This window comes from Oppia nitens, unplaced genomic scaffold, assembly GCF_028296485.1.
Source record: "Oppia nitens isolate AA-2021 unplaced genomic scaffold, nextdenovo-longstitch-racon4-pilon3 scaffold2_pilon_pilon_pilon, whole genome shotgun sequence".
NCBI classification, from domain to species: domain Eukaryota; kingdom Metazoa; phylum Arthropoda; class Arachnida; order Sarcoptiformes; family Oppiidae; genus Oppia; species Oppia nitens.
In genome coordinates, this window is record NW_026533210.1 from 131080 (window position 1) to 416791 (window position 285712).

General features: G+C 28.3%; 58 protein-coding genes, 1 long non-coding RNA gene and 1 other non-coding gene across 60 annotated transcripts in view; 40 read left to right on the forward strand and 20 right to left on the reverse strand.

The window, feature by feature from the left end:
* The first annotated feature begins 3597 nt into the window (after window positions 1-3597).
* Window positions 3598-5229, forward strand: LOC128954971 (uncharacterized). Its single transcript, XM_054300592.1, has 3 exons — window positions 3598-4650; window positions 4743-4929; window positions 5013-5229. Exons 1-3 carry the CDS (start codon window positions 3642-3644, stop codon window positions 5227-5229), a joined length of 1413 nt encoding a protein of 470 aa, XP_054156567.1. The 5' UTR covers window positions 3598-3641.
* Window positions 5230-7414: 2185 nt separating this feature from the next.
* On the reverse strand, window positions 7415-9035 carry LOC128954972 (uncharacterized). The gene is made up of 3 exons (XM_054300595.1): window positions 8008-9035; window positions 7715-7901; window positions 7415-7631 (listed from the first exon to the last, which is right to left on the reverse strand). Exons 1-3 carry the CDS (start codon window positions 8975-8977, stop codon window positions 7415-7417), a joined length of 1374 nt encoding a protein of 457 aa, XP_054156570.1. The 5' UTR covers window positions 8978-9035.
* Window positions 9036-9519: 484 nt separating this feature from the next.
* Window positions 9520-11080, reverse strand: LOC128954973 (uncharacterized). The gene is made up of 3 exons (XM_054300596.1): window positions 10126-11080; window positions 9824-10010; window positions 9520-9736 (listed from the first exon to the last, which is right to left on the reverse strand). Exons 1-3 carry the CDS (start codon window positions 11078-11080, stop codon window positions 9520-9522), a joined length of 1359 nt encoding a protein of 452 aa, XP_054156571.1.
* A 4541-nt stretch (window positions 11081-15621) lies between these two features.
* Window positions 15622-17371, forward strand: LOC128954975 (uncharacterized). The gene is made up of 3 exons (XM_054300598.1): window positions 15622-16523; window positions 16880-17072; window positions 17164-17371. Exons 1-3 carry the CDS (start codon window positions 15773-15775, stop codon window positions 17369-17371), a joined length of 1152 nt encoding a protein of 383 aa, XP_054156573.1. The 5' UTR covers window positions 15622-15772.
* A 2349-nt stretch (window positions 17372-19720) lies between these two features.
* Window positions 19721-21469, forward strand: LOC128954976 (uncharacterized). The gene is made up of 3 exons (XM_054300599.1): window positions 19721-20622; window positions 20977-21169; window positions 21262-21469. Exons 1-3 carry the CDS (start codon window positions 19872-19874, stop codon window positions 21467-21469), a joined length of 1152 nt encoding a protein of 383 aa, XP_054156574.1. The 5' UTR covers window positions 19721-19871.
* Window positions 21470-23820: 2351 nt separating this feature from the next.
* LOC128954978 (uncharacterized) lies at window positions 23821-25569 on the forward strand. The gene is made up of 3 exons (XM_054300601.1): window positions 23821-24722; window positions 25077-25269; window positions 25362-25569. Exons 1-3 carry the CDS (start codon window positions 23972-23974, stop codon window positions 25567-25569), a joined length of 1152 nt encoding a protein of 383 aa, XP_054156576.1. The 5' UTR covers window positions 23821-23971.
* Window positions 25570-27942: 2373 nt separating this feature from the next.
* Window positions 27943-29691, forward strand: LOC128954980 (uncharacterized). The gene is made up of 3 exons (XM_054300602.1): window positions 27943-28844; window positions 29199-29391; window positions 29484-29691. Exons 1-3 carry the CDS (start codon window positions 28094-28096, stop codon window positions 29689-29691), a joined length of 1152 nt encoding a protein of 383 aa, XP_054156577.1. The 5' UTR covers window positions 27943-28093.
* A 2351-nt stretch (window positions 29692-32042) lies between these two features.
* LOC128954982 (uncharacterized) lies at window positions 32043-33791 on the forward strand. The gene is made up of 3 exons (XM_054300604.1): window positions 32043-32944; window positions 33299-33491; window positions 33584-33791. Exons 1-3 carry the CDS (start codon window positions 32194-32196, stop codon window positions 33789-33791), a joined length of 1152 nt encoding a protein of 383 aa, XP_054156579.1. The 5' UTR covers window positions 32043-32193.
* Window positions 33792-36161: 2370 nt separating this feature from the next.
* On the forward strand, window positions 36162-37914 carry LOC128954984 (uncharacterized). The gene is made up of 3 exons (XM_054300607.1): window positions 36162-37063; window positions 37422-37614; window positions 37707-37914. Exons 1-3 carry the CDS (start codon window positions 36313-36315, stop codon window positions 37912-37914), a joined length of 1152 nt encoding a protein of 383 aa, XP_054156582.1. The 5' UTR covers window positions 36162-36312.
* A 2351-nt stretch (window positions 37915-40265) lies between these two features.
* LOC128954987 (uncharacterized) lies at window positions 40266-42013 on the forward strand. The gene is made up of 3 exons (XM_054300611.1): window positions 40266-41167; window positions 41515-41707; window positions 41806-42013. Exons 1-3 carry the CDS (start codon window positions 40417-40419, stop codon window positions 42011-42013), a joined length of 1152 nt encoding a protein of 383 aa, XP_054156586.1. The 5' UTR covers window positions 40266-40416.
* Window positions 42014-43077: 1064 nt separating this feature from the next.
* On the reverse strand, window positions 43078-44871 carry LOC128954988 (uncharacterized). The gene is made up of 3 exons (XM_054300612.1): window positions 43659-44871; window positions 43375-43552; window positions 43078-43288 (listed from the first exon to the last, which is right to left on the reverse strand). The coding sequence occupies exons 1-3, from the start codon at window positions 44833-44835 to the stop codon at window positions 43078-43080; spliced, it is 1566 nt and encodes a 521-aa protein (XP_054156587.1). The 5' UTR covers window positions 44836-44871.
* A 271-nt stretch (window positions 44872-45142) lies between these two features.
* LOC128954991 (uncharacterized) lies at window positions 45143-48900 on the forward strand. Its single transcript, XM_054300614.1, has 6 exons — window positions 45143-45265; window positions 45345-46198; window positions 46587-46758; window positions 47464-48335; window positions 48391-48571; window positions 48711-48900. The coding sequence occupies exons 1-6, from the start codon at window positions 45153-45155 to the stop codon at window positions 48898-48900; spliced, it is 2382 nt and encodes a 793-aa protein (XP_054156589.1). The 5' UTR covers window positions 45143-45152.
* An 809-nt stretch (window positions 48901-49709) lies between these two features.
* Window positions 49710-52978, reverse strand: LOC128954992 (uncharacterized). The gene is made up of 7 exons (XM_054300615.1): window positions 52856-52978; window positions 52504-52807; window positions 51828-52091; window positions 51740-51773; window positions 50337-51181; window positions 50017-50197; window positions 49710-49935 (listed from the first exon to the last, which is right to left on the reverse strand). The coding sequence occupies exons 1-7, from the start codon at window positions 52976-52978 to the stop codon at window positions 49710-49712; spliced, it is 1977 nt and encodes a 658-aa protein (XP_054156590.1).
* Window positions 52979-53504: 526 nt separating this feature from the next.
* Window positions 53505-55169, forward strand: LOC128954993 (uncharacterized). The gene is made up of 4 exons (XM_054300617.1): window positions 53505-53543; window positions 53655-54496; window positions 54652-54832; window positions 54932-55169. The coding sequence occupies exons 1-4, from the start codon at window positions 53506-53508 to the stop codon at window positions 55167-55169; spliced, it is 1299 nt and encodes a 432-aa protein (XP_054156592.1). The 5' UTR covers window position 53505.
* Window positions 55170-55882: 713 nt separating this feature from the next.
* On the reverse strand, window positions 55883-60381 carry LOC128954994 (uncharacterized). The gene is made up of 7 exons (XM_054300618.1): window positions 59796-60381; window positions 59519-59699; window positions 59292-59431; window positions 58391-58583; window positions 56586-57415; window positions 56242-56431; window positions 55883-56150 (listed from the first exon to the last, which is right to left on the reverse strand). Exons 1-7 carry the CDS (start codon window positions 60379-60381, stop codon window positions 55883-55885), a joined length of 2388 nt encoding a protein of 795 aa, XP_054156593.1.
* Window positions 60382-62391: 2010 nt separating this feature from the next.
* LOC128954996 (uncharacterized) lies at window positions 62392-66368 on the forward strand. The gene is made up of 9 exons (XM_054300620.1): window positions 62392-62448; window positions 62560-63179; window positions 63273-63410; window positions 63525-63708; window positions 63792-63952; window positions 64241-64343; window positions 64780-65630; window positions 65843-66035; window positions 66128-66368. Exons 1-9 carry the CDS (start codon window positions 62411-62413, stop codon window positions 66366-66368), a joined length of 2529 nt encoding a protein of 842 aa, XP_054156595.1. The 5' UTR covers window positions 62392-62410.
* A 2032-nt stretch (window positions 66369-68400) lies between these two features.
* On the forward strand, window positions 68401-72534 carry LOC128954997 (uncharacterized). Its single transcript, XM_054300621.1, has 5 exons — window positions 68401-68740; window positions 69101-69281; window positions 70962-71902; window positions 72023-72203; window positions 72306-72534. Exons 1-5 carry the CDS (start codon window positions 68401-68403, stop codon window positions 72532-72534), a joined length of 1872 nt encoding a protein of 623 aa, XP_054156596.1.
* Window positions 72535-73169: 635 nt separating this feature from the next.
* On the forward strand, window positions 73170-74768 carry LOC128954998 (uncharacterized). Its single transcript, XM_054300622.1, has 4 exons — window positions 73170-73248; window positions 73331-74178; window positions 74256-74436; window positions 74549-74768. The coding sequence occupies exons 1-4, from the start codon at window positions 73214-73216 to the stop codon at window positions 74766-74768; spliced, it is 1284 nt and encodes a 427-aa protein (XP_054156597.1). The 5' UTR covers window positions 73170-73213.
* Window positions 74769-81537: 6769 nt separating this feature from the next.
* LOC128954999 (uncharacterized) lies at window positions 81538-83558 on the forward strand. Its single transcript, XM_054300623.1, has 5 exons — window positions 81538-81585; window positions 81674-82641; window positions 82768-82948; window positions 83054-83241; window positions 83554-83558. The coding sequence occupies exons 1-5, from the start codon at window positions 81551-81553 to the stop codon at window positions 83556-83558; spliced, it is 1377 nt and encodes a 458-aa protein (XP_054156598.1). The 5' UTR covers window positions 81538-81550.
* A 2168-nt stretch (window positions 83559-85726) lies between these two features.
* LOC128955001 (uncharacterized) lies at window positions 85727-87318 on the forward strand. Its single transcript, XM_054300624.1, has 3 exons — window positions 85727-86624; window positions 86797-86977; window positions 87081-87318. Exons 1-3 carry the CDS (start codon window positions 85727-85729, stop codon window positions 87316-87318), a joined length of 1317 nt encoding a protein of 438 aa, XP_054156599.1.
* Window positions 87319-93503: 6185 nt separating this feature from the next.
* On the forward strand, window positions 93504-95489 carry LOC128955002 (uncharacterized). The gene is made up of 4 exons (XM_054300625.1): window positions 93504-94464; window positions 94636-94819; window positions 94885-95116; window positions 95412-95489. Exons 1-4 carry the CDS (start codon window positions 93540-93542, stop codon window positions 95487-95489), a joined length of 1419 nt encoding a protein of 472 aa, XP_054156600.1. The 5' UTR covers window positions 93504-93539.
* A 1538-nt stretch (window positions 95490-97027) lies between these two features.
* On the forward strand, window positions 97028-98482 carry LOC128955015 (uncharacterized). Its single transcript, XM_054300642.1, has 3 exons — window positions 97028-97844; window positions 97974-98154; window positions 98251-98482. The coding sequence occupies exons 1-3, from the start codon at window positions 97028-97030 to the stop codon at window positions 98480-98482; spliced, it is 1230 nt and encodes a 409-aa protein (XP_054156617.1).
* A 3918-nt stretch (window positions 98483-102400) lies between these two features.
* Window positions 102401-103496, reverse strand: LOC128955016 (uncharacterized). The gene is made up of 3 exons (XM_054300643.1): window positions 103051-103496; window positions 102730-102910; window positions 102401-102632 (listed from the first exon to the last, which is right to left on the reverse strand). Exons 1-3 carry the CDS (start codon window positions 103373-103375, stop codon window positions 102401-102403), a joined length of 738 nt encoding a protein of 245 aa, XP_054156618.1. The 5' UTR covers window positions 103376-103496.
* Window positions 103497-107129: 3633 nt separating this feature from the next.
* On the forward strand, window positions 107130-108819 carry LOC128955474 (uncharacterized). The gene is made up of 3 exons (XM_054301150.1): window positions 107130-107946; window positions 108290-108467; window positions 108539-108819. Exons 1-3 carry the CDS (start codon window positions 107175-107177, stop codon window positions 108801-108803), a joined length of 1215 nt encoding a protein of 404 aa, XP_054157125.1. The 5' UTR covers window positions 107130-107174; the 3' UTR covers window positions 108804-108819.
* A 673-nt stretch (window positions 108820-109492) lies between these two features.
* On the reverse strand, window positions 109493-111004 carry LOC128955017 (uncharacterized). Its single transcript, XM_054300644.1, has 3 exons — window positions 110155-111004; window positions 109836-110016; window positions 109493-109730 (listed from the first exon to the last, which is right to left on the reverse strand). Exons 1-3 carry the CDS (start codon window positions 111002-111004, stop codon window positions 109493-109495), a joined length of 1269 nt encoding a protein of 422 aa, XP_054156619.1.
* Window positions 111005-113235: 2231 nt separating this feature from the next.
* On the reverse strand, window positions 113236-114742 carry LOC128955020 (uncharacterized). Its single transcript, XM_054300648.1, has 3 exons — window positions 113875-114742; window positions 113577-113757; window positions 113236-113473 (listed from the first exon to the last, which is right to left on the reverse strand). Exons 1-3 carry the CDS (start codon window positions 114740-114742, stop codon window positions 113236-113238), a joined length of 1287 nt encoding a protein of 428 aa, XP_054156623.1.
* A 393-nt stretch (window positions 114743-115135) lies between these two features.
* LOC128955021 (uncharacterized) lies at window positions 115136-116546 on the reverse strand. The gene is made up of 3 exons (XM_054300649.1): window positions 115748-116546; window positions 115485-115668; window positions 115136-115385 (listed from the first exon to the last, which is right to left on the reverse strand). Exons 1-3 carry the CDS (start codon window positions 116484-116486, stop codon window positions 115136-115138), a joined length of 1173 nt encoding a protein of 390 aa, XP_054156624.1. The 5' UTR covers window positions 116487-116546.
* A 715-nt stretch (window positions 116547-117261) lies between these two features.
* LOC128955022 (uncharacterized) lies at window positions 117262-118857 on the reverse strand. The gene is made up of 5 exons (XM_054300650.1): window positions 118841-118857; window positions 118116-118717; window positions 117885-118037; window positions 117610-117790; window positions 117262-117520 (listed from the first exon to the last, which is right to left on the reverse strand). The coding sequence occupies exons 2-5, from the start codon at window positions 118711-118713 to the stop codon at window positions 117262-117264; spliced, it is 1191 nt and encodes a 396-aa protein (XP_054156625.1). The 5' UTR covers window positions 118714-118717; window positions 118841-118857.
* Window positions 118858-120380: 1523 nt separating this feature from the next.
* LOC128955023 (uncharacterized) lies at window positions 120381-121910 on the forward strand. The gene is made up of 3 exons (XM_054300652.1): window positions 120381-121278; window positions 121404-121584; window positions 121664-121910. Exons 1-3 carry the CDS (start codon window positions 120381-120383, stop codon window positions 121908-121910), a joined length of 1326 nt encoding a protein of 441 aa, XP_054156627.1.
* A 514-nt stretch (window positions 121911-122424) lies between these two features.
* Window positions 122425-123954, forward strand: LOC128955024 (uncharacterized). Its single transcript, XM_054300653.1, has 4 exons — window positions 122425-122450; window positions 122511-123373; window positions 123459-123642; window positions 123708-123954. The coding sequence occupies exons 1-4, from the start codon at window positions 122425-122427 to the stop codon at window positions 123952-123954; spliced, it is 1320 nt and encodes a 439-aa protein (XP_054156628.1).
* Window positions 123955-134597: 10643 nt separating this feature from the next.
* LOC128955028 (uncharacterized) lies at window positions 134598-136064 on the reverse strand. The gene is made up of 3 exons (XM_054300660.1): window positions 135236-136064; window positions 134905-135085; window positions 134598-134820 (listed from the first exon to the last, which is right to left on the reverse strand). Exons 1-3 carry the CDS (start codon window positions 136062-136064, stop codon window positions 134598-134600), a joined length of 1233 nt encoding a protein of 410 aa, XP_054156635.1.
* A 563-nt stretch (window positions 136065-136627) lies between these two features.
* Window positions 136628-141061, reverse strand: LOC128955029 (uncharacterized). Its single transcript, XM_054300661.1, has 6 exons — window positions 140263-141061; window positions 139526-139739; window positions 139339-139437; window positions 137774-138639; window positions 136901-137087; window positions 136628-136811 (listed from the first exon to the last, which is right to left on the reverse strand). The coding sequence occupies exons 1-6, from the start codon at window positions 141059-141061 to the stop codon at window positions 136628-136630; spliced, it is 2349 nt and encodes a 782-aa protein (XP_054156636.1).
* A 936-nt stretch (window positions 141062-141997) lies between these two features.
* On the reverse strand, window positions 141998-143827 carry LOC128955030 (serine protease HTRA1-like). Its single transcript, XM_054300662.1, has 4 exons — window positions 143793-143827; window positions 142823-143727; window positions 142515-142698; window positions 141998-142418 (listed from the first exon to the last, which is right to left on the reverse strand). The coding sequence occupies exons 2-4, from the start codon at window positions 143685-143687 to the stop codon at window positions 141998-142000; spliced, it is 1470 nt and encodes a 489-aa protein (XP_054156637.1). The 5' UTR covers window positions 143688-143727; window positions 143793-143827.
* Window positions 143828-151544: 7717 nt separating this feature from the next.
* Window positions 151545-153390, reverse strand: LOC128955031 (uncharacterized). The gene is made up of 3 exons (XM_054300664.1): window positions 152514-153390; window positions 151909-152098; window positions 151545-151803 (listed from the first exon to the last, which is right to left on the reverse strand). Exons 1-3 carry the CDS (start codon window positions 153388-153390, stop codon window positions 151545-151547), a joined length of 1326 nt encoding a protein of 441 aa, XP_054156639.1.
* Window positions 153391-155651: 2261 nt separating this feature from the next.
* Window positions 155652-156265, forward strand: LOC128955032 (uncharacterized). Its single transcript, XM_054300665.1, has 2 exons — window positions 155652-155839; window positions 155977-156265. The coding sequence occupies exons 1-2, from the start codon at window positions 155652-155654 to the stop codon at window positions 156263-156265; spliced, it is 477 nt and encodes a 158-aa protein (XP_054156640.1).
* Window positions 156266-157309: 1044 nt separating this feature from the next.
* LOC128955033 (uncharacterized) lies at window positions 157310-158639 on the forward strand. The gene is made up of 3 exons (XM_054300666.1): window positions 157310-158102; window positions 158189-158363; window positions 158450-158639. Exons 1-3 carry the CDS (start codon window positions 157310-157312, stop codon window positions 158637-158639), a joined length of 1158 nt encoding a protein of 385 aa, XP_054156641.1.
* A 9273-nt stretch (window positions 158640-167912) lies between these two features.
* Window positions 167913-168311, reverse strand: LOC128955035 (uncharacterized). The gene has a single exon (XM_054300668.1). The coding sequence runs from the start codon at window positions 168309-168311 to the stop codon at window positions 167913-167915; it is 399 nt and encodes a 132-aa protein (XP_054156643.1).
* Window positions 168312-180377: 12066 nt separating this feature from the next.
* On the forward strand, window positions 180378-181695 carry LOC128955040 (uncharacterized). The gene is made up of 3 exons (XM_054300671.1): window positions 180378-181158; window positions 181245-181419; window positions 181506-181695. The coding sequence occupies exons 1-3, from the start codon at window positions 180378-180380 to the stop codon at window positions 181693-181695; spliced, it is 1146 nt and encodes a 381-aa protein (XP_054156646.1).
* A 2526-nt stretch (window positions 181696-184221) lies between these two features.
* LOC128956250 (uncharacterized) lies at window positions 184222-185586 on the forward strand. Its single transcript, XM_054301942.1, has 3 exons — window positions 184222-185049; window positions 185136-185310; window positions 185397-185586. Exons 1-3 carry the CDS (start codon window positions 184269-184271, stop codon window positions 185584-185586), a joined length of 1146 nt encoding a protein of 381 aa, XP_054157917.1. The 5' UTR covers window positions 184222-184268.
* Window positions 185587-188155: 2569 nt separating this feature from the next.
* Window positions 188156-189473, forward strand: LOC128955044 (uncharacterized). Its single transcript, XM_054300676.1, has 3 exons — window positions 188156-188936; window positions 189023-189197; window positions 189284-189473. Exons 1-3 carry the CDS (start codon window positions 188156-188158, stop codon window positions 189471-189473), a joined length of 1146 nt encoding a protein of 381 aa, XP_054156651.1.
* Window positions 189474-192045: 2572 nt separating this feature from the next.
* On the forward strand, window positions 192046-193363 carry LOC128955045 (uncharacterized). The gene is made up of 3 exons (XM_054300677.1): window positions 192046-192826; window positions 192913-193087; window positions 193174-193363. The coding sequence occupies exons 1-3, from the start codon at window positions 192046-192048 to the stop codon at window positions 193361-193363; spliced, it is 1146 nt and encodes a 381-aa protein (XP_054156652.1).
* Window positions 193364-195934: 2571 nt separating this feature from the next.
* Window positions 195935-197252, forward strand: LOC128955050 (uncharacterized). The gene is made up of 3 exons (XM_054300681.1): window positions 195935-196715; window positions 196802-196976; window positions 197063-197252. The coding sequence occupies exons 1-3, from the start codon at window positions 195935-195937 to the stop codon at window positions 197250-197252; spliced, it is 1146 nt and encodes a 381-aa protein (XP_054156656.1).
* Window positions 197253-199825: 2573 nt separating this feature from the next.
* Window positions 199826-201145, forward strand: LOC128955072 (uncharacterized). The gene is made up of 3 exons (XM_054300709.1): window positions 199826-200606; window positions 200695-200869; window positions 200956-201145. Exons 1-3 carry the CDS (start codon window positions 199826-199828, stop codon window positions 201143-201145), a joined length of 1146 nt encoding a protein of 381 aa, XP_054156684.1.
* A 10420-nt stretch (window positions 201146-211565) lies between these two features.
* LOC128955074 (uncharacterized) lies at window positions 211566-213087 on the forward strand. Its single transcript, XM_054300711.1, has 3 exons — window positions 211566-212377; window positions 212653-212827; window positions 212904-213087. Exons 1-3 carry the CDS (start codon window positions 211573-211575, stop codon window positions 213085-213087), a joined length of 1164 nt encoding a protein of 387 aa, XP_054156686.1. The 5' UTR covers window positions 211566-211572.
* Window positions 213088-213535: 448 nt separating this feature from the next.
* On the forward strand, window positions 213536-214936 carry LOC128955075 (uncharacterized). Its single transcript, XM_054300712.1, has 2 exons — window positions 213536-214358; window positions 214746-214936. The coding sequence occupies exons 1-2, from the start codon at window positions 213554-213556 to the stop codon at window positions 214934-214936; spliced, it is 996 nt and encodes a 331-aa protein (XP_054156687.1). The 5' UTR covers window positions 213536-213553.
* Window positions 214937-215451: 515 nt separating this feature from the next.
* On the forward strand, window positions 215452-217261 carry LOC128955076 (uncharacterized). The gene is made up of 4 exons (XM_054300713.1): window positions 215452-215483; window positions 215564-216369; window positions 216824-217004; window positions 217072-217261. The coding sequence occupies exons 2-4, from the start codon at window positions 215613-215615 to the stop codon at window positions 217259-217261; spliced, it is 1128 nt and encodes a 375-aa protein (XP_054156688.1). The 5' UTR covers window positions 215452-215483; window positions 215564-215612.
* A 376-nt stretch (window positions 217262-217637) lies between these two features.
* LOC128955077 (serine protease DegP homolog) lies at window positions 217638-219316 on the reverse strand. The gene is made up of 3 exons (XM_054300714.1): window positions 218462-219316; window positions 217899-218073; window positions 217638-217821 (listed from the first exon to the last, which is right to left on the reverse strand). Exons 1-3 carry the CDS (start codon window positions 219051-219053, stop codon window positions 217638-217640), a joined length of 951 nt encoding a protein of 316 aa, XP_054156689.1. The 5' UTR covers window positions 219054-219316.
* Window positions 219317-219720: 404 nt separating this feature from the next.
* LOC128955078 (uncharacterized) lies at window positions 219721-221341 on the forward strand. The gene is made up of 4 exons (XM_054300715.1): window positions 219721-219731; window positions 219801-220681; window positions 220830-221010; window positions 221119-221341. The coding sequence occupies exons 1-4, from the start codon at window positions 219721-219723 to the stop codon at window positions 221339-221341; spliced, it is 1296 nt and encodes a 431-aa protein (XP_054156690.1).
* Window positions 221342-223234: 1893 nt separating this feature from the next.
* On the forward strand, window positions 223235-224716 carry LOC128955081 (uncharacterized). The gene is made up of 3 exons (XM_054300717.1): window positions 223235-224003; window positions 224167-224347; window positions 224488-224716. Exons 1-3 carry the CDS (start codon window positions 223301-223303, stop codon window positions 224714-224716), a joined length of 1113 nt encoding a protein of 370 aa, XP_054156692.1. The 5' UTR covers window positions 223235-223300.
* Window positions 224717-227898: 3182 nt separating this feature from the next.
* On the forward strand, window positions 227899-229277 carry LOC128955083 (uncharacterized). The gene is made up of 3 exons (XM_054300720.1): window positions 227899-228673; window positions 228741-228978; window positions 229061-229277. The coding sequence occupies exons 1-3, from the start codon at window positions 227899-227901 to the stop codon at window positions 229275-229277; spliced, it is 1230 nt and encodes a 409-aa protein (XP_054156695.1).
* A 3596-nt stretch (window positions 229278-232873) lies between these two features.
* On the forward strand, window positions 232874-234508 carry LOC128955085 (piggyBac transposable element-derived protein 4-like). Its single transcript, XM_054300722.1, has one exon. It carries the CDS (start codon window positions 232874-232876, stop codon window positions 234506-234508), a length of 1635 nt encoding a protein of 544 aa, XP_054156697.1.
* A 3211-nt stretch (window positions 234509-237719) lies between these two features.
* Window positions 237720-238251, forward strand: LOC128956259 (uncharacterized). Its single transcript, XR_008484508.1, has 3 exons — window positions 237720-237802; window positions 237895-237991; window positions 238077-238251. It is a non-coding gene; the product is annotated as an uncharacterized LOC128956259 (long non-coding RNA).
* Window positions 238252-242768: 4517 nt separating this feature from the next.
* LOC128955086 (uncharacterized) lies at window positions 242769-246558 on the forward strand. The gene is made up of 5 exons (XM_054300723.1): window positions 242769-243129; window positions 243253-243375; window positions 243519-243672; window positions 244250-244630; window positions 246413-246558. Exons 1-5 carry the CDS (start codon window positions 242776-242778, stop codon window positions 246556-246558), a joined length of 1158 nt encoding a protein of 385 aa, XP_054156698.1. The 5' UTR covers window positions 242769-242775.
* A 1182-nt stretch (window positions 246559-247740) lies between these two features.
* LOC128955087 (chymotrypsin-2-like) lies at window positions 247741-251009 on the forward strand. The gene is made up of 5 exons (XM_054300724.1): window positions 247741-247792; window positions 247875-247937; window positions 248014-248151; window positions 250094-250479; window positions 250863-251009. The coding sequence occupies exons 1-5, from the start codon at window positions 247744-247746 to the stop codon at window positions 251007-251009; spliced, it is 783 nt and encodes a 260-aa protein (XP_054156699.1). The 5' UTR covers window positions 247741-247743.
* On the reverse strand, window positions 248901-248982 carry Trnas-gcu (transfer RNA serine (anticodon GCU)). Its single transcript has one exon. It is a non-coding gene; the product is annotated as a tRNA-Ser (tRNA).
* A 2679-nt stretch (window positions 251010-253688) lies between the features above and the next one.
* On the reverse strand, window positions 253689-254992 carry LOC128956253 (charged multivesicular body protein 4c-like). The gene is made up of 2 exons (XM_054301945.1): window positions 254873-254992; window positions 253689-254299 (listed from the first exon to the last, which is right to left on the reverse strand). The coding sequence occupies exons 1-2, from the start codon at window positions 254944-254946 to the stop codon at window positions 253690-253692; spliced, it is 684 nt and encodes a 227-aa protein (XP_054157920.1). The 5' UTR covers window positions 254947-254992; the 3' UTR covers window position 253689.
* Window positions 254993-259711: 4719 nt separating this feature from the next.
* Window positions 259712-261133, reverse strand: LOC128956256 (ATPase inhibitor mai-1, mitochondrial-like). Its single transcript, XM_054301947.1, has 4 exons — window positions 261072-261133; window positions 260847-260977; window positions 260571-260628; window positions 259712-260079 (listed from the first exon to the last, which is right to left on the reverse strand). The coding sequence occupies exons 2-4, from the start codon at window positions 260909-260911 to the stop codon at window positions 259864-259866; spliced, it is 339 nt and encodes a 112-aa protein (XP_054157922.1). The 5' UTR covers window positions 260912-260977; window positions 261072-261133; the 3' UTR covers window positions 259712-259863.
* Window positions 261134-262421: 1288 nt separating this feature from the next.
* On the forward strand, window positions 262422-277939 carry LOC128956241 (oxysterol-binding protein-related protein 1-like). Its single transcript, XM_054301933.1, has 10 exons — window positions 262422-263206; window positions 263403-263488; window positions 264218-265531; window positions 266623-267098; window positions 273675-273885; window positions 275905-276258; window positions 276351-276469; window positions 276881-277449; window positions 277561-277651; window positions 277753-277939. Exons 1-10 carry the CDS (start codon window positions 262804-262806, stop codon window positions 277853-277855), a joined length of 3726 nt encoding a protein of 1241 aa, XP_054157908.1. The 5' UTR covers window positions 262422-262803; the 3' UTR covers window positions 277856-277939.
* Window positions 277940-279919: 1980 nt separating this feature from the next.
* LOC128956240 (uncharacterized) lies at window positions 279920-284318 on the forward strand. Its single transcript, XM_054301932.1, has 4 exons — window positions 279920-281253; window positions 281327-281549; window positions 281647-281755; window positions 281889-284318. The coding sequence occupies exons 1-4, from the start codon at window positions 280066-280068 to the stop codon at window positions 284209-284211; spliced, it is 3843 nt and encodes a 1280-aa protein (XP_054157907.1). The 5' UTR covers window positions 279920-280065; the 3' UTR covers window positions 284212-284318.
* Window positions 284319-285210: 892 nt separating this feature from the next.
* LOC128956245 (sorting and assembly machinery component 50 homolog) overlaps window positions 285211-285712 on the reverse strand; it is a 1885-nt gene continuing 1383 nt past the window's right edge. Inside the window, exon 2 of the mRNA XM_054301936.1 lies at window positions 285211-285712. This exon is cut by the window's right edge and continues 530 nt beyond it. Coding sequence (XP_054157911.1) covers window positions 285272-285712 — 441 coding nt within the window. The 3' untranslated portion in view covers window positions 285211-285271.

Genomic DNA, 285712 nt, shown 5'->3' on the forward strand with positions numbered 1-285712 from the left:
AACTATACCCAATTGTCTATCAAGTGGTCCTACTATTGAATAGTGATCCCGGAGCCGATTTAGTCTTATATTGGCATAATCATAGTCTATGGCCCGCAATATAAACTCTGTAGGGATGGGATGGGATGGGATGGGATGGGATGGGATGGGATGGGATGGGATGGGATGGGATGGGATGGGATGGGATGGGATGGGATGGGATGGGATGGGATGGGAGGGTAGGGATAGACATACAGTACTTCCAAACAATATACATACTGTAAGGGAAGTGGGGTTATCACGGGTATATTTTTACTGTGAACACTTTGGGAGTGTTCACTAACCCGTGATGTAAACCCTACTATTGCTTAAGACTAAGCCCTTACTGTGCCTTGTACGTACCAGCATTATCATCTCTATCGGTGTGTGGCTTAAGGAGCGAGCGGATCTCCTATCACTGGTTGTGTACAAAGCTATGTGTTGTTTTGTGTAGTATTTAGTCGACCGATTGTTTTAGTTTATGCTGTTCCTTGCATAAACTATCCGTATAATACTACCATACGGATATCCAACTGATTGGTACAAAGTCTAGTTTAAGGTCTGTTTTGGTAAACATGTTTTCCTTGATATCTCCATAACCATTTGTCCTACTGATCTCCAACAAGTACCATTGGCATCAGTACATAAAACCCAATTTCCAGTTCTCGATGACCTTGACCTTGGAAATGTGACCTTGACCTTGGACGCGTGACCTTGACCTTGGACGCGTGACCTTGACCTTGGACGTGTGACCTTGACCTTGGACGTGTGACCTTGACCTTGGACGTGTGACCTTGACCTTGGACGTGTGACCTTGACCTTGGACATGTGACCTTGACCTTGGACGTGTGACCTTGACCTTGAACATGTGACCTTGACCTTGGACATGTGACCTTGACCTAGGGTCAGTAGGCCAGTTGTAGGCCAGTTGTAGGCCAGTTGTAGGCCAGTTGTAGGCCAGTAGTAGACCAGTTGTAGGCCAGTTGTAGACCAGTTGTAGGCCAGTTGTAGACCAGTAGGTCAGTGTGACAGTAGACCAACGTGTCTAGTGCCTTATTACTATATCTGAGTTAACCTATCATAGCGCTTACGTTTGCATATACTATACTTATAAGTACACTTTACCGCTGTTTTGTCATAGTCATATACTAATACTATCCTTATAATACAATCGTAAGTAATAAGAGGACGACTCCCATCGGCGCGGCGTTCGATTGCTATCCTTTATGTTAACTGTATCCTATAGAACTGTTGGGCCTATAGGACCAATGGGCCTGTAGTGAAGCCATATGTGATCCATAATACCATCCATGACGTAATCCATGGTGTACTTCCATGACTCAATCGATAATGTTATCCATGATGTAATCTTTCTTGTGGTCAGCTTTCATCAGTATAACATCGATAGTGTAATCCATGACGCAATCCAAGACCACCAGCCGCGACGAGTAAGTAATACACACAAAGTAATATGCAAATACTTTTATTTCATCTTATAAACAGTTATACATTGTAGCACTCCAAGAGAACTCCGAAGAGATCTCCGAAGAGAACTGAGAACTGATCTCAGAAGAGAACCCATTTTGGTGTCTGAAAGACACCTCTATTTATACTAAAGTGTACGTGAGAAATAATCAGGTCGTATTGAGTCAGCTTTAATCCCTGGGCGTAAACTATTCATTTTTCTGTATAACATTTAAATACATTATTTTAACTGTGAAATACAGAGTAAAAATAAAATAAAACTTTGCTTAAAAGTAGGAGTTTACTACTCACTGATCTGTATAACATTTCAATACATTATTTTAACAGTGAAATACTAAATAAAAATAAAATAAAACTTTGCTTAAAAGTAGGTGTTTACTATTCACTTTTCTGTATAACATTTAAATGCATTTTTAAAAGTGAATTCTAGATTTTAGTATTAAGCAAATATAATTATTTAAATAAAAATAAAACAGCGTTGTGTTAAATTCACTTTAGTAAATTTAAACACAAACAAAAATCACTTGTATTGAAATAATTATAGCATTAAAACACCAATCAGTATAGCATTGAAATGGCAGTGACTACCTATAACAATACTATATATGACATACCGTTAACTGTTTGATAGTCGTCGGCAAACGTAATCAACGATTTATCCATAAACCCGCCCCAAACTAGACCGCATAGTTCAAAGGGCATCGGTATCTATTAGTGGACAACCGGAAAAACCGTGTGCAATGATGGCCGTATGGCATACAATCGGTTGACAATCGTTGAACAGATTGCTACTCGTATAATACCTATCGTATACATTGGATTGTTGGGCCCAGGGTTGTACAACAATACCCGGATGTACTGTCCAAGCTATTTGGGCGCCGTGACCGTACATGGCTATCGGCTGGCCAAACGCTATACTATCGGCTGATGATGATGATGATGATTGTCGGGCCTTAATGGGTATCGGCTGAAATGTGTCGACCGTACGATGCAGTCGGACCAGTGCCAGATCCCAGTGCGGCTCAACATATAGGACTTCGCCTGTTTCTACATACAAGTCGTATTCATCGTTGTCTTCATCGCCGTAATCGGCGTCGGAGTCGGCGTCGGAGTCGGCGTCGGAGTAGGCGTTGTCCTCGGCTTCCAATATATACATGACTTCAACAATAGGCGACTGTCCGACCACATGACAATTGGTCAGCAATAGACAACCCGGTTGTTGTTGTCCGTTAGTGTTGTCGTTTTTGGCCACAATAATAACACCGGTTCCCTCCGAATAGCCCACTTCATAGTCGTCCAGTTCGCTGGTAACTACCAGACCTATTGATCGGATGAAATGTTTTCTGATAGCAACGATATCGATGCCATCCGGAAGGCGTCCATTGGTATCCATCATACGAGCCGATCTTGTTGTTAACGGCCATCGATACAGTTGTTGTTGTGGTAATGATGCAAATGATAATGGCATACCAGTGCCCGATGATGTTGATACTGATGACAACCTACCAGCCCTACTACTACTACTACTACTACTACAATGGTGTCTATACTTTGGTAATAATTTATAAGTAGTAATTGTTGTTGTTGTCCACCTAGTGTTTGACTGTATGGCCATTACTATCGGTACTACCGATAGTATAGTTGTTGTCGTTGTTATTGTTGTTGTCGTCAACATCTGTCTTATAGCTCCTAATTGTTTGCTGATTAAGACATTGAAAATGTTTGACATTTTTGGTAATGTTTTTCTGTTTTATTAATATTTAACTAATATTTTTTGAATCAATAGTCAATAGATAATCATTTATTTTTAAAAAAAACCAATAAATGTAATAATAACTAAAAAAATAATAGATTTATATATATATTTATATTTAGATTTATTTAAATTTTAAGTTTAAAAAAATTTTGTTTCGGTCGCGCGTTTTAATTTATTTATTTATAATATTTATTATTAAAAACTATATACTAAATAATAATCGCGTGCCAACAAGTGCTGGGGGGGAAGGGAATGGGGGAGCTATACTAATTAATAATGATTATTTGTTTTTTTTAAATAAAACTGTTATAATAAAATAAGAAATATATAATAAAATCGTTATTAACTGTTTAACTATTGATTATCAAACAATCAAACAAAAATGTCAAACATATTCAATGTCTTAATCACTAAACAATTATTAGCAATAAGACGGCTAAAGATGACGACCACAACAACAGCAACAGCTATAGTATCATCGGTACCGATGATAGTAATGGCCATACAGTACAATACATGGCGGACACCACCAACACATAGACACTCAACGTATAGACACCACTGGTTATTATCATCATCTGGCACTGGTATGCCATCATCATCATCATCAGCACCGCCACTACCACAACCACCACCAACACAACAACAACAACAGTATCGATGGCCGTTGACAGCAATCAGATCGGCATTGGCGCAGATGATGGACATACCGCCAAATTTTGCTAATAACCGACTACCGGACGGCATCGATATCGATGCTATCAAAAGACATTGTATCCGATCTATAGGTATTGTCGTTATCAACCAACTGGACGATTGCTATGCGAATGTATTGGAAGGATCCAGTGTTATAGTGGCCAACAATCCAGAGGACGGTTGTCTATTGATAACTAACAATCATGTTGTTAGCCATTCACCGATTATCGATTTCATATACAAATTGGATTATGACTCGGATATCTTGTACGAGGAAATGGGTACAGTTGTATATGTTGAACAGTGTTGGGATCTGGCACTCGTACGACTGAATCGTATGTTACCAATATTCGAGCCGATGCCGATGCCCGACGAATCAGCTGATGGTGGTAGTGGTGGCCTAGACTATGGCCAACCGGGTGCCATGTATGGTCACGGACAGTTAGCCTACAATATACATCCGGGTATGGTTGAACAGCCGTCGGCTTTGGTTAGCAGTCATTTCGACCACTACTATGTGGGCGGTACCAGATTCAGCGAACACCTACCTATTGTTGCCCATTCGGCTGTCAATATCTACGGGTTTTCCGGTTGTCCACTAATCGATACCAATGGCCAACTAAGCGGTTTAGTTTGGGGCGGTTTTATTCATAAAAACTTTATCACATTTGCCATCGATTATCTAGCAATTAACGGTTTAATATATAACTTAATATATTATTAATTGCTAATAATGTTTTCTGTTTGTTTGTATGTCACCCCCACACACACACCCAACCACTCTTAGACTTTATAATGCGTGGCCTGGAGTATGAAGTGTCTAATATACGGTTTGATCGGCTATGGGATGAGTTTTCAATGCATGGATCCAGGAATAAACAGTTTGCCCTAATTTTGGCCAAACATTACAATGAATTTGATAGCAATAGCGGTTGGTTTACTATTGAGGAATTGCTTCCCGAATCCCAACCATTGTATTATCAAATAATAATAATAGACTACTATTTAATTATTTTTGCAAATTTTTTCAATTAATTTATTTGTTATTAATTTAAAGAGATATTGTCAACCAATTCGTAATGTTAGTCAATGACCAGCCGTTTACAGACATTGAAACCATACGTATGACTCTAGAGGTTGACGACGACGACGACGATAGCTATCCGACTATTCAATTGACACTTAGGCCACCAATGTATGCGTATAGCAATCAATTTGATTGGAAAGTTAACATTACATCCATGAGCCCGGAAGAGGAGGCATTTGTTTTCTAGAGTTTTTATTTTTAATACTAATAAATATCTATATATTATAGTAAATTAATTTGTAATTTATAATTAGTAAACAAAATACAGTATATATTAAAATTAAAATGTAGATTTGAAAAAACTTATACGTTATATTTTTTTAAAGGGGCGCTAAAAAAAATGTGCTTATAAGCAGCAGTTTTATATTTAACTTTTATTACAAATTTTATATTTAAATTTTATTAATTAATAATTAAATTACTAAAATGAATGATGAAAACAATTGTAGCAATCTAAATGTTAAAATTGATAATTATACTGAACACGAATGTATTGGTAAGTAAATGTTTTATTTATCTTAAAAAATAATTTTGTCTTTTCATGTTTACAGTTTCAGTCTCTGATATGATTTCCGTCTCATCGCTATCATTAGCACTGTTACCCTCATAACATGTATTGACATCATTGTTTTGTTGTTGTACATCTATATGTTTGATTTTTACCCCTTGTATTTGATTGCGTATAAAAATGAATAATTTATGTCATATTAGTATAAATGGTATGAAGATTTTTACCCCTTGTATTTGATTGCGTATAAAAATGAATAATTTCAGTCACATTAGTATAAATGGTATGAAGATTTTTACCCCTTGTATTTGATTTCGTATAAAAGTGAATAATTTCTGTCACATTAGTATAAATGGTATGAAGATTTTTACCCCTTGTATTTGATTGCGTATAAAAATGAATAATTCCTGTAACGGTAGTATAAATGATATGAAGATTTTTACCCCTTGTATTTGATTTCGTATAAAAGTGAATAATTTCTGTCACATTAGTATAAATGGTATGAAGATTTTTACCCCTTGTATTTGATTGCGTATAAAAATGAATAATTCCTGTAACGGTAGTATAAATGATATGAAGATTTTTACCCCTTGTATTTGATTTCGTATAAAAGTGAATAATTTCTGTCACATTAGTATAAATGGTATGAAGATTTTTACCCCTTGTATTTGATTGCGTATAAAAATGAATAATTCCTGTAACGGTAGTATAAATGATATGAAGATTTTTACCCCTTGTATTTGATTTCGTATAAAAATGAATAATTTATGTCATATTAGTATAAATGGTATGAAGATTTTTACCCCTTATATTTGATTGTTAGTTATGAGTAGACAACCTGTCTCTGGATTGTTGGCCACTATAACACTGGATCCTTCCATTTCAATCTCATCGCAATCGTCCAGTTGGTTGATAGCGACAATACCTACCGATCGGATACAATGTTTTCTGATGGCATCGATATCGATGCCGTCCGGTAGTCGGTTGTTGGCATAAATGGGCGGTTCGTCCATCATCAGCGTCATTGCCGATCTGATTGCTGTCAACGGCCATCGATACTGTTGTTGTTGTTGTTGTTGTTGTTGTGGTGGCGGTGCTGATGATAGCATACCAGTCCCATATAACGATAATCTACCAGATATACTACTAGTACATTGGTATCTATGCGTTGGTGGTGTCAACCATATGTTGTACTTAATGGCCATTACTATCATCGATACCGATGATAGTATAGCTGTTGCTGTTGTTGTCGTCGTCGTCATCTTCAGCCGTATTATTGCTAATAATTGTTTAGCGATTAATACATTGAATATGTTTAACATTTTTTTTTAAAATAAAAATTTGATACTCAATAGTTAGAGAATTAATAGAGATTTTATTATAGATTTCTATGAAATTATTACTAATTATTTTTTTTTTAAATTAAATCATTTATATCTAACAGTTATTTTTTTAAAAAAACAATTGATATAGCATTTGTTGTACGCGATTATACTGATATATATATATATATAATAGTATTTAATTTTATAAAAAAAATAATAAATAAATATCTATAACACTGTTTAATACAATAAATACGGTATATTTTGTTTACTAATTATAAATTACAAATTAATTTACTAATAAATAGATATTTAATTAAATAAAGTATAAAGATATTTATTTTTGTTTAAAATTACTATTATTATTACAGTAAATTACTATTTAATTTAATTATTTATTTAATTAATTTTAGACTAAACAATGAATTAAATGAATACTGTTTAATACAATAAATACTGTATATTTTGTTTACTAATTATAAATTACAAATTAATTTACTATAATATATAGATATTTATTAGTATTAAAAATAAAAACTCTAGAAAACAAATGCCTCCTCTTCCGGGCTCATGGATGTAATGTTAACTTTCCAATCAAATTGATTGCTATACGCATACATTGGTGGCCTAAGTGTCAATTGAATAGTCGGATAGCTATCGTCGTCGTCGTCGTCAACCTCTAGAGTCATACGTATGGTTTCAATGTCTGTAAACGGCTGGTCATTGACTAACATTACAAATTGGTTGACAATATCTCTTTAAATTAATAACAAATAAATTAATTGAAAAAATTTGCAAAAATAATTAAATAGTAGTCTATTATTATTATTTGATAATACATTGGTTCGGATTCGGGAAGCAATTCCTCAATAGTAAACCAACCGCTATTGCTATCAAATTCATTGTAATGTTTGGCCAAAATTAGGGCAAACTGTTTATTCCTGGATCCATGCATTGAAAACTGATCCCATAGACGATCAAACCGTATATTAGACACTTCATACTCCAGGGCCCGCATTATAAAGTCTAGGGATGGGTGTGTGTGTGTGTGTGGGGGGGGGAGACATACAAACAGAAAACATTATTAGCAATTAATAATATTTTAAGTTATATACAGTATATATATATTTACCGTTAATTGCTAAATAATCGATGGCAAATGTGATAAAGTTTTTATGAATAAAACCGCCCCAAACCAAACCGCTTAGTTGGCCATCGGTATCGATTAGTGGACAACCGGAAAACCCGTAGATATTGACAGCCGAATGGGCAACAATAGGTAGGTGTTCGCTGAATCTGGTACCGCCCACATAGTAGTGATCGAAATGACTACTAACCAAAGCCGACGGCTGTTCAACCATACCCGGATGTATATTGTAGGCTAACTGTCCGTGACCATACATGGCACCCGGTTGGCCATAGTCTAGGCCACCACTACCGCCATCAGTTGATGATTCGTCGGGCATCGGCATCGGCTCGAATATTGGTAACATACGATTCAGTCGTACGAGTGCCAGATCCCAACACTGTTCAACATATACAACTGTACCCATTTCCTCATACAATATATCGGAGTCATAATCCAATTTGTATATAAAATCGATAATCGGTGAATGGCTAACAACATGATTGTTGGTTAAGAGTAGACAACCGTCCTCCTGATTGTTGGCCACTATAACACTGGATCCTTCCAATACATTCGCATAGCAATCGTCCAGTTGGTTGATAACGACAATACCTATCGATCGGATACAATGTCTTTTGATAGCATCGATATCGATGCCGTCCGGTAGGCTGTTGTTGGCAAAATTGGTCGGTATGTCCATCATCTGTGCCATTGCCGATCTGATTGTTGTCGATAACAGCCATCGATACTGTTGTTGTTGTGGTGGTAGTAGCGGTGCTGATGATGATAATGATGGCATACCAGTACCAGACGATGATAATGCTGATGATAACCTACCAGATCTACTACTACGATGGTATCTATACGTTGAGGATCTATGTGTTGGTGGTGTCCACCATATGTTGTACTTAATGGCCATTACTATCATCGGTACCGATGATAGTATAACTGTTGTTGTTGTTGTTGTGGTCGTCATCTTCAGCCGTCTTATTGCTGATAAATGTTTAGTGATTAAGACATTGAAAATGTTTGACATTTCAATAAAGATTTTATTATAGATTTCTATGAACTTTTTTTAAAAAATAAATCTTTTATATCTAACAGTTATTTTTTTAAACAAATAATAATTATTATCAATTAGTATAGTTGTCACTTGTTGGCACGCGATTATTAATTATTAAGTAATACCCGATATATATATATATAAATTAATTTACAAATTTTTTGTAATAATAATAATTAAGATATAAATTTGTTAATTTATTTATAATTATTAAAAATATATATCTATAATCATCAAATAAATTTCTATATATATATATATATATACAGTATACTAATGATTTATAGATTGTAAATATAGATAGATATCTAAATAAATCTAATAAATTTCAATTTAATTAATTAACTAATAGTTTATTTTTGTTGTTATTTATTAAATTAAATTATTAAATTTAGTAAATTATTGTTTATTAATAAAAAAAATTACAGATATTTATTAGTATAAAAATAAAAACTCTAGAAAACAAATGCCTCCTCTTCCGGGCTCATGGATGTAATGTTAACTTTCCAATCAAATTGATTGCTATGCGTATGCATTGGAGACCTAAGTGTCAATTGAATAGTCGGATAGCTATCGTCGTCGTCGTCGTCAACCTCTAGAGTCATACGTATGGTTTCAATGTCTGTAAACGGCTGGTCATTGACTAACATTACGAATTGGTTGACAATATCTCTTTAAATTAATAAAACAAACAACAAATAAATTAATTGAAAAATTTGTAAAAACAATTAAAATATTAGATTATTATTATTATAATACAATGGTTGGGATTCGGGAAGCAATTCCTCAATAGTAAACCAACCGCTATTGCTATCAAATTCATTGTAATGTTTGGCCAAAATTAGGGCAAACTGTTTATTCCTGGATCCATGCATTGAAAACTGATCCCATAGACGATCAAACCGTATATTAGACACTTCATACTCCAGGCCACGCATTATAAAGTCTGGTTGGTTCGGTGGATGGGTAGGGATGGGTGTGGATGTATGGGAGGGGAGACATAGAAACATTAAAAAACTTTATTAGCAAATCTATATATAATATATTAAGATATATTAAACCGTTAATTGCTTGATAGTCGACGGCAAATGTGATAAAGTGTTTATGAATAAAACCCCAAACTATACCGCTTAGTTGGCCATCGGTATCGATTAGTGGACAACCGGAAAACCCATAGATATTGACGGCTGTATGCGAAACGATAGGTAGGTGTTCGCTGAATCTGGTTGTGCCAATGGTATAGCCGTCTAAAACATATCCGAGCTGAGCCATGGGCTGTACACACATACCCGGATGTATATTGTAGGGTACCTGTCCGTGACCATACATGGCACCCGGTTGGCCAAACTGGAGGCCGGTGCGGGCATCTAATGATTCGTCGGGTAACTGCATCGGCTGAAATACTGGTAACATACGATTCAGTCGTACGAGTGCCAGATCCCAGTAATGTTCAACATATACAACTGTACCCATTTCCTCATACATTATATCGGAGTTTGGATCCAATTTGATTATAAAATCGACAATCGGTGAATGGCCAACAATATGGCTATTAGTTAACAGTAGACAACCGTCCTCCGGGTTGTTGGCCACTATAACACTGGATCCTTCCATTTCATTCATATAGCAGTCGTCCAGTTCGTTGATAGAGACAATACCTATCGATTGTATACATTGTTTTCTGATGGCATCGATATCGATGCCGTCCGGTAGGTTATTGTTGGCAAAATTGGTCGGTATGTCCATCATCTGCGCCAATGCCGATCTGATTGTTGTCGATAACAGCCATCGATACTGTTGTTGTGGTGGTAATGATGTTGACGATGATGGCATACCAGTTCCAGATGATGATAATGATAACCTACCAGATCTACTACTACTACTACAGTGATGTCTATACGTTGAAGATCTATGTGTTGGTGGTGTCCACCATATGTTGTACTTAATGGCCATTACTATCATCGGTACCGATGATAGTATAGCTGCTGTTGTTGTTGTTGTTTTAGTGGTCGTCATCTTCAGCCATCTTATTGTTAATAATTGTTTATTGATTAAGACATTTAATATTTCTGACATTTTTTGATTGATTGTTTGATAATCAATAGTTAAACAGTTAATAAAGATTTTATTATAGATTTCTATGAAATTATTACTAATTTTAAGAAAAAAAATCATTTATATCTAACGCATTACGGTTACGATTATTATTTAGTATATAGTTTTTAATAGCAAATATTATAAATATATAAATTTAAACGCGCGACCGATCCAAAACTTAAAATTTAAATATATATATAAATATATATAAATCTTTTATTTTTTTATTTATTATTAAATTTATTGGTTTTTTTTAAATAAATGATTATCTATTGACTATTGATTAAAAAAATATTAATAAAACAAAAATGATAAACATTTTCAATGTCTTAATAAGCAAACAATTAGGAGCTATAAGACAGTTGTTGACAACAACAACAACAACATCTATACTATCTGTAGTACCGATAGTAATGGCCATACAGTACAACACATGTCTGATACCATCAACACATAGATACTCAACGTATAGACACCACTGTAGTAGTAGTAGTAGTAGTAGATCTGGTAGGTTGTCATCATCTGGCACTGGTATGCCATTATCTCACACACATGTCCAACAACAATGGCGATCGGCTCTAATGATGGACAACAATGATAAGAACATACCCATCAATTTTGTTGGCGGCGGCGGCCAACCGGATGGCATCGATATCGATGCACTAAAAAAACATTGTATCCGATCAATCGGTATAATTGTTATCAAAAAACTGGACAAAAGTGACCAGATTTTTACTGAAGGATCAGGTGTTTGTGTGGCCAACACCGCGGATACTGGTTGTCTACTGTTGACTAACTATCACGCGGTCACCCATTCGCCAGTAGTCAGGGTTATCTATAAACCCGACCACAACGACAATAGAGTATACGTAGAGTTAGCCGATGTTCTGTATGTTGAACAGCACTGGGATCTGGCACTGGTCCGACTACAGCGTCTGAACAGCCTATTCAATCCGATGCCAATGGCCACTGAAACCAAGTTTGGCCAACCGGGTTGCATGTTTGGTCACGGACAGATAGCCTTTACTGTACATCCGGGTCTGGTAGTGCAGCCGTCGGTTCAGCTAAACAATGCAAACGATACGTATAGGATAAGCACTGTACCGTTTGCCGGTCACTTGCCTATCGTAGCCAATACGGCCGTCAATGTACCGGGGTTTTCCGGTTGTCCACTAATCGATACCGATGGCCGACTAAGCGGTATTGTTTGGGGTGGGTTTGTTACCAGAGGCCAGATAACATTTGCCGTCGACTATCAAACAGTTAATGGTATGTCATATATATGATATATACTGTATATACAGTATATATCAGGGTTGCGAAAGATGAGGGGGTAGGGCGAATTTATTTGTTATTTATTTGGCAATTTAATGGGAATTTAATGGGAATATATTAGAAATTTACTCAAATTTGGCGAAAAATTGACGTTTAAAAATGCAATAAAAATTATTCACCCCACCCTATTCCTCCCCCAAAGTTTTTTTTGCGATATTTTTGCCATTTTACTCCTCTATACCCCCCCCCTGGAATCGAAAACCCTGTATATACTGTATATATCACTACATTGTTTGATATACTAATAATTTTATATTTGTTTGTTTGTAATGTCTAACACCCCTTAGAGTTTATGTTGAGGGCCATTAGCTATGTTGATGCATATATAAACCTAAATCGGCTCCGGAACCTGTATTCAATGATAGGGTCCAGTGATAGACAGTTTGCCCTAATTTTGGCCAAACATTACGATGAATTTGATAGCAATAATGTTTGGTTTACTATCGAGGAATTGCTTCCCGAATCCCAACCATTGTATTGTATTTTTTGTTTTGTCTAAAAAAAACTATAATTTACTAATTAATTGTTTTACTAATTAATTAATTAATTTGTTTTATTTATTTAAGAAATATTGTCAACCGATTTGTAATGTTCGTCAATGACCAGCCGTTTACCGACATTGAAACCATACGGACAGTCCTATCAGTTGGCGACGATAGCTATCCGACTATTCAATTGACACTTAGGTCTCCAATGTATAGGTATAACAATCGATTTGATTGGAAAGTTAACATTACATCCATGAGCCCGGATGTCAAGGCATTTGTTTTCTAGAGTTTATTTTTTATACTAATAAATATCTATATATTAATAAATTAATTTGTAATTTATAATTAGTAAACAAAACATATTTATTGTATTAAATAGTATTATAAATATTATTTATTTATTTTATATAAAATATATATTAAAATTAAAATTAGATTTGAAAAAACTAGTAATTAATTGTTGTATAAAATTAATTAAATAAATTATTAAATTAAAGTTGTGTACATCAATATAATTCAGTGTATATTACTGTAATTTATGTATATCAATCTAATTTGTTTACATTAACGTAATTTGTTTACATCAACGTAATTTATGTATAGCGACGTAATTTGTGTATAGCAACATATATTGTGTATGTCAACGTAATTTGTTTACATAAACGTAATTTGTTTACATCAACGTTATTTATGTATAGTAACGTAATTTGTGTATAGTAACGTAAATTGTGTATGTCAACGTAAATTGTGTATGTCAACGTAATTTGTGTATAATAACGTAATTTGTGTATAATACGTAATTTGTTTACATCAACGTAATTTATGTATAGCGACGTAATTTGTGTATAGCAACATATATTGTGGATGTCAACGTAATTTGTTTACATAAACGTAATTTGTTTACATCAACGTTATTTATGTATAGTAACGTAATTTGTGTATAGTAACGTACAAATTGTGTATGTCAACGTAAATTGTGTATGTCAACGTAATTTGTGTATAATAACGTAATTTGTGTATAATACGTAATTTGTGTATAATACGTAATTTGTTTACATCAACGTAATTTGTGTATAATAACGTAATTTGTGTATGTCAACGTAATTTGTGTATAATAACGTAATTTGTGTATAATACGTAATTTGTTTACATCAACGTAATTTGTTTACATCAACGTTATTTATGTATAGTAACGTAATTTGTGTATAATACGTAATTTGTTTACATCAACGTAATTTGTGAATAATAACGTAATTTGTGTATAATAACGTAATTTGTGAATAATAACGTAATTTGTTTACATAAACGTAATTTGTGTATAATAACGTAATTTGTGTATAGTAACGTAAATTGTGTATGTCAACGTAATTTATGTATAGTAACGTAATTTGTGAATAATAACGTAATTTGTGTATAATAACGTAATTTGTGTATAGTAACGTAAATTGTGTATGTCAACGTAATTTATGTATAGCAACGTAATTTGTGAATAATAACGTAATTTGTTTACATAAACGTAATTTGTGTATAGTAACGTAAATTGTGTATGTCAACGTAATTTATGTATAGTAACGTAATTTGTAAATAATAACGTAATTTGTTTACATAAACGTAATTTGTGTATAATAACGTAATTTGTTTACATCAACGTTATTAATGTATAGTAACGTAATTTGTGTATAGTAACGTAAATTGTGTATCTCAACGTAATTTGTGTATAATAACGTAATTTGTTTACATCAACGTAATTTGTTTAGATCAACGTAATTTATGTATAGTAACGTAATTTGTGTATAATAACGTAATTTGTTTACATAAACGTAATTTATGTATAGCAACATAATTTGTTTACTTAAACGTAATTTGTTTACATCAACGTAATTTATGTATAGTAACATAATTTGTTTACTTAAACGTAATTTGTTTACATCAACGAAATTTATGTATAGTAACGTAATTTGTTTACATAAACGTAATTTGTTTACATCAACGTTATTTATGTAAGATAAGATATGAAATAAGATAAGAGATAGTTACTATCTATTTATTAGTCAGTATTCATTAAATATATGATTTCATTTTTTAAAATTTAATATTAGATTAAATTATTATTACATCAAACCTTAAAATTAATTTAGTAGATAGGATAATCAGTATTAATATTAAAATGTTTTAAATGTAACATTAATTTTATTATATTATATTTTTTTAATTTTATTACTCTATATTTATATATACTTATATATAAACTTTATAACTGCCTGTATCCTACTTAAAGTTTGATAAAAAAAAATAATTACTCATTCATTATTAATCCTATAAAATATTGAAATAATTTCAATTATATTAATATAAAATATGTATTATAATAAATTAGTTATTTTATATTAAATATTTAATTAAAATAATGTATTTATAACTTTATTTTTCCACTTTATACTCTCCAATCTATACTAATTTGTGTACTAAAAATCATAAATAATTGTCCATGATGCAATGCAGAAAATATTAAAATTTTAGACTATCTCACTTGTAAATAGTACTAAGTTTTCAATTTATTACATAATAATTACAAACGTTATTACTGTCTCTAAAAATATTGTATTCATTGAATGTATTGTCAATTATAGTGTTTATTGGGTACCAAATAATCGCTTGATTTTACAATACATTACATACTATATGTATGACAATAACATCGATGGTCTAAAAAACATTGTTTAGACACCACTGTAGTAGTAGTAGTAGATCTGGTAGGTTGTCATCATCATCAGCATCTGGCACTGGTATGCCATTATCATACACACATATCCCACAACAATGGTGGCCACTAACTAATAGATCGGCTCTGATGATGGACAACAATGATAACAACAAACCTATCAATTTTGTGGGCAACGGCGGCCAACCGGATGGCATCGATATCGATGCTATCAGAAAACATTGTATCCGATCAATCGGTATAATTGTTATAAAAAAACTGGACAATAGTGACCAGATTTTTACTGAAGGATCAGGTGTTTGTGTGGCCAACACCACGGATACCGGTTGTCTACTGTTGACTAACTATCACGCGGTCACCCATTCGCCAGTAGTCAGGGTTATCTATAAACCCGACCACAACGACAATAGAGTATACGTAGAGTTAGCCGATGTCCTGTATGTTGAACAGCACTGGGATCTGGCACTGGTCCGACTACAGCGTCTGAACAGCCTATTCAATCCGATGCCAATGGCCACTGAAACCAAGTTTGGCCAACCGGGTTGCATGTTTGGTCACGGACAGATAGCCTTTACTGTACATCCGGGTCTGGTAGTGCAGCCGTCGGTTCAGCTAAACAATGCAAACGACACGTATAGGATAAGTACTGTACCGTTTGCCGGTCACTTGCCTATCGTAGCCCATACGGCCGTCAATGTACCGGGGTTTTCCGGCTGTCCACTAATCGATACCGATGGCCGACTAAGCGGTATTGTTTGGGGTGGGTTTGTCACCAGAGGCCAGATAACGTTTGCCGTCGACTATCAAACAGTTAACGGTATGTCATATATATGATATATACTGTATATACAGTATATATCAGGGTTGCGAAAGATGAGGAGGTAGGGGCGAATTTATTTGTTATTTATTTGGCAATTTAATGGGAATTTAATGGGAATATATTAGAAATTTACTCAAATTTGGTAAAAAATTGTCGTTTAAAAATGCAATAAAAATTATTCACCCCACCCTATTCCTCCCCCAAATTTTTTTTGCGATATTTTTGCCATTTTATTCCTCTATACCCCCCCCCCCTGGAATCGAAAACCCTGTATATACTGTATATATATCACTACATTGTTTGATATACTAATAATTTTATATTTGTTTGTTTGTAATGTCTAATCCCCTTAGAGTTTATGTTGAGGGCCATTAGCTATGTTGATGCATATACAGGTATAAACCTAAATCGGCTCCGGAAACTGTATTCAATGTTTGGCTCCAGTAATAGACAGTTGGCCCTAATTTTGGCCAAACATTACGATGAATTTGATAGCAATAATGTTTGGTTTACTATCGAGGAATTGCTTCCCGAATCCCAACCATTGTATTGTATTTTTTGTTTTGTCTAAAAAAACTATAATTTACTAATTAATTGTTTTACTAATTAATTAATTAATTTGTTTTATTTATTTAAGAAATATTGTCAACCGATTTGTAATGTTCGTCAATGACCAGCCGTTTACCGACATTGAAACCATACGGACAGTCCTATCAGTTGGCGACGATAGCTATCCGACTATTCAATTGACACTTAGGTCTCCAATGTATAGGTATAACAATCGATTTGATTGGAAAGTTAACATTACATCCATGAGCCCGGATGTCAAGGCATTTGTTTTCTAGAGTTTATTTTTTATACTAATAAATATCTATATATTAATAAATTAATTTGTAATTTATAATTAGTAAACAAAACATATTTATTGTATTAAATAGTATTATAAATATTATTTATTTATTTTATATAAAATATATATTAAAATTAAAATTAGATTTGAAAAAACTAGTAATTAATTGTTGTATAAAATTAATTAAATAAATTATTAAATTAAAGTTGTGTACATCAATATAATTCAGTGTATATTACTGTAATTTATGTATATCAATCTAATTTGTTTACATTAACGTAATTTGTTTACATCAACGTAATTTATGTATAGCGACGTAATTTGTGTATAGCAACATATATTGTGTATGTCAACGTAATTTGTTTACATAAACGTAATTTGTTTACATCAACGTTATTTATGTATAGTAACGTAATTTGTGTATAGTAACGTAAATTGTGTATGTCAACGTAAATTGTGTATGTCAACGTAATTTGTGTATAATAACGTAATTTGTGTATAATACGTAATTTGTTTACATCAACGTAATTTATGTATAGCGACGTAATTTGTGTATACAACATATATTGTGGATGTCAACGTAATTTGTTTACATAAACGTAATTTGTTTACATCAACGTTATTTATGTATAGTAACGTAATTTGTGTATAGTAACGTAAATTGTGTATGTCAACGTAAATTGTGTATGTCAACGTAATTTGTGTATAATAACGTAATTTGTGTATAATACGTAATTTGTGTATAATACGTAATTTGTTTACATCAACGTAATTTGTGTATAATAACGTAATTTGTGTATGTCAACGTAATTTGTGTATAATAACGTAATTTGTGTATAATACGTAATTTGTTTACATCAACGTAATTTGTTTACATCAACGTTATTTATGTATAGTAACGTAATTTGTGTATAATACGTAATTTGTTTACATCAACGTAATTTGTGTATAATAACGTAATTTGTGTATAATAACGTAATTTGTGAATAATAACGTAATTTGTTTACATAAACGTAATTTGTGTATAATAACGTAATTTGTGTATAGTAACGTAAATTGTGTATGTCAACGTAATTTATGTATAGTAACGTAATTTGTGAATAATAACGTAATTTGTGTATAATAACGTAATTTGTGTATAGTAACGTAAATTGTGTATGTCAACGTAATTTATGTATAGCAACGTAATTTGTGAATAATAACGTAATTTGTTTACATAAACGTAATTTGTGTATAGTAACGTAAATTGTGTATGTCAACGTAATTTATGTATAGTAACGTAATTTGTAAATAATAACGTAATTTGTTTACATAAACGTAATTTGTGTATAATAACGTAATTTGTTTACATCAACGTTATTAATGTATAGTAACGTAATTTGTGTATAGTAACGTAAATTGTGTATCTCAACGTAATTTGTGTATAATAACGTAATTTGTTTACATCAACGTAATTTGTTTAGATCAACGTAATTTATGTATAGTAACGTAATTTGTGTATAATAACGTAATTTGTTTACATAAACGTAATTTATGTATAGCAACATAATTTGTTTACTTAAACGTAATTTGTTTACATCAACGTAATTTATGTATAGTAACATAATTTGTTTACTTAAACGTAATTTGTTTACATCAACGAAATTTATGTATAGTAACGTAATTTGTTTACATAAACGTAATTTGTTTACATCAACGTTATTTATGTAAGATAAGATATGAAATAAGATAAGAGATAGTTACTATCTATTTATTAGTCAGTATTCATTAAATATATGATTTCATTTTTTAAAATTTAATATTAGATTAAATTATTATTACATCAAACCTTAAAATTAATTTAGTAGATAGGATAATCAGTATTAATATTAAAATGTTTTAAATGTAACATTAATTTTATTATATTATATTTTTTTTAATTTTATTACTCTATATTTATATATACTTATATATAAACTTTATAACTGCCTGTATCCTACTTAAAGTTTGATAAAAAAAAATAATTACTCATTCATTATTAATCCTATAAAATATTGAAATAATTTCAATTATATTAATATAAAATATGTATTATAATAAATTAGTTATTTTATATTAAATATTTAATTAAAATAATGTATTTATAACTTTATTTTTCCACTTTATACTCTCCAATCTATACTAATTTGTGTACTAAAAATCATAAATAATTGTCCATGATGCAATGCAGAAAATATTAAAATTTTAGACTATCTCACTTGTAAATAGTACTAAGTTTTCAATTTATTACATAATAATTACAAACGTTATTACTGTCTCTAAAAATATTGTATTCATTGAATGTATTGTCAATTATAGTGTTTATTGGGTACCAAATAATCGCTTGATTTTACAATACATTACATACTATATGTATGACAATAACATCGATGGTCTAAAAAACATTGTTTAGACACCACTGTAGTAGTAGTAGTAGATCTGGTAGGTTGTCATCATCATCAGCATCTGGCACTGGTATGCCATTATCATACACACATATCCCACAACAATGGTGGCCACTAACTAATAGATCGGCTCTGATGATGGACAACAATGATAACAACAAACCTATCAATTTTGTGGGCAACGGCGGCCAACCGGATGGCATCGATATCGATGCTATCAGAAAACATTGTATCCGATCAATCGGTATAATTGTTATAAAAAAACTGGACAATAGTGACCAGATTTTTACTGAAGGATCAGGTGTTTGTGTGGCCAACACCACGGATACCGGTTGTCTACTGTTGACTAACTATCACGCGGTCACCCATTCGCCAGTAGTCAGGGTTATCTATAAACCCGACCACAACGACAATAGAGTATACGTAGAGTTAGCCGATGTCCTGTATGTTGAACAGCACTGGGATCTGGCACTGGTCCGACTACAGCGTCTGAACAGCCTATTCAATCCGATGCCAATGGCCACTGAAACCAAGTTTGGCCAACCGGGTTGCATGTTTGGTCACGGACAGATAGCCTTTACTGTACATCCGGGTCTGGTAGTGCAGCCGTCGGTTCAGCTAAACAATGCAAACGACACGTATAGGATAAGTACTGTACCGTTTGCCGGTCACTTGCCTATCGTAGCCCATACGGCCGTCAATGTACCGGGGTTTTCCGGCTGTCCACTAATCGATACCGATGGCCGACTAAGCGGTATTGTTTGGGGTGGGTTTGTCACCAGAGGCCAGATAACGTTTGCCGTCGACTATCAAACAGTTAACGGTATGTCATATATATGATATATACTGTATATACAGTATATATCAGGGTTGCGAAAGATGAGGAGGTAGGGGCGAATTTATTTGTTATTTATTTGGCAATTTAATGGGAATTTAATGGGAATATATTAGAAATTTACTCAAATTTGGTAAAAAATTGTCGTTTAAAAATGCAATAAAAATTATTCACCCCACCCTATTCCTCCCCCAAATTTTTTTTGCGATATTTTTGCCATTTTATTCCTCTATACCCCCCCCCTGGAATCGAAAACCCTGTATATACTGTATATATATCACTACATTGTTTGATATACTAATAATTTTATATTTGTTTGTTTGTAATGTCTAATCCCCTTAGAGTTTATGTTGAGGGCCATTAGCTATGTTGATGCATATACAGGTATAAACCTAAATCGGCTCCGGAAACTGTATTCAATGTTTGGCTCCAGTAATAGACAGTTGGCCCTAATTTTGGCCAAACATTACGATGAATTTGATAGCAATAATGTTTGGTTTACTATCGAGGAATTGCTTCCCGAATCCCAACCATTGTATTGTATTTTTTGTTTTGTCTAAAAAAAACTATAATTTACTAATTAATTGTTTTACTAATTAATTAATTAATTTGTTTTATTTATTTAAGAAATATTGTCAACCGATTTGTAATGTTCGTCAATGACCAGCCGTTTACCGACATTGAAACCATACGGACAGTCCTATCAGTTGGCGACGATAGCTATCCGACTATTCAATTGACACTTAGGTCTCCAATGTATAGGTATAACAATCGATTTGATTGGAAAGTTAACATTACATCCATGAGCCCGGATGTCAAGGCATTTGTTTTCTAGAGTTTATTTTTTATACTAATAAATATCTATATATTAATAAATTAATTTGTAATTTATAATTAGTAAACAAAACATATTTATTGTATTAAATAGTATTATAAATATTATTTATTTATTTTATATAAAATATATATTAAAATTAAAATTAGATTTGAAAAAACTAGTAATTAATTGTTGTATAAAATTAATTAAATAAATTATTAAATTAAAGTTGTGTACATCAATATAATTCAGTGTATATTACTGTAATTTATGTATATCAATCTAATTTGTTTACATTAACGTAATTTGTTTACATCAACGTAATTTATGTATAGCGACGTAATTTGTGTATAGCAACATATATTGTGTATGTCAACGTAATTTGTTTACATAAACGTAATTTGTTTACATCAACGTTATTTATGTATAGTAACGTAATTTGTGTATAGTAACGTAAATTGTGTATGTCAACGTAAATTGTGTATGTCAACGTAATTTGTGTATAATAACGTAATTTGTGTATAATACGTAATTTGTTTACATCAACGTAATTTATGTATAGCGACGTAATTTGTGTATAGCAACATATATTGTGGATGTCAACGTAATTTGTTTACATAAACGTAATTTGTTTACATCAACGTTATTTATGTATAGTAACGTAATTTGTGTATAGTAACGTAAATTGTGTATGTCAACGTAAATTGTGTATGTCAACGTAATTTGTGTATAATAACGTAATTTGTGTATAATACGTAATTTGTGTATAATACGTAATTTGTTTACATCAACGTAATTTGTGTATAATAACGTAATTTGTGTATGTCAACGTAATTTGTGTATAATAACGTAATTTGTGTATAATACGTAATTTGTTTACATCAACGTAATTTGTTTACATCAACGTTATTTATGTATAGTAACGTAATTTGTGTATAATACGTAATTTGTTTACATCAACGTAATTTGTGAATAATAACGTAATTTGTGTATAATAACGTAATTTGTGAATAATAACGTAATTTGTTTACATAAACGTAATTTGTGTATAATAACGTAATTTGTGTATAGTAACGTAAATTGTGTATGTCAACGTAATTTATGTATAGTAACGTAATTTGTGAATAATAACGTAATTTGTGTATAATAACGTAATTTGTGTATAGTAACGTAAATTGTGTATGTCAACGTAATTTATGTATAGCAACGTAATTTGTGAATAATAACGTAATTTGTTTACATAAACGTAATTTGTGTATAGTAACGTAAATTGTGTATGTCAACGTAATTTATGTATAGTAACGTAATTTGTAAATAATAACGTAATTTGTTTACATAAACGTAATTTGTGTATAATAACGTAATTTGTTTACATCAACGTTATTAATGTATAGTAACGTAATTTGTGTATAGTAACGTAAATTGTGTATCTCAACGTAATTTGTGTATAATAACGTAATTTGTTTACATCAACGTAATTTGTTTAGATCAACGTAATTTATGTATAGTAACGTAATTTGTGTATAATAACGTAATTTGTTTACATAAACGTAATTTATGTATAGCAACATAATTTGTTTACTTAAACGTAATTTGTTTACATCAACGTAATTTATGTATAGTAACATAATTTGTTTACTTAAACGTAATTTGTTTACATCAACGAAATTTATGTATAGTAACGTAATTTGTTTACATAAACGTAATTTGTTTACATCAACGTTATTTATGTAAGATAAGATATGAAATAAGATAAGAGATAGTTACTATCTATTTATTAGTCAGTATTCATTAAATATATGATTTCATTTTTTAAAATTTAATATTAGATTAAATTATTATTACATCAAACCTTAAAATTAATTTAGTAGATAGGATAATCAGTATTAATATTAAAATGTTTTAAATGTAACATTAATTTTATTATATTATATTTTTTTTTAATTTTATTACTCTATATTTATATATACTTATATATAAACTTTATAACTGCCTGTATCCTACTTAAAGTTTGATAAAAAAAAATAATTACTCATTCATTATTAATCCTATAAAATATTGAAATAATTTCAATTATATTAATATAAAATATGTATTATAATAAATTAGTTATTTTATATTAAATATTTAATTAAAATAATGTATTTATAACTTTATTTTTCCACTTTATACTCTCCAATCTATACTAATTTGTGTACTAAAAATCATAAATAATTGTCCATGATGCAATGCAGAAAATATTAAAATTTTAGACTATCTCACTTGTAAATAGTACTAAGTTTTCAATTTATTACATAATAATTACAAACGTTATTACTGTCTCTAAAAATATTGTATTCATTGAATGTATTGTCAATTATAGTGTTTATTGGGTACCAAATAATCGCTTGATTTTACAATACATTACATACTATATGTATGACAATAACATCGATGGTCTAAAAAACATTGTTTAGACACCACTGTAGTAGTAGTAGTAGATCTGGTAGGTTGTCATCATCATCAGCATCTGGCACTGGTATGCCATTATCATACACACATATCCCACAACAATGGTGGCCACTAACTAATAGATCGGCTCTGATGATGGACAACAATGATAACAACAAACCTATCAATTTTGTGGGCAACGGCGGCCAACCGGATGGCATCGATATCGATGCTATCAGAAAACATTGTATCCGATCAATCGGTATAATTGTTATAAAAAAACTGGACAATAGTGACCAGATTTTTACTGAAGGATCAGGTGTTTGTGTGGCCAACACCACGGATACCGGTTGTCTACTGTTGACTAACTATCACGCGGTCACCCATTCGCCAGTAGTCAGGGTTATCTATAAACCCGACCACAACGACAATAGAGTATACGTAGAGTTAGCCGATGTCCTGTATGTTGAACAGCACTGGGATCTGGCACTGGTCCGACTACAGCGTCTGAACAGCCTATTCAATCCGATGCCAATGGCCACTGAAACCAAGTTTGGCCAACCGGGTTGCATGTTTGGTCACGGACAGATAGCCTTTACTGTACATCCGGGTCTGGTAGTGCAGCCGTCGGTTCAGCTAAACAATGCAAACGACACGTATAGGATAAGTACTGTACCGTTTGCCGGTCACTTGCCTATCGTAGCCCATACGGCCGTCAATGTACCGGGGTTTTCCGGCTGTCCACTAATCGATACCGATGGCCGACTAAGCGGTATTGTTTGGGGTGGGTTTGTCACCAGAGGCCAGATAACGTTTGCCGTCGACTATCAAACAGTTAACGGTATGTCATATATATGATATATACTGTATATACAGTATATATCAGGGTTGCGAAAGATGAGGAGGTAGGGGCGAATTTATTTGTTATTTATTTGGCAATTTAATGGGAATTTAATGGGAATATATTAGAAATTTACTCAAATTTGGTAAAAAATTGTCGTTTAAAAATGCAATAAAAATTATTCACCCCACCCTATTCCTCCCCCAAATTTTTTTTGCGATATTTTTGCCATTTTATTCCTCTATACCCCCCCCCTGGAATCGAAAACCCTGTATATACTGTATATATATCACTACATTGTTTGATATACTAATAATTTTATATTTGTTTGTTTGTAATGTCTAATCCCCTTAGAGTTTATGTTGAGGGCCATTAGCTATGTTGATGCATATACAGGTATAAACCTAAATCGGCTCCGGAAACTGTATTCAATGTTTGGCTCCAGTAATAGACAGTTGGCCCTAATTTTGGCCAAACATTACGATGAATTTGATAGCAATAATGTTTGGTTTACTATCGAGGAATTGCTTCCCGAATCCCAACCATTGTATTGTATTTTTTGTTTTGTCTAAAAAAAACTATAATTTACTAATTAATTGTTTTACTAATTAATTAATTAATTTGTTTTATTTATTTAAGAAATATTGTCAACCGATTTGTAATGTTCGTCAATGACCAGCCGTTTACCGACATTGAAACCATACGGACAGTCCTATCAGTTGGCGACGATAGCTATCCGACTATTCAATTGACACTTAGGTCTCCAATGTATAGGTATAACAATCGATTTGATTGGAAAGTTAACATTACATCCATGAGCCCGGATGTCAAGGCATTTGTTTTCTAGAGTTTATTTTTTATACTAATAAATATCTATATATTAATAAATTAATTTGTAATTTATAATTAGTAAACAAAACATATTTATTGTATTAAATAGTATTATAAATATTATTTATTTATTTTATATAAAATATATATTAAAATTAAAATTAGATTTGAAAAAACTAGTAATTAATTGTTGTATAAAATTAATTAAATAAATTATTAAATTAAAGTTGTGTACATCAATATAATTCAGTGTATATTACTGTAATTTATGTATATCAATCTAATTTGTTTACATTAACGTAATTTGTTTACATCAACGTAATTTATGTATAGCGACGTAATTTGTGTATAGCAACATATATTGTGTATGTCAACGTAATTTGTTTACATAAACGTAATTTGTTTACATCAACGTTATTTATGTATAGTAACGTAATTTGTGTATAGTAACGTAAATTGTGTATGTCAACGTAAATTGTGTATGTCAACGTAATTTGTGTATAATAACGTAATTTGTGTATAATACGTAATTTGTTTACATCAACGTAATTTATGTATAGCGACGTAATTTGTGTATAGCAACATATATTGTGGATGTCAACGTAATTTGTTTACATAAACGTAATTTGTTTACATCAACGTTATTTATGTATAGTAACGTAATTTGTGTATAGTAACGTAAATTGTGTATGTCAACGTAAATTGTGTATGTCAACGTAATTTGTGTATAATAACGTAATTTGTGTATAATACGTAATTTGTGTAGAAACGTAATTTGTGTAKATCAACGTAATTTGTGTATAWSAACGTAATTTGTGTAGMTCAACGTAATTTGTGTAGATCMACGTAATTTGTGTAKAAACGTAATTTGTGTAGATCAACGTAATTTGTTTAKATCAACGTAATTTGTTTAKATCAACGTAATTTGTGTATAATGTACGTAATTTGTGTATAAAATGTACGTAATTTGTGTARATCAACGTAATTTGTGTAGATCMACGTAATTTGTGTAKAWYAACGTAATTTGTGAATAATAACGTAATTTGTTTACATAAACGTAATTTGTGTATAATAACGTAATTTGTGTATAGTAACGTAAATTGTGTATGTCAACGTAATTTATGTATAGTAACGTAATTTGTGAATAATAACGTAATTTGTGTATAATAACGTAATTTGTGTATAGTAACGTAAATTGTGTATGTCAACGTAATTTATGTATAGCAACGTAATTTGTGAATAATAACGTAATTTGTTTACATAAACGTAATTTGTGTATAGTAACGTAAATTGTGTATGTCAACGTAATTTATGTATAGTAACGTAATTTGTAAATAATAACGTAATTTGTTTACATAAACGTAATTTGTGTATAATAACGTAATTTGTTTACATCAACGTTATTAATGTATAGTAACGTAATTTGTGTATAGTAACGTAAATTGTGTATCTCAACGTAATTTGTGTATAATAACGTAATTTGTTTACATCAACGTAATTTGTTTAGATCAACGTAATTTATGTATAGTAACGTAATTTGTGTATAATAACGTAATTTGTTTACATAAACGTAATTTATGTATAGCAACATAATTTGTTTACTTAAACGTAATTTGTTTACATCAACGTAATTTATGTATAGTAACATAATTTGTTTACTTAAACGTAATTTGTTTACATCAACGAAATTTATGTATAGTAACGTAATTTGTTTACATAAACGTAATTTGTTTACATCAACGTTATTTATGTAAGATAAGATATGAAATAAGATAAGAGATAGTTACTATCTATTTATTAGTCAGTATTCATTAAATATATGATTTCATTTTTTAAAATTTAATATTAGATTAAATTATTATTACATCAAACCTTAAAATTAATTTAGTAGATAGGATAATCAGTATTAATATTAAAATGTTTTAAATGTAACATTAATTTTATTATATTATATTTTTTTTTAATTTTATTACTCTATATTTATATATACTTATATATAAACTTTATAACTGCCTGTATCCTACTTAAAGTTTGATAAAAAAAAATAATTACTCATTCATTATTAATCCTATAAAATATTGAAATAATTTCAATTATATTAATATAAAATATGTATTATAATAAATTAGTTATTTTATATTAAATATTTAATTAAAATAATGTATTTATAACTTTATTTTTCCACTTTATACTCTCCAATCTATACTAATTTGTGTACTAAAAATCATAAATAATTGTCCATGATGCAATGCAGAAAATATTAAAATTTTAGACTATCTCACTTGTAAATAGTACTAAGTTTTCAATTTATTACATAATAATTACAAACGTTATTACTGTCTCTAAAAATATTGTATTCATTGAATGTATTGTCAATTATAGTGTTTATTGGGTACCAAATAATCGCTTGATTTTACAATACATTACATACTATATGTATGACAATAACATCGATGGTCTAAAAAACATTGTTTAGACACCACTGTAGTAGTAGTAGTAGATCTGGTAGGTTGTCATCATCATCAGCATCTGGCACTGGTATGCCATTATCATACACACATATCCCACAACAATGGTGGCCACTAACTAATAGATCGGCTCTGATGATGGACAACAATGATAACAACAAACCTATCAATTTTGTGGGCAACGGCGGCCAACCGGATGGCATCGATATCGATGCTATCAGAAAACATTGTATCCGATCAATCGGTATAATTGTTATAAAAAAACTGGACAATAGTGACCAGATTTTTACTGAAGGATCAGGTGTTTGTGTGGCCAACACCACGGATACCGGTTGTCTACTGTTGACTAACTATCACGCGGTCACCCATTCGCCAGTAGTCAGGGTTATCTATAAACCCGACCACAACGACAATAGAGTATACGTAGAGTTAGCCGATGTCCTGTATGTTGAACAGCACTGGGATCTGGCACTGGTCCGACTACAGCGTCTGAACAGCCTATTCAATCCGATGCCAATGGCCACTGAAACCAAGTTTGGCCAACCGGGTTGCATGTTTGGTCACGGACAGATAGCCTTTACTGTACATCCGGGTCTGGTAGTGCAGCCGTCGGTTCAGCTAAACAATGCAAACGACACGTATAGGATAAGTACTGTACCGTTTGCCGGTCACTTGCCTATCGTAGCCCATACGGCCGTCAATGTACCGGGGTTTTCCGGCTGTCCACTAATCGATACCGATGGCCGACTAAGCGGTATTGTTTGGGGTGGGTTTGTCACCAGAGGCCAGATAACGTTTGCCGTCGACTATCAAACAGTTAACGGTATGTCATATATATGATATATACTGTATATACAGTATATATCAGGGTTGCGAAAGATGAGGAGGTAGGGGCGAATTTATTTGTTATTTATTTGGCAATTTAATGGGAATTTAATGGGAATATATTAGAAATTTACTCAAATTTGGTAAAAAATTGTCGTTTAAAAATGCAATAAAAATTATTCACCCCACCCTATTCCTCCCCCAAATTTTTTTTGCGATATTTTTGCCATTTTATTCCTCTATACCCCCCCCCTGGAATCGAAAACCCTGTATATACTGTATATATATCACTACATTGTTTGATATACTAATAATTTTATATTTGTTTGTTTGTAATGTCTAATCCCCTTAGAGTTTATGTTGAGGGCCATTAGCTATGTTGATGCATATACAGGTATAAACCTAAATCGGCTCCGGAAACTGTATTCAATGTTTGGCTCCAGTAATAGACAGTTGGCCCTAATTTTGGCCAAACATTACGATGAATTTGATAGCAATAATGTTTGGTTTACTATCGAGGAATTGCTTCCCGAATCCCAACCATTGTATTGTATTTTTTGTTTTGTCTAAAAAAAACTATAATTTACTAATTAATTGTTTTACTAATTAATTAATTAATTTGTTTTATTTATTTAAGAAATATTGTCAACCGATTTGTAATGTTCGTCAATGACCAGCCGTTTACCGACATTGAAACCATACGGACAGTCCTATCAGTTGGCGACGATAGCTATCCGACTATTCAATTGACACTTAGGTCTCCAATGTATAGGTATAACAATCGATTTGATTGGAAAGTTAACATTACATCCATGAGCCCGGATGTCAAGGCATTTGTTTTCTAGAGTTTATTTTTTATACTAATAAATATCTATATATTAATAAATTAATTTGTAATTTATAATTAGTAAACAAAACATATTTATTGTATTAAATAGTATTATAAATATTATTTATTTATTTTATATAAAATATATATTAAAATTAAAATTAGATTTGAAAAAACTAGTAATTAATTGTTGTATAAAATTAATTAAATAAATTATTAAATTAAAGTTGTGTACATCAATATAATTCAGTGTATATTACTGTAATTTATGTATATCAATCTAATTTGTTTACATTAACGTAATTTGTTTACATCAACGTAATTTATGTATAGCGACGTAATTTGTGTATAGCAACATATATTGTGTATGTCAACGTAATTTGTTTACATAAACGTAATTTGTTTACATCAACGTTATTTATGTATAGTAACGTAATTTGTGTATAGTAACGTAAATTGTGTATGTCAACGTAAATTGTGTATGTCAACGTAATTTGTGTATAATAACGTAATTTGTGTATAATACGTAATTTGTTTACATCAACGTAATTTATGTATAGCGACGTAATTTGTGTATAGCAACATATATTGTGGATGTCAACGTAATTTGTTTACATAAACGTAATTTGTTTACATCAACGTTATTTATGTATAGTAACGTAATTTGTGTATAGTAACGTAAATTGTGTATGTCAACGTAAATTGTGTATGTCAACGTAATTTGTGTATAATAACGTAATTTGTGTATAATACGTAATTTGTGTATAATACGTAATTTGTTTACATCAACGTAATTTGTGTATAATAACGTAATTTGTGTATGTCAACGTAATTTGTGTATAATAACGTAATTTGTGTATAATACGTAATTTGTTTACATCAACGTAATTTGTTTACATCAACGTTATTTATGTATAGTAACGTAATTTGTGTATAATACGTAATTTGTTTACATCAACGTAATTTGTGAATAATAACGTAATTTGTGTATAATAACGTAATTTGTGAATAATAACGTAATTTGTTTACATAAACGTAATTTGTGTATAATAACGTAATTTGTGTATAGTAACGTAAATTGTGTATGTCAACGTAATTTATGTATAGTAACGTAATTTGTGAATAATAACGTAATTTGTGTATAATAACGTAATTTGTGTATAGTAACGTAAATTGTGTATGTCAACGTAATTTATGTATAGCAACGTAATTTGTGAATAATAACGTAATTTGTTTACATAAACGTAATTTGTGTATAGTAACGTAAATTGTGTATGTCAACGTAATTTATGTATAGTAACGTAATTTGTAAATAATAACGTAATTTGTTTACATAAACGTAATTTGTGTATAATAACGTAATTTGTTTACATCAACGTTATTAATGTATAGTAACGTAATTTGTGTATAGTAACGTAAATTGTGTATCTCAACGTAATTTGTGTATAATAACGTAATTTGTTTACATCAACGTAATTTGTTTAGATCAACGTAATTTATGTATAGTAACGTAATTTGTGTATAATAACGTAATTTGTTTACATAAACGTAATTTATGTATAGCAACATAATTTGTTTACTTAAACGTAATTTGTTTACATCAACGTAATTTATGTATAGTAACATAATTTGTTTACTTAAACGTAATTTGTTTACATCAACGAAATTTATGTATAGTAACGTAATTTGTTTACATAAACGTAATTTGTTTACATCAACGTTATTTATGTAAGATAAGATATGAAATAAGATAAGAGATAGTTACTATCTATTTATTAGTCAGTATTCATTAAATATATGATTTCATTTTTTAAAATTTAATATTAGATTAAATTATTATTACATCAAACCTTAAAATTAATTTAGTAGATAGGATAATCAGTATTAATATTAAAATGTTTTAAATGTAACATTAATTTTATTATATTATATTTTTTTTTAATTTTATTACTCTATATTTATATATACTTATATATAAACTTTATAACTGCCTGTATCCTACTTAAAGTTTGATAAAAAAAAATAATTACTCATTCATTATTAATCCTATAAAATATTGAAATAATTTCAATTATATTAATATAAAATATGTATTATAATAAATTAGTTATTTTATATTAAATATTTAATTAAAATAATGTATTTATAACTTTATTTTTCCACTTTATACTCTCCAATCTATACTAATTTGTGTACTAAAAATCATAAATAATTGTCCATGATGCAATGCAGAAAATATTAAAATTTTAGACTATCTCACTTGTAAATAGTACTAAGTTTTCAATTTATTACATAATAATTACAAACGTTATTACTGTCTCTAAAAATATTGTATTCATTGAATGTATTGTCAATTATAGTGTTTATTGGGTACCAAATAATCGCTTGATTTTACAATACATTACATACTATATGTATGACAATAACATCGATGGTCTAAAAAACATTGTTTAGACACCACTGTAGTAGTAGTAGTAGATCTGGTAGGTTGTCATCATCATCAGCATCTGGCACTGGTATGCCATTATCATACACACATATCCCACAACAATGGTGGCCACTAACTAATAGATCGGCTCTGATGATGGACAACAATGATAACAACAAACCTATCAATTTTGTGGGCAACGGCGGCCAACCGGATGGCATCGATATCGATGCTATCAGAAAACATTGTATCCGATCAATCGGTATAATTGTTATAAAAAAACTGGACAATAGTGACCAGATTTTTACTGAAGGATCAGGTGTTTGTGTGGCCAACACCACGGATACCGGTTGTCTACTGTTGACTAACTATCACGCGGTCACCCATTCGCCAGTAGTCAGGGTTATCTATAAACCCGACCACAACGACAATAGAGTATACGTAGAGTTAGCCGATGTCCTGTATGTTGAACAGCACTGGGATCTGGCACTGGTCCGACTACAGCGTCTGAACAGCCTATTCAATCCGATGCCAATGGCCACTGAAACCAAGTTTGGCCAACCGGGTTGCATGTTTGGTCACGGACAGATAGCCTTTACTGTACATCCGGGTCTGGTAGTGCAGCCGTCGGTTCAGCTAAACAATGCAAACGACACGTATAGGATAAGTACTGTACCGTTTGCCGGTCACTTGCCTATCGTAGCCCATACGGCCGTCAATGTACCGGGGTTTTCCGGCTGTCCACTAATCGATACCGATGGCCGACTAAGCGGTATTGTTTGGGGTGGGTTTGTCACCAGAGGCCAGATAACGTTTGCCGTCGACTATCAAACAGTTAACGGTATGTCATATATATGATATATACTGTATATACAGTATATATCAGGGTTGCGAAAGATGAGGAGGTAGGGGCGAATTTATTTGTTATTTATTTGGCAATTTAATGGGAATTTAATGGGAATATATTAGAAATTTACTCAAATTTGGTAAAAAATTGTCGTTTAAAAATGCAATAAAAATTATTCACCCCACCCTATTCCTCCCCCAAATTTTTTTTGCGATATTTTTGCCATTTTATTCCTCTATACCCCCCCCCTGGAATCGAAAACCCTGTATATACTGTATATATATCACTACATTGTTTGATATACTAATAATTTTATATTTGTTTGTTTGTAATGTCTAATCCCCTTAGAGTTTATGTTGAGGGCCATTAGCTATGTTGATGCATATACAGGTATAAACCTAAATCGGCTCCGGAAACTGTATTCAATGTTTGGCTCCAGTAATAGACAGTTGGCCCTAATTTTGGCCAAACATTACGATGAATTTGATAGCAATAATGTTTGGTTTACTATCGAGGAATTGCTTCCCGAATCCCAACCATTGTATTGTATTTTTTGTTTTGTCTAAAAAAAACTATAATTTACTAATTAATTGTTTTACTAATTAATTAATTAATTTGTTTTATTTATTTAAGAAATATTGTCAACCGATTTGTAATGTTCGTCAATGACCAGCCGTTTACCGACATTGAAACCATACGGACAGTCCTATCAGTTGGCGACGATAGCTATCCGACTATTCAATTGACACTTAGGTCTCCAATGTATAGGTATAACAATCGATTTGATTGGAAAGTTAACATTACATCCATGAGCCCGGATGTCAAGGCATTTGTTTTCTAGAGTTTATTTTTTATACTAATAAATATCTATATATTAATAAATTAATTTGTAATTTATAATTAGTAAACAAAACATATTTATTGTATTAAATAGTATTATAAATATTATTTATTTATTTTATATAAAATATATATTAAAATTAAAATTAGATTTGAAAAAACTAGTAATTAATTGTTGTATAAAATTAATTAAATAAATTATTAAATTAAAGTTGTGTACATCAATATAATTCAGTGTATATTACTGTAATTTATGTATATCAATCTAATTTGTTTACATTAACGTAATTTGTTTACATCAACGTAATTTATGTATAGCGACGTAATTTGTGTATAGCAACATATATTGTGTATGTCAACGTAATTTGTTTACATAAACGTAATTTGTTTACATCAACGTTATTTATGTATAGTAACGTAATTTGTGTATAGTAACGTAAATTGTGTATGTCAACGTAAATTGTGTATGTCAACGTAATTTGTGTATAATAACGTAATTTGTGTATAATACGTAATTTGTTTACATCAACGTAATTTATGTATAGCGACGTAATTTGTGTATAGCAACATATATTGTGGATGTCAACGTAATTTGTTTACATAAACGTAATTTGTTTACATCAACGTTATTTATGTATAGTAACGTAACCTGTGTATAGTAACGTAAATTGTGTATGTCAACGTAAATTGTGTATGTCAACGTAATTTGTGTATAATAACGTAATTTGTGTATAATACGTAATTTGTGTATAATACGTAATTTGTTTACATCAACGTAATTTGTGTATAATAACGTAATTTGTGTATGTCAACGTAATTTGTGTATAATAACGTAATTTGTGTATAATACGTAATTTGTTTACATCAACGTAATTTGTTTACATCAACGTTATTTATGTATAGTAACGTAATTTGTGTATAATACGTAATTTGTTTACATCAACGTAATTTGTGAATAATAACGTAATTTGTGTATAATAACGTAATTTGTGAATAATAACGTAATTTGTTTACATAAACGTAATTTGTGTATAATAACGTAATTTGTGTATAGTAACGTAAATTGTGTATGTCAACGTAATTTATGTATAGTAACGTAATTTGTGAATAATAACGTAATTTGTGTATAATAACGTAATTTGTGTATAGTAACGTAAATTGTGTATGTCAACGTAATTTATGTATAGCAACGTAATTTGTGAATAATAACGTAATTTGTTTACATAAACGTAATTTGTGTATAGTAACGTAAATTGTGTATGTCAACGTAATTTATGTATAGTAACGTAATTTGTAAATAATAACGTAATTTGTTTACATAAACGTAATTTGTGTATAATAACGTAATTTGTTTACATCAACGTTATTAATGTATAGTAACGTAATTTGTGTATAGTAACGTAATTTCTGTATATCAACGTAATTTATGTATACCAACGTAATTTGTTTAGATCAACGTAATTTGTGTATATCAACGTAATTTGTGTATATCAACGTAATTTTTRTATAGTAACGTAATTTGTGTACGTATACGTAATTTGTTTACATCAACGAAATTTATGGATAGTAACGTAATTTKTKTACWTAWACGTAATTTGTTTACATCAACGTAATTTATGTATAGTAACGTAATTTGTGTACRTATACGTAATTTGTTTACATCAACGAAATTTATGGATAGTAACGTAATTTTTGTACATATACGTAATTTGTTTACATCAACGTAATTTATGTAAGATAAGATATGAAATAAGATAAGAGATAGTTACTATCTATTTATTAGTCAGTATTCATTAAATATATGATTTCATTTTTTAAAATTTAATATTAGATTAAATTATTATTACATCAAACCTTAAAATTAATTTAGTAGATAGGATAATCAGTATTAATATTAAAATGTTTTAAATGTAACATTAATTTTATTATATTATATTTTTTTTTAATTTTATTACTCTATATTTATATATACTTATATATAAACTTTATAACTGCCTGTATCCTACTTAAAGTTTGATAAAAAAAAATAATTACTCATTCATTATTAATCCTATAAAATATTGAAATAATTTCAATTATATTAATATAAAATATGTATTATAATAAATTAGTTATTTTATATTAAATATTTAATTAAAATAATGTATTTATAACTTTATTTTTCCACTTTATACTCTCCAATCTATACTAATTTGTGTACTAAAAATCATAAATAATTGTCCATGATGCAATGCAGAAAATATTAAAATTTTAGACTATCTCACTTGTAAATAGTACTAAGTTTTCAATTTATTACATAATAATTACAAACGTTATTACTGTCTCTAAAAATATTGTATTCATTGAATGTATTGTCAATTATAGTGTTTATTGGGTACCAAATAATCGCTTGATTTTACAATACATTACATACTATATGTATGACAATAACATCGATGGTCTAAAAAACATTGTTTAGACACCACTGTAGTAGTAGTAGTAGATCTGGTAGGTTGTCATCATCATCAGCATCTGGCACTGGTATGCCATTATCATACACACATATCCCACAACAATGGTGGCCACTAACTAATAGATCGGCTCTGATGATGGACAACAATGATAACAACAAACCTATCAATTTTGTGGGCAACGGCGGCCAACCGGATGGCATCGATATCGATGCTATCAGAAAACATTGTATCCGATCAATCGGTATAATTGTTATAAAAAAACTGGACAATAGTGACCAGATTTTTACTGAAGGATCAGGTGTTTGTGTGGCCAACACCACGGATACCGGTTGTCTACTGTTGACTAACTATCACGCGGTCACCCATTCGCCAGTAGTCAGGGTTATCTATAAACCCGACCACAACGACAATAGAGTATACGTAGAGTTAGCCGATGTCCTGTATGTTGAACAGCACTGGGATCTGGCACTGGTCCGACTACAGCGTCTGAACAGCCTATTCAATCCGATGCCAATGGCCACTGAAACCAAGTTTGGCCAACCGGGTTGCATGTTTGGTCACGGACAGATAGCCTTTACTGTACATCCGGGTCTGGTAGTGCAGCCGTCGGTTCAGCTAAACAATGCAAACGACACGTATAGGATAAGTACTGTACCGTTTGCCGGTCACTTGCCTATCGTAGCCCATACGGCCGTCAATGTACCGGGGTTTTCCGGCTGTCCACTAATCGATACCGATGGCCGACTAAGCGGTATTGTTTGGGGTGGGTTTGTCACCAGAGGCCAGATAACGTTTGCCGTCGACTATCAAACAGTTAACGGTATGTCATATATATGATATATACTGTATATACAGTATATATCAGGGTTGCGAAAGATGAGGAGGTAGGGGCGAATTTATTTGTTATTTATTTGGCAATTTAATGGGAATTTAATGGGAATATATTAGAAATTTACTCAAATTTGGTAAAAAATTGTCGTTTAAAAATGCAATAAAAATTATTCACCCCACCCTATTCCTCCCCCAAATTTTTTTTGCGATATTTTTGCCATTTTATTCCTCTATACCCCCCCCCCCCCTGGAATCGAAAACCCTGTATATACTGTATATATATCACTACATTGTTTGATATACTAATAATTTTATATTTGTTTGTTTGTAATGTCTAATCCCCTTAGAGTTTATGTTGAGGGCCATTAGCTATGTTGATGCATATACAGGTATAAACCTAAATCGGCTCCGGAAACTGTATTCAATGTTTGGCTCCAGTAATAGACAGTTGGCCCTAATTTTGGCCAAACATTACGATGAATTTGATAGCAATAATGTTTGGTTTACTATCGAGGAATTGCTTCCCGAATCCCAACCATTGTATTGTATTTTTTGTTTTGTCTAAAAAAAACTATAATTTACTAATTAATTGTTTTACTAATTAATTAATTAATTTGTTTTATTTATTTAAGAAATATTGTCAACCGATTTGTAATGTTCGTCAATGACCAGCCGTTTACCGACATTGAAACCATACGGACAGTCCTATCAGTTGGCGACGATAGCTATCCGACTATTCAATTGACACTTAGGTCTCCAATGTATAGGTATAACAATCGATTTGATTGGAAAGTTAACATTACATCCATGAGCCCGGATGTCAAGGCATTTGTTTTCTAGAGTTTATTTTTTATACTAATAAATATCTATATATTAATAAATTAATTTGTAATTTATAATTAGTAAACAAAACATATTTATTGTATTAAATAGTATTATAAATATTATTTATTTATTTTATATAAAATATATATTAAAATTAAAATTAGATTTGAAAAAACTAGTAATTAATTGTTGTATAAAATTAATTAAATAAATTATTAAATTAAAGTTGTGTACATCAATATAATTCAGTGTATATTACTGTAATTTATGTATATCAATCTAATTTGTTTACATTAACGTAATTTGTTTACATCAACGTAATTTATGTATAGCGACGTAATTTGTGTATAGCAACATATATTGTGTATGTCAACGTAATTTGTTTACATAAACGTAATTTGTTTACATCAACGTTATTTATGTATAGTAACGTAATTTGTGTATAGTAACGTAAATTGTGTATGTCAACGTAAATTGTGTATGTCAACGTAATTTGTGTATAATAACGTAATTTGTGTATAATACGTAATTTGTTTACATCAACGTAATTTATGTATAGCGACGTAATTTGTGTATAGCAACATATATTGTGGATGTCAACGTAATTTGTTTACATAAACGTAATTTGTTTACATCAACGTTATTTATGTATAGTAACGTAATTTGTGTATAGTAACGTAAATTGTGTATGTCAACGTAAATTGTGTATGTCAACGTAATTTGTGTATAATAACGTAATTTGTGTATAATACGTAATTTGTGTATAATACGTAATTTGTTTACATCAACGTAATTTGTGTATAATAACGTAATTTGTGTATGTCAACGTAATTTGTGTATAATAACGTAATTTGTGTATAATACGTAATTTGTTTACATCAACGTAATTTGTTTACATCAACGTTATTTATGTATAGTAACGTAATTTGTGTATAATACGTAATTTGTTTACATCAACGTAATTTGTGAATAATAACGTAATTTGTGTATAATAACGTAATTTGTGAATAATAACGTAATTTGTTTACATAAACGTAATTTGTGTATAATAACGTAATTTGTGTATAGTAACGTAAATTGTGTATGTCAACGTAATTTATGTATAGTAACGTAATTTGTGAATAATAACGTAATTTGTGTATAATAACGTAATTTGTGTATAGTAACGTAAATTGTGTATGTCAACGTAATTTATGTATAGCAACGTAATTTGTGAATAATAACGTAATTTGTTTACATAAACGTAATTTGTGTATAGTAACGTAAATTGTGTATGTCAACGTAATTTATGTATAGTAACGTAATTTGTAAATAATAACGTAATTTGTTTACATAAACGTAATTTGTGTATAATAACGTAATTTGTTTACATCAACGTTATTAATGTATAGTAACGTAATTTGTGTATAGTAACGTAAATTGTGTATCTCAACGTAATTTGTGTATAATAACGTAATTTGTTTACATCAACGTAATTTGTTTAGATCAACGTAATTTATGTATAGTAACGTAATTTGTGTATAATAACGTAATTTGTTTACATAAACGTAATTTATGTATAGCAACATAATTTGTTTACTTAAACGTAATTTGTTTACATCAACGTAATTTATGTATAGTAACATAATTTGTTTACTTAAACGTAATTTGTTTACATCAACGAAATTTATGTATAGTAACGTAATTTGTTTACATAAACGTAATTTGTTTACATCAACGTTATTTATGTAAGATAAGATATGAAATAAGATAAGAGATAGTTACTATCTATTTATTAGTCAGTATTCATTAAATATATGATTTCATTTTTTAAAATTTAATATTAGATTAAATTATTATTACATCAAACCTTAAAATTAATTTAGTAGATAGGATAATCAGTATTAATATTAAAATGTTTTAAATGTAACATTAATTTTATTATATTATATTTTTTTTTAATTTTATTACTCTATATTTATATATACTTATATATAAACTTTATAACTGCCTGTATCCTACTTAAAGTTTGATAAAAAAAAATAATTACTCATTCATTATTAATCCTATAAAATATTGAAATAATTTCAATTATATTAATATAAAATATGTATTATAATAAATTAGTTATTTTATATTAAATATTTAATTAAAATAATGTATTTATAACTTTATTTTTCCACTTTATACTCTCCAATCTATACTAATTTGTGTACTAAAAATCATAAATAATTGTCCATGATGCAATGCAGAAAATATTAAAATTTTAGACTATCTCACTTGTAAATAGTACTAAGTTTTCAATTTATTACATAATAATTACAAACGTTATTACTGTCTCTAAAAATATTGTATTCATTGAATGTATTGTCAATTATAGTGTTTATTGGGTACCAAATAATCGCTTGATTTTACAATACATTACATACTATATGTATGACAATAACATCGATGGTCTAAAAAACATTGTTTAGACACCACTGTAGTAGTAGTAGTAGATCTGGTAGGTTGTCATCATCATCAGCATCTGGCACTGGTATGCCATTATCATACACACATATCCCACAACAATGGTGGCCACTAACTAATAGATCGGCTCTGATGATGGACAACAATGATAACAACAAACCTATCAATTTTGTGGGCAACGGCGGCCAACCGGATGGCATCGATATCGATGCTATCAGAAAACATTGTATCCGATCAATCGGTATAATTGTTATAAAAAAACTGGACAATAGTGACCAGATTTTTACTGAAGGATCAGGTGTTTGTGTGGCCAACACCACGGATACCGGTTGTCTACTGTTGACTAACTATCACGCGGTCACCCATTCGCCAGTAGTCAGGGTTATCTATAAACCCGACCACAACGACAATAGAGTATACGTAGAGTTAGCCGATGTCCTGTATGTTGAACAGCACTGGGATCTGGCACTGGTCCGACTACAGCGTCTGAACAGCCTATTCAATCCGATGCCAATGGCCACTGAAACCAAGTTTGGCCAACCGGGTTGCATGTTTGGTCACGGACAGATAGCCTTTACTGTACATCCGGGTCTGGTAGTGCAGCCGTCGGTTCAGCTAAACAATGCAAACGACACGTATAGGATAAGTACTGTACCGTTTGCCGGTCACTTGCCTATCGTAGCCCATACGGCCGTCAATGTACCGGGGTTTTCCGGCTGTCCACTAATCGATACCGATGGCCGACTAAGCGGTATTGTTTGGGGTGGGTTTGTCACCAGAGGCCAGATAACGTTTGCCGTCGACTATCAAACAGTTAACGGTATGTCATATATATGATATATACTGTATATACAGTATATATCAGGGTTGCGAAAGATGAGGGGGTAGGGCGAATTTATTTGTTATTTATTTGGCAATTTAATGGGAATTTAATGGGAATATATTAGAAATTTACTCAAATTTGGCGAAAAATTGACGTTTAAAAATGCAATAAAAATTATTCACCCCACCCTATTCCTCCCCCAATTTTTTTTTGCGATATTTTTGCCATTTTATTCCTCTATGCCCCCCCCCCCCCTGGAATCGAAAACCCTGTATATACAGTATATATCCCTATATTGTTTGATATACTAATAATTTAATGTTTATAATGTCTAATCCCCTTAGAGTTTATGTTGAGGGCCATTAGCTATGTTGATGCATATACAGGTATAAACCTAAATCGGCTCCGGAACCTGTATTCAATGTTTGGCTCCAGTAATAGACAGTTGGCCCTAATTTTGGCCAAACATTACGATGAATTTGATAGCAATAATGTTTGGTTTACTATCGAGGAATTACTTCCCGAATCCCAACCATTGTATTGTATTTTTTTGTTTGTTTTGTCTAAAAAAACTATAATTTACTATTTAATTGTTTTACTAATTAATCAATTAATTAATGTTTTATTTATTTAAGAAATATTGTCAACCGATTTGTAATGTTCGTCAATGACCAGCCGTTTACCGACATTGAAACCATACGGACAGTCCTATCAGTTGGCGACGATAGCTATCCGACTATTCAATTGACACTTAGGTCTCCAATGTATAGGTATAACAATCGATTTGATTGGAAAGTTAACATTACATCCATGAGCCCGGATGTCAAGGCATTTGTTTTCTAGAGTTTATTTTTATACTAATAAATATCTATATATTAATAAATTAATTTGTAATTTATAATTAGTAAACAAAACATATTTATTGTATTAAATAGTATTATAAATATTATTTATTTATTTTATATAAAATATATATTAAAATTAAAATTAGATTTGAAAAAACTAGTAATTAATTGTTTAGTCTAAAATTAATTAAATAAATTATTAAATTAAAGTTGTGTACATCATTACTGTACATCAGTATAATTCAGTGTATATCACTGTAATTTATGTATATCAATCTAATTTGTTTACATAAACGTAATTTGTTTACATCAACGTAATTTATGTATAGTAACATAATTTGTTTACATAAACGTAATTTGTTTACATCAACGTAATTTATGTATAGTAACGTAATTTGTTTACATCAACGTTATTTATGTAAGATAAGATATGAAATAAGATAAGAGATAGTTACTATCTATTTATTAGTCAGTATATATGATTTCATTTTTTAAAATTTAATATTAGATTAAATTATTATTACATCAAACATTAAAATTAATTTAGTAGATAGGATAATCATTATTAATATTAAAATGTTTTAAATGTAACATTAATTTTATTATATTATATATATTTTTTAATTTTATTACTATATATTTATATATACTTATATATAAACTTTATAACTGCCTGTATCCTACTTAAAGTGACATTGACATTACATCCATGAGCCAGGATGTCCAGGCATTTGTTTTCTAGAGTTTATTTTTCATAATAAATATCTATATCTATATATATATATTTATTTATTAGTAAATAATATTATAATTTATTATTTAGTATAAGTTATTAAATTATAAATATTAAAAACTGTATTTTATAGGTATTATAGATAATTATTTATTTATTTTTTCAAAAAAAAATCTATATTGTATAAACAAAATTACTATAAGTAATAATAAATTACAGTTATTATTTATCAAATATTTAATAAATTTATTATTAATTGACAAACAAATATGTTTAAAATGTTACAATATATATATATATATATATATATTAGTTTTAAAATAAAAACTCTAGAAAACAAATGCCTGGACATCCGGGCTCATGGATGTAATGTTAACTTTCCTATCAAATTGATTATTATACTTAAACATTGAAGACCTAAGTGTCAATTGAATAGTCGGATAACTGATTTCATCGCCAACTGATAGGACTGTCCGTATGGTTTCAATGTCGGTAAACGGCTGGTCGTTGACGAACATTACATATCGGTTAATAATATCTCTAAATAATAATAAACAAATTAATTAATTAATTAATTAGTAAATTATAGTTTGAACTATTAAAACAATAAAATAAATAAACAATACATTGGTTCGGATTCGGGAAGCAATTCCTCAATAGTAAACCAAACATCATTTTTATCGTAATGTTTGGCCAAAATTAGGGCCAACTGTCTATCCCTGGATCCTATTATTGAATACTGATCCCGGAGCCGATTTAGTCTTTTATTAGACACTTCATACTCCAAGGCCCGCAATATAAACTCTGGGGGTATGGGGGGAGGGGTGTGACATACAGTACAAACAAACAATTATTATTATACAGTTATACCAAACAATATAAAGTAGTATTAATACAGTATATGACATACCGTTAACTGTTTGAAAGTCGATGGCAAACGTAATCAACGATTTTTCCATAAACCCGCCCCAAACTAGACCGCACAGTTGTCGGGCATCGGTATCGATTAGTGGACAGCCAGAAAAACCGTGTGCATTGATGGCCGTATGGCATACAATCGGTTGGTTATCATTGAACAAATTGCCGCTAACACAATAGCTATCGTATACATTGAATTGTTGGGCCAACGGTTGGACAACTAGACCTGGATGTACTGTCCAAGCTATTTGGGCGCCGTGACCGTACATGGCTATCGGTTGGCCAAACGCTAAACTATCGGCTGATGATGATGATTGTTGGGCTTTAATGGGCATCGGTTGAAATGTATCGACCATACGATGCAATCGGACTAATGCCAGATCCCAGTGCGGCTCAACATATAAGACATCGCCTACTTCTACAAACAAGTCCTCGTCGTCGGTGTCGGAGTCGGAATCACTGTAGGAGTCGCTGTCGGTGTCGGTGTCGGTGTCGGTGTCGCTGTCGGTGTCGCTGTCGGTGTCGCTGTCGGTGTCGCTGTCGGAGTCGCTGTCGGTGTCGATGTTGGTGTCGTTGTCTGTGTCGCTATCAGTGTCGGTGTCGGTGTCAACGTCCAATTTGTACATGACTTCAACAATAGACGAATGGCTGACCACATGACAGTTGGTTAACAATAGACAACCCTGTTGTCCGAAATTGTTGGCCACAATAACACCGGTTCCCTCCGAATAGCCCAGTTCATAGTCGTCCAATTCGCTGGTAACTACCAGACCTATTGATCGGATGAAATGTTTTCTGATAGCCGCGATATCGATGCCATCCGGGAGGCGTCCATTGGTATCGTTGGTGTCCATCAGCCGAGCCGATCTTGTTGTGAACCGCCACCGATACTGGTGTTGTTGTTGTAGTAGTAGTATGGGTGCAGATGATGATGACATACCAGTGCCAGATGATGATGATGACGACAACCTACCAGATCTACTACTACTACTACAATGGTATCTATACGTTGAGTATCTAAGTGTTGGTGGTGTCCGCCATGTGTTGTACTGTATGGCCATTACTATCATCGGTACCGATAGTATAGCTGTTGTTGTTGTGGTCGTCATCTTTAGCCGTCTTATTGCTAATAATTGTTTAGTGATTAAGATATTGAATATGTTTAACATTTTTTGGCGGTTATATCGATACGTTAGGGATTTATATGTTGATGTCATCCCTGTGGTGTCTGACTGTATGGCCATTATTATCGGTACTACCGATAGTATAGTTACTATTGTTTTTATAGTAGTTGTTGTTATCAATTAATTGTCTTTTAGCTAATAATTGTTTGTTGATTATTATGTTATTGAAAATGTTATGTTTTATTAATATTTAACTTAAATTTTATTTTAAATACATTTTTTTTGAATTAATAGTTAATAATTTTTTGTTTATTGTTTGCACGCACTTGTTGTTTGAAGTTTTTTAACACGTGATCAAAATCATGATTTTTTTTTTAAAAAACAAGTTTTTAGATAAGTTAAGATACCCTACCCTACCCTACCCTACCGTTCCTAATACTCCTAATAATCGGTTTGTTAATATGATATACAATCGGTTTGTTAATATAAAAAAAATAAAATTAAACATAAATTTATTTAAATATTTTAATTGAATAAAAAAATATTATTTACAGATTATTTAGTGTGTTATACATACCGTCATCACTGGTGATGATGGCGGCAGACAATTGGTGGACGACAACAAACAACAGTAATAATAGGCAACAATGGTCTCAATGGACCAATAGATTCAAATCATTACCGAATCGGTGGCCAACAACAACACCGACAATACGATCGGCACATACTATCATCAATGATGACGACAACAACAACAACGACATAGATATTGGATATATTAAACGTTGTTTCAATCAGACAGTAGTCAAAGTGTTGGTCCAGTCGTTGGTCGATAACACCAAACCGATAGCATTGGGCACAGGGTTTCGGCTCAGTGGTGGTCATACAGATATGATGATCGTAACCAATGCACACGTAGTCAAAGGCGCGCATTTAGTCGACGTAGACTTGTATTACAGATATCAGTTGACCAGATGTACGGCCACTGTTGTCTATGTTGAACGGCACCGGGATCTGGCACTGGTAAGCCTTAGATATCAGTTAAGCAGCGATAGTTTTCCGGCCCGTGATATAGACAGATCACGGATATACAATCAAGGTTCGGATATTTACTGGGAACCGGTAGCCACTGTCGGCCATACGGATACACCCGTTCGCTGTAGTAAACTATACCAATCGGGTTATGTCCAGACCGTGGGTATTCAACTCAAGCAACTGTATTCGCCCGGACGTATCGATTTGGTTAATACAGGGGAATGGCATCAATTTATAATGCATTCGTCGCCAGCAAACTATGGCTATTCCGGCGGTCCATTGATGACATCGATGGCTACCGTTTTAGGTGTGACAACATTGGCCAGACGTGAATATGGTTTTTATTTTGCCACTACTAATGTCGATCTATTAGGTTAATAGTAATAGTAATTAGTAATTAGTAATTAATAATTAATAATTAGTAATTAGTAATAGTAATAGTAATTAGTAATTAGTAATTAGTAATTAGTAATTAGTAATTAGTAATTAGTAATTAGTAATTAGTAATTAGTAATTAGTAATTAGTAATTAGTAATTAGTAATTAGTAATTAGTAATTAGTAATTAGTAATTAGTAATTAGTAATTAGTAATTAGTAATTAGTAATTAGTAATTAGTAATTAGTAATTAGTAATTAGTAATTAGTAATTAGTAATTAGTAATTAGTAATTAGTAATAGTAGTCTATATCTCTATAATGTTTTAATCTAACAAAATTATAATCTTATAATCTATTATTGTCTCTAAAAAAAATTATTATTAGATTTTATTGAAAAAAGTAGACAATATGAACAACATCTAAGTGATAGACAATTAAATCGCCAAAAATGTCATACATTGGAACCGGGATTTAAATTAGGACTAATTTTATCAACAAATTATGAAAACAATACCCAATTGACAATTGAGAATATAATACCCGAATCGCTTAATGGGTAAGTAATTAGTAATGGGTTTTAAAAATAATTAAAAATAATTACATTATTTTTTATTTGATGATAAATATTTTCAAATGAATTTTTTTGTAAATTATATATTACTTTAATTTGTTTTAAAAAATTGATTTTTACAGTAAATTTATTAGTCAACAAATTATTGATATTGATATCAAACAAATTAATGACAAACTCAATGGTTTAGCAACTGGTAGTATAGACAACAACAAAAACAACACTACAATTGAACTAATGGTCAGATCAGGACCTAACTTACCATCGATGCCAATGTCGATGACTGTCATTGATTATAATCAAACAAATTTACCCATTATTTTCTAATTTATATATTTTTTTTAGTATTTATTTGTTTTATTTAATTTATTTGTAAATATTTTATGTTATATTAATAACAATGATGATTTGTAACTAAATTAATACACAATTAATAACAATAACAAAAAATAAATTAAAAAATAAAACGATATTAACTTTGTTTAAAATATTTGAATTTGAATTTTTGTTTTTTTTATTAAATAGTTTTATTGTCAAATTTGTAATAATTCAATATATATTATTTTTGAAAAATATGTATAAATTCAGATCTATTATAGGATATTATAGGTTACTTACTATTATATTTCAATATAATAATAATAATCATTAAAAAAAATCAATAAATAAAATATATGATAATATTTTTAGCAGATTATTGAGTGTCTTAACCATACCATCATCACTGATGGCGGCGGCAGTGATAATAGCATACAATAAGTGGCAAACAAATAGCAACAGTAATCGTAACCAACTATTGTTTTCAAATGGCAAACGGTTTCAAACCAATAGATTCACATTATTATTATCATCGCATCCGTGGCCAACAATAATGACAACCATACGATCGGCCCATACTATCAAAGATGACAATCGCATCAACATTAAGGCCATAAAGTTCCGATGCGACCAATCGGTAGTCAAAATTATGGTTCCGTCGCTTAACGACAGCCAAAATAAATACATAGCAAACGGTACAGGATTTCGGTTGAATGGCAACGAAATGTCGATCGTAACTAATCTACATGTAGTCGGGGGCAGTCAGTCAGTACAGGTTAGTATGTATTTTTATGGTGGTCTGGATATCGTAGCGGCCAATGTTGTCTATGTGGAGCCGGCCCGTGATCTGGCACTTTTGGTGCTTAATAAACCCGATAAAGATCTATTTCATGGCCAACCGTTTGATTCCCGGACATCAACAACGACTACTAATACTACTACTGCCGATGTTTTCGGCGAACCAGTGGCCAGTATAGGTCATACACAGATAGTTGGCGAAAAATCGTGTCAATCGGGTATTATACTAACCGTTGGTATTACTGTCGACAAACTACACGGTTATGGTTATGTTTTTCCGACATTTATCGACAATTCACGTCAATTGTTGGTACATTCGGCACCCATACTACGTGGGTATTCGGGTGGTCCGGCCCTGACCGCCGATTACACGGTAATCGGCGCACAGATTATGGGTACACTTAAAGATAGATTTTCATTTGCCATCACTTGCAACGATATATTAGGTATTAATAATAATAATAATAAAAATAATTTTAATTATATGCTATTTTTTAATAGATTTTATTGAAAATAGCAAACGATATGCTAATGGATTCAATGATAGACAATTGAATCGCACAGTAAGCTATACATTGAGACCGGGATTGAAATTAGGACTGATTTTATTGTCCAATACTATTGATGACAACAACAGTACTGAGTTTACAATTGTTAATACAATACCCGAATCGCCTAATGTGTAAGTAATTGATATTATTATTATTGGTGTAAATTATTTTAATAAATGTATTTTACTGTTAGTTGTAAATTACAACTTGTAATGCTATTGTATAATGTTTTCATAATTTATTTTATTTTAATTATTTGATTTTTAACAGTGAATTTATTGGCCAACAAATTATGGATACAACTATCCGTGAATTGGCTAACAAACTCAATGATCTAACCCGTGATAACAATATTATTTCATTGACTATGAGATCTATGGCGGACACTACCAAACAATCGGAGTTAATGTCGATGACTGCCATTGATTATAATGAAACAAATTTACCCATTATTTTCTAATTGTTTTTTTGTTTGTGTGTTTTTTTATTATCTATTATTTTAAACATTAGAGTATAAAATAAAATAAATAATTTATTAACTAATATTTTTTTATAATTGATTTATTACTATTACTATTTAATTATTTTAATATATTGAAACTTTTTATTATACAATCTCAGTATAATTAAGCTAAAAATTATCAGTAATATCATGTGTACAGTATGTGATATTAACTCAAAATACAAAAATTGCGTGCAAAATATAATTGTTATTTTTTAAAATTTACTAGTTTGTCCCGCGCAACATGTATAGCCGTGCAATTCTTTTATTAATTTTATAATATTCATCATAAGTAATTTTAATGAGACTTAATTTGTTTTTACAACTACTAAATAACCTAATGTAACAAAACTACTGAACCAATACACATTAATTAGACTAAACTTTTGAGAAATTTTAGTTTTTATATATATTTAAATAATTTTAATAAATTTAAATAATCGTACACTACTTTGTAATTTGTGTTTATAATGTACGTTATTTGTGTAAATCAACGTAATTTGCGTATATCAAAGATTAGAGATTTGTAGTTTATATAAAACAATATTTTTACTATATTATACACTATATTTAATTAATTATTATTTTCATTTATATGTTTTGTATTAAATACCATTAGTTTTGTAATTATATGATATTTTTAATGAATAAAATGAATAAAAAAAATAATTTACTTTTATAAGTATTTTCAATATTTTTTATAATATTTATTATGTTTATTAATAATATATAATAATATTATAATATATAACGTTATATATATATTATCAGAAAACTAATGGCATAATACTAATGTCCTGTTCATCGATGGTTTCTATAGTATTGATGTCAATGGTTTTCATACTGTCCTTACTATCACTACTACTGTCATCATCTATGGTAGACCTAATGGTCACTTTGATTTCCAATCTATTATTGATAGCCAATCGAATATCATCGACAGTATTGCATACCTGACCGTTAACTAAACAAATACGTCTACCAATAATACCACTGGTGTTGTTTGGGACCAAATAAACAACCAAAATGATTAAAGTTATGATATATTTTATAATAATTATAATGATAACAAACATTGCATTAGTTGAGGCCATCGGAAGTGCCGACTGTACAGTAAAACAACCGGAAAATGGTTTTGAATCAACTATTAGACCCATTAGTCGTCTATTGGACTGAATATCCCATTCAAATCGTTTTCTTAGACGGGTTTGATTTCTACCCTCTCTTCCATAAACTATAGCCCTATTGAAAAACGCTTTGTATTTGAGAAACAAAAAGTAAAACATTTTTAAAAATATATTATATATAATATATATATATATATATAATAAATTTTTCAATCAATTATTAAACATATTAATAACAGTATATCTATTATTATTTGCTTCAAATACCTGACAATGTTTTATAATCGATAGCATAGCTTATAAAAAATCGTTCACTAATACCGCCCCAAACAAGACCACACAATTTGCCATTGATATCGATTGCAGGACTTCCCGAAAAACCCGGAACAGTGACCATATTAGTGGCTATGATCGGTAATTGTTCGCTACCGGTTGATATTCTAACGTAATACATATAGGGTGTCATATTTTTGTCGACCAGTGGTGTCCTAATCATACCCGGATGTAGTTCATAGTGTATATCATTGCCATTGCCGAGCATAGCTACCGGTGCACCGAATCCGATACTTTTATCGGCTGCCAGTTTGTTGGTTATCGTCAGTATAGTCGGCCGGTCGGACACTTCAGACGGTAAACTCTGGAGATGAAGTAGTGCTAAATCACAGTGCGGTTCACAATAGACAACGTCGGCCTTAATTAAACATTTTTTTGCCATCCGATTCTCGTAACTTATCACAAATTCGACCCAAACTACCGGTAGCTGTACGACCACATGATAACAGGTTAACAGTAGACTATTGTCGCCAACAAAAACGCCGGTTCCATCCGAATGAAATACCCGAATATCTTCCATTGATGGCCGTATAACGCGACCTACCGATCGGATGCACTGGTTTTTCATGACAATCATATCGATACCATCGACGCCTGGGTTCATAAGCGCTGCCGATCTAAGACACTGATACCGATTGTTTGTTTTTGTAGACAATTGTCGGCTACTACTGGACTTTGTCCGTAACGATTGCCAGTAGTTAACCGCTGATGATGACAACAACAACGGCTTATTGTATGTCCACCAGATCACTGATAATGGTATACATATCCCCATTGATCTGTAAAATTATATATTATAAATATGTTTCAAATATATTTTTTGGTTTTATTTTAGTTTATTTTATTAATTAATAGCAATATATAGTAGAAAAGTAATAACCGAACCGATAATTAATTAATTTTGCCGACAATAATGTATACATAATACTGTATATAAATGGCTGTTGTATAGTATAGCTGCCACTTGTTGTTCACGCGATTAATATTTAATACAATTTTAAAGTTAAATATACAAATATCGCGTTAATTACAATAGATTTTATTAAATATAAATATATTATTATGAAATAATATTTTACATTGCAAATTAATATATATATACCTGTATATACTGTAATTAAAATTACATTAAAGGGTTGTATAATTGTTTTATACAATCAATAAAAAAAATAAAATTATCTAAATTGTTGTGAAGTACGTGTCGGCGCCAAAGATATTCGGCTAAATGTAGATAAAGGTTATCTTGTGGTATACCCCCTCTTAAAAGATTGCGTTTCATAGCTCTCCATTGAGATTCAATGGTCTGTGTGTTTGCACCAGAATGTGAATTGACAAACTCTTTCGAATGATTCACAGTAAAATGGACAAAACCTAAAAATTAAAAAATTAATTAACTTAATAATATGTTTTATCTATCATTTATACCATTGTCTGTTAGTCTATAATATCCAGCCCAACAGTCAGACACAATAGTTGTCCCAATTTTTACATGCTTACGTATCAAAGGTAAAAGAGTGTCGGCATCTCTTTTATTTAGGGGACATATTTCTAAACGAAATCTACCTCCACGTCGACAATTAGCTCCTATTTGAATCTCAACTAAACCTAAAATCCACGTCCCATCAACTAGTCGACCTCTATTGTACTTTCTTTTACCAACTTTTGTTTCGTCAATTTCTACGACAACTCCTGAATTAAAAGTTATCAAAATATTATCATTATAATTAGGTTTAGGTTGCGGTCGGAACTCCAGGTTAGGTAACAGAGCAAACACTAATACACTATCAGTTTGGTATTACCATTATAATTAGGTTTAGGTTGCGGTCGGAACTCCAGGTTAGGTAACAGAGCAAACACTAATACACTATGAGTTTGGTATTACCATTATAATTAGGTTTAGGTTGCGGTCGGAACTCCAGGTTAGGTAACAGAGCAAACACTAATACACTATGAGTTTGGTATTACCATTATAATTAGGTTTAGGTTGCGGTCGGAACTCCAGGTTAGGTAACAGAGCAAACACTAATACACTATCAGTTTGGTATTACCATTATAATTAGGTTTAGGTAACGTGCATAATTAAATATGTATCATATACTACCTTCTCCTCCTAAGAGATCAACTGATTGATATTTTTCGACCCAATCAAATACCACTTCTCGACAAAAGTTAAGCCAATCACTTATAGTGTTATGAGATGTTGTTTTAATTAAATCACTTGTTTCTCGTTTAATGTCCTCATATTTTGTTGTGCCGACCGAAAACAGGTACGTCAAGATTATTATGTTTTCAATGCTAAACTTTGATCCAGAAAACCTAGTATTATTCAAAGCACTTAGTCTATAATCATGAGGTTGTCCATGCTTTTGGTGGCACCGGTACGATAATTGTTTGACAATTATCTTCTATGAAAATAATTTTTTAATGTATTTTTTTGCAAATTAATTATTTACCATTTCGTTGTCACAAATGGGACAATTTTTAGTTGCTAATAATAAACCCATTGTTATACACCAGTTAATCATTGTCTCCTGTGAGACAAGTATTAGTCTAAATAATGTCTTTAGATTAATCATTTTGTTCACTAAATTTAAGTCATAGCTTTCAAAAGAAACATAACTTTCAAGAAAAACTTTACAAAGAAAATATTCTCTAATTTACAATAAAATTAATAGTAATTCACGAGACATTCATATATTTATCTTTAAAATTGTATTAAATATTAATCGCGTGAACAACAAGTGGCAGCTATACTATACAATACCCATATAAATTATATGTATATAATAATATAATTTTATTTACAGTATATTTTGTTTGTATTTTTTTTTATAAACTGAACTAAATATTTTTAATATTTTATTTATTGCTATTAATTATTTTATTATTATAATACAATCTCAGTAATAATTAACAGTTACAGTAATATCTTAAAAGTATTGATGATTATTACTGTATATTATATTAATTCAAAAAATGCGTGCAAAATATAATTGTTATTATTTTTTTTAAATTTTATTTTATATATAAATTATTACTAAATTCAGTACCAAATTTATAAGTAGTTCTACTATTTATTTAACACCAGTATATCTACTGTATTATGTATACATTATTGTCGTCAAAATTAATTAATTATCGGTTCGGTTATCACTTTTCTACTATATATTACTATTAATTAATTAAAAAAAAAACTAAAATAAAACCAAAAAATATACATTTGAAACATATTTATAATATATAATTTTACAGATCAATGGGTGTATTATGTCTACCATTATCAGTGATTTGGTGGACATATAATAAGCCGTTGTTGTTGTCATCATCATTGGTTAACTACTGGCAATCGTTTCGGACAAAGTCCAGTAGTAGCCGACAATTGTCTGCAAAACCAAACAATCGGTATTGTCTTAGATCGGCAGCGCTTATGAACCCAGGCATCGATGGTATCGATATGATTGCAATGAAAAACAAATGCATCGGATCGGTAGGTCGTGTTTTAAAACCAATAATGGAAGATTTTTGGACATTTCCTAATGAAGGAACCGGCGTTTTTGTTGTCGACAATCGGCTAATGTTGACCTGTTATCATGTGGTCGTACATCTGCCGATAGTTTGGATTGAATATATAAAAATCTATGAGAATCGGTTAGTAAAAAAATCAAGTTTTATTGAGGCCGACGTTGTCTACTGTGAGCCGCACTGGGATTTGGCAATACTTCGGCTCCGCAAACAGCCGTCACTTAAGTATAATACGGCGACACCAATGTCTCTGATTACCAACGCTACCGAAAGTATCGGATTCGGTGCACCGGTAGCTATGATCGGTAATGGCAATGCTATACACTATGCACTACACACGGGTATGATTAGGACACCTGAAGTCGACAACAATATGCAACCGTATAAGTATTATGTAAGTACAGTACCGTTTGGCAAACAATTACCAATGATAACCAATAGTATGGTCACTGTTCCGGGTTTTTCGGGAAGTCCTGTAATCGATACCAGTGGCCAATTGTGTGGTCTTGTTTGGGGCGGTTTTCTTCAACGATTTCTGATAAGCTTTGCTGTCGATTATAAAACATTGTCAGGTATTTTCAGGCAAATAATACTGTTTAATATGTTTAATAATTATCTATAAATATATATGTAATGTATATGTAATGTATAAATAATGTAAAATATGTTTTCAAAAAAAAAAAAAAATATTTATTATTTTTGTTTTATTTCTGTCTAAAATACAAAGCGTTTATCGATAGGGCTATAGTTTATGAAAGTGATGGCAGAAAACAAACCCGTCTCAGGAAACGGTATGAATGGGACATTGGGTCCAATAGACGACTATTGGGTTTGATTTTTGATAGACAACCGATTTCCGGTAGTTTTACTGTCCAGACAGCTCTACCCAATGCTACAGATAATGCAAAGTTTGTTATGTTTTTTTATTTGGTGTATAATTTATACCTATTTTTAAAAAAAATATAAATCAACTATTTGTTTGTGTGTCCAAACACACACACCTACAGACAAATTATCGGCACTAATGTATTGAAAATCGATAGACAAGACTTCAATAATATCGATATTATCCGATCGGCTATTGTTAATGAAACGGTAATAACCGTTTGGTTTAGGTATACGACTACTGATGATGAAGACAATAGTCAAACAATAGTTAGAAAGTTTAGCACACAATCCCTTATCATCGATACTATACCATCAACTGATAATCAGGGCATTAGTATTATACCATTAGTTATTTGATAAATAAAGTTATATATTAGTTAATTTTATACTCTAAATAATTATAAAACTTGATTAGTATTGAAAAATTAATTAACTAAACTATTAAAATTTGATTATTTATTAATATAACAGTAGTAATCGCATGGAAAATATAATTTATATTAAATGATAAATTTAATTTTTTAGAAATTGTATTTTTGTTTGTTTTGTTGATTTTTAGTATTTATATAATATTATATATTTATGTTTATGTATTTATATAACTTAATAAATTGTAAAAATTAATTATTTTATAAAACATTGTTTGAATAATATATTTGCTTGTATTTTTGTTTTGTTTTATATACCTTTAATTAAAAAGGTAATATTTTTGGAAATAAGTAAATTAATTTTAACTGTAATTAACACGCATAAATTAAATTATTTTTATAAATACAGTTGCTTTTTTAGCAATTTAAATTGGCAGGCAAATAAAATAGATGCCCAAAATAAATGCATGGCATCTATTTGGGTATTGCCAGGGATGGGCATTTATTTTCTTAAAACCCTGGCAATGAGTCGCTATACCTTAAAAACTATATTATACAAACCTAACCTAATTTTTTTTTAAAAAAAACCTGTAAAATATATTTTTCCAAATAATTTTTTACAAAAAAATAAATATTGTATAATTAATTATTAAATAATAATAAACTATTTTATTTTTTTATTATACAATACAATTAATTATTTCAAATAACCAATGGTTTAATCCTAAATCCTTGATTATCGACGGGTGCTATAGTATTGATGTTAACAGTCACTACCTGTCTAACTGTCATCCCTTGACTATCACTACTACTACTACCACTACTACTACTACTACTACTACTGTCATCATCAGTGGGTAATTCAATCGACAATTTGATTACCCTATTAGTACCGATAGCCGATCGGATGACTGCAATATTATTGAACTCCTGTCCGAAAACTTTGGTAACACATGAGCCGATAATTCTTCTGGTGTGTCGACCAAAACAAACCCAAAAAAACAATATTTATTTAAAATTTTACAAAAAAATAAATATTAAAACAATTTTTTTTAACAAACTTTGTTTCCTCGGAAACAGTGGGCAAAACCGATTGGACAGTAAAACTACACGAAAACGGTTGTTGTTGTTTAGATAAAATCAAACCCAATAGCCGAGTGTCCGGGTCTTGTATGTCCCATTCATACCGTTCCCTCAAACGGTTTTGTTTTATGCCATCTCTTTGATAAGTCAATCCTCTGACGACAAACTCTGATGTAAAACAAATAGTTAATTAATAATTAAAAACAAAAACAAGAAATTTTTAGTAATATTTTTTTTTTTGTTGAATAAATAAAATTTATTATATAATTGATTATAATATCTGTATGTACTGTATATATATATATATATATATTGTTCATACCTTTTATTGTTATTGAATCGAGTGCATAGGATACCAGTCCACGTTTGGATATACCGCCCCAAACCATACCACACATACGGCCTTCGGTATCAATGAGTGGACAACCGGAAAACCCATAGATATTGACCGTATTGTGCGTTATGATTGGCATTTTTTCATTAAACGGTACCAAACTTATATAATAGCTAACAGGTATTAGATAGCTATCGACTCGGGGTATAGTAATCATACCCGGATGCAGTCCAAACCGTAAGTCCTGGCCGTGGCCTATAGTAGCTACAGGTTCGCCGAAATCAATTATTTGGTTACCACTGGTGGCCAATAGCATTGATTTGGCCGTATTATAGATGGGCGATGGCCATTGATGAAGTTGGACCAGTGCCAGATCCCAGTGCGGCTCTACATATAGGACTTCGGCGCCCATAATCAAATTTGTCATAACCTGATTATCATAGCTCCTGACATATACAACCCATATAGCTGGCGATTGTTTGACCACATGATAACATGTTAATAGTAGACGATTGGCAACGAAAACACCCGATCCCGTACCGCCATCAGTATCTGGATCTTCTAGTAATGGTCTTATAATATAACCAATCGATCGGATGCAACGGTTTTTCATTGCAATCATATCGTAACCATTAATATTATCGGCGCCGGTGTTGTTATTGTTGGCCATAAGTGCAGCTGATCTAATACTAAACGGATTGTTTGTTTTGGCAGACATGGGTCGGACACCTTTGGTTGTTGTTGTTGTCTGAAACGATGGCTGCTTATTGTATGCCATCCACAACATTGATAATGGCATACATAAGACACCAATTGATCTGAAAAAAATTATATAATTATATTAAAAAATATTTTTGAATTATATTGAATAGAAAATTATTTTATTTTTTTCAAACATATATACTCTATATAACAAACCGATAATTTATTAAATTAGTTGATAACAATGTATACATAGTAATAGTAGTCTATAATCTATAACTAAAAACGACAACTAAATACCGGTGCTATAGTTAGAGTACTATATGTATAACCAATAATACAAAAAAATAGTCGACTGTTAAAACTGATACTAACGTTGTTCACGCGCTTATTATTTTTATATATATATTATATATAATATATTTTTTTATATTAAATTTAGATTTTTTTAAAAAAATATTTTATATATATTCAGTTAAACAATTTGTATCATTTGTTTGTTTTGTTTTTTAATTATTATTATTTAATTTATCATTGCTGTGGCCTATAGTAGCTACCGGTTCGCCAAACTCAATATGGCTATCATTGGTGGACAATAGCATCGAGTTGGCCGTATTATAGGCCGGCGATGGCCATTCATATAGTCGGACGACTGCCAGATCCCAATGCGGCTCTTTTATGTTTGTTTATGTTATTGTCGGACAAATTAAATTAAATTAAATCTAACCTAACCTAACCTAACCTAACCTAACCTAACCTAAACTAAACTAAATTATTTAAATCTAACCTAGATTAATCAAACAAAACCTAAATTATTAAAACCTGTAAAATATACTATATTATATAACAAAAAAATTATTGTATAATTAATTAATTAATAATAATAAACTATTTTAGTAAAATATTTGATTTTTATAATACAATAATTAATTATTTCAAATAACTAATGGTATAATACTAAAGCCTTGATTATCGACGGGTGCTATAGTATTGATGTTAATAGTGGGTAATCCTATCGACAATTTGATTACCCGATTAGTACCGATAGCCGATCGGATGACATCAATATTATTGAACATTTGTCTACATACAGGACATCGGCCATATTCATAGGACATGTCACTAAAACCTGATTATCATAGCTTCGGACATATTGTATCCAAACTATGGGATTATGTTTGACCACATGATAACAGGTCAACAGTAGACGATGGCCGACAAAAACGCCGGTTCCTTCGCCGCTAATTTTATACATATCTTCAAGTTTAGGTCGTATAACACGACCTATCGATCGGATGGACCGGTTTTTCAGGTCAATCATATCGAATCCAGTGTTATTGTTGACAGCCATAAGCGCCGCCGATCTAAGACAATGATACCGATTGTTGTTTGTATTTGTAGTCAATGACCGGCCACTGGTTGTTGTTGTCCGAAACGATTGCCAGTTAAACATTAGCCGTTTATTGTATGCCATCCATAGCATTGATAATGGGATACATAATAAACCCATTGATCTGTAATATTATATATATATTATGTTTTAAATATAGTTTATTATATATATATATATATATATATTGATATATAAAATATTTATTTCATTTATACAGTATATATATATATATGTAAATATATATAATAATAATAAACCGCAGTTTTATTATAGTTGATGATATAAGTATATATATAAATATAAGTAAAGTAAAATTTTTAAATATTTAAAAAATATATTACCGGTATATTATACACGCGATTACTTTTTATATAGGATGGAATTTATAGGGAGTTTATTGGAAACTTACAAATAATTTATTAGATTTTTTTAAATAAATATATATATATTATATATACAGTCTAATAATTAATGTTAAAACTAACTAATATATTAATATAACTTTATTTATCAAATAACTAATGGTATAATACTAATGTACTGATTATCAGTTGATGGTATAGTATTGATGCTAAGAGATTGGGTGCTCATCTTTCTACCTGTTTGACTATTGTCACCATCAGTCGGATACCTAAACGAAACGGTTATTACCGTTTCATTAACAATAGCCGATCGGATAATATCGATACTATCGAAGTCTTGTCTATCGATTTTCAATGCATTAGTGCCGATAATTTTTCTAGTGTTTGGACACACAAACAAATAATTAATTAACTTATATTTAAAAGTAGGTATAAATTATACACAAAAAAAAACACAAACAAACTTTGCATTATTTGTAGCACTGGGCAGAGCTGTCTGGACAGTAAAACTACCGGAAAACGGTTGTGTATGAAAAATCAAACCCAATAGTCGTGTATTGGACCCAATGTCCCATTCATACAGTTTTCTGAGACGGTTGTGCTTTCTATTATCACTTTCATAGGCCAAAGCTTTATCCATAAACTCTGTATTTTGAAAAATAAATAAATAATAAATAAATAAAAATTTACTAATACTGTCAGCAAATTTGTTAATTAATTTTAATAAACATTATTACTAACCCATCAATATTTGCGAGCCGATTGCATAAGATATCTGTCCACGTTTTATAATACCGCCATAACATATACCGCATAGTTGGCCATTGCTATCAATGACAGGACCGCCCGAATTGCCGGCTAATGCAATAGTACTGTGAGTTACGATCGGCAGTTTATCATTGATCGATACAATACTTATATAATAGTTAATGGGTATCAAATAGTTGTCGACTTGGGGTGTAATAACCATACCCGGGTGTAGTGCAAACCGTACGTTACCGCCATGACCTAGCATAGCTACTGGTGAACCAAAATCGGTACTCTCTGGACTGGTAGTTACCGGCATTGGTGTCGACGTATTATATACAGGCGATGGCGGATCCCTGAGCCGTACTAATGCCAGATCATTGTGCGGTTCGACATACAGGACGTCCGCCAGATTCCTAGGACATATAACTAATAGCTGTTCTGATTTTGATACTGAATCTGATGGCCGATTCTCATAGGTTATAACATATTGAATCCAAACTATCGGACTATGTTTGACAACATGACAACAGGTCAACAGTACACGATTGTCCACAAAAACACCCGTTCCAATAGTCATCGACTCGTTGACTTATAACCAAACCTATCGATCGGATGCATTGGGCTTTCAGGTCAATCATATCGAAGCCATTATCCACGGTGTGGTGTCCATTGTTCAACGCCATAAGCGCCGCCGATCTAAGATAATGATACCGATTGTTTGTTTTTGTAGTCAATGTCTGGCCACTAGATATTGTCCGAAACGATTGCCAGATACAGGACAGCGGCTCAGTGTATGCCATCCATACCATTGATAATGGTATACATAATGTACTTATTGATCTGTAAGTTTTGATATATATATAGGCCTATCCGGAGTTTACGCACATTAAAAAATGTTGATTTTTTTCAACAGATAATAGTTAATTATGATCTTAAAAACATATATCCATCAAAATTATTGCGCGGAAACACCTAAAACCTAACTAAAACCTAACCTAAATACCTGAGCTCTCATAACATAATTCTATACTAATTATAAATAAATTAATATTAAAAAAACATAAAGCGCATGAATATTGTTATCAATCACTGTATAATAAAACAATAGTTTTATATTATTATCTATACGACTATATAATTTTAAAATGTTTGTATGTATATATGAATTTAAGTGTCAATGTCTTCGCAACTTAATCTAATATTTAATGGTAACCTAACCTAATCTATATAGTACTGGGGATACGGAATCAGTGTTTCTCGCGTTACCTAACCTGGTGTTCGAACCGCAACCTAACCTAATTTTCAATGGTAACCTAACCTAATTTATACAGTACTTGGGTTACGAAATCAGTGTTTGTCGCGTTACCTAACCTGGTGTTCGAACCGCAACCTAACCTAATTTTCAATGGTAACCTATCCTAATTTATACAGTACTTGGGTTACAGAATCAGTGTTTGTCCGTTACCTAACCTGGTGTTCGAACCGCAACCTAACCTAATTTTCAATGGTAACCTAACCTAATTTATACAGTACTTGGGTTACGGAATCAGTGTTTGTCCGTTACCTAACCTTGTGTTCGAACCGCAACCTAACCTAATTTTCAATGGTAACCTAACCAAATTTATACAGTACTTGGGTTACGAAATCAGTGTTTGTCGCGTTACCTAACCTGGTGTTCGAACCGCTACCTAACATAATTTTCAATGGTAACCTAACCTAATCTATATAGTACTGGGGTTACGGAATCAGTGTTTGTCACGTTAAATAACATTCATATATTGGATTTATGTTTAAAAATCATTATTATTGTGGTTCAATTAATTTATAAATTCTATAAAATTAGATGGTTATATGTTCCGCGTGGACAACTAGTTGTTTTTAAAAGTATTATAAAGAAATTACAACAATACTATTTTATTAGCAATATTATAAATGTTAATTTTGTTCACGCGCTTTATGTTTGTTTAATATTAATTTATTTATAATTAGTGTAGAATTATGTTATGAGAGCTCAGGTATTTAGGTTAGGTTTTAGTTAGGTTTTAGGTGTTTCCGCGCAATAATTTTGATGGATATATGTTTTTTAGGTCATAATTAACTATTATCTGTTGAAAAAAATCAATTTTTTTTAATGTGCGTAAACTCCGGATTAGCCTATATGTATATAAATAAAATTTATATTATAAATGTTTATCAAATATATTGTTATATACTATGCTTTAATACAATTTTTTTTTTGTTTAAAATAAACCTCAATTTTATTATAGTTGATGACATTGTGTATAATAGGATATTAATAGTAGATAATCTACTAGATATACTAAATAAAATAATAATTATTATTATTAAAAAAAAAATATAAACAAACAAATGATACAAATAGTTTAACTGAATATATTTAAAAAATATTTAAAAAATATTTAAAAATAATCTAAACTTAACAATATATATATATATTTTAATCGCGTTAACAATGTTAGTGGCAATTATACTATAAAACAGTCGATTATTTTTTTGTATTATTGGTTATACTTATAGTCCTAATAATAGCACCGGTATTTAGTTGTTGTTTTATTTTATAGATTAGTACTACAATTACTACTACTATGTATAAATTGTTATCAACTAATATAATAAATTATAGGTTTGTTATATATATATATATACAGTATATGATGTGTTAAAAAAAATAATTTCCTATTTAGTATAATTCAAAAAACATTTTTTTTTTTAATATAAGTATTTAATTTTTCAGATCAATGAGCCGTGTTTTATGTATGCCATTATCAATGTTGTGGATGGCATACACTAAGCACAGATGGTTTCAGACAACAACAACAACCTCAACAGGTGTCCGACCCATGTCTGCAAAAACAAACAATACGTTTAGTATTAGATCGGCGGCACTTATGGACAACAATAACAGCGCCGGCGATAATATTAATGGTTACGATATGATTCAAATGAAAAACCGTTGCATCCGATCGATTGGTTATATTATAAGAGCCCCACTCGAGTATGATAGCCGTATTGAAGGGGGTATAGGATCGGGTGTTTTCGTAGCCAATCGACTACTGTTAACTTGTTATCATGTGGTCAGACAATCGCCAGTTATAGGGGTTGTATATGTCTATACCTATGATAATAATCAGTTGTTGAAAACACTGATTATGATGGCCGAAGTCCTCTATGTAGAGCCGCAATGGGATCTGGCACTGGTCCGACTACACGAATGGCCATCGCCGGCCTATAATACGGCTACTTCAATGCAATTGGCCACCACCACCAATGATGATGATAATATCCATATTGATTTTGGCGAACCTGTAGCTACTATAGGCCACGGCCAGGACTTACAGTATGGTCTGCATCCGGGTATGATTACTACACCCCGAGTCGATAGCCGTCAAATACCTGTCGACTATTATATAAGTTTAGTACCGTTTAATGATAGAATGCCAATCATAGCGCACAATACGGTCAATATCTACGGGTTTTCCGGTTGTCCACTCATTGATACCGATGGCCGTATGTGTGGTATGGTTTGGGGCGGTATATCCCATCGTGGACTCGTAACCTATGCACTCGATTCAATAACAATAAAAGGTATGAGCAATATATATATATATATACAGTACAAACATATACTAATCAACAAAAACTAACAAAAAAAATTTGTTTGTTTGTAATAATTAATTAACTATTTGTTAATTACATCAGAGTTTGTCATCAGAGGATTGATTTATGAAAGAGATGGCATAAAACTAAACCGTTTGAGGAAACGGTATGAATGGCATATACAAGAGCCAGACACTAGACTATTGGGTTTGATTTTGGATACAAAACCGTTTTCGAGTAGTTTTACCGTACAATCGGTTTTGCCCACTGTTTCAGATGAAACAAAGTTTGTTTTAATTTTTTTTTAATATTTGTTTTTTTATAAAAATTATAAATAAATATTATTTTTTGTTTTGGTCGACACACCAGAAGAATTATCGGCTCACGTGTTACCAAAGTTTTCGGACAAGTGTTCAATAATATTGATGTCATCCGATCGGCTATCGGTACTAATCGGGTAATCAAATTGTCGATAGGATTACCCACTATTAACATCAATACTATAGCACCCGTCGATAATCAAGGCTTTAGTATTATACCATTAGTTATTTGAAATAATTAATTATTGTATAATAAAAATCAAATATTTTACTAAAATAGTTTATTATTATTAATTAATTAATTATACAATAATTTTTTTGTTATATAATATAGTATATTTTACAGGTTTTAATAATTTAGGTTTTGTTTGATTAATCTAGGTTAGATTTAAATAATTTAGGTTAGTTTAGGTTAGGTTAGGTTAGGTTAGGTTAGGTTAGGTTAGATTTAATAATTTAATTTAATTTGTCCGACAATAACATAAACAAACATAAAAGAGCCGCATTGGGATCTGGCAGTCGTCCGACTATATGAATGGCCATCGCCGGCCTATAATACGGCCAACTCGATGCTATTGGCCACCAATGCTAGCCATATTGAGTTTGGCGAACCGGTAGCTACTATAGGCCACAGCAATGATAAATTAAATAATAATAATTAAAAAACAAAACAAACAAATGATACAAATTGTTTAACTGAATATATATAAAATATTTTTTAAAAATCTAAATTTAATATAAAAAAATATATTATATATAATATATATATATATATAAATAATAATCGCGTGAACAACGTTAGTGTCATTTATATAACAGTCGACTATTTTTTTGTATTATTGGTTATACTTATAGTCCTCTAACTATAGCACCGGTATTTAGTTGTCGTTTTTAGTTATACATTACAGATTACTATTATAACAATGTATAAATTGTTATCAACTAATTTAATAAATTATCGGTTTGTTATATATACAGTATGTGTTTTAAAAAAATAAAATAATTTTCTATTCAATATAATTATAATTTTTTTTCAGATCAATTGGTGTTTTATGTATGCCATTATCAATGTTGTGGATGGCATACAATAAGCAGCCATTGTTTCATGGCTGGCAATCGTTTCAGACAATAACAACAACACCCACATGTGTCCGACCCATGTCTGCCAACAAATACAATACGTTTAGTATTAGATCGGCGGCACTTATGGCCAACAATAACAACACCGGCGCCGATAATATTAATGGTTTCGATATGATTGCAATGAAAAACCGTTGCATCCGATCGATTGGTTATATTATAAGACCATTACTAGAAGATCCAGATACTGATGGCGGTACGGGATCGGGTGTTTTCGTTGCCAATCGTCTACTATTAACTTGTTATCATGTGGTCAAACAATCGCCATTTATATGGGTTGTATATGTCAGGAGCTATGATAATCAGGTTATGATAAATTTGATTATGGGCGCCGAAGTCCTATATGTAGAGCCGCACTGGGATCTGGCACTGGTCCAACTTCATCAATGGCCATCGCCCATCTATAATACGGCCAAATCAATGCTATTGGCCACCAGTGGTAACCAAATAATTGATTTCGGCGAACCGGTAGCTACTATAGGCCACGGCCAGGACTTACGGTACGGTCTGCATCCGGGTATGATTACTACACCCCGAGTCGATAGCTATCTAATACCCGTTAGCTATTATATAAGTTTGGTACCGTTTAATGAAAAAATGCCAATCATAACGCACAATACGGTCAATATCTATGGGTTTTCCGGTTGTCCACTCATTGATACCGAAGGCCGTATGTGTGGTATGGTTTGGGGCGGTATATCCAAACGTGGACTGGTATCCTATGCACTCGATTCAATAACAATAAAAGGTATGAGCAATATATATACAATATATATACAGTATATACAGTATATACAGTATATACAGTATATACAGTATATACAGTATATACAGTATATACAGTATATACAGTATATACAGTATATGCAGATATAATAATCAATTTTATTTACCCGAAAAAATATTAACAAAAAAATTTTATTTTTTTTAATAATTAATTAACTACTTGTTTTACATCAGAGTTTGTCGTCAGAGGATTGACTTATCAAAGAGATGGCATAAAACAAAATCGTTTGAGGGAACGGTATGAATGGGACATACGAGAGCCGGACACTAGACTATTGGGTTTGATTTTATCTAAACAACAACAACAACCGTTTTCGGGTAGTTTTACTGTCCAATCGGTTTTGCCCACTGTTTCAGGGGATACAAAGTTTGTTAAAAAAAAATTGTTTTAATATTTATTTTTTTGTAAAATTTTAAATAAATATTGTTTTTTTGGGTTTGTTTTGGTCGACACACCAGAAGAATTATCGGCTCACGTGTTACCAAAGTTTTTGGACAGGAGTTCAATAATATTGCAGTCATCCGATCGGCTATCGGTAGTAATCGGGTAATCAAATTGTCTATTGAATTACCCACTGATGATGACAGTAGTAGTAGTAGTAGTAGTGATAGTCAATGGATGACAGTTAGAGATGTTAACATCAATACTATAGCACCCGTCGATAATCAAGGCTTTAGTATTAAACCATTAGTTATTTGAAATAATTAATTGTATTGTATAATGAAAAAAATAAAATAGTTTATTATTATTATTTAATAATTAATTATACAATATATTAGAAAACATGTTTTATAAAATAATTAATAAAATAATTAATTAAAATAATAGGTGCCCACAATTGTTTAGTTAATTAATTTTTCAATACTTTTTTTACAATAAGTTTTATATTATTTAGAGCCTTGATTATCAGTTGATGGTATAGTATCGATGCTAATTGATTGGATGCTAAACTTTCTACCCGTTTGACTGACTGTCTTCATCATCAGTAGTCGTATACCTAAACCAAACAGTTATTACTAGTGAATTAAAAAATATTTATTTAAAAACTGAAAATATTCAATAAAATATTTGCTAAAAAATACCAAAATATTTATTTAAATATTTGCTAAAAAATACCAAAATATTTATTTAAACAATGACCAGCACTATTGATATGCATATATTTAGTTTTATGTATTAATATTTTATTATGTTTACGAAAAATGCTAAATATTTAATTAAATATTTTGTATGTATTTATATTTTAAATCTATATAATATTTAATTTAAATTTATTTATTTAATTAAATATATTTTCATTCACTAGTTATTACCGTTTCATTAACAATAGCCGAAAACCATACACACAAAAAAAAACACAACAAACTTTGCTTTATCTGAAGCATTGGGTAGAGCTGTCCGGTAGCTGTACGACCACATGATAACAGGTCAACAGTAGACTATTGTCGCCAACAAAAACACCGGTTCCATCAGAATGAAGTTCCTGAATATCTTCCACTGATGGCCGCATAACACGACCTACCGATCGGATGCATTGGTTTTTCATGTCAATCATATCGATACCATCGATGCATGGTTTCATAAGAGCCGATCTAAGACACTGATACCGATTGTTTGTTTTTGTAGACAATTGTCGGCTACTACTGGATGTTGTCCGAAACGATTGCCAGTAGTTAACCAATGATGACGAAAAAAACGGCTTATTATATGACCAACACATCACTGATAATGGTAGACATAATACACCCATTGATCTGTAAAATTATATTATATGTTTCAAATTGTTTTTACCATGGTTTAGATGGTAATAACCGTTTCGTTTAGGTATCCGACTGATGGTGACAATAGTAAAACAGGTAGAAAGATGAGCACCCAATCCATTAGCATCAATACTATACCATCAACTGATAATCACAGCATACCATTAGTTATCTAATAAATAAAGTTATAAATTATATATTTGTAAGTTATTATTTCAATGTATATTATGTGGTAAGATATATTTATTTAAAAATATTAATAATTGTAGAATTATTATTTGATATTTAAAATAAAAAATTATTTTCCATAAGTTTTACTGTTAGAGTTGTTACCTACATTAATTATTAGACTGTATATATAATATATATATATTTATTTAAAAAAATCTAATAAATTATTTGTAAGTTTCCAATAAACTCCCTATAAATTCCATCCTATATACAAAGTAATCGCGTGTATAATATACCGGTAATATATTTTTAAAATATTTAAAAATTTTACTTTACTTATATTTATATATATACTTATATCATCAACTATAATAAAACTGCGGTTTATTATTATTATATATATATTTACATATATATATATATATATATATATATATATATACTGTATAAATGAAATAAATATTTTATATATCAATATATATATTTATATAATAAACTATATTTAAAACATAATATATATATAATATTACAGATCAATGGGTTTATTATGTATACCAATATCAATGCTATGGATGGCATACAATAAACGGCTAATGTTTAACTGGCAATCGTTTCGGACAACAACAACAACCAGTGGCCGGTCATTGACTACAAATACAAACAACAATCGGTATCATTGTCTTAGATCGGCGGCGCTTATGGCTGTCAACAATGGAAACACTGGCTTCGATATGATTGACCTGAAAAACCGGTCCATCCGATCGATAGGTCGTGTTATACGACCTAAACTTGATTGAAATATGTATAAAATTAGCGGCGAAGGAACCGGCGTTTTTGTCGGCCATCGTCTACTGTTGACCTGTTATCATGTGGTCAAACATAATCCTATAGTTTGGATACAATATGTCCGAAGCTATGATAATCAGGTATTAGTGACATGTCCTATGAATATGGCCGATGTCCTGTATGTAGAGCCGCACTTAGATTTGGCTTTAGTACGGCTCAGGGAGCCGTCATCACCAATGTATAATACGTCGACAATAATGCGGATAACTACTAGCCAGCAGACGAGTACCGATTTTGGTGCACCTGTAGCTATGATCGGTCACGGCGGTGGAGAACGGTTTGCATTGAACCAGGGTATGGTTATTACACCCCAAGTCGACAACTATTTGATACCTCACAGGTATTACATTGGTTTAGGATCGTTCAATAATAAAATTGCCGATCGTAGCCCATAGTACTATCGCATTACCAGGTAATTCGGGCGGTCCTATAATCGATATACCAATGGCCAGGTATGCGGTATTGTTTGGGGCGGTATTAGAAAATGTGGACAAATATCGTTTGCAATCGGCTCACAATTATTGATTGGTATGAACTATATATATATATGTTTAACTATTGATATATATGTACAGTATATACTGTATATAAAACTCGATGACAGTATTTACTGAAAATTTTAGTTTAGTTTTTGTTGATTGGTTTCTATCATAGAGTTTATCGATAGGTCATTGACTTATGAAACCGATAGGAGAAAGCAAACCTATCTGAGAAAACGGTATGAATGGGACATTAGGTCCAATACACGACTATTGGGTTTGATTTTCTCTACACAACCGTTTTCGGGTAGTTTTACTGTCCAGACAGCTCTGCCCAGTGCTACATATAAAGCAAGGTTTGTTGTGTTTTTTTTATTGTATAATATATATATACATATTTTTATAGAAATTAATTATTTGTTTGTGTGTCCAAACACACAGACATATTATCGGCACTAATGTATTGAAAATCTATAGACAAGACTTCGATAGTATCGATATTATCCGATCGGCTATTGTTAATGAAACTGTAATAACCGTTTGTTTTAGGTATCCGACTGATGGTGACAATAGTAAAACAGGTAGAAAGTTGAGCACCCAATCCATTAGCATCAATACTATACCATCAACTGATAATCAGGGCATTAGTATTATACCATTAGTTATTTGATAAATATAGTTTGATATTAAATACAGATAAATATACTGTTTTTTTATTTACAACTCTAATAGTATATCTAATAATATATTAGTATTATTATTACTAATATTTATTTTTTTGAATTTTATTATGTGTATCTATTTTTCTTATTTAACAATATATGATTTTTTTTATGTAAACATTTATAAAAATAATTATTTAGCATTTTTTTTTTGCTAAAATTTTGGTAGTTTTGGTGAAAAATGAATATTTTAGCCTAAAATTTAAAAAATTATTTTCTATAAGTTTTAATGTTTTATATTTACAACTCTAACAGTAAAACTTATGGAAAATAATTTTTTATTTTAAATATCAAATAATAATTAATATTTTTAAATAAATATATCTTATAATAATATACATTGAAATAATAACTTACAAATATATAATTTATAACTTTATTTATCAAATAACTAATGGTATAATACTAATGCCCTGATTATCAATTGATGTTATAGTATCGATGCTAAGAGATTGGGTGCTCATCTTTCTACCTGTTTTACTATTGTCACTATCAGTCGGATACCTAAACCAAACGGTTATTACCCTATCATTAACAATAGCCGATCGGATAATATCGATACTATCGAAGTCTTGTCTATCGATTTTCAATACCGATTAGTGCCGATAATTTTTCTGGTGTTTAGGACAGACACACCAGAAATAATAATTAATTAATATATAAAAATTAGGTATAAATTGCATTAAAAAAAACAAACAAACTTTGCATTATTTGTAGCACTGGGCAGTAAAACTACCGGAAAACGCTGTGATTATCAGTTGATGGTATAGTATCGATGCTAATGGATTGTGTGCTAAACAGTTTGACTATTGTCTTCATCATCAGTCGTATACCTAAAACCAAACGATTATTTTTATTATTTGGACAAATTTTTAAACAAGTTTTTGTTTTGTTTTATTTATTTAGATATATATTATTTAAGACAAAACAAATCATTATCATTTAATTAATATATTTTAAAGCATAACGTTTATTAATTAATTAGTGAATCAATTAATTATACAATTATTTTATTTATAAAATATACTGTAAAAGTAATCGCGTGAATAATATACAGTATTTTTTTTGAATTATATATTTAAAAAAAAAATTAAACTATAGTTATATTTGTTTTATTCCAATACTTCCAATACCTTTTAATAGCACCGGTAGTTAGTTAGGTTGTACTTTACTTTATTTATTACTTGATTGTTAACTAATGTATACATTATTATCAACTATAAGAAATCATCGGTTAGTTAAATATAAGTAATAGATAATAGTTTATAATAACTTTATATAAAACATTTGATTTATGGTAATATATTATTGCAGATCAATGGGTATATTATGTATACCCATATCAATGGTTTGGATGACATACCATAATAACAAGTATAAGCCATCGTTTATCTGTCAATCGTTTCAGACAACATCCAGTGGTCGATCATTAGCTACAAAAACAAACAATCGGTATCATTGTCTTAGATCGGCAGCGCTTATGTCGGTCAACAATAACACCGGCGCCGATAATGGCTTCGATATGATTGACCTGAAAACCCAATGCATCCGATCGATAGGTTTGGTTATAAGACACCGAATCAATGATACTATTCCTAGCGGTCGAGGAACTGGCGTTTTTGTTATCGACACGCATCTACTGTTGACCTGTTATCATGTGGTCAAACATAATCCGTTTGTTTTAGTTCAATATGTGCGAAGCTATGATAATCAGTGGTCAGATGATTCAGATTCAGATTCAGATTCAGATTCAGATTCAGATTCAGATTCAGATTCAGATTCAGATTCAAAATCAAAATCAAAATTACGACAAATACTACAGGTATGTCCTAATAATATAGCCGACGTCCTGTATGTCGAACCGCACAATGATCTGGCATTAGTACGGCTCAGGGATCCGCCATTGCCTAAATATAATACATCGACAACAATGCCGGTGAATACCAGTCCTGAGAGTATCGATTTTGGTTCACCAGTAGCTCTGCTGGGTCATGGCGGAAACGTACGGTTTGCACTGCACCCGGGTATGGTTATTACACCCCAAGTAGACAACTATTTGATACCCATTTCCTATCATATAAGTATTGTAACGTTCAATGATAAACTGCCGATCGTAGCCCACAGTACTATCACATTGCCCGGCAATTCGGGCGGTCCTGTCATCGATAGCAATGGCCAAGTATGCGGTATTTGTAGGGGCAGTATTCATAGACGTGGACAGATATCGTTTGCAATCGGCTCGCAAACTATAATGGGTATGAACTATATATATATATACAGTATATAATAAGTTATACAAAATGTTTTTTTTTTTGGTGACAGTATAAGTAAATTTTTGTTTTATATTATTATTTATTTATTTTTCCAAAATACAGAGTTTATTACTAAAGCATTGGCCTATGAAAGTGATGATAGAAAGCACAATCGTCTCAGGAAACGGTATGAATGGGACATTGGGTCCAATACACGACTATTGGGTTTGATTTTTCATACACAACCGTTTTCCGGTAGTTTTACTGTCCAGACAGCTCTGCCCAGTGCTACAAATAATGCAAAGTTTGTTTGTGTTTTTTGTTTGTTGTTTTTTGTATAATTTATACCTAATTTTTTCATATATTAATTAATTATTATTATTTGTGTGTCTGTCCTAAACACCAGAAAAATTATCGGCACTAATGTATTGAAAATCGATAGACAAGACTTCGATAGTATCGATATTATCCGATCGGCTATTGTTAATGAAACGGTAATAACCGTTTCGTTTAGGTATCCGACTGATGGTGACAATAGTAAAACAAGTAGAAAGATGAGCACCCAATCTCTTAGCCTCAATACTATACCATCAACTGATAATCAGGGCATTAGTATTATACCATTAGTTATTTGATAAATAAAGTTTTATATTAGTTAGTTTTAACATTAATTATTAGACTGTATATATATCAGATATATATTTTTATTTAAAAAAAAAATCTAATAAATTAATTGTAAGTTTCCAATAAATTCAATTAGTTATTTGATAAATAATTATAATATTATTATTTAATATTAAAAAAAAAAAAAATATTTTCCATATGCTTTACAATTTTATATTTACAATTCTAATAGTATAGCAAATATTATATTAATATTATTATAAATTATTATAAAGCGGTTTCATATACAATGCCGTTTGTTATTTGTTTTACTTAATAATAAATAAATTCCCACTGATAACAGTAGTAAATGGGACTGGTAGTCAATGGGATGACAGTTAGATATGACAGCATCAGCTCTATTAACATCAATACTATAGCACCCGTCGATAACAATGGCTTTAGGATTAAACCATTAATTATTATTTTCAAATACTATATTTGTATAATAAAAATAAAATAGTTTATTAATTAATTAATAATCAAATAATTATAAAAAATATACTATTTATAAAATATAATATGAGAGTAATAGCGTGAATAATATATATTTTTGAATTAAATTTGTTTTATTCCAATACTTAATACCTTTTATAGCACCGGTAGTTAGTTAGGTTGTCCTTTACATTATTGAATACTTTATACTAAACTATGTATAAATTATTATCAACTATAAGAAATCAGAGGTTAGTTATATATTAGAGAAAACATAATATTTGATATTAAGTTTTATTTGAAATATTTTCATTTTACGGTAATATATTTTAGCAGATCAATGGGTATATTATGTATACCCATATCAATGGTTTGGATGACATACCATAATAACAAGTATAAGCCATCGTTTATCTGTCACTCGTTTCAGACAACATCCAGTGGCCGGACATTGACTACAAAAACAAACAATCGGTATCATTGTCTTAGATCGGCGGCGCTTATGGCGGTAAACGATAACACCGCCGCCGATACTATTGGCTTCGATATGATTGATCTGAAAACCCAATGCATCCGATCGATTGGTTGGGTTATAAGACATCGAATCAATGATGATAATACTAGCGGTCGAGGAACGGGTGTTTTTGTTGTCGACAATCGTCTACTGTTGACCTGTTATCATGTGGTCAGACATAATCCGATAGTTTGGATACAATATGTGCGAAACTATAATAATCAGATATTAATGACTTGTCCTATGAATGCGGCCGACGTTCTGTATGTAGAGCCGCACAATGATCTGGCATTAGTACGGCTCAGGGATCCGCCATCACCAATGTATAATACGTCGACAACAATGCCGGTGACAAACAGTCCAGAGAGTACCGATTTTGGTGCACCAGTAGCTATGCTAGGTCATGGTGGAGGCGTAGTGTTTGTAATGCATCCGGGTATGGTTATTACACCCCAAGTGGACAACTATTTAATACCCATTGCGTACGCCATCAGTTGTATACCGTTCAATGAAAAACTGCCGATCGTAGCCCACAGTACTATCGGAGTGCCCGGCAATTCGGGCGGTCCTGTCATCGATACCAATGGCCAAATATGCGGTATTTTTTGGGGCGGTATTACCAAAACTGGACAGATATCGTTTGCAATCGGTTCGGAAATTATAAAGGGTATGAATAATATATATATATATATAATTAATAAGTTATACAAAATGTCTTTTATTTTATTTATTTTTGAAATACAGAGTTTCTGACTAAAGCATTGGCCTATGAAAGTGATGGTAAAAAGCATATCCGTTTCAAGCAACAGTATGAATGGGACAGTCGTACTGTTAATAAAATATTGGGTATAATCGTAGGTACAAAACCATTGTCGGATAGTTTTACAGTCAAAGCGGCACTACCGACGGCCACAACTGATGCAAAGTTTGTTTAGTATTTAGTTATATATTATTCATATATTTTTAAAAATTATAATTATTTGTTTAATTTGTTTGTTTGTTTGTTTGTTTGGATTCACACAATAACTAAACACCAGTAGTATTATCGGTAGACGTATTTGTTTACTTAACGGACAGGTATGCAATAGTATCAATAATATCCGATTGGCTATCTATGATAGACCGCAAGTCAGAGTGACCACTAGATTGTCTACAAATGATGATAACGACAACAGTACCGAAACGGATAGTAAGGACATCAATACGATAACAACCATCGATAACGAGAGCAATAGTATTATACCATTAGTTTTTTGATAAAAAAAATTTTTTTTTGTTATTTTTTATTATTTTAAATTTTATTAATTTTCATTATAATTATTTTTTATTAATACTCTATATATTTAGTTCTTTATAGTAATAGTTAAATTTTTTTGTTCAATTTATTTAATATTTTACTATAAATATATCAATATTTTTTAGTTTTAATATTTATTTGATTTGATTACTTATATTGATTATTGTTTTTTAAAATAAAATGTTGATTTATTATTTATTTTAATAAATTTGCTAAATGTTGATAATTTATGAAAAATATATCGGATTATACCTTATGTATGATTGTTATAAATGACAGCATCAGCTCTATTAACATCAATACTATAGCACCCGTCGATAACAATGGCTTTAGGATTAAAACATTAATTTTTTTTCAAATACTATATTTGTATAATAAAAATAAAATAGTTTATTAATTAATTATTTGTATAATCAAAATATAATCAACAACAAAAAATATTTATAAAATATAATGTTTGAGTAATCGCGTGAATAAATATTTTTTTAAAAAAATTTATATGTATTTTATTAAACTATAATTATATTTGTTTTATTCCAATACTTAATACCTTCAATAGCACCGGTAGTCAGTTAGGTTGTAGTTTACATTTAATTGATTACTTGATTGTTAACTAATGTATACATTATTATCAACTATAAGAAATCATCGGTTAGTTATATATATATATATTAGTGAAACAAAAATATTTAATATTAAGTATTATTTGAAACATTTTTATTTACGGTAATATATTAATTGCAGATCAATGGGTATATTATGTATACCATTATCAATGATTTGGTGGACACACCATAATAAGCCTAAGCCATCGTTTATCTGTCAATCGTTTCAGACAACATCCAGTGTCCGACTATTGTCACCGAAAACAAACAATCGGTATCATTGTCTTAGATCGTCGATTATGGTGGACAACAATGGACACCACACCGCCGATAATGGCTTCGATATGATTGATCTGAAAACCCAATGCATCCGATCGATAGGTTGGGTTATAAGACCTCAAATCAATGATAATAATATTATTAGAGCTCGTGGAACTGGCGTTTTTCTTATCGAAAATCGTCTATTGTTGACCTGTTATCATGTGGTCAAAGATAATCCGTTTATTTTAGTTCATTATGTTTATAGCTATGATGATCCGTGGTCAGATGATTCAGATTCAGATTCAGATTCAGATTCAGATTCAGATTCAGATTCAGATTCAGATTCAGATTCAGATTCAAAATCAAAATCACAAAAAATATTAGACTTATTTTATAATAGTTTAGCCGACGTCCTGTATGTTGAACCGCACAATGATCTGGCATTAGTACGGCTAAGGGAGGCGCCATCACCAATATATAATACGTCGACAACAATGCCGTTGACTACCAGTCCAGCGAGTACCGATTTTGGTGCACCAATAGCTATGCTAGGTCATGGCGATGACGTACCGTTTGCATTGCATCCGGGTATGGTTATTACACCCCAAGTCGACAACTATTTGATACCCATTAACTATTATATAAGTTTGGTAACCATCAATGATAAACTGCCGATCGTTGCGCACAGTACTGTCGCATTGCCCGGTCCTGTCATCGATACCAATGGCCGAGTATGCGGTATATGTTATGGCGTTATTATAAAACGTGGACAGATATCGTTTGCAATCGGCTCGCAAACTATGATAGGTATTAACTATATTTATATAATAAGTTATACAATTTTTTTTTGAATAAAAAATTTGATGACAGTATTAGTAAATTTTTATTATCTATTTATTTTCAAATACAGAGTTTTTGACTAAAGCATTGGCCTATGAAAGTGATGGTTTAAATCGAAACCATCTCAAGAAACGGTATGAATGGGACAGTCGTACTGTTAAACAAATATTGGGTATAATCGTAGATACAAAGCCATTGTCGGATAGTTTTACAGTCATAGCGGCACTACCGACGGCCACAACTGATGCAAAGTTTGTTTAGTATTTAGTTATATATTATTTATTTTTTAAAAATTATAATTATTTGATTAATTTGTTTGTTTGTTTGGATTCACACAACAATAAATAAACATCAGTGGTATTATCGGTAGACGTATTAGTTTACTTAACGGACAGGTATGCGATAGTATCGATAATATCCGATTGGCTATCGATAATAGACCGCATGTCAGAGTAACCACTAGATTGTCTACCAGTGATGATGGCAACGATAGTACCGAAACACATAGTAAGGACATCATTAAACTCGTTGACATCAATACGATAACAACCATCGATAACGAGAGTAATAGTATTATACCATTAGTTTTTTGATGTTTTTTTATTTTATAATTTTAAAATTAATTAATTCTCATTATAATTATCTTTTATTAATACTCAACATATTTATATAGTTCTGTATAGTAATAGTTAAGTTTTTTGTACAATTAATAATATATCAATATTTTTTTTTTATTTTTAATATTTATTTGATTTGTGATTTTTTGAATAAAATGTTGATTTATTATTATTATTATTATTTTTATATAAATCTGCTAAATGTTTTATGAAAATAATTTATGAAAAAATGAACACATTTTTTTAGACACATTTTTAACATTTAAAAAAAAAATAATTACTATTTACATGTATTTATGACAAAACATTTGATTTTTAAGAAATGTTTATCAAAAAAAAAAAAAATAAATAATAATAAATAAATAAAATAAAAAATTGTTTGAATATTCCCGTCGATAACCGATGGCTTTAGGGTTAAACCATTAATTAAATTTTTTTTTGGCTAAAATCTATCTTTTTATTTGTATTATTTACACGCGCTATAGTTTCAATCAATTTAATTGTATTTCACGCGCAATTATACAGTAATTATATAAATTTCTTGAGAATATTAAATAGCTGTCTACTTTGGGGTGTAATAACCATACCCGGGTGCAGTGCAAACCGTACGTTTCCGCCATGACCTAGCAGAGCTACTGGTGAACCAAAATCGATACTCTCAGGACTGGTATTCACCGGCATTGTTGTCGATGTATTCTATTTAGGCGATGGCGGATCCCTGAGCCGTACTAATGCCAGATCATTGTGCGGTTGGACATACAGGACGTTGGCTACACTATTAGGACATACCTGTAGTATTTGTCGTAATTTTAATTTTGATTTTGAATCTGAATCTGAATCTGAATCTGAATCTGAATCTGAATCTGAATCTGAATCTGAATCATCTGACCACTGATTATCATCGCTTCGCACATATTGAACGAAAACAAACGGATTATGTTTGACCACATGATAACAGGTCAACAGTAGATGCGTGTCGATAACAAAAACGCCAGTTCCTCGACCGCTAGGAATAGTATCATTGATTCGGTGTCTTATAACCAAACCTATCGATCGGATGCATTGGGTTTTCAGGTCAATCATATCGAAGCCATTATCGGCAATGTGTCCATTGTTGTTGTCCACCATAATCGCCGATCTAAGACAATGATACCGATTGTTTGATTTAGTAGCTAATGATCGACCACTGGATGTTGTCTGAAACGATTGACAGATAAACGATGGCTTATACTTGTTATTATGGTATGTCATCCAAACCATTGATATGGGTATACATAATATACCCATTGATCTGCAATAATCAACTGATAATCAGGGCATTAGTATTATACCATTAGTTATTTGATAAATAATTGTAAAATTATTATTTGATATTTTTAAAAAAAAAACTATTTTCCATATGTTTTATATTTACAATTCTAATATTATTATTTATTTTTTTTTAAATAATTATATGTTTATCCTAATAAGTATTATAATAAGTCTAACTATTAAATATTAAATATATTTGTTTATTTATAAATTATTATAAAGTGGTTTCATATACAATACCGTTTGTTATTTGTTTTACTTAATCTTTATAAATTTCCAATAAATTCCTCATAAATTTCCACTAATAACAGGAGTACTGGCACTGGTAGTCAAGGGATGACAGTTAGATATGATGATAGCATCAGCAGTAATATTAACATTTAGGATTAAACCATTAATTTTTATTTTCAAATACTATATTTGTATAATCAAAATAAAATAGTTTATTAATTAATTAATCAATTAATTAATTATACAAATATACTATTTATAAATTATAATGTAATAGTAATCGCGTGAATAATATATTTTTTTTAAATTAAACTAAAGTTATATTTGTTTTATTCCAATACTTAATACCTTTTAATAGCACCGGTAGTTAGTTAGGTTGTACTTTACTTTATTGATTACTTGATTGTTAACTAATGTATACATTATTATCAACTATAAGAAATCATCGGTTAGTTATATATTAGTGAAAATAAAAATATTTTATTAAAAATTTTATTTGAAACATTTGTTTTACGGTAATATATTAATTGCAGATTAATGGGTATATTATGTATACCATTATCAATGATTTGGATGACATACCATAATAACAAGTATAAGCCATCGATTATCTGTCAATCGTTTCAGACAACATCCAGTGTCCGATTATTGTCTCCAAAAGCAAACAATCGCTATCATTGTCTTAGATCGGCGATTATGGTGGACAACAACAATGGACACATTGTTGATAATGGCTTCGATATGATTGACCTGAAAAACCAATGCATCCGATCGATAGGTTGGGTTATAAGATCTCAAATCAAAGATAGTAATTATGTTAGCTCGCGAGGAACTGGCGTTTTTCTTATCGACAATCGTCTACTGTTAACCTGTTATCATGTGGTCACAGATAATCCGTTTGTTTTCGTTCATTATGTTCAAAGCTATGATAATCAGATGTCGTGGTCAGATGATTCAGATTCAGATTCAAAATCAGATTCAGATTCAAAATCAGATTCAGATTCAAAATCAGATTCAGATTCAAAATCAGATTCAGATTCAAAATCAGATTCAGATTCAGATTCAAAATCAAAATCACGAAAAATATTAGAATTATTTTATGATAGTTTAGCCGACGTCCTGTATGTCGAACCGCACAATGATCTGGCATTAGTACGGCTCAGGGATCCGCCATCACCAGCGTTTAATACGTCGACAACAATGCCGTTGACTACCAGTCCCGAGAGTACCGATTTTGGTGCACCAGTAGCTATGCTAGGTCATGGCGATGACATACGGTTTGCATTGCATCCGGGTATGGTTATTACACCCCAAGTCGACAACTATTTGATACCCGTTAACTATTATATAAGTATGTTAACAATCAATGATAAACTGCCGATTGTAGCGCACAGTACTGTCGCATTGCCCGGCAATTCGGGCGGACCTGTCATCGATATCAATGGCCGATTATGCGGTATATGTTATGGAGTTATTATAAAACGTGGACAGATATCGTTTGCAATCGGTTCGGAAATATTAAAGGGTATGAACTATAAATAAATATATATATATATATATTAATAAATAAGTTAAACAAAAAAAAATTAATGACAGTATAAGTAAATTTTTATTATCTATTTATTTTCAATTACAGAGTTTATGACTAAAGCATTGGCCTATGAAAGTGATGGTAGAAACCACAACCGTATCAGGAAACGGTATGAATGGGACAGTCGTACTGTTTATCAAATTTTGGGTATAATTATAGATACAAAACCATTGTCGTATAGTTTTACAGTCACAGCGGCACTACCGACGGCAACAACTGATGCAAAGTTTGTTATTTAGTTATATATTATTTATTTATTTTTTTTTTTAATTATAATTATTTGATTAATTTGTTTGTTTGTTTGGATGAACACAATAAATAAATAAACACCAGTGGTATTATCGGTAGACGTATTTGTATACTTAACCGACAGGTATGCGATAGTATCGATAATATCCGATTGGCTATCGATAATAGACTGCAAGTCCGAGTGACCACTAGATTGTCGACCAGTGATGATGACGACGACAGTACCGAAACACATAGTAAGGACATCATTAAAGTCGTTGACATCAATACGATAACAACCATCGATAACGAGAGTACTAGTATTATGCCATTAGTTTTTTGATAAATTATTTTTTTTGATGTTTTTTTTTAATTTTATAATTTTAAAATTAATTAATTTTCATTATAATTATCTTTTATTAATACTCAATATATTTTTATAGTTCTGTATAGTAATAGTTTTTTCTTCAATTAATAATATTGTACTATAAATATATCAATATTTTTTTTTATTTTTTAATATTTATTTGATTTGTGATTTTTGAATAAAATGTTGATTTATTATGATTTTACATTTTAAAAAAAAAAATAAATATTATTTACATGTATTTATTACAAAACATATCATTTTAGATTTTAGAAATGTTTATCAAAAAAAAAAATAATAATAAATAAATAAAATAAAAAATTGTTTTCCCGTAGATAACCAGGGATTAAACAATTAATTTTTTTTATCAAATACTATATATTTGTATAATCAAAATAATTAATAGTTTTATTAATTAATTGGTTGTTCACGCGATTAATATTTTTTGTATATTTTTAATTAAGTTTAGGTTAGGTTAGGTCGCGCGACAATAAATTAAATAACTTATAACTAATAAAGATATACTATTTATAAAATATAATTTAAGAGTAATCGCGTAAATAATAAATTTTTTTTTGAATTGAAACTACAGTTATATTTTGTTTTATTCCAATACTTCCAATACATTTTAATAGCACCGGTAGTTAGTTAGGTTGTACTTTACTTTATTGATTACTTGGATTGTTAACTAATGTATACATTATTATCAACTATAAGAAATCAGAGGTTAGTTATTATATATTAGTGGAAACAAAAATATTTTATATTAGGTTTTATTTGAAACATTTTTATTTACAATAATATATTATTGCAGATCAATGGGTATATTATGTATACCATTATCAATGGTTTGGATGACATACCATAATAACAAGTATAAGCCATCGTTTCAGACGACATCCAGTGTCCGACTATTGTCTCCAAAAACAAACAATCGGTATCATTGTCTTAGATCGGCGCTAATGATGGTCAACAATAACACCGACGCCGATAATGGCTTCGATATGATTCACATGAAAGACCAGTGCATCCGATCGATAGGTTGGGTTATAAAACCTCGTATCAATGATAATAATATTATTAGCGGTCGAGGAACTGGCGTTTTTGTTAACGAGAATCGTCTACTGTTGACCTGTTATCATGTGGTCGCAGATAATCCGTTTGTTTTCGTTCATTATCTTCAAAGCTATGATAATCAGCGGTCGGATTCAGATTCCGATTCCGATTCCGATTCCGATTCCGATTCCGATTCAGATTCAGAATCAGATTCAGAATCAGATACAGAATCAGATTCAGATGATTCCTATTCCTATTCAAAATCAAAATCAAAACCACGAAAAATATTAGAGTTAATTCCGAGTTTAGCTGACGTCCTGTATGTTGAACCGCACAATGATCTGGCATTAGTACGGCTCTGGGATCCGCCATCACCATTGTTTAATACGTCGACAAAAATGCCGGTGACTACCAACAGTTCAGTGAGTACCGATTTTGGTGCACCAGTAGCTATACTAGGTCATGGCGGAAACATAGGGTTTGCATTGCATCCGGGTATGGTTATTACACCCCAAGTCGACAAAAATTTGATACCCATTACGTATTATATAAGTACTGTAATGATCAATGATAAACTGCCGATCGTAACCCACAGTACTATCGCATTGCCCGGCAATTCGGGCGGTCCTCTCATCGATACCAATGGCCGAGTATGCGGTATATGTTTTGGCGCTGTTATAAATCGTGGACAGATATCGTTTACAATCGGCTCGCAAACTATAATAGGTTTGAACAATATATATATATATATATACATATATAATGATTATTAAATCAATTAATAAGTTATCAATTAAGAAATTGATGACATATTTAATAAATTTTTATTATCTATTTATTTTCGAAATACAGAGTTTATGACTAAAGCATTAGCCTATGAAAGTGATGGTATAAAGCAAATCCGTCTCAGGGAACGGTATGATTGGGACAGTCGTACTGTAAAACAAATATTGGGTATAATCGTAGATACAAAACCATTGTCTGGTAGTTTTACAGTCACAGCGGCACTACCGACGGCCACAACTGATGCAAAGTTTGTTTAGTATTTAGTTATATATTATTTTTATTTTTTAAAATTATAATTATTTAATTAATTTGTTTGTTTGTTTGGATCCACACATAAATAACTAAACACCAGTGGTATTATCGGTAGACGTATTAGTTTACTTAACGGACAGGTATGCGATAGTATCGATAATATCCGATTGGCTATCAATAATAGACCGCAAGTCAGAGTGACCACTAGATTGTCTACCAGTGATGATGACGACAACAGTACCGAAACGGACATCAATACGATAACAATCATCGATAACGACAACAATAGTATTATACCATTAGTTTTTTGATAAATTTTTTTTTTGTTATTTTTTTATTATTTTAAATTTAATTAATTTTCATTATAATTATCTTTTATTAATACTCTATATATTTATTTCTGTATAGCAATAGTTAATTTTTAATTTTTAATATTTTTTTTTTAATTTGTGATTTGAATACTTATTGATTTTTGTTTTTGAATAAAATGTTGATTTATTATTTATTTTTATAAATTTTCTAAATGTTGATAATTTATGAAAAAGTGAATATTTTTTTTGGGAAAAATGCTTTTTTTGCTAAAAATGGATATTTTTGAAGAATAACTGATTTATGAGTAATTTTTTTAAAACTATAGTTTGTAATAATATACTAATTTAATGATTATATGGCAAGACATACATAACATTACCATAACATACCTGTCTATTAGTTAATAATTATTTTGTATTATTTTTAGTCAACATTTTTTTGTTTTGTTTTATTTATTTACACATATTTAAGACAAAACATATCAATTGATTTTAGAAATGTTTATCAAAAAAAAAAATTAAAATAAAAAATTGTTTTAATATTAATAACATTAAACAAAAAATATATATATATATAATAATCGGATAACAAAAATAATGTGTTATTTTATTTTTTATTTTTTTTAATTAAAAAACAAACGGTATAACCCTATCAACCAATGTTGGTGCTGTTTGAGTGCCGGTGAGTTGCGGGCTGTCAATTCAATGTGATTCATACTACCTTTACGTGGCCTTTGACCTGAGTGTCCGGCATCTCCTACTCCTTCTTCTTCTTCTCTTTCTTCTTCTCTATCGAACCGTAACACCAATTGGACAGTTAGACTATGATTGAGTGCTTCAGTCAATTGATGGATATTTCTGAACAACTGTCCGGAAACGTGTTCAATACGGGCGCCGACATATGTACTTTAATATCAATGGGTGTAAAACAATAATAATAATAATAATTAACTAATTAATTAATTAAAACCACTGTTCAACAATAACTAACTGTGCATTTTCTGCTGGATTGGGAAGCACTGATTGGACAGTAAATAGTCCGCCGATTTCTGATTGCAAAACAAAACCCAATAGTCGCCGATCGGCCGGTCTGTCCGATTCGTACAGTTGTCGCAAACGGTTTCGCTGGACAACCGAGTGTTGGCTATGATATAGATAACCTCTGTTCATAAAATCTGTATAAATAAATACATACATAAATCATATTATAATAATTGAAATTATAAACTCTTTATAAAGTATTTTAAAAATTTAAAAATTAATATTTTTTAAAAATTAATAAAAATTAGCTCTAATCTAACAGTGCTCTGGAACTTATATTATATAGCATAATGTATTAATACAGCACCTGTCCCTAAAAACATCAATATTTAGTATTTGTATGCATACTTTTTAGACATTTATTATTAGTGCCAATTTTAAGGTTATCATTGGAAAATATTACACCAAAATGAATGCCAATAATTTTATAGTTGGCATCAAATATAGGTGAACCCGATGATCCGGGAATAGTACAGGACTTATGTACGACAAACTGTTGCCGTTTGTCTAACATATCGGCTAACGGTTCATAATTTGTCGCACTTATAGTATCAATCGGTGTATATGCAGTTATGTAGCCTAGATTGATTGTAGCCACAATTGGCCAGCACCGTGACCCAAAATGGCTATCGATTCGCCCAGTTCCAGTGGACGATTGGCCGGGAAAAAAATGACGGCTACTGGATTCTAGTGTAGTCCAATTCATATAGTTGTATGAGTGCCAGATCCAGATGCCATTCAACAGTATAAAACTCGGGGCCAATGAATCTATTAGACATTTCGACGGCCGACTGTTCAGCTAACTGTATGGTCGGCGCCCAGAAGCATGTAAAGCCTTCAATGTGTTGATAGCCTTGCACTACATGAGCATTAGTAACGGCCATATTTGCGGTCAAATTTTGGCCAAACATGACTGCCGTTTCGATATTTCGGTAACCATACAAAACAATTACATTATTGGATGTAATTGTTTCCTAAGTATTCAATGTTAATGTAAAAAAAATGTGTTTTTTGAAATACTATATTTGTTTTTTTAGTGTAATAATCAAAAAATAAAATAGTTTATTATCTATAAATTAATTAATTAATTAACTATAATATTTGTAAAAATATAATGTAAGAGTAATCGCGTGAATAATATATATAAAGTATATATATTTTGAATTTTACTATAATTTTGTATAATTTTTTTTTATTAAACTATATTTGTTTTATTCAAATACTTAATACCTTTAATAGCACCGGTTGTACATTACTTTATTGATAACTTGATTGTTAACTATGTATACATTATTATCAACTATAAGAAATCAGAGGTTAGTTATATATATATTAGTTATATATATAGTGAAACAAAAATATTTAATATTAAGTATTATTTGAAACATTTTTATTTTACGGTAATATATTATTGTAGATCAATGGGTATATTATTTATGCCATTATCAATGGTTTGGTGGACATACTATAATAACAAGTATAAGCCATCGTTTATCTGTCAATCGTTTCAGACAACATCCAGTAGTGTCCGACTATTGTCTCCAAAAACAAACAATCGGTATCATTGTCTGAGATCGGCGCTAATGGTGGTCAACAATAACACCGCCGCCGATACGATTGGCTTCGATATGATTGACCTGAAAACTCAATGCATCCGATCGATAGGTTGGGTTATAAGACACCGAATCAATGATAATATTATTATCAGTCGAGGAACGGGTGTTTTTGTCGACAATCGTCTACTATTGACCTGTTATCATGTGGTCAAACAAAGTCCGTTTGTTTTCGTTCAATATGTTTATAGCTATGATAATCATGGGTCAGATGATTCAGATTCAGATGTTTCAGATTCAAAATTAAAATCACAACAAATATTAGAGTTATGTCCTATAGCTAGTGTAGGCGACATCCTGTATGCCGAACCGCACAATGATCTGGCATTAGTACGGCTCAGGGATGCGCCATCGCCTGAATATAATACGTCGACAACAATGCCGATTACTACCACCAGTCCAGTGAGTACCGATTTTGGTTCACCAGTAGCTATGCTAGGTCATGGCGGTAACGTACGCTTTTCAATGCATCCGGGTATGGTTATTACACCCAAAGTCGACAAATATTTGATACCCGTTGCCTATTATATAAGTACTGTAACCATCAATGATAAACTGCCGATCTATACGCACAGTACTATAGCATTGCCCGGCAATTCGGGCGGTCCGGTCATCGATACTAATGGCCAGATATGCGGTATTTGTAATGGCGGTATTATAAGATGTGGACAGATATCCTATGCAATCGCCCCGCAAACATTGATAGGTATGAACTATATATATATATATATATATTAAAAATATATATAAATAAAAATATATCTAATAGTATTACATATTGCAATATATATATATATATAATAAGTTATACAATTAGTGACAATCAATGACAGTATTAATAAATTTTTTATTTATTTATATTTATTTTCAAAATACAGAGTTTATGACTAATGCATTGGCCTATGAAAGTGATGGTATAAAGCAAACCCGTCTCAGGAAACGATATGAATGGGACAGTCGTATCGTTACACAAATATTGGGTATAATTATAGATACAAAACCATTGTCGGATAGTTTTACAGTCACAGCGGCACTACCGACGGCCACAACGGATGCAAAGTTTGTTATTTAGTTATATATTATTTATTTATTTTTAAATTAATAATTATTTGATTAATTTGTTTGTTTTTTTGGATCCACACAATAAATAACTAAACACCAGTGGTATTATCGGTAGACGTATTTGTTTACTTAACGGACAGGTATGCGATAGTATCGATAATATCCGATTGGCTATCGATAATAGACTGCAAGTCAGAGTGACCACTAGATTGTCGACCAGTGATGATGACGACGACAGTACCGAAACGGATAGTAAGGACATCATTAAACTCATTGACATCAATACGATAACAACCATCGATAACGAGAGTACTAGTATTATGCCATTAGTTATTTGATAAAAAAATATATAAATATTTATTTATTGTATAATTTTAAAATTAATTAATTCTCATTATAATTATCTCTATTAATAGTGTATATATTTATTATGAATAATCTTGTACTATAAATATACAATATTTTTTTTTTTTTTTAAATATTTATTTGGGGAAAAAATGCATTTTTTTTGCTAAAATTTCAAAGTTTTGTGGATAAATGGATATTTTAGAGAAAGTCATAAATTTTGATAAAATTATTTATTTTATTTTTTTTTTTTTGAAAAAATTATATGTGTATCCTAATAATTATTTTTTTTTAACTCTAACTTTACTATTAAATATATATGTACTGTATATATGATATGTTGTATTATAATAAATTTTATTTATGCTACTGATATTCAAGCAATTTTATTTTTATAAAAATCAAACATATAATTTATATGATATAAATGATTATTAGTTTATATATATATATATATATATATAATACTAACATAAAATAACAAAAAATATTTTTCTTATTTAACGATATATTTATTATTTTTCACGAATTCCTGAAAGGAATCCGTATATGCATTCTATAAGTCGGTCTGTCGGTCTGTCTGTCCCACGAGGACATAGGTTCGAATCCACTATCCGCTACAATTTTTTTTTTGTTCACGAATTCCTGAAAGGAATACGTATATGCATTCTATAAGTCGGTCTGTCTGTCGGTCTGTCTGTCCCACGAGGACATAGGTTCGAATCCACTATCCGCTACAAATTTTTTTTTGAATTTTTTTTTTGTTTTTTTTTCTTATTTAAGTTTATTTTTTAGGAAATTGAAGAAAATTGTGTCCAAAAATTAATTAAAAAAATTTTGAATTTTTTTGAATTTTTTTTTTGATTTTTTTTTGAATATTGATTTTTTGTTTTTTTCGTTTTTAAGTTTTATTTTTTATGAAATTGAAGAAAATGTTGTCCAAAAATTAATTAAAAAAATTTTGAATTTTTTTTTGAATTTATTTTTTTGAATTTTTTTTAAATATTGATTTTTTTATTTTTTTCGATTTTAAGTTTATTTTTTAGGAAAATAGTAGTTTATTTTGTAATACTGAATCATTTGATACCCCACATGACTATAGTTGTATATTTTGTCATACTAAATCGTTTGATACCCTACATAACTTTAGTTGATTTTATTTTATCATACTGAATTTAATTTTTAATTATGATTAGGAATTCGTGTGGAAATGCTTTCTAGCATTCTCAACTGGTTTTTTATGTAAACATTTGTAATTAAAAAAAATTTATTTTATTTAGCAAAATCATTAAAAATAATACAATATTATTAATAAATTAATATTAACAATAATTTCCATGACTTGTTGAAAAGGTTTGTTTTCTGAAATCTATACAAACTTTTTTGTGTCTGACTGTCTGTCTGTAGAATTTTTTTTTTTGTGAATTTCAATTACTGAAATTTATATCTTAGTGTAAAATATGGTGTAAATACCCGATAAACTTAAACTTTTTTCTAAAAAAAAATCAAATTTTTAAAATATTTCATAACAGCCAACATATAAAAAAGATATACAGTATAAAGTTAATATTAGATGAGTTAGTCTAGTAGACAACTGATATTCAAAAAAAACTTGAAAAGTTTTGTTTACTGAAATCTATAATGGCTTTTTGAGTCTGTCTGTCTGTGTGTGTGTGTGTCGCATATTTTTTTGCGAATTTTGAAATTCTGACTTCAGATTCGGTTAGAGGACTACTAATAATGTATTTAAGAGTGGCATTAAAATTTTGATATCTCTTCGGGAACATAGAGAAAATGGCGGCCAAAGTAAAAAAATTTAGGTAAAAATTTTAACGTTTAGAATTTTATAGAGCATCAAAAATAAGATATAGTTGATCAAAAAAAATTTTCAAAAATGGCGGAAAAAGTATAAAAAATTTTAGGTACAAATTTTAACGTTTAGAATTGTATAGATCATTAAAAATAAGATATTATAGATCAAAATTATCAATTTTTAAAAAGTATGATTATTGTTGTTTATTTTGTTTTACTAAATCATTTGATACCACATATGAGTAGTTTATTTTGTCATACTGTTTCACTTGATACCCTGCATGACTATAGTTAAGTATATTATGTCATACTGAGTCATTTGATGCCGTACATGACTAAAGTTGAGTTTATTATGTCATACTGAGTCATTTGATGCCGTACATGACTAAAGTTGAGTTTATTTTGTCATACTGAGTCATTTGATGCCGTACATGACTAAAGTTGAGTTTATTTTGTCATTTGATGCCGTACATGACTAAAGTTGAGTTTATTTTGTCATACTGAGTCATTTGATGCCGTACATGACTAAAGTTGAGTTTATTTTGTCATACTGAGTCATTTGATGCCGTACATGACTAAAGTTGAGTTTATTTTGTCATACTGAGTCATTTGATGCCGTACATGACTAAAGTTGAGTTTATTTTGTCATACTGAGTCATTTGATATCAATATTTAATTTATGTATATTTGACGTTTTTTAAATTTTTAAATGTTACTCTATAGCCGCTATAATTATATAAACGTATGGTTTTCAATGCTATTCAAGTTTTTTTTCTGAAAATGCTTTCTAGCATTCTTAACTGGTTTTTTATAGATATTATTTTTAGATTTTTCTAGCAACTTGGTAGCATTTATTTTTTATAGATTTTTTTTTAAATAAAATTTTTAACTTCCGGTATCTAGGTGAATGGTATAAATATTATATGAACTAGGACAGATTTATTATATCTATTGTTATATATATATATATATATATTAATTTTGTAATTAATTTTACGATATGTTTAAAAATAAAATTTTATTTTTTTTACTTAATTAGTTATTTTTGTTTGTTTTTATATTTATTAAGCTACGAACATAAACAATTTTATGACGTCAATGATTTTTTTTCGTGATAATGCTTTCTAGCATTATTAACTGGGTTTTTTTTTAATTATTATATAAAACAGTATATTAACGTTTAAAAAATAAAAGTTAATTAAAATAGTTTTACTAATAATCAATTATAATAGTTTTTTTTTACAATTATTAAATATTTTTTTTAAATTATTTATTTTTCAAATTATTTATTTATTTTTTTGTTGTTGTCGTTGACTAACAGTTATTAATTAAAGTAAACCTATTTTATATATATATATATATATATATATATCAAACACAATGGAAAATAATAAACAAATATCTTTATCATATAAATATTTAATAACAATATGTTTATTTATTTCGTTGTTTATAACTGTAAATTAATTATTATTATTTGTTGTTATTTTTTAAATATATTTTTTTTAATATATTTTTTTTAATATATTTTTTATTTTAAATAAAACTATTATAATTATTTTTTAGAAACTACCCAATCGTATAATGAGTGCATCGATGACCGATTTTCAACTAATATATGGCATAACATTAAAACAATTATCATTGGTATTAGTAGTCAATAATATTGTATCGATGATTGGATCAACAGGTAATCTTGTATTTGTTTTTATTATATTTTTAAAATTTTTTTTTATTAATTTTGTTTTGTTGGTTTTTATAAATTTAAAATTAAAAAAATTAATTATTTTTTTATGACTAAATAATATATACGGGTCTAGTTCATAAGATCTAAACTCATTTGACCCAAACTTATTTGACCCAACTCATTTGACCCAAACTTATTTGACCCAACTCATTTGACCCAAACTCATTTGACCCAAATCACTTGACCCAAACTTATTTGACCCAACTCATTTGACCCAAACTCATTTGACCCAAACTTATTTAACCCAAATATTTATTATTTTATTTTTCAAACTATATAATTATATATAAATAATACAAACTTAATAATTGGAAATATTTCTGGTTTTTTATTTTTTTTAAAAATAAATATGTAATAACTTAATATTATTAAGTTCTAAATTATTTTATAGATTAAATAGATTATATTATTTATATAATTAATTAAATAAAATTATTAAGTTTTATATTATTTATATATAATTATAGTTCGAAAAAATAAAATAATAAATATTTGGGTCAATTAAGTTTGGGTTAAATGATTTAGATCAAGTGATTTGTGTCAAATGATTTGGGTCAAGTGATTTGGGTCAAATAAGTTTGGGTCAAATGAGTTTGGGTCAAATGATTTGGGTCAAATAAGTTTGGGTCAAATGATTTGGGTCAAATAAGTTTGGGTCAAATGAGTTTAGATCTTATGAGTGCGACCGAATATATACAGTATATATACAGTATATAATAATAAATACACTAGATAACTTGTTTAAATTTTTTTTTAAATATGCTATTGATGAATTTGAGAAAATATTTAAATTGTATAAATAAAAAAGTTAAGATAAATAATTTACATTAAATTAACTATTAGATTATTTGAGCATGATAAATTAAATTAATAATGTTAAATTGTTTAATGTTGTTGTTGGTATTTATATATTTAAAATATTTTTTTAAAAAATATATTTATTTAAAGTGTATAACAAAATACAGTAGATTACAATTACGATAACTATAAATTTATTTTACAACAAAACTAAACAATTATTTGTAAGTATTTATAATTAGAATTAAGTGTTTTTTTTAAATTTTAAATTTTAAATTTTAAATTTTATTATTATTATTATTATGTAATTTCTCTATAATATATAGTCGGTCTACTAACAAGTTATATAAACAAACATTTAGTTTATACTATAAGTTTGTTAGCCTATGGCCTATGTAGGTCAGTATCGGCCAGTTTACCTAACTATGGTTGGCTGATGACAATAGTACCACTGTCGGGTTTGTTTGAAGAGGGCTATTTTCTAATCAAAAATTTATGGATAATAGAAATGTGGTCAAAACAGTCGGGTCCCTATTTGCAGGCAATAAATCTGGCCGAAAGTCTGGCCAATATAGTCGGGCCAGTACTGGCCAATCCGTTTTTATCTAACATCACACAAAATACTATACAAACTATTAATAATAATAATAATACTATCGTTTATTACACCAAATCATTAATATATATACCGACACTAATTACTGGATCTCTGACTGTCGGTTTCGGTATATTTTTGGCTATACTCTACTGTTTCAAACGGTATGAGCCGATTGTCATCAAAGTAGATGAAACTACTACTACTACTACTACTACTACTACTACTACTACTACTACTACTACTACTAATTGTTTAGCATCTAATAAATCATTATTATTATCACCACTAATATCAAAACTATTGGATCGTTTACATAGAGAACTGGCACCCAATGTCTATCATTTTAGTCAATTGTTAATGTGTTCACTAATAGTGGGTTTGATTTATGTATTACAATCGCCACTGTATTATCTGTCAACATTTGGACAGTTATTTCCCATAAAAATGACCCAACAATCAGCTGCTTATCTGGTTTCAGGATTTTCAATAGCATCGGCCGGCAGTCAACTGGTTTGTATAGTTGTAACCAAATACATGAGCGACAACTTACTAATGTATATATGTATGACAGTCATACTAATCGCGCAACTATTGTATCTATTATTGTTGGCCTACAATTCCCTGACCATCATATGGACGGCTAGCATACTGTTTGGTATTGGTTACGGACCACTAGCCGGTTGTATATTAAATTATATGCAACTAATATTACCGGTTACCGATATGGTCGGCATGTTTTATTCAATTATTTTGTATATAATGTTCATATTAATGATTGAATTGTTAGGTATTTATATAACTTACAATAGTATGTCTTATGTCTATTGTAATCTATTAGCTACTAGTTTAGCAATTATTTTGCTAATTTGTGTCGATATTAGAAAATATTTACACAATAATAATAATAATAATAATACTAAATTATAAATATGTATTTTAATAAGACACAGTTTTTTTATTAATAAAATTAACAGTAAATAGTTTTTATTAATATTTTTTATAAAAAATAATAAATATTCTGTATATAAAATATATGTATATAAAACAAATATATCAATATATGATAAAACATTGTAAAATTAATTGTTTATAATACGTGATAAATTAAATAAAATTTGAAAAATTATTCAAACAAACATAAAACTTAATTGTTTTTTTAAATTTGTTAATTTTTTCATTAAATTTATTATTATTAATATAATTGAACCCAAATTTGAAAGCTATGTTTTTGTTGTTGTAATTAAAAATAAAACATTTTAATGTCAAAAAAATTAATTAATATCTTAATCGACAAACCATTAACTGTAAAACATCGGCAATTGACGGCACTGTTAGCCGTACCGGTAGTGTTGATGATAACTACCGTTGAAAACAATCGATGGACAGCAACGACAACGAAGACAATGACAGATAGATATCCATATAAACACTGGTCATCGATGATAACGACATTATCGTCGGTTGGTTTCCGATCATTACGACATCATTGGCGGCTAAGATCGGCGATACAATTGGACGACAACAACAACGATTACATCGATATTGTTGACCTCAAAAAACGGTGTATCCATTCAATAGCGATTGTATTGTGCGGTAAATACGAATCCTATCGCATGAAATCAGTATCGGCGGGTATATTCATTGGCCAACCGACGGATAGGCTAGTGGTAACCTGTAGTCACGGTATCCGTGATTCGCCAGTAGCTACTGTCCAACATATACTTAGCTATGTATCGCAAACGGGTACTAAACAGATATCCGATCAAATCGATGCCGATGTACTGTACAATGAGCCGCATCTAGATTTGTCATTAATACGGGTCAGGGATTGCAATGATGAAGTCGACACATCAGTTATAACAACGATGCCGTTTGCCGATACCTCCAATGAATTTGGCGCACAGGTAGTATCGTTCGGTCATGGCGGATCCATCAGATATATAGTACTACCGGGTATTATCCGATCACCAGGGATGCCGTCCAATCGATGTCAATCGGTTATCGATAAACTATGCGTTTACTATTCGGACGAATTGCCGTCGATAACACATTCGGCGGTAATGTGGCCGGGATTTTCTGGCGGTCCGCTTGTCGACACTGATTACCGTTGTTGCGGTATTATGTGGGGCTGTATTTTCTACAAGGAGGTCAACTTTATGGCCGTCGACTATCGGACAGTTATAAGTAAATATAAATAACAGATTTATGATTTCAATTATGATTTCAATTATGATTTCAATTATGATTTCAATTATGATTTCAATTATGATTTCAATTATGATTTCAATTATGATTTCAATTATGATTTCAATTATGATTTCAATTATGATTTCAATTATGATTTCAATTTTTTAGATTTTATAGACAGAGGTTTACAATATCATAGCCAACACTCGGATGTCAAGCGAAACCGTTTGCGACAACAGTACGAATCGGACAGACCGGCCGATCGGCGACTATTGGGTTTTGTTTTGCAATCAGAAATCGGCGGACTATTTACTGTCCAATCATTGCTTCCCAATCCAGCAAAAAATGCACAGTTAGTTATTGAACAGTAATTATAATTAATTAATTAATTATTGTTTTATACCAACGAAATTATAGTGCATATGTCGGCGCCCGTATTGAACACGTTTCGGGACAGTTGTTCAGAAATATCGATCAATTGACTGCAGCTCTCAATCATAGTCTAACTGTCCAATTGGTGATCCGGTTTGAAAGAGAAGAAGACGAAGGAGAGGCCGGACACTCAGGTCAAAGGCCACGTAAAGGTAGTATGAATCACATTGAATTGACAGCACCCGACCCTCAAACAACAGCATCACTGGTTGATAGGGTTATACCGTTTGTTTTTTAGGTTAAAAAGTTATAAAATAAACACATTATTTTTTTTGTTTTACATTATTATATTTTTTTATAATACTTTTTTCAATGTTAATAATATTGAAACAATTTTTGTATTATTTTTGTTGTTGATAAACATTACTAAATATCAAAAATATAGTTTTCATTATACATAAAAATGTTTTATTAAATATAATATTTTTATCAATTATTTATATGACTGTAATTATGTTAATAGTGTTAAAAATTAACTGTGTATTTATATAAACGTTATATACGGTAATCAGTGGACAACAAGCGGACCGATGGAAAATCCCGGCCACATTACGGCCGAATGTGTTATCGACGCTGATTCGTCCGAATAGTAAACACATAGTTTATCGATTACCGATTGACATCGATTTGATGGCATCCCGGATAATACCCGGTAGTACTATATATCTGATGGATCCGCCATGACCGAACGATACTACCTGAGCGCACAAATTCATTCAAGGTATCGGCAAACGGCATCGTTGTTATAATTGATGTGTCAACTTCATCATTGCCGCAATCCCTGACCCATATTAATGACAAATCTAAGTACGGCTCACTGTACAGTACATCGGCATCGATTTGATCGGATATCTGTTTCGTACCCGTTTGCGATACATAGCTAAGTATATGTTGGACAGTAGCCACTGGCGAGTCTCGGATACCGTGACTACAGGTTACCACTAGCCTATCCGTCGGTTGGCCAATGAATATACCCGCCGATACTGATTTCATACGATAGGATTCATATTTACCGCACAATACAATCGCTATTGAATGGATGCACCGATTTTTCAGGTCAACAATATCGATGTAATCGTTGTTGTTGTCGTCCAATTGTATCGCCGATCTTAGCCGCCATCGATACTTAGGTCGTAATAATCGGAAACCAATAACCGACGATAATGTCGTTATCATCGATGACCAGTGTTTATATGCATATCTATCTATCATAGTCTTCGTTGTTGTTGTTGTTGTGGTTGCTGTCCATCGATTGTTTTCAACGGTAGTTATCATCATCACTACCGGTACGGTTAACAGTGCCGTCAATCGCCGATGTTTTACAGTCAATGGTTTGTCGATTAAGATATTAATTAATTTTTTTGACATTTAAAAAGTTTTATTTTATTACAACAACAAAAACATTTGCTTTACAATTCGGGTTCAATTATTAATATATTAATAATAAATTTAATCACAAAATTTATCAATTTTAAAATATTAATTGTAAGTTTTATTGTTTGTTTGAATAAATTTTCAAAATTAATATTTAATTTATCACGTATAATAAACAATTAATTTTAGCTAAATTAAAACAATGTTTTTTTTATAAATATTTTACAGTATATTTAATTATATATCAAATTCTAAATTTTTTTTATCAATAAATTCTAGTATTACAATACAAGTTAATACAATATATACTATTTATAAAATATAATGTAAGAGTAATCGCGTGAATAATATATTTTTTTTTTTTAAATAAAACTATAGTTATAATTGTTTTATTCCAATACTTAATACCTTTAATAGCACCGGTAGTCAGTTAGGTTGTACTTTACTTTATTGATTTCATTGATTGTTAACTATGTATACATTATTATCAACTATAAGAAACCAGAGGTTTGTTATATATATTAGTGTAAAACATAATATTTTATATTACTTTATATTATTTTATATTAAGTTTTAAGTCTGAAAAATATATTATTGCAGATCAATGGGTATATTATGTATACCATTATCAATGGTTTGGATGACATACCATAATAAGCAGCCATCATTTAATACAACATCCATTAGTCGATCATTGTCTGCCACCAAAACACCAAACAACAATCGGTATCATTGTCTTAGATCGGCGGCGCTTATGGACACAAATGGACACCACACCGCCGCCGATAATGGCTTCGATATGATTGACCTAAAAGCCCAATGCATCCGATCGATAGGTTGGGTTATAAAAACTCGAATATACGATAATGTTATTATGAGTCGAGGAACGGGTGTTTTTGTCGATCATCGTCTACTGTTGACCTGTTATCATGTGGTCAAACATAATCAGTTTGTTTTTGTTCAATATGTAAAAAGCTATGATAATCAGTGGTCAGATGATTCAGATTCAGAATTAGATTTAGATTCAGATTTAGATTCAGATTCAAAATCAGATTCAGATTCAGATTCAGTTTCAGATTCAGATTCAGATTCAGATTCAGATTCAAAAACAAAATCAAAATCACGACAGATATTACAGTTATGGCCTATGGGTGTAGGGGACGTCCTATATGTCGAACCGCACAATGATCTGGCATTAGTACGGCTCAGGGATCCGCCATCACCAATGTATAATACGTCGACAACAATGCCGTTGACTACCAGTCCAGAGAGTACCGATTTTGGTTCACCAGTAGCTCTGCTAGGTCATGGCGGAAACGTACGATATGCACTACACCCGGGTATGGTTATTACACCCCAAGTCGACAACTATTTGATACCCATTGCCTACTACTTAAGTGTTGTACCCATCAATGAAAAACAGCCGATCATAGCGCACAGTACTATCTCATTGCACGGCAATTCGGGCGGTCCTGTCATCGATACCAATGGCCAGGTATGCGGTATTTGTTGGGGAGGTATTATAAGACGTGGACAGATATCGTTTGCAATCGGCACACAAATATTGAAGGGTATGAACTATATATTTATAATGATATATATATACACATATATATATATATAATAAGTTATAAATTACAAAAAAAACTTGTTGACAGTATTAGTAAATTTTTATTATTTATTTATTATTCAAAATACAGAGTTTATGGCCAATGCATTGGCCTATGAAAGTGATGGTAGAAAGCATAACCGTCTCAGGAAACGGTATGAATGGGACATTCGGTCCAATACACGACTATTGGGTCTGATTTTATCTAAACAACCGTTTTCGGGTAGTTTTACTGTACAGACAGCTCTGCCCAGTGCTACAAATAATGCAAAGTTTGTTTGTGTTTTTTTTGTTGGTTGTATAATGTATACCTATTTTATATATATATATAAATTAATTATTATTTGTGTGTCTGTCCTAAACACCAGAAATATTATCGGCACTAATGTATTGAAAATCGGTAGACAAGACTTCAATACTATCGATATTATCCGATCGGCTATTGTTAATGATAGGGTAATAACCGTTTGTTTTAGGTATACGACTGATGATGAAGATAATAGTCAAACGGGTAGAAAGTTAAGCACCCAATCCCTTAGCATCGATACTATACCATCAACTGATAATCACGGCATTAGTATTATACCATTAGTTATTTGATAAATATAGTTTGATATTAGTTATTTTTAACATTAATTATTTATATTGTATATTATAAGTTATTATTTCAATGTATATTTTAAAACATATTTATTTATTTTTTTAAATATTAATAATTATATTAGTGATCTTATGTTTATTTTTATGTTTATCTTAATTTTCTTATTTAACAATATATTTATTTTATTTTTTATGTAAACATTTATAAACAAAAATTATTATTTAGCTAAATCATTAAATAAAATACTATATGATTAACGATTATTACAATATTATTATTTACAAATTAGCATCAAATATTTTATAATACATTTTACAATTAATATTGTGAAACAAAACACAAAAAAAACTAATTATATAATAAATGATTATATCAATTATAAAACTATTAAATAGTATTTATTTTTTTTTAAATAAATAATTGATACGGTAGAGTATGTGTATAAAACTGTGTGTCTTAATAAAATAATATTTATAACTTATTATTATTATTATTATTACTAATATTATTATTATATAAATATTTTCTAATATCGACACAAATTAGCAAAATAATTGCTAAACTAGTAGCTAATAGATTACAATAGACATAAGACATACTATCGTAAGTTATATAAATACCCAACAATTCAATCATTATAATGAACATCATATACATAATAATTGTATAAAACATGCCAACCATATCGGTAACCGGTAACAGTAGTTGCATATAATTTAATAGACAACCGGCTAGTGGTCCGTAACCAATACCAAACAGTATGCTAGCCGTCCATATGATGGTCAGGGAATTGTAGGCCAACAATAATAGATACAATAGTTGCGCGATTAGTATGACTGACATACATATATACATTAGTAAGTTGTCGTTCAGGTATTTGGTTACAGCTATACAAACCAGTTGACTGCTGGCCGATGCTATTGAAAATCCTGAAACCAGATAAGCAGCTGATTGTTGGGTCATTTGTATGGGAGATAACTGTCCAAATGTTGACAAATAATACAGTGGCGATTGTAGTACACAAATCAAACCCAATATTATTGATAACATTAGCAATTGACTGAATTGATAGACATTGGGTACCAGTTCTCTATGTAAACGATCCAATAGTTTTGATATTAGTGGTGATAATAGTGATAATGATTTATCAGATGCTAAACACTTAGTAGTAGTAGTAGTGGTAGTAGTAGTTTCATGTACTTTGATGACTATCGGCTCATACCGTTTGAAACAGTAGAGTATAGCCAAAAATATGCCGCAACCGACAGTTAGAGATCCAGTAATTAGTATCGGTATATATATTAAAGATTTGTTGTAATAAACGATAGTATTATTATTATGAATAGTTTGTATAGTATTTTGTGTGATGTTAGATAAAAACGGATTGGCCAGTACTGGCCCGACTATATTGGCCAGACTTTCGGCCAGATTTATTGCCTGCAAATAGGGACCCGACTGTTTTGACCACATTTCTATTATCCATAAATTTTTGATTAGAAAATAGCCCTCTTCAAACAAACCCGACAGTGGTACTATTGTCATCAGCCAACCATAGTTGGGTAAACTGGCCGATACTGACCTACATAAGCCATAGGCTAACAAACTTATAGTATATACTAAATGTTTGTTAACATAACTTGTTAGTAGACCGACTATATATATTATAGAGAAATTACATAATAATAGTAATAATACTATTAAATTATTAATAAAAATATTAAATATTTTTTTTTTAAAAAAATGTTTGTTTTGTTGTAAAATAAATTTATAGTTAGTATTGTAATTGTAATAATTGTAAACTACTGTATTATTTTTACACACTTTATATATTAAATTATATCAATAAAAAACTTTTAATTTTTTAACTTTACCTTTAACTTAAATATTAATTTTATTAATAATAACTTTTAATAATTTTTAATTATATACACAATGTATGATGTCCAGGTTAATTTAAAAAAAAAGTAAATAAATAATTGTTTACATATTTAAAAAAAACAAAATTTAGGCATTATAAAGTATTTTAGCATGCTCAAATAATCTTATAATATTAATAGTTAACTTAATGTAAATTATTTATCTTTACATTAGTCATATCAATAGCATATTTTAAAAAAAGTTATCTAGTGTATTTATTAATATATACACTATATATATTTTTTAGTCAAAAAAAAATTAACAAAAAATTAAAATAAATTAAAATAAATACAAGATTACCTGTTGATCCAATCATTGATACAATATTATTGACTACTAATACCAATGATAATTGTTTTAATGTTATGCCATATATTAGTTGAAAATCGGTCATCGATGCACTCATTATACGATTGGGTAGTTTCTAAAAAATAATTAATATAATTATTATTATTATTGGTTAAATAGTTTAATTTAATAAAAAAAAATTAATTAAAAATATATTGAAAAATAAAAAAAAAATTAATTAATTGTTTTTTAGGGGGGTGGGTGAGTGGGTGGGTGGGTTGTATAAGTTAATTTACAGTTATAAACAACGAAATAAATAAACATATTGTTATTAAATATTTATATGATAGAGATATTTGTTTATTATTATTATTATCCATTGAGTTTGATATATACTGTATATATACAGTATATAAATATATAAAATTAATTTTCCTGTAATTACTAGCTGTTAGTCAACGACAACAACAACAAAAAATACATATATTTTTTTAAAAAATACTAGTTTCATAATTGATATAATTATTATTATTTTTTATATTACAATAAAAAAATTTTTGTAGTATTAAATGATTATTAATAAAACTAGGTAACTTTTATGTTAATTTGTAAATAATAATAATAATAATAATAATAAATAAAAATCAAAAAGTCATGGAAATCATCATAATCGTTAATCATATAGTATTTTATTTAATGATTTAGCTAAATAATAATTTTTTTTTATATAAATGTTTACATAAAAAAATCAAAATAAATATACTAAATCAATTACCCTTAAATAAGAAAATAAGATACACATAAAAAAATTCAAAAAAAAAAAAATAATATTAATAATAATACTTAATATAATATTTGCTATACTATTAAATAGTTGTAAATATAAAACAGTAAAACTTATGGAAAATATTTTCAAAAAAAAAACTTGAAAAGTTTTGTTTACTGAAATCTATAATGGCTTTTTGTGTGTGTCTGTGTGTCTGTAGCATTTTTTTGCGAATTTTGAAATTCTGACTTCAGATTCGGTTAGAGGACTACTAATAATGTATTGAAAAGTTGCGTCAAAAATGATCTATCTTTTCGGGAACATAGACAAAATGGCGGCCAAAGTATAAAAAATTTTAGAATTATTTTTTTAAAGTTTAGATTTAAATAAAGCATCAAAAACAAGCATAAGAAATATGCATTAAAATTTTGATATCCCTTCGGGAACATAGAGAAAAATGGCGGCCAAAGTAAAAAAAATTTAGGTAAAAATTTTAACTTTTAGAATTGTATAGAGCATCAAAAATAAAATATAGCTCAAAATTATTTTATTTTTAAGAAAAATGGCGGCAAAAGTATGATTTTAGCTGTTGATTTTATATACTAAATCATTTGATAACTTTGATGACAATATTTAAATTATGTATATTTAATCAGTTTTTAAATTTTTATATGTTACTATATAGCCGCTATAATTATACAAACTAATAGTTTTCAATGTTATTCAAGTTTTTTTTCTGAAAATGCTTTCTAGCATTCTTAACTGGTTTTATTTTAAATATCATATATAAAATAATTCTACAATTATTATTAATATATTTTTTTTAATAAATATACATGTATCTTATTATACATTGAAATAAATAACTTATAGAAAAATTATATTTATATACAGTCTAATAATTAATGTTAAAAAAATAGTAATAAATAATTTATAACTTTATTAATCAAATAACTAATGGTATAATACTAATGCCCTGATTATCAGTTGATGGTATAGTATCGATGCTAATGGATTGGGTGCTCGACTTTCTACCCGTTTGACTATTGTCTTCATCATCAGTCGGATACCTAAACGAAACGTTTATTACCGTTTCATTAACAATAGCCGATCGGATAATATCGATAGTATTGAAGTCTTGTCTATCGATTTTCAGTACATTAGTGCCGATTATATGTCTGTATGGGTGTGTGTTTGGACACACAAACAAATAATTAATTTATTGTTAGAAAAAATAGGTATACATTATACACAACAACAAAAAACACAACTAACTTTGCTTTATATGTAGCATTGGCCAGTGCTGTCTGGACAGTAAAACTACCGGAAAACGGTTGTTCAGATAAAATCAAACCCAATAGTCGTCTATTGGACCCAATGTTCCATTCATACCGTTTCCTGAGACGGTTGCGTTTTCTATCATCACTTTCATAGGCCAATGCATTAGCCATAAACTCTTTATTTTGAAAATAAATAATAATAAAAAATTTACTAATAATGTCAACAAGTTTTTTGTATAACTTATTAATTATATATATATATATATATATATATATATATATATATATATATATATAATTAATATATAGTTTATACTTTTCAATATTTGTGAGCCGATTGCAAACGATATCTGTCCACGTCTTATAATACCTCCCCAACAAATACCGCATACTTGGCCATTGATATCGATGACAGGACCGCCCGAATTGCCGGGCAATGAGATGGTACTGTGGGCTACGATCGGCAGTTTTTTATTGAACGGTACAACACTTAAGTAGTAGGCAATGGGTATCAAATAGTTGTCTACTTGGGGTGTAATAATCATACCCGGATGCAATGCAAACCGTACTCTTCCGCCGTGACCTAACATAGCTACTGGTGCACCAAAATCGATACTATCTAGACTGTCAGTTATCGCCATTGTTTCGGACGTATTATATTCAGGCGATTCAGGATCCCTGAGCCGTACTAATGCCAGATCATTGTGCGGTTCGACATACAGGACGTCGCCTACACTATTAGGACATAACTGTAATATTTGTCGTAATTTTGATTTTGATTTTGATTTTGATTTTGATTTTGATTTTGATTTTGATTTTGATTTTGATTTTGATTTTGATTTTGATTTTGATTTTGATTTTGATTTTGATTTTGATTTTGATTTTGATTTTGATTTTGATTTTGATTTTGATTTTGATTTTGATTTTGATTTTGATTTTGATTTTGATTTTGATTTTGATTTTGATTTTGATTTTGATTTTGATTTTGATTTTGATTTTGATTTTGATTTTGATTTTGTTTTTGAATCTGAATCTGAATCTGAATCATCTGACCACTGATTATCATAGCTTTGAACATATTGGACGAAAACAAACGGATTATGTTTGACCACATGATAACAGGTCAACAGTAGACGATTGTCGACAAAAACACCCGTTCCTCGACTGATAATAATACTATCGTATATTCGAGTTCTTATAACCAAACCTATCGATCGGATGCATTGGGCTTTCAGGTCAAACATGTCGAAGCCATTATCGGCGATGTGGTGTCCATTGGTGTCCATAAGCGCCGCCGATCTAAAATAATGATACCGATTGTTGTTTGATGTTTTGGTGGCAGACAATGATCGACCATTGGTTGTTGTCTTAAACAATGGTTTACTATTGTATGTCGTTATCCATACCATTGATAATGGTATACATAATATACCCATTGATCTGCAATTATATATTACAGTAAAAAATATTATGTTTTCACTAATATGATACTAACTAACCTCTGATTTCTTATAGTTGATAATAATGTATACATTAGTTAACAATCAATGAAATCAATAAAGTAAAGTACAACCTAACTAACTACCGGTGCTATTAAAAGGTATTAAGTATTGGAATAAACTTGTAATAACTATAGTTTAATTAAAAAATAAAATATAAATTATAGAAAAATTCAAAATAAAATATTATCCACGCGATTACAAATAGTATAATTGTATAATTAAGTAATTAATAATAAACTATTTTATTTTGATTATATTCTGAAAAACAAATATATTATTTCAAATAATCAGTAATCCTTTGACTACCAGCGCCAGTAATACAGTTATCAGTGGAATATATTGAAAATTAATGAGGAATTAATTTGAAATTTATAAGGAATTTATTGGAAATTTATAAGGAATTTATTGGAAATTTATAAGGAATTTATTGGAAATTTATGAGGAATTTATTGGAAATTTATAAGGAATTTATTGGAAATTTATAAGGAATTTATTGGAAATTTATGAGGAATTTATTGGAAATTTATTTATTTATTTTTATCAAAAAACTAATGGCATAATACTAGTACTCTCGTTATCGATGGTTGTTATCGTATTGATGTCAATGAGTTTAATGATGTCTTTACTATGTGTTTCGTCGGTACTGTAGTCGTCATCATCACTGGTCGACAATCTAGTGGTTACTCTGACTTGCAATCTATTATCGATAGCCAATCGGATATTATCGATACTATTGCATACCTGTCCGTTAAGTAAACAAATACGTCTACCGATAATACCACTGGTGTTTATTTATTTATTGTGTGCATCCAAACAAACAAACAAATTAATCAAAAAATTATAATTGAATAAAAAATAAATAATAAATATAACTAAATAACAAACTTTGCATCAGTTGTGGCCGTCGGTAGTGCCGCTGTGACTGTAAAACTATCCGACAATGGTTTTGTATCTACGATTATACCCAATATTTGTGTAACAGTACGACTGTCCCATTCATACCGTTTCCTGAGACGGGTTCGCTTTATACCATTACTTTCATAGGCCAATGCTTTATCTATAAACTCTGTATATTTCATAATAAAAATTTTACTAATACTGTCATCAAGTTTTTTTGTATAACTTATTAATTGATTTAATAATCATTATATATATATACTGTATATAAATATAGTTCATACCCATCAATATTTGTGAGCCGATTGCAAACGATATCTGTCCACGTATTATAATACCTCCCCAACAAATACCGCATACCTGGCCATTGGTATCGATGACAGGACCGCCCGAATTGCCGGGCAATACGATAGTACTGTGGGCTACGATCGGCAGTTTTTCATTGATCGATACAGTACTTAAGTAGTAGGCAATGGGTATCAAATAGTTGTCGACTTGTGGTGTAATAACCATACCCGGATGCATTGCAAACCGTAGGCCTCCGCCATGACCTAACATAGCTACTGGTGCACCAAAATCAATATTATCTGGACTGGTAGTCACCGGCATTGTTGTCGACGTATTATATTCAGGCGATATCGGATCCCTGAGCCGTACTAATGCCAGATCATTGTGCGGTTCGACATATAGGACGTCTCCTACACCCATAGGACATAATTTTAATATCTGTCGTGATTTTGATTTTGTTTTTGAATCTGAATCTGAATCTGAATCTGAATCTGAATCTGAATCTGAATCTGAATCTGAATCTGAATCTGAATCTGAATCTATATCTGAATCTATATCTGAATCTATATCTGAATCTATATCTGAATCTATATCTGAATCTATATCTGAATCTATATCTGAATCTATATCTGAATCTATATCTGAATCTGGATCTGAATCTGGATCTAAATCTGAATCATCTGACCACTGGTTATCATAGCTTTTTACATATTGAACGAAAACAAACGGATTATGTTTGACCACATGATAACAGGTCAACAGTAGACGATTGTCGACAACAAAAACGCCAGTTCCTCGACCGCTAATAATATTATCAAATAGTCGTGGTCTTATAACCCAACCTATCGATCGGATCGATTGGGTTTTCAGGTGAATCATATCGAAGCCAACATTATCGGCAATTATGTGTCCATTGTTGTCCATCATCAGTGCCGCCGATCTAAAACAATGATACCCAATGTTTGGTGTCTTAGAAGACACCATTGATGGACAACTGGATGTTGTCTTAAACGATGGCTTATTAGTATTGTATGTCGTCATCCAAACCATTGATAATTGTATACATAATTTACCCATTGATCTGCAATAATATATTACAGTAAAATAAATAAATTAAAAACTTAATATATATATATAAAATATTTTGTTTTCACTATTATATATAACTAACCGATGATTTATTATAGTTGACAATAATGTATACATAGTTAAAGCGCTAATCAATAAATTAAAGTACAACCTAACTAACTACCGGTGCTATTAAAGGTATTGGAATAAAACAAATATAATTTTAGTTTTATTTTATTTTTTAAATATTATTCACGCGATTACTCTTACATTATATTTTTTACATAAAATTAAGTTAATTATATTTATAATAAATTGACAGTTAGTTTATAAAGTTTTCATAATTTTTTGTTTTTTGAATGAAAATTATTGTTTCAAATACTTTCTATAATAAAAAAAAAACAATGATTTTGTATTTAACTAAAATAAAACTAAGGTATGTCCAGACAGAAACCAATTACTGTATTAATTAATTACTACTACTGTTTAGTGTTTCTAAGCATTTCTATTAAAAGATTAATTAAATAATTAAAAAAATAATTAATAAATTTAGTAATAAAATATTTCCAGAAATATTCTGTTATCGTCATCGGCGGCTTCATTGGCTGTAACATCATTYACGGCTGTATATAATAGAAATCGCCGACAACTGGCCAACAAACAGTCGTCACCACTGTTGCCGACAATGATTTGGTCGCAACAATCGGWCGGYCAAATGTCTAACCATCGAAATAATGCCAATTATTATAATACTRATAATAAGCCAYCGATTRAATGGTTGAGTCGGAGGAGGGCTCACATGTTTGACATCAATATTGAATACTTAGGAAACAATTACAAAAATAATGTAATTGTTTTGTTTGGTCAACGATATTACGATAACCAGCAATTGAAACTTATCGGAACTGGAGTCATGTTTGGCCGTTTGGCCGTTACTAATGCTCATGTAGTGCAAGGCTATCAACACATTGAAGGCTTTACAAGCTTCTCAGCGCCGACCATACAGTTAGTTGAACAGTCGGCCGTCGAAATGTCTAATAGATCTATGGTCCGAGTTTTATATGTTGAACGGCATCTGGATCTGGCAATCATACAACTATATGAATTGGACTATACTAGATTCCAGTTGCAGTTGCCATTCAAACTGGCCAATCGTCCACTGGAATTGGGCGAATCGGTAGCCATTATGGGTCACGGTGATTATCAGGGGTGGTTAATCAGTGTCGGCTACATAACTGCATATACACCAATTGATACTATAAGTGCGACAAATTATGAACCGTTAAGCGATATTTTAGACAAACGGGAACTGTTTGTCGTACATAAATCCCGTACTATTCCCGGACATTCGGGTTCACCTATAGTTGATGTCAACTATAATATTATTGGCATTCATTTTGGTGGAGTATTATCCAATGATTACCCTAAAGTTGGCACTTATTATCAAAGTTTAATACGTATGTATATTCAAACATACAAACATATAATATGATACACAGTTATTATAGGCAGGTGCTGTATATTACATTAGTTATTATATAAGTTATTAAAAACTTCAAAAACAAGATATATAACACTTTAAGCTAATAGTCTCTGTTTTAGGGATGTAATGTTTTAGGGACAGGTAGGCAGGTGCTGTACATTAATATATTATGTTATATGTTAGTATAAGTCAAAGAGCATTTTTTATTATTTTTTAAAAAAATATTTAATTTTAAATTTTTAAAAAATTCTTTATGATTTCACTTATAATTTCAATTATTATTATTATATGATTTATGTATTTATTTATTTATACAGATTTTTTGAACAGAGGTTACCTATATTATAGCCAACATGTCCGGCAAAACCGTTTGCGACAACTGTATGAATCGGACAGACCGGCCGATCGGCGACTATTGGGTTTTGTTTTGCAATCAGAAATCGGCGGACTATTTACTGTCAAATCAGTGCTACCAAATCCAGCAGAAAATGCACAGTTAGTTATTATTGAACAGTTGGTTTAATTAATTTAATTAATTATTATTATTATCATTATTATTATTATAGTGCATATGTCGGCGCCCGTATTGAACACGTTTCGGGACAGTTGTTCAGAAATATCGATCAATTGACTGAAGCACTCAATCATAGTCTAACTGTCCAATTGGTGTTACGGTTCGATAGAGAAGAAGAAAGAGAAGAAGAAGAAGGAGATGCCGGACACTCAGGTCAAAGGCCACGTAAAGGTAGTATGAATCACATTGAATTGACAGCACCCGACCCTCAAACAGCACCAACATTAGTTGATAGGGTTATACCGTTTGTTTTTTAATTAAAAAAATAAATAGTAAAATAACACATTATTTTTGTTAACCGATTATTAACCATTTGTTTAATGTTATTAATATTCAAATAATTTTTTATTTTAATTTTTTTTTTGATAAATATTTCTAAAATCAAATGATATGCTTTGTTTTAAATATATGTAAATAAATAAAACAAAACAAAATGTTGTCTAAAAATGTGTACAAATTTTTGTTTATTTGTAAAATTACAAAATAATAGACAGGTATGTTATGGTAATGTTATGGTAATGTCTTGCAATATAATCATTAAATTAGTATAATATTACAAACTATAGTTAATAAAAATTACTCATTAATCAGTTTTTTTTCAAAAATATCCAAATTTCCCCAAAACTGTCAAAATTTAGCAAAAAATATTCACTTTTTCATAAATTATCAACATTTAGCAAATTTATAAAAATAAATAATAAATCAACAATTTATTCAAAAAACAATAATCAATAAGTAATCAAATCACAAATCAAATAAATATTAAAAATAAAAATATTGATATATTTATTGTACAATAAATTATTAATTGAACAAAAAAAACTTAACTATTACTATACAGTTTTATATACACTAAATATATTGAGTATTAAAAAAAAGATAATTATAATGAGAATTAATTAATTTTAAAATTATAAAATAAATAAACAAAATAAAAAATAATTTATCAAAAAACTAATGGTATAATACTATTGCTCTCGTTATCGATGGTTGTTATCGTATTGATGTCAACGAGTTTAATGATGTCCTTACTATGTGTTTCGGTACTGTTGTCGTCATCATCACTGGTCGACAATCTAGTGGTTACTCTGACTTGCAGTCTATTATCGATAGCCAATCGGATATTATCGATACTATTGCATACCTGTCCGTTAAGTAAACTAATACGTCTACCGATAATACCACTGGTGTTTATTTATTTATTGTGTGGATTTAAACAAACAAACAAATTAATCAAATAATTATAATTTTAAAAAAATAAATAATATATAACTAAATACTAAACAAACTTTGCATCAGTTGTGGCCGTCGGTAGTGCCGCTGTGACTGTAAAACTATCCGACAATGGTTTTGTATCAACGATTATACCCAATATTTGTGTAATGGCCCGACTGTCCCATTCATACCGTTTTCTGAGACGGTTTTGCTTTATACCATTACTTTCATAGGCCAAAGCTTTATCTATAAACTCTGTATATTTCATAATAAAAATTTTACTAATACTGTCATCAAGTTTTTTGTATAACTTATTAATAAATTTAATAATCATTATATATATATATACGGTATATATTAAATATAGATACTGTATATAAATATAGTTCATACCTATCAATGGTTGCGAGCCGTTTGCAAACGATATCTGTCCACGACTTGTAATACCGCCCCAACAAATACCGCATAGTTTGCCATTGCTATCGATGACCGGACCGCCCGAATTGCCGGGCAATACGATAGTACTGTGGGCTACGATCGGCAGTTTTTCATTGATGGTTACCAAACTTATATAATAGTTAATAGGTATCAAATAGCTATCAACACGGGGTGTGGTAACCATACCCGGTTGCAATGTAAACCGTAGGCCACCGCCATGACCTAGCATAGCTACTGGTGCACCAAAATCGATACTATCAGGACTGGTAGACACCGGCATTATTGTCGACGTATTATATTCAGGCCATTCAGGATCCCTGAGCCGTACTAATGCCAGATCATTGTACGGTTCGACATACAGTACTTCGGCTACACTATTTGGACATACCTTTAATATTTGTTGTGATTTTGATTTTGGATCTGAATCTGAATCATCCGACCACTGATTATCATAGCTTTGAACATATTGAACGAAAACAAACGGATTTTGTTTGACCACATGATAACAGGTCAATAGTAGACGATGGTCGACAAAAACACCCGTTCCTCGACCGCTCATAATATTAATTTTATTATTAATTCGGTATCTTATAACCCAACCTATCGATCGGATGCATTGGGTTTTCATGTCAATCATATCGAAGCCAATATCGGCGGCGGTTTTATGGTTGGCCGCCGATCTAAGACAATGATACCGATTGTTTGTTTTTGGAGACAATAGTCGGACACTACTGGATGTTGTCTGAAACGATTGACAGATAAACGATGGCTTATACTTGTTATTATGGTATATCATCCAAACCATTGATAAGGGTATACATAATATACCCATTGATCTGCAATAATATATATACCGTAAATGAAAATGTTTAAAATAAAACTTAATATAAAATACTATTTTTTCACTTATATATAACTAACCGATGATTTCTTATAGTTGATAATAATTTATACATAGTTGAGTATAAAGTATTCAATAAAGTAAAGTACAACCTAAATAACTACCGGTGCTATTAAAGGTATTAAGTATTGGGATAAAACAAATATAATTATAGTTTAATAAAATACAAGTTTAAAAAAATTATATTATTCACGCGATTACTCTAACATTATATTTTTACAAATAGTATTAATAAATTTTTTATCAAAAAACTAATGGCATAATACTAGTACTCTCGTTATCGATGGTTGTTATCGTATTGATGTCAACGACTTTAATGATGTCCTTACTATGTGTTTCGTCGGTACTATAGTCGTCATCATTACTGGTCGACAATCTAGTGGTCACTCTGACTTGCCGTCTATTATCGATAGCCAATCGGATATTATCGATACTATCGCATACCTGTCCGTTAAGTAAAGAAATACGTCTACCGATAATACCACTGGTGTTTAGTTATTTATTGTGTGCATCCAAACAAACAAACAAATTAATCAAATAATTATAATTTTAAAAATATAAATAAATAATATATAACTAAATACTAAACAAACTTTGCATCAGTTGTGGCCGTCGGTAGTGCCGCTGTGACTGTAAAACTATCTGACAATGGTTTTGTATCTATAATTATACCCAATATTTGTGTAACGATACGACTGTCCCATTCATACTGTTTCCTGAGACGGGTTTGCTTTATACCAACACTTTCATAGGCCAATGCTTTAGCCATAAACTCTGTATTTTGAAAATAAATAGATAATAAAACTTTACTAATACTGTCATCAAATTTGTATAACTTATTAATTGAGTGAATAATCATTATATAAATATATATTGAATATAAAGTTAATACCTATCAATCTATGAGTGCCGATTGCATACGATATCTGTCCACGTTTTATAATACCGCCCCAACAAATACCGCATAATCGGCCATTGGTATCGATGACAGGACCGCCCGAATTACCGGGCAATACGATAGTATTGTGGGTTACGATCGGCTGTTTTTTATTGATCGATACAATACTTATATAATAGTTAATAGGTATCAAATAGTTGTCGACTTGGGGTGTAATAACCATACCCGGGTGCAGTGCAAACAGTACGTTTCCGCCATGACCGATCATAGCTACTGGTGCACCAAAATCGGTACTCTCTGGACTGATAGTCAGCGGCATTAGTGTCGACGTATTATATTCAGGCGATGGCGGATCCCTGAGCCGTACTAATGCCAGATCATTGTGCGGTTCGACATACAGGACGTCTCCTACACTATTAGGACATAACTGTAATATTTGTCGTAATTTTGATTTTGATTTTGAATCTGAATCTGAATCTGAATCTGAATCTGAATCTGAATCTGAATCTGAATCTGAATCATCTGACCACTGGTTATCATAGCTTTTCACATATTGAATGAAAACAAACGGATTATGTTTGACCACATGATAACAGGTCAACAGTAGACGATTGTAGGCTACAAAAACACCCGTTCCTCGACCGCTAATAATATTATCATAGATTCGTGGTCTTATAACACTACCAATCGATCGGATGCATTGGGTTTTCATATCAATCATATCGAAACCATTATCGGCAATGTGTCCATTGTTGTTGTCCACCATAATCGCCGATCTAAGACAATGATAGCGATTGTTTGATTTTGTAGACAATAGTCGGACACTGGATGTTGTCTGAAACGATGGCTTATGCTTATTATGGTATGTCATCCAAACCATTGATAATGGTATACATAATATACCCATTGATCTGCAATAATATATTTTTCAAACTTAAAACTTAATATAAATTATTATGTTTTCAATAATATATATAACTAACCGATAATTTCTTTTAGTTGATAACAATGTATACATAGTTAAAGCATGTAATAAATAAAGTAAAGTACAACCAACTAACTACCGGTGCTATTAAGGTATTGGAAGTATTAGAATAAAACAAATATAACTATAGTTACAAAATTAAATATAAAATTATAGTAACATTCAAAAAATATTTATTATTCACGAGATTACTCTTAAATTATATTTTTTACAAATATTATAATTAATTTATTATATTAATTAATTTTTTAATCAAAAAACTAATGGTATAATACAAGTACTCTTGTTATCGATGGTTGTTATCGTATTGATGTCAATGAGTTTAATGATGTCATTACTATGTGTTTCGGTACTGTAGTCGTCATCATCAGTGGTAGACCAACTAGTGGTCACTTTGACATGCGGTCTATTATCGATAGCCAATCGGATATTATCGATACTATTGCATACCTGTCCGTTAATTAAACAAATACGTCTACCGATAATAATACTTGTGTTTATTTATTTATGTGTGCATTCAAACAAACAAACAAATTAATCAAATAATTGTAATTTAAAAAATAAAATAAATAATATATAACTAAATAACAAACTTTGCATCAGTTGTGGCCGTCGGTAGTGCCGCTGTGACTGTAAAACTATCCGACAATGGTTTTGTATCTATAATTATACCCAATATCTGTCTAATAGCCCGACTGTCCCATTCATACCGATCCCTGAGACGGGTTTGCTTTATACCATCACTTTCATAGGCCAATGCTTTAGCCATAAACTCTGAAAAATAATAATTTTTTTTCACAAACATTTGTATAACTTATTAATTGATTTAATATTTATTATAAATATATATATATATATATTATAAATATATATTAAATATATAGTTCATACCCATCAATATTTCCGATCCGATTGCAAACGATATCTGTCCACGTCTTATAACACCTCCCCAACATATACCGCATACTTGGCCATTGGTATCGATGACAGGACCGCCCGAATTGCCGGGCAATACGACAGTACTGTGGGCTACGATCGGCAGTTTTTCATTGAACGGTATAACACTTATATAGTACTCAATGGGTATCAAATAGTTGTCGACTTGGGGTGTAATAACCATACCCGGGTGCAATACATACCGTACGCTTCCGCCATGACCGATCATAGCTACTGGTGCACCAAAATCGGTACTCACTGGACTGTCAGTTATCGGCATTGTTGTCGGTGTATTATAAGCAGGCGATGGCGGATCCCTGAGCCGTACTAATGCCAGATCATTGTGCGGTTCGACATACAAAATGTCGGCCACATTCTTAGGGCATAACTTTAAGATCGGTTGTGATTTTATTATTGATTTTGAGTCTGAATCCGACCCCTGATTATCATAGCTTTGAACATATTGAACGAAAACAAACGGATTATGTTTGACCACATGATAACAGGTTAACAGTAGACGATTGTCGACTACAAAAACACCAGTTCCTTGACTGATAGTACGATTATCATAGATTCGTGGTCTGAAAACAAAACCTATCGATTGGATGCATTGGGTTTTCAGGTCAATCATATCGAAGCCAATAGTATTGGCGCCGGTATTATTGTTGACCTCCATAAGCGCCGCCGATCTAAGACAATGATAACGATTGTTAGCTTTTGGAGACAATAGTCGGACACTGGATGTTGTCTGAAACGATGGCTTATACTTGTTATTATGGTATGTCATCCAAACCATTGATAATGGTATACATAATATACCCATTGATCTAAAATAATATATTATCGTAAAACAAATGTTTGAAATAAAACTTTATATAAACTATTATCTCTATTACTTATATATAACTAACCGATGATTTCTTATAGTTGATAACAATGTATACATAGTTAAGTATCAAGTAATCAATAAAGTAAAGTACAACAAACTAACTACCGGTGCTATTAAAGGTATTAAGTATTGGAATAAAACAAATATAACTATAGTTTAATTTTTAAAAAATGTCTGTATTATAAAATAATAGTAAAATTCAAAAAAAAATATATATTATTCACGCGATTAACTCTTACAATACATTTCTACAAACAGTAAACAAACTATAATTAATTAATTAATAAAACTATTTTAGATTATAAACTAAAAAATAAATATAGTATTTCAAAAAACTAATGGTTTAATCCTAAAGCCATGGTTATCGACGGGTGCTATAGTATTGATGTTAATAGAGCTGATGCTGTCATTTATAACTGTCGTCCCTTGACTACCACCACCACTACTATTGTCATCATCAGTGGGTAATCCAATCGACAATTTTATTACCCGATTACTACCGATAGCCGATCGGATGACGTCAATATTGTTGAACACGTGTTCAAAAACTTTGGTAACACGTGAGCCGATAATACTTCTGGTGTGTCGACCAAAACAAACATAAAATATTTATTTAAAATTTTACTAAAAATATAAACATTTTTTTTTGTTTTTGCTTTTTAATTGGTAAACAAACTTTGTTTCATCTAAAACTGTGGGCAAAACCGATCGGACAGTAAAACTACCCGAAAATGGTTGTGTAGAGAAAATCAAACCCAATAATCGCTTGTCGCTGTCCCTATTGTCCAATACATACCGTTCCCCATAACTTATTTGTTTTAGTCCATCTCTTTCATAAGTCAGTGCTTTAGTTATAAACTCTGTATAAAATTAAAATAAAATAGTTATAGATAAATATAATTACAGTATATATATATATATATATATCGTTCAATATACCTGTCAATATTTTATAGTCGACAGCTAGAGCTACCTGTCCACATTCTAGGATACCACCCCAAAGCAAACCCGACAATCGGCCATCGGTATCGATTAGAGGACATCCGGAAAAACCGGCCGCAACTATAGTATCGTGTGTTATGACCGGTAATTCCGAAAAATATGCTACACTACTAGCATCGTGTTTAGCTGGTATCAGATTGTGTTGGGGTACCCGGGGTGTAGTAATCATACCCGGGTGTAATGTAAACAGTATACTATTGCCGTGTCCAAGCATGGCTACGGGTGCGCCAAAATCGGTACTCTCTGGACTGGTAGTCATCGGCATTGTGGTCAACATTTTATACGGTTGTGATGGCAGCTCATGGAGTCTGACTAATGCCAGATCCCAGTGCGGCTCGACGTACACGACGTCGGCCTCAATCAAGGGTGTAGTCATTACTAACTGATTCCAATACATTGCCACACATTGAACCCAAACTACTGGCCTATGTTTGACCACATGATAGCAGGTCAACAGTAGACGATTGTCGACAACAAAAACACCGGTTCCCGTACCGCTAACAATACAATTGTCTTTAATTGTAGGCCGTATGACATAAGCTATCGATTTGATGCAACGTTTTTTTAGGTCAATCATATCCAGACCATTATCGATGGTGTTTCCATTGTTGTTGTCCGTAAGCGCCGCCGATCTAAGACACGGATACCGATTGAGTGGTATTTTTAGGGCAGACATTGATCGGGCACTGGTAGTTGTCTGAACCGATTGCCAGATAAACAATGGAAACCTATTGTATGCTATCCATAATGGTATACATAATATATTCAACGATCTGTAAGATTTGATTTTTTGAAAAAATGTTTTTAAAATATATTGTATTATACTATGTATTATACAATTTATAAACAGAAAACCTTAGGTTTATTATAGTTGATGATAATGTATATAACATATGTAAATATAATCTAACAATTATAAAGTATAACTAACTGACTACCGGTGCTAATTAATTAGTTTAGAAATACTAAATAAAATAATTTTTATAAAAAAAACAAACAATTTATACAAATTGTTTAACTGAATATACAATTTTTTTAAAAATATATAAAACATGTATATTATGCACGCAATTTACATGTAAATAATATTATTATTATTACTTATAAAAAATAAATTTATTTAAATTAATTAAAATTAATTACTAATATTAAACTAAAAACTACTAATTTAAGCTAATAAACTTTTTTTTTATAAAAAAAAAGTTAAATAATTTTGTTTCACTATAAATAATTGAGTCTAAAAACGGAAAAATAACAATAAAATAACAAAAAAAAAATATTTAATAATGTTTTTTTAGACAATTTACATCAAATTTGTAAAACTAAAGTTTATTACAATAAAATTAATACAAAAACAAAATATATAATAAGTTTGTTGCAGTAGTTGTTGTTGAAAATAATTATACATTAAATTATTATTTAATTTTGGACTAAACAATGATTTTTTTCATTCAAATAACTAATGGTTTAATCCTAAAGCCTTGATAATCGACGGGTGCTATAGTATTGATGTTAACAGTGCTGATGCTGTCATCATTTCTAACTGTCCCTCGACTACCACTACTAGTACTACTACCACTACTGTCATCATCAGTGGGTAATCCGATCCACAATTTGATTACCGGATTAGTATCGATAGCCAATCGTAGGACATCCATACTGTCCAACTCGTGTCCAAAAACTCTCAAAACACGTGCGCCGATAATACTTCTGATGTTCAAAAAACCAGACAAACAAACAAACAAATATTTATATATATATTCAACAAAAAAAAAAACAAAAAAATAATTGTAACAAACTTTGCTTCATCAGAGACAGTGGGCAAAACCGATCGGACAATAAAACTACCCGAAAATGGTTTTGTCGATAAAATCAAACCCAATAGTTGACTATCGGATCGTATGTCCAGTTCATACCGTTCCGTCAGACGATTATGTTTTATGCCATTTGTTTCATAAGTCAATGCTCTGGTGATAAACTCTGTAATCAATAAATTTTATTTAAAAAAAAAATCTAGTAATACTATTAGCAATTTTTCTATGATAATCATATGTCATATGTTATATATGTATACCTTTTAATGTTTTATAGTCAACAGCACAGGTAATAATACCACGTTTTATAATACCACCCCAAGTAAGGCCGCACAGTCGGCCATCGGTATCGATTAGTGGACTACCAGAAAAACCGGGAACATTGACCGTATTGTGTGTTATTACCGGCATATCTTCACCAAAAGGTATAACACTTACGTTATAAATATCAGGTATCATATTGTTATCGACTCGGGGTGTCATAATCATACCCGGGTGCAGTGCAAACAATATAGTATTGCCATTGCCTAACATAGATACTGGCTGACCAAATTCGGTACTACTACTACCCGAACCCGAATCGGTAGTCCAGGGCATCGGTGTCGACCGAGTGTACAACAGTGACGGTATTTCCTGTATACGTATTAATGCCAAATCCAAATGTGGTTCAACATATAGGAGGTCGGCCTCCAGAGGCGGTGTCAACAGTACCGACCGATTATTCTGATAGCTATTACAACTGCGAACCCAAACTAACGGACTCTGTCTGACCACATGATAACAGGTTAACACTAGACGACTACTATTGTTGTTCACGTTGTCCACAAAAACACCGCTACCCATACCGTTACTAAACAGATAATTTTCGAGTACCGGTCTTAATATATGAGCCGTCGATTGTATGCAACGTTTTTTCATATCAATCATATCCAGGCCATTATCGGCCGTGTGTTGTCCATTGTTGTCCACCATAAGCATCGCCGATCTAAGACACAGATACAGATTGTCTGTTTTGGCAGACAATGGCTGCTTATACTTATTATGGTATGTCCACCATACCATTGTTAATGGTATACATAATATACCCATTGATCTGATCAAACAATCAAAAAAAAAAAAAATTATATTACCGTAAAAAATGTCAGCAAATTTTTATTCAAACTATTATTTTTCACTTATATATATACAATATATAACATATAGATATGAGACAAACCTATGATATCTTATAGTTGATAATATAGTTTTATACATTTAGTTAAGCGCTCAATCCTATATGTAAAGTACAACTAACTACCGGTGCTATTGGTTATATGTATCAAAATTAAAACAATTATAACTATAGTTAATAACAAAATATATAGTAATAGTAATAGTTATAAAAAAATTCAAAACTTTATTATATTTATGCACGCGATTACTACGTTTACATTATATAAATATATAAAAATATTTATTATATAATTTTTAATAACTAATGTAAAAACTAATTTTCTTAACCAATTAATCAGTTGATATAATTGTAATGAAAAAATCAAAAATTAAAGTTTACTATAAATTATTTATATAATTAATTATATTTGATCAAGTGCAATTGATTATAATAAATTTATTTAAATTAAAAAAAATTTCAATACTATACTAGAATTTATTGATAAAAAAATATATAATTTGATATATAATTTTGTTAATAATACTATAAAATGTTTTTTTTAACTATTTTGAAATTTTATTTATTTTGATTTTACAATTAAAAAACAAAAAATAGTATTTCAAAAAAACTAATGATACCGATTGTTTGTTTTTGGAGACAATAGTCGGACACCACTGGATGTTGTCTGAAACGATTGACAGATAAACGATGGCTTATACTTGTTATTATGGTATGTCATCCAAACCATTGATAATGGTATACATAATATACCCATTAATCTGCAATTAATATATTACCGTAAAACAAATGTTTCAAATAAAATTTTGGCTAAAGTTCGTTATATGTAACCCATTTGTTGTTGAAATTTCACGCGCGTTGTTATAACCATTAAGTTTATGACAAATGCTATCAATTACTTTAGGTTAGGTTAGGTTGGGGTGGATGTAGAGGGTTAGGAAGTGGCGTATGTGGAGGGAAGGAACGGGAGGTGAGGGCTGGTATGTAAAACTTGTTAAATTGTCATTTTATTAGCGTTTAAAACTTGAACAACAAATGGGTTACATATACCGATTCTGTTCCAAAATTTTTAATAAAATATTTTTATTTTCACTAATATATAACTAACCTCTGATTTCTTATAGTTGATAATAATGTATACATTAGTTAACAATAAAGTAATTAATTAAATGTAAAGTACAACTAACGGAGCCGGTCTACGTTGTAAACAGCGTTTTATTTTGTATTATTTACTATTCAATTTAATTGTATTTCACGTGCTATTTACACGTATTTTTTTTAAATTAATAAAATAAAAGTCCATCTATAATAGCACGTGTAAATAATACAATATAAAAACGCTGTTTACGCCAAAATAAAATTTATTTATTGTTACTAAACGTATAGTCATAATCGGCACTTGTAGTTAGTTATAGCTTTAATTATATATATATATATAGATTACCCTTTTATCTATGTATACAATAAATCATCGGTTTGTTACATATTATTATTATTATTATATACTGTATATATATATTATTCAATAAATTTGAAACAGTTATTATAAAAATATATTTTTATATATATATATATATATAGATCAATGGGTATATTATGTATACCATTATCAATGGTTTGGTGGACATACCATAATAATAATAATAAGTATAAGCAGGCATTGTTTAATTGGCAATCGTTTCAGATAACATCCACCGATAGTGTCCGACCATTGTCTGCCACCAAAACACTGAACAAAAATCGGTATTATTGTCTTAGATCGGCGGCGCTTATGGTGGACACCAATGGACACACCGCCGCCGATAATAATAATAATGGCATCGATATGATTGCTATGAAAACCCGTTGCATCCGATCGATAGGTTATATTGTAAAACCGCTAATTGAAGACAACTATCTGTTTAGTGGCGACGGTACGGGTGTTTTTGTCGACGGCGGCGGTGGTGGCGGCGGTAACGATGGTCTACTCTTAACCTGCTATCATGTGGTCAGAAATAGTCCAGTAGTTTGGGTCAGATATGTGGGAAGCTATGAAAATCAAACAGTCATAACATGTCCAATAACTATGGCCGATGTCCTATATGTAGAGCCGCACTGGGATTTGGCTATAGTCAGGCTCCGTGAGTTGTTATCGCCTGATTATAATACATGGACAACAATGCCGATGACTACCAGTACTTCCGGGAGTATTGATTTTGGTGCACAGGTAGCCATGATAGGCAATGGCAATAAGATAATGTTTGCCCTGCATCCGGGTATGATTACCATCCGCCGAGTCGACAACAATCTGACACCCGCTCTGTACTATGTAAGTCAGGTACCATTTGGTCAGGTATTGCCATTGGTAGCCAACGATGGTATCAATGTACCCGGTTTTTCCGGTTGTCCACTAATAGATACGGATGGCCTATTGTGCGGTATTGTTTGGGGTGGTATACAAATTTGGTATTCAACCTATGCTATCGACTATATAACATTGAAAGGTATATATATATATATATATAAATTATATATATAATCAACAGATATATATACAATATATGTTAACTATGTCTAAGAAAAAAAAATTGCTGACAGTTTTAATGAAAATTTAATGTTTTATTTACAGAGTTTATCAATAGGGCATTGACTTATGAAAGCGATGGCATAAAACATAACCGTCTGATGAAACGGTATGAATGGGACATTAGAGCCGATACTAGACTATTGGGTTTGATTTTCTCGACAAAACCGTTTTCGGGTAGTTTTACTGTCCGATCGGTTTTGCCCACTGTCTCTGATGAAACAAAGTTTGTTTACAATTACTAAATAAATATAAATATATATTAAATAATTTTTTTTGTGGGTTTGTTTTGGTCGACACACCAGAAGTATTATCGGCTCACGTGTTACAAAAGTTTTTGAACACGTGTTCAACAATATTGATGTCATCCGATCGGCTATCGGTAGTAATCGGGTAATCAAATTGTCGATTGGATTACCCATTGATGACAGTAGTAGTAGTAGTAGTGGTAGTCGAGGGACAGTTAGAGATGATAGCGTCAGTACTGTTAACATCAATACTATAGCACCCGTCGATAACCATGGCTTTAGTATTAAACCATTAGTTTTTTGAAATACTATATTTTTGTTTTTTTTAATTGTATAATTAAAATTAAATAATCAATGATTTTATAATTATATAATACTGAAACTTATTTTTCTTTTGATAAAAAAATATATTACAATTTATTTAATTATATCCAATAAATTCTAGTATAGTATTGAAAATTTTTTTAATGTAAATAAATTTATTTTTAAAAAAATCAATTACACTTGATATAAATATAATTAATTATATATATATATATAGTAAACTTATTTATTTAGATTTTATTAATTATAATTATAAAACTGATTAATTTGGTTTGAAAAACAAAATCAGTTTTTTTTTGATTTAGTTATTAAAATTATATAAATATTTTTTTTTTAATTTATATAATTTATGTAACGTAAAGTATAATAATAGCGTGCATAATATTTTGAATTTTGTTAATATTAACTATAGTTATATAATTGTTTTAAGTTTAATAATATCTATACCCAATAGCACCGGTAGTTAGTTTTGGATAACTTAAATGTAAACAACTATGTTATCAACTATAAGAAATCATCGGTTAGTTATTGAAAAAATTAGTGAAAACAAAATTGTTTGAATAAACATTGGTTTTTACAGATCAATGGGTATATTATGTATACCATTATCAATGGTATGGATAGCATACAATAGGTCGTCATTGTTTATCTGGCAATCGTTTCAGACGACCACCACCACCACCACCACCACCACCACCAGTGCCCGATCATTGGCTGCCAAACAACCAAACAATGGGTATCCGTGTCTTAGATCGGCGGCGCTTATGGCGGTCAACAATGAAAACACTGCCGATAATGGTCTGGATATGATTGACATAAAAAAACGTTGTATCAAATCGATAGCTTATGTCATACGGCCTACAATTGAAGACAACTGTATTGTTAGCGGTACGGGATCGGGTGTTTTTGTTGTCGACAATCGACTACTGTTAACCTGCTATCATGTGGTCAAACATAGACCAGTAGTTTGGGTTCAATGTGTTCAAGTGTATTGGTATCGGTTTGTAATGACTACACTGCCGATTGAGGCCGATGTCCTATATGTAGAGCCGCACTGGGATTTGGCTATAGTCAGGCTCCGTGAGTTGTTATCGCCTGATTATAATACATGGACAACAATGCCGATGACTACCAGTACTTCCGGGAGTATTGATTTTGGTGCACAGGTAGCCATGATAGGCAATGGCAATAAGATAATGTTTGCCCTGCATCCGGGTATGATTACCATCCAGCGAGTCGATAACAACATGGCATCCAACCCGTACTATGTAAGTCAGGTACCATTTGGTCAGGTATTGCCTTTGGTAGCCAACGATGCTATCAATGTACCCGGTTTTTCAGGTTGTCCTCTAATAGATACGGATGGACTATTGTGCGGTATTGTTTGGGGTGGTATACAACTTTGGTATTCAACCTATACTATCGACTATATAACATTGAAAGGTATATATATATATATATAAGCAATAATCTACTGATAGTATTACTGAAATTTTTAATTAATTATTATTATTATTTTAATTTACAGAGTTTATCAATAGGGCATTGACTTATGAAAGCGATGGCATAAAACATAATCGTCTGACGGAACGGTATGAATGGGACATTCGAGCCGATAGTCAACTATTGGGTTTGATTTTGTCTACACAACAACCGTTTTCGGGTAGTTTTATTGTCCGATCGGTTTTGCCCACTGTCTCTGATGAAACAAAGTTTGTTTGAAACAATTAATAAATAAATTTTGTATTTATTTTGTGTTTGTTTGTGTCGATACCAGAAATATTATCGGCTCACGTGTTACAAAAGTTTTCGGACACGTGTTCAATAATATTGATGTCATCCGATCGGCTATCGGTACTAATCGGGTAATCAAATTGTCGATTGAATTACCCATTGAAGATGACAGTAGTAGTAGTAGTGGTAGTCGAGGAACAGTTATAGATGATAGCATCAGCACTGTTAACATCAATACTATAGCACCCGTCGATTATCAAGGCTTTAGGATTAAACCATTAGTTTTTTGAAATACAATTTTTTTGTTTTATAATTGTATAATCAAAATAAAAATAGTTTATTATAAATGATTTATTATTATACAATTCTATTCAAAATAGTTAAAAAAAAATATTTTACAGTATTATTAACTAAATTATATATTAAATTGTAAATATTTTTTTATCAATAAATTCTAGTATAGTATTAAAATTTTTTTAATGTTTAATAAATTTATTAAATTCAAGTGCACTTCATGAAATATAATTAATTATATATATATATATATATATTATTGTAAATTTTGATTTTACATTACAATTATATTAATTAATTAATTGGTTAAGAAAATTAGTTTTTACATTAGTTGTTAAAATTATATAATAAATATTTTTATATATTTATATAATGTAATTGTAGTAATCGCGTGTATAATATAAAAAAGTTTTGAATTTTTGTTATATTAACTATTATTTTTGTTATCAGAATATATATATATATATATATTTCGTTATTAACTATAGTTATATAATTGTTTTATCAAAATACTTATAAACTAATAGCACCGGTAGTTAGTTATACTTTACATATAGGATTAACTACATGTATACAACTATGTTATCAACTATAAGATATCATAGGTTGGTTACATATAATGTATATACAGTATATATATATATATATACTGTATATATATTAGTTTAAAAATAATAGTTTAAATAAAATTTGCTGACATTTTTTTTACGGTAGATCATTGAATATATTATGTATACGATTATCAATGGTATGGATAGCATACAATAGGTCGCCATTGTTTATCTGGCAATCGGTTCAGACGACCACCACCACCACCACCAGTGCCCGATCATTGGCTGCCAAACAACCAGGCAATCGGTTTCCGTGTCTTAGATCGGCGACGCTTATGGTGGAAAACAATGGACACCACACCGCCGATAATGGCCTGGATATGATTGATATGAAAACACGTTGCATACAATCGACGGCTCATATAGTAAGACCGATACTCGACGACTATCGATATAGTAACGGTTTCGGTAGCGGTGTTTTTGTTGACAACAAAGTGGACAACAATAGTAGTCAACTATTGTTAACCTGTTATCATGTGGTCAAACATAATCCGTTAGTATGGGTTCGCAGTGTTAATAGTTATCAGAATCGGTCGGTACTGTTGACACCGCATCTCGAGACCGACGTCCTATATGTTGAACCCCACTTGGATTTGGCATTAATACGCTTACAGGAAATACCGTCACTGTTGTACACTCGGTCGATACCAATGCCGTGGACTACCGGCAACAGTATTGATTTTGGTCAGCCAGTTAGTATGTTGGGTAATGGCAATAAAATATTGTTTGCATTGCACCCGGGTATGATTATGACACACCGGGTCGATAACAATATGATACCCAATACGTATAACGTAAGTGTTATACCATACGGTGAGGAAATACCTATTATAACCAGGGTTTTAAGGAAATAAATGCCTGCCTTGGCAATGCCCAAATAGATGCCATAAATGCCTGGCATTTTGGGCATCTATTTTATTTGCCTGCCAATTTAAATTGCTAAAAAGCAACTGTATTTATAAAAATAATTTAATTTACTGTTTTTTAGCTTGTTAATTAAATTTACAATTAATATACTTATTTCTAATATATTATCTTTTAAGTAAAGATATACAAAACAAAAATACAAACAAATATATTGATAAAACAATTTTTATAAATAAATTAATAATAAAAAAATTAAAATAATAGGTGTCACCACCTGAAAATAGATGCCCTGGGCATGGCAGAGGCAAGGCAGGCATTTGGCAAAATAGGCATCTATTGTTTATGCCTGCCATTTTTAAAACCCTGATTATAACACACAATACGGTCAATGTTCACGGTTTTTCTGGTAGTCCACTAATCGATACCGATGGCCGACTGTGCGGTCTTACTTGGGGTGGTATTATAGAGTTTGGTTTGATTACCTATGCTATTGACTATAAAATATTAAAAGGTATATTTATAAGCAATATATATTTATAGGATATATAGGATATATTATTATTATTAATCAATGATTATCTTTAAAAAAAACAACCAAAAATTGCTAACAGTATTACTGAAATTATATATATATATATACAGTCGATGACAAAATTGATGAACGAGGTTTTTTGTGTATATCTTTAGAATGCAAATGAACTAGAACAAAAAAAATTTTTTGCTACTATTATTTATTGGGACGGTCAGTTTGGTATTGCCATTTTTTTTGTAATTGGGCACAGGTATGCAAGGACAGGGATGGTCAATATCTCGAAAACTATAATAGATATTAAAGTTTTATAAATTGCTAATTATACTAAATCTGATAATATTGGACACGTGTTTTGGCATTTTTTATTTTATTGCAAAGTATTCGAACAAAATTATTTTTTTTGTTGCAAAAATCAAAATTTAAGAGACCATATCTTTTAAACGCATCGATATATCATGATTTAGTTAATTGATTTAAATTCTATATTTTAGTACTAACAATTCATCTATATATTAAATTTAGTTAGCTTGTTTAGTTTTTTAAATATTTGTAAATTAATTTTTTTCTATTGTAATTAAGTATTAATTATTGTCTTCTATTACATAACATTGATAACAAAATCTATAAATAATTATAATAGAAAAAAATTAATTTACAAATATGTAAAAAACTAAACAAGATAACTAAATTTAATGTATAGATGAATTGTTAGTACTAAAATATAGAATTTAAATCAATTAACTAAATCATGATAAATTGATGCGTTTAAAAAATATGACTTCCTAAATTTTGATTTTTGCAACAAACAAATTAATTATGTTCGAATATTTTGCAATAAAATTAAAAATGCCAAAACACGTGTCCAATATTTTTTAATTTAGTATATTTAGCAATTTATAAAATTTTAATATCTATTATAGTTTTCGAGATATTGACCATCCCTGTCCTTGCATACCTGTGCCCAATTACAAAAAAGTGACAATACCAAACTGACCGTCCCAATAAATAATAGTAGCAAAAAAAATTTTTTGTTCTAGTTCCTTTCCATTCTAAAGATATACACAAAAAACCTCGTTCATCTATTTTGTCATCGACTGTATATAACAGAGTTTATCAATAGGGCATTGACTTATGAAAGCAATGGCATACAACATAATCGTCTGACGGAATGGTATGAATGGGACATACGAGTCGACACACGGCTATTGGGTTTGATTTTGTCGACAAAACCGTTTTCGGGTAGTTTTATTGTCCGATCGGTTTTGGCCACTGCCTCTGATGAAGCAAAGTTTGTTACAATTATTTCTTTTTATTTAATATTTGTTTTTTTTTCTGAATATATTTAAATAAATATTTATTGTTTGTTTGTTTGTCTGGGTTTTTGAACATCAGAAGTATTATCGGCGCACGTGTTTTGAGAGTTTACGGACACGAGTTGGACAGTATGTATGTCCTACGATTGGCTATCGATACTAATCCGGTAATCAAATTGTGGATTGGATTACCCACTGATTATGACAATAGTAGTAGTGGTAGTCGAGGGACAGTTAGAGATGACAGCTTAAGCAGTGTTAACATCAATACTATAGCACCCGTCGATAATCAAGGTTTTAGGATTAAACCATTAGTTATTTGAAGAAAAAAAATCGTTGTTTAGTCCAAAATTAAATAGTAATTTCCTGTATAATTATTTTCAATGACAACAACTACAACAAACTTATTATATATTTTTTGTTTTTGTATTAATTTTATTGTAATAAACTTTTTTTCAAACAAATTTGGTGTAAATTGTCTTTAAAAAAAACATTATTAAATATTTGTTAGTTTATTGTTATTTTTCAGTTTCAAATTGCTAGGTTAAATTAGGTAATTTTTAGTACAATATTAGTAATTTAATTTTTATAATAGATTTGTATACTCTAATTATTTTAAAGTAATTATAATTAGTTTTAATACAAAAAAATTATTTATCATGTATTCAAAAATTCAAATGTATAGTAAGATTAGATATCAATAATATAGTTTACAATTAAATTGCGTGCATATTATACATGTTTTATATATATATTTTTAAATATTATATATATATATTCAGTTAAACAATTTGTATCAATTGTTTGTTTTTTTTAAATTATTTTATTTAGTATTTCTATACTAATTAATTAGCACCGGTAGTCAGTTAGTTATATTTTTTAAGAATAAATGCAGATTATAAGGATACACTAATTTTGCATTAAATACGTTATACATTAATTAATTGAATGAAATAAATAAAATTTCTTATATTTTTGTTATATACAGTTATATAAATGTCATGTTTAAAATAAAATTATATCTTAATTAAAATTAATACCTATTAACATACACCAATGTAATATTTAATATACATGAAAATACAGGTAAAATTAAAATATTTTATACTATTATACAGGTTTGTTAAAAAAAAATAATTGGGTGGCCAGTCTGGATGTATAGATAGAAAAATAAAAATAGTTTTTTTAAATATAGAAAATATACATCTAATATGTATTACGTTTTTCAAAAACATTTTGTAAATAATATTTCTATAATATCTAAATATAGAGTCTCTATTTAAAGTTATTTATTATGAAATATATATATATATATATTTTAAAATAGATTTGCGTCAATAAAACATATGGATATCCTATTTTTTACTGTTTAGTTAAGGTATATAAACCAACTAAACACCAAAATTTAAGACATGTATTTTTTTCCATAACATTTGACTATAAATTTTATTTTATATTAACAAATAATTTAATAGCAAAAATAATTAAATAATAATAATATATATATAAAAACAATGAATAATCGTTTGTTTGTTATTTTGTTTGCAATCGTTGTTGTAATTACAACAACAGTCATTGACAATACAGCTCAGAGTATTTAAAATAATTTATTTTTCATTTATTTATTTAATATTTTTTGTTAGTTTAGTTATAATAATAATAAACATAATTAATAGAAAAATAATTTATTGACTAAATATTAATTATTATTGTTTTGTTTTTTTGTGTGTAAATTAATCCAATCAGTTCCAGACTTCGTATTAGATGGTGGTAAGTGAATATTTATTATAACATATATTTATACCTAACCTAACCTAACCTAACCTAACCTAACCTAACCTAACCTAACCTAACCTAACCTAGCCTAGCCTAGCCTAGCCTAACATAATCTAACCTAACCTAACCTAACCTAACCTAACCTAACCTAAATAAACCTAACATAACCTAACCTAACCTAACCTAACCTAAATAAACCTAACCTAACATAACCTAACCTAACCTAACCTAACCCAACCCAACCTAACCTAACCTAACCTAACCTAACCTAACCCAACCTAACCCAACCCAACCCAACCCAACCCAACCCAACCCAACCCAACCCAACCCAACCCAACAACAACAATAAAAAAATTAAATAAATAAATATATAATTAGGTGGTTATAATTAACTAAATAAAAAAATTATATATATTTATTTTTTTTAACTAATACATTACTACCATATATTACAGCATTTTGCAAAAAAAAAATGATAATGAATGAATTAATTAATTTTAAGCATATTTAATAAATTTTTTATTAATAATTATCAATACAAAAAAACATAAGATTAAATATAATTAATTAATTAATATTTAATTAATTAATATTTAATTTTTCCCCCATTGGCGCCGCTATGCAGGCATAGACATGCAAAAACGTGTCCTCAATGAAAACTACCATGGATACAATAAGCATACCAATAATGAAAACCACCATGGTGACAACAACGACAACGATTCATAATTGGTGGCCAACAACAAGCAGTCCAACAACACCGACAACAACAACAAACTTTTAATTAATTTTTGAATTATATTACTAATAATAACAATAGATATACAGTATTTGCTTATGATTTGTTTTTTGTTTTGATTTAAATAATTTTTGTTGTTTTTGATAATAAAATTTATTATTTGAATTTTTTTTCGTCCCAATTATTAACTTGATATATATATATATATATATATATATGCTTAGGCGTGGTTCACATATTACGTTCGCACAAAAAATCTAGACCCCCTCCCTCCCCATATGTTCGCAATTGTTCGCATGTAGTCATTTGAAAAAAATTACGTTCGCTTGTCTCTAACCGCTACCCCTCCCCCCCACCACCACCACAAGAAATAAGATATTATATAAATGCGAACGTTCTTAAAGTCTTTACCCCTCCCTTCCCCCTCGTTTGTAAAAGTTCGCTTTTAATAATTATACAACTTTTTTTATAATTAATTAATTTATCAATTTAATCAAATTTTATATTTAGTGTATATAGTAATACAACAATAACAACAAAAATGAAATCAATAAAATCAAGATAACATTTTAAGACATTTGTTTTGTCTGTTTGTTTGTCTGTCTGTCTGTCTGTATGCGTGCACATTTCATCAACAACCATATTTTAATTCAAATGTAAAAATGTATTGTTTTATTTTCATTTTTTATTGAAAGCAATGTTATTTCTATGGGAAATTTTAAATGATTATTGAGGTCAAGTAGATTTTGAGGACAAAGAGGCAGGTATTGTGGAATTACATTTTACTATATTATATGAGTCATAGGGCACCGGGAGGTTAGCTACCTGTGCTAAATTTTTGTAAAATTTTCTCAAATGCAAAAATTTTCAATTTGTATTAAAATTTTCAATTTTTTCAAAAATTATATATTTTTTAAATTGTATTAATTTAATTATTGCACGAGAAAAATAATTTGTTTATTTATTATTTATCATTAAATACATAACAATTTTAATAAATCGCGTGATTTAATAAATATTTAATAATCGCGTAATTTAATAAATATTTAATAAACGCGTGAAATATAAATTTAAATATCACTTTGTTTTCATTTTGACTACAAATTTGTTTTCATTTGCTATTTTCATCAATATTGCTATCATTTGCCTTACCTTCGAGGAATCAATTGGACATTTGGATTTATTTTATAAGAGAAGTATACTTAAACTATTTAATTTTGATAAATTTTTCCTATTATAACATAACAGATAAAGATATAAGGATTTTTTTGAATAACGTTTAAACAAGTGTTTACATAATGGAACCAAATCTGGATCAGTTGGAAGCGTCATTGACTGACATTTCACTTACAAACATCAGCCAATTTCCTATGGAATACAATGTGACACCGAGTAAATTAAGAAGATTAATGGAAACAACAGAAGAAAGAGAGAAAAGACTTGAAGCCAATAGACAACGCGACACAAATAGAAGGTTGAATGAATCTCAAATGGAAAGAGAACGGCGACTAAAATCGAATCGTTTACGAAATATTGACTGTCGATTAAATGAGACACAAGAAGAAAGAAATTTGAGACTTGAAACCGATACTCTACGCGTAACACAAAGACGAATGAATGAGACACAAGAAGAAAGAAATTTGAGACTTGAAACCGATACTCTACGCGTAACACAAAGACGAATGAATGAGACACAAGAAGAAAGAAATTTGAGACTTGAATCCGAGAATTTACGTGTAACACATAGACGAATGAATGAGACACAGGAAGAAAGAAGTATAAGACTTGAATCCGAGAATTTACGTGTAACACATAGACGAATGAATGAGACACAGGAAGAAAGAAGTATAAGACTTGAATCCGAGAATTTACGTGTAACACATAGACGAATGAATGAGACACAGGAAGAAAGAAGTATAAGACTTGAATCCGAGAATTTACGCGTAACACAAAGCCGAATGAATGAGACACAAGAAGAACCGTCAAGTCTTTAACCGTTTCGAGACTTGAATTGGTGTTAACATCTTTTGAATTTATTATAAACGTATTGATCAAATGTTGTATTTGGATATCTGACATCAATTTATCAAACTCTTCCTCATCCTCGAAACCATTTTCCCATTCATTGGTAACATCGTCGACCAACTGATCTCTTTGGCACTTATCATTGATTAACTCTATCTCTGGGATCTCATTCCTGGGATCTTAATCTCTGGAATATAAATCTCGAAGATCTCAATCTCTGGGATCTCAATCTCTGGGATCTCAATCTCTGGGATCTCAATCTCTGGGATCTCAATCTCTGGGATCTCAACAAATTGTTGATCTTCTTTAATGCCATCATTAAAATTAACGGAAATCAAATTAAGTTGTAGTGAACTGGCTTTAGTCGTCTCGGGATTCGAATTGTTGTTAACATCTTTTGAATACATTATCGAAGAGTTGATCAGCTGTTTTATTGGCATTTGTAACATCAAATGATCGAACTCTTCTTCATCATCAAAACCGTTGTCACATTCATTGAGAACATCGAGAACAAACTGTTCATCTTTGCATTCATCAGACATTTCCATAAAAACAGGCATTTCTATCTCATTAAATAATTGATTCACTTCTATGTTGTCTTCATTGAATTCTTCATCATTGAAATCTACGGAATTCAATGATATCATATCAATGTCATCCATCTCTAAATTTATATCACTGGTCATAAATGATTAGTAGATCCAATAAGATAAGGAAACGAAGTATAATTTGTTAATAACAAAAATTAACTGTTTTTGAGATAAACTGTTTTAATAGTATTTTTTAAATTTTTAATTCACGTGTTTATTAAATATTTATTAAATCACGTGATTTATTAGAATTGTTAAATATATTTAATTATTAATTATTAATGTTAAACAATATCTTTTTTCATGAAAATGTATTTTATGTAAATATTTATTCAATATTAATCTCGAGTTTATATTAAAAATCGAGTGTTTCTACATATGTATTCTATTCTACAATATAAAAAATTATAAATATTGATAAGCAGTTTTAAAGACGTTTCTATTGATTGTGTTACGCGTAAATTATCAGATTCAAGTCTTAATTTATATTGTAAATACATATGTATTCTACAATAAAAAAAATAAAATTTTAAATATTGATAAGCAGTTTTAAAGACGTTTCTTTTGATAGCATAAATTTATTTTCCATTATATTGTAACTACATAAGAATTATACAATATAACTAAAAATAAAAAATTATAAATATTGATAAGCAGTTTTAAAGACGTTTCTCTTGATTGCGTAAATTTATTTTTACATATATTGTAACTGTATATGTAAACAACATTATACTAAAAAATCATCAAATTTTAATAGCGCGAACTTTTTTTATTGACGATTTTATTGATAGCATAAATTTATTTTCCATTATATTGTAACTACATAAGAATTATACAATATAACTAAAAATAAAAAATTATAAATATTGATAAGCAGTTTTAAAGACGTTTCTCTTGATTGCGTAAATTTATTTTTACATATATTGTAACTGTATATGTAAACAACATTATACCAAAAAATCATCAATTTTTAATAGCGCGAACTTTTTTTATAGATGTTTTTATGGATAGTATAAATTTATTTTTACTTAGATTTTAACTACATATGTATTCTACAATCTAACTAAAAAAATAAAAATTATAAATATTGATAAGCAGTTTCAAAGACGTTTTTTATGATTGCGTAAATTTATTTTTACATATATTGTAACTTTACATGTATACAACATTATACCAAAAAATCATTAATTTTTAATAGCGCGAACTTTTTTTATAGACGTTTATATGGATAGCATAAATTTATTTTTACTTAGATTTTAACTACATATGTATTCTACAATCTAACTAAAAAAATAAAAATTCTAATATTGCTTAACAGTTTCAAAGACGTTTTTTATGATTGCGTAAATTTATTTTTACATATATTGTAACTTTACATGTATACATTATACAAAAAAATCATTAATTTTTAATAGCGCGAACTTTTTTTATAGACGTTTATATGGATAGCATAAATTTATTTTTACTTAGATTTTAACTACATATGTATTCTACATTTTAACTAAAAAATTCTAATATTGCTTAACAGTTTCAAAGACGTTTCTCTTGATTGCGTAAATTTATTTTTACTTAGATTTTAACTACATATGTATTCTACAATCTAACTAAAAAAATAAAAATTCTAATATTGCTTAACAGTTTCAAAGACGTTTTTTATGATTGCGTAAATTTATTTTTACATATATTGTAACTTTACATGTATACAACATTATACAAAAAAATCATTAATTTTTAATAGCGCGAACTTTTTTTATAGACGTTTATATGGATAGCATAAATTTATTTTTACTTAGATTTTAACTACATATGTATTCTACATTTTAACTAAAAAATTTTAATATTGCTTAACAGTTTCAAAGACGTTTCTCTTGATTGCGTAAATTTATTTTTACATATATTGTAACTGTACATGTATACAACATTATAGCAAAAAAATCATCAATTTTTAATAGCGCGAACTTTTTTTATAGACGTTTATATGGATAGCATAAATATAGCAAAATAGTCATTTATAATCAGAATTATAATTGTAGTTGACTATTGTATATGTATATCTATAGGTCTCATTATAAAGAATTTTGTTAAGCAATTAGTAAGAGTATGCAATACTATACATGTTGCGCGGGTAAAACTAGTAATAATTAAATAAATATTCAAAATAAATATATATAAAATATAATTTTTAATCACAAAACTAATGGCATAATACTAATGTCGTGTTCAACGATAGATAGTATCGTATTAATGGTTTTCATACTGTCCTTACTATTACTGCTACTACTGTCATCATCTATGGTAGACCTAATGGTCACTTTAATTTGCTGTCTATTATCGATAGCCAATCGGATATTATCGATAGTATTGCATACCTGACCGTTAACTTTCCAAATACGACTACCGATAATACCACTGGTGTTTGGGACCCAAACAAATAATAAATAATTATAATATTTCGATAAAATAATAATAAATATTATTATTATAATAACAAACATTGCATCAGTTGAGGCCACGGGAAGTGCCAACTGTACAGTAAAACTACCGGAAAACGGTTGTGTAGTAACTATTATACCCATTAGTCGTCTATTGGACTGAATATCCCATTCAAATCGTTTTCTTAGACGGGTTTGCTGTTTGCCATCACTTTCATAAACTATAGCCCTATTGATAAACGCTTTGTATTTTTGAGAGAAATAAAACAAAACAAAACAAAAATTATTATTTTTTTTTAAATTTCCAATTAATAAATTTATACAACATATTAATTAATCATTTATATCTAGTATTTAATAATATATTATATCTATTATTGCGCTTAAAATACCTGACAATGTTTTATAGTCGATAGCATAGCTTATCAGAAATCGTTCAATACTACCGCCCCAAACTAGGCCACACAATTGGCCACTGGTATCGATGAGTGGACTGCCCGAAAAACCCGGGACATTGCTAGTTGTGTGTGTTATGTACGGTAATTGTTCGCCAAACGGTACTGTACTAACGTAATACTTATTGGGCAGCATATTGTTGTCGACTCGGGGTGTCCTAATCATACCCGGGTGTAGTTGAAAGTGTATAGCATTGCCATTGCCGATCATAGCTACCGATGCACCGAATCCGATACTTTCGGCATCGGCGTTGGTGTTGGTGGTGGTCATCGACATTGTTGTCGACGTGTTATACACTCGTGACGGCGTTTTTCGGAACCGAAGTATTGCCAAATCCCAGTGCGGCTCACAATAGATAACATCGGCCCTCATATAAGGACATTTGACTACTACCTGATTCACATAGCTTTTCACATATTCAACCCAAACTACTGGTAGGTGTGCGACCACATGATAACAGGTCAACAACATTAGACGATTGTCGTCGACAACAAAAACGCCGGTTCCTTCACCGGCCAGTGTCCAACAATCTTCCATTAATGGCCTTAAAACATGACCTACCGATCGGATGCATTTGTTTTTAATGTCTAGTGCATCGATACCATCGATGTCTGGGTTCATAAGCCCAGCTGATCTAAGACAATGATACCGATAATTGTTTGTTTTGGCAGACAATTGTCGGCCACTACTAGATGTTGTCCGAAACGGGTGCCAGTAGTTGACAACCGATGATGAAAACAACGGGTTATTGTATGTCCACCACATCACTGATAATGGTAGACATAATACACCCGTTGAGCTATAATATGTAAATAAATAGTTTTTCAAAAAAACAAAATTTGGTTTTATTTTATTTTTTTTATTAATAGTAATATATTGTAGAAAAATTCAAAAAAAACAAACCTATAATTAATTAATTTTGACGACAATAATGTTGTATACATAATACTGTATTGTATAATCAAATAAATTGTAATTTTTTAACTAAATTTTTGTAATTTATTTAATATATATATAGAAAAACAATTAAATAAAAACAATTATATTTTGCACGCAATTTTTTGTTGAATTAATATCATATACTATACAATCACTATACTGTAACAGTTAATTATAAGTTATAATTTAGATTGTATAATAAAAACTTAATAAAATATATTAAAATAATTAATTTATTTAAAGTTTATTATTAAAGATATTTAAAGTTCAGTTTATACATACATACATACAAATAAAATATACTGTATTTATATATATATCATATATGATTATCATTATATATATATATATATATATATATATATATATACATGTAATTAGTAATACATTTAGAAAATAAATGCCGAATCCCTGTCCAAAGTATTTAATCTAACTGTCCTATCGTTCAGATTGTCGTCCCTAACAGTCAGTTCAACGGTTGGCTGCTGTGACTGTGAAACTATTGCTATCAAATCACGGATATCGTTAACCAACTGTCCATTGATAGACACTATACGTGTTTTCACTATAGATCTGTTTAATGGGATTCATAAACATATGATTAATTTTAAAACAAAAAATATCAGACAAATAGTTAGTTATATAAATAAAAACAAACAAACGGTAGTTCATTGGTTTCATTGGTAAGCACTGCCTCAACAGTTAACAACATCATCGCCGGTAAATCACCGGTAGGTTTAGCCGACAAAACAATAGCCAACTGTTTTCCCGATACTATTGGAAACAGTTTTTTTAGTCGACTTTGTTTACTACCACTTGATTCGTAAGCCAAAGACCTATTGATAAACTCTGTATTCAATATATCGATATATAAAATATATTTTTAGTAAAAAAATCAATAATAATTGTAACATATAATGAAATATATTTAGTAATAACTGTACTTAAAATTAAAATATTTTAATTTAGTGGGATTATTAGTGGGATTATTAGTGGGATTATTAGTGGGATTATTAGAGGGATTATTAGTGGGATTATTAGTGGGATTATTAGTGGGATTATTAGTGGGATTATTAGTGGGATTATTAGAGGGATTATTAGTGGGATTATTAGTGGGATTATTAGTGGGATTATTAGTGGGATTATTAGTAATAACTGTACTTAAAATTAAAATATTTTAATTTAGTGGGATTATTAGTGGGATTATTAGTGGGATTATTAGAGGGATTATTAGTGGGATTATTAGTGGGATTATTAGTGGGATTATTAGTGGGATTATTAGTGGGATTATTAGTGGGATTATTAGTGGGATTATTAGTGGGATTATTAGTGGGATTATTAGTGGGAATTTACTCAAATTTGGCTTAAAATTGTCGTTTAAAAATGCAATTAAAAAATGTTTACACCCCCTATACCACTATACAAACTTTATCTATTTTTTGCCATTTTACCCCACCCTATAGCCCCCCCTGAAATTGACCCTAATCGTAATATACTAGTATATATATATATATCTATTTATAACATTTAAATACCATTCAATATTTGATAATCGCTTGCATAGGATTTCCGATCGACGGTAATACCGCCCCAATCAATACCGCACAGTCGGCCAGCCGTATCGATTAGTGGACTACCAGAAAAACCGGGCAATATTATCGAACTGTGCATCACTGACGGTAGTTCCTCATCGAAGGCAATGGTACTAACATTGTAACCGTTCAGTAGCTGATGGGTTAACAATTGGGGTGTCCTAACCATACCCGGATGTATGGCAAACATTATACTATTACCGTGGCCGATTGTACATACCGGGGCGCCAAATCCGATACTATCGGTGGTGGCGGCGGCACTGGTAGTTGTATACAACAATTTCATTGTGGTCATAGTATCGCCGACAAACGTTGGCGGTTCCCACAGTCTAACCAATGCCAGATCCCAGTGCGGTTCAACATAGACAACCTGGGCCGGTTCTGCACGCCATGTTGTAACTACCCGTTCCCTATTATATTGTTTAACATACTTGATCCATACGGTTGGCGACTGTTTAACCAAATGAAAACATGTCAATAGTAGACAATTGTTTAGTACGAAAACACCCGTTCCTTTGCCACTATCGACTAAATAATCGTCTAATTCAGGTCTAATAACCAGACATACGGATCGGATGCACTTGTTTTTCATGTCAATCAAATCGATGATGTCGTCACCACCGTTCCTTACACTACTGTCCATAAAAGCCAATCGTAGACAATACCGTGGCTGCCGATAGGCTGACCTACAGTTTCGGTCATTGGCCAGTTGTTGTGGTAACCATTGACTTATGGACGGCCTATTATTAGTGTATGCCATAGCCAACAGTGCTGTTACTGGCGATGGTATACATAATACACTCAATGATCTATAATAATAATAATAAAAATTGTAATAAACTATATGTTTCTTATGAATACAATATTTAGTAAAATATTTTATTATTTTTTTTGTTTGTTTGTTAACAAACCGATTGTATATCATATTTGATAATAATGTATACATTATTTTCTGAATAACTACTGTATTGTAAACTACCGGTGCTATTAATATAAATAAATTAGTAGAAATACTTATAACAAACTATAAAAAAACAAAAAACAATTTTTTTGTTGTTGATTGTATTTATCATTGAATTACTTATATTTAAAAAAAAAAATTCAAAAAATAAAATACATTTATATTTTTTTCACGCGATTTATCATACATTTCATATTACTATTGAAAACTTGGATGACTTTAATATTGAATTACTTTAAATGAAAAAATACTGTACAGTATATTATAATTGTGTATTAATACTATTATAAATAATTACCATATAATTGAAAAAAAACAATTTATTATTATTATATTTCAGTAAAATACTTATTATTATTATTACTATTATTAATGCGAATTAATCTTAATTATAAAATAAATAAACTATTGTTCAAAATTTTTACGTCAAAAAACTAATGGCATTATACTATCAGTGGATACAACTATAGTATTGTAGTCAATGGTTTTAATTTTATATTTATCATCACTACTACTACTACTACTACTACTAATACTGCTAATTGACAATCGGATAATAGGATTATCATCGATAGCCGATCGGATGTCATCGATATTGTTGATCACCTGATTGTTAATTTGCCAAATATGTGTACCTATTATACCACTACAATAGAGACAAATAAAATGATATATAATATCATTTAGTATTGTTTTTTTTAAAAAATAGTAAAATAATAATAATACAAACAAACTTTGCATCGATTGAGGCCACCGTCGGTAGTGCCGACTTGACTGAAAAACTGCCCGTAAATGGTTGTCTGCTAACTACTAAACCCAGTAGTCGTTTTTTGCCGCTGCCGTCGACCACCGCCACCGCCTGACTGTCCAATTCATATAGTTTTCTAAAATGTTGTCTCAGTCTATCCGATTCGCGGCTATGATAGGCTATGCCTCTGGCGATAAACTCTGTAATAATAATAATAATAATAATAATAATATTATAGTAGAAACAGATAGACAGATAGACAGATAGACAGATAGACAGATAGACAGATAGACAGATAGACAGATAGACAGATAGACAGATAGACAGATAGACAGATAGACAGATAGACAGATAGACAGATAGACAGATAGACAGATAGACAGATAGACAGATAGACAGATAGACAGATAGACAGATAGACAGATAGACAGATAGACAGATAGACAGATAGACAGATAGACAGATAGACAGATAGACAGATAGACAGATAGACAGATAGACAGATAGACAGATAGACAGATAGACAGATAGACAGATAGACAGATAGACAGATAGACAGATAGACAGATAGACAGATAGACAGATAGACAGATAGACAGATAGACAGATAGACAGATAGACAGATAGACAGATAGACAGATAGACAGATAGACAGATAGACAGATAGACAGATAGACAGATAGACAGATAGACAGATAGACAGATAGACAGATAGATAGTTACCTAATAATCGGGTGTTAGGGACGGCGTAGTTGATGTTTTCGCAAAGATTAGCCGATGACTGGACGCCTATAACATGGGCATCGCTATTGACCAGTGCACCGCCCGAATAGCCGGGCAATACAGGAGCCGAGTGTACCAACACTGGCTGATCGGGTCCGGTAAATATTAGACTAACTGTCGACGGATCGTGAATTTGTCTAATCTGGACACCCGATGCCCTCACATAACCCGATTGACACGATCGGCCGCCGCGAACCGATGTATGGCCAACCGATGCTACTGGTTGTCCGATAAGATCGTCATCGGCTGCCGTCGCCGCCGCCTCCGCCCCAACTATCGGCTGGGGCTGAAAGTTATCGTTGTTTTGGCGTATAAGTCTAACCAATGCCAGATCCCTGTGCTGTTCAACATAGACTACCGATGCCGGCAATTGAATTAGTCGATCATTGATATAGACTTCGACCATCACTCGGTGACGACCTTTGACTACATGTGCATTGGTTACTATTATCATCATTGGATGACTACTGGATGTACTTATTATACGAAATCCTGTACCAACTGTTACTACACTAGTATTGTCTATATAGGATTGGACACCAATTTTAACGATTGTTAGATTAAACCGTTGCTTAATGTCTACAATATTCATAGTATAGGCCGATCTGGTTGTCGGTATTGTCAACAACGATAGTATAGATTTGTTAGGTTTAGTTTGAAACCATTGTCCAAATACTGGTAGTTGTCGTTGTTTTTGTTTAATTGGATTGTTGTTTGTTGTCCGCCAATTGTATGCCATTATCATCGACAGTGATGATGATGGTATAGACAATAATACAGTCAAAAATCTGCAATTGATATTTTGTTTTTGTTAAAAAAAATATTCAAATTTTTTTGTTTTTATTGTAAGTATATATCTGAGACAACAACAAAAATAATTGCAATAATTTTTTTTTTATTAATTTTTTGATATATATTTGATGTTAATTATTATTGATTGCAACAACAAAAAAAAACTAACCGATTGTTAATTATAGTCGACAATGACATCATCGATGAATACATTTAAAGTTAATACAAAAAATATTTTTTTTAAAATACAATATAAGATTATACTGTATTAGGATAACATAACAACTAAAAAAAAAAATAATAATAATAATATACAATACAATAATAAAATTATAAAACTATCAAATTGTATCAAACTTTTTTTTTTTTTTTAAATAAAATTAATTTCATGGTATTAATCGTTAGTTAGTTAGTTAATTAATGTATGTATTGTTGTTACACACGTGTAAAATAATACATATTTATACACACATATAATAATAATAATAATAATAATACGTTTATTATATTATCTGTTTTGTTTTTATTTTAGTTTTTTTTTTAATCAGTATTACTATCATTACTAGCACTGGTAGTTTTGTTGCTGTATTTTGAATTATAATTGATATTGTATTGAAATTTCTGATTATTATTATAAATTATCAATATATATTGTATAAATTATAATAACCTATAATAAATTATAATAACAAACAAAATTATTTTTTTTTAAAAAAATAAATATTTAAAAAATATAATTAAATAAAATATATATATAATTTACACACAGTATAGTGAAAAAATACTTATTAAAAACTAATAATTATATAAAAATTAATTAATTGATTAATTATATACAATAAATACATTATATATATTAGTATTTTTAAAAAAAAAAAATAAATCAAAAAACTACTGGCAAAACATCATCAGTGGATACAATCGTATTGTAATCAATGCTTTTGATAGTATTTTTAACACCACTACCACTACCACTATCACTACCACTACCACTACCACTACCACTACCACTACCACTACCACTACCACTACCACTACCACTACCACTACCACTACCACTACCACTACCACTACCACTACCACTACCACTACCACTACCACTACCACTACTACCACTACCATTACCACTACCACTACTTTTATTATTTGTTTCACTATCACTATCGTCATCATCATCGTCATCTATGGTAAAATATCTAATCCACAATCGGATAACTGGTTTATCATCGATAGCCGATTGGATGTCATCGATATTGTGGATCTCCTGTATGTTAATTTGCCAAACAATTGTACCAATAATACCTCTGAACACACACACATAAAAATATATATATAAAATTATTATACTATTTAATATTTTATTTATATTTTATTGATAATAATAATAATAATAAACAAACTCTGCTTCAGTTGGGGCCGTCGGTAGTGCCGATTGTATTGTTAGAGTACCCGAAAATGGTTCGCAATCTACTATTAGACCCAACAGTCGTTTGTAGACCTGACTGTCCAATTCATAGTATTTTTTTCGTTTTAATTGTCTAATTGGCTCTCCTTTCTCATATTTTTTGCCATTTTTATAAAAATCTAAATATATATATATATATATATATATACAGTATATATATATATATATATATATATACAGTATATATATATATATATATACAGTATATATATAGGTTATTATAATAATTATTATTATAATTACCTAACACATGGAAACTAGGAGTGGCAAAGGCAAAACTAGATTTGACGTTAGCCATAGTGGTAACACCAATAACCTGGCCATCCGATGCCAAAAGCGGACCGCCCGAATTGCCGTCAACTAACGGTGCCGAATGCGACCAAAATTGATGCGATTGGTCGACATAAACCAAATCAATTTCATACCCATCACTCAATTGTCTAACAGTAACGCCCAGCGATCGACATGAGCCCCACTGACATAATACATCCACAATTGTAGGATTAATGTAGCCAATAGTGGTCACTGGTCTACCGAAAACATTTCTAGTCCTCAGTTTTGTCGAATTCGGTAATCTTCGTTGATCTTCTATGTCTTTCGATCGAAATCTATCGGTTTGCCGGTAGATTAGTTTCAGTAGTGCCAGATCCCGGTGCGGTTCACAATAGACTACATGGGCATCCATTGTTTTGACCAGCGATTCATAATACATTATCACTTGACATAACTGTCTGCCACGTACTACATGTGCGTTAGTAATGATCGACATTTCGGCTAAATTCATACGAAATCCGGTACCAAATGTTTCATATGAATTGTTGTCCAAAAATGATTTGTTATATATTTTGACAATCATTTTGTGGCATTGTTTCTTAATCTTCACAATATCGATGTCAGTGTCCTTATCGTCGTTGATGATGATGGTATGTGCCGATCGTATTGTTGATGTTGTTGTTGTTGGCCACGGATGCGGTGGTGATAATAATAATGGTGTGAATCTATTGGTTTGAAACCAATTGTCAGACGACGACGACAACAACAACAACAGTTGATCCATACGTTTACGTTGGCTATCAGTTTGCCATTTCTTCTTCTTGTTGTATGTCATCGCCAGCAGTGATGATGGTATAGATAGTACACTCAATAATCTGTAAAAAAATAATTATTATTTATATAAATTTTTATTTAAGTATAACAGTATAGTAAGTAATACCTATGATATCCAATAGTAGTAGTAGACCTGAGTTTATACATATTTTTTAAATTACTATATATTAATATATACAGTATATAAATAAATTGAACTATAAATTTGACAATAAGTTTAGTCAATTAATAAAACAAAAACAAAAAATTCAAATTTAAATATTAGAAATAAAATTTTTCAAAATTTTTAGATTATAATTTCAATACATTGTTTTAAATGCCACTAACATTGTTAACGCGATTAATATTTCTATTTATATATTGTTTAGTTTTTAATTATTTTTAAATATTTAAATATTTTTTTTTTAAATATTCAGTTAAACAATTTGTATCATTTGTTTTTTATTTATAATAATTATTAGTTTATTTTTGTATATCAACTATTAATATCCTATTATACAGTGTATAATATATACGATGTATACATTGTCATCAACTATAATAAAAATGAGGTTTGTTTTAAACAAAACAAAAATTGTATAATATATAGTATAATATTGTATATTTGATAGACATTTATATATATATATATATTGTTGAGAAACTCATATTTCATATATTATTTAGCCTTAATTTTAATGTTTAACTTTTGTATTATTTTATTGATACCTATTTTTGTGCATTTAATCCCTTATTTTGAATTCATTAATTATTTTGATCGCTCAATACCTACCGTTTCCTATGATTGATCGATCAATGACACCAATAACTGGCGCCAAGTGATCGATCAATACAACTGTCCTTATATTCAAACAAACCAATAGCCGTACACCAAATACCTATACATTCCTCTCTTATAAATACCAGTACTGACACACCAGACAGTCAGTGCAATCTCACCCACCATTACAGTGCAATCTTACCCACCATTACTATCAGTCATTATACTGTATACACCATTGCATTCATTCACATACATGTGCTCTTAAATTATACCATTTTTATAACCATTGTTTTAACTACTATTTTAATTGTCTTAACTATAATAAAGTATTGTAACTAAAGTGTGTCTAAGTTATTGTCTTCACCTAATCATTGGATCGATTACCACATCATATCTACCATTCCTCCTAAGCAAGCATTGGCTGATCGATCAACACTTCAAGTCTACCCTTTCGCTGGCCATCCCTACAAGTTATAGAAGTTATCAATAGTACTGACGGATCGATCCCTGGCCTACACTCCGGTCACCACTACTGCAGATCTGTACATCATTTTGTTTGACACGAATAGTGCCTTTCAAGTGATCACTATATCAATTGAGAAGTCTTTGACCGATCAATTGATACCGTTGTGGGAATTGAGTGATACTATCAGTTGTTGGTCTCATACCGACCCACGCTAGACAACTGATCCATAAGGTTAAACCAAACCGCCCACAACAAAATTGGCGCAGTCGGCACAGATCACACTTATTAGATCCTTACCTGCGATTGATGACATCCCTAACTACAGGCCTTACACGACGTGGAACACGCTATCTCCTCAACTCTACTCCCGTCACTGAAGACAATCAAGACATCATCGACAACATGTCTGACAACGAAAACAATACCACTGTCAACACAGGCCTCCAACCGGCACAACAGAGCACCTCAAACACGACCGATCAGATCGATCTGACCGATCGGATCGATCGAAGAGTTCCCACGCATACTAAACAACGGAAGATCCCGAAGTTTAGCGGAACACAAGATTCAAATCTGACGATAGAGGCGTTCATACAGATGTTTGAACGATCCTTCCGACTCCACTCCGATGAAGACAAAGTGGACGACATTATGGAGTTCCTGTCCGATGACGCCGCCAACTACTATGGCTCAGATGTTTTGATCGATCAAGACATCAGTTGGCCTAAAGCAAGACAACTCCTACTCGACCGTTACGCACATTCAGACGTACCTCCAGTCATAGTCGCTAACAGACGACGACAACAACGGTCCGAACCAATGAAGACATATTACGACGAGAAGCTGAAACTTCTTCGTCGCGTCAAAGGCTACACCGACAGCGACAGAGCTAACCTCCTCACCGAAGGACTACAATCTGAATATCGAGAATATTTCTATGGCCGCAGATTCACAACTACTACCGCTTGGCTAGAGATGGCACAGGACATCGAAGCTGACAAAACAAAACATCACTATAAACCCAGATCTCACTTCTCTCAAGACAAAGACAAGAAACCCCCGAGGAATCCAAATGATCGATCAGATCGATCTGATCGATCAAAGAATAGGCCGCCATATTCGTGCCGCATATGCCGCGACCGTGGAACTACTGCCTGGCATTTCCACAAAGACTGTCCTCATAGACCAACTGGTTCTCAACCTAGAGATCCACCTAATCCTAACAATGGCAATACATCTACTGGTATTCAAGTATCAAATCACTTCATCCGTCCTCGAGTTATCAACACATTTTTGCCGCCGATTCAACAGATTTAGGCCGAATCAACATCGAAGAGCATCGCATTGTATTGACCGATCAACAACCGACCGCACAGCGCCCGTACCGTCAATCTCATCAAATGGCAGCTGAGACTGCCCGCCAAGTGAAGGACCTCCTATCAAAAGGTCTTATCCGGGAAAGCGTCAGTCCGTACGCCGCACCGATTACTTTGGCGCCCAAAAAAGACGGCACCTATCGTTTGTGCATCGATTATCGTCGACTCAATTCAATAACGATCGCTGACAAGACACCACTTCCAGTCATCGCGGATGTGATCGATCGACTCCAAGGATCGATCGTATTTTCAAAACTTGACTTCGCCTCTGGTTACTGGCAAGTCGCCGTAGCACCCGATGACATCACCAAAACAGCATTCGTCACCCGCGACGGTCACTTTGAATGGACTGTCTTACCGTTCGGACTGAAGAACAGTCCGGCCACCTTCCACCGCGTTGTCCGTAAAATCCTCGGAGATCTTCACAACAATGGTGTCATCTCATATCTGGATGACATCATCATCTATGCCTCAACTCAAGAGCGACACGACGATCTACTGGCCGAAGTACTTAAACGTCTGGCCGAAAACAACGCCCGTCTTAAACGCGAGAAGTGCGAGTTCTCCAAAACCCGCATCGAATTCTTAGGACATTTAATTGATGGCAAATCAGTCCGACCTCCAGACTCGAAGATTAAAGCTATAGTGGATTTCCCGACACCGATCGATCAAAAGGGAGTTCAACGTTTTCACGGACTGGCCAACTATTTACGCGAATACATTCCCGACTTCGCAGCAATCACAGCACCACTTACATCACTCATGAAGAAATCTAAAACCAAAGAGTTTGAATGGACCGATCAATGTGATCGATCATTCAATACATTAAAACAACTAATGGGATCGGAACCCGTCCGCGCTATCTACAATCCGGACCTACCGATCGATCTACATACTGATGCGTCAACCATTGGAATAGCAGGTATCCTTATACAAGCCGATCGACCTATTGGTTACTATTCCAGGAAGCTTGCCGACGCCGAAACCCGATACACGGTCACCGAACTGGAATGTCTGGCCGTCTATGATTCAATCAGATACTTCCATATCTATCTGGAAGGAGTCAAGTTTACACTCTATACTGACCACAAGGCTCTCAAATGGCTCATCAACTTCCAGTCGACCAAAAAACGACTCTTCCGCTGGTCTGAAGAGTTAAGCCTCTATACATTTGAAGTGATACACAAACCGGGATCCCAAATGGCTCACGTCGACGCCCTATCCCGCGCTCCGGTAAACCTATTCATCAGAGAAGCAGTGATATTACAGCATCAGAAACAGGACACCATAACCAAAGTGCGATATGAAGCACCTGCTCGAGCACTCACATCGATCGATCCAAACGATCAAACACCAGAAGCAGATCGATCAACATTCAGCTCAGTGGACACGTCCACACTTCAATCGATCATCAAATATGGACGTACCTTATCAGTGATTCCTCACAGTCTTGTCTACCCATTACTCCAAGAAGCACACGACAACAGTGGTCATCCTGGCATCCGAATCACTACAAAACAAATAAAAGTTAAGTATCACTGGCCCGATATGTTTCACGACATCAAGCAATATGTCAAGTCCTGCCATATCTGTCAATTGGCTAAACCAACTAATCATCCATCATATGGACAGCTCCAACCACTTCCGACACCTGATGCACCACTAAAACTAATAGCTATGGATACCATAGTTATGGGCAACGAAGCCGCCAACACTAAACACAAGTATATACAGGTTGTGATCGATCATCACTCCCGACATGTATGGACGAAAGCTACGCCTACCAACTCAGCACCTGCATGTATATCCCTATTGATCGATCTCATAAAAGGAACTGGACAAACACCTGAAGCCATACTTACCGACAATTACAAGACATTCAAATCAAGAGATTTTAAACGATTTTTATCCAAACATAACATCAGACACCGATTCTCATCTACATATCATCCGCAGACTAACGGCACCAATGAACGGGTGAATGGATCGATCAAACAGGGATTGATCCTGGCATCACTGGCCAACCCTCGCCGCAAATGGACTACTCTATTAAAGGATGTGACAGCTAATTATAATAATACTATACATACCGTTACAGAATACTCGCCGTCGTTCCTCATGTTTGGCTCCGATTCTCTCAATACAACCGACAACTTACCTGATGCCCGACAACTGGCCAAACAACGCACGGACAGTAGTAAATCAAGAGCTAAGATCGCTTACGACAAACACCATAAGCCGATCGATCTCAAGATCGATCAATTGGTCAAACGGCGCCTACCATCAAATCATCCGGACAAGAAAAAACTATCACCGAAATATACAGGACCGTATGTCATCGCATCAATACCCGGACCTGTCAACGCTTACATTAAACCATTGGACAACTCAACCGACCCGATCCTGGTTCACGTCGGACAACTTGAATCGTATTACCTCCGCGACCAGTCTTAAAGCGCCGGGGAGTGTTGAGAAACTCATATTTCATATATTATTTAGCCTTAATTTTAATGTTTAACTTTTGTATTATTTTATTGATACCTATTTTTGTGCATTTAATCCCTTATTTTGAATTCATTAATTATTTTGATCGCTCAATACCTACCGTTTCCTATGATTGATCGATCAATGACACCAATAACTGGCGCCAAGTGATCGATCAATACAACTGTCCTTATATTCAAACAAACCAATAGCCGTACACCAAATACCTATACATTCCTCTCTTATAAATACCAGTACTGACACACCAGACAGTCAGTGCAATCTCACCCACCATTACAGTGCAATCTTACCCACCATTACTATCAGTCATTATACTGTATACACCATTGCATTCATTCACATACATGTGCTCTTAAATTATACCATTTTTATAACCATTGTTTTAACTACTATTTTAATTGTCTTAACTATAATAAAGTATTGTAACTAAAGTGTGTCTAAGTTATTGTCTTCACCTAATCATTGGATCGATTACCACATCATATCTACCATTCCTCCTAAGCAAGCATTGGCTGATCGATCAACACTTCAAGTCTACCCTTTCGCTGGCCATCCCTACAAGTTATAGAAGTTATCAATAGTACTGACGGATCGATCCCTGGCCTACACTCCGGTCACCACTACTGCAGATCTGTACATCATTTTGTTTGACACGAATAGTGCCTTTCAAGTGATCACTATATCAATTGAGAAGTCTTTGACCGATCAATTGATACCGTTGTGGGAATTGAGTGATACTATCAGTTGTTGGTCTCATACCGACCCACGCTAGACAACTGATCCATAAGGTTAAACCAAACCGCCCACAACAATATATATATATATATATATATATATATATATATATATTGTATATACAATATACTGTATATCAAAACTTACAGATCAATAGGTATATCATGTATACCATTATCAATGGTATGGATGGCATACACTGAGCCGCTATCCTGTATCTGGCAATCGTTTCGGTCAACAACAACAACCAGTGGCCGATCATTGACTACAAATGCAAACAACAATCGGTATCCGTGTCTTAGATCAGCGGCGCTTATGGCTGCCGATAATGGCTACGATATGATTGATCTGAAAAACCAATGCATCCGATCGATAGGTTGTGTTATACGAATTAAAATTGAAGATATGTATGATATTAGCGGTGAAGGAACCGGCGTTTTTGTTGTCGACAACAATAGTCTACTGTTAACCTGTTATCATGTGGTCAAAAATAATCCGTTTGTTTGGATACAATATGTCCGAAGCTATGATAATCAGGTATTACAGACATGTCCTATGAATGTGGCCGACGTCCTGTATGTAGAGCCGCACTGGGATTTGGCATTAGTACGGCTCCGTGAGGCGCCATCACCAGTGTATAATACGTCTACAGTAATGCCGCTAACTACTAGTCCGGTGAGCAACGATTTTGGCGCACCAGTAGCTATGCTAGGTCATGGTTGTGCTGTATACTTTCAACTACACCCGGGTATGATTATGACACCTCAGGTCGACAACAATATGCTTCCGTATAAGTATTACGTTAGTACAGTACCGTTTGGCGAACAATTACCGTACATAACACACAATACTAGCAATGTACCGGGTTTTTCGGGAAGTCCACTCATCGATACCAGTGGCCAATTGTGTGGTCTTGTTTGGGGCGGTATTATTGACCGATTTCTCATAAGCTATGCTATCGACTATAAAACATTATCAGGTATTTTTCAGGCAAATAATAGATATAGTGTTTAATATGTTTTTAAAAATTGTTGTATTAATATTTTTTGTTTTGTTTTTCAAAAATACAAAGCGTTTATCAATAGGTCTATAGTTTATGAAAGTGATGGCAGAAAACAAATCCGTCTAAGAAAACGATTTGAATGGGATATTCAGTCCATTAGACGACTAATGGGTCTAATAGTTGATTCACAACCGATTTCCGGTAATTTTACTGTACAGTCGGCACTACCGATGGCCTCAACTGATGCAATGTTTGTTATAATTATATATATATATATATATATATATTTATATATATTATTGTTATCATAATATTATAATCATTTTGTTTGGTTTGTTTGGTCCCAAACAACATCAGTGGTATTATTGGTAAACGTATTTGTTTAGTTAACGGTCAGGAATGCGATACTATCGATAATATCCGATTGGCTATCAATAATAGACAGCAAATCAGAGTGACTACTAGGCCTACCATAGATGATGACAGTAGTAGTAGTAGTGATAGTAAGGACAGTATGAAAACCATTGACATCAATACTATAGAAACCATCGATGAACACAACATTAGTATTATGCCATTAATTTTGTGATTATTATAAATATATAATAAATTGAAAATTAATTAAATTCTTATTATTAATTACTGTATAAATTAAATAATTCACTGTAATGTTAGTAATTATAATAAGTATTTTACAATATTTTTTAATAATATTTTTAATCTTATTATTTATTGATTGATTTATTTTTTGTATTGTTAATAACAATTTGTTATATATATTTTATATTTACACTTATTTTTTCTACACTATACTAATAAAAAAATAAAATGGTATTTATTTCAAAAAAAATATAAATAAAACAAAATAATTAATTAAATATAATGTAGAATATTGTAAAATATTTAAAACTATTTAAAATAGCAAACTATAATTAATAACTGATTAGAAAACTATTATTATTTTAATTATACAATAATATGAAAAAACTACATTTTTTTGTTTGTTTTGTTTAAATAACTAATGGTTTAATCCTAAAACCTTGGCTATCGACCGGTGCTATCGTTTTGATGCTAATAGTGCTGATGCTGTCATATCTAACTGTCCCTTGACTACCACTACTACTACTACTACTACTACTACTGTCATCATCAGTGGGTAATTCAATCGACAATTTAATTACCCGATTAGTACCGATAGCCGATCGGATGACATCAATATTGTTGAACACGTGTTCAAAAACTTTCGTAACACGTGAGCCGATAATATTTCTGGTGTAAAACATGATAAAAACAAACCCAAAATAAAATATATTTATTAAAAAATTTTACAAAAAAATATATAATCAAAATTTATTTATTAATTGGTTTACAAACTTTGTTTCATCTGAAACAGTGGGCAAAACCGATCGGACAGTAAAACTATCTGAAAACGGTTGTTGTGTAGACAATATCAAACCCAATAGCCGTGTGGTGTCCGGCTCTTTGATGTCCCGTTCATACCGTTTCATCAGACGGTTATGTTTTATGCCATTGCTTTCATAATTCAATGCTCTAGTGATAAACTCTGTTAAAATTAAATAAATAAAATTTTCAGTAATACTGTCAGCAATTTTTTGTTGTTGTTATTGGTTAGACATAGAGCTAAACAACATTTATTTGTTAAAATTTTTTTTTATATGTATAACATATACTAATAATATTTTTTTTTTGGAATTTATTGGAAATTTACTGGGAATTTAATGGAAATTATACAATTTACTTGAATTCGTTTGAAAATTACTGGGAATTTACTGGGAAGTTATTGGGAATTTACTCAAATTTGGCAAAAATTGCCGCTTAATAATGCAATAAAAATTGTTCACCCCACCCTTTACCCCCTCCCCCGATATTTTTGCCATTTTACCCCTCCCCCTATAACCCCCTGAAATCGAAAACCTATCGCAACCCTGATATATATATATATTGTTTTTTTTCAATACCATTGATTGTTTGATAGTCGACTGAAAACGATTCCTGTCCACATTTTAGATAACCGCCCCAAACTAATCCCGACAATCGGCCCCGGATATTGATTAGAGGTGCACCCGAAAATCCCGGTCCACATATTGTACTGTGCGTTACAATTGGCTGGCGATCGTTAAACGTCGAAACACTGGCATAATAGTCCAATGTTATCAAATGGTTGTCCACACTCGCTATCCTAACCATACCCGGTTGCAGTTGAAACAGTATACCATTGCCATGGCCCAGTACAGCTACCGGTTCGCCAAATCCAATACTACTATCATCATCACGACTGGCCATAACCATTGGTTTCATTGTATTATATTCAGGTGCTGGAAGTTCCTGTAGTCGGACTAATGCCAGATCCCAGTGCTGTTCGACGTACAAGACTTCGGCATTTATTAGTCGATATTTTACTACCAGATTTCGGTAGGCTTTCGGATAGACTATCCAAACAAACGGCCGCTGTCTGACCATATGATAGCAGGTTAACAGTAGACGATTGTCGACGTCGGCAACAAAAACACCAGATCCCGTACCGCTGCTATCGTAATCCCGGTCTTCGAGTACGGGTCTTAAAACATGACCTATCGATCGGATGCAACGCTTTTTCATTGCAATCATATCGAAATCATTATTATTATTATCGGCGCCGTTATTGTTGTCCATAAGCGCCACCGCCGATCTAAGACACGGATACCGATTGTTTGCTTTTACTATGGCCAGTCCTCGGCGGTAACTGGTGGTTGTTGTTGACCGAAACGATTGACAGATAAACGATAGCTTATTGTTGTTGTTGTTGTGGTTGTAGGCCATCCAACCAACTGATAATTGTATATATAGTTTAGCCATTGATCTGAGGAAAAAAATAATTATATATTTATTAAAAAATTTTTTAAAAAAAAAAACATTGTATGAATAGTTTTATAATTCAATTATAAGTAAAAAAAATACAGCAACAAAACTACCGGTGCTAGTAAAGCTAGTAATGATAGTAATACTTATTTTTAAAAAAAACTAAAATAAAATACAATAAAAACAAAACAGATAATATAATAAACTTATTATTATTATTATTATTATATGTGTGTATAAATATGTATTATTTTGCACGTGTGTAACAACAATACATACATTAATTAATTTACTAACTAACTAACGATTAATACCATGAAATTAATTTTATTTTTTAAAAAAAAAGTTTGATACAATTTGATAGTTTTATAATTTTATTATTGTATTGTATATTATTATTATTTTGTTATGTTATCCTAATATATAATTTATAATCTTATATTGTATTTTTAAAAATATTTTTTGTATTAACTTTAAATGTATTCATTGATGATGTCATTGTCGATAATAAACAATCGGTTAGTTTTCACGAATTCCTGAAAGGAATACGTATATGCATTCTATAAGTCTGTTTGTCGGTCTGTCTGTCCCACGAGGACATAGGTTCGAATCCACGTTCAGCTACACATTTTTTTTGTTTTTTTTTGATTTTTTAAGTTTATTTTTCAGGAAATTAAACAAAATGGTGTCCAATAATTAATAAAAAAAATTTTGATTTTTTTTTGATTTTTTTTAAAATTTTTTAAAGTTTATTTTATTAGGAACATAGAGAAAATAGTGTCAAAAACTTTTTTTGTTGTTTATTTTTTTCTATTTTAAGTCAAGGAATTCGTATGGAAATGCTTTTGAAGCATTCTCAACTGGTTTTTTGTTGCAATCGATTATATCATTAATAATTAATTTATAATAATAAACATCAAATATATATCCAAAAAAAAAAAAATTAAATATTATTGCAATTATTATTATTGTTGTTTGAGATATATACTTACAAAAAAATTAATATTTTAAAAATAAAATCAATTACATATTATTGACTGTATTATTGTCTATACCATCATCATCATCATCACTGTCGATGATAATGGCATACAATCTGATTTGCTGTCTATTATTATTATTATTGGAGCCGATCTATCTTGTAAGCACCGTTTTTTATATTATTTACACGCGCTATTGTTTCAATCATTTTAATTGTATTTCACGCGATATTTACACGTATTTTTATAATTAATAAATTAAAAGTAGATAAGTTTAAGCAAAAATAAGATCATTTTCTATTTAACTAACCTAACCTATTTACAAAAATGTTAACTTAACCTAATCTATTGTATTAGTGTTCGCTCCGTTACCTAACCTGGTGTTCGGACCGCAACCTTAACCTAATTATAATGATTATATACAAATGTATTATATGATTACTGTATAATAGTAATAGCTATCAAAAGCGCGTGAAATATAATTAAAATGATTGAAACAATAGCGCGTGTAAATAATTTAAAAAACGGTGCTTACAACATAGATTTTAGCCTTATTATTAGCCAATCGGATATTATCGATAGTATCGCATTCCTGACCGTTAACTAAACAAATACGTCTACCAATAAATACCACTGATGTTGTTTGGGACCAAACAAACCAAACAAAATGAAATACAATGAAAAAAATTTAAATATTTTAGTTAACAATTGTATTCGTGCGATATATGTATATACATTATGTATATAACATTTGATTGCATGCATTAAAACAATGTATTGAAATTATAAAAGCTAAAACTTATAATTTTGTTTCTAATATTTAAAATTGAATTTTTTGTTTTGTTTTTGTTTTGTTGACTAAACTTATTGTCAAATTTATAATTTAATTTATTTATATACTGTATATATTAATATATAGTAATAGAAAAATATGTATAAATTCAGGTCTACTACTACTATTGGATATCATAGGTGTTACTTACTATACTGTTATTCCACTTAAAAGTTTAAATTTGAGTAATATTATGTAATAACTTAGCAAGGTACTTTATATAATTTACCTAATATAAGGTAACTGTATATTAAGTTACCTTGCTTAGTGTAAAGTTAACTGTATATGATATTACTCAAATTTAAACTTTTAATTGGCAGTATCTGTATATATATAAATATAATCTTAGATAATATATATATATATATACCAATTAAAATATATATAAATAATATTTTTTATACAGATTATTGAGTGAATTATCTATACCATCATCACTGCTGGCGATGACATACAACAAGAAGAAGAAATGGCAAACTGATAGCCAACGTAAACGTATGGATCAACTGTTGTTGTCGTCGTCGTCTGACAATTGGTTTCAAACCAATAGATTCACACCATTATTATCACCGCCGCATCCGTGGCCAACAACAACATCAACAATACGATCGGCACATACCATCAACAACAACGGGTGTTCTTTACTATAGCTAACCTAACCTAACCTAACCTAAGTGGTAGTGGTAGTGATAGTGATAGTGGTAGTGGTAGTGGTAGTGGTAGTGGTAGTGGTAGTGGTAGTGGTAGTGGTAGTGGTAGTGGTAGTGGTAGTGGTAGTGGTAGTGGTAGTGGTAGTGGTAGTGGTAGTGGTAGTGGTAGTCGTAGTGGTAGTCGTAGTGGTAGTCGTAGTGGTAGTCGTAGTGGTAGTCGTAGTGGTAGTCGTAGTGGTAGTCGTAGTGGTAGTCGTAGTGGTAGTCGTAGTGGTAGTGGTAGTGGTAGTGGTAGTGGTAGTCGTAGTCGTAGTCGTAGTCGTAGTAGTAATGGTTTTAAAAATACTATCAAAAGCATTGATTACAATACGATTGTATCCACTGATGATGTTTTGCCAGTAGTTTTTTGATTTATTTTTTTAAATATAAATATATATATAATGTATATAATTAATTAATTAATTTTTATATCATTATTAGTTTTTTCACTATACAGTATTTAAATTATATGTATATTTTATTTAATTTTTATTTTTAAATATTTATTTATTTAAATAATTTTTGTTGTCTGTTTTCATAAGATATGATAATTTAATTATCAATTATTATATTATCAATTGACTGTTACCAATAATATTTAATAATTACTAATAAATTTATTATTTTTTATTATTTAAAAAAAACTAAATAATTTTTTTATTACTCTAATTATTGTAGACTAAGTGTATAATCATTTAATTAATTAATTAATTTTGTATACAATTTTAATATTACAATTAATTTTTATATATAGTAATTATAATATTAGACAGACAATTAGCAGAAAAAAAATTAACATAAATACTTATAATTAAATTTGAATTTTTCAGTTTTTTATTGTTATATAATTATTTTTGTTGTTAGAAATCTAATGTATAACAAAAAAAAACAATAATATGCATATATTTAAATTGACTATAAAATTAAATGAGTTTTTTTTTATAATTTATACAATATATTGATAATAATAATAATAAACAGAAATTTTAATAAAATCAATGACAATATTTGCAAACTATGTATTAAATGGGTTATCAATATCATCACAATTAATATAAAACAACAACAAAAATAATTAATTAATTAATTAATAAAAACGAGACAAAACCATTTGTTTCTAATATTTAAATTTAAATATTTGTTTAATGATTTTATAAATTTATTAACAAAAAAAAAAAATAATAATTCAGTGTTTATTATTATCATATGTTTTCAATTATGTATAAATTCAGGTCTACTATAGGATATCATATGTTAGTTTCTGTTATAATTCAATACTAAAATAATAATAATAATTAAAAAAAATATATAAAATAAAATATAACAATAAAATATATGATAATATTATTTGCAGATTATTAAGTGTATTATGTATACCATCATCACTGTTATCATCGCTATCGGTGGCGGCGATAATGGCATACAATAAGTGTCAAACAAATAGCAACAATAATAGTAACCAACTGTTGTTGTTGTCTTCAAATGGCAAATGGTTTCAAACCTATTGGTTTAAATCATTACCGAATCGGTGGCCAACAACAACAATACGATCGGCCCATACTATCATCAATGATGATGACATTGATATCGATAGCGTTAAGTTCCAGTGCGACCAATCAGTTGTCCAAATAATGGTACCGTCACTAAATGATAACCAGAAAATAGTTGGAAATGGTAGCGGATTTCGGTTGAAAGCCATGGAAATGTCTATTATTACTAATGCACATGTAGTCCAAGGAAGTCATTTAATCCAATTGATTATGTATTTTGATGGTTGGCTTGAGTTGCTATTGCCGGCTTCGGTAGTCTATTGTGAACCGCACCGGGATCTGGCACTGATTCAGCTAATGAATCCGCGAAAAGATTATTTTCGCGCCCAACCGTTCGACACCAAGACAACCGATATTTTTGGCAAACCAGTGGCCAGTATTGGTCCGACACAGACCGCAGGCGAAAAATCGTGTCAATCGGGTATTATACAGACAACGGGTATTACTGTTCGGCAACAACAGTGTGGCCAATCTGGACATATATATCCATCGTTTATTGACGACAACAGGTGTCCACTCGTACAACATTCGGCACCCATATTACACGGCTATTCGGGTGGTCCGGCCCTGACATCCGAGGCCAATGTTATCGGCGTTCAGCTAATGGTTTCACTTATACAGGATTTTGCTTTTGCCATCACTTGCACCGATATATTAGGTAATAATAATAATTAATTATAATCTATTTATTGTGAATATATATATATATATAGTATATATATATGGATATAATTTTTTTTATAGATTTTATTGAAAATAGTAAACGGTATGCAAATAGTCTAAATGTTAGACAATTGAATCGCACAGTAGGCTATACATTGAGACCGGGATTGAAATTAGGACTTATTATATTCAATACTATTGATGACAATAATACTGATCTGATAATTGATAATACATTACCCGAATCCGTGAATTAGTAAGTAATTAATTGTTTGAAATAGTTTTACTTTAAGTATTTTTTTAATATCATTTTATATATTTTTTTTGTTATTGTTTGAACAGTAAATTTATTGGCCATCAAATTTCGGATACAAATATCCAACAAATAGCTAACAAACTCAATGGTCTAACCCGTGATAACAATATTATTGCATTGACTATGAGGTCTATGGCGGACACTACCAACCAATCGGAGTTAATGTCGATGACTGCCATTGATTATACTCAACAAAATTTACCCATTATTTTCTAATTATTATTAATTGTATTTCTATATAATTTTTATTGTTCATAAAAATCTTGTTTTTTATTATTATTATTTTATATTAATATATATATATGTTGTATACTTTTACAAGCTCTACGAAAATAGACATTTATGTCTACTTAGCTCTACGAAAAAATTAAACAATTGAATGGTATAAGCTCTACGAAAAATTTATACAATTATTATATTAATAATAATTACATTACATTGCATTAAACACTATACTATATTATAATAATGTATAACAGTAAAAGTTGTTAGCCTTCACTTTATTATAAACATGTTTACCTTAAATAAACAACCAATAAAAATCAATTAAATAATTTTATTTTTTAGATTATTAAATAGTATTTAAGAAGGCGAAATTGCATTATTCTAACAGTTAAAAATGAATTCACTAGATATTAATTATAATTTATTTGAAAATAGACTTTCTTCATTTGAAAATTGTGTTTTAGATGAATTAATATCAAACAACTTCAATCGGTTTGCAGATGCTGGTTTATATTATGTTGGCCATGAAGATATTATGAAATGCTTTGAATGTAATGGTGGACTTTATTGTTGGGAACCAGGTGATGATCCATGGATAGAACATGCAAAATATTACCCGACATGCAAGTATCTCAACGAAAAGAAAAGTCAAACATTTATCAAAACATGTGTTGAAATACATGAAAGTGAAAAGCGAAACAAAGTACTTTTACCCAAGTTCGAAGAATTGATTTCAAAAATTAATAATTTAAAAATAACTAATGAAAATATAAATCATCAAATAATATGTGAAACAAATAATAAATGTATAAATGACCAATTACTATGTAAAATATGTTACGTAAATGAAATAAATAGTGTATTGTTGCCATGTTGTCATCAATTAACTTGTACAGACTGTAATTTAAAAATATCAAATTGTCCTATTTGTAATTGTTTAATAGAAATAAAACAAAAAGTTTATATTTGTTAAAATTTGATTTTTATTTTTATATTTAAGTTATTTTATTAAAACGTTCATTAAATATTTTATCTCTAAACTCTTTTTCCAAAACGTACGATATATTTTCTCCGATAAGTTTGCATTTAAATTCATGAAGACGTCTGTCCCATACAATCCAATGCCAGTTAGATATTCTAGCTTGTTTAGAGGCATATGGTCAAACATACATAATTTTTACTTGAATATTATCATTAAATTTAACAGTTTTCATGATTTTATTTTTAAAATATTTATTTATTTTTAAAAATATAGAAAATAATAAATTCGTTATATTTAGTATTTTTAAAGAAAAAATTTATAATATTTTTTAATTTAACTTTTTTTGAACGTAAGATTATATAAAATAAACAATATTTTCCACAAGTTAAACTATTTATATTTTGTATATGAAATTTATTATATATATAATTGTCTCCATTATTTTTAATAAAATTAATTATTTCTTTATGTCTTGGAGGAAATCCAAATGAATCAAAGTATTCTATTGGTCCCGTCTTAGGTAAATATATTGCAACCCAATGTTCTCCTGGAAACGTTGATTTTTGCGTATTAACAATAAATCCACAAGGCTTTTTAATTTTATATTTTGGTAGCATGTCTAATGATTTAACACCGCAAAATTCTTTTGAAACATATTTATCTTTTTTAATATAACTCATTATTTCATTTGTATACATGATTATGAGTAATCTACAGTAACGTTTCTATTTTCATCAATTTCAATTGTGTTATCGAAAACAGCATAAACTATAAGTTTTAATGCGTTTGCTAAATTTTCATTAAATTTAATATCGATATTAATATAACCACTTTTTGGTACATTTATGTAATTTTCTGGAAAACTATAATCACTATTTAAATTAAATGCATATAAACACCGACCAGTTTTATAATTTGTATAATCAATAGGTGGAGGAAAATTTACTGCATTTGCACCAATATTTAATAGAAAATCGTGATACTCTCGAGTATAATAGTGTATATCATAATTTGGTTGAAAAGGTAGCTTAGGTAGCATTTCTCCGTTAACATTTAATGCTAAATAAGTAAGATTATTATGTGAAAACTTTAGAGGGTCATAACGATTGTTGCCATTATATGCAATTTCTGTAACTAATCCTAAAATTAATTTATGTGGCAGTTGTCCAATTATTACGTTATCAATATTAAATGATGATTGTCCAGCGCTTAAATTTACAACTTTAGTAAATGGTCTTTTAATAGGATAAATTGCTCGTGATAAACGCAATGCTTGCGCGTGAGCATTTAAAATGTTTGGTGCAATTTTTACTTTTCTTACAAACAAACTCATGTCCATTATTTTTAAATGAGGAAATGTATCATTTGTCCACCATCCATCTTTTCCAATAACAGGCCAACAAGGCGGTGCTTTTGTAAAAATCAATTTTATTGGTACACCACTAATTAACAATCGATTAGTTGTAAAAATAGGACCATGTAATTTACCATACAAAGACACTGGTGTACTTTTACGTACCATTTTTAACAAAATAGGGTCAGGTTTGTCATACTCATAATCACTATTCCAATATGATGTAACAAATCCACTTGGACTAATTGATTGATTTGATATATTAGTAATATTAGTTACAGCTTCAATAAATGATAGGTAATTGTAATTTTTAGATGCTTGAGACACTAAAGTATTTCCTAAATATATTGCTAATTGATCGAATGCAGTGTTAAGTACATAATTCACAGGACTATAATTATCTTCAGTTCCTAAAGTATCTGCAAAATCATTGCCATTTTGATTTATTACTTTGTATTTTAACCATAAAAAAATATCAGGCATATAAATGTATTCATCTGTAGATGCCTGGATTTCAAACTCTATAGTATTTGTATCAGCAATAGGCGCTTTTGGACGATATTGTATTATTTGAGAACCTTCAATGGCACCTTGATATGGCATACGTTGAAATAAATCAAGTTCGTTTTTTAATATTTCATTCATTTTACATAAATATATCCAATTTTTTTGATTTGATTTTACGACGACAAGATTTTTTAGACTTGCGTTTAATTATTTTTTTAGTAATATTTTTCCTAGAACGACGACGTGGTGGTTTATTTCTAGGTTTACGCTTTAAACCAGATTGTTTATTTGCAATTTTATTAGTAGAAATTGGTTTTGTTTTAAATGGTAAAAAATCAAAATTATTAGGTTCTAATTGATTTATGCCTTGTATAGGCTGTCCAGCACCAGTTTGATTAGTTTGCTTTGCTTGATTACAATAATATTTTGTGTAATCATGCATTTTTATTTAATGTGAACATGTCAAAGACAAAATATTAACTAACTATATAGTCGTTTAGGTCTAAATATAAGTAATACTAATATGTTTCCTTCATTTATTAACAAATTATTATCATTATCATCAGTTATTTTTAATTGTATAGAATGAATTTCATTATATTTTATTGGTAGAAAACTTTTTTGTTTAAAACTAAATTTCATAAAATTATCATTTTCATTTATGTAAGTGGGTATAACTCTTAATAAACTAACTTTTTTATTATTAAAAAAGGATTGTTTAACAATATCGCAATATATTTGTAAATAATGAATTGTATTGTTAATATCTACTGGTTTAGTATTGGATATAATTGGCTGCACAATCTCCATATTTTTTCTAAATATTTCTTCACTAATATATGATGGGTTTCCTTCGTAATACCCACCCCCTAATCTAATTGTTTGTGGTAGATTAAGTGTATTGTAATCTTTCATTCCTAATAATTTTTGTAATGTATCGTTTAATTCTAAATAAACAATACCACGTAATTTATAAAAAGCGATAAATTCAGTTGGGGTGATATTTGGATCAGGTAATTGAATTTTTAAGTTGTGATCAAAATCATTACCTTTTATATTTTTACAATAAATAGCAAAATTACCATTTGTCAATGAAAATTGATTATTAGATTCATTAAAATTAAATGATAATTTGTTTATTATCCATTGATTTGCACGTTTTCCTAAATTATCTAATTTTTTAGATAAATATGTAGGATGGTAATTAGGTAAAAAATAAACTTGTGGAAAACGTTCAAGTATTAAATCTTCGATTTTTTCATTAATTTCTGTTACTGTTTTTTTAAAACTATCTACCCAATTAATTTTATCTAAATTATAATCAATTGTTATATGATCACCTTTAGTATAATTTGTGTTTGTTGGTATGTACATAAAATTTATCTCTGAATGATCACCAATATGTCTTATATCTTGATCCATAACCCATTTCATATGAAATCGGATATTTAAATTATCAACAATTTGCTTTTCACTTAACTTTTTAGGAATTATTAGTTCTTCTAGTGCACATTCCATATTATTTTCAAATTTTATTGGTGGATTAAAATAATAATTTATTTCACAGTTATTATTTTTATTTGTTAAATATAAATAAAATTTATTATTATACGATGATAACATTTTTAAAACAATTTTTGTGGTCTTATTATTAATATAGCTATCATTTTACCATATCTAAGTAGTAAATCATTGTTACTATCGTCTTTTATATAAAGCTTTATTGAATTAAATTCATTAAATTTTAATGGTACAAAATGTTTAATATCAAAATCAAATTTCATAAAGTCATCTTTTTCGCTAATTGCTGTGGGTATGACACGTAATAAATTTAATTTACTATTATTATAATAAGATTCTTCTATTATATCACAATATATGTGAAAATAATTAATAGTTTGAGAGACTTTAATTGGCTGCACGTCAGTTACAAAATGTTTAATGTCATCAATGTTATTACGTAATATATTCAATTCTGATTCAGATTCTGATGTAGGAATTGGCTTTTTCAATATATTTAAACTAGTTTTTATATTTGCAATATTGTATTTATTAAATCCTAGCAATTTTTTTAATTTATCATTAAATTCTAAATAAAATAAACCTCTTAAACTATAATATTTATAGGTTTTATAATTGTCGGTTGGTGCAATTATTTCACTGGTTTTGGGTATAAATGGATCTTTTAAATCAATAGCAAAATTTCCATTTTTTAATTTATATATATGCTTCTCAAACGAAAATTCAAATGGATTTATAATCCATTTTTTATTTAAATCACTAGGTTCGCAGTCTTTCATATATAATATTTCTTTATATTTTTCGTTTATTAAGTTATTAGCTTTTACGTTTAAATCACTAATCAGCTGTTTCAAATTTTCACGCCAATGTTTAGTTGTTGAATGATTTAAGTTTATCTTTTCAATGTAATGGTTACCATATTTATAATTTTCATTTTCTAGTACATTAATTGAATTTACTGTTTTATCTGTTGTTTCAAGTAAATCTATTACTGAATTTACTACATCAATTTCATCTTCTGATAAATCCATTATCCATTTTAAATTAAAAGTTATTTCCAAATCACTTAATAAATCCTTTTGATCAAGTTTTTTAGGAATTATCAATTCTGCCAATGCACATTCCATCGGCACATTGTATTTTATTGTTTCATTAAAATTTACATTAAGCTCACATTTATCACTATCATTTGTTAAATGAAAAATTTGATTTTCGTTTTCTCTGAAATAATCCATTTTTAATTAATTTTTATTAATTCTTTAGCATAATATGATCCTCGTATAATTGAACCAGATTTGTCACGCACTTTGTATTTATAATATGGAGAAGTATATAAAATTTTAGCTATAGTGAATATTTCTGTACTATAATTTTCTAGATATCCTTTATCAAAAATATTTCTTAGTAACTTAATTTTAACTTTATCTCCTAGTTTATATACTTGCTTTTCTCTAACAATAGTTGTATGATATAGATTATTATAAACATATATTTCATTCTCTTTAGTGACATCAACTGGTTTGTATTTTGTACGACTATGTACTGTATTATTATATGTTAAAATAATATTATTCAAAACATCAATAAAATTATCAGTTTTATTATAAAACAAATATTTTTGAATTTTTTCTTTTATTGTTCTATTCCAACGTTCAACTGTTCTAGCTTTAGATGTGTCACGTAATATTAAATGTTTAATTTTTCTCCATCGCAAATATTTTTTTAATTTTTTATTTGTAAATTCTCTTCCTGCATCAGTAGACAATATTATTGGTTTACGTTTAGATGACTGCATTATGTAAATTATTGCTTTTTTAACCACATCAGCATTTTTATATTTCAATGGTATAGCCCATCCATATTTTGATAAGTTATCAATAATCATTAATATATAACGAAAATTATTATTCGATTTTGGTTTTGTTATTTCAATTAAATCTGCCTGCCAATTCTCATCAATATGTTTAGACACTATTGGATTACGTTTAAAATTAAATTTTGGATATCGATGAACTGTATGAGTCGATTGATTTAAAAGCCATTGTTTAACTTGATTTAATGTTATATTAGAATAAATGTTTTTAACATATTTATAAAGTTTAAGAGGCGTACTAAAACTAGAATAATATTTTGTATTATAATAATATTTTTTGAGTATATGATTAATATTTTTCCCAGTTAATGGCTTGTCTAACATTTTTAGGGTACTTAGCACGTATAACTTTAGAACGAAAACTTGCTGGTGTTTTCATATGTTCTTTATATTTATCTTTTTTAACTAAATTTGTATTTTTTGGAGATATATCGACTCGTTGGGATCGTAGATCTTTTATAAATGATTTTACTTTTAAAATTTTTTTAAACTTTTATCATTTGTCTTATAATTTCTTTTAAATAATCCTTTAGGTGTTATGTTTAAATATTCTTCCCGTTCTTTTAATTTTTTACTAGGTGCTTTAAAATTGTAAGTATATTTTCTTTTATTTTTATTTATATCTGGGGTTATGTCACAATCTGCTTCAATCTCTTTAAATTTTGGAGTTTTAATTTTTGGAGTTTTTACGTTTATAATTTCTTTTTGTTTATCATCATCATCTGATTTGGAAGCTATTACAGCACTTGTTATATCAAGGCATGCTTTTTCCTCTGTTTGATCGATATTATTTTTAAATATCAAAAATTTTCTTAGAGCTTCTGCATATAACTTAGCTTTAATTCTTTCATCAATATTGCTAGATAATATAGATTCTATTTCTTTATCCAAGTCATTCATTACTAAAAAATTTTTTGGTGTTTGATATTTAACTAAGTTACTTATATCATTTTGATGTTTATTCTCATTTTGAACAATTTGCATTTTTTTGAAACTCATTATATATAGATTTGTAAAGTAACTTTAAAGCAGAAGCAATCAATATATTCAGCAAAATATTTCCTCCTTGTTGTTTAAGATATTTTTTACGTTTTATAACTGAAGTCTTTGTTGCAAGTTTTCTTAATAATTTTTTATTATTATTTAATTTTTTAAAATCACAATTTTTTATTGGTAAGTTACCATGCAGACAGTTTTTAGCTATTTCAGATATTGAATTTATGACACAGATTTTAGCTAATTTTATTAACTTTTGTCTTTGTTTTGTAGATTTAGTATTAACGATTTGTTTCAGAGAGTTTTCACAATTTTTAATATTTTTTAATTTATTTTGATTTAATATAAATGTATTTTGGTGTTTCATTTGGAAAAATGTTTGTACGTACTCTTACATCATTTGATGTGTGTTGATTAAAATCTAAAAATAAATAACTGTACGGTTTGTTTTTAGTAGCATCTATATAGCTATCATATATAAATTTAGAATTATTTGCATCTATTTGCGAGCTAAGAATTTTAATTTGTAATGTTTCACGTGGATTACTCATAAGCACAATATATGTACTATTAGTTGAAATATCTCTCATATATTTACTTTTTGGAAACAAATTTTGTAACAATAAAATTACGGTAATATTTTTATGATGACTTAATTTTGTAAATAAATCACTAACAAGTAAGTCATTAGAAACTGTATGCATACAGTCATCTAAAACAATTAAATTATTATGGCTTGAATCAAGGTCATTTATTACATCATTATTAAAAGTATTTATTTTATTTATATGAATTCCATGTATTGAATTATAATCTGAGAATCCTTGAGATGAACAATATATTATTTTGTCAAAATATAATCCAAATAACTCATACATGTTTTCAATTAAATTTGATACGAAAGTTGTTTTACCACTACTTGATGGTCCACATACTAAAATACGTGAAGGGTGTGTCAAGGTTAAATCATAATTATTCATGGTTACTGTTAATATAAAAGTATTATAAATAATATGATTGGTTATTTACATTTATATATACTTTTATAGTTTTTATTTGAAATATAACCTTGAAATTATATTATAAAATCAAAAATTATTTTGAAATTTAGACAGTTAATAAAACATGGCTTTCATAAACCCAGATTTTGAAAATATTAAAATAATTATGTGCACTAATGGTTATAAAATCGATGGTGGCTTTTATTTGCGAGAACTTGGATTTTGTTATAATAATTTATCATCATCAATACCATTCAACTATAGAATTAATAAATCTAAAATCGATGTAACTAATCAATTTGTCATAGATTATATGGAAGATAATATTCATGGGATTAAATTTGATAAAAAATTTGAATTTGGATTATCACCAAGCGAAATTGTACCTGTAATCAAAACTTTATATCACTTAAATACCAATACACATGCAAAATATATAGCAGTTTGTAAAAACGATGATGGAATTAAAAGTCTATTATATAAAGCTGGATTTGGACAATATATCATAAATATAGAGAACTTAAATATATTTTCATCCACAATGATTCCAACAGATAATGATATAATGACCGAAATTACAAAAGATACTAATTCTAATCCATGTTATTTGCACGAAAAACTAAAAGTTACTTTAAAACCTTTGTGTGCAAAAGAAAAAGCTGAGTTTATGTATAATTTTTGTAAAAATACTCATAATAAATATTTTAACCCACAATTTATTAAAATAAATAATGATAATCAAATAAATACTGCAAAAACAACTATATGGTAAGTAAATTGTATTATTTTAAAAACTTACAATATATAATAATACAATTTATTTACAGATGCTGAAATTCTTACAAAAATGGTTCATCTAGAAAATAAATATATTATTTCTTATAATTAAATATTAAATACATTTAAAATTTAAAAATTTTTATTTTAAAATAAAATTATTAAAACAAATAATTTGTGTAAATTATTAAATTATATATAAAAATAATTATAAAATTAAACCCTCCACCAAATAAGTATATAATAATAGAAATTATATAGCATTAGTTGAGCCAAATCCACCATTTCCTCGTTCAGTCTGTGGAATATAACCAATATATGGAGTAACCTTTTTGTATGGTAACACTATGAGTTGGGCAATACGATCTCCAGGTGCAATGTTGAAAGCCAATTTACTGTTGTTAATAACCAACACTTTTACAATTCCAGTATAATCAAAATCTACAATTCCGGCTCCAATATCTATCCCTTTAACTGCTAATGAACTTCTTGGAGCAATAAAGCCAAATGAATTATTTGGCATGTAAATGCTTAATCCAGTTGAAACAAGTTTGCGTTGAGATGGCAATATCATTTTATCCTCATTTGAGTATAAATCTAATCCAGCGCTTTTTGATGTACCTCTGGTAGGAAGACACGATCCAAAATCCATATTTATTTTTAATTGTTCATCTAAAAAAATAATTAATCTTATAATTAGATTATTACATATTTAGTATTAGTTAAACATACCTTTTGAAATAATATCATAACTTAAATTAAGTTTATAATCTGTGATACGACGTTCATCCAAATAATTAAGACAATCAATATAACATTTTCCAAGAGACTCGTTTGGTTTAATGTACAATGTGTTAGTTTTAGATATATTCCACAAAACAATTTGCATAATGTCTGAATTTTTGTTTTCAACATAAAACAACTTGCAGACAATATCTTTAACATCTAAATCTTCATTTTTAATAAATGTTCCCATATAATTAGCTGGTATTTCGTTTAAGTTATTTACATATAAAACAACTTTAGTCATTGGTTTCACTGCATGAAAATTTAGTGGTGTTATTGATACAAGTGGATTAATTTTGTCTCCGTTAATGATTAATTCCTTATATACATTATTCATATTGTCTGTAACTAAAAAAATATTAATGTTTTAATGAATTATGTCCAAATGGAAGACATGAAACTCCATCTGATAATATATAGTTCTTATCGTCCATAGGATGAAACACAAACTTATTAATAGATAATGTTTTAAGCATATGTTGTTTTGATTGAATTGTTGTCATAGATGTATTATAATATTTTTCATTTAACAGAACATTTTTATAAATATCATGTGTTAAATTATTTTTAATTACATTTTTTTGTACGCCTTTAGCAACTTTTTTATTTTCTATATTATCATATAAAATAGAATATAATTTCGGCTTTAATCCAACAAATTCATTCATAACTTTATCACCATATTCTGATTTTAAATATCCAATTGCTTTTTTATTTTTTTCATTATATAAGAAATGGTTTGTATCAAAGTTACTAAAATCCATTAAAGGATTTAAATAATTTTTTAAATCTTTATACAAATTGTTTGTTTTAATTTCATAAATTAAGCTATCAGTATCAGTATATAACAATTGAATATTTTTTTTATAATAATTTTTAAATGCTTTGTAATGCAAAGTATACATATAATGTTTAGATAATTCTAATACAGTAAAACCAATAAAAATAGGTTTATCTAAGACTACACTTGTTTTTTTCATTTTAATTAATGTAATATCTTCATTTAGTATTTGAAATGTATCAAAATTTAATTTCTGAATACATTTATTTGCTTGATTTCTATTTAAGGCGACTTTAACGTTAACATGCTTTCTTTTATCTTCAATACTTTTACCAAATACTGAATTATTCATTAATTTGTATAAGTCTTTTTCAAAATCATTATTAGCTTTTTTTCTTAATTCAGTATTTATAGAAATATATTGTTTTAAAAAATTGCTTTGTTTAAATTTGATACCTCTATGTATTGCTTTTATTTTCAATCCTAGTTCTAAATATAATTTTAATGTTTTAAAATGAATAATATAATTGTTTTTATCATTCAAAGTTAATAATAATTTTTCTGTAGGATATCTACGATAACCAAATTGCTTTAGTTTTGTTAACAAATTAGTTTGATATAAACTTAGCTGATTATTTGTAACTTTATTTTTTTCTGGAGCAAGTGGGAAATCTTTGTGTAAATCGTGTAATTCACTAGGGTATTCAAGATCACATTCTAATATATAACCAAATTCATTTTCTGTATTTATATTTGACCAATCAATAATATTTAAAATTTCTAAATTAATCCATTGAAAATTACTTAATGGAAGTTTTTCACTTAAACTTTTTCCATATAAATTATTAACATCAAAATGAGCTAAAAATGATTTCTCTTTTGAATTATCATAATTATTACAATATTTATTGTTTGCAATTGCATATCTTTTCATTATATTACAGATTCCTCCTCTGATACCTTTTTCTATTAGCATATACATATCAATATCTTTTAATAATTCAATTTCTATTTTTGTCATTTTTAAAGCAGCACACCATGATAAACCAGGAATACTGTAAAAATGACAGGGGTCTAATTGATAGGTATTATAAATCATATTTCTAAATGTTTGAAAAACATCAGCTAATAGACATGTATCTAACAAACAATAAAAGTTTTGAAATTCTTTAATATTTTTAAATTTAAATTTTTCCCATACTTTTAAAACATAATTATAATCATCTGAACTTATAGTAGATGCAGATAAATGTGAATAAAATTCATCAATTGATGGTAATTTGGTTTCTTTAAAGCGAGACCAATCATCAAGATATTCATAAGGGTAAGGACATTTTCTAAATAATAATTCTATATCGTTAATTGGTATTTTTTCTTCAAAAACAGATTTTGTAATTGAAAAATTACCATTTGAAGCTTTTAAATTTTTTACAAGTCTATCTAGACTATCATTTAAAAATTGACAAGAATCTAATATTTTTAAATTATCTAATTCAAGTGCAAGAAATTTTTCCATTGAATTGGGAATAATAGTACATTTACTAAAATAATTATTACTTAAACTATTTACAATAAAATGAGAATCGTAATTTTTTAAATTATGAAAAAATAAAGGAATTTTTTTGGGGATTTGATATAATAAATTACATAAATTATGGGCAGCACCTCTATATTTTCCAGTCATATGATCATGATCATAAACTTTTTCATTTAGAGAATCATTAAATGGTAATTTACACAAATGACAAATGTGATCTAAGTGGTGTTTTATTTTTTCATTTTCAGTTATTATCATTGATTTTGGGTTACTTATTTCACCATAAATTAAATAAGATACTGTAGCGAGTATACTTAAAAATTTATTTAGACAATTTTTACCAGTATATACATTTTTGTAATATATTTCACTTTCATTTTTTACGACTACTAAAGAAAATCCTGAAGCAACATGTTTATGTATTTGCCTAGACTTTTTATTAATCATCTGATTATCTTTAACTAAAAGTGATTCAAAATCAGCATAAATAACAAATGGAAATCTATACATAAAATTAATTTGTGTAAATTTCATTATATCATTTTTAGGCATTACAGCAGCAGAAGGATTAAAATGTTGACACAAATATTTATGATTCTCTAGTCTAACCTTAGTTTGAAACCCACTTAAACAATTTTTACAAAAATAATGATTAATTGATGAATAGTTACCACATAATCTATTAAAATTTTTAATAAAATAAAAATGATCATTGTAATATAGTAATTTTATAGTGTGAATAGCTTTCTTTTTAGATATGTAAATAGGTATAACAGAATGAGTATTTTCTGAAAATCCGCTGTCAATTCCATATATATTTATTCTTATTTCTAAATGTTTATTTAAATTTTCAAACTTTTTAATATCTTTAAGAGTAACTGGATATGATATATTATTAAAGTTTGCAAAATTTTTAAATGGTAATAAAGAATCTAATCTTCTATCATTTAAAAATTCATTAATTTCAAATTTTTTATAATACAACAAAGCAATTTTTACTAATATTGACCACATAAAACATTTTTGATCAGTATTTTTTAAAGAAATTAATGCTTTTTTATTTTTAATACAATCGGGTAATTTGTTGTTAAAACAACCACCTCTTAAGGGATTATATATTGCAATTCGCAAATCTAATCTGTCAATTGAATCTATTATCCAACCGCTTCCGATTGCTTCAAAAGTTTGTATTTTATTTTCAAAATTACTAATTAATTTGTTAGTAATGTTAAAATTAAAAGAAGATAATATGTAATTATCACTTGTAAAATAAGATATTGTATATATTTTTACATTAGCAACTGTTTTGTAAAACGTTACTTGAAGACAAAATTGTACTTTAATTGATTTAATTTTAGCTAATAATAAATTTAATAAAGTTTGAATATCTTCAAAATGTACATAAAAAAAATCGTGAGGATCTTTATAATCTCTTTTTGGATAAAGTTCATATTGTTGTAAAAAATTTTTAAATGCACTTTTAGATAACATAAAATTATGTTCTTTGTTAGAAATATTAGGCAATTGTTGATTGCCTTTGCCAATTTGATTGATTTCACGTAATTTGTGTAAAATAAATGTAGATTTAACTTTATAAATTTTTCCACAAATATTACAAATTATTTTGTTTATATTATTATTAAACTTATCACAGTGTAAATAATGTGCACGTAATTTATTTGATGAATTAACTGTATTCTCACATAATTCACATTTATACACAAATACTTTATCACTATGTATAAGACGAATATGATTATTATATAAACGAATCTTAGTATATATTTTATCACAATATTCACATGTGATTGGAAGTGTAAAGACGTTGTTTTGTTCCATATCTATAAGAAAATGAATAATAAAAATTTAATAACAACTAATATAATATCAATATTATTAAATATAAGTTTAATAATTTTTATTTTTAACGAAAAACAATGTCAGTATCCAATAGATTATGTTATTAAAAATGATTTAGACAATTGTTATTTATCAATTCATAATATTATTTCTATAAATTCAAGTATTGATAAAGTAAATAATAAAAAAATCAATTATTTTCACACTTATATTTCATCTTTTACAAAACCTTATTTATTGGAATTGGTACATAATTCGTCTAAAGATTGTTTATGTTGTAATTAAATAATCAGAATTAAAATGCAAAAAAATTTATTGTAAAAAAATTTATATTCAATGATACATCAAGTAAAGTTATTATTGGATTATATATTATAAAATTCAATTATATAGTATAATAAATGTTCTCAGTTTTAGTAAATATACATTTATGATGGAGTAAATGCAACGTGATTTTGTTCAGTATGGATAAGCAAATTAATGTCATATTCATCGAGAACATAATTCCAATCTCTTTCACCAAATGCATGATCAAAATCTTTCATAGTCATTCCAGGTATTATTCTTATTTTGCATGTATCCATATTTAAACAATTTTTCATAATATATTCAAAGTATTTATCAATGAATAAATAATCATTTATATCAACAGGAATGTTTTTGCGTATTTTATATAAGATTTCATAAACAGCCCAAATTTGTCTTATAACATATGGTTCAAATATATTAAACAATTTTATCTTATTGTTAAGTTTACGACTTATACCAAGTATAAAAAGTAATGAGTTAAATAATACAAACGTTGAACATAATTGTTCAGAAATTATTTTTTTAGCTATCGTTGATTGTTTTTCATTACATATTTTAATATGAGAAAGAGCTTGCGATCCTGGAATTTCATATTGCCAACAATTAGGACAATCGAGACGAACAAGACGTCTTTTAATATATGGAAGTAATCTTAGTTCAGATCTTCTTTTAGCAATTAAATCTAAAATAATTAAAATAAAAATAATTAATTATTTTATATATATTAATTTATAAAATATAATTTAAAATAACATATGCAATAATAATTAATTTAGATATTTTAATGCAAAAATCAGTTTTATTATAAAAAATTTAAAAGTTATTATTACAAATAAATTATTTTAAAATTTAGAAAATACATTTGTGAACTCAGTTTTATTATTTTAACATTTATATTGGGGTATAAAATCCGTTTGGTTGTCTTTCATTTATAAGGACATCAATATCATAATCATCGATTACAAAACTCCAGTCTCTTTTACCAAATGCTTGGTTGAAATCATACATTGTCATGCCAGGTATTATTTTTAATGGACAAGTTTCAAGATTTAGACAATTTTTAAGCAAATATTCAATAGCTCGATTAACATGTAAATACTCATTTTTATCCAAAGTAATGTTATTACGAGTTTTGTAAATGATTTCATAAACAGCCCAGATTTGCTTAATAGAATTTGGATAAAATATCATTTTTAAATCAATATATTTGTCAATTTTACGAGTTAATCCAAGTATATAAAGGATAACATTTATCGCAACAAAATTACATGAATATAATACAGAATCACTAAACTTTCTATATTTAAGTCTTAGTAATTTATTGCAATAGATTAAATGTCTAGACATTTGATCTCCAAGTATGCTTGCTTCATTGCAAAGTGGACAATTGAGAAAAACTCTTCGTCTTTGAATAAATGGTAGCTTTATTAAAGGAAATATGACTGTAAAAATAGAAAAATATAATTAATAATTTGATAATTAAATTTAAAATTGTTTATAAATATAACATATGCATTATTATTTTCAATATATATAAATAATTAATTTTATCAAGTAATTTGTAAATAAATAAATATCTTTAATTAAAAAACATTTACTTTTTCAATCATTTATTTAAATTATCTAAAACATTTTTTAAATGTTATGTTTATGCTAACATTCCAGCTATTGTTATCGAAACAAATCTTTGTTAATAATAAATGTTTTAAACTATTATAGTCACATCGGAACTATGCCATTAGTAGACTAAGTTTAAATAACTATATTATTAACATTTGTCTGGAGTAGAAAAACAATGTTTTTACAGCAAAATTGTATATAAATTATAAACAATTTATTAAAAACATAACATTATAAAAATTTTAAATTCATATATTACAAGATATATTATTTGCATAAAAAGTTTATTGAATAAAATATATTGTAAATACAAAATATAAATTTAACATTAAAATAACAAAGTAATTAAATTTGATTATATATTATATTATTATTAAATTTTATATATAAATTTACTTAAAAATTTTATAAAATAAATTTTGAATTAATTTGATTAAGTAGCTCAATAGCTAAGTGAGTTTAATATTCACTTAACCGATACTACTTTTTTTTAGTTTTTGGTTGAAGTTTTTTAAATGTTGTAAACACATCATCAATTGGTAATTTATTGGTAATTGCAATTGTAATTAGTGATCTCAGGATATATGACATGTGATTCATCTCTATCCGGTAGCGATAATTTGAAGGCACGTCCTCTTTGTTAAATTTAAAAAAAATTAACTCTTTACCTTTTGTTGATATACCATCATAATCTGTATGTAAAAATTATACATAAATAATATAAATTTTTTAAAATATTATGTTATAATTTTTACATACCTCGTCTAAAAACTTTTTCAGTTATTTCAGATTTATCGCTGCCGGATGGAGTACTTTTTTCATACATTGCATATGTTATACCATTTACTTTTTTAGCCCGTTTTGCTGACGGACCTGCTTTGCCTTTTCCTTTGCGCTTTTTCGAGTCATCATCAGTCTCTCCAATCGCTTCCAGTTCGTTTAGTCCACTTTTTGATGGCAACACTTCCTCAATATCCGAGTCCGACGATGATTCATCCATACCAATAGATGCCAATAATTCAGATCTTTTTTCAGCGGCCATTGCAACAAAATTTTATTTTAAAAGTAATAAAACTGTTATAACTTTTACTATAATTTTAGCTTTAAAAACTGAATGATTATTGAATGTAAAATATATCTCTTTATATACTCAACTTTAATTAAAATTTGTTTTATTAATAACGTTATTAATATACATATATAATAACAACACCCATAAATTTAAATTTATTTTTATTTATAAACTTGAAATATAGTTACAATTATAATAAACTGTAGTACGCCTAAACATTTAAATTTATTTTTATTTATATACTTTAAATATTATTACTATTATAATAAAATGTAAAAACGCCTAAACATTTAAATTTATTTTTATTTATATACTTGAAGTATAGTTACTATTATAATAAATTGTAGAAACGCCTAAACATTTAAATTTATTTTTATTTATATACTTGAAGTATAGTTACTATTATAATAAATTGTAGAAACGCCTAAACATTTAAATTTATTTGTTTTTATATACTTGAAGTATAATTACTATTATAATAAATTGTAGAAACGCCTAAACATTTAAATTTATTTTTATTTGTATTCTTGAAGTATAGTTACTATTATAATAAATTGTAGAAACGCCTAAACATTTAATTTTTTTTATTTATAAGTATTATTAAAACAAAAAATAAACTACGCCTAAAAATTACTTAAATTTATTTTTGTTTACAAACTTGAATTATATGTACTATTAACGCAAATATTAAACTACGCCTAAGAAATACTTAAATTTATTTTATTTATAAACTTGAAAATATATGTATTATTTAAACAAATAATAAACTACATCAAAGTATTATTTAAATTTATTTTTGTTTATAAACTACGCCTAAGAATGACTTAATTTTTAATAATTTAATAAAAAAATATTCTTATTTTATTTTTAAGTTTAAAAAAAATGAAAAATCATTAAATTTTAAAAATATTTTATTTTTTAAAAAATATATAAAATAATATACATATTATATAAAAAAAACTATATATAATAATATATAGAAAAAAATATTTAAAAATGCTGGCCATTACAAAATAGAATGATGGTATCCGCAATCGCAGTTTATCCATAGATTGCCCATTAACATATCCAATTGAAGTAATGGGTCGGCGCAAGGAATAAAGGCGTGGTAGTCCATTAAAACGCATATTTTATGGACTATTTGATGAATAGTTAGGGGTGTTTGGAAACGAACCCCACAATTACATACAATAAAACCACCATCAATTGCCTTTAGATGGTCCATCCTACAGTTTGGACACAGAAGAAGCTGATGGCTGAGGGCGTGTTTGAACGCAGCGCTTTTTGTATACTCTGATTGAGTACGTAGGCCATCCCATCCGAGTTGCTCTTCATAAGCCTTTTCACGTGCCAATGCTTCTTCTCGTAAACGAAGCTGTTCATCGACGTTATTTGTGGATTTGTTGTTGTTATTGATACGAAGGTAAGCAACAATGTTAGCCAATGCGTCAGCTTCCATTTTGTCCGATAGGTGTCGCTTTTGTAATACAAACTTTTAATTATTACTATTAAAGTGTTTAAACTTGTGTGAATGATATTCTTAAATTTAATTCAATATATATATACTCTGAAGTATTTTTATGACCTTAATTTAAACAACTAATATTGGTTGCAATTTATATATGTATAACGCCTTATGTATTATTAATTACTTACTTTATATTTTATTACACTTTTAACTTTGAAATTTTGTTACACCCAAGTTTTAATGTTATTTAAATTAATAATCATTTTTATTATTATATACATATTATGGTTATTAATTAATAATTATACATTACTTAAAGTTACACCCAAGTTTTATTATTAGTATTGGTTACAATATATATATGTATAACGCCTAATGAAATATTGAATATTTATTATATTTTATATTATACTTTTAACTTTGAAATTTTGTTACACCCAAGTTTTAATATACTAATGTTGGTTTCAATATATATATGTATAACGCCTAATGTATTATTGTATACTTACCATATTTTCTATTACATTTTTAACTTTGAAATTTGTTACACCCAAGTTTTAATATAATTGCTAACATATTATGTTTTATCTATAATTAATTTTACTTAAAATATAATTACAGCCAAATTTTAATAAGTTTAATAGTAAAGTAATAACTATTTAATCAAACAATATTTAAATTAAATGAATTTTAATTATATTTATTATGAAAATACATGTAAATTTTATAGTGTTTTTTATTATTTCATATATAACCTAAATTACATTAATATTTTATATATATTATTGTTTACTTTATATTAAGTGTTTTATTTAAATTAGTATATTATATGTTTAATATACTAATTAAATTGTTAGTCTAACAGTTAGTTTACATAATTTTAATTTAATAATGTTTGTATTTTAATTAGATCAAATTAAACAAATAATTTTAAACTAAATTTAAGCTTTAATTTAAACTAAAAACATTTGCACTTAATTGCTATTTAAATATAAATTAATTTAGATTAAAATCATACTAAAATAGTGCAAAAGCTTTAGCTTAGCTAATGCTTTTGCCACTTCAATCAATGTTAATTTACTCATACTATTAAACTTATGTTTAACTAAATGTATTGGGTGAGATATATTAAGAATTTTACTGTACTACCTTATAATACCCGCGTTCGACTAACAATGATTGATTCAACACTAAAGTGTCTCTAGGACGGAATCGATCTCCAGGCTTAAGGCCCGAAAACCCACACCTTAACAGTATACGTATAAAGTTAATACTAAAAGTATAGCTTAAATAAGTATTTAACATTAGTTTCAATGGCTAACTTTTTAACGGTTGACTTTTTTTAGGTTTTGATGACACTTTTAGACATTCAATATTTTTGATTTTTTTTTTTTTTTTTTTTTTTTTTTTTGAAAATTTTTTGAAAATTTTTTGACTAAAAATTTTGAATGTTTTGTATTTTTATACATTGTTATACATTGTATTACATTGTATTGTATACATAAGCATTGTTTGAAGGCTAACAACTTTTACTGTTATACATTATTATAATATAGTATAGTGTTTAATGCAATGTAATGTAATTATTATTAATATAATAATTGTATAAATTTTTCGTAGAGCTTATACCATTCAATTGTTTAATTTTTTCGTAGAGCTAAGTAGACATAAATGTCTATTTTCGTAGAGCTTGTAAAAGTATACAACATATATATTATATTTAAAAGTAATATAAATGTATTTTATTTAATATACAATTTTTTTGTTACTAATATGTAAATATTATAAAATACTTCACTATTAGTTTTTTTAAAGTATTAATGCCAGGGTTTTTAAAAATGCCAGGCATAAATAATATATGCCAATTTTTATAAATGCACTGACCTGACTGCAATTTGAAGGGCATCTATTCGATAATCGATATAAGATATTTGATATTTGATATTCGACATTCGATATTTGATATTCGATATTCGACATTCGACATAAGATATTCGATAATCGGTATTCTACATAGGATATAAAATATTCGTTATTCGACATTCGACATAAGATATTCGATATTCGATATTAATTATTCGACATTAGATATAGGATATGCGATATTCGATATTTGACATTCGACATAAGATATGATATTCGATATAAGATATTCGACATTCGATATTCGTTATTCGACATAAGATATAAGATATTCGATGTACGATATTCGATATAAAATATTCGACATTCGATATAAGATTTTCGTTATTCGATATATGATATTCGATATTCGACATTCGATATAAGATATGCGATATTCAATATAAGATATTCGACATTTGATATAGGATATTCGACATTTGATATTCGATATAGAATATAGGATATTCGATGTAAGATATTCGATATAGGATATTCGACATTTGATATTCGATATAGGATATTCGATATAGGATATTCGATATATGATATTCGATATATGATATTCGATATTCGATATTCGACATTCGATATAGGATATGCGATATTCAATATAAGATATTCGACATTCGATATTTTATAGGATATTCGTTATTCGATATTAATATATATTAAACATCGATATTATCGTAATTTATAAAAAATATAGACATAAATATATGGCATTTATTATTTATGCCTGCGATATGATTAGAGATTAGATTAGAGATTAGATTAGATTGATAAGATAATAAATAGCTAAGATGATACCTAATAAATATACTATTGCCTATTTTTAACTAAATACTACTGTATATATTAATATATATTAAACAAAAAAATTTTAATAGTGAAGATATAGAAAAAATTAATTAATTATTATTACATTAAAAATTTTAAATACTCTATTAATATATTTATTTTACCACTTTATATAGTGTTTGTGTACTTAATGTTTCAAAAAAATAAAAAATAATTATTAATGTGGAATTATTTTTAATTTTCCACTCTATACTAATAAAAAAAAAATTAAAAATAATTGTCCATGATGCAATCCAAAAAATATTAAAATTTTAGACTATCTCACTTGTAAATAGTACTAAGTTTTCAATTTATTACATAATCATTACAAACGTTATTACTGTCTCTGAAAATATTTTATTGTTTGAATGTATTGTTAATTATAGGGATTATTGGGTACCAAATCATCGCTTTGTTATGTATTGACAATACATGTACTATATGTACGACAATAACATAAACAATAAAATATATGATAATATTATTTGCAGATTATTAAGTGTATTATGTATACCATCATCACTGGTGACGGTGGCGGCGATAATGGCATACAATAAGTGTCAAACAAATAGCAACAATAATCGTAACCAACTGTTGTTGTTGTCTTCAAATGGCAAATGGTTTCAAACCAATTGGTTTAAATCATTACCGAATCGGTGGCCAACAATACGATCGGTATATACTATCAATGATGACATCGATATCGATAGCGTTAAGTTCCAGTGCGACCAATCAGTTGTCCAAATAATGATACCGTCACTGATGGACAACCAGAAAATAGTTGGAAACGGTAGCGGATTTCGGTTGAAAGCCATGGAAATGTCTATTATTACTAATGCACATGTAGTCCAAGGAAGTCATTTAATCCAATTGATTATGTATTTTGATGGTTGGCTTGAGTTGCTATTGCCGGCTTCGGTAGTCTATTGTGAACCGCACCGGGATCTGGCACTGATTCAGCTAATGAATCCGCGAAAAGATTATTTTCGCGCCCAACCGTTCGACACCAAGACAACCGATATTTTTGGCAAACCAGTGGCCAGTATTGGTCCGACACAGACCGCAGGCGAAAAATCGTGTCAATCGGGTATTATACAGACAACGGGTATTACTGTTCGGCAACAACAGTGTGGCCAATCTGGACATATATATCCATCGTTTATTGACGACAACAGGTGTCCACTCGTACAACATTCGGCACCCATATTACACGGCTATTCGGGTGGTCCGGCCCTGACATCCGAGGCCAATGTTATCGGCGTTCAGCTAATGGTTTCACTTATACAGGATTTTGCTTTTGCCATCACTTGCACCGATATATTAGGTAATAATAATAATTAATTATAATCTATTTATTGTGAATATATATATATATATAGTATATATATATGGATATAATTTTTTTTATAGATTTTATTGAAAATAGTAAACGGTATGCAAATAGTCTAAATGTTAGACAATTGAATCGCACAGTAGGCTATACATTGAGACCGGGATTGAAATTAGGACTTATTATATTCAATACTATTGATGACAATAATACTGATCTGATAATTGATAATACATTACCCGAATCCGTGAATTAGTAAGTAATTAATTGTTTGAAATAGTTTTACTTTAAGTATTTTTTTAATATCATTTTATATATTTTTTTTGTTATTGTTTGAACAGTAAATTTATTGGCCATCAAATTTCGGATACAAATATCCAACAAATAGCTAACAAACTCAATGGTCTAACCCGTGATAACAATATTATTGCATTGACTATGAGGTCTATGGCGGACACTACCAACCAATCGGAGTTAATGTCGATGACTGCCATTGATTATACTCAACAAAATTTACCCATTATTTTCTAATTATTATTAATTGTATTTCTATATAATTTTTATTGTTCATAAAATCTTGTTTTTTATTATTATTATTTTATATTAATATATATATATTATATTTAAAAGTAATATAAATGTATTTTATTTAATATACAATTTTTTTGTTACTAATATGTAAATATTATAAAATACTTCACTATTAGTTTTTTTAAAGTATTAATGCCAGGGTTTTTAAAAATGCCAGGCATAAATAATAGATGCCAATTTTTATAAATGCACTGACCTGACTGCAATTTGATGGGCATCTATTCGATAATCGATATAAGATATAAGATATTCGATGTAAGATATAAGATATTCGACATAAGATATTCGTTATTCGACATTAGATATAAGATATGCGACATTCGATATTCGACATAAGATATGATATTCGATGTAAGATATTCGATATAAAATATTCGACATTCGATATAGGATATTCGATATAAGATATTCGATATAGGATATTCGATATTCAACATTCGACATTCGATATAGGATATTCGATATAGGATATTCGATATAAGATAGTCGATATAGGATATTCGATATTCAACATTCGACATTCGATATAGGATATTCGACATTCGATATAGCATATTCGATATTCGTTATTCGACATTAGATATAAGATATGCGACATTCTACATTCGACATTCGACATTCGACATTCGACATAAGATATAAGATATTCGATGTAAGATATTCGACATTCGATATAGGATATTCGACATTTGATATTCGATATAGGATATTCGATATAATATATTCGATATATGATATTCGATATATGATATTCGATATATGATATTCGATATTCGACATTCGACATTCGATATAGGATATGCGATGTTCAATATAAGATATTCGACATTCGATATAGAATATTCGATATAAGATATTCGATATAGGATATTCGATATTCAACATTCGACATTCGATATAGGATATTCGATATAGGATATTCGATATAAGATAGTCGATATAGGATATTCGATATTCAACATTCGACATTCGATATAGGATATTCGACATTCGATATAGCATATTCGATATTCGTTATTCGACATTAGATATAAGATATGCGACATTCTACATTCGACATTCGACATTCGACATTCGACATAAGATATAAGATATTCGATATAGAATATAGGATATTCGATGTAAGATATTCGACATTCGATATAGGATATTCGACATTTGATATTCGATATAGGATATTCGATATAATATATTCGATATATGATATTCGATATATGATATTCGATATATGATATTCGATATTCGACATTCGACATTCGATATAGGATATGCGATATTCAATATAAGATATTCGACATTCGATATAGAATATAGGATATTCGATATTCGATATTCGTTATTCGACATTAGATATAAGATATGCGACATTCGACATTCGACAAGATATTCGATATAAAATATTCGACATTCGACATTCGATATAAGATATTCGACATTCGATATAGGATATTCGATATTCGACATAAGATATAAGATATTCGATATAAAATATTCGACATTCGACATTCGATATTCGTTATTCGATATTCGACATTTGATATTCGACATTTGATATTCGACATAGAATATAGGATATTCGATATAAAATATTCGACATTCGATATAGGATATTCGACATTCGACATTCGACATTCGATATAGGATATGCGATATTCAATATAAGATATTCGACATTCGATATAGGATATTCGTTATTCGATATTAGTATTTCGATATTAGTAATTCGATATTAGTAATTCGATATAGAATATTCGATATAGGATATTAGAAGTTCGATATGATTAGAGATTAGATTATAGATTAGATTAGATTGATAAGATAATAAATAGCTAAGATGATACCTAATAAATATACTATTGCCTATTTTTAACTAAATACTACTGTATATACTACTAATATATATTAAACATCTATAAATCGTAATTTATAAAAAATATAGACATAAATATATGGCATTTATTATTTATGCCTGCCATTTTTAAAACCCTGGTATTAATATTTAAAAAAAATTAATAGTGAAGATATAGAAAAAATTAATTATTTAGTTATTATTACATTAAAAATTTTAAATACTCTATTAATATATTTATTTTACCACTTTATATAGTGTTTGTGTACTTAATGTTTCAAAAAAATAAAAAATAATTATTAATGTGGAATTATTTTTAATTTTCCACTCTATACTAATAAACAAAAATCAAAAATAATTGTCCATGATGCAATCCAGGAAAATATTAATTTTTTAGACTATCTCACTTGTAAATAGTACTAAGTTTTCAATTTATTACATAATCATTACAAACGTTATTACTGTTTCTGAAAATATTGTATTCATTGAATGTATTATCAATTATACGGTTTATTGGGTACCAAATCATCGCTTCACTGTATATGTAAAGTACATGTACTATATGTACGACAATAACATAAACAATAAAATATATGATAATATTATTTGCAGATTATTAAGTGTATTATGTATACCATCATCACTGGTGACGGTGGCGGCGATAATGGCATACAATAAGTGTCAAACAAATAGCAACAATAATCGTAACCAACTGTTGTTGTTGTCTTCAAATGGCAAATGGTTTCAAACCAATTGGTTTAAATCATTACCGAATCGGTGGCCAACAATACGATCGGTATATACTATCAATGATGACATCGATATCGATAGCGTTAAGTTCCAGTGCGACCAATCAGTTGTCCAAATAATGATACCGTCACTGATGGACAACCAGAAAATAGTTGGAAACGGTAGCGGATTTCGGTTGAAAGCCATGGAAATGTCTATTATTACTAATGCACATGTAGTCCAAGGAAGTCATTTAATCCAATTGATTATGTATTTTGATGGTTGGCTTGAGTTGCTATTGCCGGCTTCGGTAGTCTATTGTGAACCGCACCGGGATCTGGCACTGATTCAGCTAATGAATCCGCGAAAAGATTATTTTCGCGCCCAACCGTTCGACACCAAGACAACCGATATTTTTGGCAAACCAGTGGCCAGTATTGGTCCGACACAGACCGCAGGCGAAAAATCGTGTCAATCGGGTATTATACAGACAACGGGTATTACTGTTCGGCAACAACAGTGTGGCCAATCTGGACATATATATCCATCGTTTATTGACGACAACAGGTGTCCACTCGTACAACATTCGGCACCCATATTACACGGCTATTCGGGTGGTCCGGCCCTGACATCCGAGGCCAATGTTATCGGCGTTCAGCTAATGGTTTCACTTATACAGGATTTTGCTTTTGCCATCACTTGCACCGATATATTAGGTAATAATAATAATTAATTATAATCTATTTATTGTGAATATATATATATATATAGTATATATATATGGATATAATTTTTTTTATAGATTTTATTGAAAATAGTAAACGGTATGCAAATAGTCTAAATGTTAGACAATTGAATCGCACAGTAGGCTATACATTGAGACCGGGATTGAAATTAGGACTTATTATATTCAATACTATTGATGACAATAATACTGATCTGATAATTGATAATACATTACCCGAATCCGTGAATTAGTAAGTAATTAATTGTTTGAAATAGTTTTACTTTAAGTATTTTTTTAATATCATTTTATATATTTTTTTTGTTATTGTTTGAACAGTAAATTTATTGGCCATCAAATTTCGGATACAAATATCCAACAAATAGCTAACAAACTCAATGGTCTAACCCGTGATAACAATATTATTGCATTGACTATGAGGTCTATGGCGGACACTACCAACCAATCGGAGTTAATGTCGATGACTGCCATTGATTATACTCAACAAAATTTACCCATTATTTTCTAATTATTATTAATTGTATTTCTATATAATTTTTATTGTTCATAAAATCTTGTTTTTTATTATTATTATTTTATATTAATATATATATATTATATTTAAAAGTAATATAAATGTATTTTATTTAATATACAATTTTTTTGTTACTAATATGTAAATATTATAAAATACTTCACTATTAGTTTTTTTAAAGTATTAATGCCAGGGTTTTTAAAAATGCCAGGCATAAATAATAGATGCCAATTTTTATAAATGCACTGACCTGACTGCAATTTGATGGGCATCTATTCGATAATCGATATAAGATATAAGATATTCGATGTAAGATATAAGATATTCGACATAAGATATTCGTTATTCGACATTAGATATAAGATATGCGACATTCGATATTCGACATAAGATATGATATTCGATGTAAGATATTCGATATAAAATATTCGACATTCGATATAGGATATTCGATATAAGATATTCGATATAGGATATTCGATATTCAACATTCGACATTCGATATAGGATATTCGATATAGGATATTCGATATAAGATAGTCGATATAGGTATTCGATATTCAACATTCGACATTCGATATAGGATATTCGACATTCGATATAGCATATTCGATATTCGTTATTCGACATTAGATATAAGATATGCGACATTCTACATTCGACATTCGACATTCGACATTCGACATAAGATATAAGATATTCGATGTAAGATATTCGACATTCGATATAGGATATTCGACATTTGATATTCGATATAGGATATTCGATATAATATATTCGATATATGATATTCGATATATGATATTCGATATATGATATTCGATATTCGACATTCGACATTCGATATAGGATATGCGATGTTCAATATAAGATATTCGACATTCGATATAGAATATTCGATATAAGATATTCGATATAGGATATTCGATATTCAACATTCGACATTCGATATAGGATATTCGATATAGGATATTCGATATAAGATAGTCGATATAGGATATTCGATATTCAACATTCGACATTCGATATAGGATATTCGACATTCGATAAGCATATTCGATATTCGTTATTCGACATTAGATATAAGATATGCGACATTCTACATTCGACATTCGACATTCGACATTCGACATAAGATATAAGATATTCGATATAGAATATAGGATATTCGATGTAAGATATTCGACATTCGATATAGGATATTCGACATTTGATATTCGATATAGGATATTCGATATAATATATTCGATATATGATATTCGATATATGATATTCGATATATGATATTCGATATTCGACATTCGACATTCGATATAGGATATGCGATATTCAATATAAGATATTCGACATTCGATATAGAATATAGGATATTCGATATTCGATATTCGTTATTCGACATTAGATATAAGATATGCGACATTCGACATTCGACAAGATATTCGATATAAAATATTCGACATTCGACATTCGATATAAGATATTCGACATTCGATATAGGATATTCGATATTCGACATAAGATATAAGATATTCGATATAAAATATTCGACATTCGACATTCGATATTCGTTATTCGATATTCGACATTTGATATTCGACATTTGATATTCGACATAGAATATAGGATATTCGATATAAAATATTCGACATTCGATATAGGATATTCGACATTCGACATTCGACATTCGATATAGGATATGCGATATTCAATATAAGATATTCGACATTCGATATAGGATATTCGTTATTCGATATTAGTATTTCGATATTAGTAATTCGATATTAGTAATTCGATATAGAATATTCGATATAGGATATTAGAAGTTCGATATGATTAGAGATTAGATTATAGATTAGATTAGATTGATAAGATAATAAATAGCTAAGATGATACCTAATAAATATACTATTGCCTATTTTTAACTAAATACTACTGTATATACTACTAATATATATTAAACATCTATAAATCGTAATTTATAAAAAATATAGACATAAATATATGGCATTTATTATTTATGCCTGCCATTTTTAAAACCCTGGTATTAATATTTAAAAAAAATTAATAGTGAAGATATAGAAAAAATTAATTATTTAGTTATTATTACATTAAAAATTTTAAATACTCTATTAATATATTTATTTTACCACTTTATATAGTGTTTGTGTACTTAATGTTTCAAAAAAATAAAAAATAATTATTAATGTGGAATTATTTTTAATTTTCCACTCTATACTAATAAAAAAAATTAAAAATAATTGTCCATGATGCAATCCAAAAAATATTAAAATTTTAGACTATCTCACTTGTAAATAGTACTAAGTTTTCAATTTATTACATAATCATTACAAACGTTATTACTGTCTCTGAAAATATTTTATTGTTTGAATGTATTGTTAATTATAGGGATTATTGGGTACCAAATCATCGCTTTGTTATGTATTGACAATACATGTACTATATGTACGACAATAACATAAACAATAAAATATATGATAATATTATTTGCAGATTATTAAGTGTATTATGTATACCATCATCACTGGTGACGGTGGCGGCGATAATGGCATACAATAAGTGTCAAACAAATAGCAACAATAATCGTAACCAACTGTTGTTGTTGTCTTCAAATGGCAAATGGTTTCAAACCAATTGGTTTAAATCATTACCGAATCGGTGGCCAACAATACGATCGGTATATACTATCAATGATGACATCGATATCGATAGCGTTAAGTTCCAGTGCGACCAATCAGTTGTCCAAATAATGATACCGTCACTGATGGACAACCAGAAAATAGTTGGAAACGGTAGCGGATTTCGGTTGAAAGCCATGGAAATGTCTATTATTACTAATGCACATGTAGTCCAAGGAAGTCATTTAATCCAATTGATTATGTATTTTGATGGTTGGCTTGAGTTGCTATTGCCGGCTTCGGTAGTCTATTGTGAACCGCACCGGGATCTGGCACTGATTCAGCTAATGAATCCGCGAAAAGATTATTTTCGCGCCCAACCGTTCGACACCAAGACAACCGATATTTTTGGCAAACCAGTGGCCAGTATTGGTCCGACACAGACCGCAGGCGAAAAATCGTGTCAATCGGGTATTATACAGACAACGGGTATTACTGTTCGGCAACAACAGTGTGGCCAATCTGGACATATATATCCATCGTTTATTGACGACAACAGGTGTCCACTCGTACAACATTCGGCACCCATATTACACGGCTATTCGGGTGGTCCGGCCCTGACATCCGAGGCCAATGTTATCGGCGTTCAGCTAATGGTTTCACTTATACAGGATTTTGCTTTTGCCATCACTTGCACCGATATATTAGGTAATAATAATAATTAATTATAATCTATTTATTGTGAATATATATATATATATAGTATATATATATGGATATAATTTTTTTTATAGATTTTATTGAAAATAGTAAACGGTATGCAAATAGTCTAAATGTTAGACAATTGAATCGCACAGTAGGCTATACATTGAGACCGGGATTGAAATTAGGACTTATTATATTCAATACTATTGATGACAATAATACTGATCTGATAATTGATAATACATTACCCGAATCCGTGAATTAGTAAGTAATTAATTGTTTGAAATAGTTTTACTTTAAGTATTTTTTTAATATCATTTTATATATTTTTTTTGTTATTGTTTGAACAGTAAATTTATTGGCCATCAAATTTCGGATACAAATATCCAACAAATAGCTAACAAACTCAATGGTCTAACCCGTGATAACAATATTATTGCATTGACTATGAGGTCTATGGCGGACACTACCAACCAATCGGAGTTAATGTCGATGACTGCCATTGATTATACTCAACAAAATTTACCCATTATTTTCTAATTATTATTAATTGTATTTCTATATAATTTTTATTGTTCATAAAATCTTGTTTTTTATTATTATTATTTTATATTAATATATATATATTATATTTAAAAGTAATATAAATGTATTTTATTTAATATACAATTTTTTTGTTACTAATATGTAAATATTATAAAATACTTCACTATTAGTTTTTTTAAAGTATTAATGCCAGGGTTTTTAAAAATGCCAGGCATAAATAATAGATGCCAATTTTTATAAATGCACTGACCTGACTGCAATTTGATGGGCATCTATTCGATAATCGATATAAGATATAAGATATTCGATGTAAGATATAAGATATTCGACATAAGATATTCGTTATTCGACATTAGATATAAGATATGCGACATTCGATATTCGACATAAGATATGATATTCGATGTAAGATATTCGATATAAAATATTCGACATTCGATATAGGATATTCGATATAAGATATTCGATATAGGATATTCGATATTCAACATTCGACATTCGATATAGGATATTCGATATAGGATATTCGATATAAGATAGTCGATATAGGATATTCGATATTCAACATTCGACATTCGATATAGGATATTCGACATTCGATATAGCATATTCGATATTCGTTATTCGACATTAGATATAAGATATGCGACATTCTACATTCGACATTCGACATTCGACATTCGACATAAGATATAAGATATTCGATGTAAGATATTCGACATTCGATATAGGATATTCGACATTTGATATTCGATATAGGATATTCGATATAATATATTCGATATATGATATTCGATATATGATATTCGATATATGATATTCGATATTCGACATTCGACATTCGATATAGGATATGCGATGTTCAATATAAGATATTCGACATTCGATATAGAATATTCGATATAAGATATTCGATATAGGATATTCGATATTCAACATTCGACATTCGATATAGGATATTCGATATAGGATATTCGATATAAGATAGTCGATATAGGATATTCGATATTCAACATTCGACATTCGATATAGGATATTCGACATTCGATATAGCATATTCGATATTCGTTATTCGACATTAGATATAAGATATGCGACATTCTACATTCGACATTCGACATTCGACATTCGACATAAGATATAAGATATTCGATATAGAATATAGGATATTCGATGTAAGATATTCGACATTCGATATAGGATATTCGACATTTGATATTCGATATAGGATATTCGATATAATATATTCGATATATGATATTCGATATATGATATTCGATATATGATATTCGATATTCGACATTCGACATTCGATATAGGATATGCGATATTCAATATAAGATATTCGACATTCGATATAGAATATAGGATATTCGATATTCGATATTCGTTATTCGACATTAGATATAAGATATGCGACATTCGACATTCGACAAGATATTCGATATAAAATATTCGACATTCGACATTCGATATAAGATATTCGACATTCGATATAGGATATTCGATATTCGACATAAGATATAAGATATTCGATATAAAATATTCGACATTCGACATTCGATATTCGTTATTCGATATTCGACATTTGATATTCGACATTTGATATTCGACATAGAATATAGGATATTCGATATAAAATATTCGACATTCGATATAGGATATTCGACATTCGACATTCGACATTCGATATAGGATATGCGATATTCAATATAAGATATTCGACATTCGATATAGGATATTCGTTATTCGATATTAGTATTTCGATATTAGTAATTCGATATTAGTAATTCGATATAGAATATTCGATATAGGATATTAGAAGTTCGATATGATTAGAGATTAGATTATAGATTAGATTAGATTGATAAGATAATAAATAGCTAAGATGATACCTAATAAATATACTATTGCCTATTTTTAACTAAATACTACTGTATATACTACTAATATATATTAAACATCTATAAATCGTAATTTATAAAAAATATAGACATAAATATATGGCATTTATTATTTATGCCTGCCATTTTTAAAACCCTGGTATTAATATTTAAAAAAAATTAATAGTGAAGATATAGAAAAAATTAATTATTTAGTTATTATTACATTAAAAATTTTAAATACTCTATTAATATATTTATTTTACCACTTTATATAGTGTTTGTGTACTTAATGTTTCAAAAAAATAAAAAATAATTATTAATGTGGAATTATTTTTAATTTTCCACTCTATACTAATAAAAAAAAATTAAAAATAATTGTCCATGATGCAATCCAAAAAATATTAAAATTTTAGACTATCTCACTTGTAAATAGTACTAAGTTTTCAATTTATTACATAATCATTACAAACGTTATTACTGTCTCTGAAAATATTTTATTGTTTGAATGTATTGTTAATTATAGGGATTATTGGGTACCAAATCATCGCTTTGTTATGTATTGACAATACATGTACTATATGTACGACAATAACATAAACAATAAAATATATGATAATATTATTTGCAGATTATTAAGTGTATTATGTATACCATCATCACTGGTGACGGTGGCGGCGATAATGGCATACAATAAGTGTCAAACAAATAGCAACAATAATCGTAACCAACTGTTGTTGTTGTCTTCAAATGGCAAATGGTTTCAAACCAATTGGTTTAAATCATTACCGAATCGGTGGCCAACAATACGATCGGTATATACTATCAATGATGACATCGATATCGATAGCGTTAAGTTCCAGTGCGACCAATCAGTTGTCCAAATAATGATACCGTCACTGATGGACAACCAGAAAATAGTTGGAAACGGTAGCGGATTTCGGTTGAAAGCCATGGAAATGTCTATTATTACTAATGCACATGTAGTCCAAGGAAGTCATTTAATCCAATTGATTATGTATTTTGATGGTTGGCTTGAGTTGCTATTGCCGGCTTCGGTAGTCTATTGTGAACCGCACCGGGATCTGGCACTGATTCAGCTAATGAATCCGCGAAAAGATTATTTTCGCGCCCAACCGTTCGACACCAAGACAACCGATATTTTTGGCAAACCAGTGGCCAGTATTGGTCCGACACAGACCGCAGGCGAAAAATCGTGTCAATCGGGTATTATACAGACAACGGGTATTACTGTTCGGCAACAACAGTGTGGCCAATCTGGACATATATATCCATCGTTTATTGACGACAACAGGTGTCCACTCGTACAACATTCGGCACCCATATTACACGGCTATTCGGGTGGTCCGGCCCTGACATCCGAGGCCAATGTTATCGGCGTTCAGCTAATGGTTTCACTTATACAGGATTTTGCTTTTGCCATCACTTGCACCGATATATTAGGTAATAATAATAATTAATTATAATCTATTTATTGTGAATATATATATATATATAGTATATATATATGGATATAATTTTTTTTATAGATTTTATTGAAAATAGTAAACGGTATGCAAATAGTCTAAATGTTAGACAATTGAATCGCACAGTAGGCTATACATTGAGACCGGGATTGAAATTAGGACTTATTATATTCAATACTATTGATGACAATAATACTGATCTGATAATTGATAATACATTACCCGAATCCGTGAATTAGTAAGTAATTAATTGTTTGAAATAGTTTTACTTTAAGTATTTTTTTAATATCATTTTATATATTTTTTTTGTTATTGTTTGAACAGTAAATTTATTGGCCATCAAATTTCGGATACAAATATCCAACAAATAGCTAACAAACTCAATGGTCTAACCCGTGATAACAATATTATTGCATTGACTATGAGGTCTATGGCGGACACTACCAACCAATCGGAGTTAATGTCGATGACTGCCATTGATTATACTCAACAAAATTTACCCATTATTTTCTAATTATTATTAATTGTATTTCTATATAATTTTTATTGTTCATAAAATCTTGTTTTTTATTATTATTATTTTATATTAATATATATATATTATATTTAAAAGTAATATAAATGTATTTTATTTAATATACAATTTTTTTGTTACTAATATGTAAATATTATAAAATACTTCACTATTAGTTTTTTTAAAGTATTAATGCCAGGGTTTTTAAAAATGCCAGGCATAAATAATAGATGCCAATTTTTATAAATGCACTGACCTGACTGCAATTTGATGGGCATCTATTCGATAATCGATATAAGATATAAGATATTCGATGTAAGATATAAGATATTCGACATAAGATATTCGTTATTCGACATTAGATATAAGATATGCGACATTCGATATTCGACATAAGATATGATATTCGATGTAAGATATTCGATATAAAATATTCGACATTCGATATAGGATATTCGATATAAGATATTCGATATAGGATATTCGATATTCAACATTCGACATTCGATATAGGATATTCGATATAGGATATTCGATATAAGATAGTCGATATAGGATATTCGATATTCAACATTCGACATTCGATATAGGATATTCGACATTCGATATAGCATATTCGATATTCGTTATTCGACATTAGATATAAGATATGCGACATTCTACATTCGACATTCGACATTCGACATTCGACATAAGATATAAGATATTCGATGTAAGATATTCGACATTCGATATAGGATATTCGACATTTGATATTCGATATAGGATATTCGATATAATATATTCGATATATGATATTCGATATATGATATTCGATATATGATATTCGATATTCGACATTCGACATTCGATATAGGATATGCGATGTTCAATATAAGATATTCGACATTCGATATAGAATATTCGATATAAGATATTCGATATAGGATATTCGATATTCAACATTCGACATTCGATATAGGATATTCGATATAGGATATTCGATATAAGATAGTCGATATAGGATATTCGATATTCAACATTCGACATTCGATATAGGATATTCGACATTCGATATAGCATATTCGATATTCGTTATTCGACATTAGATATAAGATATGCGACATTCTACATTCGACATTCGACATTCGACATTCGACATAAGATATAAGATATTCGATATAGAATATAGGATATTCGATGTAAGATATTCGACATTCGATATAGGATATTCGACATTTGATATTCGATATAGGATATTCGATATAATATATTCGATATATGATATTCGATATATGATATTCGATATATGATATTCGATATTCGACATTCGACATTCGATATAGGATATGCGATATTCAATATAAGATATTCGACATTCGATATAGAATATAGGATATTCGATATTCGATATTCGTTATTCGACATTAGATATAAGATATGCGACATTCGACATTCGACAAGATATTCGATATAAAATATTCGACATTCGACATTCGATATAAGATATTCGACATTCGATATAGGATATTCGATATTCGACATAAGATATAAGATATTCGATATAAAATATTCGACATTCGACATTCGATATTCGTTATTCGATATTCGACATTTGATATTCGACATTTGATATTCGACATAGAATATAGGATATTCGATATAAAATATTCGACATTCGATATAGGATATTCGACATTCGACATTCGACATTCGATATAGGATATGCGATATTCAATATAAGATATTCGACATTCGATATAGGATATTCGTTATTCGATATTAGTATTTCGATATTAGTAATTCGATATTAGTAATTCGATATAGAATATTCGATATAGGATATTAGAAGTTCGATATGATTAGAGATTAGATTATAGATTAGATTAGATTGATAAGATAATAAATAGCTAAGATGATACCTAATAAATATACTATTGCCTATTTTTAACTAAATACTACTGTATATACTACTAATATATATTAAACATCTATAAATCGTAATTTATAAAAAATATAGACATAAATATATGGCATTTATTATTTATGCCTGCCATTTTTAAAACCCTGGTATTAATATTTAAAAAAAATTAATAGTGAAGATATAGAAAAAATTAATTATTTAGTTATTATTACATTAAAAATTTTAAATACTCTATTAATATATTTATTTTACCACTTTATATAGTGTTTGTGTACTTAATGTTTCAAAAAAATAAAAAATAATTATTAATGTGGAATTATTTTTAATTTTCCACTCTATACTAATAAAAAAAATTAAAAATAATTGTCCATGATGCAATCCAAAAAATATTAAAATTTTAGACTATCTCACTTGTAAATAGTACTAAGTTTTCAATTTATTACATAATCATTACAAACGTTATTACTGTCTCTGAAAATATTTTATTGTTTGAATGTATTGTTAATTATAGGGATTATTGGGTACCAAATCATCGCTTTGTTATGTATTGACAATACATGTACTATATGTACGACAATAACATAAACAATAAAATATATGATAATATTATTTGCAGATTATTAAGTGTATTATGTATACCATCATCACTGGTGACGGTGGCGGCGATAATGGCATACAATAAGTGTCAAACAAATAGCAACAATAATCGTAACCAACTGTTGTTGTTGTCTTCAAATGGCAAATGGTTTCAAACCAATTGGTTTAAATCATTACCGAATCGGTGGCCAACAATACGATCGGTATATACTATCAATGATGACATCGATATCGATAGCGTTAAGTTCCAGTGCGACCAATCAGTTGTCCAAATAATGATACCGTCACTGATGGACAACCAGAAAATAGTTGGAAACGGTAGCGGATTTCGGTTGAAAGCCATGGAAATGTCTATTATTACTAATGCACATGTAGTCCAAGGAAGTCATTTAATCCAATTGATTATGTATTTTGATGGTTGGCTTGAGTTGCTATTGCCGGCTTCGGTAGTCTATTGTGAACCGCACCGGGATCTGGCACTGATTCAGCTAATGAATCCGCGAAAAGATTATTTTCGCGCCCAACCGTTCGACACCAAGACAACCGATATTTTTGGCAAACCAGTGGCCAGTATTGGTCCGACACAGACCGCAGGCGAAAAATCGTGTCAATCGGGTATTATACAGACAACGGGTATTACTGTTCGGCAACAACAGTGTGGCCAATCTGGACATATATATCCATCGTTTATTGACGACAACAGGTGTCCACTCGTACAACATTCGGCACCCATATTACACGGCTATTCGGGTGGTCCGGCCCTGACATCCGAGGCCAATGTTATCGGCGTTCAGCTAATGGTTTCACTTATACAGGATTTTGCTTTTGCCATCACTTGCACCGATATATTAGGTAATAATAATAATTAATTATAATCTATTTATTGTGAATATATATATATATATAGTATATATATATGGATATAATTTTTTTTATAGATTTTATTGAAAATAGTAAACGGTATGCAAATAGTCTAAATGTTAGACAATTGAATCGCACAGTAGGCTATACATTGAGACCGGGATTGAAATTAGGACTTATTATATTCAATACTATTGATGACAATAATACTGATCTGATAATTGATAATACATTACCCGAATCCGTGAATTAGTAAGTAATTAATTGTTTGAAATAGTTTTACTTTAAGTATTTTTTTAATATCATTTTATATATTTTTTTTGTTATTGTTTGAACAGTAAATTTATTGGCCATCAAATTTCGGATACAAATATCCAACAAATAGCTAACAAACTCAATGGTCTAACCCGTGATAACAATATTATTGCATTGACTATGAGGTCTATGGCGGACACTACCAACCAATCGGAGTTAATGTCGATGACTGCCATTGATTATACTCAACAAAATTTACCCATTATTTTCTAATTATTATTAATTGTATTTCTATATAATTTTTATTGTTCATAAAATCTTGTTTTTTATTATTATTATTTTATATTAATATATATATATTATATTTAAAAGTAATATAAATGTATTTTATTTAATATACAATTTTTTTGTTACTAATATGTAAATATTATAAAATACTTCACTATTAGTTTTTTTAAAGTATTAATGCCAGGGTTTTTAAAAATGCCAGGCATAAATAATAGATGCCAATTTTTATAAATGCACTGACCTGACTGCAATTTGATGGGCATCTATTCGATAATCGATATAAGATATAAGATATTCGATGTAAGATATAAGATATTCGACATAAGATATTCGTTATTCGACATTAGATATAAGATATGCGACATTCGATATTCGACATAAGATATGATATTCGATGTAAGATATTCGATATAAAATATTCGACATTCGATATAGGATATTCGATATAAGATATTCGATATAGGATATTCGATATTCAACATTCGACATTCGATATAGGATATTCGATATAGGATATTCGATATAAGATAGTCGATATAGGATATTCGATATTCAACATTCGACATTCGATATAGGATATTCGACATTCGATATAGCATATTCGATATTCGTTATTCGACATTAGATATAAGATATGCGACATTCTACATTCGACATTCGACATTCGACATTCGACATAAGATATAAGATATTCGATGTAAGATATTCGACATTCGATATAGGATATTCGACATTTGATATTCGATATAGGATATTCGATATAATATATTCGATATATGATATTCGATATATGATATTCGATATATGATATTCGATATTCGACATTCGACATTCGATATAGGATATGCGATGTTCAATATAAGATATTCGACATTCGATATAGAATATTCGATATAAGATATTCGATATAGGATATTCGATATTCAACATTCGACATTCGATATAGGATATTCGATATAGGATATTCGATATAAGATAGTCGATATAGGATATTCGATATTCAACATTCGACATTCGATATAGGATATTCGACATTCGATATAGCATATTCGATATTCGTTATTCGACATTAGATATAAGATATGCGACATTCTACATTCGACATTCGACATTCGACATTCGACATAAGATATAAGATATTCGATATAGAATATAGGATATTCGATGTAAGATATTCGACATTCGATATAGGATATTCGACATTTGATATTCGATATAGGATATTCGATATAATATATTCGATATATGATATTCGATATATGATATTCGATATATGATATTCGATATTCGACATTCGACATTCGATATAGGATATGCGATATTCAATATAAGATATTCGACATTCGATATAGAATATAGGATATTCGATATTCGATATTCGTTATTCGACATTAGATATAAGATATGCGACATTCGACATTCGACAAGATATTCGATATAAAATATTCGACATTCGACATTCGATATAAGATATTCGACATTCGATATAGGATATTCGATATTCGACATAAGATATAAGATATTCGATATAAAATATTCGACATTCGACATTCGATATTCGTTATTCGATATTCGACATTTGATATTCGACATTTGATATTCGACATAGAATATAGGATATTCGATATAAAATATTCGACATTCGATATAGGATATTCGACATTCGACATTCGACATTCGATATAGGATATGCGATATTCAATATAAGATATTCGACATTCGATATAGGATATTCGTTATTCGATATTAGTATTTCGATATTAGTAATTCGATATTAGTAATTCGATATAGAATATTCGATATAGGATATTAGAAGTTCGATATGATTAGAGATTAGATTATAGATTAGATTAGATTGATAAGATAATAAATAGCTAAGATGATACCTAATAAATATACTATTGCCTATTTTTAACTAAATACTACTGTATATACTACTAATATATATTAAACATCTATAAATCGTAATTTATAAAAAATATAGACATAAATATATGGCATTTATTATTTATGCCTGCCATTTTTAAAACCCTGGTATTAATATTTAAAAAAAATTAATAGTGAAGATATAGAAAAAATTAATTATTTAGTTATTATTACATTAAAAATTTTAAATACTCTATTAATATATTTATTTTACCACTTTATATAGTGTTTGTGTACTTAATGTTTCAAAAAAATAAAAAATAATTATTAATGTGGAATTATTTTTAATTTTCCACTCTATACTAATAAAAAAAAAATTAAAAATAATTGTCCATGATGCAATCCAAAAAATATTAAAATTTTAGACTATCTCACTTGTAAATAGTACTAAGTTTTCAATTTATTACATAATCATTACAAACGTTATTACTGTCTCTGAAAATATTTTATTGTTTGAATGTATTGTTAATTATAGGGATTATTGGGTACCAAATCATCGCTTTGTTATGTATTGACAATACATGTACTATATGTACGACAATAACATAAACAATAAAATATATGATAATATTATTTGCAGATTATTAAGTGTATTATGTATACCATCATCACTGGTGACGGTGGCGGCGATAATGGCATACAATAAGTGTCAAACAAATAGCAACAATAATCGTAACCAACTGTTGTTGTTGTCTTCAAATGGCAAATGGTTTCAAACCAATTGGTTTAAATCATTACCGAATCGGTGGCCAACAATACGATCGGTATATACTATCAATGATGACATCGATATCGATAGCGTTAAGTTCCAGTGCGACCAATCAGTTGTCCAAATAATGATACCGTCACTGATGGACAACCAGAAAATAGTTGGAAACGGTAGCGGATTTCGGTTGAAAGCCATGGAAATGTCTATTATTACTAATGCACATGTAGTCCAAGGAAGTCATTTAATCCAATTGATTATGTATTTTGATGGTTGGCTTGAGTTGCTATTGCCGGCTTCGGTAGTCTATTGTGAACCGCACCGGGATCTGGCACTGATTCAGCTAATGAATCCGCGAAAAGATTATTTTCGCGCCCAACCGTTCGACACCAAGACAACCGATATTTTTGGCAAACCAGTGGCCAGTATTGGTCCGACACAGACCGCAGGCGAAAAATCGTGTCAATCGGGTATTATACAGACAACGGGTATTACTGTTCGGCAACAACAGTGTGGCCAATCTGGACATATATATCCATCGTTTATTGACGACAACAGGTGTCCACTCGTACAACATTCGGCACCCATATTACACGGCTATTCGGGTGGTCCGGCCCTGACATCCGAGGCCAATGTTATCGGCGTTCAGCTAATGGTTTCACTTATACAGGATTTTGCTTTTGCCATCACTTGCACCGATATATTAGGTAATAATAATAATTAATTATAATCTATTTATTGTGAATATATATATATATATATAGTATATATATATGGATATAATTTTTTTTATAGATTTTATTGAAAATAGTAAACGGTATGCAAATAGTCTAAATGTTAGACAATTGAATCGCACAGTAGGCTATACATTGAGACCGGGATTGAAATTAGGACTTATTATATTCAATACTATTGATGACAATAATACTGATCTGATAATTGATAATACATTACCCGAATCCGTGAATTAGTAAGTAATTAATTGTTTGAAATAGTTTTACTTTAAGTATTTTTTTAATATCATTTTATATATTTTTTTTGTTATTGTTTGAACAGTAAATTTATTGGCCATCAAATTTCGGATACAAATATCCAACAAATAGCTAACAAACTCAATGGTCTAACCCGTGATAACAATATTATTGCATTGACTATGAGGTCTATGGCGGACACTACCAACCAATCGGAGTTAATGTCGATGACTGCCATTGATTATACTCAACAAAATTTACCCATTATTTTCTAATTATTATTAATTGTATTTCTATATAATTTTTATTGTTCATAAAATCTTGTTTTTTATTATTATTATTTTATATTAATATATATATATTATATTTAAAAGTAATATAAATGTATTTTATTTAATATACAATTTTTTTGTTACTAATATGTAAATATTATAAAATACTTCACTATTAGTTTTTTTAAAGTATTAATGCCAGGGTTTTTAAAAATGCCAGGCATAAATAATAGATGCCAATTTTTATAAATGCACTGACCTGACTGCAATTTGATGGGCATCTATTCGATAATCGATATAAGATATAAGATATTCGATGTAAGATATAAGATATTCGACATAAGATATTCGTTATTCGACATTAGATATAAGATATGCGACATTCGATATTCGACATAAGATATGATATTCGATGTAAGATATTCGATATAAAATATTCGACATTCGATATAGGATATTCGATATAAGATATTCGATATAGGATATTCGATATTCAACATTCGACATTCGATATAGGATATTCGATATAGGATATTCGATATAAGATAGTCGATATAGGATATTCGATATTCAACATTCGACATTCGATATAGGATATTCGACATTCGATATAGCATATTCGATATTCGTTATTCGACATTAGATATAAGATATGCGACATTCTACATTCGACATTCGACATTCGACATTCGACATAAGATATAAGATATTCGATGTAAGATATTCGACATTCGATATAGGATATTCGACATTTGATATTCGATATAGGATATTCGATATAATATATTCGATATATGATATTCGATATATGATATTCGATATATGATATTCGATATTCGACATTCGACATTCGATATAGGATATGCGATGTTCAATATAAGATATTCGACATTCGATATAGAATATTCGATATAAGATATTCGATATAGGATATTCGATATTCAACATTCGACATTCGATATAGGATATTCGATATAGGATATTCGATATAAGATAGTCGATATAGGATATTCGATATTCAACATTCGACATTCGATATAGGATATTCGACATTCGATATAGCATATTCGATATTCGTTATTCGACATTAGATATAAGATATGCGACATTCTACATTCGACATTCGACATTCGACATTCGACATAAGATATAAGATATTCGATATAGAATATAGGATATTCGATGTAAGATATTCGACATTCGATATAGGATATTCGACATTTGATATTCGATATAGGATATTCGATATAATATATTCGATATATGATATTCGATATATGATATTCGATATATGATATTCGATATTCGACATTCGACATTCGATATAGGATATGCGATATTCAATATAAGATATTCGACATTCGATATAGAATATAGGATATTCGATATTCGATATTCGTTATTCGACATTAGATATAAGATATGCGACATTCGACATTCGACAAGATATTCGATATAAAATATTCGACATTCGACATTCGATATAAGATATTCGACATTCGATATAGGATATTCGATATTCGACATAAGATATAAGATATTCGATATAAAATATTCGACATTCGACATTCGATATTCGTTATTCGATATTCGACATTTGATATTCGACATTTGATATTCGACATAGAATATAGGATATTCGATATAAAATATTCGACATTCGATATAGGATATTCGACATTCGACATTCGACATTCGATATAGGATATGCGATATTCAATATAAGATATTCGACATTCGATATAGGATATTCGTTATTCGATATTAGTATTTCGATATTAGTAATTCGATATTAGTAATTCGATATAGAATATTCGATATAGGATATTAGAAGTTCGATATGATTAGAGATTAGATTATAGATTAGATTAGATTGATAAGATAATAAATAGCTAAGATGATACCTAATAAATATACTATTGCCTATTTTTAACTAAATACTACTGTATATACTACTAATATATATTAAACATCTATAAATCGTAATTTATAAAAAATATAGACATAAATATATGGCATTTATTATTTATGCCTGCCATTTTTAAAACCCTGGTATTAATATTTAAAAAAAATTAATAGTGAAGATATAGAAAAAATTAATTATTTAGTTATTATTACATTAAAAATTTTAAATACTCTATTAATATATTTATTTTACCACTTTATATAGTGTTTGTGTACTTAATGTTTCAAAAAAATAAAAAATAATTATTAATGTGGAATTATTTTTAATTTTCCACTCTATACTAATAAAAAAAATTAAAAATAATTGTCCATGATGCAATCCAAAAAATATTAAAATTTTAGACTATCTCACTTGTAAATAGTACTAAGTTTTCAATTTATTACATAATCATTACAAACGTTATTACTGTCTCTGAAAATATTTTATTGTTTGAATGTATTGTTAATTATAGGGATTATTGGGTACCAAATCATCGCTTTGTTATGTATTGACAATACATGTACTATATGTACGACAATAACATAAACAATAAAATATATGATAATATTATTTGCAGATTATTAAGTGTATTATGTATACCATCATCACTGGTGACGGTGGCGGCGATAATGGCATACAATAAGTGTCAAACAAATAGCAACAATAATCGTAACCAACTGTTGTTGTTGTCTTCAAATGGCAAATGGTTTCAAACCAATTGGTTTAAATCATTACCGAATCGGTGGCCAACAATACGATCGGTATATACTATCAATGATGACATCGATATCGATAGCGTTAAGTTCCAGTGCGACCAATCAGTTGTCCAAATAATGATACCGTCACTGATGGACAACCAGAAAATAGTTGGAAACGGTAGCGGATTTCGGTTGAAAGCCATGGAAATGTCTATTATTACTAATGCACATGTAGTCCAAGGAAGTCATTTAATCCAATTGATTATGTATTTTGATGGTTGGCTTGAGTTGCTATTGCCGGCTTCGGTAGTCTATTGTGATCTGGCACTCATTCAGCTAATGAATCCGCGAAAAGATTTTTTTCGCGCCCAACCGTTCGACACCAAGACAACCGATATTTTCGGCAAACCAGTGGCCAGTATTGGCCCCACTCAGATCGCCGGTGAAAAATCATGTCAATCGGGTATTATACAGACAACCGGTATTAATGTTAGGCAACAATCGGGCGAACATATATATCCATCGTTTATTGACGACAACAGTTGTCCACTCGTACAACATTCGGCACCCATATTACACGGCTATTCGGGTGGTCCGGCCCTGACATCCGAGGCCAATGTTATCGGCGTTCAGCTAATGGTTTCACTTATACAGGATTTTGCTTTTGCCATCACTTGTACTGATATATTAGGTAATAGTAATAATTAGTTATATCTTTCCATATTATTAAAAAAGTTTTGTGTTTTGTCAGAGATAACAATGCATTACTATCTCATGAATAATAATATATTATTTATTTATTTAATTTTTTAATTTAATATATTTTTAAATAATTAGAAAAGATAGCGCCAGACGTAATAAAATTTTTTCAATAATATTCAATGATTTTTCAACGGGTCTCGCGATTGTTATAATTAATTAATAATTAATTAATTTAAATATAATTTATGTATTAAATTAAAGAGTGAGAAAAGAAAGAGAGAGAGAGAGAGAGAGAGAGAGAGAGAGAGAGAGAGAGAGAAAGATAGATAGATAGATAGATAGAGAGATAGAGAGAGAGAGAGAGAGAGAGAGAGAGAGAGAGAGAGAGAGAGAGAGAGAGATAGATAGATAGATAGATAGATAGATAGAGAGAGAGAGAGAGAGAGAAAGAAAGAAAAGAGAGAGAGAGAGAGAGAGAGAGAGAGAGAGAAAGATAGATAGATAGATAGAGAGAGAGAGAGAGAGAGAGAGAAAGAAAGAGAGAGAGAGAGAAAGAGAGAGAGAGAGAGTGATGAGAGAGAGAGAGATAGATAGATAGAGAGATAGATAGATAGATAGAGAGAGAGAGAGAGAGAGAGAGAGAGAGATAGATAGATAGATAGATAGATAGATAGAGAGAGAGAGAGAGAAAGAAAGAAAGAAAGAGAGAGAGAGAGAGAGAAAGAGAAAGATAGATAGGTAGATAGATAGAGAGAGAGAGAGAGAGAGAGAGAGAGAGAGAGAAAGAAAGAGAGAGAGAGAGTGATGAGAGAGAGAGAGAGAGTGATGAGAGAGAGAGAGAGAGAAAAAAAAGAGAGGGAGAGAGAGTAAAATTAAATAATCGTATTGTAATTGTAATTTTATTTGTAATTTTTATAAAATAAAAATATATTATTTTTTTAAACTTATAAAAACATATTATAATGGGAATGTACTAGTAATTATTAATAAACTATAATCTATTTGTTGTGAATATATATATATATATATATATATATATATATATACAGTAGATCTAATTTCAAATAATTTTTTAAAAAACAAAATTTGTATCCAATTTTTTTTATAGATTTTATTGAAAATAGTAAACGGTATGCAAATAGTCTAAATGATAGACAATTGAATCGCACAGTAAGCTATTGTTACAAAAAATACGGACTCTTGTATTAAATATTGCCATATCTTTAAATCTATAAAAATATTCTCAAAAACATTAATTAATATTAATAAAATTAACAAAATATTTCCCCAAAAATAACAATTATTTATTAATAACAATAACAAATCTTAAATTACAATTAAATAAAAACTCTATTAACTGATTAAAACATTGAAACCCATACTAATGACAATATGTCATAATATTACAATTACTTTTATAATAAAATATACAATAATAAAAATATATATGTTGTACATACCATGCGTACAACATTTACAATTGTATTAAAATAATAAATAATATTACAAATAATTATAAAATATAAATTGCGTAACACTTCCCTTCCCCAAACATTATTTAAAATAACATTTACTAAAAAAAAATAATATAATATAATTAATATTAAAACTTTAAAATAAAAATTTAAATAACATAAATATGTTAATAAATATGTAAATATGTTTTACAATTAATAAAATTAATTTTTATATACTGTTATTAATTAAAAATACAAATATTTGAAATATATTTATAAATATAAAAAATATATCTAAATATTATATAATAATTTCATTTGAATGAAAATATTTAAAATATAACATTTATAAGTAAATAAATGTTTTACAAATTATCTCCATTAACAAGTTAATATAAATAATCTAAAATAATAAAAACATTATCAATATAATTATAATAAACATTTATATAATAATAAAAATTAATAAATAATTAAATTAAGATTAACATAATAATTAAAAATATATATATGTTTAACACTAAAATAGATTTAATAACATTTTGAAAAATAACATAATTTTACAAAATTATAAGTTTACAAATAATAAAACCATTAAAATACAAGCATTAATTATATATTTATATTTATAAAATTCACTCATTTAACAATTTGTAAAAGACAAATTTATAAATTAACAAGGTTATTTTGTACAAATTTTATGTTAAATATTAAATAAAATTTAAAAAGTTTACAATTTAAAACAATTACTGTACACAATTGAAATGTAATTACTAATTATTACATAATCAATAATTAAACATAATTTTTATCTTATAATATATATAAAATAAAAAATATAACAAATTATCAGTTACAACACTTACTATTATCTATGATTTATATAACAATATGATATATTTTGTATAATTTTTTAATGAATACAAAATGATATTAATAATTTTTAACAAATATACTCTATACAAGTACAAAAACAATTAAATATTTTTTTTTCTTATTTTGTAACTTTTTAGTTTTTTATAACAATATTAATATAAAAATATAATTTTATAAAAATAAATATAATAAAATTTAATACATAAAGCAATATTTATTTCAGCAAACAATTTATAATTATTGAATTTAAAACTGTATATAATTATAACTATATTTATTAATAATAATTAATCAAATTATTACTATAATAATTTTCAACAGACTAAACTGTTTACCAAAATAAATAAAATACAGTTTTTTTTAAATATTTCTTAAGGTTAAAATATTTATTATTATAAATATTTTATAAAGATTTACTTTAGATATCAGATTTTTTATATTGATAATCATTATTATTAACTAAATTATTTATTAAACAAAATATTTATTATTAAAATTATTATTATATAAAATATAAACTAATTTAAAACTTAGATATAAAAAATTAAATATATGTGAACAAATAATTATATTATCATAATTATCAATAATATAAAATTAAATTAATATCTATCTTAATATATTTCAAAAATATTTCATAATATAATTAATTTAAGTTATAATCTTAAATAAAAACATTAATAAAATGTAATATTTATATTATTATTAACATAATAATTAATCTTATTTTTTAAAAATTATTTAAATAGTAACTATTACTTAAACAATAATTAGTAAATATTATCAAATAATTATAAATACTATTTTTTAAATTAATTATTTAATTTATCAATAAATTATTTATATTATTAATATAAAGTTATTATTTTAAATTTTTATTGATTAGTCATAAATATATTTAAATCGTAACATGTATTACTTAAAAAATGTTTCATTCACATTTATTTTCGTATTATATTGTTTATATATTTCATTTATATGTATATGTTTATTATATGTATATTTCAACAGCTAATATCATTTTAAATCATTTATCAGTAAATAAATTTAAAATATTATTAAAAATTATATAATTTATGTCTCATAATTATCTTTATATACTTGAATAATATCATATTTTTCAATTTAAAAATAATAGTCAACTTAATTTAAATTATTAAATTAAGCAAAGTTCATTTTGATATCTATAATTCCCCTTAAAAATAAATTATTCCTTATTTATAAAATTCCCCATTTATCAATATTCCCCAAATTATTACAGTACTGTAGTTCATGTAATCATCAAATTACTCCAAAATTGTACATGTACATTTTATTTAAAAAGTTCAAGTTACATAATAAACATCAAATGATTATCAATAAAAATTGAATAACCAAAATTTCATAGTTAAATGTGCACATAAAAATCATTAATTTAATACTCAACAGTATTAAATAATAAAAACAAAGTATACCCAATTAATCAAAATTAACAAGGGGAAAATACCCTTTTTCAAATAGGTTTTCAATGAATATTCATTTTAAAATATATCAAAATTATCCACAATAACATCAATGTGATAACCGGTTATCAATAAAATACAAATGAAATCAATCATTTTTCAATAAAATCAACAAATGTGCACAAATAATATCAAATAGTTTAACAATAAAACTATTTACCGGTAAATATCAAATTAGGGGAATAGTACTTTTTATCAAAAATTTTTCATAATAAATAACATTCAACAAATTTGTTTAATAAACCCGGCCAATATAACATGGCCCAAATGTGGGAATATCATAAATTATTTTCATTAATTTAATTTTAAAAACATTTAATAAAACATATATCAATACATTAATTTAAACATGCATGTTATTAGTCAAACATTAATATAAATGTACATTTATCAATACATTGCAATTGCATTACATTTTTAACCACAATCAATTTTACAATTATTTTGTTAAATATTATAATATTTTTGTAACTTATACAATATATACCATTTATTGAGTTTAAAATTAACATTTATAATATTGACACAGATTATTTTTCAAATATATTATTTATAACTTGTTAGTTATATTTAGTTAATTATTTTTATTTTCATAATACAATTTAACACATTTAAATACACATAAGTTAACATATTTATATTGTTAATAATATGAGATTAATTATGATATTGACACAATCTTAACAATAAATATTAAATCAAATATTTATTTTGAATTTATCATTTAAAATGTATAACAAAAATGTTTATTAATTATTTAATAAGTAACTCAATATTTATGAACTTTAAATTAAAGTTCATTGACACCTATATAACATTCATAACAATAGATTTTATTAAATTTTTAGTAATTTATACCATTTATGCAGTTTTATTTTACATTTACTGTATATATATGTCTTTTTATAAAATCTTAACTTTAATATTAAAATAATTATATAATTTATATTTTTATTTTTTTTATTAATCAGTATACACTTTTACAAATAATCTGATTCAATTATAATTTTCAATAATAGTTAAATTTTTATATATCAATTAATTAATTAAATTATTATTTGTATGAATTTAAAACTATTTTGTAGTTTTTTTTTATAATTACTAAAACTAAAAATATATATAATATAATAAAATACATTTGTATTGAACTTAATTTTTAATATTATATTACATTTAACTGTATATTTAATAATTTAATTAAATGAGTAAATATATATAGATATCAACTTATTTTAAATAAAATCTTAAATTACATAATAAATATATATATCATATTTGAATAATTTATCCGATATTTACTATTTTTTTAAATATTAATATTTAAGCAATTATATTATTATTTCTGACTAATTATAAGACTGAATATAAGTACTGTATTACTTATTAACAAAATATCTAATATTTATATACTTTTATTTTATCGTCAAACTAATATAAAATATCTAATAATTTTACTTAAATAATAATATAAAATACTATTCTGAATATATAAATTATCTAATTATAAATAAATTTTTCTGTTTATATTTTAATAAACTATTCATAATATTAATTATGGGTGTTAAGTTTATTATCATATTTCATATTTATATTATAAAATTTAACTAAACAATCCTATAAATGTTTTTAATAAATAGCATATATATCATATTTCTGATTTCTGAGATTTTATTACATTATAATATATTTTTCACACTAAATAATATAATACTTAATTAAATTACGCATTATTTTTAGTTTAAAACACAATTACTCATTTACTTATTTATATATATTATAATATAATATATTAATCATAATTAAAATAATTTTATTACATATTAATTTATTTCCTGATATATTAATACTCATAACCTTATTATTTATTAATGATTATTATTTTTAATCATTTTATTTTATTATAAACTTATTTTAAATCAATATTTCACAAATTAAATTATATAAAAATTTTCAAATTCGTTTGGATTACACTATATATGGACATTAGTATTAACTCATTATATTTAGATTATTATTATTCTATACCTCCCTTCCCTTTAATTAGGAATAAATAAAAAATACCTCTATATGGCCACTCGCTCGGTACGGGAGGACAGGAACCGACCACAAACCTCCACCATGTGTTACAAAAAACGCGGACTCTTGTATTAAATATTGCCATATCTTTAAATCTATAAAAATATTCTCAAAAACATTAATTAATATTAATAAATTTAACAAAATATTTCCCCAAAAATAACAATTATTTATTAATAACAATAACAAATCTTAAATTACAATTAAATAAAAACTCTATTAACTGATTAAAACATTGAAACCCATACTAATGACAATATGTCATAATATTACAATTACTTTTATAATAAAATATACAATAATAAAAATATATATGTTGTACATACCATGCGTACAACATTTACAATTGTATTAAAATAATAAATAATATTACAAATAATTATAAAATATAAATTGCGTAACACTATACATTGAGACCGGGATTGAAATTAGGACTTATTATATTCAATACTATTGATGACAATAATACTGATCTGATAATTGATAATACATTACCCGAATCCGTGAATTAGTAAGTAATTAATTGTTAGAAATAGTTTTACTTTAAGTATTTTTTTAATATGATTTTATATATTTTTTTGTTATTGTTTGAACAGTAAATTTATTGGCCATAAAATTATTGATACAAATATCCAACAAATAGCTAACCAACTCAATGGTCTGACCCGTGATAACAATATTATTGCATTGACTATGAGGTCTATGGCGGACACTACCAAACAATCGGAGTTAATGTCGATGACTGCCATTGATTATACTCAACAAAATTTACCCATTATTTTATAATAGAGTTATTTAGTTATATTATCTAAAATTATTTTTAATCTAATATAATTAATATATTGATTATTTTTATTATTAAACAGTTAATTTGTATAACAATGCTATTATTATTATTATTATTAGAAACACAATTAATTAAAATAATATTAATTTTTTGAATTTTGAAATCTTTTTTCTGTTTAATTTATTATATCATTATTTTTTTGTTAAAATATTTATTTGTAAAAAATATGTATATATTCAAGTCGATAATCAAATATAATAAAAGGTTATTTTTTTAGTTATGTAATATAAGATATATATATATAATTATATAAATAAAATATTTGCTAATATTTGCAGATTATTTAGTGTGTTATGCATACCATCATCACTGATGGCGGCGGCGATAATGGCATACAATAAGTGGCCAACAAATAGCAACAGTAATCGTAACCAACTGTTGTCTTCAAATGGCAAATGGTTTCAAACCAATAGATTGAGACCGTTATCATCACATCCCTGGCCAACATCAACAACAACAACAATACGATCGGCATATACTATCAATAATAAGGTCGACGACATCGATATTGTGGACATTAAACGCCAGTCCAATGAAACAATGGTTAAGATTATAATACAGTCGTTTGCGGACTTCAATAGAATCATATCAAACGGTTCGGGATTTCGGTTGATTGGCAACGAACTGACTATCATAACGAATGCACATGTAGTCAGCGGTAGTCATTTGGTTGCAGTGCTAATGCATTTCAATGGTCACCTGGCTGTCTTGCCGGCCACTGTCGCCTATGTTGAACAGCACCGGGATCTGGCTATGTTGCAGTTGCAGATTGATATTATAAATAGAGATCATTTTCAGGCCCTACCGTTTAGACAATCAACTCCGTCTGTGAACGATATGTTAGGCGAACCGGTGGCCTGTATTGGCCATACACAGGCATTGGGTGAAAAGTCATGTCATCAGGGTATTGTCCAATCGGTGGGTACTACTGTTGGCCAACAAAATAAATGGGAAAAAATTGGACTGTTAGTTACCGATGAATTGTGTCCACTGGTCATGCATTCGGCACCCATATTACCCGGCTATTCGGGTGGTCCGGCCCTAACATCCAGTGCTCAAGTGTTTGGCGTACAGGTTATGGTTAAACTCAAAGAGGATTTTAGTTTTGCCATCACTTTAACTGATTTATTAGGTAGTAGTAGTAGTAGTAGTAGTAGTAGTAGTAGTAGTAGTAGTAGTAGTAGTAGTAGTAGTAGTAGTAGTAGTAGTAGTAGTAGTAGTAGTAGTAGTAGTAGTAGTAGTAGTAGTAGTAGTAGTAGTAGTAGTAGTAGTAGTAGTAGTAGTAGTAGTAGTAGTAGTGATAATAATAATAATAGTCTAATAGCTATATCTTATAATCTTTTATCACCAAATAATATAATATGATTTCAATTTAATAATTATTATATCTTTTTTGTTTGAATATAGATTTTATTGAAAATAGTAAACAGTATGCAATGGGACTCAATGTTAGACAATTGATACGTAAACAACGGTATACATTAGCACCGGGATATAAATTAGGATTGATTTTATCCAATACTATTGATGGCAATAATACTGAGTTGACAATTGAGAATATAATACCTCAATCGCGTAATATGTAATTACAAAATTAATAAATATTTTTTTTATTGATTGAATTAATTGATTATTATTTGTTTGTTTTGTGTGTACAGTAAATATATTGGCCAACAAATAGCTAATACAGATATCAAACAATTGACTGATAATCTCAATACAATTACATCAAAGAAAACTACATTAAGAGTATCGGTTAGGAAAGAGTCTAATAAGCCATTGATGTTAACATTGATGACTGCCATTGATTATACTGAACCTAATTTACCCATTATTTTCTAAAATTATATTTATTTATTGTTTTTTTTGTCGGTATTGTTTTATATTTAAAAAAATAAAAAAAACTTGAATTAAATAATTTTAACGTAATTTAATCTAATAGATTTATTTTTAATTAATTACATTACTATTAATTTGTACAACAAATGCATAAAACAAAAAAAAATAATTAATTAAAAAACGAGATATTTTCTAATATTTATATTTAAATATTTTTGTTTTGTTTTAACTTTAACTTTATAGTAAAACTTATAATAATTAAATGTTTATTATTATTATTATTATTTTTAAATATGTATAAATTCAGGTCTACTATAATAGGATATCATAAGTTAGTTTCTGTTATAATTCAATATTAAAATAATAATAATAATAATCAAAAATATATAAATAGTAAAACAAAAACAATAAAATATATGATAATATTTTTAGCAGATTATTGAGTGTCTTAACCATACCATCATCACTGATGGCGACGGCAGTGATAATGACATACAATAAGTGGCCAACAAATAGCAACAGTAATCGTAACCAACTGTTATTGTCTGACAAATGGTTTCAAACCAATAGATTCAGACCGTTATCATCACATCCCTGGCCAACAACGACAACAACAACAATACGATCGGCATATACTATCAAAGATGACCAAAACATTAATATTTTGGACATTAAGTACTGGTCGGATCAGACAGTGGTCAGAATTTTTGTATCACAATTAGATGATTGCGACCAATCGATAGCCGACGGAAGCGGTTTTCGGGTAAATGGCGACGAAATGATGATCATTACCAGCGCACATGTAGTCAAAGGATCCAATTTAGTTGAAGTACTTATGCATTATTATGGTTATCTCAATATGCTATTGGCTCAAGTAGTCTATGTTGAACAGCACCGGGATCTGGCACTCCTGAATGTTATCAATCTAGACAGCGATCGCTTTCAATCGTTACCGTTTGACACTCGGTCGGCCAACGATCTTATTGGCCAACCAGTGGCCAGTATTGGTCATATGGAAACCATTGGCGAAAAATCATGTCAATCGGGTATTATCCAGTCTATCGGTATGACTAATAGACAACAGCGCCCTTCAGGACAAATATATCATCATTTTTATGCCGAATCGTGTCCACTGTTAAGCCATTCGTCGCCAATATTTTTCGGCTATTCAGGCGGTCCGGCCCTAACATCGCTAAGCCATATGATTGGTGTCCAGACTTCTGGCCGATGGGCTGAAGGTTTCTATTATGCCGTTACTTGCAGTGAAATATTCGGTAATAACTCATAGATAGATATATAGATAGATATATAGATAGATATATAGATAGATATATAGATCGATATATAGATAGATATATAGATAGATATATAGATAGATATATAGATAGATATATAGATAGATATATAGATAGATATATAGATAGATATATAGATAGATATATAGATAGATATATAGATAGATATATAGATAGATATATAGATAGATATATAGATAGATATATAGATAGATGTATAGATAGATGTATAGATAGATGTATAGATAGATATATAGATAGATATATAGATAGATATACAGTATATACTGTATATAATCAATTAGCACCGGTATATAAATATATACTTAATAACATAATTATATTACTGTATATATATATGTATAGATTTTATTGGAAATTATATACATTATGCAGTCAATGGATTCATTGATAGACAATTGAATCGCACAGTAAGCTATACATTGAGACCGGGATTGAAATTAGGACTGATTTTATTGTCCAATACTATTGATGACAACAACAACAGTACTGAGTTTACAATTGTGAATACAATACCCGAATCGCCTAATGTGTAAGTAATTGGTATTATTATTATTTTACTAATAAATCTAATAATAATAGTTTTTAAACAAAAAATATATAAATATTTTACTATAATTTGTTTCTTACAGTAAATTTATTGGCCAACAAATTATGGATACAACTATCCATGAATTGACTAACAAACTCAATGGTCTAACCCGTGATAAAAACAATATAATTATATTGACTATGAAAACAACGTTGACTGACAAACAATGGCAGATAAAGTTGATGTCAGCCATCGATTATAATGAAACAAATTTACCCATTATTTTCTAATTTCTAATTAATACTTTTTATTTTATATATATAGTATATTACAGTTTAATTAAATAAATAATTTGTGCAACAATTGAGATTGAGATTATCACACAATTAGTTGCGAAAAAATAAATAAATATTATTTATTTAGTAATATTTAAATTTGAACTTTTGAATGTTTAATACTATATATACTGTATATATAATATACATATATCATACAGTATATTTAAATTAAAATATGTATAAATTTAGGTCTACTATAGCATTATATCATCGGTTAGTTTCAGTTATTTTCAATATAATAATAATTTTTAATTAATTAAAAATAAAAAAAAAATATTTGATAATATTTGCAGATTATTGAGTGTGTTATCCATACCATCATCACTGGCGGCGGCGGCAGTGATGATAATGGCATACAAATGTCAAACAAAAAGGTCTAATAGTAATACTAAACAACTAATGTTATCGCATCATCACTGGTGGCCAACAATACGATCGGTACATACGATCAAAAAAGATAAGCAAAACATTAATATTCAGGACATTAAGCAACGGTCGGACCAAACAGTAGTCAAAGTAGTCGTACCGTCCTATCAGGACAGCAACAAATGTATATCCTTCGGGTCAGGATTTCGGGTAAATGGCGACGAAATGATGATCATAACCAATGCACATGTAGTCCAAGGCAGTCAATTGGTTGGACTGATAATGCATTTGAATGGTTGGCTTGATTTGCTAACCGGTTTGGTCTGTTATGTTGAACCCCAACGAGATCTGGCATTGATTGAGCTGAAAAATGTGGACAACGACCGGTTTCACGCCCAGCCGTTTGACATTAGTCGGCAGCAAACAAATAAATCAAATATTTTTGCCGAACCAGTAGCCAGTATTGGTCCGACGGAAACATTAGGCTGTAAATCATGTCAGTCGGGTATTGTCCAAACCCATGGTATTACTGTTGGCCAACAGCGTACGGCCGGTCAGATTGTTATTTATTCAATCGATGATTCAACTCGACTGATAAGGCATTCATCAGAAACAATAATAGGCTATTCGGGTGGTCCGACCCTAACATCGGAGGCCAATGTTATTGGTGTCCAAGTTATGAATAGAGTTAGGGAAAGATTTTCGTTCGGCATTACTTGCAATGATATATTTGGTAAATAATAATAATAGATATACTTATAGATATTCATACCTATGTGTATGTGTATGTGTATGTGTATGTGTATGTGTATGTGTATGTGTATGTGTATGTGTATGTGTATGTGTATGTGTATGTGTATGTGTATGTGTATGTGTATGTGTATGTGTATGTGTATGTGTATGTGTATGTGTATGTGTATGTGTATGTGTATGTGTATGTGTATGTGTATGTGTATGTGTATGTGTATGTGTATGTGTATGTGTATGTGTATGTGTATGTGTATGTGTATGTGTATGTGTATGTGTATGTGTATGTGTATGTGTATGTCTGAGTGTGCATGTATGCATGTGTGTTTTGTGTGTTTGAGGAAGGGTTAGGTAGTGGTGGTGGTGGTATTATTTAATTAAACTGTATATATAATAATAGTAATTAATTAAATGTTTTCTATATATATTGTATTTAACAGATTTTTTAGCTAATAGTAGACACTATAGACTCAATGGATTCAATGATAGACGATTGCAGCGCACAGTAAGCTATACATTGAGACCGGGATATAAATTAGGACTAATTGTATCCAATAATACTATTGATGACAACAATACTGATCTGATAATTGATAGTTCATTACCAGAATCACTTAATTAGTAAGTAATTAATTGTTTGAAATTATAATAATAATAATTATTATTATTTGTTTGTTTGTTTGAACAGTGAATATATTGGCCATCAAATTATTGATACAAATATCCGACAGATAGCTAACCAACTCAATGGTGTGAACCCTAATAACAATATTATTTCATTGACTATGAGATCTATGGCGGACACTACCAAACAATGGCAGTTAATGTCGATGACTGCCATTGATTATACTCAACAAAATTTACCCATTATTTTCTAATTGTATTTTTTTTATATATATATATATTGTTGTTGTATTTATTTGTTTTATTATCTAAATATTTGTTCATTTAATAAATTATATGACCATTAATTAAAATAAAAGTTTAAATAAATATTTTAATTTTCTGACATTTTATTATTATTATTATTATGTGTGTGTGTGTGGAAAGGTTAGGTGTGATTTAATTAAACTGTAATAATTAATAATAAATATTATTAAATTTATAGTAACAACAAAAAAACTTTTTTTTTCTTTAAATATCCATATATATATGCAGTATATAACAATTATAATATTAATATACAAAATTTTTATTATCAATAAAACCTATATATATATATATATAGAAATACAATTAAAAAATACAATATAATTAGAAAATAATGGGTAAATCAGGTTCAGTATAATCAATGGCAGTCATCAATGTTAACATCAATGGCTTATTAGACTCTTTCCTAACCGATACTCTTAATGTAGTTTTCTTTGATGTAATTGTATTGAGATTATCAGTCAATTGTTTGATATCTGTATTAGCTATTTGTTGGCCAATATATTTACTGTACATAAAAATCAAATAAACAAATAATCAATTAATTTAATAAATTAAACCAAAAATATATTTTTTTGTAATTACATATTACGCGATTGAGGTATTATATTCTCAATTGTTAACTCAGTATTGTTGCCATCAATAGTATTGGATAAAATCAATCCTAATTTATATCCCGGTGCTAATGTATAGCGTTGTTTACGTATCAATTGTCTAACATTGAGTCCCATTGCATACTGTTTACTATTTTCAATAAAATCTATATTCAAACAAAAAAGATATAATAATTATTAAATTGAATTTAAACTGAAGATTATAAGATATAGCTATTAGTCTACTACTACTACTACTACTACTACTACTACTACTACTACTACTACTACTACTACTACTACTACTACTACTACTACTACTACTACTACTACTACTACTACTACTACTACTACTACTACTACTACTACTACTACTACTACTACTACTACTACTACTACTACTACTACTACTACTACTACTACTACTACTACTACTACTACTACTACTACTACTACTACTACTACTACTACTACTACTACTACTACTACTACTACTACTACTACTACTACTACTACTACTACTACTACTACTACTACTACTACTACTACTACTACCTAATAAATCAGTTAAAGTGATGGCAAAACTAAAATCCTCTTCAAGTTTAACCATAACCTGTACGCCAAACACTTGAGCCGTGGATGTTAGGGCCGGACCACCCGAATAGCCGGGTAATATGGGTGCCGAATGCATGACCAGTGGACACGATTCATGGGCATCGACTAGTAAAATTTCATACGGTCTATATTGATGGCCAACATTAATACCGACTGATTGGACAATACCCGTATGACACGATTTTTCACCCAATGTCCTGGTATGGCCAATACAGACAACTGGTTCGCCTAACATATCGTTTACTTGAGTTGATTGGCTAAACGGTAAGGCCTGGTAGTGATCGCTCTCTATATGATTAATTAGCAACTCCAACATAGCCAGATCCCGGTGCTGTTCAACATACGTGACAGTGGCCGGCAAGACAGCCAACTGTCCATTGAAATGCATTAGCAGTGCAACCAAATGACTACCGCTGACTACATGTGCATTCGTTATGATTGACAGTTCGCTATTGCCATTCATCCGGAATCCTGAACCGTTTGATAAGATTTTATCGAAGTCTGCAAACGAAGGTATCATAATCTTAACCATTGTTTGATTAGATTGGCGTTTAATGTCCACAATATCGATGTCGTCGACATTATTATGGATAGTATGTGCCGATCGTATTGTCGTTGTTGTTGATGATGCTGGCCAGGGATACGATGATCGTAATCTGTATCTATTGGTTTGAAACCGTTTGCCATTTGAAAACAACAACAATTGGTTACGATTACTGTTGCTATTTGTTTGCCATTTGCGGTAAGCGATTACCGCTACCGCCGCCGCCGCCGCCAGTGATGATGGTATTGATAATACCTTTAATAGTCTGTAAATATTGTTAAATATTTTATTATTATTATTATTATTATTATCATCAATATATTGTATAATTTATTAAAAAAAAACCTATTTAATTTTGTAGTCAATTTAAATATATGCATATTGGCGCACATAATAATAATAATACATTGATTATATTATGTGTGTGCGCGTGAATTAATTAAAAAAATTATTTATTTTACGTAACATAACGTATATATATATAATATATTATTGTATATCGTATAGTGTATTACAAGTATTGTAGTAATTCATTAAATTTTATAAATATATTTGAATTATTTTTGTTGTTGTATTAAAATATTGTTTTTTTTTCATGTCTATTGAATAATTATGTATAGATTTGTATATATATTATATATATAGAAAAGCCTATATGTACTTGAGGTTTGTTTTTATAATAAAAAAACAAAAATATAAATATAATACATTAGTCAATAATCTTATATCTTACAGATCAATGGGTTTATTATGCATACCATTATCATCAATGGTATGGCTGATGGCATACAATAGGCGACTGTTTAGTTGGCAATCGTTTCGGACAACAACAACAACAACAACCAGTAGTGGCCGGACATTGACTACAAAAGCAAACAACAATCGGTATCCGTGTCTTAGATCGGCGGCGCTTATGGCTGTCAACAATGGAAACACCGCCGATAATGGCTTCGATATGATTGACATGAAAACCAAATGCATCCGATCGATAGGTCATGTTTTACGACCTAAAATTGACGATAGTTTATATAGAATTATAGGCGAAGGAACGGGTGTTTTTGTTGTCGACGACAACGACCACAACTGCAGTCGTCTACTGTTAACCTGTTATCATGTGGTCAAACATAATCCGATAGTTTGGATACAATATGTCAGGAGCTATGATAATCATAGATTAGCCATATGTCCGATGAATTTGGCCGACGTTGTGTATGTAGAGCCGCACTGGGATTTGGCTGTAGTACGGCTCCGGGATCCGTCACCATTACCAGTCTATAATACGTCGACACCAATGCCGATAACTACTAGTCCAGTTAGTATCGATTTTGGCCAACCGGTAGCTATAATCGGTCATGGTAGTTCTATATACTTTCAACTACACCCGGGTATGATTAGGACACCATTGGTCGACAACAATATGCTTCCGTATAACTATTATGTTAGTACAGTAGCTGTTGGCGAACAATTACCGATCATAACTAGCAATACTATGAATATACCGGGTTTTTCGGGAAGTCCACTCATCGATACCAGTGGCCAATTGTGTGGTCTTGTTTGGGGCGGTATTATTAAACTATTTCTGATAACATTTGCTATCGACTATAAAACATTGTCAGGTATTTTCAGCGCAAATAATAAATAGATAGATATACTGTTTAAATATGTTTAATAATTAATCAATTTATAAATTATATATCGTATATACAGTATATATATATAATGTAAAACATTTTTTTAATTTTTTTGTTTCTCAAAAATACAAAGCGTTTATCGAAAGGGCTATAGTTTATGAAAGAGAGGGTAGAAGACAAACCCGTCTAAGGGAACGATATGAATGGTATAATCAGTCCAATAGACGACTAATGGGTATAATAGTTACTACACAACCGATTTCCGGTAGTTTTACTGTACAGTCGGCACTTCCCATAGCCTCAACTGATGCAATGTTTGTTGTTGTTATTATTATAATATATAAATTTATATATATATTATTGTTATCAATATATTATAACTTTAATTATTTGTTTGTTTGTTTGGTCCCAAACAACACCAGTGGTATTATCGGTAGACATATTTGTAAAGTTAACGGTCAGGTATGCAACACTATCAATGATATCCGATTGGCTATCAATAATAGATCGCAAATCAAAGTGACCACTTGGTCTACCATTGATGATGACAGTAGTAGTAGTGATAGTAAGGACAGTATGAAAACCATTAATACTATACTATCTATCGATGAACACGACATTAGTATTATGCCATTAGTTTTTTGATTATCTTAAATATAAATTGAAAATTAATTTAATTTTTCATTATTAATTACAGTATAAATTAAATAATTTACTGTATTTTTTTATAATATTTTTAAAGCTTATTATTTATTGATTTCATTTTATCCGTTTTGTTTTTTTTTTATTTTATCTAATCTATACTGTATTTTAATAACTAATAAAAAAAATTAATTGTTTATAAATTTTTGGTTTGTATTGTTTGTTGATAAGTATTTATACTATTTATATAATATTAGTTGTGTCTATACTGTATTTTATACTCTAAATAATATATTTTTTAAATTGTTATATATTATATATTGTCTTATTTTTTCTACACTAAACTAATTAAAATAAAATGGTATTTAATACAAAAAAATATAAATGAAAAAAATAATTAATTAAATATATTGTGAAATATAGTAAAATATTTTTTGTTTGATATAAACTACAAATCTCTAATCTATGATATAAACAATTTACGTTGATATACACATTATTACGTACATTATATACAAAAATTACGTCGATAAATTCAAATTACGTACATTTTATATACAAATTACGTTGCTGTACATAAATTACGTTGATTAGCATAAATTACGTTAATATACATAAATTACGTTAATATACATAAATTACGTTAATATACATAAATTACGTCGATAAATTCAAATAACGTACATTTTATACACAAATTACGTTGTTGTACATAAATTACGTTGATTAGCATAAATTATGTTGATTTGCACAAATTACGTTGATTTACACATTATTACGTTGATTTACACAAATTACGTCGATAAATTCAAATTACGTACATTTTATACACAAATTACGTATCTGTACATAAATTAAGTTGATTTGCACAAATTACGTTGATTTACACAAATTACGGCAATAAATTCAAATTACGTACATTATAAACACAAATTGTTGTTTTGCACAAATTACGTTAATATACATAAATTACGTCGATAAATTCAAATTACGTACATTTTATACACAAATTACGTTGCTGTACATAGATTACGTTGCTGTACATAAATTACGTTGATTAGCATAAATTACGTTGATTTACATAAATTACGTACGTATAAACAAATTAAAATTCGATATTCAATGTTCGATATTAGATATAGAATATTCGATATAGAATACTCGTAATTCGATATAGTATATTCAATATAGGATATTCGATTTAGAGATTAGATTAGAGATTAGATTAGAGATTAGATTAGAGATTAGAAATTAGATGAGATATACATCAGTTTATGTAACTTTACAAACACTTATTACAGTGTAGATTATGATTTCAATAACATTTAATCAAGTATATTTTCTAAATATTAATTATATCTAATATAAAGTTTTTATTTACTTTGAGTACTACTTAATGTTTATAAATTGTATATAACCCACTGTATGCTACTTAATATTTGTATTTCAATATAAAATAAATATATCCATCATACAATAAAGAAAACTGTCTAGTTTCCACTTTATATTACTGTGTATACTACTTAGTGTTAAAAAATAATAAAACATGTATAAATAATGTAAATCAGGAAAATATAGATCAAAAATTAATTATTTAGTTATTTTTATATTAAAAATGATATATTTTTACATTTTATACTAATTTCTGTTATTATTTAATGTTTCAACAAAATAAAAATAAAAAATAAATATCCATGATGCAATCCTGGAAAAAATCAAAATTTTAGACTATCTCAGTTGTAAATAGTACTAAGTTTTCAATTTATTACATAATAATATCAAACGTTATTACTGTCTCTGAAAAAATTGTATTCATTGAATGTATTATCAATTATACGGTTTATTGGATACCAAATCATCGCTTGACTGACTGTATTGACAATACATTACATACTATATGTACGGTCATTGACTACAAAAGCAAACAACAATCGGTATCCGTGTCTTAGATCGGCGGCGCTTATGGCTGTCAACAATGGAAACACCGCCGATAATGGCTTCGATATGATTGACATGAAAACCAAATGCATCCGATCGATAGGTCATGTTTTACGACCTAAAATTGACGATAGTTTATATAGAATTATAGGCGAAGGAACGGGTGTTTTTGTTGTCGACGACAACGACCACAACTGCAGTCGTCTACTGTTAACCTGTTATCATGTGGTCAAACATAATCCGATAGTTTGGATACAATATGTCAGGAGCTATGATAATCAAAGATTAGCTATATGTCCGATGAATTTGGCCGACGTTGTGTATGTAGAGCCGCACTGGGATTTGGCTATAGTACGGCTCCGGGATCCGTCACCATTACCAGTCTATAATACGTCGACACCAATGCCGATAACTACTAGTCCAGTTAGTATCGATTTTGGCCAACCAGTAGCTATAATCGGTCATGGTAGTTCTATATACTTTCAACTACACCCGGGTATGATTAGGACACCTCAAGTGGACAACAATATGTTGCCGTATAAGTATTATGTTAGTACAGTAGCTGTTGGCGAACAATTACCGCTAATAACTAGCAATACTATGAATATACCGGGTTTTTCGGGTAGTCCACTCATCGATACCAGTGGCCAATTGTGTGGTCTTGTTTGGGGCGGTATTATTAAACTATTTCTGATAACATTTGCTATCGACTATAAAACATTGTCAGGTATTTTCAGCGCAAATAATAAATAGATAGATATACTGTTTAAATATGTTTAATAATTAATCAATTTATTAATTATATATCGTATATACAGTATATATATATAATATAAAATATATTTTTAAAAATTATTATATTTTTTGTTTTGTTTCTCAAAAATACAAAGCGTTTATCGAAAGGGCTATAGTTTATGAAAGAGAGGGTAGAAGACAAACCCGTCTAAGGGAACGATATGAATGGTATAATCAGTCCAATAGACGACTAATGGGTATAATAGTTACTACACAACCGATTTCCGGTAGTTTTACTGTACAGTCGGCACTTCCCATAGCCTCAACTTATGCAATGTTTGTTATTATTATTATTATTATTATTATTATTATTATTATTATTATTATTATTATTATTATTATTATTATTATTATTATTATTATTAATATCATAATATTATAATCATTTTGTTTGTTTGGGTCCCAAACAACACCAGTGGTATTATCGGTAGACATATTTGTAAAGTTAACGGTCAGATATGCAATACTATCAATGATATCCGATTGGCTATCAATAATAGATCGCAAATCAAAGTGACCACTTGGTCTACCATTGATGATGACAGTAGTAGTAGTGATAGTAAGGACAGTATGAAAACCATTGACATCAATACGATAGTAACCATCGATGAACATGACATTAGTATTATGCCATTAGTTTTTTGATTATCTTAAATATAAATTGAAAATTAATTTAATTTTTCAGTATTAATTATAGTATAAATTAAATAATTTACTGTATTTTTTTATAATATATTTTTATAATATTTTTAATCTTATTATTTATTGATTTCATTTTTTTTGTTTTGTTTTTTTTTATTTTGTATTTTATCTAATCTATACTGTATTTATACTATAAAAAAGACTAATAACTAATAAACAAAAAACTTGATTAGTATTGAAAAATTAATTGTAATTTTTGGTTTGTTTTGTTTTGTTTTTTTTTTTTTTGATAAGTATTTTCAACTATTTATATAACATTAGTTGTGTTTAGATTATACAGTATTATAATGTATTAGTGTCGTCAACAACAAAAAATAATAATTAATTATCGGTTTGTTAATCATTTATCTACAATATATTATACTTAATTATAAACCAAAAAAGTCTATAAATAAAGTACAACTAACTAACTACCGGTACTATTATTAGGGGACTATAAGTATAACAATAAACAAATATATATATAACTTATTATTTAACTGAATATATATATATAAATTAACTAAATAGTTATTAGCAACACAAAAAAAAATTTCAAAAATAACAATTATATTTTTTTTTGTAAATTAATTAGTATTTTTAATTAACTGCTATCCTATTATATATGCTGTCCTCGAGTCAAGTGGTCTAATAACCTAATGATGAAAATAATAATTTAAAAAAAAAAATGTTGAGAAATTAATTAACAATTTATTTAATTATTATTATTTAGTTTTTATTTTTTTTTCTAGAAAACAATAGGTAAATCTTGTTGAGTATAATTAATGGCAAACATTGATATTAATTGAATTGGTTGTGAAGTTCTCGAGCATATATACAATGAAATAAATCTGTTATAATTATTTAGTTCATTGATTTCATCAGCTATTTGTTGGATATTTTTAACTAAAATTAGTTGGCCTTTAAATGGACTGTAAAATACAAAAAAAATCAAAACAAAAAATATTAATAATAATAATAATAAATTGCAAACTAATTATTATTAGTATTGATAACAAACTTATTATAAGATTCGGGTAATAATTCAGAAATTTTGAATTCATATTTATTATTATTATTATTATTATTATTGTATAATATAAGTCCTAATTTATATCCCGGTTTCAATGCAAAACGTTTTTCCCGTCTCAGTTGTCTATCGCTTAAGCGTTGGTCGTATTGTACACTATTGTCAAGAAAGTCTATGTGTATGTGTATGTGTATGTGTATGTGTATGTGTATGTGTATGTGTATGTGTATGTGTATGTGTATGTGTATGTGTATGTGTATGTGTATGTGTATGTGTATGTGTATGTGTATGTGTATGTGTATGTGTATGTGTATGTGTATGTGTATGTGTATGTGTATGTGTATGTGTATGTGTATGTGTATGTGTATGTGTATGTGTATGTGTATGTGTATGTGTATGTGTATGTGTATGTGTATGTGTATGTGTATGTGTATGTGTATGTGTATGTGTATGTGTATGTGTATGTGTATGTGTATGTGTATGTGTATGTGTATGTGTATGTGTATGTGTATGTGTATGTGTATGTGTATGTGTATGTGTATGTATGTGTGTGCCGGATACCGGTGCCAGAATTTGATGTTGAGGTTAGAAACAACATAATAATAATAATAATTTATTAATTGTTTGTTTAACAAACAAAAAAATACTATTAAGTATTACCTAAAACACTTGATCCAAGGCTAGCATAATATAATCCTAAGGTTAGTTTGCCAATATTCTGGACACCGAATACAGTGGCCCGGGAAGTCCAGACCGCACCACCCGAATAGCCGGGCAATGCATGTGCCGTATGCATCGTCATTGGCTGATCTTCCGATGAAAACATTAGAAATGGTCTGTCAGGTTCCTGGATATGCCTACACTGTATACACCAGGCTATACAATGACCCGATTGACATGATTTACGGCCGCGACGTTTGGTCGGACCAATAGTGGCCAACGGTTTGGCCAATAGATTAGTTGTTGCGGTTGAAAACAGTTTGCTATCAATTGATTCACTACTGTTTTCAGCTAACAATAGACGTACGATTGCCAGATCCCGGTGCGGCTCTACATAGACAACAGTGGCCGGCAGTCGTTGTTGTTGACGACCATCAAAATTCACGTCAACTTCCAGTAAATGATTTCCGCGGACTACGTGTGCATTGGTTACGATTAACATTTCGGTAACATTACCTACACTAACAACAAACCCGGTACCGACTGTAGCGAATTTGTGACTATTATCAAGTGATGGGACAAGTATTTTGACCACTTTATCGTTGCATCGGTGCTTAATGTCGACAATATTGATGTCGTTGTCATCGTCCTCGACATCATTATTGATAGTATGTGCCGATCGTCTAGTTGTTAGCCATGGATGCAATGCTGACGATAATGTTTCAGTGAATCTATGACTAGTTTGTAACCATTTGTTTGAAACAGTTAGTTGATTGTTGTTTGTCGGCCATGGTTTGTATGCCATCACCGCCACCACCACCACCGACAGTGATGCTGATGATGATGGCATGCATAGCACAGTCCTAGCAATACTAACAAACCTCATAATATACAGTATAGGCTTAAATGTATACATAATTATTCAATAGACATGAAAAACAATATTTTAAATACAAAAATAAATAATTCAAATATTTTTATATAATGTAATGCATTAAAACAATACTTGTAGTACAGTATATACATATATACATATATAATATATATAAATATATATTGTTGTAAATTAAACAAACAAAATATTATAATTCATATTATTATTATAGTGTATAATAAAAATTTATTCATATTTTATTTTTTCTGTATGTGTATAATAAAAACAGTAATAATTAGTTGCAAATAAAAATAAACATATATTAATATATGATATATATATATATATATATATATATATAGACAGCACCTGTAGTTTATGTAAATTAATTATATTATTATTATTATTATCTAAAAAAACACATCAAATGTTTTCATCATATAAATCACTGTATAGTTTATCACAAAATAAACGGTTAGTTATATATTATTATATAAAACTTTACAAAAAAAAAAAATTGAAAAACTCTATACAAATAGACTGTTAGATTTGTTTCTATCGGTTCCATCATTGGCGGCACCAATGTTGGGGACAGTTAGCCGCCGGTACAACCATTTCAGCCATCAATGGCAACCATCACAAGACAGACAGTCATTGAGTTATCCGATTAACCGATGGTTACGATCGGTACAAATGTTTGACGATAGTGACGACGACAACGATATCCTGGATCTGGTAGTCATCAAAAATAAGTGCATAAAATCAGTGATCATACCGTACGGCGTGTCGTTATCGGACAGCAGGTATACACTGTCTAACGGTACGGGTATTGTAGTGGACACTAGCGATCATCTCTGTATAACCAATGCTCATGTAGTTCAAGGATGTACTCATACTGTGGTCTGGATTAATAACAATCAATTGATTGAACAGTTGTACGGCGATGTCATCTATGTTGAACAGCATCTGGATCTGGCAATCATACGGCTCCGGGATGTAGGCGAGGCTAATATTAGACTAGAAAAATTGCATCTCTATTACGATTGGGCACCGGATTTGGGCGAACCGGTAGCCAGTTTTGGTGGCGGAGGCGATACACTCAATACTGTCGGTTCGGGTCTAATAGTCAGACATGGGGTCTATCCGGCGGACATTGACGACGATTACTATACAGTTAGTCTGGTCTATAGTAGTACTGCCGATAGTATACCAATTAGCTATCATACGGCTAGCAGTGGTTACGGTTTTTCTGGCGGTCCTGTCATCGATACCGATGCCAGTGTTATGGGTATACTGTGGGGATCGGCCGGCAATGATGAGGGACCCTATTATTTCATTTATAATAAGTACGTGTACGGTATGTATAGGTTAGATAACTAATAATAATAATAATAATTAAAAAATATATATAAATTGTTTACTAGATTTTATCAAAAGAGCTAAAACCTATATACAAACAAAGTTACCGCTAGTAGTGGAGGACAGACATACAAATTGGTTGTTGAGAGGAACGGTAGGACGAAAGCTGGGTCTGATCTATGCTGTAGACGTCGACACCGGTTTGGCAACTATTCGCGGGTTTTTACCGCAAACTGGTGTCTCGGTTGGTGGCAATCATCTACTGCCGGGTATTCAGTCAATAAAACCGGACATCAATCTACAGTACAGTATATATATTTCAATATTAAAATAATTAAAAAATTAATTAATTTTATTAATTATTTTGTTGTTGTTGTTGTTATAGTGAACTAATTGATGAAACAATAGTAGCCATTAATGGCCAACAGTTTAATGATATCAAACAGTTGATCGTAGCGGTCGACGATATCGGCACCGATGATGGGGAGGACAGTCGTCCTCCTAATAAAAAGATGACACTAACTGTAAGCGGTGTACACAACGGTTTGGACATTGAATTGACGGCCAATGTTAGCGTCGATGAAATGCCAATTAATTTTTAGAGAGAGAGAGAGAGAGAGAGAGAGAGAGAGAAATTAATTAATTAATAAACTAATTTGTTTTAATAAATAAAATGCTTGAAAACTTTATAAACTGTAAATAATAATATAATATAAATTTTTTATAATATAAATATAATTTTTTTTAAATAAATATTAATACAATAAAATAAATAATACATGTTATTATGATTAATTTTTTTCTTAAAAAAATCTTTTATAGATTTTCAACACTTTGTATTTTTTTGTATTTAATAACTAGTATATATATATAATATTAATGTATTGAATATTTTTTAATTAAATTACGATATTTTAATAAATATAATAAACTAAATGCTATTACAAAAAATGTTTTCACAATTTTTAATAACATTTAATTATATTGAATCAAGTTAATTTATATATATATATACTTAAAATATTTAAATTACAATTAATTTTTGGGCACAAATTTAAATAAACATATTTACTGGTCTTATAAATAAATATATGAAAAACAATAAAATATTTAACTTCTAATATAGTTTAAAATATAAAATAAATTATTTTAAAAAAATTATATTACAAAGCTGAATGCATGATAGGACTATTTTTATTAATTATAAAATATTATTATAAATATATAAATAAATAAATCTATTTATATGTTACAGTTTTATTTTATTTTTTTAATAGAAAATTTTGTATTATAGATTAGCAAAATTAAAATATAACTAAATAATATAAATGATACAATTGTTTTATAATTTTTTCATAATTAGATAATATTTTTTTTAATTAAATTAAATTTTTTAATTAAATACAATTTATCGTACAATTTTTATTTTTATTTAATAAATTAATATTAATTAAACATTAATTGTTATATTTAAAACTTAAGAAACTATATATCTCGTGAGATAGTATTTGTGAAAAATTCACAAAAAATCATATATCGCTAACTGATTATTCTGTGAATTTTTCACAAAACCACGTGATCTAATTTTAAGCTTTTGGACCAATCAAAATCAATCATATTTTTAGCGCTTAAATTTTTAGTACAGTAAAACACATTATTGCTAATATAGTTTTATATAATTAAATTTTTTACATTGACTTGAATGAGAAACCTATAGACAGTGTTGTTGTTGTCTATTGAATGCAATGTATCAGTGATTTAGTGTATTGGACTCACAATCGCATTGAAGTGAAATTTACAGTAAATATATGTTATATGTGTTTGTTATGGCAATTGTCGACACCTTTACTGCATATTTAACGCCAAACTATTAACCGATCACTCGATGGACTCATTTGTTGACTAAAAACTATTTTTGCAATTTATTTGTTGTTTATATATATTTGTATTTGTTATCAAAATACACTAATAACCCAATTGTATGACTGATTGTATAATCACTTGATTACTGTATTTATGTGTTATCAGTGTCTTCAGCCAAACATTGAACAGTGGCGGCCATCACATCAGGCAATTGATAACAGACTAAGTCTACAATCAGTGGCAGTCATTGATATTCAATACTGAAACACATCTGGTATTTGATAGTAAACTTCTTAAGAGACTGTGTCCACAATTGATGCAATAATCAGTGGATTGTTTGCTCGCATACAGCGATAAGTTAGTACTCACCAGCGGTTTGCTAAACCGATTGTACGGATTGCCGAGTTTGTCAAACTTAGACATTGAACATCACTGATAGTTACGATTTTAATATCCAATTGTCTGATATATTAACTGCCGATAAGTCGTATGTTTTACCGAAATCATTGCAATCATTGACACTAACACTGGACAACATTACGGCCGCACTGTTTGTCGTGTTTGAAGATACTTAAGGCCATCAATTGACATCATTGGACTTATTTATAAATAACTATTGACGATAATAATAATTATCAGCCATTAATCACAGGTTTTGAACAAATGAAACAATTGAGACAATTGAATATTATTTTGTCAACTAATTTTGATACTGATTTTACCGGCGATTTATTTCAAACAACTGACCGAAACTTTCATTACATGTGAAGACACAATTCATCAAAGCGGACATCAATATTGACAATTGAACGACTGTTTTATACAATTAACAAAATTCAGACAATAATCAGTGAATTGTTTGTTCACATACGGTGATCAATTAGTAGTGACCAGCGGTTCACTAAACCGATTATACCCATTATCGCTAGTTTGCCAAACTTAAAGACATTGAACATCACTGATAGTTATGATTTTAATATCCAATTGACTGATATATTAACTGCCTATAAGTCGTATGTTTTACCGAAATCATTGCAATCATTGACACTAACACTGGATGACATTACACCCGTATTGTTTGTCAAATATTCTGTCGATTTAATTATATTTAAGGTTTATTTTGTAAAAATTGTTTAACTATTTAAGATATTTTCATGGATTAGGCTTTAATGCCAAGTTATAAAAAAAATTTAAAATTTTGTTTGTACGATACGCTATATATATTAATTTTATAACATTTTTAAAAAAAAGTTACAGTTTCTCAAAATATACAGTACATTTGAGACCATACATCAAACATATAAGCACCGATAGATTTCCTCTAACTTATACATGCAAATTGACTTTATATGTATAATAGTTGCAGCGCCTATTGTTATGACTTTACTGCATAGCATTGCTAACTTCCATAGTGTGTCAGTGCATTTAATTCATGTTTGAGACTCATATTAGTGCTAAATATCTATAAGGTTCAGTTTGGGTATTTTTATTTTGAAAAAAATATATTGTTGAGATCTAAATTTAAAGCGATAAAATAGTTTTATTACTATAACAATATTTATTTTTAAAATAAAAATATTTAAATATAATTTTTTCAAAATTATGACAACAGCTCATATTTTAATTAATAATAAATATAAGCGATTGTCTAAATATACCCCAGAATCATTTGCTATAAATATTAATAAAAACCCAAAAAAAGCATTAAATTTTTTTACAATATGTTATAGTTTAAATAATCATAAATTTAACTATATTAAAACATTTAAAAAATATCAGAAAAATAATCCAAAAAATTTCACAAAATTTAAAAAATTTGAGTTAATTGTCCCATCATTTCCAAAAATTTATATAGATATTCCCACTAATTATAATGATTATAAAAATCTAGTATATAAATTAGCCGCATTCAAATTTCATAGATTATTTTGTGAATTTGTTGAAAAACAAATTTTTGAAGAAAAAATAAGATTTTTTAATTGTAGAAAAATTAATAAAAATTAAAATAAATTTGTGTACTAATATATATATTGAAAAATACATAGAAAATTTCTAAGAAACACTATGTCTTGAAAACATATTAAAGTTATGCATTAATTAACGCTTAAAACTTAATTATTAAAAACATTATAACAAATCCTAAATTATATAATTTATTGTAAATATATATGCTTCGCGGTATGAATGTAGATATCAAATTTTCAGACAAATAAAAAACAACTTTTATGAACATAATTACAAATTAACCAATCAAATTATAAAAATAGAATTGTTTTTAATATTAATTTCATTTTAATAACTAAATATTTTTGTTTTTTATTAATATAATTACAGAATGGATTTGAATGATTCTAGTGAGGATGATGAAATTTATTCATTAGTGTTTAATAGTGATAATAATAATAATAATAATGAATGTGATATTGAAAACAGTGACAATAGTGATAATGAAAATTTCGTTAGTTCACAAATAAATGACATTAGTGATTTATGGGAGTGTGATAATTGTGACGCAAATGATTGGTTGCCTCATTTTGATAAAACACCAGGTGCACTCATTGACATACCCGCAAATCCTACTTTACTGTTTGAACAATACTTTTGCGATGAATTTTTACAAAATATTCTTAATTGTTCCAATGAATATGGACTAAAACACAGAGACAATTTTGAACTAATTAATTTGAATGAACTTAAAATTTTTATTGGTATCCAAATATTGATGGGATTAAAGCAAATTCCACAAGAAAAGTCTCATTGGTCAAACGATTCGCTTTATAAAACAGAATTAATTTCTAATGCAATGACACAACAGAGATATCTGACAATCAAACGTTCTATGCATTTTCACAATCAAAATTCAGATATTGCAACTATGGAACTTAATGACCCATTGTTTAGAGTAAGATTATTATTAGACCATATGCCTAAAATCAGTCAACTATTGTATCAACCAAACAAGGAATTAACAGTTGATGAAAGTTTGATTGGATTTCATGGCAAATTTAGCCAAGCTCAATACATGCCTAATAAATCCCATAAGCGCGGTATTAAGTTTTACGTTCTTTGCGAATCCTCAACAGGATTTATGCTAAATTGGCATTGCCATTCCACTAATGATAAAGGGACAGAAAGCTTTAGTGAACAAATTGTTTTGAAATTGTTAGAACATGTTGGTGAATTTTCTGGTCATGAAGTTTACACCGATAATTTTTATACATCAATACCTTTGGCCAAATCATTAATAAATCGAAATATTGGTATCACAGGTACTATCAGAATCAACCGCAAAGGACTTCCTATTAATTTCAAAAAGCCATTCACTAACTCTGAAAAATTGAACAAAACAAAAAGAGGTCCCATCTATATGCGAAATGGGAAAATATGTTGTGTTCAATGGTTTGACAATAAATTAGTTACTGCAATATCGACACATTTAACTAAAGGAGAAGTCCAAAAAGAACGTATTTTATCACAAAATATCACATCAACAATAAATGTCCCAAACATTATTCGACAGTACACAAAATTTATGGCGGGTGTAGATATATATGACCAAAAACTGAGTTACCATCACTACAGCCATCGAGTAGCATTTTGGCCCCAAGTAGTTTGGCATTTAATTACAAATGTGTCGATGAATAACTGTTATGTTATTTACAAATCATCAACTATTAAACCAATGCCATCAGAAGCTTTCAAAAAGCAAATCGCTATTCGTTTAATCAATAATACTGAACATATCCATCACAATGTATTTCGTAATAGTTGTGTTAACTCAAAACTCGTATCAATTAAATCTACCAGCAGATCAAATGTTATGGATTGTTATATTTGTTTCAAAGATCAAAAACCACGTAAGCAAACATCATTTATGTGTGAAAGTTGCAAAAAACCATTATGTGCAAAGACGATGGACAAATCACTGTCATGTTTCCAAAAACATCTTGGATATAAAATAATTGCTTAATTAAATATTTAATATATCAAATTTTGTTGATATTTTAATCAAAGATACAGTTCATTTGAGACATCACCTCATATTAATGCAAAATATATAAGGGTCAGTTTGTGAATTTTTATTTTGAAAAAAATATATTGTTGAGATTATATAAATGGCATTTATATCATTATGCGATAGTTTTGATACCATAACAATATATATTTTTAAAATAAAAATTATTCAACTTTATGATTGGATTTTCTCAAATGCTTTGTATGACTGATTTTAATTAATTAATTATTAATTATATTGATTTAATAATTAAAATGTTTTTAAAATGTATATTTTAAACTTGATTTTCGTGTTTATTTGTTCTTTATATTTAATTGTATTATAATTTTTGTTTAAATATTGTTTTTAAATAACATTTTTTGTTTAATACATTTATATTATTTGTAGACTTTTTTGTGTGTAATACTAATAATTTATACTTTTACTTTTTTATTAAATGTAATTTTTTTATTAATTTTAAGTTTTATTTGATTATAACTTAATTATATTATAGTAAAAAATAATAGATTTTTATTATATTTTAATAATTATATAAATATTATTTAATACTTTTAATTATTAAAATTTAATATTCTTAATATGATAATTTATATTTGTAATTATTTTTTTTTATTATCCAATATTATATTTAAATATTACTGTATGTGTAATATAACTCGTATGTAACTATTATGTAAATTACTTATTGTTTTAAATATAATTTATACATTTTCTTTAATTAAATAATATTTCAAATAACTTTATAATAAATATTATTAATAAATATATTTATAAGTGAAATTTGTTTATATATTTGGCACATACTGTACTTAATTAATATAACAATGAAATTAGAAATCAATTTTGATTGGCTGATGAATGCGCGCGAATTACCGCTGGCCAACAATTTAAACACTTAGCATAAGTTTAATGTATTATTTTTAAACAGTTAGGAGATATATATATATTGAAATTTTTAAAAATTTATGTATAATGTACAAAAATAAATAATATTATTTTATTTTTAACAATGTCAATTATTTAATATTAATTACAAACTAATTATATATATTAGTAATTAATTATATAATATTAATATCAAACTTTTTATCAGATAATTAGTTAAACAAATAAATATTATAAACAAATAGTTTGTAAATATTTAGTTTGTAATATAAATATAAATAAAAAAAATAAAGCGTGCGATAATTTATTTCAATTAAAATATGTAATAATTAGTAAAATTAAAAAAAAATTGTTATAATATTTGCAGCATTTTTTCTAGGTTAACAAAACTAAATTTATATAAAATATTAATAAACTTTTAAAATTGAAATTTAATAAACTTAAAAAATAAATAAATAAATATGTTATTAAAAATAAATTAAAATTTGAAATAATAAATTGTTAAGAATTTTACAATTTTTTAAACAATAAATTAAATATCAGTTTATAATAAACTAAAAATCTATTATATTATGTATTCAAATGTTTTTTTAATTAAAATTTACTTATTTTTACTATTTTTTTAAATATACAATTTTATTTTGATTTACTAGTTTTAATCATTATTGTATAGTTAAGTACAGGTAAAGATAAATAATAATAATAATAATATTATTATTATTATTATATAACAGTAATTTTTTATCTTTTTTATACATAGATATACAGTTTAATATACTGTATATTAGTTAAAACAAAATTATATTATTTAATTCATACAATTGATAATTATTATATATTTATATATTTGAAAAAAATAACAAACAAATATTGCAACCATTGAGATAAAAAAAACAATTGCATTTCAATTGAGTAAAACAATTAAATTTTTTTAAAGGTATATATAGTAAGCAAATTGCTTTAGAAAAAAACAATAAGATATCAAAAAATAAATTAATATTTTAATAAATATAATAATTATTAAATTAACTAAACATTTATATAACACAATGCGTTCAATAGTTGTATCGGTTTTGTTGCTAACATTCATTGCTTTGGGTTTGTATTATAAATTGATTTATAAAAACAAAACTATTATTAAAAAATTTTTTTTATTTTATTTATTAGTTTTGTCTGACAATGATTTGAAGTATTCAAAGACATTGAAAAAAGTCTATAACTTTGAAGAGGGTTTGCATTCATTCATTTAATCAAAAAATTATATAACATTTTAATATTTAATAAAAAATCATTACTTTAATTATCTACCGATCCATCCATCCATTAGGTCATATGATTGCCAACAATAGGACTGGTATTAAATCCAATGACTGTTATATATGTTCGTCTCCCTGTTCGGCCTACTATTGTTGCAGTGGTTCATACCCTCAGTGTTGTCTGGTTGGCGGCCAATGTCGGTGTTGTAGTCGTTAAATAAAAAGACATATTTGATTAAAAAACAAAATTCAATTTATATGTAATAGATATGTACTATACTTATTAATAATGTAATAAAATTAATTAATTAATACAATTTATCAACTGTTATCAATTTAATTACATAATAAATTATTAACTATTTTTGTTTTGTTTTGTATAATATAATTGGATACAACTTATTATTAGAAAATTTAAAAAATAAATAAAATAATGTTTTTTAAATATATATTTTAATGTTTAAATGTTTAAAATTAATATTGAATATAAAATTTTAATTTTTTTTCATAATGTTAATGATGTTAATGATGTATATAATGTAATAATAATGTAAATATTTGTTAAGGTATTACATAAATATTAAGTTATATTATATTTCTAATTAGATTTATTTATTTTTTTTATCAATATTTAAGTTTACTGTAGTTTAAGTAAATAATATTTTTGTTGGTTGTTGTATTGAAAATAAAAATGTGCAACAACAACAAAATTATCAAGGTAATTTTAAAGATTATAAAGTTTGTTAATGTAATACAGTAAACTGTTTGGTAATTATTTATTAATTTTTAGATAAGTTAGTAATTAATTTTAGAAAATAAAATTTTTTTAGAGATAAAAAAAAGATTAAGTTATGAAAACAATTAAATTTTTAAGATATATATATATATATATATATATATATATATATATATATATATATATATATATATATACTGTATATAAATATATATATTATATATATAAACATTTAAAACTGATTCAGAAAAAAATCATTACTAAATAAAACAAATGTTTTTAAAAAAATTAAAATTTTAATCTAATATACAATTAGACTAACAATGCGATCAATAGTTGTATCGGTTTTTTTGCTGGCATTTATTGTTTTGGGTTTGTATTATATTTGATATATATTTAAAAGTTTTTAAAAAAAAACTAAGTTATTATTGAAATATTTTATTTAAATTATATATAAAAAAAAGTTTTATTAAACAATGATTTGGTTTATCCAAAGTCATTGAAAGACAAACTGTTGTCGACTACTAAAACATATACCGTCTATGACTTCAACAAAAAATGGTTTGCATTTAATAATTAATAAAAACAATGTTAAATTTTTAAAAAAAAATTAATTCAAATAATTCAACCGATATTTCAACTATAGGTCTATAGGTTATCATATGGTTGTCCACAACAACAACAACAACACCAACAGCACTGGTATTATTGAATCAGTTGACTGTTTTCAATGTTGGCCTCAACCTCCCTGTTCAATCATTTGCTGCAATTATACGGATCCTATTTGTTGTATTATTGACGGCCAATGTCGGTGTTGTAATCGTTGAAAAAATATTTTAATTAAAAAAAATAAATTATTTTTTAAGTAATTAATTATATTTTCAACTATATATATATATATATATATACATGTATGTAATACATTAAATTAATAAATATATATTAAATAAATAAAAAATTAAATATGTAATAATAATTTTTTATTTTTTAAATAATAATAATAATAATAATTTACTGATAATAACAATTGTTTTAAGTTATAATAAATAAATATTTAGAAAACTTTATTTTATTTTTCACAAACTATTTACATATTAATTTTTGTGAATTTTTGTTGTTGGTATATATCCTATTTATTATTATATTAGTTTTATATTTTTAAAAATATTATAATTATATATTTTTAAGTTATACTTAAATAAATAAAAAAAACAACAATAAATATTATAAAATATTAATCTTTTAAAATTTAATTATGATTTATTAAAAAATATATTAATAAAATTTTTGCAAAATAACAAATTAGCAATATATTTAGTTTTAACTACAATTTTAGCATTAACTATTTTTTTATAAATTAAATTATATAATATATGTTAAAACAAACATTTTTTTAGATTATAATAAAATATACTAAACAAAAGTTTCAATAAGATTATGAAAATAAAAAATATATAAATAAATTTTAATTAACAAATTGCATATTAAAATTATATTAAAATTATATTAAAATAATAATAAATTTAGTTTTTACATAGTTTTCCATTAAATAAAAAGTTTTCTCTATAATTGTTAAATTAATTATCAATAAAAAATTAATATATTTCATAATAATCTTATTTTATTTTTTGTTGTAAAATAAATTATATAAATTTAAATGAAAACAGAGATTATTTATCAACAACAAAAAATAATGCAATATTTATTGACTTTGAAATTTAATTGTTTTTTTTTATTATTGAATTGCACTAATAAATGATTATAAGCTCAATTGATTATAATTTACAGTTTATTTAAATAAATATATATATTTTTTAAAATATCTACTAAATATCAGTAAATATGAAAAAAATAAAATTGTTTTTTAATTTATAAATTATCAAATAATATCAAATTAAAATTTATAACAATAATTACTAGAAATATAAACAAAATGTAATTGATATTATTATTATTATCATTATTATTTAATAAACTTAATTTTTTTTGTTTTAATTATATAATACTATTTTTTTAATATTAAAAGATAAGTAATATTTATTTATTTATTGTGGAAAAAAAAGATTATTTTTAAAACGTTTAGATAAAAACAAATTATTGCATTAATAAAGTTATAATTAAGTAAATAATAAGTAAAAAAAATTATGGTATATATATATAAAGACATTGAAATTATAGTTTATAGAGAAATCAAATAAATTTTTATATTTTTTATATTAATTATAAACTAATATTATAATTATTTTTTTAAAAAATGCGTTCAATAATTGTATCGGTTTTTTGTTTGCTGACATTCATTGCTTTGGGTTTGTATTAAATTGATTTATAAAAAACAAAAACTAATTATTAAATATTAATTTTTTTTTAATTTTATTTATTAGTTTTGTCTGACAATGATTTGGATTATTCAAAGACATTGAAAAAAGTCTATAACTTTGAAGAGGGTTTGCATTCATTCATTTAATCAAAAAATTATATAACATTTTAATATTTAATAAAAAATCATTACTTTAATTATCTACCGATCCATCCATCTATAGGTCATATGATTGCCAACAATAGGACTGGTATTAAATCCAATGACTGTTATATATGTTCGTCTCCCTGTTCGGCCTACTATTGTTGTAGTGGTTCATACCCTCAGTGTTGTCTGGTTGGCGGCCAATGTCGGTGTTGTAGTCGTTAAATACATTTTGAATAAAATTATTATAAGTAATACTGAAATTATAAATTTAATTTCAAAAAATTAACAATTTTTTTTAAATTAAAAATGTATTTATTTTTATTTAAAATCATATATTGTATAAATATTATGTTATACACTGTATACAGTATAGTAATATACGATAATATATATATACTGTATATATATGTAAACTCTATACATATTTATTTAATTTTTTAATAAAATAATTTTAAATATTTAATTTATTAAATCAAATAAGTTGTTTAAATATATATTTTTTAAATCTATAATTTTTAATAAAACTATCGATATGTTTATATATTAGTATATATATATATTTACTGTATATTATACAATATTATTCATTGACATACCGGAGCTCATCAATAGGCCAGTAGTCAATGTATCCAAAAAATAAATCACATTTAATTAATACTGGACTTAATATTAAAAATTTTCATAAATTTTTAGTATTATACTATTATGTATAACAAATAAATACAGTATTAATTTATAATTTAAACTATTTAAAACTTATATAAAATTTTAATTAATTTTATAAATAAATAATTTTTTTATTAACAATTATATTACATAATTAATTGTTTTTCTATATAAAAAAAATAATTTTATAAGTGTAATGTAAATAAGTATAAATTGATATAATTGATTAAAAAAAGCAAAATAAATTATAATGAAAATAATTTTCCAATGTTTGTTGACTTAAATTTAATTGTTATTTTTTTATAATTGAATTGCACTAATAAATGATTAAACTGATTATTATTATTATTATTATATATATATATATATATATACATTTTAAATATATATTAAATATCCGTAAATAACAAAAATCTTATTAAAAGATTTATAATAATTATTAGAAAAATTAATTGATTAATATTTTGGTTTATATAATGCTATTTTATTGTAAGATAAATAATTATTTCTTTATTGGAAAAAAAGTATTGATTTAAAAAACGTTTAGATAAAACTCATTATTGCATTAATATAGTTTAATAATTAAGTAAATAAAAAATTGAAAAATTTTATGGGTATATAAAGACATTGAATTTAGTTTATAAAGACAAACAAAACATAAATATTATTATAAAAATAAATATTATATTTGATATTAATTATAATTATTAAATAATGCGTTCAATAGTTGTATCGGTTTTGTTGCTAACATTCATTGCTTTGGGTTTGTATTAAATTTTAGTTATAAAAACCAAACTAATTATTAAAAAAAAAATATTTATTTTTAATTTTATTTAATTTCAGTTTTGTCTGACAATGATTTGGATTATTCAAAGACATTGAAAAAAGTCTATGACTTTGAAGAGGGTTTGCATTCATTCATTTAATCAAAAAATTATATAACATTTTAATGTAAAATCATTACTTTAATTTACCTACCGATCCATCCATCTATAGGTCATATGATTGTTAACAGCACTGGTATTAAATCCAATGACTGTTATATATGTTCGTCTCCCTGTTCAATGATCTACTGTTGCAGTGGTCCCTATCCTCAGTGTTGTCTAATTGGTGGCAAATGTTATTGTTGTAGTCGTTAAAAGACATTAATTATTTGATTTAAAAATTTAATTATATTTTACTTATATATATAATACATTCCACTATATTTATAATAAAAAATAAAATTTGTTAATTTTTAAAATCTGTAATCAATTATTAATACATAATAAATTTCTAAATTTTTTATTTTGTATAATTAAAAACAAATCATTATTAGTAGTAAATTCAATTATATAGTGCTATATGTAATATATATATATATATAACTAATAACTTAAATGTTTAATAAATATATATATTTTTTTATTAAATAATATATTAACAAAAATAATAATAATATAATTTGTATTTATTTTTTTACAAACTATAATTTATTATATATTTTTTTAATACTATATAAAATTTATGAATTTAATTACAACATTTTTAAAATTATAGTTTCAATTGTTTTTATTTATGTTTTAATTTATTATTATTATAGATATTATTTTGATTTATACTAATTCTATAAGTATTAAAACTTAAATTGTAAATGAAAATAAATTTTTTTGTTGTTGAAAATATATGTTTTACTGTACAATATATTTTTAAAAAATTATCTATAATTTATAATCTAAATTATATAAAATATATAATGTTATTGTTTTTCTAAAAAAAAATAATATACAAGTAAAAGTTTATAGCTATATAATATAAATGCAATACAATACAAAACACTAATTATTATAATAATAATTATTACAAAAAAATGTTATTATTGTGTGACAAAAAAATTCAATTATCATTCATTAAATAGTTAGCTAACTTTTATAGTTATCATAAGCTAATGATACTAACAAAAAATTTATTAAAAAAAAATAAAAAAATCAATATCATTTTACTACCTAAAAACAATTATTAATTAATAATTGCTAATTAATATCTTATACATTATTAGTAAGCAAATTTTTATTTGTCTATAATATTCTTAATTATAATATATGTGTCAATTGTATTGCAAATATATAAGTATACAGTATATTAAAAGTTTATAAAAAAATATTTTACTAAAATTTATAAAATATTTTTTTAATAATATATATATAAATATATATATTAATTAAAATTACAAGAAATGTCTGAAGACAAACAATTAACCGATGGTTTACATGAGTTTCAGCGGATGTTTAATCCGATAATCGATAAAGTTTTGGACAACTCATTAGAGTCGGATTACAATGTTTTGAGATCGACTTTAAACAAAATGTTTAACTATAATGTAGGGGATCTGGAGGTCGATGGTTTTGCCAGAATACTTATAGTGGCGTACAGTGTAATGACTGGCCATAAACCGGGTGATCATAAATTTGATGACCGAGTCTATCCAATGTCCTGGGCTATTGAGCTGACAAAGTTTTACTTTGATATATTGGACGATGTTATGGATGGATCGGACACTCGCAGAGGACAGCCGTGTTGGCACACATTGGTATAGAAATAATAATGAATTTTTACATTTATTATTATTATTATTATTACGTATTAAAACTAAAACACACATAAAAAACAGTTATTTTTAATGTTATATAATGTTTTTTTATTTTAATTATAGCCTACAGTCGGTATGTCGGCCCTAAACGATAGTACTATAGTATTGTCGGCAATCTATAAGATTATTAAACTATATTTTAGTGATCATCAAAATTATGTAGAAATTGTTCACTGCGTTCAAGAGGTTTGTTAATAAGTATAGTATATCAGTATATCATTTATTAGTAAATATCATAATTATTAGACAATTATTAATATAATATTTATTTGTTTTGTTTGTTTGTTTGTTTGTTTGTTTGATTATCAATAACTCGATTACTCCTATAGTTTATTGAGAAGACAGCCTACGGCCAGATGTTGGACATGCAGTTTAGTCGTTCACTTAACAGCAATGTTGATCTTAATTTGTATAACTATACAAACTATAGGCTTATTACTAAATCAAAGTATGCTTCTATATCTACCGGTTCATTTTTGTTGGGTTAGTAGTTACACAATTAAGTAGATATATATATATATACAGTATTGGACAAAACAATCTGTGAAAATTTATATATCTTAAAAACTACTGGATCAATTTTGAACTACTGTTTAGTCGTAAATGTAGTGTATATAATCAAGATTTCATATAATTAATATTAATTTTTTTTTTATTAAATTAGTCATTTAAAAGTTATAATAATATAAGTAGTGAAAAGTTTTGTGTTTTTCATTAGCATCGTTACCAGTATTAAGGGCTGCTTCCATACATTTTGTCATTTTTTTAATTAATTTTTAAAAATTACTTATATTATTTTTGAACAATTTTTGTTAATTTTATATAAACTAGATTATATACTCTACCCATACCATAAACAGTATCCAAAATTGATCCAGTAGTTTTTAAGATATTATGTCTCAAACCTTTCACAGATTGTTTTGTCCAATACTGTATATATATATATATATATATATATATATATATATAATTTAATTAATTTGTAAAATAATTAAAAAAATAATTTCAATTATTTATGTTTTGATGTTATTATTATTATTATTATTATTATTATGTTTAGCTATGTATATATCGGGTCAATCATCATACGATCATTTGGACAAAATTGATGACATATTGACCACATTATCCGTTTTGCAAGGCGTTACCAATGATTTGGAAGATTTTCAAACAGATGGCACCGATATTGTTGAGGGCAAGTGTTCCTGGCTTTACGTTAGGGCACTACAGTTGGCTAACAATAGCCAAAAGTCACTGCTATTGGCTAATTATGGACTCAAGGATCCCAGTGCTGTCCAATTGATCAAACAATTGTATGACGAATTGGATATCAAAAACGAGTCCAAGGAGTTTGTCAAACGCGAGTTAATTGTTATGAAACAAAAATATCTGGACAACAGTACTGACGATACAATTTTCTATCAATTAATTAACAAATTTATTGAAATTTATGAAAATTATTTTGAAAGTATTTAAGTTTTTAAAAACTTAAATTGTTTTATTTAATTAATAGATAAATTCTAATTATGAGTTAAATTTATATTTTAACTCATAATATTAATTAGTAGATTGTATTTAATCAAGAATAGTAATTAAAATTAATTTAAGAAATCCGATATCCATTTGGACAACAAAAATTTTAAACAGCTATTTGGCTGTTATTAGCTATTATTTGACATTTGATGTCAAAAAATATGATGACCAGTATAATAGAAATTGAACGGATGTATTTAATATAAACTTAATTATAAATTAAAATTAAATTTATTTATTAATTTATAATAATTATAATAATAATTATTATTATTATTTAAATAACAATTATATACGTTTACGTACACCAAACTTGATTTTCTTCCCGACTCCAAGTGCTCTTCATTGATAAGCTGTTTTTATTAGAAATGGTTGTCATATTGAATGGTTGGTCAACAGTATTAGTATCAACAGTAGATGCTATTGTTGTTGTTGTGTTGTTGTCGATACTATCAGTGCTATTGTTGAACATCGGGTAACACAAACAGCTGATTGGTGACCAAAATACGTTTTGGTGTTATTTGTAAATCATTTTCATTACCTATCCATGAAAATGTGTTGCCATATCTACAGTCACAAATATCTTTATACTATATGCAGGGTTTTAAGAAAATAAATGCCTGCCCTGGCAATGCCCAAATAGATGCCATAAATGCCTGGCATTTTGGGCATCTATTTTATTTGCCTGCCAATTTAAATTGCTAAAAAGCAATCAATATAACACTTTAAGATAATAGTTCTGTTTGTATGCGTGCACATTTCATCAACAACCATATTTTAATTCAAATCTAAAAATGTATTGTTATATTTTCAATTTTTATTTAAAGTAATGTTATTTCTATGGGAAATTTTAAATGTTTATTTAGCACTGGTAGGTTTTAAGGACAGGTAGGCAGGTGTTGTGTAATTACACTTTGCTATATTAGGGCACCGGGAGGTAACCTACCTGTGCTAAATTTTTGTAAAATTTTCTCAAATGCAAATTTTTTTCGAAAAAACGATTAAATTTTCAATTTTTGTTAAAATTATTTAAATTTATATAAAAACTAAAAATTCTCAAAAGTTTAGACGAAATAATGTGTATTGGTTCAGTAGTTTTGTTACATTAGGTTATGTAGTAGTTGTATAGACAAATTAAGTCTCATTCAAATTACTTATGAAATGAATATTTTAAAATTAGTATAAGAATTGCACGGTTATAGACGTTGCGCGGGTTAAACTAGTTGTATTTATAAAAATAATGTAATTTAGTGTTTTAACGTGTTAATTAAATTTACAATTAATTTATTTATTTCCAATGATATTACCTTTTAATTAAAGGTATTCAAAACAAAAATACAAGCAAATATATTATAAAAACAATGTTTTATAAATTAATTAATAATATAAAATTAAAATAATAGGTGTCACCACCTGAAAATATATGCCCAGGGCATGGCAGAGGCAGGGCAGGCATTTGGAAAAATTGGCATCTATTGTTTATGCCTGCCATTTTTAAAACCCTGACTATATGTATATATATATATATAATTTTATATATAGTAAATAATAGATTTTAAATATTAAGTTTTGACTTATTTTTAACAATTTTTTAAAAAATGTAAATATAATAATGATTATTATTATATAATAGCTAAACATTTTAATAAAAAATTGAATATAAACTAATTATCTACCGATTCATCTATAGGTCATATGATTGCCAACAATAGGACTGGTATTAAATCCAATGACTGTTATATATGTTCGTCTCCCTGTTCGGCCTACTATTGTTGCAGTGGTTCATACCCTCAGTGTTGTCTGGTTGGCGGCCAATGTCGGTGTTGTAGTCGTTAAATACATTTTGAATAAAATTATTATAAATAATATTGAAATTATAAAATTAATTTCTAAAGTTAACAATTTTTTAAGCTATAATAAAATATTATTATTTTTTTAAATTAAAATTTTATTTATTTTTATTTAACAAACATAATAATTTATATATATATATATATATCTATAAATAACATAAATGTTTAATTTTTTTAATAAATTTTTTTTAAATATATAGTTTATTAAGTCAAACAAGTTGTTTATATATATATTTTTTAAATCTATAATTTTGAATAAAACTATCGATATGTATATATATATTATATATATATATTTGTAAATTTTCATGTACTGTATATTATACAATATTATTTAATAACATACCGGAGCTCATCAATAGGCCAGTAGTCAATGTATCCAAAAAATAAATCACATTTAATTAATACTGGACTTAATATTAAAAAAATTATTCTTAAACTTATACTATTATTTAACAAATAAATACAGTATTAATCTATAATTTATATAAAAATAGTATTAATATAAAAATTAAATTTCTAATTTTTTTTATTAAAAATTATATTAAATAATTAATTGTTTTTCTATATAATTTTTTTAAGTGTAATGTAAATAAGTATAAATTGATAAAATTGATTAAAAAAAACAAAATAAATTATAGTGAAAATAATTTTCCAATGTTTGACTTAAATTTAATTGTTATTTTTTTATAATTGAATTGCACTAATAAATGATTAAACTGATTATAATATATATATATATATATATATATATAAGTATATATATATATATATAGTATATTATATACAGTATATAATATAGATATATATATATATATTAAATATCCGTAAATAACAAAAACAAAAAAAGATTTGTAATAAATTAGAAAAATTAATTAATTAATATTTTGGTTTATATAATGCTATTTTATTGTAAGATAAATAATTATTTATTTATTTGGAAAAAAAGTATTGATTTAAAAAACGTTTAGATAAAACTCATTATTGCATTAATAATTGGATTTAATAATTAAGTAAATCAAAAATTGAAAAATTTTATGGGTATATAAAGTCATTGAATTTAGTTTATAAAAGAAAACAAAACATAAATATTATTATTAAAAATAAATATTACATTTGATATTAATTATAATTATTAATCAAATACTGTATTATAATTATAATAAAAATGCGTTCAATAGTTGTATCGGTTTTGTTGCTAACATTCATTGCTTTGGGTTTGTATTAAAATTAATTTATAAAAAACAAAAACTAATTATTAAAAAAAAAATATTTATTTTTAATTTTATTTAATTTCAGTTTTGTCTGACAATGATTTGGATTATTCAAAGACATTGAAAAAAGTCTATGACTTTGAAGAGGGTTTGCATTCAATAATTATATAACATTTTAATGTAAAATCATTACTTTATTTATCTACCGATCCATCCATCTATAGGTCATATGATTGCCAATAGGACTGGTATTAAATCCAATGACTGTTATATATGTTCGTCTCCCTGTTCAATGATCTACTGTTGCAGTGGTCCCTATCCTCAGTGTTGTCTAATTGGTGGCAAATGTTATTGTTGTAGTCGTTAAAAGTCAATATTTTATTTATAAATTTAATTATATATATAATTAATAACTTAAATGTTTAATATTTTTCAAAAAAAAATAATAAATAATATATTCATAACAATTGTGTTAATTAAGTTATAATTAAATAGTTTTAACATTTAATTTGAATTTAATTTATTTTATAAACTCCTATTTATTATGTAATATATATATATATATAATAAATTTAATACTACATATAATTTATGAATTTAATTACATTATTTTTTAAATTATAGTTTCAATAGTTTTAATTTATTATTATTATTATTATAGATTTTATTTTCTATTATATTTTACTTTAAATTTTTTTCTATTTTTTATATATTTGATTTATACTAATTTTATAAGTATTAAAACTTAAAATTAATTTTTTTTATTTTTTAAAATAATATGTTTTACTTTAAATTATATTTTTCAAAATTATCTATATTATATAATCTTAATTACATAATATATTATGTTATTGTTTCTCTAAAAAATTAACTAATTATAATTAATAGTTTAAGTAGTTATTAGAAATTGTATATTATATAATAATTGTTATATTAAATAGCATAATAATTTTAAGCATCAATAATTTATAATTGTTTTTTTTTTTAAAAATTAATTCTTATTATCTTATGATATTTAAATTAACATATCTATTAATACTGTATATCTATTAAAACATTTATCACATTAACAATTATTGTTGATAGCAGAAAATATGAACAAAAATACAATCGACGAGGATGGGATTCGAACCCACGCGGGCAGAGCCCAATGGATTAGCAGTCCATCGCCTTAACCACTCGGCCACCTCGTCATGTAATTTCAATGCGAAAAAAAGTGAGAAAGAAAACAAATTAATAAATAATTATAAAGTTATTAAATAGTTAAAATTAAAAATAATTAAAGTTTTGTATTAAATTACAAAAAATAAATAAAATGATATAAATTAATATATAAGTAAAAGTTTATTGCTATAGTTATATAATATCAATATATAGCATATATTGTATAGCAATATATTTATATATTTACCATATATATAGTAAATATATATCGATATATACTGTATATGTATAATAGTAAATAATTTTAACATGTAAATATAATAATAATTAAACTCTAGTCTCTCTGCCTGTCTGTCTGTCTGTCTGTCTTATGGGGCCTCGGTGGCCGAAAGGCTAAGTTGTCGGCTTTCGAGTACGACAACCCGAGATCGATACCCGGACGGGCCACCTAAGTTTGTTGGGATTTTTAACGCGAGGAAACAGATAATATGTGTACGAAGAACTGTCCGCATATATAATGCTGTCCTATCGTTAATAGGGGTACTCCTCTAACTACTGCACTCTCGGCGGTTATGAGTGCTATACACAGTATAACCAACAATACTGGAGAGAAACATAGTTTAAGGGTTCTCAAAACCCCGTGCATGCAATCATTGTAAAAACGGGGGATACAAATCCTGGATATTGTCTCTCTCTCTGTCTCTCTCTCTGTCTCTCTCTGTCTCTCTCTCTCTCTGTCTCTCTCTGTCTCTCTCTGTCTCTCTCTCTGTCTCTCTCTCTGTCTCTCTCTGTCTCTCTCTGTCTCTCTCTGTCTCTCTCTCTGTCTCTCTCTGTCTCTGTCTCTCTCTGTCTCTCTCTGTCTCTCTCTGTCTCTCTCTCTGTCTCTCTCTCTGTCTCTCTCTGTCTCTCTCTCTGTCTCTCTCTGTCTCTCTCTGTCTCTCTCTCTGTCTCTCTCTCTGTCTCTCTCTGTCTCTCTCTCTGTCTCTCTCTGTCTCTCTCTGTCTCTCTGTCTCTCTCTCTCTATTATTATTATTATTATTATTTTAAAAAAAAAATAATTAATCCTGATTAAATTTGTGGTTTTTTTTAAAAAAAATGCTTATGTATCTAGACGTACCCAAAAAAATATCCAATTAATAGCTGGTCGTACATTAATATCATCATCATCTGATGGTCAAACCAGATCGGCTAAAAAAATTGTGTTACATTCAGACTATGGCGGATCAAGTCTGGTAATTGTCAACGATATAGCACTGGTAGAATTGGACAAACCGTTTACATTGGACAAATCAATTCGGCCAATTAAATTGAACGATGGCAACCGGGGTCCTATACGACCTGATACCTGGTCAGTGATTACCGGTTGGGGTTATCTGACGCCTGTGTCGGCTGAACCATCTGAACAGTTACAACAGCTGGACGTCAGGACTACTAGTTTGGATAAATGCAAACATATTTATCCAAATCTGAAACTATCCGATAATAATCTGTGCACAACTAGTAGTGGCAGAACCGGTTCATGTCGTGTATGTATTTGCTTTCTATCTATCTATCTATCTATCTATATAATAAAATAATAATAATAATAATACCTAGATTAATTTTACTTTAATTAATTAATTTTAGTTAATATCTTCTAGAATTATTTTTATATATATTATATTTTATATTATAGATATATATAGTATATATATAGATATAGATAGTATATATATATATCTATATATCTATATATCTATATATATAATATATATATAGATATATATAGATATATATATAGATATATATAGTATATATATATATATAGATATAGATAGATATATATATAATATATATAGATATATATATATATATATATATAGTATATATAATTTATTAACAATATGTCTATTGGTCTATTATTCACCAGGGTGATTCAGGCGGTCCATTGGTGCTTAGTGGCCAGCAAATAGGTGTGCTATCTACCGGTCCCCGTCCCTGCGGTAACGGTAATCCTGATATCTATATGAATGTTGCCGTCTATCGCAAATGGATCAAAAATATTTCAGGTGTATAATAATAATAATTTTATTATTATTATAATCAAGAAGATAAAAGTTATAAAATAAAATATTATTTTAAGTTAACTTAATTAACAATTTTTTTTAAATATAATTAAATATTATTATTATTATTTATCGCTAAACATTAGTGTTTGTAAATTGCAATTTTATTTTTAATTTACAATAAAGTTAATACAAAAATTTAATAGTTTATATTTAAATTAATCCCTTTTTAAAAAATATTTAAAAAAATATTTATAATACTTTTTCCAAATAGTTTTTAATTGATTTATTTTTTTTTTAAATATTTAATATACTGTATATTATATAAAATATATTTAAAAATTGAATATAATATTATTATATAAGTTATATACCTTTACTATTTTTTTAATATAAAAAACATGATTATAACTAAAATGATTAAGTAATAATTTAATAAAATTTAATATATTTTTTTATAATAATAATATTTGAATAGTAAAACTAAAAAAATTAATTACTTAGAAATTAAGTACAAAATACGTAAATGATTTTTTAAAAATTATTTTTAATTTGTATTGTTTTATAATAACAATATAGTTTGTTTATTTAATATTATTTTTCTAAAATAATTATTATTTCAATTATTATTATTACAAAAAATTTTTAGTTTAGAGTTAAACAATTAAAAATAAATATTTAGTCATTAAAATTGATTTCATCATTAGTAGTATTAATTGGCTAAATTTACTAAATAAACAAATATTATATTATTTTATTTTATTTTTAATAAAAGCATCAGTATCATCTAAGAAAATTTATATATATTGATTAAAATATTAATATTATTTTATTACTATATTATAATTAAATTTATTATTATATTTTTATTATTTAAATAAATAATGTTTATTACTAGACTACTTGTTTTATGTATAATTTTCAATACATTATACAATGGTAGCGGTGATGGGCGCCTACCCATCACTTATATACCGACTTATCGGTGGTAGTCCGGTATCTATCAATCAATTCCCGTATCAGACACTAATTAAAGTGCCGACCGGTGACAACCAATTTGAATATTGTGGCGGATCACTGATCAATGTACTAACGGCTGCTCATTGTTTTTATGGGTAATTAATTATTATTTTTTTTAAAATTTATTATTAGTATTAATAAATTTTGTTTTTAAATACAATATAAATGCTGATTAAATTTATTTTATTTTTTAAAAAATTTACTATAAATGCTGATTAACTTAAAAATAATAATACTTTTTAAATACTCTATAAATTCTAATTAAATTTTTTATTAATTTTTTTTTTAAATACTATATAAATACTGATTTAATTTTAAAAAAAAATTTTTTTTAACCATACTTATATATACTGTATAATTTATATTTGTATTATATATTGATCCGGTTATAACTATTAGTATATAACAGTGTAATAATCGTTATCAAAATTTACAACTATCTACTGATAATCTGTGCACAACTAGTGGTAATACCGGTGCATGTAATGTATGTTTGATTTGATTTTTTTTTTGTTGATGTGTTTATTAGAAATAATATATTATATTATAATTTTTATTTTTCTAAAAAAAATCTAATATATATATATATATATATACTATACTTAACAATTACAACAATAATAATTAATTAATTAATTTTTAAAATTTTATTTACCATAAGCTAAAATAGTTAAATAAACATTATAAATATCTAAAATTATTTTAGATAATAATTATTATTATAATAATAATAATTAACTTTAAGTTAATATCATTAATTGTTATCTATCATAGTATTTATTAGTATCTATATATAATACAGTATATATCGATAATATCTAATATACTGAATATAAAAAAAAATTTGTTTACAATATTACTGTATATATATATATATATATTATTAATTACCCAGGGTGATTCTGGCGGTCCATTGGTAGCCAATGGCGATCTACTTGGTCTGGTAGTTGCCGGTCCCCATCCATATGGTGACGGTGATCCCAGATTTATATATGCGTGTCGGCGCCTATCGACAATGGATCCGCGATATTGCAGGAGTATAATAATAACTATTATTAATTAATTAATTATTTAATTATTATTAATAGAATTTTTTTTATGATAATTTAAAAATTTAATTTATAATATATTGTAATTAAATTATACTGTATTATTTTTATTTTTTATTTGGTTTTGTTTAGCTATTTTCAATAAATTATTAAACATTAAACACAAAAAAATTATTATAAGAAATATTTATTATTTATTTTTTTTAAGTATTTAAACAATTTATTTATTTTTTATTCAAAAATGTAAACATAATGATTATATTGCTAAACAACATTCAAGTTATTTTTGTTTGCAAAAAAATATCTGCAATAACACAATAAGACTATATATATATATATATATATATATATATATATATATATAATTATTTATATTTTATTTATTATACACTGTATATTACCATACATATAATATTTTGACTTAATTTATATATATATATTTAAAAATTAAATAAACATTTTAGGCATTAAAAAAACTTTAAAAATACTTAATATACAGGTATTATATAATATAAATATAAAAATATAATTTCATATCAATTATAATACTATAAATAAAAATTATTGACAACAACAACAAAAAATATATGATATATTAAAATTTAAAATTTAAATTATGGGATCAAACGGCCCAATCGGCCAACTGTTTCAATGTCTTATTCATATCATCGTTGGCCACCGTTTTTCTGGACGACGACGACACCGACGACGACGGCTTCTGTAGACTAGTCGATGGCACCGACGGTAACCCATCGGTACTCAGGAGCTGTTCGTCTAAATCTTGTTGTTCAAGATCTTCGAGTTCACGGAGCAGTTCATCGTCATCATCGCCGATATCCTGACCACCGAAACCCAGCGGATTGGATATCAAATCGCCGATCTCTTGGGCCAATTCCTGCTGTTCCCGAATATCGTCCATAACGTCCTGAACGTTGTCCACATCGCCGATCCTGGTGTGAGCCTGTTTCAGGGCATCCGCCCCGTACTTCATCGACTGTAGCACCTGTACGTTGGTGTTGGCATTTTCCAGGGATATCCGCTGCGACTCCAGCGTTGTCAGTGTACCATCGATTTGCTGCAACTGGCCGTCCAATCGCTTCTTGCGTTTCAGCGCCTGCATTGAAATCTTCTTGTTTTTCGTACCGTTTTTCCTGATGATAGCCATCTCTGTCTGAATTTTCGACTCCAGATAATCCTGTTTTTTGTTCAACATTTCCTCTATGTTACGTATTCTGTGTGTAAAATAATAATTATTTATTAATTAATTCAAAAATATTTTTTTAGTTTATATTTAGTATATTAGTTAATATTTTGTTTGTTTTTTTACTTACACTACAGTATATATACTGTATATTATTTTATAAACTTATCTCTCTCTCTCTCTCTCTTTCTCTCTCTCCTTCACACACACACGCATACAGAGAGAGAGAGAGAGAGAGAGAGAGAGAGAGAGAGAGAGAGAGAGAGAGAGAGAGAGAGAGAGAGAGAGAGAGAGAGAGAGAGAGAGWGAGAGAGAGAGAGAGAGAGAGAGTTCAATCAATAATTATTAATTAAATAAGTGGTAATTTAAATTTACAATAACAAATTGGTAACAAAAATAGTAGCATTTTATTATAAAACTATTTTTTTAAAATAAATAAATAATATAAAATAAAATACATTATTGTTTGTTCTCTAAACTACTTTATTTAATTATATTTACTGTATATATACAGTATATATATATAAATTAATAATTAAGTTAATTAATTAATTAATTATTTTGTTTATATCTAATTATTTATTTATTTTTAATAATTTAATACCTATTTATGGCTTCAGAGGGATTGGGAGCCGGCGGCTGACGTTTCTTTTGTTTTGATGAAAATATTTTTAACATTTTGGACACCAATTATAAAAATCAAATGCTAATTATAAAACACTTTTTTTATTATTATTCAAATTAATAATTTATATCAAACTTAATTAACATTAACTAAAATATTATTATTATTAATAGCCGATTAAAATATTGATTGAAATCAGTTTAAATATTAATAGCATATAATAATAATAATATATAATTACTATTTTTTACGTATTACTGATTAATAATAAATATCAAAAAAAAAATTTATTGCCAATTTGTAACACAATTACTATGAAATATTAATATCATATATTAGTATATATATAGATATATAGATATATATTATATACAGTGTGTGTTATTTAATATTTACTAAACTAATATGCAATTCAATTCATGTATAATACATTAGTACTGTATGTATAATAATATCATAATTATTATTATTATGACTAAAATGACAAATATACAATAGATAAAAAATTATTATAGTATAGCGACCATTAAGTAAAATGTATTATTATTATTATTATTATTATTATTATTAAATATTATTGATAATGATATGTCGATTATCACTGTGAGTACTGTATATTAGATTAGATATATATTATATATATAATTTTTTTTATATAATAATAGTATACTCTTTGATATTTTAGTCTAAATAATCTTAAATTTATATTTGAAATATATATATATATATATTAAATAATGTATAATTTTATAGTCAGTTATAAATTTGACTAATATATATATGTTTAGCTATATTTTAGTAATCAAACTAGCTGAATTTTTTTATATACATATTTATATATAAAATATTTAAACAATAATTTATAATAATTATTTTTTTAAAAAATAAATATATTAGTTTTAAAAGTATAATTATTATACTGTATTTGAACAGTATAAGATTATTTTGAATACAGTTTTTTTTATTAATTTTATTTTTTTTGACACTTTTAATTAATCATATAAAGTAAAAATTAGCTTAAATAATATATTTACAATTAATTAAATTAATTTTATTTTTATGTTAGAAATTATTTATTATTTAAAAAAATAGCATGTATATTTTTATACATAATAATTTAATTTTGGAGGGTGGGTGGGTTTGGGCGGAATCAAATAATATTGTTCAAATATTTTTATTTATATATAATTAGATAAATATAATTTGATAAGCTTACCTTGGTAATAGATTTTTCCTTTTAAAACTAGAGTTGTTATTTAGTTTTTAATTTTTTCTTATTAAAATTGTTTTTAATTTTTAATTAAATATTAGCCAAAATATTTTGACAGTATATTAGTTGATAACAATATTTTTTCCCCTCAATTTTTAGCCAATAATAGTTCATTATATTTAAGTTGCAACTCTAGATCGGTCATCCTATTCGGCACAATTAGCCGACTGTTCATCAATACGGTGCCCATAACTAACTGTGCTGTAGCACCACCACTACCACCACCACCATTGGTGTTGTCATCGAAATAATAGCCGGCATTCAATCGGGTATTTCTCAGCGTTAGCTCATCTATCGGTGTCGGTGTGGTTGGTATCGGTAGTGCTGGTGGTGTCGTTGCTGCTGATCTAATCACTGGCTTATGTATCAGTTTGATTGTTACAAACAATATCATATACAAGCCGACAATGGTTATGACACAACATATGGTAATGACCACAAGTATCGGTGCCGTCCTATTATCCAGACTATACAATAGCATAATCGTAAGGACAGGTATCGACAAAAATGTTAGACAACACAGCACTTGACAGATATGTAGACAACGTTTTAAATTAAACATATTATTACTATTATTATTAAATAAATTCATATGAAAAAAGTTATTTATATCTATATATATATAGTGTATATTCAATATATATTGTTTAGAAATATAGAAATTTATTACTTTATAGTGTGTATGAAAACTATTAAAACAATAATATTTTATTTAATAATAAGAAATATATATTTTTTCTTAAACACAATAAAATATTTGCTAAATATATATATAAAGAGAGAGAGAGAGAAAAAAAAAAGTTTTACATAATATTTAAATATTAAAATATTAATTTTTATGAATAATTATTATACATTATATACAGCATATATATAATACTATAGTATATGATTATGTTTTTTATTTAATATTTTTTTTAAAGAGTAACCATGGCAATTTATTATAATAGCCCACTACAACTACTATTACTATAAATATATACAGTATATATATATATATATAATAATAATAATTTACAATCAAAACATATATTTATATATATATACAGTATATTAAACAATACATGAATGAGAGAGAGAGAGAGAGAGAGAGAGAGAGAGAGAGAGAGAGAGAGAGAGAGAGAGAGAGAGAGAGAGAGAGAGAGAGAGAGAGAGTTAAAAAATAATAATAATGAATATCTTTATATAAATTATTATATTTTTAGGCAAACTTGTAGGTAGTTATATTGATTAACATTTTTACAGGTACAGGTAAAATCTATTAATGTTATAAATATATATATATATTGTTATATAATAATTTCTATTGTATCCTAAAATTTATATATTTATATACTGTATATATATATTATACTGTATATTGTAAAATATATTATTGAATTTATTATATAAATTTATTAATGTGTTATATTTGTAATTTAAATGTCAAAAATTATATTATTTAGATGTGTTTAAATATAAACTATATTATTATATATCAATTCAATAGATTTATTGTAAAACTATTTGTTTTATGTATAGTACAATAAAACAAATAGTAAATATTAAATTATTAAAACAAATAATTTTTAAGAAAAATATTTTTATTTTATTTTTTTATAGTTATTATAAAATTAATAAAATAATAGTAAATAAGTTTACATAAAGCAAATAATAATATCATAAAATTTGTGTAATTATTTTTTAAATTAACAAATAAAATAAAAATTTATATTATTTTTTTTCATTGTATTTAATTAATATTTTTCTTGTAATTATTAATACAGTATATAATATTTATTACAGTTAATGTATTTTCATTTTATAATAATAATAAAAAAAACTTAAAATTTAATCTTGATATATTTACATAAAATCACATATATAAATATGATTAATCCTATTATAAAAAATATATGGTTAACATCTGACGGCTCCATTAGTCCGGCCAACAATAAAAACGGTAACCCTATGTACGGTATATAATAATAATAATAATAGTTATACAAAAAAATTAACATTTATTTTTTAAATTGATTATTGTTTATCATAATATATACGAAATTTAATAATAATTATTAATAATATATTAATTAATGTTTTATATATATATAATAACTATATATATATGAATATATATATTGTATAATAAAATAATTTATATATATTTAAAGATTATTAGTATAGTATTATATAATTGATAAATTGTTTATTCATGTAATATAAAGAATTTAAAATTATTATTTACGGTAATATTATTTTTTTTTAAAATAATAAATTATATTAATTATAAATCTATATAAATTATAAATATATAGTATTATTTAAAATTTTATATATTTAAAAAAATTAATAAATAATAATTCAAACCTGATCCACATCTAACATGAAATTTATAGTGACAGTATTTAATATAAGCCATTTAATAATAATAATAATAATAATAATAATCAATAATAATAATCAAGTTAATATATTTTTATTTATTAGATCAAATAATTAAATTATTTATTTAGACAATTATTGTAACATATTGTACAATAATAATAAATTATTTGTTTTATGTATAAAAAATATATATATAATATGCTTTTAACAAAAAATATGTTTTAAATTTGAGTATTTTTATTAAATGATTACATCAATGTAAATTTTTCTATTCAATATATACTCTCTCTCTCTCTCTCTCTCTCTCTCTCTCTCTCTATATATATATATATATATATATATATATATATATATATATATATATATATATATATATATATATAAATAATTTATATATAAATATATATTTTGTTGACATGTTAATAATGTAGATTTAAAATCAATATACTTACAAATACTTACAGCTAAATATTTAATATATATATATATATAATGTATATATAATTACTTATGTTATTATTATTATTATTATTATAACAATATTATTCTTGTTGTCAAAGAGATAGCTTATATACGGTATATATTAATGAAAAAAAAATTATTACAGTATATATATACAGGTATAGTTTGTTTAGGTCTAAGTAAGTGAGTGGGTGAGTGGGTGAGTTAGTTTAAAATAACATTAACAACCATGGTTATTAGATATTAAAATTATTATTATTATTATTTTGTTATTTCAATTTTTTTTAAAAATAAAATAAATGTCAACAAAAATTTCAATTTAATTCAAAATATCATATTTATTACGATATTATTACTATAGAGTTATCCACGAAATTGTTTATATAATTATTTATTTACCGGTAATTCAAAATATTATTATTATTAGAAATTTTTACAATTAATAAATCAATTAAATATAATTTTTTTTTATTTATTAAAATCACTAGATATAAGTTTTATTTAATTAATTAATTAATTAAGTTTACATTAAGTTTTTTATAATTTCATATTATTATTATTATTACAAAACTAATTTATAAATCAAATATTAAATCAAATTTATTTTTTCTACTGAATAATCAACAAACAAACAAAAAAAAATTTCTAAATAATAATAATTTTGAATTTATAAAAAAAAATTTAACTATTATTTAATAATTGAAAAAAAATATCTTTTAATGGTAATAGACAGTCATCTACGGTAATAATAATAATAATAAATCAAACTAATAGATAGATTAGTTGAATATATATATATATATAGACAGTCCTCTCAATCTCTTTGTCGACACACACACACACCTAACTGTCCTCCAAAAAAAACAGACAACTATTTGCTATCTTTCTGTAGTTTCTGTAATTTTTCGATTTCTTTTTCGTGATCTTTAATCAGTTTTTCCAGTCTATCCTTTTCGCTGTCCAAACCCTTCTTCATTGATTCCAACTGTTCCTTCTGTTTGCGTCGGAAAAACTCCTCTTCACGGGCGGCCTCTTGTTTGCCGAACGCACCGCCGGCGTCGCGAATCGATCCGCCAGAGCCGCCGCCCTGTGGAGGTGGACAGGGATGTGATGGTAGTAGAGGATAGATAGACAAAGAAAAAAAGTGAGATATTATAGGCATTTGATTGTTGTTGTTCAGGGTATGGGAGGGTGGGATGCGATGGTATGGGACCCGATTGTGTGGGTATGGGGGAGGAGAGGGTACAAACACTACAGGAATATATCGACAGTAGTTAGATATCTAGCAAACAATAGACATACTAACTGTGCATAACCTCTCTCTCTCTCTCTCTCTCTCTCTCTCTCTATCATTGATGGCATTCAACCCCCACCTCCACTCCCGCCCCCTGTTAACCATCCTATTGAATGGTTATAGATAGAGGAGATATATAGAGGATTATCAACATGTATATGGAGTACAAAAAATGTTTCGGGGGGGTGAGAGGGGAGGGAGGGGTTAGTCTCTATCTGGTATAGGTATGATGATAGCCAGGTATACCCTATTTTTTTTAATATACATAAGCATGATATACATACCTTACCGGAACCGCTGCCCAGACCACCTGACATATTACGTACCGATGATAATGATAGACTAATACAACAAAAAAAAAACAAATAAATGTTTTTTAATTAACCTTGATAAAAAATTAATTTTTGCTGCCTGCATGCTAATTATATTTGATTATTATTATTATTATTAACTACCCCCCCACACACACCCCCATGAGGGTATTACACCCACCTACCCCCTCTACTTTTACCTAGTTTATATATTTTTAAAAATTAATTAATTAATTAAAATAAACTTACCACCCTGCTAATTGATGTCTAATCAATTGTTGGACAATTATCGGCTTAAATAGCAGTGAATTCATTTGTAGGGGGTATTCACAAGGGGTTTAGTAGTAGTAGTATTATTATTATTATCCCGGGTCTCAAATCTAGATAAATATATTTAGGGGGAAAAAAATATTAAAAATTTAATTCAATTTAATTTAATTATTAATTTTTTGTTTGTTTGTTAACTTTACATACAATTTGTTGTTTAGGTATACAGTGTGTGAATGTTATTGAAATACATTTGCAATACTGTATTACATTAATATATATATACAAACAACACATTCATATATAACGTTAAACACTTATATACTGTACTAAAAATGTAAAAAATTATGTGTATTTAATAAAAAAATTTATTTAATAAAAATTTTAGTATTTTAGTGTTATTATTAATAATTTTATTTTTTATATCATAATAATTTAGTAATTTTAGAAAATAATTATAGAAAAAAATATTTAAATTTTTTTTTAAAAACGTATTAACTAAAATATATTTATTTATTTATAGTATAGAATTAGTTTTCAAATTAGTTTCATAAAAACTAAATAAATTTAATTTAATTTTTTTTTTAAATAAACTAAAATATTATATAACATTTTTTTAAATGTAAATTAAAACTTTATGTAACGTAATATATCCTACATTAATTTTTTGACATAAGAGATAATACTGTACCAGTATTAATGAAAAAATAATTAATTATCGATATTTTTATAACTTAAAAAACAAAACAAAACAAAACATAAAAATATATAGTACTTATCAAATCTATGATTAATTATCAAATAATATAATATAAATAAATATTTTTAAAAATAAAATTTTACATCATGTGTATGAAATGTTAGCGAGAGAGAGAGAGAGAGAGAGAGAGAGAGAGGGGGGCGTAAATTTTTATTTTAACTTTTTAATTTTTTGAGTACTGTATTTCAATATGTACATTGTACAAAAAATTTGGAAATAAATTACGTCCATTTTTATTGTATTGAATTTACTATTAAATTCATAACATAATGTGGACGTTAACTATTGACTATTTGAAAATTTTTGGTCAAATGTTTTTATTATTATTATTTTATTTTAGTTTATTTATCGGACACTCAAAATAATTATCATTATATATGACATTAAAAATGAATTTTCTTTAAACATTTAAATGTTTTATAAATAAAATTATTTAATAATATTATTACTAATTTATTTAAAGTATTTATTGTATTAAATGTCAATTCAATTTCAAAAAAATTGTGTAAATTATTAATCAACAAAATAAAACATCAAAAAATTAATAAAATGTTTGTATTTTTAATTTTTTTAAAAAAATTTTTAATTAGATTTTACGATAATTTTATTAATTTTTTTTTGTTGATTAATTAAAATCATATAATATTAATGAAGAATATATTAATAACGAAACAAATAAAACAAAAATTATTAATAATTTTTTTTGTTAAATAAATAAAATATTTTAATTAAATTTTCTTTTAGTAAAAATAATTATTTTTTTATGTTTTAGTAAATCAACTGTCAGTCCTGTTTGGATCAGCTAATGGGTGATCAGCTTTGGATCAACTTATGGATGATAATAATGTCAACACAATTGATAACAATTAGATCCCAATCGACGACTGCCTGAAACAGATCCACAAAAACCTCACAAAGACATAGACATAGAGAGAGAGAGAGAGAGAGAGAGAGAGAGAGATCTAATTTCAAGAAGAAGTGTCAAAGAAGGAGAAGACATATAAAACTATATATTTTTTTAAAAATTTTAATTTCATCCATAAGTTTGAAAAGTTTTAAAAAATCGTGTTTTCAATCGAGAGATTACGTCCCACAAGAAGTGGTGATAGTAGTGGTGGCCGAACAAGAAGAATAAGAAGACAAACATCTACGACAACAACAACACGTCGTAAAGTTGTAATGTCTTCTTCTTCGGCAACAGTTGTCAACAAAAACAAGTCGTCGGTGTCAGTAGTAGTCGGCGGCAGCGGTGACGATGACAATGGCAACAATACAACAACAACAACAACAACTAGAAGAGCTTCGGCAGCAACAGCTACGGCTGCCCTGGAAGTGACCGACAGCGACATCGACGACGAAATGGCCAAAGACAACAATAACATATCGTCGGCGACGGTGGCCAGCGATGCTGTTGGCGTCGACAACAGCGCCAACAACAACAACAACAGTATCGATGGCTTTGATTTTGATACTCCCGAAGAGTTTTTGTTATACCATTCCCGTACCGGTAATCTAAAAGTAGTGGAAAAACTGATACTATTGGCTAAGAAAAGCGAAATTGATTTGGATCTCAATTGCAAAGGTTGGTGTTGTTCCGGGAATTGATTTTTACAATAATTTACCGGAAACTTTCCCCCCGGAATAAAAAACTTTATACTACTTTAATTATTATTTAACTAACCAAGTTGTTTTGTTTTTTAATTAATTAATTTATATCTCTTTGGTTTATCTCTATATGCGCCCACCTGTTTTCCCGCCCCCGCCCCTCACATGTTTAGGCAAACAAAAAAGTAATTACGGCTGGAGTCCACTACATTTGGCCGCCTATTTCGGTCATCTGAATGTCGTCGATGAACTACTCAACGTATGTATCGATGGTGTCTACTGTATATAAATATATATATTTTTTTAAAAAAAAATTAGAAGCTATATCTAAATGTTTTTTTTTTTTGATTAAAAATTTATTTATTTATTTTTTATCTATCAATTAGATTCTAGAGTACCGTATAATTACCGTAATATTTATAATACAGTTATAACACAATCAGTAATAACAATAGTTATTAAACATTTCTAACATATATTCATTATTATTAATAATTTATTTTATTATTTTATTTTTTTTATGTTAAAAAAAATGCGTGATTATAAGTAATTACCGGTTAATGAAATATTATGATTAAGATATATATATATAACGTATATATACTGTATATTAGTATCGTATATATCGTAATTATCATTAATATATTATTAAGTTTATTTTAATTTAAAAAAAATTAATTTTTAATATAATAAAAATCGATAATATATATAATATTACACAATTGATATAATTTCAAATATGCGCATAAATTGTTTCAAAAAAAAAATATTTTTTTTATGTATTAATATTTACTTAATATTTGTTTGTTTGTTATTTTCTCTAATAATAATAATAATTACTACATATATATATATATATGATAACCATATTTGAAGTTTTTTTTCTCTCTAATAATATAAATATTTTTCGGTAATTTTTTAGTTTTTTTTTTATAAATAATTTTAATTATTATAAATTTTATATTTTGTTTTATTTATTATTATACAGAATAACTGCGATGTGAATATAGTGAACGAATCGGGCGATACGGCCCTCCATAAGGCCGCCTATACGGGCCGTGAGGACATATGCGTACGGCTGGTGGCCGCCAATGCCGACGTACTTATTATCAACGGCGACGGTCTGACGCCGCGCGAATTGGCCCGCAAAGAGTCGGTCAAACGTATACTGTTGGCGGCCGAAGAAGCGGATGTCAAGCGCCGCGAGGAACGCTTTCTGAGCGCCGCCCGTAACGGCGATATCGATACGATGCGGTCGCTGTTGGCCGACACCAGCAAACCGTTGGACATCAATTGCAAAGACTTATCGGGTAATACAGCCCTACATTGTTCAGCCTATAGGGCACAGAAAGAGGTGGCCGTATTCCTGCTCAAGCACGGCATCGACGTAGCCGTCAAAAACAATCGGGGACAGTTGGCCTCGGCGCTGGCACCGAACGTACAAATCAAACAACTGTTACACGAAGTACAGCCGCTGAACGCACAGTTAGCCGCACTGAAACCGAAATCGGTTGGCCGTTTCGAGGGACCACTGCTCAAAAAGGGCCGTTTTCTTGGCTGGCGACTGATCTGGGCTGTCCTCGAGCGGGGAGTGTTTTCGTTTTTTGCCCGACGCGCCGACGCCAGTACCGGTACCCGTCGTAAGGGCTACCGGTATCTGGAAAGTGCCATATGTGAGCCGTGCCTGGACGGAGGACCTCAAGAGGAAACCAAATTTGTCATCTATTTTAGCGATCGTTCCCGTGTACTGTTGTCGGTGCCGTCGGGCGGCGAAGCCGTACTCAGTTCGCCGGTAACTGTTGAACGCCAGAAATGGCTGAACGCTATCAACGATCATATCTATTACGGAACAAACTTTATTAAACAAGGAATGAGATACGATTGCGACTCGGATGACGAAGAACTGCAAGATTTGGTGCCAAACACCGGTATACAGACACTGATACAGACGGCCAATGCTCACCAATCGATACTTGAGAGGCATATACGAGCCATGCTTCAGCTAAACGATGATATTGTTGCCACTGAAAGACAGTTGAGTCAGTGTAATGGCAGCGGTGGCGGCGGTTCAGGTGCTGGCGGTGTCTGTGCCGGCGATACATCAATCAACAGTTGTGATCAGTCGTTCAACGATTCCTATAACCGATTGGATACCAGTGCCGCCGCTGTTAGTCTATACTCGGATCTCATCGCTACTACGTTGCCATCGATTAAGTTTCACGTAAATCTAATACTAGAATCGTCGGCCAATGCTACCGGTGCTCTTAGCCAGTGTCTAACAGTGTTGACCCATCAGGACGAGGTATGTATAGGTTTTTTTTGTTGTTGTTGGTTGAATTCATTGTATTATTATTATTATTATTATTATTATTGATTAAATATTTATTATATACAGTGATTAAAAATATATATATATATATTCCTGATTATGAATTTTAAAAAATTAATTTTTAGGATAAATATGTTTATTATTTTTTTGATAATTGTTTTTTTGTTTTTGTTTTTTCTCTCTTAAATATTTCAATTTTATACAGTAATATACCAATATGTTTATATTATTATTATTATTATTATTATCATAGATACTGAAATTATATTGGATATTAAGTTATGTATTAAACAACTATATATATTATATTGTAGATACCGTTTCTACACTATACTGTATATATATATAATGATTGAAAAATTTATTTTAAATATTTGTTTTAAAATTTTAAATTAGCGTCTATTATCAACAATTGGACTGAAATCAAAAATTAATTATCATTTTCCTTATATTTATATATTACAAACAATATATATATACAGTAAATTATATATATATATACGTCATATTATTAGATCATATATTTTACATTATATTCTGTATATACAGCACCAGTACTACTAACATATACAGACAATCTCCTCCCATCCCATCCCTTTCCCTCGACTCTCTCTCTCTCTCTCTCTCTCTCTCTCTCTCTCTCTCTCTCTCTTTCTCTCTCTCTTTCTCTCTCTCTCTCTCTCTCTCTTATCTCAATTCCCAAAACTTTTACATAGCTTTTTCAAACACACACACATTTATATACATAGCTATTGACATTGATTTTCAAAAATAAATGTCATTAATAGATATATAAATAAATATATAAATACATAAAAGTTTTTAAAAAGAAATTTTTTCGTTTTTAATTTTTACAAAAACACTTGACATATAATAATAATAATAATAATAATATTTTTGAAACTCTTTGTGTGTGTGTTTTTAATGTATATATTTTTAATTTAATTTACGGTAATTTAAAACAAATTATATTACTTGTATAGTATTAATTGATTTGATTTTTAAAATATATGGAGTAAATACTGTATTTATTTATTTTTTAAAAATTAAATTTTTAACCACAGGTGAGACAAATGCTACTAAAACAAGAACAAGAAAAAGTACGCGTTTTGGAGGACGCCCTGCACGTGCTGGCCCGCGAGCATCACGACCTTGAACAATCGTTGGCCACTAGTGTCAGTGTTGGCGGCGGTATCGGCAGCGGCGGCGGCGGAAACAATAATAATCACCAATCGTTTGGTACGTGCTATCATTCGCCGCCCGCGCGCAGCCAATCGCTGTGCGGAATGTCCGATACGACCACAATCGGCGGCGATGTCGACGAATTTTTCGATGCCTTCGACGACTATCCCGACGACCAGTTGTCCGAAAAGACTATAACACTGAGTATTAACGGTGGCGCCGATGATGCGGACGATATCAACGACAGGACACCGGCCCTGGAATCCTATGCAACAACAACAGTGACCAGCGATTATATGACACCCGTAGCCTCGATGGCCGATATATGTGCCGAATTGCCAAGCGATGGACAGTATCGGTAAGCCGTAAATTATTTATTTAATTTGTTTGTTTTAAAACAATTATTTTATTTATTATTATTAAGTTATTTTAAATATTTAGAGTTATTAAAGTAATTATTTAGTTATTTATTTAAAGTATTTAAATAATATTTACTATTAATTAATTATATTATTTTGTTTTGTTTAGTATTTAAATATAAAATTGATATATATAGCTAACTAATTCAATTGGTGTGCAATTAAAAAAATATTATTTTTTATTTATTCAATTACATTATAATTTCGTATAAATTTAATATTAATGTGTTTAATAATAATTTTGTTGTTTAACTTTATTTAATCTATTATATCATATGATTAGTAATTTATTTGTTTTTTGTTTGTTTTTAATTAGTTTATAACCTTTTTTTTTGTATGATGTAATCGATATAATTTAAAAAATTATCAGTGATTTTATTTTGTCAAATATTTATTACTACTATATTTATTACTAAATTGTTTGTTATATTTATTAAAAACATTAAGTCAACAAACAATAGAAATAGTATTATTTTATTTAAAAAACAATGTTTGTTATCAATAATTATATCGTATTATTATTTTTTTTTATTATAATGGCTAATAAAAAAAATAAATGTGTTTTTTATATATATATTTATTTAATATGTCAAATCATATGATGAGTTGAATGTTTTTATTTTATTATTATTACAACAAATGAAAATAATAATAATAATAATAATTATTATTATTATTATTATAATTTATAAATCATTGCCCAGATATTATAGCAATAATTATCACAATAATAATATACTAATAAAAATAAAATTATTTGCATATATAATATATATATATATATATATATATATATATATATATATATGGGTATATATAAATTGAATTTATTGTACACTTGAACTGTGCAATTAGATTATTATCAAGGACCTTTATTTGATAAAATATTTTTTTTTTTGAAAAAAGACATAAAATATTAATTAAATGTATCTATTGTTTGATATTTTTTATATTTGATAATTATTTTCTGTGATTAATATTACAAAGTTTTTAATTTTATAATTTAAACAAAAATTCATAAATAAATTATAAACTATATATATATATATATATATTGTATAGAAATTTTAGTTATATTGTTTAATTAAATATTTAATTACACTAAGTTAACTGTATATTATTTTTAATTAAATTATTTAATTATAATAAAATAATTCTATTGTACCTGGGGCAAATTATAAAATAAATTATTAACATTATAGTAGTTAAACATGTTTGAAATAATTGACATAATAATAATAATAATAATAATGAAAGAGTTATGTTATTAGTATTTAGTGTATTAATAATAAATTATATAACAATATATTTTTATCTAAAAATAGTAAATTACATATTATTATAAATGCAAATTTTATGTACAATAAGTATACATTGAAATTTTGTTTTGTTGCATAATATCCGGTCTCTAATAGAAATTAATTTATATATATATATATTAGCTAGCTAAATTTATTTTCACAACAATAATATACAGTATATTAAAAAATAAAAATTGATTGTTATTGTTTGTTTATGATAATAGTAATAATAATAATAATAGCAAAATTGAAAGTAGATTTATATCATTGATATACTGTTTATATATACAGTATATAACAATAAAAATGCAATTCCTGGCCATTTTCATTGGTAATAATATTTATATTATTTATTTTATTATTTTTTTTTGGCAATACTATTATTATTATTAGTATTAACAATATATTGTATATAACCGATACAATGTGTTATTAGTTTTTATTATATTATATATTAACCTTATTGTACTATAGTATAGTAACTATACAATACTATAGTATATATATATAATGAGCGGATGACTTATCAACTATTTTAGTCTAATTATAATTATATTATTATTTTAATTGTTGCTACTAGTAGTGTTACTTTATTTATTTAGTATATATGTATATTTGATTGATACAATATATATATATATATATATATATATATTGACTGAAACTATATTTATCGGCTATTAAAATAAAATGTTAATTTAATTGGTTTTAATTGACAAAATATTTATTTTAATTAGATTTCAATTTTTTTAAAAAAAATTATGAAATTAATATTATTGTTGAAATAAATTTTTATAAAACGGTTTGTTGTACTGTTATAAATATTACTGATAATATTATTATACTGTATTTAAATATATAAATATATAAACATTTAATTAATTAATACATTATAAACTATTGATATTTGAACTTTGATTTTTATTTTTTGGGTGCATTTATCTTTTTTAAAAAGTTTAAAATATCAATATTATAACGCTTAGTATTATATTTAAAATTAAAAAAAAATTAATATAGATATAATTGATAATAGTTTTATCATATCCATAAACACACACACATACACACATACACACACATACACATACACATACACATACACATACACACACACATACACATACATATACATACACATACATACACACATACACATACATACACATACATACACATACATACACATACATACACATACATACATACACATACATACATACACACATACACACATACATACACATACACATACACATACACATACACATACACATACACATACATACACAAATGATAAAGGTTAAATTTAAATTGTGTTAAATAAATTATAATTAGAAAAAAAAGATATAATATTTTACCAGGGTAAATTTTTTAAATATTTTTATCTACTTTACTAAAATTTTTTTCATATTTTATATATAGCATTATTTATATCATTTTTAAAAAAATTTAATTTAATATCTTTTATATACTTAATTAAATTTTGCTGATTGCTAAAGTTAGTAACAATATTTTTTGTTGTTGTGTGTGTATTTAATATTATTATCATTTAGTATCACATGTTTATATCTAATCAATTTTGTTTGAATAATTAGTTTACTATTTCATATCAATTATTATATAGTCTAATATTTTTTTTTAGTAACAATTTTAATAATATTAATAATAAATAATAATTATTATTCATAATATATATATATATATATATATATATATATATATATATATATATATATAAAGTATATATATATATTTTAATATTATCAAAAATTTTATTTCTATTATCAACTAAATTAATATTAAATGCAAAATTAGTATTTTTTATATCAAAAATTTTACATTTTGCAAAATTTATATTTTTCAAATCACTTATAGTAGATACTGTATAATCTAATTATATAAAAAAAATTTCTAATTTAAAAAATTATATTAATTTATAACTAAATTTATAAATTTTTGGAAAAATTTTCAATCAAAATTAAATAATTAATAATAAATTTTTTTGTTGGTTGAAAAAAATTGAAAATCAAATATCATAAGAAATTATTTATTTTTTTTTAATATCAAACTTTTATTTATTTTTAAAAAAAATTAATAAAAATGAACTATGCACAAAAAAAATCAAAAAAATTTTGTTTATATATCAGCATGATAATACCCAGTATCATTTTTATTTATTTAAGTTACTGATATTTATTTTTACAACAACAACAAAAATTTTATAATTATCAACAACAACAAAAAACTTACAAGTGTATATTTAAAATACCAAAAACGTAATTTATTGTACGAGTCATACAATAACAATAAAAACAAGCTAGACTTATTTTTTAAAAATTATAATTTTTAATTTATTTAACAACAAAAAATATAAATAATATAAACATATATATATATAACGATTGAAAAAATGTGTTTATAAAAAAACACATTTTTCATTTAGTTTTTTTTAGAAAATAATAAAAAACTTAAAGTTTAATATTTTTTTTAAAAAAACCTGTACAAGTGTTTTTTCCACACACACACACACTATTATTAGGTAACAGTATTTATGAACAGTTTATATTATATTAACACTAGTGATGTTTGGACTTTGAATTGATTTTCATTATTATTATTACTGTATTATAAATAAATGTAAAATAATTTTTTTTTTTTAATATTATTATTAATACACACATACTCTATGTGTTTAACATTGCCATCACTAGACTGTAATCATTACATACTATTCAATACATTATAATAATAATAATAATAATAATAATAATATTAAATGTCGTGATTTGTGTTATTAGTATTAATATTATATGATATGATATATTAAAAGTAATTAATTAATTAATTATTAGTTTTTTTTTTGTTTGTTGTTTGGATTTAATTGTTTGTGTAATTTATTTTATTAATATTTTTATTTAAAAATATAACCAAAAAAAAAACATTTACTTGAATATTGAAATTTTTTATTTGATTTTTATGTTTTCATATTTTTTGTGTGTTATTGTTATTAATATTATTATTATTTAGTTAATAAATAACACGTTAATTAATAATAATAATATGTAATAAATTAAATATTTTTAATAATAATAATAATTATTATTTATTGTGTCAAACAATATCTAATAGACATTTAATTTTCATTATCACTAACACTACTAGTGTTATAGTGTTGTTGTGATTATTATTATTATTATTATTATTATTATTATTAGTTAATGTTTTATTTAAACCCCAAAAAAAATAATTAATTAATTAAATAAAACTAATAACTTATTTTTTGTCATATCATATCAATTATTAAATAATAATATTAATAATAATAATAGAAATTATTTAATTAATTAATTTTATTTGTTTATGTGATAATAATTTTATTAATTAATTAAAATTAAATAATAGTTTTTTAATTTTTATTTGTAATGACCACATGATTGTCAAAAAAAAAATATTATTATTTAATTAATTAAATAATAACTAATATAAAGTTTTTTTAAATATGTGATAATTATAACGCGTTTTTTTTTGGTTAGATATGATATATTTTTTGTTATCATTTATATTAATATAATTATTATAATTATCAGTGATATTAATAATAATATAAATGTAATATTCAGTTATAATACACTTTTTTTTATTTAAAAAAAAACTATAACTAAACTATAATAATAATAACTACTGTAATATTATTGAATAGTTTTATAATATATATCTATAACAAAAAAAAAATCAAATCAAACAAAAAATTGATTATAAAAATATATATATATAAAATATTGGCAACACTTATATTATTATAATAATTATTATTATTATAATACTAATAGCATATCAATATATATATATATTATATTAGTTAATCCTCGTTAAAAAAATTTGTTGAGATAAAAATAATTTTAAGTTTTTTTTTAATTTTTATTAATTAACAGTTTAAGTGAAAGTATAATTCAAAAATACAAAGTATAAGTAATTTTTTTATATTATTAAAAGTAATGTAAGATTTATAATAAATCTATAAATTACTTAAAACATATCAATAATACAAACCAAACAAATATAAAAAAGTATTTATATATAATATTTAATAATATTTTGTTGAAGACATTGAAATTTGAAATAATAATTATAATAATTATTTGATATATTAAATACAAAATAAAATAAAAAATGTCAACTCATTCAACAAATAGTGACAAAAAATACAGGTATTAATAATAATAATAATAATTTGCTATTAATTTATTTTTTTTTCATGTAATTAATAGATTTTCATTTTCCTGTTAATTATTTTTTTTGTTAAAAATTTAATCTAAACTTTATATTAAAATTTACTAATAATAATAATAATACTAATGATAAATATTAGATATTCATTAAATACTGTATATAAAATAATTGTAAAGTTTTAAATATATGTATATATATATATAATATTTATTATTTAATACTGCACTCTATTTAATCAAATTTTATATTAAATAATTTAGTAGTAATAGTAGTAAAATAAGTTAAATATTTGATGGATATATATATATATATATATATACTGTATATTTAAATAATAGTGTTATAATCACTAAAATGCTATTAAAAATATTTATTTATTTATTTTTATTTTAAATATATAATCTCATTACTAAAATACCCATTGAAACAAATATTGCACACAATTTATAAATTATTAATTTTTATTATATTATGGTATTTTGTTGTTGTTGTTTTTATTATTGATAAATTTTGTAATAAAATAAATTAGAGTTATTTTGTTTATAATTTAATTTACATTATTATTATTGTATCTAAAAGTAATTAAATATTTTTTAATGACTAGATTTTATTAGATATTTTTTATTTATATATATAGTGAATATATTATTTTTGAATTTAATTATAGTTATAGTTAATATATCGTATATTTGATTCATTTTTGAATATATACTGTATATATATATATATTTATTTGTTTAAAAATGTTATTTATTTGTATATCAGTATAAATTTAATAAATATATATATATATATATATATATTTATTAAATTTATACTGAAAAAAGTATATATATTATACTAATATTTTTTTGAACAATTAGTTTCATAAAATCGATTTATAACTATAATTTAAATTTTTGTATAATTATTGCTACCTTATTATTATTATTTATAATTAATATTTTATTTATTTTTATATTATTAATATTATTATTAATATAGAGATCGTCTACCATCAGTGATGGTCCCGCGCGAGGAGGTGTCTCTCTGGTCGATACTCAAGCACTGTATCGGCAAAGAGTTGTCCAAAATTACGTTTCCCGTAGTTTTCAACGAACCCCTAAGCTTTTTGCAGCGTATGACCGAAACCCTAGAGTACGCCCATCTACTCAATGAGGCCGACCAACTGGACGACCCTATCGAGCGCATGGAGGTTTGTAGCGTATTGTAGTAGTAGTGATAGTAGTAGTAGTAGTACCACCCGATTAATATCACTATTACTATTAATATTTAATGGTTTAAAAAATAAAAATTTAGATAATTTTTACACTATTTTTCACATTTTTATCACTTTCTCTCTCTCTCTCTCTCTCTCTCTCTCTCTCTCTCTCTCTCTCTCTTTCACTCTCTTCTCTCTCTCTCTCTCTCTCTCTCTCTCTCTCTCTCTCTCTCTCTCTCTCTCTCTCTCTCTCACTGTTTATGGAAATATTATTATATTTTTTTATTCATATCATGTATTTTTTCCTATTTTAATTGAATTTCCTTTTAGAAAAAATTGTTTGCAAAATAGTTTTATATATAAATAAAATATTATTTGAATAGTGTTTGTGTATACAAAAAAAATATAATGTATTAATAGTTTATTTTTATATTATATTCCCAATAGTGATTCACACACACAGAAAAATAGTGTATATTTTTTAAGTTTATAAATATATATATATATATATATATATATATATATATATATATATATATATAAACTTTATATCGATTTTAAATGCCATGACATTAGTTTTCCTCATTTGTATTGCTAATTATATTATAATAATATATTGCATTGTATTTGTTGTTAATGTAATTATTTTTTTGTTTTTTTGTTGGTATTTAAGTATTTATAAGAGATTTTTTGTTTTTTGTTTTTGTGATTATATATAACAAATTACTTACAGTATATATACATTTAATTTAAATAACTTATATATGAATTAATTAGCTCTCGATAGTCCTAATTATATAAAATTACTTTTTTTTGTTTCAACTAATCTGTTGAATATATATACTGTATATAATATTATCTTTAATTAATAGCAATTTATTTTATCAAATACTATAAAAAAATAATAGTATTTTGTAATTAAAACCGTTTGTCAGTGTCTTTATACAGTCTCTACAGTGTTGTACCCAATGACTTGACATTTAAAATTAAAAAAAAAAATTGTGTAATAATAATAATAATTACTATTAACAAGTCCTTAGAAATATTTTTTTTATTAAATAATTATAATAAGTATTTTAAGATATCTTTAGTATTAAATTTATATTATAAACGATATATGTGTGATAATACAGTATTATAACTGTATTATCACTTTTTAAACAAACATAAAAAAAATTGATCAAAAAATAAATAAAAATTTCAGTTTCAATTATTTAAGTGGCACTTAGTTTTAATTTAGTTAATATATACAGTACTGTATATATATATATATATAATTTATATATAGTGTCGCTGTGTTACTGAGCATTTAATTACTGATTGTTTTTTTTGTTACTTAAAATGATTTTGTAGTTTTGTAATAAAATTGATAATCTATATAAAAAAAAAATTTTTATAGTTGTAAAATTATCTTGAAAACAAATGAAAAATTTAATTAATTAATTAATTAATACTAATCAATAATAGTAATAATAAATTAATAATAAATTAAAACACTTATTAATAAATTAGTAATTATTATTAAAATTAAGATATCTATCAATATTATATATACATACTGTATATATATATATATCAGGGTTGCTAAGGGGGGGTAGGGTAAGATCTCTTACCCCCCCCTGAGATGGAGAAATTTTGGCTTTTATCCCCCTGGCCTGAAGCCAAAAAGTTAGGGGCCCCTTAAAAATTATATATATATATATATATGAATCAGCGGTTATTGTTAACAATATTAAAATTAATTTTTCTAAATATAATATATATTTTTTAAAAAAACAAAAAAAAATAATGACTTTATTTATTACTCTATTAATATATAATTGACATAATTATCATTTGAAGGGGGAGGGGTGTTGGATGAAAGTGTGTTAATTAATATAGGGGGCGGGGTTGGGGGGTGATGGTAAACTCTACAAACCATACAATAATTATTTATTTTTAACTAAACTAAAATAAAAATCAAATTTTATTTATTAATTTATCATTTTTTTTAACTACCATACCATTCAATAGTATGTCTGTGCGTTTATCGTGTCGTCCTATTCATCCAATTGGTTGCGTCTAAACAAACCGTTCAATCCGCTACTGGGCGAAACCTACGAGTACGACCTACCCGAACTGGGGCTACGTGTCCTGTTTGAACAGGTATCCCATCATCCGCCCATATCGGCCTGGCATGCCGAAAGCGATCATTTCATATTGCACGGTACGATTAATCCGAAATTGAAATTTTGGGGCAAATCTATTGAGGTATCACCGGAGGGAACCATTACGTTGAAGTTGAAAAACAAACCCGACGTCTATACATGGAAATCGGTTAACTGTTGTGTACACAATATTATTGTCGGCAAACTATGGTTTGAACAGGTATGAGGTGTTTATATAATAAGGACCACCGATGATAATTTTATTTTATTGATCCCTTTCCTCTTTTTATTGTTGTTGTTGATATGCTATAGTATGGCCTAATGGAAGTGGTCAACCAGTCCAATGGTATGCGCACACAATTGAACTTCAAGCCGGCCGGTTGGTTTGGCAAAGACCTGCACCGGTTCGATGGATTCATCAATTCACCAAAGTATGTACTATCTCTCTCTCTGTCTGTCTGTCTCTCTCTCTCTCAATGTCTCTCTCTGTCTCTCTCTCTCTGTCTCTCTCTCTCTGTCTCTCTCTGTCTCTCTCTCTGTCTCTCTCTATGTCTCTCTCTCTGTCTCTCTCTCTATGTCTCTCTCTGTCTCTCTGTCTCTCTGTCTCTCTGTCTCTCTGTCTCTGTCTGTCTATCTCTGTCTCTCTCCGTCTGTCTCTCTGTCTCTCTCTCTCTTTCTCTGTCTCTCTCTGTCTTTCTCTGTCTTTCTCTGTCTCTCTGTCTCTCTGTCTTTCTGTCTCTCTGTCTCTCTTTCTCTGTCTTTCTCTCTCTCTCTCTCTCTCTATTCATGAAAATCTAGCAATTTTTTACGTGTCTGTCCTCTCTCTCACACACATTCAATAGCAAAGACAAGTTACGGTTCGTCTACGGCAAATGGGCCGACTATTTCAAGACTGCCGGCGCCGATGAATACGACGAATACATGCGCATCAATGCCAACAAGTTTCGCGTACCCGATCGGCCGGCCGGCGAACAGCCGTCGACGCCGCGCAAAGTGTTCTCCAAACTCAATAGTCTCACACGACAGCTGACTGGCGGCGGCGGCGGCGGCAGTCAATCGATGTCGTCGTCGGACGATACGCCCGATAACGGCTCTGGCAATACTAATAATAATAATTCATCGGCCGCTACCGGTGGCCAACAACAAACGGCCGAAAATGGTGTATCGAATGGCGGCGGCGGCGGCGAAATTCCCAAAAGTGATTCCTCACATTCGCTGGACATTCCCAACTCGCGGCTACTATGGCAGGCAATCGCCCGACCCGAACATTCGGCACAGTATTATCACTATACACTGTTTTCGATGTCGTTGAATCAGCTACTGGACGATCATCGTCGCGGTAGTAAACGTTTGCCGCCAACCGATAGCCGCTATCGGCCCGACGTACGCAAACTGGAAGACGGAGATCTTGGTTAGTGATTACTAGTATTAGTTAATTGTTGTCTTTTTTCTTAACGCTTATGGATGTATCCATTATATCATTGACCTAATAATGATCTGTCTGTCTGTCTGATCCTCACAGATAGTGCCGCCGTCGAGAAGAATCGTTTAGAAGAAAAACAACGAGAAGTTAGACGACAGCGCAAAAAGTCTAAACAAGTTTGGCAGCCATTGTATGGACACTAACTAACTATAACTATAATTGATTCAATTAATTGCTAATATTTTTTGTTTTGTTTTTGTCACCCACTCCCCCACCCCCTGTAATAAATAGATGGTTTAAAGCCGAACAAAACAAGTATACAAAAGAGGACGACTGGATATATACCGGTCACTATTGGGAAAGGGATTGGAGTCGATGTCCAGAAATTTATTGAAATTTTATTCGCAATATCTATATATATATATAGGAGTAGTAGTATATACCGTAATATTGTAATAGTAGTAGTAGTAGTATTAGTACAATAATTTGTTAAATTTAAATTTACATTTAAAAAAAATACAAATTGTTTTTGTTTTGTCGATTTTGTTTCCCAAAAAAAAAATTGAATGTACAAAAAATTATCGTAATTATCAACAACAAAAAAATGTTATTAATATTATTAATTTATATTCAGGGAGAAAAACGATAGATTGAAAATTTATTATTGATTATAATTTTTCCAAATAATTGGTAATCATTTTGTTTGTTTGTTTTTTTTTAAATATATAATTTTTATTGATTCATAACTTTCCCCAAAATATCAATTATCGATAATAATAATAATAATATGAAATTATTATTGTTATTATTAAGTCATTAATTAATTTATCGCTCATTATATTACTATATATTAATATATATATATATATATTTAAACATGTTTTAAATGTTTATATTTTATGTTATATTTATAATAATATTATAAATTTATTAATATTAATAATAATAATCATTATTATTATTATTATTTAGCGAAACAATTTTTGTACACAATTTATATATATATTATCTATAGTTTATAATTTATAAGTTATATGTATAGTACTAATACATACCGTAAAGAATATATGATTTATTAAAAATAAATAAAAATCAATAAATATTTAAAGTAATTACAATACATTTATAAAAAAAAATAATTAATTGATTATTACCTAATAAAAACTGATAATAATATTGATATACAAGTTATATAAAATATTTTCATAATACATGCCATTAAAAAAATATATCATATCTTTATTTTATTTTTTTTGATTACAAATAAATAAATGACTGATATTTGTTTTATTCATATTATATCATAGATTAATATTTTTAAGGTTTGTTATGTAATTAATAATTTGTTAAATATTTGTAAATTATTTCAATTGATTAAAAAATTGACTAATTAATTAAAAAAAAATTTTAAAAATAATAATCATTTAAAATGTTAAACTACCATATATTTAATTGTATAGATTATTTTCAAACAAGTTATAATATAGTTAAAAAATTTGAAAAAAAAGTTGAATAATTATTATAGAATTTTGTCTGAATTATTAATTAAATAAAATTTTTTTATTATAAAATTATAAATAAAATTCAAAAACATTAATTGATATATTTTATTAAATTAAATTCAATTATTATAAATGATATCAATTATTATTGATTTAATTATTATTATTTTATTTTATCTAATTTAAAAAAAAATAATTTTAGTCATAAAAAAAATAATTAATTAATTCAATACATATTTATTTGTTTTTTTATATAAAAAAAATCTACTTTTAATTAAAATTTAATTAAATAATAAACTAAAAATAATTGAATACATTGATTAATGAAACAACAAATTTTGAAAAATAATTGTAACGTTATCTATGAACAGAAACAAAATGTGAGCTTTTTTTTTTACTGTACATTCAAATAATACTATTAATAGTTTAGTGTTTAGTATTAATATCAAAAAGAGGAAGAAATTCCCGCTAAAAATAATGAAATCATTAAATATTTTTTTGTAATAATATTTTGGAAACATATATATATATATATTTCAATTAATTAATCTAGTACAGTTTTATTTTATTTATTTTTTTAATAAACATTAAAAAATTATTTAGACAAACTACCATGATTAGTTACCAGTATATATAATAGTTATACAGTATATATAAGTTCCCTTACATTTGTGTGGGGAGGGGGAGGAGGAGGAGGGAATATATTTAGGGAAATGTGTTTTTTTTTGTTGAACATATAGTTTGGTTGAACCCCTAAAACAAAACAAAAGTTTTTTTTTAAATAATAATAATATAAATATTTTTTTTTGTTTTGTTTTGTTATTTAATTATTTTATTTATCAAAAAAAAAATTAATAAATTGTTTACAAATATGTAATTAAATACCCAAAAAAAAACTAATAATAATAATAATTATTATTATTATTTAATTTATACCCAAAAAGTATGTCAACTATAGTTTGCGGCCATAAAAATGTTTGACCAGAAAATCGGTGGACAACACAAACAATTAACAACAACAACAACATAACAGTTGTCGCCGAAGTCATCGCCGAAGTTGACGGACGGACAACAACAACGAAAACAACAAGAATAGCGGGAAATGTTTTATTCAACGGTCATATCAATACTGCGGGCGATCATTGTTTCGGCAATACTGTTGGCGGTCACCGTTGCCTCAGCCGCAGCCGCCGCCGGACGCGATTTGTCCGCTGTTGGCGTCGCCGCCGTCGACAACAATCACTGTTATCGGCAATCGCGATGTCGGCCGCTGCACACTGGCCAGTGTCTTGACGTTACGTTGCCGTACAAGTTGACTACTGCCGGCGTACCGGCGCCGGGACTCTGGGATCTAAATAGCAATGGCGGTGGTGGTGGCGGTGGTGATGCCGACCGCGAATTGGTCGGCCATCGGGACATTCACGACTACCTGAGCCGCTGGAAAGGCCTACGATCGGTACCCCAGTGCTGGAAAGCCCTACAGTCGGTACTGTGCGCTACTTTTTTTCCGCGTTGCGACAACGATACTGGTCGGGTATCGTTGCCTACGCGGGAAATGTGTCGACTAACCCGACATCCGTGTCGACTACTAGAACGTCATCATCATTGGCCCGAATTTTTGCGATGCGATAACGAGACGCTGTTTCCCGGCCGTTGCAAAAACGATTATACCGATCTGAAGTTTCACGCCGCACCCGGCGTCCAGCCGGCCCGTTGCGCTCTACCGCTGGTCAATACCGACGACCACAATATCTGGTATCCGGAAATCGAAGGCTGCGCCGTCCAGTGTCTGAATCCGATGTTTACAGCGGACGATCGACGCCGGGTGGCCACTGTTGTCTACTATGGTTCGCTGGCCGGTTCGCTGGCCACTGCATTCGTTGTGATTACGTTCGTAATCGATTGGCGATCCTCAAGCCGATGGCCAGCGTTGATCATATTCTATCTGAATCTATGTCTGTTCGCCCATTACGCCGGTTGGTTGATGCAGTCGGCCCTACACGACGGTCATCGTGTAATTTCTTGCCGACCGGACAACACGACCCGATACGGCGAACCGGGAAATTCCCCAGAAAATCACTATTGTTTGCTAACGTTTTTTCTGACCTACTATTCGGCAATGGCCGCACTCGTCTGGTACGCCAATCTGGCCTACGCTTGGGATCTATTGTATCGGACGTCCAGTACATCTACTCATAGGGTTGCCGTCAACTCGAAGGTGGCCTACTTTCATTTGACCGCATGGTCAGTACCGTTAATGTTGACCATAACCATACTGGCGCTGGGAGAGGTTTGTCTACTACTACACACACATACCTGTCCTCAACTTATATATTACTAATAACTATCTGTCACACACACAGGTTGACGGCGACTCATTGCGCGGTATATGCTTTGTCGGCGTCCAGAAGCCGATCATACGATTTTGTTTTGTATTAATACCGTTAACCGTTTCGGTGGCCATCGGCTGCTACTATCTGATACGTGCAATGATTACGCTGGTCAGAGTCAAACTGGCCATCAAATCGCATAACAGTATCGATCTGAGAAAGAACAAGAAGATCGAGCGCATGGTTTTGCGGATCGGTATGTATTTGTGTCTACCGAACACTACTTTGAGGGAACAGTTACCTAAATAGTTATGATTAACACTTTGTTTTATTATTATTATTCTGAATCCTAGTTATCTTCATGTTGTCGGCGTGGATGGCCGTCGCTATCACTTATGTCTATCATATCTATGAGTTTGTACATCAAAATCAATGGAAGGAATCGCTCAACGAATATATTCTGTATGTATAGCTGTGTGTCTGTGTGTGTGTGTGTTAGCTAACTGTGTGAGCGGGTGAGTGAGTGAGTGAGTTAACAGATGTACCATTAGATATGATTATCATTTTCATCTGTTTTTTTTGTTGTTGTCACCAGTTGTACGCTTAACCTGAAGGCAGCACTCAATCCGTACGATGAGTTGTCGACTTCAGCCAATACTATAGCCGATGATCTCAGCGCCGCCGACAACATCGACACCACTGGCGTCCAAAAGTGCAAACTTGTCGAACGGCCTAATCTTGTCTACATATATCTGCAACTGATCGCCATATTCGCTATCGGACTGGTTTCGAGTTCGTGGGTATGGACGGCCAATTCGTTGTCTGGTTGGCGACGATTTTTGAATCGCCGGTTGAGGCCCGATCATCGCCGCACGTCACCGATGCGCGTCAAACCGGACGAAATAATCAGTAAAACCTATCGCAATCGCCATCATCTGAGTCAGGGCGGCTATATGCCCAGCTTTCATTCGATGCATTCGGATCCGGTGGCCATGAATCTGAATTCGGCGGCCAGTCAAGAGCTGTCGGCCACCTGGGCCGGTGCGTTGCCCACTTTTGTCCATCGTAGGGGCGCACTGGGCCACAACGATCCGCATATATCGGCCCAACAGCAACAGAATCATTATTTGTCGAATTTTTCGGGCACCCGTCAACACTCGTCCAACTCGGACGTCAGCCAACAACGATCATACGATTCCTATAGACGATCGCTTGACTCGCAGTACAGTCTGGAACAGTTGGAAATGGTAGCAATGGATCGACATCAGCGACGAAAGACGCGAAAAGAACGGGAAAAACTATTGAAAAAGTCGAATCCCTATCACATTCGCGGCCGACGCGGTAGCGACACATCCGGTAGTATCGTATCGACTGCACTGATGGCTCGCGACGTATTTCGGCGAGCCGTAGCCAAGTCCGAGTGCAAGAGCACCAGCACTGGCGATCTGATCCAATTGGATCGCAACACAGCAGCAGCGGCGGCGGCCGCCGTCGCCGCTGCCGTTACTATGCCGTCACATCCGGCTATGACTCATCACCCGATCCATCCGTTTATGACATCACCGATTTGTTCGCCAAACTCATTGCCGCCGCTAATGTCCGCAGCGTCACATTTCCTGCCGTTTATGCCGCCACTGATACGACCAGTGCGTCCACCGACGGCAGCCACCACCAGCACCACTGCTGGTCAACAACAATCTACGAGCTTTACTTTCACACACGGAATGTCCGATCAGTCGTCTCAACTGATAAATCCATTACTGGAAAAACGCCGTCCGGACAGCTGTCAGCCGCCGATGACAGCCAGTGGACACCATTTTGTCACAACGCAAAACAGCGGCACCGGCGGTAACAACAGTGCTATTACAGTACAGCCGACACTGAATACGACGCCAAACGGCACTCAAACACTGATGCAAAATCTAGCGGTTCCCTCAGCGGCTAACTATGGTCTCACTTATATGAATGGTCTGACTAGTGGTGGCGGACTGACACCGTATTTTGCGGCGGCCAACTATTTTGGCCATTCATTGAATCCGCTTTATGGCAATCCGATGACTGCCGCGGCCGCCGCTGCAGCTGCTGGACAATCGCAAGCACCGACAGCAGCGGCAAACTTTCTAGGATTACCGTACGGTGCGTCACCGTTGCCGTCGGCGTTTCAATATCCTCCGGCACCGTATACACCGTATTCGACAATACCTACGGCTGCTGCTACCACTGCGGCGGCGGCTGCCCAACAGTGCGCCAATCTTCAGGAGCTGCAGACACTGATGCGCGAACGCGAAGCCTATCTACAGCTGATTCGGCCGATGGACAGCGGCAGCGAACTCGAAGACAGTTTTCTGCCAATACAGTTGTCCGATTCGGAGGGCATCTATTCGCCGGATCCGATGTCCCGTAACGAAGGTCTGATGACTGCCCAGCAAATAGTCGACCAACACATCCAACGAGTCGAAGCACAGGCCGAGGCTAGCGGTGCGGGTACTAGTGGTGGTGGTGGTGGTGGCCATCATTTTGCCGGCGAAACTACTACCACCGACTCTGAGGTCAAACAGATTACTATGTCGTCGTCAATTGTCGGCGCACTGGGCGGCCATGAGTTGGAAGAGTTGCACAAGAATTTGGGCGACAATTATGTGAATAGCAAATCAAATGGCGTCCATAAAAGTGATTCAACGAAACAACGAAAACATAAGAAATCGTCGAAGAAGTCGTCGAAGAAGCAAAAGTCGTCACAAAACAGTTGTAATAATAATAATAACAATAAGACTATCAGTGCTTTAATTGACACTAAAACTACTTCGACAGCGACAACAACAACAACAACAATGACAACAGCAAACGATAACGACATCAATGGTAACGAAGAATCTGAAGAGCAAAAGCCATTAATGGACGGCCAATCAAATGATTAATAATCATAAAACTTGGATTAATTAATAATAATAATAATAATACTCTAATAATAATATGATTTTTTTGTATTGAAATATATTTGTGCACTAAATCTGTGATAAATTTGTGCCTAAAAATTAATTTACAATTTTTTTTAAAATTTAAAAACAATTTTATATATATATATAACTAACAAATACTTTATACAAGTTTTTTTGAAACATTTGAATCACAATTTTTTTATATATATGTAATAACATTTTTGATTGCATTTAATTTAATTACTTATTTAAAACAGTATTATTATTATAATTATTTTATCATATCATCAAATTTTAATCATTTATAAAATTATTTTATTAATTATAAGTTATTTCATAAAAATAATATCACAATGACTTTACAATGAATTTTTTGTTGTTTGTTTGCAATAATTGAAAATTAATTTTTTTTAACTTAAGACTAATAAAAAAAATCACTTAATTTAATTAAATTTCTTTGAAAAAAATCTTTTTAGGTTTAGGTTTGAATTGTTGGATAGAAAAGTTGAGAAATTTTTCCTAAATATACATATTTTACTAAAATATTCAATTTTTACAAAAAAAGTTCATATTTTTCCTAAATTTACATATTTTACTAAAATATTCATTTTTATCTAAAAGTTCATATATTTCCTAAATATTCATATTTTGCTAAAATATTCATTTTTACAAAAAAAAGTTCATATTTTTCCTAAATATTCATATTTTGCTAAAATATTCAATTTTTACAAAAAAGTTCTTTTTTACCTAAATATACAAATTTTACTAAAAAATATTCATTATTTTCAAAAAAAAAGTTAATATTTTAATATAAAGTTATAATTTTAGTTAAAAAAATTGAATAATTTAATCATCAAATCATTTATTTATTTATTTTTCATAAATTAATTAATTTCTTCCTCAACATCGATGACTATATATATATTTGTTTTACAATTTTTTTTTTTTGAAAAACAATTTACAATTTTAAGACTAAATTAAAAATTAATTTTTTATTAATTAATTAATTAGAACTAATTACTATAATAATATATCGGCACTAAATAAAACTGACTCCGAGTCCAAACTGTAGGCCAGGGGTCAGCTGATCGCCGGACTGTTGGCCAAACGGCAGACAATAGTTTAGCTCGAATCGGGCCATATGTCCGATAGATAGTACAATACCGGCGCCGACACTGTAGCGCAAACGGTTCAACAAGAGTCCAATATTTTTGTACTGGTCATCGGTAAAACTAAAATCGCCGATATTGCCGGCATTGGCAAACAAATGTGTACGAAAATAGTCGCCAAAACCGCTACCCGAACCCGGCCTGAACGGTAAGGGCGTATAGACGTGTAGGCCGGCCGTCCAGTAGGTGTTGGCGCCCAACGCATTGCCGTCGCTGTGCGGACCGACACCGTTCAGTTGATAGCCGCGCAGTGTTAGCGGTCCGCCGATAAAAAATCGGTCGTTAATACAGGTAACCGATTCCAGCTTCTG

What these genes read in the sequence shown, in the direction of transcription:
- LOC128955017 (XM_054300644.1), bottom strand. Translation starts at nt 111,004, where the DNA reads ATGGTTTGGATGATATACCATAATAACAAGTATAAGCCATCGTTTATC. An exon ending in CGGCTCGCAACCATTGATAG is followed by an intron (nt 110,017 to 110,154) that starts GTATGAACTATA and finishes TGAAATATACAG; the next exon opens with AGTTTATAGATAAAGCTTTG. An exon ending in ACGGCCACAACTGATGCAAA is followed by an intron (nt 109,731 to 109,835) that starts GTTTGTTTAGTA and finishes AATAAACACCAG; the next exon opens with TGGTATTATCGGTAGACGTA.
- LOC128955028 (XM_054300660.1), bottom strand. Translation starts at nt 136,064, where the DNA reads ATGTGGTGGACATACAATAACCCGTTGTTTTCATCATCGGTTGTCAAC. An exon ending in CGACTATAAAACATTGTCAG is followed by an intron (nt 135,086 to 135,235) that starts GTATTTTAAGCG and finishes AAAAATACAAAG; the next exon opens with CGTTTATCAATAGGGCTATA. An exon ending in GTGGCCTCAACTGATGCAAT is followed by an intron (nt 134,821 to 134,904) that starts GTTTGTTATTAT and finishes CCCAAACACCAG; the next exon opens with TGGTATTATCGGTAGTCGTA.
- LOC128955075 (XM_054300712.1), top strand. Translation starts at nt 213,554, where the DNA reads ATGGCGACGGCAGTGATAATGACATACAATAAGTGGCCAACAAATAGC. An exon ending in TACTTGCAGTGAAATATTCG is followed by an intron (nt 214,359 to 214,745) that starts GTAATAACTCAT and finishes ATATATGTATAG; the next exon opens with ATTTTATTGGAAATTATATA.
- LOC128954997 (XM_054300621.1), top strand. Translation starts at nt 68,401, where the DNA reads ATGTATAAAATTAGCGGCGAAGGAACCGGCGTTTTTGTCGGCCATCGT. An exon ending in AGTGCTACATATAAAGCAAG is followed by an intron (nt 69,282 to 70,961) that starts GTTTGTTGTGTT and finishes ATATTATTGCAG; the next exon opens with ATCAATGGGTATATTATGTA. An exon ending in AGTGCTACAAATAATGCAAA is followed by an intron (nt 72,204 to 72,305) that starts GTTTGTTTGTGT and finishes CCTAAACACCAG; the next exon opens with AAAAATTATCGGCACTAATG.
- LOC128955002 (XM_054300625.1), top strand. Translation starts at nt 93,540, where the DNA reads ATGTCAAAAAAATTAATTAATATCTTAATCGACAAACCATTAACTGTA. An exon ending in CGACTATCGGACAGTTATAA is followed by an intron (nt 94,465 to 94,635) that starts GTAAATATAAAT and finishes TCAATTTTTTAG; the next exon opens with ATTTTATAGACAGAGGTTTA. An exon ending in AATCCAGCAAAAAATGCACA is followed by an intron (nt 94,820 to 94,884) that starts GTTAGTTATTGA and finishes ACGAAATTATAG; the next exon opens with TGCATATGTCGGCGCCCGTA.
- LOC128955016 (XM_054300643.1), bottom strand. Translation starts at nt 103,375, where the DNA reads ATGGCGATAACTGACAGTCTAGATAGTATCGATTTTGGTGCACCAGTA. An exon ending in CGGCTCACAAATATTGAAAA is followed by an intron (nt 102,911 to 103,050) that starts GTATAAACTATA and finishes TTCAAAATAAAG; the next exon opens with AGTTTATGGCTAATGCATTG. An exon ending in AATGCTACATATAAAGCAAA is followed by an intron (nt 102,633 to 102,729) that starts GTTAGTTGTGTT and finishes ACACCCATACAG; the next exon opens with ACATATAATCGGCACTAATG.
- LOC128955033 (XM_054300666.1), top strand. Translation starts at nt 157,310, where the DNA reads ATGGCATACAATAAGTGTCAAACAAATAGCAACAATAATAGTAACCAA. An exon ending in CACTTGCACCGATATATTAG is followed by an intron (nt 158,103 to 158,188) that starts GTAATAATAATA and finishes TTTTTTTTATAG; the next exon opens with ATTTTATTGAAAATAGTAAA. An exon ending in TTACCCGAATCCGTGAATTA is followed by an intron (nt 158,364 to 158,449) that starts GTAAGTAATTAA and finishes TTGTTTGAACAG; the next exon opens with TAAATTTATTGGCCATCAAA.
- LOC128954987 (XM_054300611.1), top strand. Translation starts at nt 40,417, where the DNA reads ATGCCATTATCATACACACATATCCCACAACAATGGTGGCCACTAACT. An exon ending in CGACTATCAAACAGTTAACG is followed by an intron (nt 41,168 to 41,514) that starts GTATGTCATATA and finishes TAATCCCCTTAG; the next exon opens with AGTTTATGTTGAGGGCCATT. An exon ending in CTTCCCGAATCCCAACCATT is followed by an intron (nt 41,708 to 41,805) that starts GTATTGTATTTT and finishes TATTTATTTAAG; the next exon opens with AAATATTGTCAACCGATTTG.
- LOC128956250 (XM_054301942.1), top strand. Translation starts at nt 184,269, where the DNA reads ATGGCATACAATAAGTGTCAAACAAATAGCAACAATAATCGTAACCAA. An exon ending in CACTTGCACCGATATATTAG is followed by an intron (nt 185,050 to 185,135) that starts GTAATAATAATA and finishes TTTTTTTTATAG; the next exon opens with ATTTTATTGAAAATAGTAAA. An exon ending in TTACCCGAATCCGTGAATTA is followed by an intron (nt 185,311 to 185,396) that starts GTAAGTAATTAA and finishes TTGTTTGAACAG; the next exon opens with TAAATTTATTGGCCATCAAA.
- LOC128954978 (XM_054300601.1), top strand. Translation starts at nt 23,972, where the DNA reads ATGCCATTATCATACACACATATCCCACAACAATGGTGGCCACTAACT. An exon ending in CGACTATCAAACAGTTAACG is followed by an intron (nt 24,723 to 25,076) that starts GTATGTCATATA and finishes TAATCCCCTTAG; the next exon opens with AGTTTATGTTGAGGGCCATT. An exon ending in CTTCCCGAATCCCAACCATT is followed by an intron (nt 25,270 to 25,361) that starts GTATTGTATTTT and finishes TATTTATTTAAG; the next exon opens with AAATATTGTCAACCGATTTG.
- LOC128955015 (XM_054300642.1), top strand. Translation starts at nt 97,028, where the DNA reads ATGGACACAAATGGACACCACACCGCCGCCGATAATGGCTTCGATATG. An exon ending in CGGCACACAAATATTGAAGG is followed by an intron (nt 97,845 to 97,973) that starts GTATGAACTATA and finishes TTCAAAATACAG; the next exon opens with AGTTTATGGCCAATGCATTG. An exon ending in AGTGCTACAAATAATGCAAA is followed by an intron (nt 98,155 to 98,250) that starts GTTTGTTTGTGT and finishes CCTAAACACCAG; the next exon opens with AAATATTATCGGCACTAATG.
- LOC128955029 (XM_054300661.1), bottom strand. Translation starts at nt 141,061, where the DNA reads ATGGCATACAATTGGCGGACAACAAACAACAATCCAATTAAACAAAAA. An exon ending in CCCTAACACCCGATTATTAG is followed by an intron (nt 139,740 to 140,262) that starts GTAACTATCTAT and finishes TTATTATTACAG; the next exon opens with AGTTTATCGCCAGAGGCATA. An exon ending in AATGAAACCAATGAACTACC is followed by an intron (nt 136,812 to 136,900) that starts GTTTGTTTGTTT and finishes CCCATTAAACAG; the next exon opens with ATCTATAGTGAAAACACGTA.
- LOC128955031 (XM_054300664.1), bottom strand. Translation starts at nt 153,390, where the DNA reads ATGGCTAAACTATATATACAATTATCAGTTGGTTGGATGGCCTACAAC. An exon ending in CGACTATCAAACAATCAATG is followed by an intron (nt 152,099 to 152,513) that starts GTATTGAAAAAA and finishes TAATTTTAACAG; the next exon opens with AGTTTATCACTAGAGCATTG. An exon ending in ACTGTTTCAGATGAAACAAA is followed by an intron (nt 151,804 to 151,908) that starts GTTTGTAAACCA and finishes GTTTTACACCAG; the next exon opens with AAATATTATCGGCTCACGTG.
- LOC128954994 (XM_054300618.1), bottom strand. Translation starts at nt 60,381, where the DNA reads ATGACTATTGGAACGGGTGTTTTTGTGGACAATCGTGTACTGTTGACC. An exon ending in CGGCTCGCAAATATTGATGG is followed by an intron (nt 59,700 to 59,795) that starts GTTAGTAATAAT and finishes TTCAAAATACAG; the next exon opens with AGTTTATGGATAAAGCTTTG. An exon ending in TGGTGACAATAGTCAAACAG is followed by an intron (nt 58,584 to 59,291) that starts GTAGAAAGATGA and finishes TCCGATCGATAG; the next exon opens with GTCGTGTTATACGACCTAAA.
- LOC128954973 (XM_054300596.1), bottom strand. Translation starts at nt 11,080, where the DNA reads ATGACGACCACTAAAACAACAACAACAACAGCAGCTATACTATCATCG. An exon ending in CGACTATCAAGCAATTAACG is followed by an intron (nt 10,011 to 10,125) that starts GTTTAATATATC and finishes CGAACCAACCAG; the next exon opens with ACTTTATAATGCGTGGCCTG. An exon ending in CTTCCCGAATCCCAACCATT is followed by an intron (nt 9,737 to 9,823) that starts GTATTATAATAA and finishes ATTAATTTAAAG; the next exon opens with AGATATTGTCAACCAATTCG.
- LOC128955023 (XM_054300652.1), top strand. Translation starts at nt 120,381, where the DNA reads ATGGGTATATTATGTATACCATTATCAATGGTTTGGTGGACATACCAT. An exon ending in CGACTATATAACATTGAAAG is followed by an intron (nt 121,279 to 121,403) that starts GTATATATATAT and finishes TTTTATTTACAG; the next exon opens with AGTTTATCAATAGGGCATTG. An exon ending in ACTGTCTCTGATGAAACAAA is followed by an intron (nt 121,585 to 121,663) that starts GTTTGTTTACAA and finishes TCGACACACCAG; the next exon opens with AAGTATTATCGGCTCACGTG.
- LOC128954972 (XM_054300595.1), bottom strand. Translation starts at nt 8,977, where the DNA reads ATGACGACCACAACAACAACAACAACAGTTATACTATCATCGGTACCG. An exon ending in CGATTATTTAGCAATTAACG is followed by an intron (nt 7,902 to 8,007) that starts GTAAATATATAT and finishes ACCCATCCCTAG; the next exon opens with ACTTTATAATGCGGGCCCTG. An exon ending in CTTCCCGAATCCGAACCAAT is followed by an intron (nt 7,632 to 7,714) that starts GTATTATCAAAT and finishes ATTAATTTAAAG; the next exon opens with AGATATTGTCAACCAATTTG.
- LOC128954971 (XM_054300592.1), top strand. Translation starts at nt 3,642, where the DNA reads ATGTCAAACATATTCAATGTCTTAATCACTAAACAATTATTAGCAATA. An exon ending in CGATTATCTAGCAATTAACG is followed by an intron (nt 4,651 to 4,742) that starts GTTTAATATATA and finishes AACCACTCTTAG; the next exon opens with ACTTTATAATGCGTGGCCTG. An exon ending in CTTCCCGAATCCCAACCATT is followed by an intron (nt 4,930 to 5,012) that starts GTATTATCAAAT and finishes ATTAATTTAAAG; the next exon opens with AGATATTGTCAACCAATTCG.
- LOC128955077 (XM_054300714.1), bottom strand. Translation starts at nt 219,053, where the DNA reads ATGGTTAAGATTATGATACCTTCGTTTGCAGACTTCGATAAAATCTTA. An exon ending in CACTTTAACTGATTTATTAG is followed by an intron (nt 218,074 to 218,461) that starts GTAGTAGTAGTA and finishes GTTTGAATATAG; the next exon opens with ATTTTATTGAAAATAGTAAA. An exon ending in ATACCTCAATCGCGTAATAT is followed by an intron (nt 217,822 to 217,898) that starts GTAATTACAAAA and finishes TTTTATGTACAG; the next exon opens with TAAATATATTGGCCAACAAA.
- LOC128955022 (XM_054300650.1), bottom strand. Translation starts at nt 118,713, where the DNA reads ATGGGTATATTATGTATACCATTAACAATGGTATGGTGGACATACCAT. An exon ending in ATTGTTTGCACTGCACCCGG is followed by an intron (nt 118,038 to 118,115) that starts GTATGATTATGA and finishes CTTTTGGTGAAG; the next exon opens with ATATGCCGGTAATAACACAC. An exon ending in TGACTATAAAACATTAAAAG is followed by an intron (nt 117,791 to 117,884) that starts GTATACATATAT and finishes TATTGATTACAG; the next exon opens with AGTTTATCACCAGAGCATTG.
- LOC128955032 (XM_054300665.1), top strand. Translation starts at nt 155,652, where the DNA reads ATGACATACAACAAGAAGAAGAAATGGCAAACTGATAGCCAACGTAAA. An exon ending in CATACCATCAACAACAACGG is followed by an intron (nt 155,840 to 155,976) that starts GTGTTCTTTACT and finishes TGGTAGTGGTAG; the next exon opens with TGGTAGTGGTAGTGGTAGTG.
- LOC128955076 (XM_054300713.1), top strand. Translation starts at nt 215,613, where the DNA reads ATGATAATGGCATACAAATGTCAAACAAAAAGGTCTAATAGTAATACT. An exon ending in TACTTGCAATGATATATTTG is followed by an intron (nt 216,370 to 216,823) that starts GTAAATAATAAT and finishes TGTATTTAACAG; the next exon opens with ATTTTTTAGCTAATAGTAGA. An exon ending in TTACCAGAATCACTTAATTA is followed by an intron (nt 217,005 to 217,071) that starts GTAAGTAATTAA and finishes TTGTTTGAACAG; the next exon opens with TGAATATATTGGCCATCAAA.
- LOC128954984 (XM_054300607.1), top strand. Translation starts at nt 36,313, where the DNA reads ATGCCATTATCATACACACATATCCCACAACAATGGTGGCCACTAACT. An exon ending in CGACTATCAAACAGTTAACG is followed by an intron (nt 37,064 to 37,421) that starts GTATGTCATATA and finishes TAATCCCCTTAG; the next exon opens with AGTTTATGTTGAGGGCCATT. An exon ending in CTTCCCGAATCCCAACCATT is followed by an intron (nt 37,615 to 37,706) that starts GTATTGTATTTT and finishes TATTTATTTAAG; the next exon opens with AAATATTGTCAACCGATTTG.
- LOC128954993 (XM_054300617.1), top strand. Translation starts at nt 53,506, where the DNA reads ATGTATACATTATTGTCGTCAAAATTAATTAATTATCG. An exon ending in CGATTATAAAACATTGTCAG is followed by an intron (nt 54,497 to 54,651) that starts GTATTTTCAGGC and finishes TAAAATACAAAG; the next exon opens with CGTTTATCGATAGGGCTATA. An exon ending in AATGCTACAGATAATGCAAA is followed by an intron (nt 54,833 to 54,931) that starts GTTTGTTATGTT and finishes ACACACCTACAG; the next exon opens with ACAAATTATCGGCACTAATG.
- LOC128954982 (XM_054300604.1), top strand. Translation starts at nt 32,194, where the DNA reads ATGCCATTATCATACACACATATCCCACAACAATGGTGGCCACTAACT. An exon ending in CGACTATCAAACAGTTAACG is followed by an intron (nt 32,945 to 33,298) that starts GTATGTCATATA and finishes TAATCCCCTTAG; the next exon opens with AGTTTATGTTGAGGGCCATT. An exon ending in CTTCCCGAATCCCAACCATT is followed by an intron (nt 33,492 to 33,583) that starts GTATTGTATTTT and finishes TATTTATTTAAG; the next exon opens with AAATATTGTCAACCGATTTG.
- LOC128955087 (XM_054300724.1), top strand. Translation starts at nt 247,744, where the DNA reads ATGCGTTCAATAGTTGTATCGGTTTTGTTGCTAACATTCATTGCTTTG. An exon ending in GCTAACATTCATTGCTTTGG is followed by an intron (nt 247,793 to 247,874) that starts GTTTGTATTAAA and finishes ATTTAATTTCAG; the next exon opens with TTTTGTCTGACAATGATTTG. An exon ending in AGTCTATGACTTTGAAGAGG is followed by an intron (nt 247,938 to 248,013) that starts GTTTGCATTCAA and finishes ATCCATCTATAG; the next exon opens with GTCATATGATTGCCAATAGG.
- LOC128955078 (XM_054300715.1), top strand. An exon ending in CGACTATAAAACATTGTCAG is followed by an intron (nt 220,682 to 220,829) that starts GTATTTTCAGCG and finishes AAAAATACAAAG; the next exon opens with CGTTTATCGAAAGGGCTATA. An exon ending in ATAGCCTCAACTGATGCAAT is followed by an intron (nt 221,011 to 221,118) that starts GTTTGTTGTTGT and finishes AAACAACACCAG; the next exon opens with TGGTATTATCGGTAGACATA.
- LOC128955074 (XM_054300711.1), top strand. Translation starts at nt 211,573, where the DNA reads ATGGCATACAATAAGTGGCCAACAAATAGCAACAGTAATCGTAACCAA. An exon ending in CACTTTAACTGATTTATTAG is followed by an intron (nt 212,378 to 212,652) that starts GTAGTAGTAGTA and finishes GTTTGAATATAG; the next exon opens with ATTTTATTGAAAATAGTAAA. An exon ending in ATACCTCAATCGCGTAATAT is followed by an intron (nt 212,828 to 212,903) that starts GTAATTACAAAA and finishes TTGTGTGTACAG; the next exon opens with TAAATATATTGGCCAACAAA.
- LOC128955020 (XM_054300648.1), bottom strand. Translation starts at nt 114,742, where the DNA reads ATGGGTATATTATGTATACCATTATCAATGGTTTGGATGACATACCAT. An exon ending in CGGATCGGAAATATTGATGG is followed by an intron (nt 113,758 to 113,874) that starts GTATGAACTATA and finishes ATTATTTTTCAG; the next exon opens with AGTTTATGGCTAAAGCATTG. An exon ending in ACGGCCACAACTGATGCAAA is followed by an intron (nt 113,474 to 113,576) that starts GTTTGTTATTTA and finishes AATAAACACAAG; the next exon opens with TATTATTATCGGTAGACGTA.
- LOC128955072 (XM_054300709.1), top strand. Translation starts at nt 199,826, where the DNA reads ATGGCATACAATAAGTGTCAAACAAATAGCAACAATAATCGTAACCAA. An exon ending in CACTTGCACCGATATATTAG is followed by an intron (nt 200,607 to 200,694) that starts GTAATAATAATA and finishes TTTTTTTTATAG; the next exon opens with ATTTTATTGAAAATAGTAAA. An exon ending in TTACCCGAATCCGTGAATTA is followed by an intron (nt 200,870 to 200,955) that starts GTAAGTAATTAA and finishes TTGTTTGAACAG; the next exon opens with TAAATTTATTGGCCATCAAA.
- LOC128955083 (XM_054300720.1), top strand. Translation starts at nt 227,899, where the DNA reads ATGTTGGGGACAGTTAGCCGCCGGTACAACCATTTCAGCCATCAATGG. An exon ending in TTATAATAAGTACGTGTACG is followed by an intron (nt 228,674 to 228,740) that starts GTATGTATAGGT and finishes ATTGTTTACTAG; the next exon opens with ATTTTATCAAAAGAGCTAAA. An exon ending in AAACCGGACATCAATCTACA is followed by an intron (nt 228,979 to 229,060) that starts GTACAGTATATA and finishes TTGTTGTTATAG; the next exon opens with TGAACTAATTGATGAAACAA.
- LOC128954980 (XM_054300602.1), top strand. Translation starts at nt 28,094, where the DNA reads ATGCCATTATCATACACACATATCCCACAACAATGGTGGCCACTAACT. An exon ending in CGACTATCAAACAGTTAACG is followed by an intron (nt 28,845 to 29,198) that starts GTATGTCATATA and finishes TAATCCCCTTAG; the next exon opens with AGTTTATGTTGAGGGCCATT. An exon ending in CTTCCCGAATCCCAACCATT is followed by an intron (nt 29,392 to 29,483) that starts GTATTGTATTTT and finishes TATTTATTTAAG; the next exon opens with AAATATTGTCAACCGATTTG.
- LOC128955035 (XM_054300668.1), bottom strand. Translation starts at nt 168,311, where the DNA reads ATGGATTTTGGATCGTGTCTTCCTACCAGAGGTACATCAAAAAGCGCT.
- LOC128956240 (XM_054301932.1), top strand. Translation starts at nt 280,066, where the DNA reads ATGTTTTATTCAACGGTCATATCAATACTGCGGGCGATCATTGTTTCG. An exon ending in GCGCATGGTTTTGCGGATCG is followed by an intron (nt 281,550 to 281,646) that starts GTATGTATTTGT and finishes TCTGAATCCTAG; the next exon opens with TTATCTTCATGTTGTCGGCG. An exon ending in TCGCTCAACGAATATATTCT is followed by an intron (nt 281,756 to 281,888) that starts GTATGTATAGCT and finishes TGTTGTCACCAG; the next exon opens with TTGTACGCTTAACCTGAAGG.
- LOC128955030 (XM_054300662.1), bottom strand. Translation starts at nt 143,687, where the DNA reads ATGACATACAACAAGAAGAAGAAATGGCAAACTGATAGCCAACGTAAA. An exon ending in TCCTAGTTTCCATGTGTTAG is followed by an intron (nt 142,699 to 142,822) that starts GTAATTATAATA and finishes ATATATATTTAG; the next exon opens with ATTTTTATAAAAATGGCAAA. An exon ending in ACGGCCCCAACTGAAGCAGA is followed by an intron (nt 142,419 to 142,514) that starts GTTTGTTTATTA and finishes GTGTGTGTTCAG; the next exon opens with AGGTATTATTGGTACAATTG.
- LOC128956256 (XM_054301947.1), bottom strand. Translation starts at nt 260,911, where the DNA reads ATGAATTCACTGCTATTTAAGCCGATAATTGTCCAACAATTGATTAGA. An exon ending in AGACATCAATTAGCAGGGTG is followed by an intron (nt 260,629 to 260,846) that starts GTAAGTTTATTT and finishes TTGTTGTATTAG; the next exon opens with TCTATCATTATCATCGGTAC. An exon ending in TGGGCAGCGGTTCCGGTAAG is followed by an intron (nt 260,080 to 260,570) that starts GTATGTATATCA and finishes CCACCTCCACAG; the next exon opens with GGCGGCGGCTCTGGCGGATC.
- LOC128955081 (XM_054300717.1), top strand. Translation starts at nt 223,301, where the DNA reads ATGGCTGTCAACAATGGAAACACCGCCGATAATGGCTTCGATATGATT. An exon ending in CGACTATAAAACATTGTCAG is followed by an intron (nt 224,004 to 224,166) that starts GTATTTTCAGCG and finishes AAAAATACAAAG; the next exon opens with CGTTTATCGAAAGGGCTATA. An exon ending in ATAGCCTCAACTTATGCAAT is followed by an intron (nt 224,348 to 224,487) that starts GTTTGTTATTAT and finishes AAACAACACCAG; the next exon opens with TGGTATTATCGGTAGACATA.
- LOC128955021 (XM_054300649.1), bottom strand. Translation starts at nt 116,486, where the DNA reads ATGTCTGCCCTAAAAATACCACTCAATCGGTATCCGTGTCTTAGATCG. An exon ending in CGACTATAAAATATTGACAG is followed by an intron (nt 115,669 to 115,747) that starts GTATATTGAACG and finishes AATTTTATACAG; the next exon opens with AGTTTATAACTAAAGCACTG. An exon ending in ACAGTTTTAGATGAAACAAA is followed by an intron (nt 115,386 to 115,484) that starts GTTTGTTTACCA and finishes TCGACACACCAG; the next exon opens with AAGTATTATCGGCTCACGTG.
- LOC128955045 (XM_054300677.1), top strand. Translation starts at nt 192,046, where the DNA reads ATGGCATACAATAAGTGTCAAACAAATAGCAACAATAATCGTAACCAA. An exon ending in CACTTGCACCGATATATTAG is followed by an intron (nt 192,827 to 192,912) that starts GTAATAATAATA and finishes TTTTTTTTATAG; the next exon opens with ATTTTATTGAAAATAGTAAA. An exon ending in TTACCCGAATCCGTGAATTA is followed by an intron (nt 193,088 to 193,173) that starts GTAAGTAATTAA and finishes TTGTTTGAACAG; the next exon opens with TAAATTTATTGGCCATCAAA.
- LOC128955024 (XM_054300653.1), top strand. Translation starts at nt 122,425, where the DNA reads ATGTTATCAACTATAAGAAATCATCG. An exon ending in CGACTATATAACATTGAAAG is followed by an intron (nt 123,374 to 123,458) that starts GTATATATATAT and finishes TTTAATTTACAG; the next exon opens with AGTTTATCAATAGGGCATTG. An exon ending in ACTGTCTCTGATGAAACAAA is followed by an intron (nt 123,643 to 123,707) that starts GTTTGTTTGAAA and finishes TGTCGATACCAG; the next exon opens with AAATATTATCGGCTCACGTG.
- LOC128955001 (XM_054300624.1), top strand. Translation starts at nt 85,727, where the DNA reads ATGGGTATATTATTTATGCCATTATCAATGGTTTGGTGGACATACTAT. An exon ending in CGCCCCGCAAACATTGATAG is followed by an intron (nt 86,625 to 86,796) that starts GTATGAACTATA and finishes TTCAAAATACAG; the next exon opens with AGTTTATGACTAATGCATTG. An exon ending in ACGGCCACAACGGATGCAAA is followed by an intron (nt 86,978 to 87,080) that starts GTTTGTTATTTA and finishes ACTAAACACCAG; the next exon opens with TGGTATTATCGGTAGACGTA.
- LOC128955040 (XM_054300671.1), top strand. Translation starts at nt 180,378, where the DNA reads ATGGCATACAATAAGTGTCAAACAAATAGCAACAATAATCGTAACCAA. An exon ending in CACTTGCACCGATATATTAG is followed by an intron (nt 181,159 to 181,244) that starts GTAATAATAATA and finishes TTTTTTTTATAG; the next exon opens with ATTTTATTGAAAATAGTAAA. An exon ending in TTACCCGAATCCGTGAATTA is followed by an intron (nt 181,420 to 181,505) that starts GTAAGTAATTAA and finishes TTGTTTGAACAG; the next exon opens with TAAATTTATTGGCCATCAAA.
- LOC128954992 (XM_054300615.1), bottom strand. Translation starts at nt 52,978, where the DNA reads ATGATTAATCTAAAGACATTATTTAGACTAATACTTGTCTCACAGGAG. An exon ending in TGATCTCTTAGGAGGAGAAG is followed by an intron (nt 52,092 to 52,503) that starts GTAGTATATGAT and finishes CTTTTAATTCAG; the next exon opens with GAGTTGTCGTAGAAATTGAC. An exon ending in ATGGCCTCAACTAATGCAAT is followed by an intron (nt 49,936 to 50,016) that starts GTTTGTTATCAT and finishes AAACAACACCAG; the next exon opens with TGGTATTATTGGTAGACGTA.
- LOC128955050 (XM_054300681.1), top strand. Translation starts at nt 195,935, where the DNA reads ATGGCATACAATAAGTGTCAAACAAATAGCAACAATAATCGTAACCAA. An exon ending in CACTTGCACCGATATATTAG is followed by an intron (nt 196,716 to 196,801) that starts GTAATAATAATA and finishes TTTTTTTTATAG; the next exon opens with ATTTTATTGAAAATAGTAAA. An exon ending in TTACCCGAATCCGTGAATTA is followed by an intron (nt 196,977 to 197,062) that starts GTAAGTAATTAA and finishes TTGTTTGAACAG; the next exon opens with TAAATTTATTGGCCATCAAA.
- LOC128954998 (XM_054300622.1), top strand. Translation starts at nt 73,214, where the DNA reads ATGTATAAATTATTATCAACTATAAGAAATCAGAG. An exon ending in TCAACTATAAGAAATCAGAG is followed by an intron (nt 73,249 to 73,330) that starts GTTAGTTATATA and finishes AATATATTTTAG; the next exon opens with CAGATCAATGGGTATATTAT. An exon ending in ACGGCCACAACTGATGCAAA is followed by an intron (nt 74,437 to 74,548) that starts GTTTGTTTAGTA and finishes ACTAAACACCAG; the next exon opens with TAGTATTATCGGTAGACGTA.
- LOC128956241 (XM_054301933.1), top strand. Translation starts at nt 262,804, where the DNA reads ATGTCTTCTTCTTCGGCAACAGTTGTCAACAAAAACAAGTCGTCGGTG. An exon ending in TTTGGATCTCAATTGCAAAG is followed by an intron (nt 263,207 to 263,402) that starts GTTGGTGTTGTT and finishes TCACATGTTTAG; the next exon opens with GCAAACAAAAAAGTAATTAC. An exon ending in TGTTGACCCATCAGGACGAG is followed by an intron (nt 265,532 to 266,622) that starts GTATGTATAGGT and finishes TTTTAACCACAG; the next exon opens with GTGAGACAAATGCTACTAAA.
- LOC128955044 (XM_054300676.1), top strand. Translation starts at nt 188,156, where the DNA reads ATGGCATACAATAAGTGTCAAACAAATAGCAACAATAATCGTAACCAA. An exon ending in CACTTGCACCGATATATTAG is followed by an intron (nt 188,937 to 189,022) that starts GTAATAATAATA and finishes TTTTTTTTATAG; the next exon opens with ATTTTATTGAAAATAGTAAA. An exon ending in TTACCCGAATCCGTGAATTA is followed by an intron (nt 189,198 to 189,283) that starts GTAAGTAATTAA and finishes TTGTTTGAACAG; the next exon opens with TAAATTTATTGGCCATCAAA.
- LOC128955085 (XM_054300722.1), top strand. Translation starts at nt 232,874, where the DNA reads ATGGATTTGAATGATTCTAGTGAGGATGATGAAATTTATTCATTAGTG.
- LOC128955086 (XM_054300723.1), top strand. Translation starts at nt 242,776, where the DNA reads ATGTCTGAAGACAAACAATTAACCGATGGTTTACATGAGTTTCAGCGG. An exon ending in AGCCGTGTTGGCACACATTG is followed by an intron (nt 243,130 to 243,252) that starts GTATAGAAATAA and finishes TTTTAATTATAG; the next exon opens with CCTACAGTCGGTATGTCGGC. An exon ending in TCAATTAATTAACAAATTTA is followed by an intron (nt 244,631 to 246,412) that starts TTGAAATTTATG and finishes ATTCATCTATAG; the next exon opens with GTCATATGATTGCCAACAAT.
- LOC128954975 (XM_054300598.1), top strand. Translation starts at nt 15,773, where the DNA reads ATGCCATTATCATACACACATATCCCACAACAATGGTGGCCACTAACT. An exon ending in CGACTATCAAACAGTTAACG is followed by an intron (nt 16,524 to 16,879) that starts GTATGTCATATA and finishes TAATCCCCTTAG; the next exon opens with AGTTTATGTTGAGGGCCATT. An exon ending in CTTCCCGAATCCCAACCATT is followed by an intron (nt 17,073 to 17,163) that starts GTATTGTATTTT and finishes TATTTATTTAAG; the next exon opens with AAATATTGTCAACCGATTTG.
- LOC128954996 (XM_054300620.1), top strand. Translation starts at nt 62,411, where the DNA reads ATGTATAAATTGTTATCAACTAATATAATAAATTATAG. An exon ending in ACAGTATGGTCTGCATCCGG is followed by an intron (nt 63,180 to 63,272) that starts GTATGATTACTA and finishes TGCCAATCATAG; the next exon opens with CGCACAATACGGTCAATATC. An exon ending in ACTGTTTCAGGGGATACAAA is followed by an intron (nt 66,036 to 66,127) that starts GTTTGTTAAAAA and finishes TCGACACACCAG; the next exon opens with AAGAATTATCGGCTCACGTG.
- LOC128954999 (XM_054300623.1), top strand. Translation starts at nt 81,551, where the DNA reads ATGTATACATTATTATCAACTATAAGAAATCAGAG. An exon ending in TCAACTATAAGAAATCAGAG is followed by an intron (nt 81,586 to 81,673) that starts GTTAGTTATTAT and finishes ATATTATTGCAG; the next exon opens with ATCAATGGGTATATTATGTA. An exon ending in ACGGCCACAACTGATGCAAA is followed by an intron (nt 82,949 to 83,053) that starts GTTTGTTTAGTA and finishes ACTAAACACCAG; the next exon opens with TGGTATTATCGGTAGACGTA.
- LOC128954976 (XM_054300599.1), top strand. Translation starts at nt 19,872, where the DNA reads ATGCCATTATCATACACACATATCCCACAACAATGGTGGCCACTAACT. An exon ending in CGACTATCAAACAGTTAACG is followed by an intron (nt 20,623 to 20,976) that starts GTATGTCATATA and finishes TAATCCCCTTAG; the next exon opens with AGTTTATGTTGAGGGCCATT. An exon ending in CTTCCCGAATCCCAACCATT is followed by an intron (nt 21,170 to 21,261) that starts GTATTGTATTTT and finishes TATTTATTTAAG; the next exon opens with AAATATTGTCAACCGATTTG.
- LOC128956253 (XM_054301945.1), bottom strand. Translation starts at nt 254,946, where the DNA reads ATGTTAAAAATATTTTCATCAAAACAAAAGAAACGTCAGCCGCCGGCT. An exon ending in CCCTCTGAAGCCATAAATAG is followed by an intron (nt 254,300 to 254,872) that starts GTATTAAATTAT and finishes TTTTACACACAG; the next exon opens with AATACGTAACATAGAGGAAA.
- LOC128954988 (XM_054300612.1), bottom strand. Translation starts at nt 44,835, where the DNA reads ATGTTAAACATATTCAATATCTTAATCACTAAACAATTATTAGCAATA. An exon ending in CGACTTTCAAACAGTTAACG is followed by an intron (nt 43,553 to 43,658) that starts GTATGTCATATA and finishes CCATACCCCCAG; the next exon opens with AGTTTATATTGCGGGCCTTG. An exon ending in CTTCCCGAATCCGAACCAAT is followed by an intron (nt 43,289 to 43,374) that starts GTATTGTTTATT and finishes ATTATTATTTAG; the next exon opens with AGATATTATTAACCGATATG.
- LOC128954991 (XM_054300614.1), top strand. Translation starts at nt 45,153, where the DNA reads ATGATTTTTTTTTTAAAAAACAAGTTTTTAGATAAGTTAAGATACCCT. An exon ending in ATACCCGAATCGCTTAATGG is followed by an intron (nt 46,759 to 47,463) that starts GTAAGTAATTAG and finishes TAATATTTTTAG; the next exon opens with CAGATTATTGAGTGTCTTAA. An exon ending in ATACCCGAATCGCCTAATGT is followed by an intron (nt 48,572 to 48,710) that starts GTAAGTAATTGA and finishes GATTTTTAACAG; the next exon opens with TGAATTTATTGGCCAACAAA.